The following is a 258,337-nucleotide window of genomic DNA, read 5'->3' as shown; positions in this document are numbered from 1 at the left end:
ATGACATAAGATTAGGGCCACAATGGGGATATTTCTGAAGACAGGAGAAATGGGGTGATACATTTTGGGGTGTACTTCTTCATTTTTTTTAGCTCTTTATTTAATTTAAAGACAAAAAAATCTGTCTTTAAATTGACACTTGTGTAAAAAAAAAAGGAAACATATATTTTTTTTCCGCCTGCTTAGCATTAGTTTCTACAAACAACTAGGGGGTCTAAAAGCTGATGAATACATTAGGGGGTCTAGTTTTCAAAATGGGGTCATTTATGGGAGTTTTCTATTGTTTTGGCAGCTCAACTCAAAAGTGTGCAATGGGGCCTAAAACATTTTCAAGCTAATTTTGTGTTCTGAAATCCACTGGGTGCTCCTTTTTGGTTGGGCCCTGCCGTGTGTCAAGACATAAGATTAGGGCCACAATGGGGGTATTTCTGAAGACAGGAGAAATGGGGTGATACATTTTGGGGTGTACTTCTTCATTTTCATGTGCTTTGCAGAAAAAAACTTTAAATTGACACTTTTGTGTAAAAAATGATTATTATTTTTTTTAACCTTCTTAGCATTACGGTAATTTCTTTAAAAAACTAGGGGGTCAAAAAAGCAGATGAATACGTTAAGGGGTCTAGTTTTCAAAATGGGGTCACTTTTGGGGGGTTCTAATATTCTGACACTTATAAGCCTCTGCAAACTTGGCTTGTTGCAGGAAAAAATATGTACTTCAAAAATTTTCAAATTTATGTTAAAATGGTAAGTCTCCTAAAGTTTTTTGTAAGTACAGCCAAAATAAAGTAAAGATGTGGAAATATATTTCTGATAAAAATGTTGAATAGTATTTGTGTATGTATGTGAAATATTGCAGTTGAAAATAGGAAAATATGCAAATTCTTATAAATTTTCGCACATTTTTACGTTTTTTAATAAAGATATTTTATCGGTAAAAGTCAATGGGTCCGCAGAAAATCACGAAAAACAGAACAACGGACACGGAATGAAGCAACGGTCGTGTGCATGAGACCTTACTTTGATGTGCAAAGTTATTCTCTGCTAGAGTGACACATGTTAGATTTCCAAAATCTGGCTTGGTCACTAAGGGGTTAAATCTTCAGCTGTCCAGCTGTCACCAGCCATATGTTCTGATAGAAGCTGTGACAGTTAGGGTTCGTGCACACGAACGTATTTTCTTTCCGTGTCTATTCCGTTTTTTTTTTGCGGACTATATGCGGAACCATTCGTTTCAGTGGGTCCGCAAAAAAAAAACTAAAGTTGCTCCGAGTGCATTCTGTTTCCGTATGTCCGTTCCAAGAATAAAGTGGTCTTATAAAGCATGAGATGCTCCAAACACCCTATGCTGTAGCGCACTTCTATCCGGGGGAGCATATCCTGCACATGTGATCTGTTGCGAACGACAATCCCCATTTGGAGGATGCCCGCAACGGATCACATGTGCCACAAAAGACATCCTACACAAAAGAGTGGTCTAGAAAGGCAGAAAAATGCTCAAACCCCAAATGCTGTTGCGCATTCTTAACCGGGGCAGCAAATCCTGCACATGTGGTCCATTGCTAACAGCAATCCCCCTTTTTTTGTTCTGCATACAATGGAGGATGCCCACAGCGGACCACGTTTACCACAGGACATCCTGAACAGGATAGCCTAATGTGCGGGTGTGAACAATAAAATAAAACAAAAGAGTGGACAAAGAAATAGTGCACTACAATGGTGAATGCAATTGACAATAAATGGCTAAACCCTCATGCTGATAATAAAATGAGATTTTCACCAATATATTCTTATATAAAGGACATACCGGAGCCAGCGCACCCCGTCAAGGTCTCTCAAAGTGGCATGGGACCTAACGCTAACCTAACTATGCCATCTGGGCAATTATTTTGATAGGGGCATAGAGTCTGGCACACAGCCAACTAACCCCTTGACGAGTTACGCGGGCTCCGGTATATTCTTGATATAAGAATATATTGCCGAAAATATCATTTTAATATCAGTGTGAGGGTTTAGCCATATATTGTTAATTGCATTCACCGTTGTAGTGCACTATTTCTTTGTCCGCTCTTTCGTATGTCTGTTACGCCAAAAAATAGAACGTGTCCTATCATTGTCTGGATCACTAACAAGGATAGGACTGTTCTATTAGGGGCCAGCTGTTCCGTTCTGCAAAATACAGAATACACACGGACGTCATCCTTGTTTTTTGTGGACCGCAAAATACATACTGTCGTGTGCTTGAGCCTTTACAGGGAGAGATGGAAACAACCTCTAAGCTACCCTGTGGTTTTTTTTTTCTGCAGTTTTTTGGGAGCAGATTTATCAAAACTGGTGTAAAGTAGAACTGGCTTAGTTGCCCATAGCAACCAATCGGATTCCACCTTTCATTTTTCAGAGCTCCTTTGGAAAATGAAAGGATCAATCTGATTGGTTGCTATGGCCAGCACAGACTTCTATTATGACGGAATGCCTCATATAGGCTTCCGTGGTGCATGCCATCATAGAATTACGTTATGGTCCGTGGTAGCAGAATCCATAACAGGATTCTTAGATAACCCGAACCTGTACACCGAACTTGAAAACAGAAGTTCGCTCAGCACTAGTTATGAGCCACACAAAAATCTGCAACAGCAAATCTCCAGCAATTCAGTTCTGTACGGTACCAGCAAAGTAGATGAGAGTTTAAGAAATAATATCCACATGCCGAAAAGGAGAGGATGAAATCCACTGCCATTTTAGCAGCAAAAACCATATGCGTTTTTTTTTTGCTGCGGTTTTTACTGCAGAACCACGGAGAAAATGCATCAGAGTCAGTTGAATTTTTAGACACGTGTAGACATACCTTGCCAGTACCTGAACACGTCGCATATTTGTATGGAGAAAATCTGCATAAAATCTCACACCAAAATCGCATAAGAAAATGCACACAAATCCATAATATTTATCACGTTTTGTTGGTGCAGATTTTCTATTTATTTTAACAACCACATGGAAGTCTATGGGGGAAAACCTCTTTACAGAAGGTGAGGAATCGCACAGTTGACGTGGTACACATTTTAAAATCCACATGGCAGGTCAATTTCCACGAGTGCAAAATACGCAATGTGTACATGAGATTTGGCAAATCTCAATCCGTCCCCAATGGGGCTTAAAACCTAAGTTCCCTATCAGTTTGTCTTTGGAGAGTGGGGAGGAAACCGGAGAACACGGAGGGAACCCAGGCAAACACGGGGAGAACATACAAACTCCATGCAGATGTTGTCCTTGGTCACTTTGCCCATACTGTATTACGCTGCACGAAAAACTGCACATAATCTGCAACATGTGCAGTTACTCCTAAAGGGGTTCTCCTGGAATAAAGACTTTGGGGGTCATTTATTAATACCAGCGTTTTAGTCGCTGACAGTAGGTCCCCACTGCCGGTCTTAATGTAAGACAGCTTCCTTGCTGGCTTAAGTTTAGACTATTTTCAATGCCTAAGGCTCCATTCACACGTCCGCAGATGGGTCCGCATTCGTTCTGCAATTTTTCGGAACGGGTGCGGACTCATTCATTCTCTATGGGGACGGAATGGATGCGGACAGCACACAGTGTGCTTTTTGCATCCGCAACTGCGGAACGCGGCCCCGATATTCGGGTCCGCAGCTCCGCAAAAGATAAAACATGTCCTATTCTTGTCCGCAGCTGCGGACAAGAATAGGCATTGCTATAGGGGTGCCGGGCGGGTGTGTTGCGGACGTGTGAATGGAGCCTAAGGGCTCATTCAGACGGCCGTATGCTGTCCGCAAAAATACAGATCCGTTTTTTGCGGACAGTTCAGCATTTCCGCAAAAAAACGGATTGCATTCAGTTTTTTTGCTGATACATAGACTTCAATAGGGCCATGTCCTGATTTTCACTGACAATTGTCAAGGCTGTTGCAGCCTGTGATTGTGGGAGGGGCGTAGGCTTTATAAGCTCCCCTCCCACGGTCATCCGACGCTGGCGTCATTTCGTGCATTTCACTTCGTTTCGCCAGTCTCGCATGAACAAGGCTCCGGCCAGGTAAGTATGTACGGTCTCCTCAACGCCGCTTCCTCGCCATCGCGTCTGATCCTGTAGGCCTTCTGGCCTCAAGTGAATCACGTTCCCCACGTTCTCCACAACAATGCCGGCAGCTTTGCCTACCTCCGGCCACGGCACCCGTCGGCCAGGCACGGCGTCCCACCCCCAATACCTCGTTCCCAGCCCCATCCCGGTTGCCACGGTCGCTCCAATGTTGCCAAGGGGAGGGTGGTCCGGCACCAGCCTCCGTGTGCCGCCTACCACCCGCCCTCCATGACCCAGCGCCTCCCGCCTTCACCGCCCGGTTACTATTGCACCATCCCAAGTCCATCCTAAGTCCGGCGCCCCTCTCTATTCTCACCTCGCCGATGCGCTCCAGGGCCGGCCCGGCAGACGGCGGGCTCGGCCCCTCCACCACCGTTTCGGCGTCCTTCCAATCTTGGTGGCGGGGGGTGGCGGGGCCGGCTCCTCCTCGTGCACGCCCCCTTCTCTCCGGCACCTGCCTCAAACCAGGCGGCGCCGCTCTGCACATGCTCCCCGGCAGGCATGCAGGATGATGTCACAAGAGCACAGTTAATTTCACAGCACACAATCCATTCACGTCAGGGGCCAGCAATAAAAAAAACCAAAAAAAAAAAAACAGGGAAACGAACCATCAAGGCGCGAGGAGTTGGATTTGTACCTGTACAGGGTCACGGATCTGGGGTACAAGTATGGAGGGTACGCATTTTACGACTACCACCGCTCCTTCTCGGCCAAAGTCGTGGCGGCCCTCGCCCAGTTCCAACGGGTCACCAGTTGGGCATCCCTGGACATGGAGCTGTTTTGCTGACATTTCGCCGGTCTCTAACTGGTGTCCAAACCCCAGCCTTCTATTGTCCCTGCCCAGGTCTGTGGCAGGCTCCTCGGGGTCCCAGCCTAGACACAACTCGGGCACCGACAAGCTGGGTCGACCCATACTCTTCCTAGGAAACAGTCAGGTATGCAACAACTACAATTTTGCAACCTGCAACTACAACCAGTGCAGAGCACTCCACGTCTGCTCCACTTGTTTCAGGGCCCACCCCCTGTCGGTTTGCCCAAATAGATCGGCCAGGAACAAGTGACTAGGCGTGGTCAACGTGGACCTACTAGCCGCACTTCTCCGTGACCATCACAATCCCCACCAGGTTCCTACCAACTGCCGCAGAGCAGGACTCCCCGATAGTCCTGGACGCACACGCAATGGAGGATCTAGTCATGTGGAATTCCTTCCTGACCCGCTGGAATGGGATCTCCCTATTCGTCCCTCAATGGTGTCCCTCTTTTCCCACAGTTTTTTCTGATGCCGCTGCTTCCAGGAGTTTCGTGGCCATCTACAACACCCAGTGGTTCGCGGGCAACTGGCCCCTCGAAATCTCTTCACTCAGCGAGTACCTCAGATCCTCCCCCCTCCTAGAGATCTACCCAATCGTAGCGGCCGCAAAACTCCCCGGTGACATTCATTACGGACAATCAGTCGGTAGTGGATATCATTACCAAAGGTAGGTCCAAATCCCGCCACATCATGCCTTTCGTCCGCAAATTAGTTTGGTTCTCCCTACAGCACAACTTTCAAATTTCATGCAGACACATCCAGGGTGTCCAGAACTCTGCGGCTGACGCACTGTCACGCTTTAATTTCAACCGTTTCTTCCAGGTCATGCCAGAGGCGGATCCAGCAGGATTGTCCCCTCCAGAGTTCAACACACTACGCATGGACTAGCGCAAATCATTTCATCCGCCAAATCCCTCCTTCAAAAATCACTATCAGCCAACACAGCTAGAAACTATCAAACCGGTTGGAACAGCTTCCAAAAATGTTCACGTCTCCATCCTAGAAGCGGCACAGATAGGACCACCTATTTGATGGCTTTTTTAGCTTATTGCCACCATCACCTTAAACTTGGCTACAATTCCATCAGATTGTACATGGCAGGGGTGCAATACTATTCCACCCTCAAACATCCCGGTAGTAAGGCGATATTTGCGTCCCCCGCCATCAGGGCTGTCCTTAGGGGAATTCAAAAAACAGTCTGCCATGCACTCCCACCAGGCAACCAGCCTCAGGGGATATGTTCAGGAAGCTTTCTAATTCCCTAGACAGCAACCCTTTCGGGCTCCATCCCAGCACCATCATAAAAGCAGCCATGTATTTAGATTTCTATGGGTTTTTGCGCCATGGGGAATTCACAGGTTTCTCTCCAAAATCCAAGGGTCTGACCAAGAGCCAGTTAACTTGGAGTCACGACCATTTCATCCTGCTATTACCTTCCACCAAAACGTTGCAATCAGGGCCCCCAGTCCCAGTCAAGTACTTCAGGTCCTTCAATAAATGGTGCCCAGTCCAGGTGTTCAACCAATTAATTAGCTCCTTGGGTCATTCCTCCCCAGACAGTCCGCTGCTACCCTTCAAATCCAAGCCCCTCAAGACCGCGCAATTCATTTCCCACATTAACCTTCTAGTCGCCGGCATAGGTGTCGATCCCAAAACCATTTCAGGTCACTCGTTTCGGATCGGGGCAGCTTCCGCAGCCTCCAAGCATAACGTTCCCAGTCATGTCATTCGGAAGATGGGACGTTGGGAGTCATCTTGCTTTACCAGGTACATTTCCAATCCGCAAACTGGCATTGTAATTCATGTACCCTTAAATAAATTCAAAATCTACCTTTTGCCTTGCTTTTTGGCCCCTTATAGGCTACCCACGTTTCACGGCTATGGGCACAATCCAGGCCTACTTAGTTTATGATACGTTCAGGTTTCCTGGGTTCACTACGATAGCTCCAGTATCCGTAGCCACGACCATAATTATCAATGCTGTTGCAGCCTGTGATTGTGGGAGGGGCGTAGGCTTTATAAGCCCCCCTCCCACGGTCATCCGACGCTGGCGTCATTTCGTGCCCCACCCTCCCTCCCCTTTTTCAAGGGCTTCCTCAGGGTATGCCCCCTTATAGGCTACCCACGTTTCAAGGCTATGGGCACAATCCAGGCCTACTTAGTTTATGATACGTTCAGGTTTCCTGGGTTCACTACGATAGCTCCAGTATCCGTAGCCACTACCATAATTATAGGACATGTTTAATTTTTTTGCTGAGCCGTGCAATGGAAGTAAAGGGTCCCGTAGAAGTGAATAGGACAGCATCTAATCCGCAAAAAAACGGATCCGCATTTTTGCGGACAGCATACGACCGTCTGAATGAGCCCTTAAACAGGCATAGAAAATTATAAGAGAGCGCCCCCCGCTGGCCCGCACACACTATGCCCCCTTTTTGCGCTGCAATCTGCGACAGATATACACCATGAAACTGATAGTAAATGACCCCTTTATCTGTACTGCCTGAAGCTGGCTCACATAAATAGTTACCTGCTCCCCGCCGCTCCGTTCCACCACGTTGGCGTCTGCGCGTCCATGGGCATAATTACCTGCTCCGCTGCCGCCATTAGCTAGCTTCAGTAGGGACGTGTCCACAAGCGGCATATCACCACTGAGGCCAGTTATTGGCTGCAGGGGAGCAGGTGACCATGTCCATGCACGGCCAGATCTAAACAGTCCGGGGACAGGACAAGACCCTTTTTATGTATTTTAACCCTTTTTTTTTTTGCGGTAGACAGAGCTGACACAACAGGATCCGCTGCAGAAATATGAGGCTGAGCACAGAATACTGATGGTCATCGGATCCAATGCTGATGTTACTGAAGAATCCACAGTGGAAGCCGTGTCAAAGCCTGATTGTGTGAACAGACACTTAGTTACGGTACTTTTTCTTTTGCCATGATGTTCGCAAAAACTAACAAAGTTTTGCAAAATTGCAACTTTTTTTTCTCCGCTTTGTGAAACTTGCAGCAAAACATTATGACATAACCAGCAGATATTACTGAAGCCTACAAGGGTTTTCAACTTTAATTAAAAGAAAAAAAAAAGGCTAATGAGATCAGTAACCGTTTTCAAGATATTTCTGCTTGCTGTCAGTGAATGGAAACACTTGTCTTTGCTCCCAGAGGCACAATACCTGTATAGAACCTCTGAGCGTTCACAGATTTCATTCCAGGGACCCGGGATACAAGAGGATGCGCCTCTCCCCTGGTGGTTTTCAGTTTCTGCATGTGGACAAGACTGATCCCGTTCACTGTCAGCAAGCAGAGGTCTTAAAAATGCTGAGAAATTGAGCCGAGAAGTACATTGGAGAGTTGCAGTGCGTGTCCTGACATTGTGCTGTTACTGTATGCTAATGATGAGGTGTGTAGATGTTTTATGTTTGGAGATGATAAATCCTGATGGAGGCCAAAGGAATGCTGTAATAATGAGCAGAGGTTTATAGTTTCTGATCTGCAGTTGTGTGGCATTCGTGCCACTGGTTGATGTCTTCTTAACCCCGGGCCGTTGGCGCTGAGACGTGCCCGCTCTTGTAAACCTCGGCCTGCTTGTTTATTGGGATTGTGTAATGCACATTCCACCTGCAACATCCAGAATATGACTCAATGGGTGGAATAATTTCATGTCTACCAGGGGCAGCTCTGCCGCTGCAGGATATCACTTTTCAACTGGGTAAAAATAATTTGGGGGATTTTCTTGAATAAACATAAATAAGCATAAACACTGAAAAAACATATTTCCCACAGACCTTCAGATAGCATCTGGAGCGGATGTTTTTACTGCAAAAAAAATGCAGGTGCGGTGGGGAAAAAAAAGCCACAAAAAATGCAAAAGTGCAGAAAACTGCCAACAAAAACGTATGTGTGACAACAGCTGAATAAGGCCTAGTTCACACGAACATTTTTTTTGCGAGTGTATGGGCCGTTTTTTTGTGTTCCGTATACGGTCTGTATACGGAACCATTCATTTCAATGGTTCCGCAAAAAAAAACGGAATGTACTCCGTTTCCGTATTTCAGTTTTTCCGTTCCATTGAAAGATAGAACATGTCCTATTATTGCCCGCAAATCATGTTCCGTGGCTCCATTCAAGTCAATGGGTCCGCAAAAAAAGCTGAACACATACAGAAATGCATCCGTGTGTCTTCCATATCCGTTCCGTTTTTTCTGAACCATCTATTGAAAATGTTATGCCCAGCCCAATTTTTTCTATGTAATTACTGTATACTGTACATGGCATACAGAAAAAACGGAACGGAGAAACGGAAACACAACGGAACTCAAAAACGGAACAACGGATCCGTGAAAAACTATAAAAGCCATACGTTCGTGTGAACTAGGCCTAACCCATAGTAAGTGCCGGTCGGGAGTGGCTGGAGTTGTGGAAATGGCTGAGCAGACGGTGCCCTCCTATGTCTGTAACTCCCATATCAGTGAATGGGCGCTATGCATACAGCATAGCATGGCAAAGTATCTCCGCCTCCCCAGGCTCACACTTAGGCCCCATGCACATGACCGTATCCATTTTGCAGTCTGCAAATCGCGGATTTGCAAAAGACAGATACCGGCTCAGCACATCCCGCACTTTCCGCGGGCCCAGGTGTAGGACTGCCTATTCCTGTCTGCAAAACGCACAAGACTAAGACATGTTCTATAATTTGCAGAATGACCGCACAGATGCAGATGATATCTGTGTGCTGTCCGCATTTCTTGAGGCCCCATAGAAATGAACGGGTCCGCATCCGCAATAAATGTGGACCGGAAATATGGTCATGTGCACGAGGCCGTACTGTGGGTTATTCCCATTTTGTCCAGGATAAGACCGCCCCTTTAAACCTGGCTTTTAATCTGCCATATGTACACCTTGCTCAGGTACCAGTCAGGTAAACAGAAGGTATATCATGTTCATCGCAAATCCCCCCAAAAAGGATTTCTTCCTTAGGCCTCATGCACATGAATGTTGTTTGGGTCCGCATCTGCGGTTCAGATTCCGACCCATTCACAAAGAGCGGACACCACTCCATGTGCTGTCCTCATCTGTACCTCCATTCTGCAGCCCCACAAAAAATAGAACATGTCCGATTCGTGTCCGTATCATGGACAAGGATAGGACTGGCCCACTGAGGTCCAGACCTTCCGTTCCACAAAATACGTAACGCACGCGGATGCGCGATTTGCGGACCGCAAAACACGGTACAGCCGAGTGCATGAGGCTTTACTGCGCGATACTTACTGCCACCATGTTAAGGGGGTTCTCCAGGCTTTAAAAAAAAGTTTGGAGGACCCCGATAGATGCAGCTGAACAGGAAGATTTGGGAACACATACGATTGGAACGTCAGCGGAAGAGCGTGCAGCAGAGACAGCAGAATCCCGACGGAGAGGTAAGTACTGACCAAACTCTTCCCACAACAGGGCAGGAGGCATCTGGATAACTTTAAAAGCCCGGAGATCCCCTTTATTCCTTCTCTGTTCATTCTGTGGCCGACTATGCATCTAGAACTGGCGGTGTACAGATCACATCCATCCTTAGGGCACATGCAGATTGCGGACCCATTCACTTGAATAAGGTCCGTGATCCGCATCCGACTGTCCGCACCGTAGTGCTTCCGATCCGTGCCTCTGCCTTGCATCTCCCGGATTGCGGACCCATTCAAGTGAATGGGTCCGCATCTGGGATGCCGGGGGCACACTGCCGGTGCCCGTGTTTTGCGGACCCCGCTGTTTGCGGGCCGCAATACAGCCATGGCCAGGCAATGGCCGTGTGCATGAGCCCTTCAAGTGAATCTCCACCTTTTAACACCACTGTCAGTTTTAGGCCCAACAGTCTAAATTCTTTTTTTTTTTTTTATCTCCAAATCTCCGGCATGGCCATAAAGTTACATGATAAAATTCTGGCTGCCCGCAGCCGCCACTAGGGGGAGCTTTGGAGCTTGTTGCATACTGTGTTATAATTGTGCTATTCTAGTCTGCACAGAATGAGATCTAGGTGAAGAAACTATAGAGCGTGTCCTATTCTGATCCAAGTCTCAGGAGTGAAGGAGGCAGGCAGGTTTCGACCTTGTAAACACTTGGTTTGCCTACGGCCATGACTAGAATACATCTCTGGGCCCCAGAGCTGTGGTCCTTGGTGTAGAGATGACTTTTTTCCAGGCACTTTTTGGAATTGGCCGAGAATGGGAAGGACATCCTGCAGGAATTCTCCTATAAGTACACAGATGATATGGTGGTGATGGGATTCCTCCTCAAGGTGCACGATAATGACTCCAGCCTTAAAAGCTAATGGGCTGGAAAAGAATATAAAATGCTAAAGCGTACAAAAGAGTGTCACATTCTGCACCTCCCGGCCAATTTGTGATGTGCGGCTGCTCCCCGGGTGTCTGAGTGTTTGCTGCCACTGCTGCTGTGTTATGCAAATGCACAATCCAAAGGCAAAAAGCAATGAAACTGATGCATGCACACAGTAGTGTAGTGTATGCCGAGTTTCCTGCTTTTCTGCACCAAATCCGCTCCAAAATAGGCTTGTGTTGCTGGCGGATTTTAGTGCAGATTTTGACATGTATTTGCCCCAGATCTCAATGTAAAGTGCGAAATCTGCACTGAAAACAAACAGTTGACATACTGAGGTCAATTTCCGAGCAGACGATTTCCTCTCCGTGTACATGACATTTTGAAAATCTCATCTACTTAGTAGTGCATTACACAGTTGATAGTTGCAAACTGTTTTTGTTCTGCAGTGTTATTTAAAATAGTAATGCCTTGTAATGTACCACTATATCTTTGTATGGATCAGTCGGGGTTAATAATCCTGACTCTGCCCTTGTAGGAAGTTAGGTGTTGGACTTAGGTCCAACACTTTGGCAGTCAAGTGCTAGTGAAGGAAGTGAGAGCAGCTACATATGCTTACTCCTCAGAGAACTAGGCCTTCATCCCACAGAATCACTATTTACAGAGAGAAAGCCATCTCTACTTCACAGTAACAGAGGAAAGAAAGAACTAGAAGGTCCAGAATCTGCATGGCCGAGCATTGGAGTCAGTCAGTAAGATATTTGCTGTTTAAGGCTACATTCACACGACCGTATGTGTTTTGCGGTCCGCAAATTGCAGATCCGCAAAAAAAAACGGATGACATCCGTATGCCATCTGTTTGTTTTTTTTGCGGATCCTTTGTAACAATGCCTAAAACGGACAAGAATAGGACATTTTTTTTGCGGGGCTACAGAACGGACATACTGATGCGGACAGCACACGGTGTGCTGTCCGCATTTTTTGCGGACCTATTGAAATGAATGGGTCCGCATCCTATCCGCAAAAAAAAACTAAACGGAAACAAACAACGTTCGTGTGCATGTAGCCTAAGGCCTCCTGCACACGAACGTGTGCTCCCCGTTGCCGTATTGCGGACCGCATTTGCGGATCCGCAATACACGGGTGCCGTTCCGTGGGCATTCCGCATCACGGATGCGGACCCATTCACTTCAATGGGTCCACAAATCCAAAGATGTGGAATGGTGCGGGACAGAAGCACGGAACAGAACCCTACGGGAGCACTACGGAGTGCTTCCGTGGGGTTTCGTCCCGTACTTCCGTTCCGCAAAAAGATAGAACATATCCTATCTTTTTGCGGAACAGCCGGATCGCGGACCCATTAAAGTGAATGGGTCCGCGATCCGCTGCGGCTGCCCCACGGACGGTGTTCGTGCATTGCAGCCCGCAATTTGTGGGCCGCAGCACTACCACGGGGCGCACACGTTCGTGTGCAGGAGGCCTAATAGATAGACTTTACTGCAGTGAGAGGGACATTGCTAATACACCCTTCACCCTTGAACATGGCCTGACCCACCGTATCTTATTCCAGTACACCTCAGCTGGGAATTACAGCCACCATTGCAAGAATAATATTGTCAGCCTTAGAATCTGCAGAGAAAGGCGAGGTAAAGGAAAAGAGTAATACGACCCCTATCCTGGCCTATAGCCATACGTTTCTATCGGTGAAGATTTCCTCTATCATAGTTACATAGTTAATACAGTTGAAAACTCCAACGTTTATCTTCTATAACTGGCTTGGTTACTGACTCCAGCACCATTCGCCGGCCGCTGCACCTACATGTCCTGCCTTGCACCCGCACTAAACCCTTAACACCAAGCACACCCAACCTACCATCAGGCAGGAGCCCCAACATCAGAGTGTGCCCCAAGGAAAGAAAGGGTGCGTCCTCCTATTACTGCCCTGGACCTAGGAAGCAACAGTGTGAGGATTGCCGCTGTGAATAATTATTGGAGCCAGAGCCACTACCACTCCCAACCTCCACTACGCTGCTCCTCAGCTTGCGGCAATAGCCACCATGTGCATATACCCTAAGAGGCAGATGGACTGCAGCTCGGGGGCCCATTCTATACTATGGCATGGAGGAGACCCATGAATATTGTTGGAACTGTTCCGGTTTTATGGCTATATTTATTCTGTCGTCTGGTCTGAATGCATTTTGGGGTACATTCTGGGGTCTGTATTCATTTTGGGGGGTTTATTCTCAGGTTTGGTCTGAGATCCGTATGTATTTCAGGGTCTGAGTACATTCTGGGACCTGTATTTATTTTGGGGTATTTATTCTGACTCTTGGGCTGATGTCTGTATATATTTTGGGGTTATTATTCTGAGGTTTGGTCTGGGGTCTGTATTCATTTTGCAGTGTGATGAAGGTTATATATTTACTGCTGGAACGCAGTAGGTTAGCGGTGTTTGGGGGCACAACCTAGGTAAATGGCGGACATAAGTTAAAGAAACAATTGGACAATACTTATCACACATCTCAGAGTCTCAGAACCTGACGTCGACACTCGAAACTGACTGTATCTCAGGATCCCTGCACTCCCAGGACCTGCCAACCTAGTTGAGGCACAGGCAGCACTGAGACCTTAAGACTAGGTAAATGACCACTGGACCTATAAATGTGCCCATTAACTATTTCCATTCCATAGACCACCAGTGTTGCCTCTTCTTTACCTATGACCCAATAACATTTTATGGCTTGAGGGAGGGAGGAGCGGTGCAGAATGCCTTGTCTGGCTGATAACAAGCAAATGTGTAATGGGACGTATCGCCAGACTGTGCAAATAGCTACAAGAAAGTCTATCGCTCTGGATGACCCAGCATGTCTATGCATTGCACAGAAAATCCACTTATTCCAGTGGGTACCATGTGTAACACCCTAGATCTCTAATGGACTAATATAATGTCATCTTATGTATGTCTTTCCAGGTCCTCCACAATGTGCATTCCTATTCTGTTTGCAACTATTATGTTCATGTAATGTGTCTGGTACACCAGCAGGGTGCAGCAAACACAGCAAAGCTATACTTAGATAGAATGGAACCTTCCATTCTAACCCTCCCCCTCTGGAGAGAGGTGGGCGAATCCTGCTTCCTGCAGGAAGGGTGGGGCAGAAGTTCTAGTCAGTCTAGTTCACCCCCAGCTAAGGGAAGGGGGTGCAGGGGGAACGTCTCTGCTGGACGTGCCCACGCCAGCCAGAGCATCCTAAGCTCTGCTGGCCATGGAGGCCAAAGCTTGAGGGCGCTTTCACATGAGCGGATGCCATGCATGGAATCCACTGCATGAAAGAGAGCCAAGCCCCGTTCCGGAGAGCAGAGACACAGATCGTGAACATGATTGATAATGCTCTTTGCCTCTCTGTGACCTTTTTACTACAAAATCACAGTGACAACTTTCTCACTGTGATTTTGTAGTAAAAAGATCACAGAGAGGCATGAAGCATTATTAATCATGTTAATGCTCCGTGTCTCTGCTGTCCGGAATGGGGCTTGGCTCTCTTTAACACAGCAGATTACCTGCACGGCATCCGCTCGTGTGAAAGAGCCTTAAAGCCTCAGGAGCCAGGGGGAAAGTTTCCTGGCATAACCTAGAGTCAGACTACAGAGAAGAAGTGCAGCATACAGAGGAAGCGGAGTTATACAGCCAGCCTGTCCGTACAGCAGATTCAGAGAGAAACAGATATAGCAGAGTGGAGTTTGCCTGCCTGTTTAATGCTAAAGCCTGCTGGAACCAAGACAAAGCCTGTAAACAGTTTGAAGAAACGTTTATTCAAAGTAAAGCTGCCATTGAACTTCATCTTAAGGCCTGGACTCAAGTTATTTCTTCAAATCCCTCAATTATTCCCCCTATTTATTGCTTCGGAGCCAAAGCCTGGGGTCTAGCTGCACTATACCACTTGGCATTCCTACACCTGGGACGCGTGACGTAGTGCCCTAGGGGGAGGCGCCTGTTGCACATGTGACGCCTTATGTCCCCTGTGGAGGCGCTGCAGGAGAACTTAACACTTTCCGCCAGGTTCTGATTACAGCTGATCGCTGTGGGCGCCTGCGATCATTTTATTTTTTGGGGTCCCTTCTAAGAAAACAGGGGCAGTGTGAAGATAACAAAGAGAATTGTTGTTCCAGGTCATTTTTTCATTATTTTTAGAGAGTAATTTTAAGGCTGAGTTTACACTCTTGCATTTTAGCTGAATCCTATTTATATTTAGTTGATATTTATAAGTTGATCTGCAATTATTGCAAAAACTCCTTGTATGCAACCTTCTAGGGATACAATCCCGCTCTACTGCACTGCGATGGAGCCCGAATAATCCTAGGAAAAACGTACGTTCTTGGAAAGTCAATTTTTAACTCCTTCATACAGTCCAAATTGCAATTTCCTGCACACAATCCCCCCCCTTCTAAGTGCAGCAGGTTCTTGCTCTACCTCTTCCCTCCAGGAGGGGGGCTGCTCGGTGTATCCCCCTTCCCTTTGATTAATAAGAAAGCAAGTAACATCCCCAGTGGCTGCACATTCCAGGCATTCCAGCGGTGTGATGTAAGAAGGAAGGATCAGCGGCAGTGTCCATCTAATGCACTTCACACCAAGGCACATTGTAAGTCCCAGGCACACCCTCCAGCCTCTCCTCCTCCCCCTCCCTCCTCCTGTGACTCAGCCCAGGTTCTGCAGATCCCTCCTCCTCCTCCTCCTCCCTTTATTCCTCCTTCTTTTTGCAGAGTTTGCAGCCAAACTTTTGAGCTTCTGATGCCTTCTTAAGACCTGATCCTGAATGGAGATGATCTGATGCCGGAGAGTGAGGCGTGATCCACTCAAAGCTGGGGATCTGCTACAGTTGGAGGGTGATTTACTGTCTGGTGGAGAAGACTTGACTGCAGACTGTCCTCTTCTATTATTATTTTTTTGGATGCGGCTTCTGGTGCTTTATTAGGGACAGGAGTGTGCAGCATTGGGCAGGAGACTCATGCAGGTAAGTGCACACTTGGCTCAGGTCTGATGGCCTTTCTCCATACTTCATGGTTGGGCGAGTAGCCACATGCCCAGGGCAGCCCCAAAATGGGGGCAACGTGAAATCGCAGAATTGGATTCCATTTTATGAATGACTGATCTTACTGCGGGCAGGTGTCTCGCTGCAATCCCTCTTCCCAAAATGTTTGGCTTACTTTTTGGGTCAAAGATCACATCACTACAGAGGCTTTCCACTACGGCGAGACTCCTATTGCTCTGATGGGTGAGAGCAGATTTTTTTTGTAGGGGGTCTCAGGAATTGAGGTTGTGGCAGATGGCGGTTTTATACATGTGCTAGTATACATCCATATAGTGCATGTCAACAGACCGACCTCCCCCCGCAGCGAGATCGGTACCCAGGTACAGAATTTTAATGCTGTAATGTATTTATATTGCACCATCTGTGCGAATGGCGAAGGTCGCACGGTTCCGGGTTTGCGGAATAGATTTTCGGATTGTAACCTCTTGTGGGCATGGTCCTCTCTCCTTCTGTACCAGTTTGTAAGTCGTCCTGTCCATGCTTATTGTACTTGTTTTATGCATGACAGCCCCTTTTCATATGTACAGCGCCATGGAATAAATGGTGCTATAATAATAATAATAATGCACAATATTATAGCCGTACATGACTGCCAGTGATTTACATTTAATTTACCCAGGTTATTATTTTTTTTCTGCCGCATCATGCACGTAGATTTATTATCCCTTCATGTTAAAGGGCTGTTTCATTCCCAAAACAGCGCCACACCTCTCCACAGGTCACGTGTGGTATTGCAGCTCAACTCCATTGGCTCCAGTTTCTCTGAGCGGCAGTACCTGACACGACCTATGTGCAAGTGTGGCGCTGTTTCTGGAAGAAAGCAGATGTTTTAATAACCTTGCCCCCCCTTAATGGGAAGGAGCATTGGAGCTGCTTCTTTAGCATTATAAATGTAGCAGGGCTGAGTTTGTCAGTGCAGCGTGGATCTGACAAAACTGACGGGGAGATCACTGTGATCAGTGGTTTCCTAGAGGACTGCCTTGAAGGCTACCAATACCACGAATGCGCAAACAAAATGACAAATTCAGCTCTGCTGTTTGGTGCGTCTACATAAGACGTGAATTTTATGGGAAATCGTTTTCTTTGTAGGAAGCGGATGTAGATCTTCTGGAAACGCTGCCCTCGGCAATGGAGGGGTTAAACCCCAGACAGCATGTTGTCGCCTGGTGCAGATCTGTGCTAGGACATGTCTGTTCCTTGCATCTGATGATGCGCGTTCTGCCTGGATCTGTACATTGTGTGTGTTTACACTGGCGGCCCGCGGCCCGCCCACCGCTTCACGGCTTTACCGTGTCCTTTGTTAACTATCAGTCAAGTCTGCACTGGCTGTAGAGACCCCGCTCCTCTCTGGTTACAACACGCTTCCCATCTTTCCGACATTCCTGCTGCTCCTATGTACAGTCCCCATGGCCATGTTTCTGCACCATTTTTTATTTATTTATTTTGGCGCAAAAATGGCAGCTCCAGGTGTGGCATGGAAGCCTTTTTATTTTTTCATAGTGACGTTCTTTGACCCCTTAGATCCTATTCACACGGTATTTCTTTAGTGCTGATTCCACGTAAAAAAAAAAAAACGTTGACTGCCATTATTTTCAATAGGGGACTGCGCAGCCGTTCGATCAGCTGGCGGTTTAATGCTGTATGCCCTTTCTTAGTACATGGTCCATTTGCGGTTTAGCTAAAGTCAATTGGGCCACACCATTAGCAGGTCCAGGGCTTCAAATTGAAAAACTGCGGCAGAAATTTTCAGGCTTTTTTTTTTTTTTTTTTTTATTCCCAGAAATCGCCACCAGGTGCTCAAAAACATATGGTCTATGTTCTACTTTACACCAGTTTGATAAATGACCCCAAGAGTGTGGCAGCACCCTTAGGCAGGTAAGCTGGGTGACAAACCATGACGGCCATATTGGGTCTCTGAAGTATGGGAGATCGACCTTGTTATCCATAGCAACCAATCACAGTGCAGCATTCATTTCATATTTTGCTCTTGAAACATGAAAGCTGCGCTGTGATTGGTTGCTAGGGGTCTAAACTTCTAAATTCTCTTTGTTGTCTCTAGCAACCAATCACAGCTCAGCTGTATGAAATGGCAGCTGCGCTATGATTGGTTGCAATCGGTAACAAAGTCCTTTAAGACCAAACAGAATTCTTGTATGTCTTTGAACGCTGCCCATTCTTCCACGTACGTTGTCACCCAGCTTTCCCACACTCCCAGCATACAGCGATATATTCCTTAATCCCATATATGCACAATACTAGACTGATTTGGCACCGAGGAAAGCTGGATGATGGTTATACCTGTAATAATCTGCATAGTTGTCACCCGGCATTTCCAGAAAGTCACTGGGCAGAATTTATCACATGATTTGCGCCCGTTTTATGAATAGAATTTATAACTTCACACGCAGTGCAGTTATCCTAACATTTCTTCTCTTGCCTATATGTCCCACCATTTGGTGTATCCAGACGTGCGTCTCCTTGGTTACAGACTACAAAGATGCCCTGTGCGTAGTCGGATCAATCAATTTCTTAATATTATATAAAAAAAATGGCTCAGTCCTGCAACAAGTACACAGTGCTCGTGACTCCTAGAAGGATAAGCACAACACGTGGAAGATCTCCAGATAGCAGATCCTATTCTTCTCAACCCTGAGGCCCGCATTCCTGACCTGACCTGTGACCTTTTGAATCCACCTGCTGTTTCTTTGGATGTGTTGGCTATCCTACTCCTCTTAGGTTCTCGGTGATACACCCTCCCCTAACTCAAATATTACTGTAATAACCCTCCGGAGTTTAGGACACTGGGTGACAAGCCCTGGTGGGGCTGTAATGGTCATGATCTTTGCCTTCATTCATGTTTTCAAAAAATGGAGACATAAAGGCTGATTAGACTACATGTTCTCTGACAAAACTTTTGTCTTGCCTTGGGTCTAAATCGCCATCTTAGGCCTCTTTCACACTTGCGTTGTCCGGATCCGGCGTGTACTCCACTTGCCGGAATTACATGCCGGATCCGGAAAAACGCAAGTGTACTGAGAGCATTTGAAGACGGATCCGTCTTCAAAATGCGTTCAGTGTTACTATGGCATCTAGGACGCTATTAAAGTCCTGGTTGCCATAGTAGGAGCGGGGAGCGGTATACTTACCGTCCGTGCGGCTCCCGGGGCGCTCCAGAGTGACGTCAGAGCGCTCCATGCGCATGGATGACGTGAACCATGCGATCACGTCATCCATGTGCGTGGGGCGCCCTGACGTCACTCTGGAGCGCCCCGGGAGCCGCACGGACGGTAAGTATACTACACTTTGCCATGGCTGCCAGGACTTTAGCGTCCCAGCAGCCATGGTAACCATTCAGAAAAAACTAAACGTTGGATCCGGCAATGCGCCGAAACGACGTTTAGCTTAAGGCCGGATCCGGATCAATGCCTTTCAATGGGCATTCATTCCGGATCCGGCTTTGCGGCAAGTCTTCAGGATTTTTGGCCGGAGCAAAAAGCGCAGCATGCTGCGGTATTTTCTCCGGCCAAAAAACGTTCCGTTCCGGAACTGAAGACATCCTGATGCATCCTGAATGGATTTCACTCCATTCAGAATGCATTAGGATAAAACTAATCAGGATTCTTCTGGCATAGAGCCCCGACGACGGAACTCTATGCCGGAACAAAAGAACGCAAGTGTGAAAGAGCCCTAAATCAATGTTCATAACATTGCCTTGAATTACCGTATGTTCTGATATGTATTGGGGCGGTATGGCAGCTTAGTGGTTAGCACTGTTGCCTTGTACTGGAATCTTAGGTACTTATCTGACCAAGGAGAAGATCTCCATGTTCTCCTGGTGTTTATAGGGTTTTTCCGGGTTCTCTGATGTTGCCCCTCTTCTCCCATAAACGTAATGGCTTCCCTAGTGTTTTCAGATGACTGTATCTATAGGGTGCTATAGGGCAAAGGAATATGAGCTTATTGATTTTTAGTGAATGAGTATTGAAAGACCAATTGAAGCTGAGCTATGACAGGACTTTACGACAAGGCAAGGGCTGAAATCTGTTTTCGCCCAAGTTTGGGCTGTACAAACATGTCATCTGTATGGAGGCAGGAGATGTAACGTGAATTGGTGTAACACCAACTTCTAGATGATATTTTTGAGCCTGGAGGGCTGGTTGGGCCTATCGGTACTCATAGACACCTGTAAGTGGTCATACATATGTGATACCTGTCTGCTTTCTCTTCTGACCCCTCCCCGCACACATTCACACTCAACTTGGCCAGACGTGCATGTGCCCTGAAAGGGAGAGGGCTGTAAGTCGTTGCCAGACAACTCTAGAGCAGGGGCTTAACCCCCAGAAAACAAAAGGATCAGGCTTGTTGAAATCCAACAGCCCAATTCTTATCTCTCCTCAACATGTGCCATTAGGGCAGAGTTAAGAGGCCTGCATACACATTAGACGGTTTGATGGAAATCGACTGGTCTGATTTACATCTAGCGTCTGTGTTTGGCTAGTTTAAGTGCTTTTAGAGATATCAATTAGAGGTTGGTGTGACTGCCCAAGGGGACACATTCCCAAGTATGGGGGCAGCATGGGAGATGTCTTGGAGAAGAGAAAACGTGATAGGTAGAGTGAGAACTGTAGGTCATGGAAAGCACTGTTGGATGTAGATAAGGCATAGAAAAGTAAAGCACGGTGCAATGCTCTTAGGATGGAAACCAGACCATGTAATCAAAAGTGGGGAAGACCGCCAGTGCAATGACTGGCAAAGGGAAACACTGGTGGAAAAGAAAAAAAAATAGAAGAAAACAGGAGTCCTGTAACTTCCATTGAGCTTCCATAGATGTCAACAAACAGTTCAAAAAGTTGTGCCAATTACAAATATTTGTGCACATTGGACAAATGCGAGGAACCAAATTGTCACTTTAGGGGCAAGACTTGTGAAGCCTTTTGATTTTATTTATTTATTTATTTATTTTTTTTGGGGGGGGAAGGGGGGACAGTAGCAAAAGTAGTTCTCCACATATTTGTGTTAGAGAGAGACCTGTAATAAGTAAGTGAACCTTGGTTTTGCAGAGTCCTAGTGATACATGTCACATCTGTAACCAGTTTTAGAGGTAATGTCTTGAGCAGTGAGATCTGAAATAGGTGATTTGCACTCTTTTGGAAGACTCCATGGTTGGTGTCCCATGACCATTAGGTCTACCAGTTGCATCAGTGCAGTTTTAAACTGGGGTTCCACAACCATATGGGTTCCAATGGTTCTTTATTTCCCAGTGTCTTTGTATTTTTCTGAGTCCTCTGAACTTTTTCATAAACCTACTATGGTTTATAATGGTTCTTTGGGTGTCAACATATTAGTTTCCAGCTTCACTCTAGGGTTCCTTGGTCTTTCCATGGGCCATTTATACGGAACATCTCCACGTTGATTATTAATTCCTTCACAATCTTTGTAGTTCTCATTGTACACACAGGACGGATCATCGGTAAGATCTAATTATTATTATTATTTTTTGTATTATTTTTGAATCCTCTCATAAAAAATAGCCAGTAGAGACAAGTGATTGGCTCTAGAGTCACCTCCAAATGAAGTAGTCTTCTGCTGAACCCTTGGGAGTCCATCATTTTCAAGGAACCTGAGGATCCTTTGGGGAATTAGTCCAGACTTGCATGCTTCTGTGATTCCTCCTAGTATCTACTTGAACAGGGTTCAATTTTAGGGGGTTCAGAGGTCTTGCTGGGGACCTGGTGCCCAAAGAGGTCCGTAGGCCTCTCTGCCACATGAGAAGCCACCGGTCTTATAAACGGCACGTGTTTTGTTTTATTTTTGTGTTCATGTCACTGGTATTTTTTGATAACTACTTTATTTTATCCGGGGTGACTGTTTAATTTTGCAGCTGCCAAGGCCTACTGAGAATTGCAGCAGGATCGCAGCAGTGCGCCTAATCCCGGCTTAAAACAAACACACATTAAGTGTGCTTGTGTATTTAAGAGAGAAAAAAAAAAAAAGAAAGTCATCGAACATCTGTTTAAATTAAGGTTTTATTAATGTCTACAATGACTACACCCAGCACTAGACCGAGGCTACAATTTAGGGCACCAACTACTTTGCCCTTTGCAGCTAACAATGGGATGGGATGAATAGGGTCACACAAAGGAAAGAATGAGGTGGATTTTTTATTTTTTTTTGGTGGAGGTATCTTACGTTCCTGCGGCTGTGGCACTAAATGCTCTGACCCTGCTTTTATGGTCATCGGCTAAAGGCCACTGTTTGTCAGAGTGCATCAACCCTAGAGTGCATGGAATGCATTGTTACGGCTAACACTAAACCTACACGAGGGCCTAAGGAATGTCCCTAAAACAAATAAAAACATTTTTTTTTTTTATTCTGCATTTATACGACATTGTTAGAATATTGGTAGTGTGGCCTCCCTGTGTATATGGTGTGGAATCCATCATTAGGAAACTTGCACTTCTAAAGACATGGTCTGTTTTCTTTTTGCAGACCCCGAGGGTTTGAGCGTAGCTTGTGAGATCTGTCAACTGTAGGAGAAACCTGTGAAGTCTGGAAACTTGTGTAGAAAAATGTTTTCTCACTTGTCTGTTACATCCTACTGTAATCGCCAGAAAAACAAGGAACTTCTGGGATGTTGTGTAACTGGGAGTTCAATCCCCAAGGTGAATGTGGGTGAGGCTGGCCAGGGAAGGTTTTGGGTCAACAGGTCACTATTAGCATTTATCAGTTTATCAGACATTTAAAAAAAAAAAAATGCTGATCGGTTCACTATATGATCCTGAGCTCCAGCATAATGACATTATTTATCCTTATTTTAGCTTTATTTTATTTTTTATTTTTTTATGTCCATATTTTTTTGATTTTATACTTTTTTTTTTCAGACTCCTCAATTTTTTGGAAAATTTGTGTAAAGAAGAATTTTTTTTGTATAAAATCCCAATGTTTTCCCAGAGATGGCCCCCAGTTTGGTCTTTGTTTTCTGTTCAGCAGCCAATCGCCGGTCACATCGACTACGTCGGTGAGGTCAACCCATTGTTTGTTGCCATGCATTTAGGGGACACTTTATCGCAGACAATCGGGATATTGAGCTGATGGAAATCAATCAAAAGGTGCCTGTGTTGGTGTGCAGCTTGCTCTGCTGAAGTCTATGGTGGTTGGACAAGATCCAGGTAAGCCACACTTGGCTCCTTCTGTAACTCCCAAAAACTACAATGGAGAGAGTCCTTTGGGCATTTCTCCGTCAATTTTAATCAACTTAATATAATGGTGCCCAAAAAAAGAGTAAGTAGCAAAAACAACATGTTTGAACCGCCTCTCCATTTAAACGCTCCTTTATAGTGTTTGTGGGATTAGCGGGGGATCAGGGTCCCCATTATAGTGATTTGGTGGGAGACCGAGCAGATGTGCAGAGAGCCTAAGAGGGAGCTGGAGCGTGGTAGTGGCCCTAGTTGTCATAGTCAATCATGGTGGCTTTCATCACACTGTTTCTCCCTAGGGCCGTGCAGTGAAAGGAGGATGCACTTTCTTCCCAAGCGATACACCCTGATGTTGGGGCGCCTGCCTCATGGTAGTCGGGTTGCCCATGATGATAAGTGTTTGTATGGGTGTAAGGCAGGGCATGGAGAGTGTAACAGCCAGCATATGGTGTACAGTAGGTAACCAGGCCAGATGTAGCAGAATAAACTTCTCTTTACTAAAGTGCAAAAATAGGAGTTGTAGTACATCTGACGATGGCAAAACACAGTTCTGACTGTACACAGTGTAATTCTTCCTTAATGATGTATGGTTTTAGGCACAGATGGGAGTTATGGCCCTGTCTCAAGCCTCTTCCTGCAGAGTCTATGGCAGGCAAATGTAATCCTGCAATGCTGGCTGTAATGACCACTGAGGGACAGGGTTTTGGAGAATAGACTGGCCAAGTCGTGTCCGGGTGTGAAGGGTGTATTAACAGTGTACCTCACTGCAGTAAAGTCTTGCAGACCCTATGGGGAAATTTATCAAGACCGATGCTTTCAGCACAAGTCCGCCTGTCCCCTGCACTGCCAGAGGATGCACATTATTTCTAATAGGGCGTGCACCTCATCATAAATTAGGTGCATCCTTGGGCAGTCCGTGCGCCTAAACTGAAATCTGCGACTGCTCAGAACTGCTGTAGATTTCTGGCTTTATTGGCACCAGAAAATAGCTGTAAATAACGATAAATTTGTCTCTGCTGTTGGTCATGCCCCTTTCCCACCCTTACCACATCTTCTTTTGGAAAAGTGCCAAGGGCGGCATAAAAAGAGGCGCTTGCTACTAACCCCCCCCCCCCCCCCCCAAAAAAACCCCACTCATTTAAAAATGTCTTAAATGCTCACCTTGCGACTTTTCTGGCACAAGGGAGATACATTTCCCTTAGTTTTACTTTTTCTCTCCTTTTGTAGATCATGCAGAGATCTGTCAGTCTCTGTAGATTTTTGGGTTTAAAGGAAACCTGTCACCGGGTATAAGGCTGAGGACATGGGTTGCTAGATGGCCGCTAGCACATCCACAATACCCAGTGCCCATAGCTCTGTGTGCTTTTATTGTGTAAAAAAACTGATTTGATACATATGCAAATTAACCTGAGATGAGTCCTGTACGTGACTCCATCTCTAGGACAGGACTCGTCTCAGGTTAATTTGCATATGTATCAAAATCCCGGTGACAGGTTCCCTTTAAGAAGAGGGAGCACAAGTCACAGCTTCTTTTCTCTTCCTAGCTCCAGTTTAGATAGACCTAAGGTTAAGGATGGGGCCTGCCCACACATAACGGCCTACACGGGGCAAGCTAGGATTGGTAACCCCGCCTGTGCCATCCATACATAATTATGCTGGCTACAATACATAACATAACAATATATTACAAAAAACTAAATGGCTGCACACCGTTATATATACAAACAATAGCGCTAAGAAATGGGGGTCATTCTAGATAAAAGTGGTACAATACCGACTATAAATGAATAATGGAAGCTCTTAGTGCACATACGTGTCGGGCCCATCTACCAGGCGTCAAGGTGGCTTCCGCAGATGGGTCCCTATCACTAAAGATACTGCCTCACTTTGGACTTACTTAAGCCTACAATATTCAGGGCAGTGTAGGAACCAGCTACAAACGTACTCTGCTCAGAAGTCCCAGGTAGATGGGCATGTCCAGTCTAAAAGGGGTGCCACCCCCAATATATTGCAAGAAAATTTATACTAAAACCTTCAGAATCACAGGTGCATATCCATGAAGTGAACATAATTGCAAAAAACAAAGATGGGCCCGACACGTATGTGCGCTAAGAGCTTCCATTATTCATTTATACTCATTTATAGTCGGTATTGTACCACTTTTATCTAGAATGACCCCCATTTCTTAGCTCTATTGTTTGTATATATAACGGTGTGCAGCCATTTAGTTTTTTGTAATTCTGTTCGCTTCATGGATATGCACCTGTGATTCTGAAAGGTTTTAGTCTAAATTTTCTTGCAATAACAATATATTACATAATAAAATAAATTTGCCGTTAACCCCTGATCTGGGGTACTGCAGTTAGATCACCACCAATCTAACATTTTCAACCAGTCCATTTAATTTCTGCGCCGTTTATGTGGTCACTGATCCATCTTGTTGCAACGTTCCACTCCTGGACATGTGACTGTGGTAGCCAACTGATGACCGCATCGATGACATCACTGTGGGAGTGGCTTCACTTTTCTGATTCCCCCCCCCCCCCCAAGGGACGTAATAAAATTGTGCTGACATGACCAGATGTCTTTCTAATTATCGGAGGTGCAAGAATGGCACGGAGGAATTTAAACTGCAAATGACCCCTAGTAAAAGGGAACGTGTTTCCATGAAACAGCAGACAGCATGTTATAGAGCAGGAGGAGCTGAGCAGATTGCTGTATAGTTTATGGGAATCGATGCATTATAACTTGTAATTTATTGCTATTTCTACGCCTAGGAGTCATGTGGGCAGTTCTACAGTAAGTAGGACCGCCCACTGGACTCCTAAGCATAGAGAGCGCAGAGGTGTAAATGCATAAATTTACAAGTAACACAAAATATATTTTCTTAAACCTATGTATCAATCTGCTTGGCTCCTCCTGCTCTATAGTGTGCTGCCTGGAGATTGCACTTCAATTTTTTGGTGACCGGTTCCCTTTAAAGAGGGCCCCTTTAAAAGAAGAGCTTTCTAAAGAGTAATTTAACAGAAAATGAACTCCACATCTGTGCCTCACGCCTCGTTGATGCCCTTATCTCAGTCATTTGATACTGTTGCAAAGTAAAAAAATATTCCCATGATGGATCACTGGAAAAAATGCGCTGGGTCATAACATGGGGACATTGTTTTGAGATCAGCAGGTGCTTATCTTCCCCAGATTCAGAAATTCACACGTTTCGTGTCTGTGTCGTTTCAATATCATGCTCCCCTTCCTGTGCCTGGGTCCGTGGTGGCTGACCTTCTTATTGTTACAGGTCACTATCCAGCCCGTACGCTGATCTACGAGAGATCCCGAGCGGATTTTCGCTCTGGAAAAAATGAGAAATGTAGCTGCCTTAGCCCGGTTCACAGCATGGGAATGTGATGTTTAATTTGTAGGTGTAAGGAACAGCTTTAGATTAGAAGGCTTACATGTCTTCTTAAAGACCCCTGCTGGGCCTCACAAGAACCATGGCCGATCTCTAGATCCTGTATTCTGAAGGATGTTTCATTTTGTGATGTTTTGTCTTTTTTTATTTTTTTAAAGCAGGTTTACAGAATTTAAAGGGGATGTCTAGGCACTATCGCCTCTTGTGACATGTCTGTTTTAGTAATTACTTGCATTCGCAAGTCCGGAGCATCTATTCTTATTACTCTAGGTTCTGCTATTCCTCTCTTATTCCATCTACAAGTTTATGACTGAATTGTCCAACTGGGTGTTACCAGTTGGGGCTGTGTCCCTGCTCAGTCTGCCACCAGCAGCATTGATTGGATAGTGGCAAACTGTGCAGGGAAACGCCAACAACTGGTAAAACCTGTTCATGCATAAACGTTTAGTGGGAATAAGGCCTCTTTCACACTTGCGTTGTCCGGATCCGGCGTGTACTCCACTTGCCGGAATTACACGCCGGATCCGGAAAAACGCAAGTGTACTGAAAGCATTTGAAGACGGATCCGTCTTCAAAATGCTTTCAGTGTTACTATGGCACCCAGGACGCTATTAAAGTCCTGGGTGCCATAGTAGTAGTGGGGAGCGGGGGAGCGGTATACTTACCATCCGTGCGGCTCCCGGGGCGCTCCAGAATGACGTCAGAGCGCCCCATGCGCATGGATCATGTGATCCATGCGATCACGTCATCCATGCGCCTGGGGCGCCCTGACGTCACTCTGGAGCGCCCCGGGAGCCGCACGGATGATAAGTATGCTGCTCCCCGCTCCCCACTACAGTTTACCATGGCTGCCAGGACTTTAGCGTCCCGGCAGCCATGGTAACCATTGAGAAAAAGCTAAACGTCGCATCCGGCAATGCGCCGAAACGACGTTTAGCTTAAGGCCGGATCCGGATCAATGCCTTTCAATGGGCATTCATTCCGGATCCGGCCTTGCGGCAAGTGTTCCGGATTTTTGGCCGGAGCAAAAAGCGCAGCATGCTGCGCTATTTGCTGCGGCCAAAAAACGTTCCGTTCCGGAACGGAAGACATCCTGATGCATCCTGAAGGACGGACTGTCCATTCAGAATGCATTAGGAAAATCCTGATCAGTATTCTTCCGGCATAGAGCCCCGACGACGGAACTCTATGCCGGAAGACTATAACGCAGGTGTGAAAGGGCCCTAATAGAGTAATAGTACTATCTAGATTAATAAGAATAGATGCAGACATGTCAGGGGAGGTGACAGGTCTTCTTTAAAGGGATTTTCCAGGAATACTCATTGATGGTCTATCCTTAGGGTACTTTCACACTAGCGTTTTTATTTTCCGGCACTGAGTTCCGTCACAGGGGCTCTATACCGGAAAAGAACTGATCAGGCATATCCCCATGCATTCTGAATGGAGAGCAATCCGTTCAGTTTGCATCAGGATGTCTTCAGTTCAGTCTTTTTGACTGATCAGGCAAAAGATAACACCGCAGCATGCTACGGTTTTATCTCCGGCCCAAAAAACTGAAGACTTGCCTGAATGCAGAGTCCATAGGAATGTATTAGTGCCGGATCCGGCATTTAAAATACCAGAATGCGCAGACCGAAAAAAATAAATGCCGGATCCGTTTTTCCAGATGACACCGGAAAGACGGATCCGGCATTTCAATACATTTTTCCGACTGATCAGGCATTCTTCAGACTGATCAGGATCCTGATCCGTCGTACAAATGCCATCAGTTGACATACGTTTTTCCGTATCCGGCAGGCTGTTCCGGCAATGGTGTCTGATAGCTGAAGGCGTCTGTGTTAGTCCCATGTTCAGGTGTGCCGCATTGCTGAGAAAAATGTAGTTTTAATATATGCAAATAAGCCTCTAGGAGCAACGGGGGCGTTACCATTACACTTAAGAGTCTCTGCAACTGCCCTGCCTTCTCCACTATGATTGACAGGGCCAGGGGTGGATTAAGTGCATGATATGCCCAGGGCTGTCTACGCAACTTGGGCCCCTCCTTCCATTTTAGTTTAGTTTTTTTTTTTGTATGAAGAGGCTGCGGTGCTTTGTGAGCGCCACAGTCTCTTCCTAGGCCATATGACCTCTTCAGACTAAAAAAAAGTACCCCAAATTGGGTCCTAAACTTAACATCCAGTGACATCTCCTGTCATGTAGACCTTCATTCCTCTTCTCCTACATTTGACCAAGACCGCCATGGCAAATTCTCAATTTTTCCATCAACCTCCCCATCCTAGTATCCCCACAGTGTCATCCGGCTGCCACCCCAATACTGTGCCCGTTGTGCCCCCCAATGCCCCAGGTACTATACTGCTGAAAAAATAGTGACCCTAATAGACATAATTGGGGTCATTCAACAAACAGGTGTAAAGTAGAACTGGATTTCCAAAAGAGCTGTCAAATATAAATGGTGGACCCCGATTGGCTGCTATGGGCAACTAAGCCAGTTCTACTCTACACCAGTTTGATAAATTACCCCAAATGTCCCTATAGTGTCCACAGCAGCTATAATGTCCCCTAGAGTGCCCCCAGTAATAATAACACCCTATATTGTGCTCCAGGTAATAATCCCTGTATAGTGTCCCCAAAAATAATAGAATTGCCCCTACAGTGCCTCCCCAATAGCAACACCCCCATATAGTAATTTCCACCCACACAGTAATTTCCCCTATATAGTAATTTTCCCCCACACTGACCCAACACAGTAGTTTCCCCCACACTGTCCCACATAGTAATTTGCCCCCACATAGTAGTACCTCCCATAATAATTTGGCCCCACATAGTAATTTCTCTCACACTGTCCCACATAGTAATTTGCCCCCACACTGCCCCCACATAGTAATTTGCCCCCACATAGTAGTCCCTCCCATAATAATTTGGCCCCACATAGTAATTTGCCCCCATACAAAAGCCCCAATATAGTAATTTCCCCCGATGTACTCTGTCTCTTCACTAATATGTCCTCCTTTTTTCCCACCCCACATGTCCCTCAAAGTAGGTACATACATTGAAAAATAAAAAATGTAAAAGAAAAATACTTGCCTATGTCCAGGGCCAGGCGCTTGCTCACACAGGAAGGCAGGATGAGCGAGGCGCGCACACGTTGCAGTGCTGCATTCTGGCACAGGCGCGCAATGACATCATCCCGCCTGCGCCGGGATTTGACTACCGCATGGGCCTCAGGCCTGAAGCCTATGGCAGTGATTGGCGGAGGGGCAGGGAACTATGCGCTCCTGTGCCCCGCCGCTGTATGTGGGCGTTTAGGTCGGCGTTGGGCCCCCCAGTGGTGCTGGGCCCGGGGCTGCCGACCTGAACGCCCCTATTGTAATCCGCCACTGGACAGGGCCAGGTGTGATGACGTTTACACTGCCTAGCCCTGTTAATAAAGTGCAGAGGAAGCAGCTGTTGCAGAAACAGTAGAACCTCTAGGTGTAATGGTAACGCCCCCGTTGCTCCTAGAGGCTTATTTGCATATATTAAAACATAATTTTTCTCAGCAATGCGGGCACATATGAGCATGGGGCCAACACAGATGCCTTCACCTGCCAAGTGCACATGTAACAGGTCAACCAGTTTCCTCGATGCCCTTTAAATAAATGTAGCTTCCTATAAGCAAGCAGAGATCTTGACAACCATGAGAAATGGATACAGACAGTATATTGAAAAATTGTACAACAGAGAATACCAAAACCGGAATGCCCCTTTAATTTGGAGAGCCCACCCAGTAGACGTTATATAAGCCAGCGACGGAAATTAGATTCTGGAGATTTGTTATTGCGTTTGCATGTTGTTAATGGCGGGTGTGTGTGGTATTGTTGTGTGGAGCACGTGCAGCGGGGAGATAAGAGGGCTGCTTTCGCCTCACCTCAGATTTATGACTCGACTCCATTTCCTGCATGGTAATTGGATGACAGTCCTACTTTTCCAAACTACTGAGCTGTTAAACGTGTCACATTTCACATGAATACCTGGCGAAGAGCCTTCTCAGCTTATCCGGGGTTAAGAGCGACTTTACGTGAGAAGAAAATAATGAGATTCCAAAGTAAGGGTAAGATCTCCCCTTTAAGGGGGGTTTTCCACTGATTTTTAACCATCTCTCATATTGTAATGTGTGGAGAGCTCTCACTTTCTATGTGCCCGCCCGCTACGGAATCCAGTCTCGTGACCGCATCCGCTGTGTTCTCTCTGCTTTCTTCTGACGTCCGATCCGTTGCCTTGCAGCGGTGTCGTCTGCTATCCACCTGGAGCATGAACACCATTCTAATTTACATGGGCGGAGAGTGGGAGGGTTCCTCCGATCCGCTACATTCGCTGTAGTGAGGCAAGGAGCTACCTGCTCATGCGCAGACACGATTGGTGATGAGATGTCTACAGCGTACGACTATCTCCAGCAGTCCCATACTGAATGTAGGGATGTGGCACGCGCATGTGCCACCTGCCAATCTGTTCATACAGGTGCAGGGGACTCCCTTGTGGGGGGTCCGATCAGTTGTACCCCCAGGCGATCAGATGCTTATCCTCTATCCTATGTAAAGTGGATAAATAGAATTCACTCAACAACCCTTTAAATTCGCCATCCGATAATCCAAAAATTCAGCAAATTCCAGTACGAAACTGCAGAGAGAAGTTATTGCAGCAGATGTTTTTACCCTGTTCTCTATCTTTTTGACTGTGTTCACACCTGCACTAGCAATTTCCAGTTGTTGTTCTCCGAAAATAACAGAAGTGCCGTATTCAGCACCTAACTGAACCAAATGGAGCTGAGCAGACCCCATTGACTATAACAGGATGCTGCTTTTGTTTTTTGTACTGACCAAAAAGTTTTGCAGGTGGGACTTTTTTTTTTTTTTTTGCATTCTCTTTGTTGGAATCTGCGACAGCCCTGAAACTGATCCTCCGACGCAGGTGTGAACAAGCTCTTACATGAGATTTATACTGGGGTCTGGCAAAACATCAGGCTCTAGACCCCCGTCCTGCTTGAAGAGGTGCATGGTGAATGGAGGGGTGACTGCACATGCGGGACTTTCTGCAAAATCCTCTATAGGCAGAGGCCACACACTGCGCCCACCTGGCGCTGCCACACACTGCGCCCACCTGATAGAACTACTGTGTGCACATTACACACAGAAAACTTTACAACAGACTGGTTACACTGACATAGCCCTGCTTTATGCACATCTTCCATACATAAAGTACCTCTGCATTCTCCACCATCACAGTCCTACAGGGAGCCTGTGTTCCCCTAACTCCTCCCACACACATGGCTGATCACATGACTGCGACATCACCACAGGTCCTGTAACCACAATGTGGTCTGGAGCTGCTTCTGGTGACAGAGATGTCTCTGAGGCGCAGGGCTTTATGTGTGCGGACCTGGCAGCGTCCGGTCTGATAGAGCGCTCCTGACTAGAAAAAGACAGTGCGTAAAAATACACACAAGTCTTTTTTTCCAGGGAGTAAAATGACCTGAACAGGCGTTATTGCGACCTCCGTGTATAGGGTTACAGAGGGTGGTTTTATCATTTCTAGGAGCCCTGGCAGCACAGCTAAATTCTACTCCACAGCACAGCCTATTAGTGACCCCTTATGTGCCCCTTAAATAGCATAATGCCCCTGTGTGCTTCCGTCACAATATGCTGCCCCTTATGTACCCCAACACAATATGGCGCCTCCTGTGTTTCCCCCAACATAATATGGTGCCCCTAACACAATGTGACGGCCCCTTGTGTGCCCCCAACGCAATATGGTGCCTTATTAGTATCTCATAAATGAATACCTAGCTGCGTTCCCACAATGAATAGAGCAGATCTCTCACTGATCTGGTCTGTCTGGTGACTAGGTACAGCAGGTGCGATGACGTCACTTCATCACGCCTGCCAGCACCACACTGCCGTTTACTGGGTGAAGGATGGAGCTGGTGGCTCCCTGATTCACCATTGTATTCAACTGTATTCATGTCCTGAGGATGCAGATGCAGTTAAAGGCAGTGTGAACTGAAGCCTGTATTTGCATAAAGAACACATTTATTTATTTTTCCTCAGGAATGCCTCAAGTGATTTTCACAAGGCAATTATTGTTTTAATTAGCAGGATCAACCCTACCAGGGAGTGTGCCTGGGTTATAACCATTGATCCTGCTGACAGTTGCTCTTTAAGATGGTTGTCTCATTTATTACAAGCCCTTTCATATGGTACAACTCATAACAAGATCATCGGTGGGGTCCCTAGCGGTCAGATCCCCACCAATCGGACACCCCCCCCCCCCCATCCTGTGGATTGGGGATAAGTTGTTGCAATAGGACAACCCCTTTAAATATTTACAACCTATCCGTAATTCAGCAAGTCCTGATTGCTCAGGGCCTGACTCCCAGCACCCCAGCAATCAGCAGTTAATGGGGGCTGCGGCACTCGGGCTGCCACTTCCACATTTGATGTCACGTCCATCGGTCACATGGCCTTTGGGCAGCTCAGTCCTATTCAAGTAAATGGAACTGAGCTGCAATACCAAGCACCGACACTTAAAGGGGATGTGTGACCAACAATTTTATCTGCTAGTTAAACCCCATTAGCAATACAGATCCTTTTTTTGTAACCAGTTTTTATTTTCTGATTTCAGATTTTCTTATTAGCTAAGTTGTGAACATGATTATGGGGGCGGCCATCTTGCCTGAGCTGTTCTTAACAGCATTTAAAGAGATGCTTACAGCCATAACCATAACGGTCTGGAGGGGACCTCACTGATTTCTATAGGAGAGTGTTTTGTTTTTTGTTTTTTGTTTTTTTTAAGCGTGCTATCTGACCTGTGCTCAAGGAAGGAATAGATAAGCTTTGACAATCGCCTATTGTTAATGGTGAATCCAGTATTTTCTGTAAATATAGGTGATGCTTGTTATTGTAATCCTGACTGTAATGATGGGCAGATAACTCCAGTAAAGTGATCTGTACAGACCAAGAAGCCAAGAAGTGGCACCTATTATTAGGGTTAATGGCCAGTGTGATAACTGTAGTGTGTGTGTATGTGTGTGTATGTATGTATATGTATATATATATATATATATATATATATATATATATATATATATATATATATATATATATATATATATATATATATTAGTAAATTCTCACAATTTTTTTAAAAAATATGCCTAAGGCTACTTTCACACCTGCGTTAGGTGCGGATCCGTCTGGTATCTGCACAGACGGATCCGCACCTATAAATGCAAACACTGGTATCCCTGGTAAGTGTAAGTCAAATGGATCCGTCCTGACTTACACTCAAAGTCAATGGGGGACGGATCCGTTTACAATTGCACCAATATTGTGTCAATGTAGACGGATCCGTCCCCATTGACTTACATTGTAAGTGAGGATGGATCCGTACGGCTCCGCAACGCCAGGCGGACACCAGAACGCTGCAAGCAGCGTTTTGGTGTCCGCCTCCAGTGCGGAATGGAGGCGGAACGGAGCCAAACTGATGCATTCTGAACGGATCTGCATCCACTCAGAATGCATTGGGGGCTAAACTGATCCGTTTGGGGCCGCTTGTGAGAGCCTTGAAACGGATCTCACAAGCGGACCCAGAAACGGCAGTGTGAAAGTAGCCCAATATAAAAACATGATTTAAACACTAGGTCATTTTCTGATGACATTCCCTTTTAAAATCGGTGTAATGGGCTAATCTGCCAATAAGGCCATGCAATGTAGCAGTGGCGTAGGGATCGCCATAGCAACCATAGTATTGGCTATGGGGCCCTACGCCACTGGGGGCCCGTCCGGACCGCATCCTTTTTTTTATTAATACACTGAGTCTGACACAGGCAGCCAGCAGCCAGGCCCGACCGCCCGCCCAGTGTAGTGGGCGGGGCGCGGGCGGTCCGCGGCTCGAGCCTGGCTGGGGGGAAGGCGGAAGCTAAGGAAGGAGGAGACAGGAGAGGACAGTGAGTGGCACTGCCGGAACATGAGGTAGGCGAACGCGGTGGAGGGGGCCGGAACGGGGGCGTAGCGGAGGTGGAGCCAGGCTGGCACCAGCGCCGCAGACCGCACTGCACTTGCCTCTGTGGAAATTGAAGAGAAGCGCCGTAATCTCGCACAGGCGCACTGGCAGAGGCATCGAAGTGCGCATGCACCGTCTTCCTGGCCTCTGCCGGTGCACCTGTGTGAGATTACGGCGCTTCTCTTCAATTTCCACAGAGGCAAGTAAGTGCAGTTAATAAATTAGGTAGGAAGCGGCTCTTGGTGGGGGGGTGGGATCTGTGGAGGACACTGAAGGGGGGGGATCTGTGGAGGACACTGAAGGGGTGGGATCTGTGGAGGACACTGAAGGGGGGGGATCTGTGGAGGACACTGAAGGGGGGGGATCTGTGGAGGACACTGAAGGGGGGGATCTGTGGAGGACACTGAAGGGGGGGGGATCTGTGGAGGACACTGAAGGGGGGGGGGGGATCTGTGGAGGACACTGAAGGGGGGGGGGGATCTGTGGAGGACACTGAAGGGGGGGGGGATCTGTGGAGGACACTGAAGGGGGGGGGGATCTGTGGAGGACACTGAAGGGGGGGGGGAGGATCTGTGGAGGACACTGAAGGGGGGGGGGATCTGTGGAGGACACTGAAGGGGGGGGATCTGTGGAGGACACTGAAGGGGGGGGGGGGATCTGTGGAGGACACTGAAGGGGGGGGGATCTGTGGAGGACACTGAAGGGGGGGGGGGGGATCTGTGGAGGACACTGAAGGGGGGGGGGATCTGTGGAGGACACTGAAGGGGGGGGGGATCTGTGGAGGACACTGAAGGGGGGGGGGATCTGTGGAGGACACTGAAGGGGGGGGGATCTGTGGAGGACACTGAAGGGGGGGGGATCTGTGGAGGACACTGAAGGGGGGGGGATCTGTGGAGGACACTGAAGGGGGGGGGGATCTGTGGAGGACACTGAAGGGGGGGGGATCTGTGGAGGACACTGAAGGGGGGGGGATCTGTGGAGGACACTGAAGGGGGGGAGCTGTGGACGACACTTAGGGGGATGTTCAGGTGGGAGGTCCTTGAGGGGTGTTTGGGTGGGAGCTCTGGAAGGGGTAGGAGGTCCGATAGGTATGTGGGGGTGGGAGATCCGGGAGGGGGGGCCCATAATTTTTTTTGCTATGGGGCCCAGTAATTTCTAGCTACGCCCCTGCAATGTAGCATCTTCCTGTGCATATGCTGAACAGACCAAACCGGGTGTGAATAGAGACTAATAGACAATACTGCCTGTCCTTGCTCCTGCGGGTGCCGGCCAGAAACCTTATGGCTGCGATGCAGATGTTTGTGCAGGCCAGTAGAGATCCAGCAGAGTGTTAGGGCTCATGCACACTAACGTATTATTATTTTTTTTGTCCGTGTCCGTTCCGTGAGCCCTTATATGGTGGCTTGGGGAGCTAAGGCTTTTCTTGCCCCCTACAAGAGTAGTTTTAAAAAATAATTTTTGAGCCATAATCTGACACCCAAAGTTCCCAGTATTTTGGTAGAAAAATCGGCAGTGGTCCATAAAAATGGAGACGTTTTCCAGCTACGTGATCCATACAAGGTCGGCTTTCTAGTTTCCACGTCCATAGAATAGCGCGTTATAAGAGAGATGGAGTAAAAGGTTTCTGGTGTTGACTCTTTTTCTCCTGGTTTTGTGGTCTGGATATTTGCGTGCCTGGCATAACTGAGCCGAGGAGTAAGCCTTTCCATGCTAATTATGAGCAAGTGCAAAGGTGGAATCTTGGCTTTCAATAAAGTCATAAAAGACTCTATTCTTTAGGCATAAAATCCATCCTGATCCTGCGTGAAATGCTCCACGACGACTTCAGTTGCTTTTTTAGAGGAACAGATGTTTCACCTGGAAGATCAAGGATGCGAACCGCCTCTGGCCTGTGCGCTAGTTAGGGCGGTTATCATGACGGAGCATGAATTGCAGACTGATGACAGCTGTAAATTCACAGGTTGTTAAAAAATGTGAGAGCATTTAGAAGATTCCTAGGAGGACGGTCAACAATGGGTCGCTTGTTTTTTTTTTTTGTTTTGTTTTTTAGGGTTCTATGAAAGTGACTCCTAGAGTGGTCATCTGACTGCTGGAGCCTACACTATTCCATTAATCTCTGGTATGGGCTATTTTACTGCGTCAGAATTGGTCCAATGGAAACTGGACTTCTTAGCCCCTCCCTCCCCATATGTTCATGCCCCGCCCTAGAGGAACCACCAGACGTGTGGAAGTGCATGATTTCAGCTTGGATTCTCTTAATCCAACAGTTGACATTTTGTAATGTGTCATGAGTGAGATGTGTAACCTGGACAACCTGTATGTGATCAAGTATGGAAACAATGTCACCAGTTGTCGCAGGATCTGCACATGTGCAATCTAATATATCAATGTTTGAGCATGAGGTTACCATAATCCAGGGCTGGCCAACCTGCGGCTCTCCAGCTGTTGTAAAACTACAACTCCCACCATTCCCTGTTGTAGGCTGATGGCTGTAGGCAGACTGGGCATGCTGGGAGTTGTAGTTTTGGAGGGCCGCAGGTTGGCCAGCCCTGCCATAATCGATGGGATGATGTATACAAAAGGAAAAAAATAATAATAAATCCCTCAGACCCAGTGCTGTTCATTGCTGATAGTTTGTTACAATGTATCAGTCTAGGCAATCTTCTGCGGAAACATCTCTCACCTTAAGGGCTCATGCACACAAACCCGCGCGGTCCCCAAAACATGTGCCTGGCGCTGGCGGATGCAGACCCATTCAACTTGAAGGGGTCCATGATCCATCCGCACAGAAAAAAAAAAGAGCACGTTCTATTATTTTGCAGTGCGGAGGCACAGACCGAAAAATGCTATGGAAGCGCTCCGTAGTGCTTCCGTGGCCTTCTGCTGTGTGCCTCTGCATCGTATCTTCCGGATTGTGGACCCATCCAAGTGACCGGATCCGTGATGAGGTGCGCACACAGTCAGTGCCCGTATATTGCGCACCAGCTGATTGCAGGCAGCAAGCACGGGCGGCACATGTTTGGGGAACATGGTTAAAGGGAAGACCGCACTCGACGTAATGACATCCGCTGTGGATTATGGCACGATTCCCCGACCATATATCTGCCATTGATTTGCAGAGGACTCTCCCCCTCCTCCTCGGACTGGACGGGGGTGAAAGCCGCAGTGAAAATCTAAAAGAAATTACCGTGCTGCAAATTTAAAATGTTCATATGGAAAAATTCTACAGCATGTGGCTACAATTTGTAAAATCTCATCCCTTTGCCTGCAGCTGTAGTTCCCTGCGGATTTTGCATACGCAGTTCCACAGGTAAAATCTGCAGCATTTCTGTCCGATGTGAAGCTACCCTTACTGGACTTGAGGCTGAGTTGTGCTGATACATCGTCATAAATCCTGAGCAAAATTGCATTCTGATTAATAATGTTTTTTTATGCAGGCATCAGGACAGCATATTTGAGAAGTGGGGGAGGGGAAATGACACCTTCTGACATAAACGGTTATTTAAAAGTAGTTTTCCAGGATAATTATTATTTTTGTTTTTGTTTGCTCCTGTACTTGCTTACCTCCATGTACATCCTCTTTTTATGTGTTTTTTTTTTCTTCACTTTGGGCCCTTCTGACCCGTTTTCACCATGTAAACCAATCCCTCTGGTTTGTTTCCATCCTGTATGTAGCACTTCCTGTTCCTGTATCCAACCAAACCCATGATGCACTTCTCCTTCCTCTGCCACGTTTCCAGCCCCGCCCCTAAAAGCACCCAGCTATTGTATAGCTCCTCCCACCCAGCTAGTTACATAGGGGAGTGTCTATCATTGCCCCGCCTATAGACATAACATCACAGGAAATGAGAGCCGCATGGACATGGTCATGTGACCACAGCCCAGAACAGGAGATAAGCAATATCTTGGCAATAAAAGGAAAATAAATACATTACAGAATTACAGCGACCTTCAGTTATCATTTTAAAGGATGTTCATGCAACAGGAAAACCCACTTAAAAAATACCTGTCTCCTCTCCTGATTTGAATGTTTTATTAACTACTTGCATTCCCCATGTAATAACAATTCTAGAGCATCTATTCTTATGACTCTATGTTGTGCTGTTTCTCTGTTATTCCCACTAGAAGTTTACAAATAAAGGTACATCTGGCTGGTTCCAGTTGGGGGCGTGTCCCTGAATAGTGTCACATTCTCCAGTCAGTGTTGCCAGTGTCGGACTGTGCAGGTACACAGCCCCAAATGGTATTACCCCATTGTGAATTTATTCATAGACCTCTATTAGAAATAATAGAGGTATGGCACAACATAGTATTATTAGGAAAGATGCTTCAGAATTGTTATTGGATGGGGAAAACCCTCAGCCGTGTGATGCCAGAAGATGGTAGGTCGCTACTTGGCCAGGACCACAGAATTAGGGAGCAGGTCACCTCCTAACGTGTCCCTAATCTGACCCTGACTCCTAGCTACATGAGCCGACCTTGAAGGTAGGAGGGCTCATGCTCAGGAACCTAGGATCCCTACTCACCCTCCGCAGATCCCTGAACTAGGAGCTGGGTAGACAGCCCGTTCCCCCTGGACGTGGAGAAACAGGAGTCTAAAGTGGCCAAGCTGCAAGGGAATAGGAACATGAACAGCCTATGGATATGGCAGGAGGATGAAAAGTACTTCCACACCTACCTGCCACAGACACACAGACTGGATCCCATGCAAAACAAGCTAGTGTCCACACCCAAACATAAATGGACACAGCACACACAAACACACAGGAACCCAGATCCATAGGTGCATAAAATATGAAAAGGAAAACAACATCAACTAAGCATCGTGTATAACAATGACCACAAGGGTGGCCCTCACTGGCAGATGGTATTAGAGACCAGGAGGGTGCCTCCAGCTTACTACAAGGCTGTAGTACCCCCCAGCTTCAGGTCTCCAGAGAGGCTTTATAGCCCAAAGTGGCCACACCCACACAGACACACACAGGAAAGGGAATTAACCCTTCCAACACCAACCAGGCAAGTGAAACCACTTAAAGGGGAATACACACACAAAATAAACACACTGGAGCTGTTACCGCCGGCAACGACATGCATGGCAACCATGTCCTGGGAGTCCGCCAAAGGGCCGAGACACTGCCACCACATGTACAATATACAACACGTTGCCACGGGCAGCCACCAGTGAAGGGAAGTGTCACAGTGCACACCTACATAAACCTCGTGCACACCAGAAATACAAAGTGCAACCGCATGCACATTGCAGCAAGCTGCCTAGCACCAGCTCAGGCTGCTACACTGCCACATACATCATAAGAACATGTTGCCAGCGGCAACCACAAGTGAGGCAACATATAAGCGGCCCTTACCTGTGGTTGAAACAACCAAACGAGACCGCAGGCAACAGCATGCGGTTCAGGAGTCATGACCATGGTTGTGACAGGGGGATGCAAATAGTTCACCTCTAAGGACCCCTCCAACTGTGAGAAAGTGGGAATCATGATCTGCAGCGGCCTATAGCCAGGCGTCTGGGGGATCCCTTGCCCCTTAAGAGGTATTTACAATTATATGTCCCTCTGTTAGAGCAAGTAGTCATTGCGCCAGTTGCGGTTAAGCAACGAGGACTTGGAGTCCTCTTTGTAGATGGTGGTGTTGGTACCCAGGTGTAGGATTGCGGAGTTGTGTAGAGTGGCCTACAATCTCTTTGTAGATGTATACACGTGTCATGTTGCTCCTACCTGGATATCCTTGGATCCCAGATGGGGTGTAGTCTGAAGCAAGGGCAAAAATGGGTTGTTGAACTTGGGTGACGAATGGGTAGAATAAACAGAGTTCAGACTTTGTATTATCGTTGAACACAGCTTTACTTGGCATAAACGGTAATCCAAACCGTTTCCAAACTTTATCTTGGCCATCAGCAGGTATTAGCTTAACTTCTGGCAGTTAAACACTTCTGCAAAAATCTCAGCTCTGCTGTAGCTTTCTCAGCTCTGCTATGTTAGCTGGGTAAAACAGAAACTTTCCTCTTCTGCTGGAACTTAGTTTATCTGTAGTCTGTCTCTTACTTTAATCCTAGGAACTTCTTCCTGGCATCAAGTTCTCTTAACTTGGAGTTTAAGGCAATGCAAGACCAGGAGGGGACAAGCAACCAGAAAGGAAATATAAATGCACACATTGCAGGAAATGGCAAATTAATATAATAGATGACACAGGATTCGCCCATAAAGATAGTGGGGGTACAAAGGAGGTGGTAATGCCCACTCTGGGTCATTACAGATCTTCTATAACAATGGTATAAGACTGCTCACATTGTGCATTTGCCACATACGAGCTAATACTTTTCTATGCAGAGACATGCTGCAAAAATTAAAAATAACAAAATGTTTGCAGCGGGGTATGCTTTCAGAGCATATGTCAGAGCCTCCCTCCAGAGGTGTGTGTTAGACAGTACTCCCAACATCTACATCTGATGGAAGATCCGCATGTAATGTGAACAGAGGCGAATATGTACAGCACTAATGATGGTAACCTAAAAACCGTACGATGTACATCTAGGATAACACCGCAGCACACGTAACACTGGTGAAGAGCCAGTCTTCTATATCCTGTAAATCTGAGTGAATCAGGGCGCTGAGAGTCGCCAATTGTCTGGGGTATTCAGACGTTGCCAAGCGCTACACAAGAGTTTAGTCTGGAATTAGTACAACCACAAAATCCCGCGTCTTTAAGAAGAATGTCTCACAGATTGTGAGAAGGATTTGGAAACCCTGATGACTAGATGACGGTCTAAAAAGACTTGAAGTTAAAGTTATAAAAAATAATAATAAAATTCTAGATTCATTTTTATCACCTGCACTACACAGGAAGGTCTTGTGCTGTTATTCCTTGATGTGGATATTGTGCCAACCCCTCTTAAAGGGTGCCTGTCGGCAGGATCAATTCTATTAAACCAGGCATGCTCCAGGTAGGATTAATCCTGCTGATTAAAAAGATGCCTGTCTTATGAAAATCGGTTGTGGTATTCCTGAGAAAAATTACTTTTATTCATGCAGATGAGGACTTCAGCGCAATGAAGGGCGGGGCCAAGCCCCTCTGTGCTCCTCAGCTTTCCAGCGCTGGCCACACCTCTCAGCGCTCTGAAGCCTTCATTTCATACAGAGTGAAAGCCATTTTTTTACTCAGGAACGCCTCAACTGATTTTCACGACACAGGTATCATTTTACTCAACAGGATCAAGCCTACCAGGCAGTATGCCTATTTTATTGGGATTAATCCTGCTGACGGGTACCCTTTAAGAGGAATGTTTCATTACTAAACAACCCCTTTTACATGTACTGCAGGTCACTTTCCATACAAGTGAATAAGAACTGACCTGCAATACGCTGGCACTAAAAACTACGCAGTGTGTGGAGTCTTCTGCCAACTATACGATGTCCAGCGCCAGCCCAAAACAGCTGATCAGTAGGAGGGCTGGGTGTTGGACCACCACCAATCTAATATTGATGACCTATCCTGGAGAACAGGTCATCAATATTGAAGTCCCGTAAAATCCCTTTAAATGGTGAACTCGTGGTGACGGATAAGGATTTTTTATTTATTTTTTTATAATCTCAATCCTTTCAGAAAACCTGGGGGGGAAAAACTGTGCTTCTGAAGCCCCCTTGTTCCACTGGGCCAATCAAAGATGGCTGCATCACTTCAAAGAAGCCTAAACCTTCTTCTCGACAGTCTCATAAATCTTACTTCTAAGTATCGGGCTCGGATGGCCAAGTTTCCCTCTGTCAGCCCACACTGTGGGTAGCACAAGCCTGTTTTTGTCTGCACTGGGCGAGCTGAGGGGGCCGTGTATTTAAGATATTTCTGTGAGGGAGTGCTCCGGCTTTGAAAAGGATTCCAAAATTTCCCTCGTACTTGGTTAAGATCTTGTGCTCGATACTTTTGGCAGAAAAAAAAAAAAATCTTCTACTTCAAGAGGCCCAACAAGTCTTTTCATGTCTTTCTTCCCCGTTTCTTATTTACAGTGTGAAGCCGTATTGTTCTCCATGGTATTTTGTGGTTAAAGACTTTTGCTCGTCTTTTGTTATTTCAAGGCATTTTTGAAGTCGATCTGATAATAGAGCGTGTGTGAAATCTCAGACTTTGCCTGTCTAGGTTCAAGGTGTTTGCTTTATATCCTAAACATTTTTGTACTAAGTGTTTCATACCCTTAAGGGGTTGTCGCACAAAAATGTTCAACTTTTTTTATTTATTTTTTAAGCAGCACCTGGATCTGAATATTTTTATAAATGCATGTGATTAAAAATTTTGTATAGCCGCTGAGTTATTTATTAAAATGCATCTGTATAGTGCCACCTGCTGTTTGTGGTTTTCCTTTTTTCCCCATCCATCCCAGCAACATCGCTGAAGGGGTCACACCCACTTAGTTTCATCCTTCAACTACCACCAGCCGCATCTACTGTTAGAGTCCATTCACATGTCCGCATAATGGGTCCGCAACTGTTCCGCAATTTTGCGGAATGGGTGCAGACCCATTCATTTTCAATGGGGCCGCAAAAGATGCGGACAGCACCGCAAAATAATAGAACATGTCCTATTCTGGTCCACAGCCACGGACAAGAAAAGGTATTTCTATTATAGTGCCGGCCATGTGTGGTCCTCAAAATGCGGAACGCACATGGCCGGTGTCAGTGTTTTGCGGATCTGCAATTTGCGGACCGCAGAACACTTGCGGACATGTGAATGGACCCTAATAGAAGCAGTGACCGTTACAGCGAAAGAGAGGAGGACACCCCCTCTGGGCTGTGATAGAGAGCTGCAGAAGAAAGTGCAGCTCGAGAGTGGTTGTAGTTCACATGGTGGCTATCCCTGGGATGTGCTTTACAGTGAATGGCGGAGCGCAACACCTCTGGGGACACCCTGGACTTTGGGGTCTCCTGGCTGGTGATGGCTGAGCTTCCATTCTTGTTATGTGAACAGCAGGGTGAAAGGCAGGAGAACAGAGGATAAAGTCGATGGATGACCAAGCCGGCTTGGTTGTAGTAAAATATAGTCACTCTATAGGGGTACCTTTACAGACACCAGCAGTAGACACAGTCCTCAAGTATCTCACAGAGTAGGTTTTTACAAAAGGCTGTGTACAAGAGGTATCTGTAAGCATGGTCCTCCTTGAGTCTCTCTCTATAGGTACTAGTGAACTTCCCAAAACGAGACAAGGCATGCCAACTTCCAATAATTCTCTGCAATGCCCAATTGCGGGGTGCAGTCCTAGACTGAAGCACCGATGTGCGAATGAGGCTTTAGTCTTAAAACATTGCACATATCCCAGAAGGCCTTGGTTGTAGAAAAGTCCTTCTCTTGTCACAGAAAGTTGCAAAGCTCAGGCTATGGTTTTAACCTGATAAGGGGGAAATGTGCAATGATGCACAACTTGGATGGCAGGGAAACATGCGATGGAGTCCACGGGAAAGTCTTTAAAGTGGCCAACAACAGAAACAGTTGTATATTACCCCAGTGCTCTAGGCTTCATATACTTTTTTTCCCCCTCACTTAGGACTGGGTGGTATTCCTGGTTTATTCCAGGTATCTGGCTGGCATGTTGCCCCTGGTGGATCTGTCAGATGTTCTCAATGGTAGTTTTTTCCTGGAAAGAGCTGACTCTGCTGTGTCTAGAGGTGTTTTCACAGGCTCCGGTGGGTTCAGAGGATTATCATCCAGAGTGATAAAGTGGATCAAGGGTCCTAGGAACCATTGCAATGAATCAGGTACAGGTGTTGGTTCAGCTGGGAGTACTGGCATGAAGTCAGTAACAGATGACTTGCACCTCTGGCTACTTTTCTGCCTCAATGGACTCCTGGTACAAGGCTTTTCAGGCACAGCTGGAGGCAGTTACAGTGTATGATCTAGGCTCCTCAGGTGATCTCATAGAAATCAGAGCCAGGATGTGGGATACCGGTCACAGTCTACGGCTTTCTCTCCCACTTGCTGTCCAACTTGCTTGTGTGGTGATTGTTCTTGAGTGAAACATGGTCACCAATATTAAAGGGTTGAGCTCTAGTGATCTTGTCATGGTCTTGTTGCTGGTTTTGGAGAACTCCTTCCATGCAGGTTTCAACAAGCTCTCTGGCATCTGCTAGCTGTCTTTTATGTTCCTTCACCAGTAGAACAGTGGACGATATTGTTGTATAGGTGCAATAGTTTGGGTAGCGGAATCGGCCAATCAACTCTTTTGTAAGGTGGTACAGCTTTCAGTATCTGGATGACAATTTGATTCATCTTCTCACATAGTCCATTACCTTGAGGATGGTGGGCAGCGGTTCACAACTTCTGACCGCTATAGAGCGTACACATCTCCTGAAAGAGTTGGGACTCAAACGCAGACCCATGATCCATTCTGTGGACAACCATAAAGTAGCAGTAGTCTTGGTGTCAGATCTGTTATGGGCACGACTACCACAAATTTTGTGTAGTGATCTATGATTGTCTTAGTGTAGATATGCCCGGACCGACTGGTTTTCAGCTTGACATGGTCAATGGCCACAATTGCTAGGGGTCTAGGTCTCACAATAGGATGCAGAGGGCCCTCTAGTCATGCTTCTCTCCTCTATCCAAGGCACAGGTTGGGCATTCACGGCACCAGGTCTCAATATCTTTTTTGCATTCTAATCCAGTAAAACTGCCGCCGGATGGTAGCGTCCGTCTTCTGTGTACGAAAGTGTCCAATTCTGTCATGGTACATGGCACTTTGGCTGGATTTCTTTTTTTCCAATGCATGTGAATGGGATGGCTGGAGCTCCTCACATCTCCAGACCCACGTAAGGTACAGGGCAGGTTCTAGCTTTGCTAGAAAGAGATTGTCATGTACTATATGATGTCTGATTTTCATATTTTACATTATTCATGATATAACCCTATTAATGTACCTGAAATGCTGGCAAACTTAGCAAATACGTTGCTTTACTGTTTGTGTACTGCGATTTTAACCACTTTACGTCCGCCCATAGGATATAAACGTCCTATGGGTGGACCTCTATTTCTGAAAGCACGTTTTAAAACGTCCTTTCAGAAAAAGAAGCTGCACGCTAATCGTGCAGCTGCTGATCGGGTTGCCCGCTGTCAGTGACAGCAGGGCAACCCAGAGATAAGGCAGGGACAGTTCCCAGGTGTCCCTGCCTTCCGGATCGCTGCAGACACAGCCCTCACCGAGCGCTGTGTCTGCAGAGCAGGAAGCGCTATGCGCTTCCTGTTCCGGCCCGGCGGTCATGTGATCGCCGGGACCGGAGCGTGCAGGAGCTGTGTGAGGTCTCTCACAGACCTCGATCAGCCCTGCACTGAGGCTGTACAGCTCAGTATTATGCCGTACAGCCTCTCTGGGGGGTGCATTTCTTCTGTAACTGGGGCTACTATGTCAGCCCCAGTTACAGGAGAAATCAACAGTGAAAAAGCAAAGAAAAAGTGAAGCAAATGTCCCCCAGAGGTCTTGTATGACCTTATGGGGGACGAAAAGTGTAAAAAAAATAAAAAAAAAATAAAGGGTTGAAAAAATAAAATAAAAAAAGTTTCACATGTAAAAAAAAAAGGTCCCCAAGTAAGGAATAAAAAAAAATAATTAAAAAATAGAAAAAATAAAATAAAATAGACATATTTGGTATTGCCGCGTCCGTAAAAACCAGCTCTATAAAAATATCACATGAGCTAACCCCTCAGATGAACACCATAAAAAAAAAAAAAAAAACTGTGTTAAAACAAGCAATTTTTGTCACCTTGCATCACAAAAGGTGCAACACCAAGTGATCAAAAACGCGTATGTCCCACAAAATGGTACCAATAAAACCGTCACCTCATCCCTCAAAAAATAAGCCCCTACATAAGAAAATCTCTCAAAAAATAAAAAAATTATAGCTCTTAGAACATGGAGACACTAAAACATCATTTTTTGGTTTCAAAAATGCTATTATTGTGTTAAAGTGAAACAAATAAAAAAAGTATACATATTAGGTATTGCCGCGTCCGTAAAAACCAGCTCTATAAAAATTATCACATGAGCTAACCCCTCAGATGAACACCTTAAAAAAAACAAAAAAAAAATGTGTCAAAACAAGCAATTTTTGTCACCTTGCATCACAAAAGGTGCAACACCAAGTGATCAAAAACGCGTATGTCCCACAAAATGGTACCAATAAAACCGTCACCTCATCCCGCAAAAAATGAGCCCCTACATAAGAAAATCTCTAAAAAAAAATAAAAAATATAGCTCTCAGAACATGGACACATTAAAACATAATTTTTTTGTTTCAAAAATGCTATTATTGTGTAAAACTTTAATAAATGAGAAAAAGTATACATATTAGGTATCGCCACGTCCGTAACAATCTGCTCTATAAAAATGTCACTTGACTGAACCCCTCAGGTGAACGCTGTAAAATTAAATAAATAGAAACTGTGCTAAAACAACCAATTGTTTGGTCACCTTGCCCCATAAAGTGTTATAATGAATGATCAAAAAATCATATGTACCCAAAAATAGTACTAATAAAACTGCCACCTTATCCCCTAGTTTCCAAAATGGGGTCACTTCTTGGGAGTTTCTACTGTAAGGGTGCATCAGGGGGCTTCAAATGGAACATGGCATCTAAAAACCATGTGGAGTTCCTTTTCTTCTGCGCCCTGCCGTGTGCCCATACAGCAGTTTATGACCACATGTGGGGTGTTTCTGTAAACCGCAGAATCTGGGTAATAAATATTGAGTTGTGTTTGGCTGTTAACCATCGATGTGTTAAAGAAAAAATTGGATTAAAATGGAAAATCTGCCAAAAAAGTGAAATTTAAAAATTTGATCTCCATTTTCCTTTAATTCTTGTGGAACGCATAAAGGGTTAACAAAGTTTGTAAAATCGGTTTTGAATACCTTCAGGGGTGTAGTTTCTACAATGGGGTCATTTATGGGGGTATCCACTATGTAGGCCCCACAAAGTGACTTCAGACCTGAACTGGTCCTTATAAAGTGGGTTTTGGCAATTTTCTTAAAAATTTGAAGAATTTCTTCTAAACTTCTAAGCCTTCTAACGTCCTAAAAAAATAAAATGACATTTCCAAAATGATGCCAACATAAAGTAGACATATGAGGAATGTTAAGTAATAAATATTTTATGAGGTATCACTTTCTGTTTTAAAAGCAGAGAAATTGAAATTTAGAAAATTGCGAATTTTTCAAATTTTTGGGTAAATTTGGGATTTTTTCATAAATAAAGGTGAAATATTTTGACTCAAATTTATGACTATCATGAAGTACAATGTGTAACGAGAAAACAATCTCTGAATGAGGCCTCATGCACACGAACGTATTTTTTAACGTCCCGCAAAACGTGGTTCCGTTGTACCGTGATCCGTGCCCGTTTTTTCTTCCGTGGGTCTGCCGTGATTTTTGGAGGATCCACGGACATGAAAGATGAAAAAAAAATCTAAGTCAAGTTTGCCATTGAAATGATAGGAAAAAACGGACACGGATCACGGACACGGATCACGGACACGGATGACAATCTTGTGTGCATCCGTGATTTTCACGGACCCATTGACTTGAATGGGCCCGTGAACCGTTGGCCGTGAAAAAAATAGGACAGGTTATATTTTTTTCACGGCCTCAAAACACGGGTCACGGGCGCGGTGTAAAAACGGTGCACAAGCCGAGTTTTCTACGGCCCCATTGAAAGTCAATGGAGCCGCAGAAAAAAACGGAAAACGGCACAACGGCCACGGGTGCACACAACGGTCGTGTGCATGAGGCCTAACTTGGATAAATAAAGGCGTTCCAAAGTTATTACCACATAAAGTGAGACATGTCAGTTTTGCAAAATTAGGCCTGGTCAGGAAGGGGGCAAATGGCCCAGATGGGAAGTGGTTAAGAATTGCTTTCATACAGATGTGTACTGACAATTCTGCTGGTTGTCCTTGGAAACAGACTACGCTTTGTCTCCAGTCTGCTGTCAGTCATGAGACCACGCAGCTCTCCAATAGCAGCTTTAGACCTAAATGGAGTAGAAAGCCTCCTGAAGTTTCAGGCGTAAGTGTCGGTGTCCATGTCGTGCAGAGGGACCTTTTATGGAGCTCGGCTCCTTCATGGCTCTGCTATCTTACATGAAGAGTTAATGGTCCTGTAGGAATGTCAGGATTTTGTTTGTCATAACCACATGTTGGTTTATTCAGCAGAATGTGATGTGGTCCGTCTGGTGATCAGCTTCTAATATTACATTGTGGTGATCGGTTCTAGTCAGGGCCAGGGAGCCTGCTATCAATAAGTCTCTCTCACTGATGTAGCAGAGCTGTTTTTGCTTATATATTATGGAAACAGTCAATCAACTCTAATTTGCTCTGCAGTTAAATGTGTGATGTATCGTTCCCGGTTATCAGCCCTTTCCAGGCCAGGAATGATTCTAACTGTAGTATTTTAAAGCAGCACTCCCACAAAATACTTTATTCTCTGACCTGTTAGAAAGGTCCATGATGTAAGTTGCAGTGTGGGTAATATTTTTACTTTATACTTGAGTTTATAACCTCCCTTCCGATCCTAAGCTGTGTCATGTGACCAGCACTCTCATCTCCTGCTGACACGGGACAGGAAGTCAATTACTTCTCTGTTCATTCCTAATGAGACTGACATTGAGGCTCCCATAGGAATACACAGAGAAGCCGGCTTCCTGTCCACACATGTGATGCTGTGTTATTTGTACAGTGCTGGTCACATGACACAGCTGAGCATCAGAAAGGAGGTTATAATTCATAATTACAGTTGCTGGTAAGACAAATACCTTCACTATAGTTCACATCATCTACCTTTCTAACAGGTTAGAGAATAACAATTTTTGTGGGAGTGCTTCTGTAAGGAAATGTAAATCTCAGCGTTTTTTAATTTCAGTAAAACAGTAGATTACTGCGCACTTATGGTTTCCTTCTGCACTATGGTTGCGGTAAACTGTGTTTTTGTATCTCAAGCAAAAATCGCTTGTAGTCTTAAAGGGGTTTTCCAGGACTTTTCTTAGGATAGACCAATAATATCAGATCAGTGGTGGTCCACCTCCTGCCTATCCCACCAATTAGCCGACTGAATGGGCCTCGGAGCTCTGGTGCAGCTCTGTGCCATTCAAGTTTAATTTTCTGATCTTTGGGGTCTGTCTGCCAGGACCCTTACGAAACCTGAGAATGAAGAAGCAGCAGTGCTGGTTCAGTGGTGAGGCCCCTTTTATAGTTTTGCCCTGCACAGTTTCGCCCCTGGGTCACCATTATGGAACTACAATGCAGATTCATTCAAGTCGTTCACTGCAAAGTCGTTGACATCGAGGTGCGACCCCCCCCCCACCTTCTTTCTTAGGATTATTTGGGGTTCCCGCAGTCGTACCCTCATGGATAAGAAAGTGATATCATAGCCTAGCGATATTCTGTAACATTGAGATGGGAATTTCGTCTGATTTAGTAACTTCTTGTATCCCCTGATAGTAACTGTTTATGACTATGTGGTGTCATTCATCTATTTTTCTGGGTAAAAGTTTTGAATGATTTACTACCAGTTAACAATGAAGGTCCAGTTGGGTGCTACCAGGGGGTGTGCCCATGTGCTAGTAATTCTTTCATAACTTCTAGCAGGAATAATATAGGAATGGCACAATATATAGTCATAGAAATAGATGCTCCAGGATTGTTATTACACGGGGAATGCAAGTAGTTACTACAACAGACATGTCAGGAGAGGGGACGGGTCCTCTTTAAAGTAATATTGCAGGATTTTATTGACGGCATATCCTCAGGATAGGTCATCAAGATCTGATTTGCAGGGGCCTGACACCCCGTATTGACTGCCAATCAGCTTGCACACGTGCTTAGCTGTTCTTGGAAGGGCCCATGCAAACGGCTGTAGCCATTTTTGCGGTCCGCAAATTACGGATCCACAAAACACAGATACCGCCCTTGTGCCTTCTGCATTTACGGAATGTCCGGCCCCTAATAGAACAGTCCTATCCTTGTGTAACAGAACGGACGTACGGACGCGGACAGCACAAGGAGTGCTGTCTGCATTTTTTTTGAGGCCCCATTGAACTTAATGGGTCCGCATCCGATAGGAAAAAATAAAAATAAAAATGTGCATTGGATGCAGACAGAAAAAATACTTTTGTGTGCATGAGCCCTAACTCCTGGAGAAGTGGAAAGGAGGATTCTGGGAGTTGTAGTTAAAGAACAGCCGGAGGTTGCTGATCCTTGGTGTTGTTGACGGAACCGGTTACTGCAGCGCTGCTCCTAATTAAGTGAATGGAAACCGCCTCCGTCCACTACACAATGAATAGAACTGCGTAGCGCCAGGGCCACGCCCTCGCTGAAAAGCTGATCAGCAGGGGTGCAGGGTACTTGCTGAACAGATAGGACTGAGGATAGGCCATGAATAACCAAATCCTGAAATCCCCATATCGCTAGGATATGCCCCCACCGCTGGGACCTCCATCTATATCAAGAGCGGAGCCCCGCAAGGTGGTGGCTCGGCTATTTTCGCCGGCCCCATAGAAAATAAATGGATGGCGGTTGCACATGCGCAGTGCTCCCTACTTCACTTGCGGGGCTCCGTTCTCAATATAGGTGCGGGTCCCAGCCGTGGGACCCGCACCTATAAGATAATGGGGTCATATCCTAGCGATATGCCCCCATTGTCCATGATGAGACAACCCCTTTAAGGCACCGGCTGCATGTACATGGAGCGCTTCATAAAAAGCAATTATTGTTTTAGTTTATTTTTTTTTTCTTTCTTTCTTGGTAATCATATTTTTACATGAATCGTTGTGTGTGGGCGCGAAATCCTGGTTTGCGCTCCGCTATAAATAACCAGTCGCGTATTCTTCAGGTTGCCTATGGCTTCTGATTATTGTACGGTTATCCGCCCTTCTTTTCCTGTATGTCGCCATAGCAACCCAGCGATGTCTCCTGAAGTCGCACATTCACAAACCAGTCATCATCTTTGCTCCTGCGTTGGTGGTGCGTCAGTCCGGGGTCTCTTGCATGGCCTCCTGCCTGGAGTTTTTGTGCAAATGTTTTTTTTTCCCTCTGTAGTTACACCGTATCTTTCATCTGTTGCAGGTGGCGGACACATCCGTTGAATCGCGCTGGGTATGGACAACTATCCCGACGCTCGGAGGACAAAAGTAGTTTGTGGCGAGAGATTCAAAGCAAAAATAAAGTGAAGGGACTGCCCTTGGGGGGAAAGGGGGGTCAACCGGGACAGAGGCCTAAACCATGCCTTTCAAGATCAACAAGATCAAGCTAGGGAGGAGGACCAAGAGGTACAATGTCTTGAGCAAGAACTGCTATGTGAGTCGCATTCGGCTGCTGAACTCCTCTGAGATTGAGTGCACTCTCAATGTGGACAGCACTGGGCTGGAGTGTCTGGAGGCTGTGGCCCAAAGACTGGAACTTTGCGAGGTAAGGGCTTCCATAACTTTTTTGGCTTATTTTGGGAGACTTTATGCTGCTTCAGTAGGCTTTTTTTTTTTTTTTTTTCATTCAAAGTAATTTGCTTTCTCAACAGCAGCACAGAGTATTTAAGCTTAATCTGCAGCTACTTTCTGTTGACCTTCATTCTGGCATAATCGGTCTGTTTGGTAATGTCAGAGCAGAGCAGAGACTTCCCAAACCCAGGAGCATGCAAGGTTAGCCAAGTAAGTTGATCTTTGTGTCTACCTACCTCCTATATTACAGAATCCTTATTTATAGAGAGCCGTTCGCCTCTTGTAATACTAATTCTGGCGCTTATATTCTTATGACCCTATGTGGAGCCATTCCTTTAGTATGCTAGAAGTTATGGATGAATTGCTGGCAGATTCCAATGAAGGTCCAGCTGGGTGTTACCCGATTGGGGGGACGGGGGGTGTCCCTGCACAGTCTGACACTGGTAGCACTGATTGGATAATGTCAGACTGTGCAAGGATACACCCCCAAATGGTTACACCCATCTGGACCTGCATTGCAAACTGCTAGTAATTCCTTCATGACTTCTAGCAGGAGTAATAGAGGGATGACACAACATAGTTATAAGAATAAATGCTCCAGAATTGTTATTATCTGAGAAATACAAGTAGTTGCTAACACAGACATGTCAGGAGAGGTCCTCTTTAATAATGGGTCTGTAATAAGGGGGTAGGTTGGCATAGTGGCAGATTCCATGAGCCAGGTAGCCAGTCTGTCCTCAACTTACTGGGTCATTACTTATTTGTAGAAGTGTGCATTGTTTCCCACATATATGACTTATCCCTTCAACTTTGGACTTGAGAAATCCCAGAACCCATGGCAGCCGGTGCACCTAGAAGAAAGCAGCTTCTGCCGAACCGTAAGCTTAGTGTTATTAAACTTGCCCTAATTTAACAAAATCTGATTGCGCCCCCCCCCCCCCCATCATAATCAATTTTTCTTTATGCATCTAAAATAATAATGAAAAAAAATTGAACAACTTTGCAATCAGTCTTGAAAAAAATCTAATATTTTTGTCCGCGTTTCCTGGGTTGACTTGTGTCTCCATGGTAACAGACTACAAACGAACCTTGTGTAGTCTGATCCTGCAGTTACACTCCCTTGTAGATGAGAGGTGGAAGATAGTATGACTGCAGGATCAGACTACGCAGGGTTTGTAGTCTGTTACCATAGAGACACCCGGGTCTGCATAGGAACTGTAGGCAATAATCTTTTTATTTTATTTTTTTCATTTTTTTTTTTTATCAAGACCTTTTATTTTTCAATTTAGATGCATTACATAAATGTAATACAGTATTTGCAGCATTGGACATAGCCTTTAAAGGGCATCTGTCAGCAGATTTGTACCTCTGAAACGGGTTGATCTGTTACATGTGCGCTTGGTCCCGCATTGCTGAGAAAAATGAGGTTTTACTATATGCAAATGAGCCTTTAGGAGCAACGGGGGCGTTACCATTACACCTAGAGGCTCTGCTTTCCCTGCAACTGCTGCACCCTCTTCAGGGCCAGGTGTGATCTCGTTTCGACTGCCTGGTCCTGTCAATCAAAGTGGAGAGGGCGCGGCAGTTGCAGAGAGAGCAGAGCCTCTAGGTGTAATGGTAACGCCCCCGTTGCTCCTAGAGGCTCATTTGCATATAGTAAAACCTAATTTTTCTCAGCACTGCGGGCACATATGAACATGGGACCAACACAGATGTCTTCAGCTGCCAAGTGCACACGTAACAGGTCAGACAGTTTCATAGGTGCAAATCTGCTGACAGATGCCCTTTTAAAGAGGTATTCCCATATAAGACATGCATGACATACCCACTACATGCACCATTAATAGTCAGATTGAGAACCAGTGCCCTGAAATGCCCCCATTATAATCCTACAGAAATAGCCACAAATGTCTACAATGGGAATGCTCCTTTAAGAGCGTCTTTGCAAACTTTGCTATAGGAATGGAACAACCTCCTGCACGTTATAAGGGAGTAGGTGTTTTTGGCCGGTGAACAATGGCACAGTAATCTATCATTTCACGTTGCCTTTCCACCGCACTCAGCACATTATAGTTTATTTCCTCCCTCCACATTGTAACCTGTAAAAATAGACCGGACAATGGCAGTAAAATTCTGCCGGGCGGCTCCGGGGTCTGTAAATAGCACAAAAACACCAAGCGCCATTTGTTTCCAGTTTATTTTCAGACCTGCGTTGACCTTTCTGGTCAGAACCTTATATGTGGCATGAAGAATTCTAATGTTAATCATGAGATTTTACTCATGGTATTAAAGGGATTTTTCGGGATTTGAGAAACATGGCGGCTTTTTTTTAATTTTTTTGCAAAAACACTACCACACCTGCCTAGTGGTTGTCGGTGGAATTGCAGCTCAGCTCCATTAAAGTGAATGGAGTTGCAATACCAGACACAACTTCTGAATGTGTGTGGCACTGTTTTTTTTGTTTTGTTTGTTTTTAAGACAGCAGCCATATTTATTGAGGGTCGCACAAGTTAATTTCTACATCTCTATATTGTGTACACCTGCCAACGATGAGAGGAGGACCTATAGCAAACAAGGCCTCATTGTGGTCCAGGGTTTCCCTCTCCATGACTGATGGGTCTAGTGTTAGTATTCTCCTGCACCCTCTTTTCCCACCTATGTGTGTAAGCATATCCAATTTTAGTAACCCAGTGGATCACTGCTAAAGGGTTAAAGTGGTTATCTGGGAATTTTATATGGATGACCTATTTCCAGGATAGATCATCAATATCATATCGGTGGAATCCGGCACCCCTGCTGATCAGTTATTTGAAGAGGCAGCCACATTCTGGTGAGCGCTGCAGTCTCTTCACAGTTTACCAAGCACATTTCCATGTATTGTATCGTGGCTGTGCTTGGTATTGTAGTTCAGTCCCATTTACTTGAATGGGACTGAGCTGCACCCAGGCCATATGACTTCTGTAACGTGCCGTCACTGGCCTAAGAAGAGGCCTAAGTGCGCACTGAGAGTTATGGCCTCTTGCAACAGCTGATACCAGGAGACGAATGCCTGCCTATTTGATACGGATGACCCATACTTAAGATAGGTCATCAATATCAAATTTCTGGATAGCCCCTTTAAACTGTGATTCATTTTTGAAGGTTTAATGTTTTGTTCACACGTCAAAAGCTTGAGATCCCATAAGGCTATGTATAGGCAGGAAATAGTTAAACTGGCAGTTCTTTTATGTAGTTGACGGGAGCCCCCTGGTTAGAGTCTGCTAGTGAACAGGTAAGAGAGGAGTCCTATTTTATGTGTGCTGCTGAAAAGTAGCCTAAAGAGAATTTTTCTCCCAAAAAAAACACAATTTCTGAGAGTGGAAACCTGTTGGGAAAAACAGGGATTTTTTTTTACTAAGGATTAACCTCTGAGAGAAAGCAGCATTAAATGACTGCAGAAGTCCTGGCCTGAAAAGGTAATGCATGTCTACGGCTTTAGACTTTAATGCTTGTGGTAAAGGCTAATTACTTCTGGCGCCCACCACACTTCTGAGACTGACTGTTCATCCAATTTAGGATTGCATCCTGCAATTGAGAGTTTGCACACCTGTAATCATTTTGGGAGGAATCCATGAGATTTAATATATATATATATATATATATATATATATATATATATGAGAGAGAGACTTGGAGGGCATCAACACCTTGTCAGCCCCTATACACAGCATTTGGGAAAAACCTTGCTGTGTTATCTACCTCAGAAGTGTGCCTACTGCTTACATTCCCCATCATCTACTCAATGAATAGAAATGTACTTTATAATAACCATAGGGGCCTGGTCATTCCCTCTGGGCCCTATCACCCTGTTCTCCTGCCTTGCACTCTGTTTATCACACAACATCTATGGCACCCCAGCTACCACCAGGCAGAAGACCCTAAAAGCCCAGGGTGGGCCCGGAGAGAGCTGGAAAGGGATTGCCACCATGAGAACAACTGCCATTGCCGCAGCCATCACTCCCATCCTTTCTACCCCCACGCATCCCCTTTGTGGGCCGCTGCATGCTACACATTTAGGTAATATTTTGGCATGGAGGCATGTAGGGAATGGTGCATGATCTGGGACTGAAATGCTTCCTATCAAAACGACACACAACATGAGTAGCCAACCTCATTATAAAGCAGTCTGGACCACTGGGTGCCATCGTTGCCTTTCTTACAACTGGCCCCCTATGGTGTTATGGCTTCTGTTCAGAGGTCACAGCCAGGGGCGAACTGGGAATCTAAATGTGGCCCCATATCATAGGCGAATCCAAATTGACAAGGGGGGGGGGGGGCAATTTAAGCTATAAGTAGGCAGAGACAACAGAAGTAGACCGCTCCAGCAATACCATAGTGCAGCACAAAATACCGCCCCAGCAGAACCAAATTCCACACTGCAGCATAAAATACTGCCCTATACCATCCTGAGGACAGTTGAATTCAGGAGAGCACCTGCGGAGGCTGGCCAGCTGCATAAGTACCTGATGCTTGTGGCATTAATTAGAGGCGAGAGCATTAGATCATTATGTACATGGCCAGAGGCAGGGAGGAGGGCTGGGGCGGCCCCCAGGGTATTGGCCCACTGGGAATTTCCCTGTAGGGTCTATGGTCAGTCCACCCCTGGCCACAACACATATGAGACCTGAGTTTTATAGCTGCAGATGTTCTCTTTCGGTCATTGATGCTGGATTAAAGGAATATTACGATTTTATTTCTCCTGTAAATTAAGACAAAGTGTAAACTTCCCTCCAGGCTCCATTATTTGATGTATCTCCTGTAATGATGTCATAATCCTTTCTAAGCCCCAGGCCTAAACTAATATATCGTCTGAGCAAAGGGAGTGTCGTAGTCTCCATCGCAACAGACTGGTTTACAGTAAAATATCAGAAAATGGCTTAAAAAGGCTTTGAAATAGTAGACACGCGCCTCATAAACCATCACCGTCTGTCAAAAAATTGGCGCTTTTACAGATTTGCCAAGTTACTATTTTTTTATTTTTTTTATTTCCTAATTTCTTTGATAACAAGTCTATGTTAACATCACTGGCAGGCTGTGCCGGCAGAGGACAGCGTGCTGGAGTTTACCGGATCTGGCCTAGCCATATACTGCTGGTCACCGCCAGACCCCATTGACTATAATGGGACCTGGCTGCAGATCCGGTGAACTCCGGTAGGCTGTTCTCTGCCGTATATGTTTACTGGAGTTGTCAACGTAGCGTAATGCAAAGTCATAACCATTACAGTAAATGCTGTAAAATTCCTTTAATCTGGCATCAGTGGCCGTTGAATGATATGGGTTGTGCTGTATCCCTGCAGGTCTGTAATCACACTTGGAGGTTTTTTTCTCTAGTCCGTACTTAAAGGAGTTTTCCGAGATTCTTTTTTGACTGATGACCTATCCTCAGGATAGGTCATCAGTATCTGATCGGTGGGGGTCTGACATCTGGGACCTCCGCCAATCAGCTGTTTGAGAAGGCATCTGCGCTCCTGTGAGCTCCTGATGTCACGTTCATCCGTCACGTGGCCTAGGAGCAGCTCATCCCTATTTAAGTGAATGGGCCTGGGCTGCAATACCAAGCACAGCCACTATACGACGTACGGCGCTGTGCTTGGTGAGCTGTAAGAAGGCAGTTTGGTGTGGAGGGTTGCCATGAGGTGCAAGGCAGGGTCCCTTTGGCTGCTGATGAAGTCAATGCTGTTTAGCGGTGCAGGCCAAGTTAACAGCAGAATGTTTCAAGTACAATAGTTACAGTTTTCGGCATGCATGGACTGGCAGTTCTTAATGTTCCATTTTCGATGTCAGATCTAACATGTTACGTGGCTGCACAGGTAGTTAATAGGCTAAGATGTCCCTTTAACCAAATATTCTTCACACTGCACTTCTCCAGCTGACTTAAACATAAGCATCCACCTCATTTTATTTTATTTTTCTAGGCAACCACAATTCAGACCCTAACATCAGACTAAGCTCTGCACCTTTTCCACAGGTTGCTGTACTCAGTTAACGTTACTACAGGTTTCCATTGTGGGATGTAGTATGGTGGGCATATCCAGATTCTGCCTTTGAGCTTGTCCAGGGCCAGAAGCCTTTCACCTTATGGACAATATCTGCTATGAAGACTGTAAGCTTTTCCTTTAAGTAGTTTATCTCCACAGAGCTTCAACACGCACCTTCCCTGAACACTGGAATGCTTTTCTTTCTCTACTTTCTTCAGGGCTGTGTTCTGTTGCCTCAGCACACTGTACTGTATAGATATCCACTGTCTCCAAGGACTTATGCACATGACCGTAGTTTCGATCCGCATTTTTTGCGGATCGAATGTGGAACCATTCATTTCAATGGGGGCCACAAAACATGCATGAGTGTATGCTGAGTCAGAAATGAGTTTGATTAGAACGAATCAATTCACTTACCTGACGTTGCCCTTTAAGAATAATTACCCCATCCACGCGGATGGGGCAGTTAAAGGGCATCTGTCTGCAGATTTGTACCTATGACACTGGCTGACCTGTTACATTTTCGCTTGGCAGCTGAAGGCTTCTGTGTTGATCTCGTGTTCATATGTGCCCCCATTGCTGAGAAAAATGAAGTTTAAGTATATGCAAATGAGCCTCTAGGAGCAATGTGGGCGTTACCATTACACCTAAAGGTTGTGCTCTCTCTGCAACTGCCATGCCCTCTGCACTTTGATAGGACCAGATGTGATGACGTTTTCACTGCTTGGTCCTGTCAAAGTGCAGAGGAGGCGGCAGTTGCAAAGAGAGCAGAACCTCTAGGAGTAATGGTAACGCCTCCGTTGCTCCTAGAGGTTCATTAGCATATATTAAAACATCATTATTCGCAGCAATGCGGGCACTGATGAACATGGGACTAACTTCATCTGCCAAGCGCACATGTAACAGGTCAGCCAGTGTCATAGGTACAAAACTGCTGACAGATGCCCTTTAATGCTCACCTTGCATCGCGTAAAATGCAGCCAGTCTTCCCGTATCCTCCCCTGTAATATGGTTAGTGTTTTCCAGCTCGTGATTAGCGGATACGGTTTACATTCTGTTGCTGCAATTACTGGAGTCGGGCAGCGGGATGGGAAGCAGTTTGCAGCGAGCAGCACTTACGAGTCCCACACACAATGTAATTTCATTAACAGAAGCGCGCCCACTCAGCCTGGCCGATCAGCTGCTGTACGTCTGGACGGGATTCAAGCAAGCTGCACGAAATGACCGCTCTGCCATCAGAGGCAACGCAGTGACAATCCCTCGCTGATTACGTGCCGATGCCAAGGCCCCAGAAATCACACTGAGCTGGCTGCAGGCTATCAACCTGTCAACTTCAGCAACATTACTGATTAAAATCCACCGAACCCTTCGCAAAAAAAAAAAAAATTGGGTGGCCATTCAGGAGTCGGGATTTGCCCCGTGGCAACTCTAGAGTGACTCTATTACCACGCCTTGCATGTCTCTTCTAATACATACTTGTATTCCCTATGGCAGGGATCAGCAACCTCCGGCACTCCAGGTGTTGTGAAACTATCTCCCATCATGCACACTTGCTTGGCTGTTCTCTGAACTCCCACAGAAGTGAAAGGAGCATGCTGGGAGTTGTAGTGCCGCAACAGCTGGAGTGTCGAAGGTTGCTGACCCCTGCCCTATGAGAGAACCATTCTGGAGCACCTATTCCTAAAAAGAAACAAAAACAGCGCCACACCTTTCTACAGGCTGTGTGTGGTATTGCAGCACATCCCTATTCGCTTCAAAGGAGTTTAAATGCAATAGCTCAGACAGGTGTGATTTCTGGAGAAAGCCATGTTTTTCTTACGGTCCATTCACACGTCCGCAATTCTGTTCCGCATTTTGCGGAACGGAATTGCGGAACCATTCATGTCTATGGGGCTGCACCGCAATTCTGTTCCCGAAAAAAAAAAAAAATCCGCAATTGCAGACAAGATAAGGCATTTTCTATTATAGTGCCGGCGATGTGCGGTACGCAAAATGCCGATGTCCGTGTTTTGTGGATCCGCAAAAGACATACGGATGTGTGAATAGACCCTAATTCTGTGCACTTTAACCAGTGCTTTGCCCTGTCTCTGTTATTCCTCCTGCAAATGGGTGAAATAAACTGTCAGCTGGCTGTTACTATTCCTCTTGTCAATAGGGTATATTAGGCCTCTTTCACACTTGCGTTGTCCGGATCCGGCGTGTACTCCACTTGCCGGAATTACATGCCGGATCCAGAAAAACGCAAGTGTACTGAAACATTTGAAGACGGATCCGTCTTCAAAATGCTTTCAGTGTTACTATGGCAGCCAGGACGCTATTAAAGTCCTGGTTGCCATAGTAGTAGTGGGGAGCGGGGGAGCAGTATACTTACAGTCCGCGCGGCTCCTGGGGCGCTCCAGAATGACGTCGGAGCGCCCCATGCGGATGGATGACGTGCCATGCGATCACGTCATCCATGCGCGTGGGGCGCCCTGACGTCACTCTGGAGCGCCCCGGGAGCCGCACGGACGGTAAGTATACTGCTCCCCACTACACTTTACCATGGCTGCCAGGACTTTAGTGTCCCGGCAGCCATGGTAACCATTGAGAAAAAGCTAAATGTCGGATCCGGCAATGCGCCGAAACGACGTTTAGCTTAAGGCCGGATCCGGATTAATGCCTTTCAATGGGCATTCATTCCGGATCCGGCCTTGCGGCAAGTGTTCAGGATTTTTGGCCGGAGCAAAAAGCGCAGCATGCTGCGGTATTTTCTCCGGCCCAAAAACTTTCGGGTCCGGAACTGAAGACATCCTGATGCATCCTGAACGGATTTCACTCCATTCAGAATGCATTAGGATAAAACTGATCAGGATTCTTCCGGCATAGAGCCGGAAGAAAAAAACGCAAGTGTGAAAGAGCCCTTACCTGCACACTGACAATGTACTAAACAGTGCTCACAATGCTGGACTGCAGGGACACGCCATTTTGACAATTCGAAATGGTAACGCACAGTCTTTAGCTTATTCATACATTTCCGGGAGGAATAACCGAGGAATAACACAACGCTAGAAGTTTTACATGTATTTGTTTAAACAGACACTGTCGGCACTGATCGGCCAGCACAGAGGCACACACCCTGTTGACAAGGGGTAATACTAGGGGTTAATACATTTATACATTTCCAGGAAGAATAACAGAGGAGCAACGCAATGTAAACTAGTACTAAGAAAAGATGCTTTATCATTGTCATTTCATAGGGAATGCAAGTATTTACTAAAACGCAGATGCCGAGAGCTGACAGTCTCTTTATAAGGGTTGTCATCCAGTGTGTGATATAATAGAATTTAAAAAAAAGTCTTGACTTTCTTGATTTATTTTTCTTTTTTCTTTTTATTATTGGAGGGATGTGCTCTATAAATGGTCAGGAATGCAGTTTATTTAATTGTGAAGCAAAAGCTAAGTGCACGAGGGAACATATTAGGCAGAACATTTGACAGGTTGCATTCCCAGGCGCTACAGATAATGATGCCAGAGGAGACGCTGCCAGCACTGCTTCCCGACAACGTAAACTTTTATATTGCCGAGGGGAGAGAAAAAAAAAAAAGCTGCTGCTCCGTGTGCGCGGATTATCTGTATCGGCAGACTTCAGGCGAAAATCTACATTTTTCTCTGGGTCCTTGTTCACATTATTTAGCGTGTAGGCTGGGAAAGCTATGTAGGGCCACAGTAGCCAGTCGGAGGCCAGACTAGTATGTTTTTGATCTCTGTTTGGCCAGTACACATCATATACCACAATATTGGTACGGAATGGCGTAATAGACTGCGCGGATCCATACCACAGTATCTTGTAAAAAGTGTGTCCATTAAAGTTGTTGTCTGGAGATCTTGATATCGACGGCCTGTCCTTTCTGTGTGTAAATGGTGAAAGCTTAGGAGAGGTACTGACTGTGTAAGGAGACTTATTGCCAATGCACCATGGGAAGATAATATGCAAAGTGGTATCCCCTAGAGCAGGCATGCTCAACCAGCGGCCCTCCAGCTGTTGTAAAACTACAACTCCCACAATGCCCTGCTGTAGGCTGATAGCTGTGGGCTGTTCAGGCATGCTGGGAGTTCTAGTTTTGCAACAGCTGGAGGGCCGCAGGTTGAGCATGCCTGTCCTAGAGAAAGAGAAGAGTCTCTCTAGTGCCACTATCTGGAAGTGGCTTCCTGAGTTAATTTCTGACTGTAAATGGTCAAGGTAGACCAGAAGACATTTAGTTTGAAATCTTGGGTAAGCTAGGTGGTCATCAATATGGTGGACAGCTCTCAGCAGAGTCTTCCCCCCAGGTTTCCTAGACCCCTGAATGGCAAATCTAACGAGTTATTCGGCGATATGGGAGCAGCCTAACCAGTGGTCTGGGAAAGTATACAGCAGAGATGTATGCTGAGCTACTTTTTTTTTCTTCTTCTTCTTTCTAGACTCATTATTTTGGACTCTGGTTTGTGGGAAAGTCTCAACAAGTGCGGTGGGTGGAGCTGGAGAAATCGCTGAAGAAGCAGCTGGACAAGTTCTCCATAGAGCCTCTGCTGTACTTTGGTGTCATGTTCTATGTGCCCAGCGTGTCCTATCTGAACCAGAGCATCACCAGGTGTGTGCCCATCTAAGTCACCTTTGCATTTATTTAAAGGGAAACTAAACCCTGAAAAAAAAACATAAAAAAATGTAACTGCATTTAAAGGGGTTATCCGAGCCTGGAAATGCCTTCTCCCCTTGGTGTCACCGCCTGCCATTGGCTAACCCCCCCGACACCACCGGATGTTTTCATCCGCGTACAGGGAGAAGCAGCGGCTGCCGTGCGAGAACCAGGAGTGGCACGGGGAGCCAGGTAAGTAGAATCAGTGTGAGCGGACCGGGCATATGGGGGGCATTTCCAGGCTCAGATAATCCCTTTAACCCATAGTGCATGCACAGCTATGTGTACAAGGTGGTAAGCAGTTTAGTAGAGATCTTGGAGACGAAGAACGTTTTCTTTTCCCCGCTCTGCTCCATCTTCAGCTAGAGAATGGCTAGGTGAACGTGCCTGACATCACACACTGAACAGGAAGTTCAGGAAAGGAGCGGGGCTTGGCCACAATAAAATGCTGTCAGACCAATCTGTCTGCACTGCTATAGGAGTCCCTGCCCTAGGTCTCCACAGCCACTTTCTCTCCCACTGCCCTGAGATCTATCATCTGCCTTCCACTGCCCCGAGATCTATCATCTGCCTCCCAGCTTTTTCAACTTGCTCATTCCACTCCAGCCAATTTCACTTCACCCCATTTATTTTTTGAGACAAAGCTCAGCAGTGCAGAGAAGTGGTGAAGGACCTGTGTGATGTCACGATGTGGGCAGAGCTCCTGTGCTGTGTGCAAAAGAGTGGTGTTTTCCTCTATAAGCTGTCAAATATTAGGATTTGTAGTTCTTTCCTTATATTTGCCCCCTGTACTGGTTTCTGATAGCTCATAAAAATAACCTGGAAATGCTGGGAGTTGTAGTTCTCTCCTCTTATACCTCTCTCCCTATAATGTCCACTGATGTCCATAGTAAGAGTCTGGTCCTGCTGGAAGCTATAGTTCTTTCCTCTTCTACCACTCTCATTATAATGTCCCTAATGCCCTATAATAACAGCCTAAGGGCTCATGCACATGACCGTTGCCTGTTTTGCTATCCACAAATTGCGGATCCGCAAAACAGGGACAAAAGCCATGTGCGTTCTGCACTTTGAGGAAAAGAATGTCCGGCCCATAATAGAACAGTTCTATTCTTGTCCATAATGTGGACAATAATAGGACATGTTCTATATTTTTCCGGATGCCATGGAACAAACATACGGCTGTGGACAGCACACGATGTGCTGTCCACATCTTTTGTGGCCCCATTGAAGTGAATGGGTCTGTATCCGACCCAAAAATATGCGGATTGGATGCAGACAATAAATACGTTTATGTGCATGAGCCCTTACACTCTTGAGTAATAATGAGTATCACTAGAGAGGAAGATCTAATAGATTTCTGATAGATTGGGAGGGTTTCCGACAGAACAGGCATTCACTTTCACTGACTCTTGCTACAATCCATTGTCTGCGTTATATTTGAGTGAGGAGGGGAATTTTTCTTGGTAGATCTAATATTCTGCAGACTGCATTACAAATCCATATGGTAGTAACCCAGCTTTCCCAGGAACCTGAAAAGCAAATCTACCTTACCGTGGCGCTATTGAGGAGTGGAGAGGGGGATTTATCTTGATAGATTTAGTATTCTGCAGTCTATTACAGTTCCATATGCTGATAACGAGAGATAAGCAAAGTATTAGAAAATTGCTAAATAAAAAAATTTGCTTCGTAAAGAATTACTTTGTCACGAAGCGCATTTCTTTGTAAGTAGAGGGTGCATTGACAGGGAGTGGCGATTGCGGCGCTCCCCATCATTGTACCCCTGAGATGCCACAGTCATAGCTGATCGCGGCATCTGACAATATTAACACAGTGTAAAATGAAAAAAAATAAGTAAATAATACTTACCTCATCCATTTGCTCGCGACAAGCCGGCCACCGCCATCTTGGCTGAAAATCTCGCGCCAGATCTTCAATCAAGATGGCGGCGGCCGACCCATCGTAAGCAAATGGATGCGGTAAGTATGATTATTTATTTTTAATTTATTTATTTATTTTAACACCTTTGAGGGAAAATTGATTCGCTACCACAAAGCACAAGGAAATTTAGCTTTGACGCAAATCAAACTTTCCCTCAAATTCACTCGCTCAACATTACTGATAACACAGCTTTCTCAGGAACCTAAAAGGCAAATCTGCCTAGCTGTGGCACTATTTAGGAGTTAGGAGGAGGATTTATCTTAATAGATTTAGTATTCTGCTGTCTGCATTCAACATTTCCTCACCTGTAACCAAATCTATTTTGTACTATTACTAATTACTAGGAGATTCCTTGCAATAAAATGGCCACTCTTGCTGTGTAGACAAAAAGTACCCAGACTAAACCTAGCTCTCTACTCCTAAACTTCTTCGCTCATGTGTACTAGCGGGAGAGGAAGTGGGTTGAAGACATGGCTACAGAAAATAATTCACAGCTTTTCTATTGTATTTTTCACAGTCTGCCATTGTGATATCTAATGAAACAAGAGCAGATAACAGAGACTCATAAGGATATTCTGTTACATTTTGTTGGTTGTTCTTTTTTTTTTAGTTCCCCTTTAAAGGGCCAGCCGCCTATTTAAATACATTTGCAATATGTAATTGAACTTGTCTTCTAGACTGAGGTTTTTACGCTTCTGTAATATACCGTTGAAATCCGTATGACCATGAATCGTCATGGTCTGGTAATAGGTTCATGCTCGTGACTTGCCTCTCCTCTCCTGTCATCTGACATTTTGTTATGTTCCACATAGTGACCTCAGGCATGTGAGGCCACCATAGATCAATTAGGGCTTTGAGATAGACTACTTTTTAAATAGAGTTTCAGTTTCTTGCCATTTTTAAGATTTCTGCTTGCTGCCAGTGAATGAGGATCTTGTGGTTTACATTCAGAGGCTGAAAACCTGTACAGATCACAGCTGAGAGTTTGCTACAACTGGATCCAGTCAGCAGAAGAGCTTTCCACCGGACAGGTCATACATTTGTGTCGCTTGTGTATTGGCTTGCAGGGGATTTCCTAGACTTGCATGCTATGATGAGAAATTTCAGTCTATGCATATAATAAAAAGGTTTTCATTCACTGACAGCTAGAAATCGTAAAAAGTATACTTGCATAAATCCAGTTTCCAAGATCCCAGAAAATTGCATGAATATCGTATCCTTCATGCCGTACACTGGTCGTCCTATGGAGCAACTGGCAGCAGCATGCAGAACCACATGGACTCCATCTGCATTCATTAAGATTGTTGGGGGTCCGACCCTGAAACCCTCACCATACCTGACACATTCAAGTAAATAGGACCAAGAGAAAAGCACTGTTTGGTGCTGCAGCAGGTGCCAGTGCTTGGCTTTTTTCGGCAGTCCCATGGAAATAATTGTCGGAAGGAACGCATGCGCGGTGCGTCCTCTGGCACTTTGTGGGCTCCGTTGGGATCCGCACCTATCAGACATTGGGGGCATATCCTAGAGATGTTCCCCCAATGTCCAAGATGGGAAAAGTCCTTTAGAGGCATTGTCCCATATGGACATTTTATGGCATATTGAGAGAGGTCCAACTTCTGGAACCCACTACTATCTCAAGAACGGGCCCCACCTTGAAAAGTGTGTACTGTCACAAGTCCGGTGTCCACTCCATTCACTGCTATGGTACTTCTGAAAATAGCTAAGCCGCTCGCTTGCGTATTTGCAAAAGTCCCATAGGGGTGAATGGAGTGGACACCGCACATGTCTGTCCACCCTTCCAACACTTTCAAATGTCTCTTAGCAGTCAATAGAAAAAGCTGCACATGCATAGCCATATACTGCCGTGCACTGCCGGATCCCATTGACTATAATAGTATCCGAACGGGAATCTGGACACTTTCTGGGCTTTCAGCCTGTCCAAAAAATATTACATATAGTATTTTTTTGATGAGCCGAAAGATGGAATTTAAGCCGGAAAGAAGACTGATCCCTATTTGGATCCTAGTCATTGGGATCCGGTTGGGCATGGCAGTATCCGGCTATGCTGGGGCAGGGGTACTCAACTGGCAAACTGCGGTCGAAATCTGGACCGCGGTTGCAAGCTGTCCGGACCCCTGCATGCACCCGTGTGCCGTCTCTCTGGGTGCCAGAGTCCAGAAGCAATGAGCACTTCTATCAATACAGATGGATACGCTCATTGCTGGAACTCATGGAGCTGGGTGCTGTCACTCACTGCTCAACTCCCCGCGCTCCTTCCCTCCTTCAGGCCGGCGGCGCGCAGAATGGTGAAGCAGGAAGACTTCTCCTTGCCCCACCATTGAGCACGGATCACGCTGGCAGCCGGTGTGGGCAGAGCTTGCAGCCCAGAAATCTGTATAAGCTCCGCCCACCCCGTGCTGCAGAGCGATCTGTGTCTGCAGGGGAGAAAGGACTGTGAGCTTCAGGAACGGGACAAGGTGAGTAGTTACTATGTTGTGTTTTTATTTTATTTTTTTTGTCTTGTTTTTTTCTACTCTGGAGGGGGGCACAGTGGAAATTTTTACTCTGGAGGGGGGCACAATAGGAATTGCTAATGTGAGGGGGACACAATGGGCATTTCTACTCTGGAGGGGCACAATGGGCATTTCTACTATGGAGGGGGCACAGTGCATAGAGGACATTACTACTATGAAGGGGGCACAGAGGGCATTATTGCTGTGAAGAGACACAATGGGCATTAACACTGAAGGGGGCGCAATGGGCATTATTACTATTAAGGGGGCATCATGGGCATTATTACTTTGAGGGAGGGTAAGTTGGGCATTATTACTGTGAAGGGGCACAATGGGGATTATTACTATGAAGGGGGCACAATGGGGATTATTCCTATGAAGGGGGCACAATGGGGATTATTACTATGAAGGGGGCACAATGGGGATTATTACTATGAAGGGGGCACAATGGGGATTATTACTATGAAGGGGGCACAATGGGGATTATTACTATAAAGGGGGCAAAATGGGGATTATTACTGTGAAGGGGGCACTTAGGGTATTCATACTCTGTGGGAGGAACTCAGGAGGCATCGCAATGTGTCAGGGGCACTAAATGATCACCCTGCTGTGAGGGTGCACTTAGGGGTATCATACTGTCTGAAGGGCATCATTATTGTAAGGGGGCACTGAAAGAACATTCTTAGTGTTTGGTCGGCAGAAAGGAGATTAGGTGGGCTTAGAGGTGTGGATAATTGTAAAAAAATAAATAAAATAATTCCGCCCTACACGCCAGTGGTGTTGCCCCTCCTTATATATTTTTTGTTGTACAGCTCGGACCTTCATCCTACAGCAGACTCAGGTATGTACTTGAGTACCCCTGCTGTATACCATGAACTCTGGTAGTCTGTTCCTGTACCAGTTCGCACATATATGTGAACCCAGCCTGAACTAAACACATCTCTGCTAGTTTGCTACAATGTGTCAGGCTGGAGTCCAGGCTGCGTAGCTCACAGAGCATTGTCTAGACTGGATACAATTGTATCCACTTCTCAGTTGCGAGCAGGATGGCAATGTACGGGATTACTGCCTCTTACTGCATTCATTCACTGACAGCAAACATATATCCTGAGAACAGTAAGGAATTGAACGATAAAGTATAAGAAAAAGTTGTAGAACTTTTCACGTATAACCCTTTAATTCTGGATTATACACGTGATCTGTCTGTATAATGTGGAGCATATCGACCCCATTGAATGAGAATACTTATGTTTGTTGTGCTTTCTAACGACTGCAAACGGAGCAATCCCCATCGTAGCCATGTGACAGGGACGGGGAGGAGGGGAGTATTCCTCCTCTCCTTTTATAGGTTGTGTTGGTGTTTTGCATGCACTAATTCTCCTGGTATTTCGGATTAGCCCTGATTAAATTATAGGTTGCGGTCGGGGAATGTATTGTGCTGCTATAACTGGAGTCCTCTCCCTGTAATTTGGAATAAAGAACGCAGAAGTTCAAGGCCGGCGAGTGAGATTCAGGTTGCAGCCTGCGGCCTCCTGCGCTGCCGGCGTGCAGCTACTGGCCTCACGTTGCACTGGTCATGTGTAAAGTTTGTTTTTAACAAATTGTGGCCTTTTAGGGTGAAAATCCAAAGTGTTCCTTCCCTGCAAAGGCAAACAGTAAGTATCCAGAGCGACGGCCGGAGATATCCAGTGTTTATTCTGTAATGCTCGCTGATGGGTTTTAAAAGGGCAGTATCAGTGCGAGGAGTGGAGACGAGCTGGCGGGACTGTCTGACCCAGGACAAGGAGACTTGTGGCTTGACGTTTTAGGTTCTGCTCACATCTGCTTTAGCTTCTTCCCATTAGAGGACCAGTATATTTAATGCAGTTTGCAACACTGTTCTTGGTGTCAAAAAATGACGAAGCCCAACGTCGATGATCTCTGCCAGGATCGAGATCCATTGGGAAACAGATCTGGCATACCTGCCGCTAACAATGGACCGAAATTGTATACAGTTCTAAATGTATTCTTATTCTAGGGTCAGTAGGAAAATAGAAATGGTGATCCGGACTCCTTATGTCCATTAGTGCAGATAATAGTCCAGAATCAGGGTGACAGATTCCCTTAAAAAACAGTTATACTGCACACAGCCTATGTATTTTAAGCACGGGAGACATATATGTCTGCACATCAGAGATTTACATTGGGGCATACTCCTAACAACATACAGTGCACATACATCCTGTGACACTCCAGAGCTGCACTCACGATTCTGCTGGTGGAGTCACTGTGTACATACATTACTTATTCTATACTGATCCTGAGTTCCTTCCTGTATTATATTCCAGAGCTGCACTCACTATTCTGCTAGTGGAGTCACTGTGTACATACATTACTTATCCTGTACTGATCCTGAGTTACATCCTGTATTATACTCCAGAGCTGTACTCACTATTCTGCTAGTGGAGTCACTGTGTACATACATTACTTATCCTGTACTGATCCTGAGTTACATCCTGTATTATACTCCAGAGCTGTACTCACTATTCTGCTAGTGGAAGTCACTGTGTACATACATTACATTACTTATCCTGTACTGATCATGAGTTACAGCCTGTATTATACTCCAGAGCTGCACTCACTATTCTGCTGGTGGAGTCACTGTGTACATTTCATTACTTATCCTAATGTCACGGAAGGTGTACAGGAAACAAGACAATGCAAAATGAATATATGACTCACTGGATCCAAAACTAAGGAACAAAAAGGGAGACCCCTGCATCAGACCTGGCTCTCTCCCTTACTGCTCAGCCTATGCGATAATCCCAATGGTGGATGATCGCATATCCTCGTACCTGAACACCCTACAATAGTGAAGGGACACGACCACCGGCTCCCTACACTAGACACGGAGGGAGTCAGGGTCATCTGGGATCCAGCAAACAGAAAATCACAAATGAATGTACAACACTTAACTTGTAGAAGACTGGGAAATAAGATCAGCATGCACACACACTCCAGGAAGCTGTATAAACTGCACACTAATGCATTATGGGGAGGAATTTAAAGGGATGCAATCAGTCCAACTACATGACAGCTGAGAGAGGCTAACGAGATGAGGAACTGAAACCCAAAACAAAGAAAACTCAAGGAGGAGGTTCTGAAAGGCTTCTGTCAGAGCTTCTCAGCTGTCTGGTTGTGACACCTGTACTGATCCTGAGTTCCTTCCTGTATTTTACTCCAGAGCTGCACTCGCTATTCTGCTGGTGGAGTCAATAGAGTTGGCACGATGCCAGAACTTGAACTTCAATCCTGATATTAAGTACATTATCACATTTCTCGATACTTTGCTGAGGTATGAAGGAGGCATCTTTGTTGTGGTTTTCTAATCGATTGTAAATGTCCAGCTGCTTGATTTTGCTGGAAAACTGCAGTTTCACCCTAAAACAGTGTGCTCTTTAAAAATGCTCGCTAAGGTTTTGTGGGTGAAACAGCTCTTTTCTGGGACAACACTGTAAAATCAGTCAGAAAACCATTAGGAACATAACCTGGAGCAGTTCTTGGCTGCCTCAATGCCGCTCCATGTGGCCTCGCCCTACGTGGTACCATTTTATGATGTGAGGTACACAATGGGGTCAATTGCCATTAATGTGAGACGCATGGAGGTCCAAATCGATAAAACGAGCCTCACATTAGTTAGTGACCCCATCAAGTGCCTCCTCATGTAATGGGCAACACGGGGTTAATGTGTGAGGTACATGATTAATGCCATTAATGTGAGGCACATGTGGGGTCATTTATCAAACCGGTGTAAAGTAGAACTGGCTTAGTTGCCCACAGCGACCAATCAGATTCCACCTTTCATTTTCCAAAGGAGCTGTCAAAAGTAAAAGGTGAAATCTGATTGGTTGCTGTGAGCAACTAAACCAGTTCTACTTTTACACCAGTTTGACAAATGATCCCAATGGTGGTAATAATTTCAGACCTCCATGTGCCTCTCGTTAATAGTAAGCAACCCCTTGGATGTAAAGTTCGGTCATTTACTGGCCTCACTCCTCTTGCACTAAGCTTTCAATTCATTAAACTCTTGTCAAATGTTGGGGCCTTTTAGCAGTGATCGGCCTGTGACCGCGATGTTTACCGTGATCTTGTATTTTCTTACCTCACATATGGCCTCCGTCCCCTGCTGGTTCAGTGTCTGTATACAGCATTCTCCACATAATAGTATCGTTATTACTCTCTGTGCCTCTACGCAGGGACGCACTGCCAATGAGGCGAGGTGAGGCGATCGCCTCAGGCAGCACCAGGTAGGGACAAGAGTGGGGCAGCCGAAGGGCCATGAGTAATGAGCGCGTTCATTGTGGCAAAGGGGTTAGGTTAAGAAATTTTACATACATCTCCCTTCCCGTGGATAATGGGACCTCAACTGTGAGGCCACTGTCGGCATAGCAAATGGCAGAATTGTAAATGCAGCTCCAGATGTGACTGAATAGTGAATGCGGCTCTGGAGTTGAATACGGGCTGTGGCTTAGGATCAGTACAGGATAAATAATGCATTGAACAGTTTACATTTTTTCCACTGTAACCTGTTGGCAACTCGTGTAACACCCGGTATCTGAGAAAAGGTAAATCCTGGTTGTTTAACCCCTTAAATGCTCTTTGGTTCTGTCCCAGCATTGAATGCTATTTGGGGATGCATTCTGCTTTCAGCCCTGAACCTTAGATAAGCCTCCAGGGCTTTCCAGTTACAATGCCTGTTAGAGCATACCTGTGTCATTGTGATGGATCTGAAGACCAGCCTAGCCCCGAATGCCTGGTGGCCAGTGTCCTGTAACGTTATCGGTCTCCTCACTGAATCTGGACCCGTCCGAGCTCCTGAACTGTGAAATAGATCATTTAGCCGGTCACGTCCTGCCTACCTCCCTCCTGGTGCCAGCATTCCTGGTAGCTCCCACAGAAATTGTGCAAAGCGTGCCAGCCTGTATCAGATTCCATGGATGTTTGTAGCAGTTGTGGCGGTACGGTGATTAAATACAGCAATTATCGCATTATCTGGGCCTTCTGCTGACCATCCATGTTACAGTGAAGACCAGGTCCACCTATAGACACCATTTTACTGTTTCATATAGAAGTGACCTACACTTGACCTGTACTGATCCTGAGTTACATCCTGTATTATACTCCAGAGCTGCACTCACTATTCTGCTGATGAAGTCACTATGTATATACATTACATTACTTCTCCTGTACTGATCCTGACTATTCTGCTGGTGGAGTCAACAGAACAAGAATGTAACTCAGGATCAATACAGGATAAGTAATGTATGTACACAGTGACTCCACCAGCAGAATAGTGAGTGCAGCTCTGGGGTATAATACAGGATGTAACTCAGGAGCAGTACAGGATAAGTAATGTAATGTATGAACACAGTGACTCCACCAGCAGAATAGTAAGTGCAGCTCTGGGGTATAATACAGGATGTAACTCAGGAGCAGTACAGGATAAGTAATGTATGTACACAGTGACTCCACCAGCAGAATAGTAAGTGCAGCTCTGGGGTATAATACAGGATGTAACTCAGGAGCAGTACAGGATAAGTAATGTAATGTATGTACACAGTGACTCCACCAGCAGAATAGCGAGTGCAGCTCTGGGGTATAATACAGGATGTAACTCAGGAGCAGTACAGGATAAGTAATGTATGTACACAGTGACTCCACCAGCAGAATAGTAAGTGCAGCTCTGGGGTATAATACAGGATGTAACTCGGGATCAGTACAGGATAAGTAATGTATGTACACAGTGATTCCAGCAGCAGAATAGTGAGTGCAGCTCTGGAGTATAATACAGAATGTAACTCAGGATCAGTACAGGATAAGTAATGTAATGTATGTACATAGTGACGGCACCAGCAGAATAGGGAGTGCAGCTCTGGAGTATAATACAGGATGTAACTCAGGATCAGTACAGGATAAGTAATGTAATAAATGTACACAGTGACTGCACCAGCAGAATAGTGAGTGCAGCTCTGGAGTATAATACAGGATGTCACTCGGGATCAGTACAGGATAAGTAATGTATGTACACAGTGACTCCACCAGCAGAATAGTGAGTGCAGCTCTGGGGTATAATACAGGATGTAACTCAGGAGCAGTACAGGATAAGTAATGTAATGTATGTACACAGTGACTCCACCAGCAGAATAGTAAGTGCAGCTCTGGGGTATAATACAGGATGTAACTCAGGAGCAGTACAGGATAAGTAATGTATGTACACAGTGACTCCACCAGCAGAATAGTAAGTGCAGCTCTGGGGTATAATACAGGATGTAACTCAGGAGCAGTACAGGATAAGTAATGTAATGTATGTACACAGTGACTCCACCAGCAGAATAGCGAGTGCAGCTCTGGGGTATAATACAGGATGTAACTCAGGAGCAGTACAGGATAAGTAATGTATGTACACAGTGACTCCACCAGCAGAATAGTAAGTGCAGCTCTGGGGTATAATACAGGATGTAACTCAGGAGCAGTACAGGATAAGTAATGTAATGTATGTACACAGTGACTCCACCAGCAGAATAGCGAGTGCAGCTCTGGGGTATAATACAGGATGTAACTCAGGAGCAGTACAGGATAAGTAATGTATGTACACAGTGACTCCACCAGCAGAATAGTAAGTGCAGCTCTGGGGTATAATACAGGATGTAACTCGGGATCAGTACAGGATAAGTAATGTATGTACACAGTGACTCCACCAGCAGAATAGTGAGTGCAGCTCTGGAGTATAATACAGAATGTAACTCAGGATCAGTACAGGATAAGTAATGTAATGTATGTACATAGTGACGGCACCAGCAGAATAGGGAGTGCAGCTCTGGAGTATAATACAGGATGTAACTCAGGATCAGTACAGGATAAGTAATGTAATAAATGTACACAGTGACTGCACCAGCAGAATAGTGAGTGCAGCTCTGGAGTATAATACAGGATGTCACTCGGGATCAGTACAGGATAAGTAATGTATGTACACAGTGACTCCACCAGCAGAATAGTGAGTGCAGCTCTGGAGTATAATACAGGATGTAACTCAGGATCAGTACAGGATAAGTAATGTATGTACAAAGTGACTCCACCAGCAGAATAGTGAGTGCAGCTCTACAGTATACGACAGGATGTAACTCAGGATCAGTACAGGATAAGTAATGTAATGTATGTACACAGTGACTCCACAAGCAGAATAGTGAGTGCAGCTCTACAGTATACCACAGGATGTAACTCAGGATCAGTACAGGATAAGTAATGTATGTACACAGTGACTGCACAAGCAGAATAGTGAGTGCAGCTCAGGAGTATAATACAGGATGTAACTCAGGATCAGTACAGGATAAGTAATGTATGTACACAGTGACTGCACCAGCAGAATAGTGAGTGCAGCTCTGGGGTATAATACAGGCTGTAACTCAGGATCAGTACAGGATAAGTAATGTATGTACAAAGTGACTCCACCAGCAGAATAGTGAGTGCAGCTCTACAGTATACCACAGGATCGGTACAAGATAAGTGATGTAATGAATTTACCAGTCAGCTTCTAACTGGAAATATTCTGTATACGGGCATTTAGAGGGTAAACTCTGATCCCATGGCGGTTGCACTGCATGCCTTATTCTTCTTTATTCCAGGTTTTTTTTTATATTAATGAAGCGACAGATTTTCCCTTAAATATGTTCTATTCCCAAAATAGAAATCACATGAAAGTTTCTGAAGATTTTGTCCTTGTTCTTATAAAAAGCTCCCCGTCTCGTCTAAAGAGAGTAACGCACAAGATGTTCTTCTGTTCAGAGCTGTCCTCGCTGCAGTCCCTGAGTACACGAAGCGGGCTTGGCCACCGCGGAGAACTGCTGTTACGTAGATAACCAGGATGTTTAATGGCGCACTACATTGGGTTCAGCTCCTTGATCTGCACCTGGTTCTCATACCTTCTTGGCTAACAAATTGGAATAGTTCTATAGTATAAATGCCAAAGGACATAAAGGGTATATCCAGGTGTGAATGCATAGGGACACTTCAGTCAGAAAGGGTTACTTTTTTTTTTTTTTTACTCAATATTCATAGAAAACAATTTTTGGGCTTTACAGTACTATGACATTGAATATTACATACAAAATCTCGTCTTCCTATAGCAGTCGGCAGAAAGGATAAGACCTCCTCTATAGATAGCTAATCCATGGTCAGTTCATTGCTGTTGTGAGGGGAAGAGGTTATCCTAGGACTAATCCTCATTATAATAGTAGGTGTAGAATTGGGATAACAGTATAAAGGCTTTACTGTTCCCTTGATAGGCCTAGGTTAGGTAAGATGCCTGCAGAACAGCATTGCATTGATCAGTGTTATGTTTGATGCTCTAATTGAGACACTACAGGGGTGGCCCAGGTATAGAAAAACATGGCTGCTTTGTTCCAGAAACCGCGCCCCACCTGTCTACAGCTTGTGCGTGATATTGCAGCTCCACCCCATTCACTTCAATGGAGTTTGGCTACAGTATCAAACCCAACCCATCGACAGGTGCAAGGCTGTTTTAGAAGATAGCAGGCCATGTGTTTGGTTTTTTTTCTTAAAGGGGTTATCTAGGTATTTATATTGATGACCTATGCTATTCAGGAATTTATATTGATGACGCTCCATTGAGCGCAGCAGCAGCCAGACACAGCTGATCGGCAGGGGTGGCGGTTGTTGGACGCCCACCGATGTGATTAGTGATGACCTATCCTGAGCTAAGTCATCATTATCAGTTCCTGGATAACTCCTTTAAACTCGTACTCCTTTAAAATGCTGTGTGGCGCTACCTATCGATAATGCGTAGACTTCATTTCCATCTACATTGGAGCGGCCCGCCCAGTGCCATTGATATCGGTCTGTCCTGCCTTCTATTTTTCTATTCCTATGATGGAATTGAAACGCGTTATTCCCAGCACAGATGTGAATGAAGCTGTGCATGTTATAATTTCTTCATTGTTGGCAGCTTGCCATAAGCACTTAAAGCGGTATTCCGGTTTTTATATAAAATTTTCTAATATACAATTGCATATACCGGTATTTTAAATTCTGCATGCATACCTTTCTTATAGCAGGCAGTTGACCCTTTATGCAGTAGAATGGTATAGCCCATGTATCAGTCCTGTGTAATGCATCCATGGCATGTGACACACCCCAGCATTCAGTAAGCAGCAGTGTTGCATGACATACATGTGCTGGGTCGGCACACGGGACACACTCATGTGATAAGTCAATAGTACTAGGGATGGAATCATGATTTTTATTTATTTTTGTGGGAATTATAGTAACTACATCATTGTGTGCCTGTCTTTAGTGATTTGTAAAATGGCTGCCTGTCTCGAAGTGATGTTGTCATGTTGTTAGTATAAGGCCTCATGCACACGGCCGTTGTTTTGGTTCGCATCCGAGCCGCCGTTTTGGTGGCTCTGATGCGGACCCATTCACTTGAATGGGGCCGCAAAAGATGCAGACAGCACACAGTGTGCTGTCCGCATCCGTTGCTCCGTTCCGTGGACCCGCTAAAAAAATATAATCTGTCCTATTGTTGTCCACGCTTTGCGGACAAGAATAGGCAGTTATATTAAAGGCTGTCCGTGCCGTTCCGCAAATTGTGGAATGCACGCGGACGCCATCCGTGTTTTGCCGATCCTGTGTGGCTGCACCCCTACAGCAAGTGTAGGCCAATTATAAATTACAAGTAATTTTAAAAGAACACTATACAAAACTGATACCTTGTATCCTGTATTCCTAATGCAAATGCTATGGGGCAGAGCATGACAGGAGGATGAAAGGATGCCTTCCCGAGGCACAACGTAGTCACAGAGATTTCTGAAACAGTCTTGGTTGCCCATAGAAGCCAATCACAGCACAGGTCTCATTTCCTACAGCGCTCTTGATAAATGCTGTGTGATTGGTTGCTGTAAGCACCAAAGAACTTCTTCTCCTTTGTCGTGATTGGTTTATATCCTGGTTTCTTCAGCAATGCTTTTAGAGCAAGAGGGATCTTAAGAAATATGTGAGGGGTCAGTCTGTTGTAAGATAGTGATTCCAGTCACCGCCGCTGTAAGCAGCGTGTACGCAAATGGTGGTCACCTGGACGGAACGTTAAGCCGTTGCCAGGCAACATAATTCCCTAAAGAAAGAAAAACTGCTAGAATTTTATGTTTAAGCACGCTAGCTCCAGAATTGTTGACCTCTTTTTAATTATAACCTTTTGATCGCGTGACTTTTTTTGGTTTTTAGGTACCAGTATTACCTCCAGTTGAGGAAAGATGTGATTGATGCGCGTTTGCGCTGTACTGTCGATCAGTACATACGACTAGCTGCGCTAGCGGTGCAAGGTAAGTCTCTTCCCAGTCGGTAATAGTCTTTGGGATCTTTTTGGTTAATTCTGTATAAGGCTCTGTTCACACCTTGATTGGTGAATACATTTGATGTATGGGCCAGAAACCCTCCCAAGACATGTACTGAACTCCGCCAAAGGCCCCCAGTCACTGGGAGGCCTAAGGAGTGTTCGGTCAGGGTGTACACGTCGGTATATGTTTTTGTTATTGTATTGGAAAGATGAGCAGACTGCAGTAATGGCAGACCTATAGCACTGTATGGCTCTGTTTTTTTTGCGTAGGGGAATACTCCTGGCATATACCCTCAATGTATAACATACTTCCCAACAGTCCTGATTTGTGAAATGGGTGGGGGTTATGTAAGCCCCACCACCATTGAGAGCGCTCTGGCCAAAACTGATCTTGTACCTCCTAGTGCAGGGCCTCGGGGGGGACATAGGAAACCATTCGCTCCCTCAGGCAATGCACTAGTCGTAAAGAGTATTGGTTTTAGGCCTCTTTCACACTACCGTTTATTTTTTTCCGTTTTGCAGTCCGTTTTTTGCGTTCCGTATACGGTCCGTATACGGAACCATTCATTTCAATGGTTCCGCAAAAAAAACGGAATGTGTTCCGTATGCATTCCGTTTCCGTATTTCCGTTTTTACGTTCCGTTGAAAGATAGAACATGTCCTATATTTGGCCGCAAATCACTGTCCGTGGCTCCATTCAAGTCAATGGGTCCGCAAAAAAAACGGAACACATACGGAAATGCATCCGTATGTCTTCCATATCCGTTCCGTTTTTTCTGAACCATCTATTGAAAATGTTATGCCCAGCCAAAATTTTTCTATGTAATTACTGTATACTGTATATGCCATACGGAAAAACGGAACGGAAACGGAACCACAACGGAAGCAAAAAAACGGAACAACGGATCCGTGAAAAACGGACCGCAAAACACTGAAATGGACATACTGTAGTGTGAAAGAGGCCTTACCCAGAGTGTTCCTTTAAAGGAGCACTCCAGGATTTTTTTATTTTATTTGCCTATATAGTCCAGGATAGGCCATATAGAATAAGATTGAGGCTCTTGTCTATGCCTTGTGTATAGCAGTTTTATTTCGGGTGTAATATGTGGGCTGTCAGCCATCTTGACTCCTTCTCACCTTTGATATGTTTTTTTTTTCTAATGAATCCTACATTTCCCATCATGCTTTGCTTTGCAGAGATAGAGGGGACAAGTCTCACTGCAAATAACTGCTGTCCCCTCACACTGTAGGGTCTCCATGTTCTTCTATGTGACACCGCTTGAGCCTCTCTCCCCTGTCACCTTTCTCTCTTCGTTGTCAGCTCTTACACGCAGGAGGCATGGATACCAGTGTCGAGTGTCAATGCCATAACCACTTTCTGACATTACAGGGTCACGTGACTTGCTAGTCACGTGGCTTTGAAGCAGACGCTGGGTGTACCAGCAGGGTAATATCTACATCCCATGTGCTTGCTATTAAGGATTAGTAATATAATATAAAAATAATGACTAACTCTAATGATGGTGCTTGCGGTGAGCTGCATGGTTACTGTTGGACTTGGTTTCCAATATCACGTGACCCTGTGAAGTCACAAGTTCCTTACGACGCGTGGCATTTACGCTGGGTTCACACCTCAGCGTTCGCGATGGAGCGCTCTGTATGTACGATTGTACGGGCGTTTGCAATCGCGCATACAGAGACAAGCGAACACCTATTGTCGCACGTTCCCACTGAAGTCTATGTACGGGAACGCGCGACAAGACGCCCCAAAGAAGCTCATGTACTTCTTGGGGCGTCGGGCGTTTTACAGCGCGATCGTACGCGCTGTAAAACGCTCAGGTGAGAACCATTCCTATAAGGAATCATTGGTTCTTGCCTGTTGAGCGTTTTACAGCGCGTAGGAACGCGCTGTAAAACGCTCAGGTGTGAACCCAGCCTTAGACACTGTCCAGTGTGAAGCTCCTTTTCATAGAACTACACTGGAGAGTCATCACACACAGATAGTACAGGCAGGCAGTGCGAGTCAGGAGGTTTATATAACGGCAGCTAATCACTGTATAGATTCACCTACTATATATCTGCACTCCTGCTTCTTTAGATGGGGGAGACATCATACCTTCAGCAGACTACAGAGGAACATGGAGAGTGGGGAGGGGCCTGAGAGCTGCTAGGAGGGATTTGATTGGTAATGATGTCATCCTGTAGTTCACATAGACTGCGGTCTGACCACTGCTGTCTACATATTACGCTGGGTTCACACCTGAGCGTTCGCGATGGAGCAATCTGTATGCGCGATTGTACGGGCGTTTGAAATCGTGCATACAGAGACAAGCGAACGCCCATTGTCGCGCGTTCCCGAAAGTCTATGTGCGGGAACGCGCGACAAGACGCCCCAAAGAAGCTCATGTACTTCTTGGGGCGTCGGGCGTTTTACAGCGCGATCGTACGCGCTGTAAAACGCTCAGGTGAGAACCACTCCCATAGGGAATCATTGGTTCTTGCCTGTTGCGTGTTTTACAGCGCGTAGGAACACGCTGTAAAACGCTCAGGTGTGAACCCAGCCTTAGAGCAAGCTCTGGGCTGGTGGTCAGACTTGTGGTCACATGACCAGGTTTCCATAATGAAAAGGATCAGAATGTATGGATGCAACTGGGTTAGGGTGTAATAAATAAATAAAAAATTACACTGCTACAATATTGATGGTGAGTTAGTAAGATATATAAAAAAATATACTATATTCTGGATGGAGCCGGATGATATTTCATCCTAATCGCTGAAAAATAATCTTTTTTAATAAAATAAAAATAAAAAGCAAAAAAATCTAAATATATTTTTAAGAGTAAGCTGGGTCAAATACCTGCCTGTTACCCAGCTTTCTAAGAGTCCTTAATAGGGGGAGCTGCAGAGTAATTGAATGGGGGTTGCTAGACAGGAAGTCTGCTGTGCGTCGCACAAATATGTGTCCCCAGGATAACGTGTTGATCACAAACAGATATGAGCCTTGGTTTTGCCCCCTGTTATTTGGATCATATTGTATGTACTCGCTGTGGCTTTACATTTGCAAATAGTTTGCAGTTTGTCATCATGAACTTGTTTTGTCTTGCAGTGGAATTTAAGGATTATACTACATTTGAGACACATGACTTCCTCGGCGAGTACTTGCTGTTTCCTGCGGTACGTTTCCATGCTGTGTATACGGTATTTTCCCTCAATGATTCTATGTATGGGGTGATAATTATTTCTTATTTTTTCTTATGAATTGCTGCGTATCATATTACAGTAAAACTCATGGACCACACATGAAGCATCCGATATTCTGAACTACTGGAAGCTCAGATACATTGAGGAACATAGAAAATCTACATACGTACTCCAGCACCACCGATGAGGCTGTAGACCCTATGTTCTGGAGCCGTATAGATCTCAAGATGCAGTGTGGGGAGTGACAGAACAGTTTCCGATAGGCCTACATGCCTACTGCTATGGTTGCTAAAGACCTACCACCCCTGCTGACCATAGTGACGGGCTGAAAATTTCTCGCTAATCCAGCAGGGGACAATTTTTGCTGCATGCCAGTCTAGTGGACCAAAGTCAACGTGGACCTTTAAAGGGGTTACCCACAAAATGATAATTACCTATCCTCCACATAGGTCATTATTATCACATAGGCGGGGGTCTGAGTCCCGAAACCCCTGCCGATCAGCTGTTTCAGGGAGCCGCTGTGCTCACCGGAGCTCTGGTGAGCGCAGTGGGCTAACGGCAGCTCGCCAAGTACAGCACTGTGCATTGCAGCTCAGCACCATTCACTTCAACTAGGCCATGTGGCCGATGTACGGTCATCACATGGCCTAGGAAGAGACCCCTGCGCTCACAGAGAGTCAGACCCCTGCCAATCTGATATTTATGAACTACCCTGAGGATAGGTCATCGATATTATTTCCAGGAGGGCCCCATTTAAGTTTAAAGAAATTACGGCATGGTGTCACCATATGATCATTGATGGTCTGGTGCCAGGTCCTCCACCAGTCCTTAGAAGAGGAGCTACAGGACTAGTTAAGGCCAAATTCAAATTGTGGATCTGGGAAAATACGGATGTGGTCTGTGTGGATCTCGCACTTTTTGCTGGTCCCGTTGTAAAAATGCCTATTTATGTCCGCAAAACGGACTAGAATAGGTCATGTTCTATCATTTGTGGCACCGCTGCACGGATGCAGAAAACACATGGATGACATCTGTGTTGTCCTAATTTTTTTGTGGTCCCATAGGAATGAATGGGTCGGTGAGCCATCTGCTAAAAATGCGTATCTGACACGAACCAGAAATATGGTCGCGTGAATGTAGTCTAATGGGTTAGTTTCATAACGGACAAAAGTCCAGCTGTCCATGGATGGTCATTCACCTGAACGTTGTCGTATAATACTACATGTCCCTTGCAGCGTTCCATGACTGGAAATATCTGTCTTGGGGTCCGCATCCGTTCGCAATTTTGCGGAACAGGTGCGCACCCATTCATTTTCAATGGGGATGGAATGCGCACTTCTGGATCCGCACTTCCGTTCCGCAAAAAAATAGAACATGTCCTATTCTTGTCCGCAATTGCGGACAAGAAAAGGCATTTTCTATGAGAGTGCCGGCAATGTGAGGTCCGCAAAATGCGGAACGCACATTGCCGGTGTCTGTGTTTTGCAGGTCCGCAAAACACACATGGACGTGTGAATGGACCCTTAGGTTCCATTCACACGTCCGCAAGTGTTTTGTGGTCCGCAAAGTGCGGATCCGCAAAACACGGACACCGGCCATGTATGATCCGCATTTTGCGGACCACGCATGGCCGGCACTATGATAGAAATGCCTATTCTTGTCCTTTGCTGCGGACAAGAATAGGACATGCTCTATCTTATTTTTTGCAGGGCCACGGAACGGAAGTGCGGATGCGAGCAGCACATGGTGTGCTTTCCGCATCTTTTGCTGCCCCTTCGAAATGTATGGGTCCGCACCCGTTTAGCAAAATTGCGGAACGGATGTGGACCCATTTATGCAGACGTGTGAATGGACCCTAAACAAGACTATCCTTTGGAAAGTCCGGCTCTGCTGGGTGTGTTGGGAGTCCGCGACCATGAGCAGAAACGGTTCATCTCTGGTGTCATAAGGCTGTGTAGCAGTTGCCTGCACAACCAGTGGATGATGGCGCAACCCCCAACATGCATGTTACAAAAAAATAGAAAGAATAATTATATGACTATTTATAAGACATTTTTCATATTGTGAAAGACTGAGACTGTACTTAACATGAAACCTTTGAAGGTGAAGGGGGGGGGGGGGGGTGCAGAAGAATGTGAAACGTGTTGTAACAATTGGTGCATAATCTGCCGGTGCTTACCAGATCCTGACACCTCCACAGGCAGATAAGGTCAGGTTTATGCTGCTGCCGTATGTGCAATCCAAACAAGATGTTTATCTCGGGTAAGTTATAATCCTCATAGATGATGTCAACGCTCCCGAGATCCTTCTATGGAGAATCACCTACAGAGCAGGAACAAACCAGCTGTAGTCTTTAAGGGATTAACCACTAGTCTTCTAGACTCCATTTAAGGCTGTCTATAACTTCTGAACCAACATTTTATGGCATCTAAAATAGAAAATGAAGCAACTGACTTGGTTACAAATGTCTTATAGCTTTCTGCATACAGCTCCTATGCCCATGTGTCTCCATGGTTACAGACTACAAACACCTTTGTGTGTAGTCTGCTCCTGCAGTCATGTGTTACAGAAGAAGGAAGTAAATTGGAGGAGAGCAAGGCCAACCATACTCTTACCCTAAGTTCAGACCTGAGCGTTTTACAGCGCGTTCCTACGCGCTGTAAAACGCTCAACACGGAGAAACCAATGATTCCCTATGGGAATGGTTCTCACCTGGGCGTTTTACAGCGCGTACGATCGCGCTGTAAAACGCCCGACGCTCAAACAAGTTCTTGAGCTTTTCCTGGGGGCGTTTGTCGCGCGTTCCCGCACATAGATAATTGGGAACGCGCGACAATGTGTGCACGCCTGTCTCTGTATGCGCGATTGTAAACGCCCGTACAATCGCGCATACAGAGCGCCCGTTTCAGAACGCTCAGGTCTGAACCCCCTGTTAAGATCTCTCTTCAGGAGGATCCAGGCAGATTTTTTTAAGGCTACTTTCACACTTGTGGCAGAGGATTCCGGCAGGCAGTTCCGTCGCCGGAACTGCCTGCCGGATCCATCAAAACGCATGCAAACTGATGGCATTTGTCATACGGATCCGTCTCTCCGGTGTCATCCAAAAAAACTGATCCGGCCTTTATTTTTTTCACATTTTCTGAGCATGCTCCGACCTCAATGCCTGATCTTTTTTGCCGAAACACTCGGGGCCGGATCCGGTATTAATGCATGTCAATAGGAAAAAAATGCCTCATCCGGCATTCCGGCAAATGTTCTGGAATTTTGGACAGAGATAAAACCGTAGCATGCTGCGGTATTATCTCCGTCCTGAAAAGTCAAAAAGACTGAACTGAAGACATCCTGATGCATCCTGAACGGATTGCTCTCCATTCAGAATGCATTAGGATAAAACTGATCAGTTATTTTCCGGTATTGAGCGTCTAGGATGGAACTCTATGCCGGCAAAGAATAACGCTAGTGTGAAAGTACCCTAAATGAAGTGATTTACAATTTTTCTAGTTATACCATTCTCTATTAAATAAAGAGTCACTATGCTTTCACACAATGTCATTTTAAGTTCTCCATCGCTACACAGCACTTACCAAAGAGAAATCTCTCAGTAGTGCGCAGCCTCAAGTTTTGGGCCTGCAACTGATTAGTTATATCTTCGCTTTTTACTAACTGCAGTGATGGCCTGTAGCTAGGAGACTTCATCAGAATCCACTGTGGAGGTCTTCCTTCACTACAGTAAAGTTTAAGTGGCATCAGAAAAGCCCTCTTGTCCCCTCGGCTTGGCTTTGGAGATGGCATGGTTGTCCAGGCTGAACGTGTGAGCTTCAGAAAAAAAGCAGAGCCAATAAGAGCCTAATCTGATCACACATTCACTCGGACCCTCTGACTTTGATCCCATCTCCAATCGATAGGTTCCATTAGTGAAATTTTGTTATAGAGGAAAGTGAATTCACTAAACTGCGATTCAGTCAGAATCCTGAATTTTTCAAAAGCACAATAAAGTTGTCCAGTGCAAGGAATACATTTGCCTGTTACATTAGTATTCTACTTACTGTTTGTTTCTTAGTTTCTTGGGGCAATGGCAAATGGTAATTTTAGCAGCCTCTCTATAAGAAGAAAACATTTTGGTGCATTGGTGGGAAAATATTTTGGGCACATTTTTACTTTGTTCTACCGATGAACATTTTCACTTAATTTGTTCAGTATGAGCCTTTTAATCCAGCATGCGATGGTCTGGAAATCCTATTTACCCAGCATTGGATAAAATCAGTCCCAATGCCGGATTACCAGTTCTACTGCTATGATTATCACTCTTGTAATAGGAGATTATGGGATTATGGCTTTGAGCAAGAAAACATTTTTTTGTCTGGGTGCAGCATAAAAATGACAACCAGTATAAAATCATGAATTCCACCCCAGACATTGACCATCAGTGATCACTTACTGTAAATACTCCCACATTGCACCACAATGTGTCACCCATAGGTTTTGTCTTGCTCAATGTAATCTGACTGTAGTGCCTTACCAAACATCCCTCACATTTTTAATACATGAGTGTACTGATCTTATAGGTCTCCAGAGCTGTCTTCACAGTTCTGCTGGTTGTCAGTGGATATGGTTAACACGCTTGTTTTCAGACACATCCAGTTTAGAAGAACTCCTATAATGCAGTGTTAGAGCTGGTTCTGCTGCATAAAATGGATAAAGTTTGGACACACCTTCTCATTTAAAGAGTTTTCTTTATTTTCATGACTATGAAAATTGTAGATTCACACTGAAGGCATCAAAACTATGAATTAACACATGTGGAATTATATACCTAACAAAAAAGTGTGAAACAACTGAAAATATGTCATATTCTAGGTTCTTCAAAGTAGCCACCTTTTGCTTTGATTACTGCTTTGCACACTCTTGGCATTCTCTTGATGAGCTTCAAGAGGTAGTCACCTGAAATGGTCTTCCAACAGTCTTGAAGAAGTTCCCAGAGATGCTTAGTACTTGTTGGCCCATTTGCCTTCACTCTGCGGTCCAGCTCACCCCAAACCATCTCGATTGGGTTCAGGTCCGGTGACTGTGGAGGCCAGGTCATCTGGTGCAGCACCCCATCACTCTCCTTCATGGTCAAATAGCCCTTACACAGCCTGGAGGTATGTTTGGGGTCATTGTCCTGTTGAAAAATAAATGATGGTCCAACTAAACGCAAACCGGATGGAATAGCATGCCGCTGCAAGATGCTGTGGTAGCCATGCTGGTTCAGTATGCCTTCAATTTTGAATAAATCCCCAACAGTGTCACCAGCAAAGCACCCCCACACCATCACACCTCCTCCTCCATGCTTCACGGTGGGAACCAGGCATGTAGAGTCCATCCGTTCACCTTTTCTGCGTCGCACAAAGACACGGTGGTTGGAACCAAAGATCTCAAATTTGGGCTCATCAGACCAAAGCACAGATTTCCACTGGTCTAATGTCCATTCCTTGTGTTCTTTAGCCCAAACAAGTCTCTTCTGCTTGTTGCCTGTCCTTAGCAGTGGTTTCCTAGCAGATATTCTACCATGAAGGCCTGATTCACACAGTCTCCTCTTAACAGTTGTTCTAGAGATGTGTCTGCTGCTAGAACTCTGTGTGGCATTGACCTGGTCTCTAATCTGAGCTGCTGTTAACCTGCGATTTCTGAGGCTGGTGACTCGGATGAACTTATCCTCCGCAGCAGAGGTGACTCTTGGTCTTCCTTTCCTGGGGCGGTCCGCATGTGAGCCAGTTTCTTTGTAGCGCTTGATGGTTTTTGTGACTGCACTTGGGAACACTTTCAAAGTTTTCCCAATTTTTCGGACTGATTGACCTTCATTTCTTAAAGTAATGATGGCCACTCGTTTTTCTTTACTTAGCTGCTTTTTTCTTGCCATAATACAAATTCTAACAGTCTATTCAGTAGGACTATCAGCTGTGTATTCACCTGACTTCTCCACAACGCAATTGATGGTCCCAACCCCATTTATAAGGCAAGAAATCCCACTTATTAAACCTGACAGGGCACACCTGTGAAGTGGAAACCATTTCAGGTGACTACCTCTTGAAGCTCATCAAGAGAATGCCAAGAGTGTGCAAAGCAGTAATCAAAGCAAAAGATGGCTACTTTGAAGAACCTAGAATATGACATATTTTCAGTTGTTTCACACTTTTTTGTTATGTATATAATTCCACATGTGTTAATTCTTTTTGATGCCTTCAGTGTGAATCTACAATTTTCATAGTCATGAAAATAAAGAAAACCCTTTGAATGAGAAGGTGTGTCCAAACTTTTGGTCTGTACTGTATATATACACTCGCCTAAAGAATTATTAGGAACACCTGTTCTATTTCTCATTAATGCGATTATCTAGTCAACCAATCACATGGCAGTTGCTTCAATGCATGTAGGGTTGTGGTCCTGGTCAAGACAATCTCCTGAACTCCAAACTGAATGTCAGAATGGGAAAGAAAGGTGATTTAAGCAATTTTGAGCGTGGCATGGTTGTTGGTGCCAGACGGGCCGGTCTGAGTATTTGACAATCTGCTCAGTTACTGGGATTTTCACGCACAACCATTTCTAGGGTTTACAAAGAATGGTGTGAAAAGGGAAAAACATCCAGTATGCGGCAGTCCTGTGGGCGAAAATTCCCTGTTGATGCTAGAGGTCAGAGGAGAATGGGCCGACTGATTCAAGCTGATAGAAGAGCAACGTTGACTGAAATAACCACTCGTTACAACCGAGGTATGCAGCAAAGCATTTGTGAAGCCACAACACGCACAACCTTGAGGCGGATGGGCTACAACAGCAGAAGACCCCACTGGGTACCACTCATCTCCACTACAAATAGGAAAAAGAGGCTACAATTTGCACGAGCTCACCAAAATTGGACTGTTGAAGACTGGAAAAATGTTCCCTGGTCTGATGAGTCTCGATTTCTGTTGAGACATTCAAATGGTAGAGTCAGAATTTGGCGTAAACAGAATGAGAACATGTATCCATCATGCCTTGTTACCACTGTGCAGGCTGGTGGTGGTGGTGTAATGGTGTGGGGAATGTTTTCTGGGCACACTTTAGGCCCCTTAGTGCCAATTGGCCATCGTTTAAATGCCACGGGCTACCTGAGCATTGTTTCTGACAATGTACATCCCTTCATGATCACCATGTACCCATCCTCTGATGGCTACTTCCAGCAGGATAATGCACCATGTCACAAAGCTCGAATCATTTCAAATTGGTTTCTTGAACATGACAATGAGTTCACTGTACTAAAATGGCCCCCACAGTCACCAGATCTCAACCCAATAGAGCATCTTTGGGATGTGGTGGAACGGGAGCTTCGTGCCCTGGATGTGCATCCCTCAAATCTCCATCAACTGCAAGATGCTATCCTATCAATATGGGCCAACATTTCTAAAGAATGCGATCAGCACCTTGTATATATATATCACAATCTCTTTGTAGACATTGAGCCAGCAGTGAATGCTAGGAGATTTCTGCTGTGAAGCCTGCAGAATTGTAAATGCAACATGAGACTGGTGAATAAACATGAGACTGATGAATTATACTCCAGAGTGCAGCTCTGGAGTATAATACAGCATGCAACTCCGGATCAGTACAGGATAAGTAATGTAATGTATGTACACAGTGACTCCACTAGCAGAATAGTGAGTGGAGCTCTGGAGTATAATACAGGATGTAACTCAGGATCAGTACAGGATAAGTAATGTAATGTATGTACACAGTGACTGCATCAGTAGAATAGTGAATGCAGCTCTGGAGTATAATACAGTATGTAACTCAGGATCAGTACAGGATAAGTAATGTATGTACACACTGACTGTACCAGCAGAATAGTGAATGCAGCTCTGGAGTATAATACAGTATGTAACTCAGGATCAGTACAGGATAAGTAATGTTTGTACACAGTGACTCCACCAGCAGAATAGTGAGTGCAGCTCTGGAGTATAATACAGGATGTAACTCAGGATCAGTACAGGATAAGTAATGTATGTACACACTGACTGTACCAGCAGAATAGTGAATGCAGCTCTGGAGTATAATACAGTATGTAACTCAGGATCAGTACAGGATAAGTAATGTTTGTACACAGTGACTCCACCAGCAGAATAGTGAGTGCAGCTCTGGAGTATAATACAGGATGTAACTCGAGATCATACTCATTTACTCGTGACATTAGTCTGGTAGGTATCACATGGTTTGGTTTGGATACATTACTTTGCTGACTTTTTTTTTTCCTTTGACAAGTTGCATTCTGTATGTCGCAGCTGTACAGACTTGTATCCGTCTGCTTATCTCTGGATACCTCTCCCTCGTGCATACTTCTGTGACAGAAGAAACAAATGGTGTGTGCAGGGCCTCAGGGGAAGGACCGGCAAGTTCTGCTGAGCACAATACCCATTGCCCGGGGCCTTGTTTTTCTCTATAGCCTTCTGTCACACTGTGGTCTTGTCGTGTTGCATTCCTTGTGTGTTTTATTGCTTAATCTGTCAGCCATACTTGGCAAAACTTCAGAGACCTATTCAGGGCTATTGAAGCGGAGGTGTGCTCCTTGGTTGGAACAAAGAGCAAGGCTAAAGTGATGCAGACGGCCTTCAAGCCAAGGTTGACCTGTGTGGGTTGATCAGAATGGACGTCATAGAGCTCTGCATTATCATCCGTTACCCATTTATTTAACACCTTCATATTCACAGACCTCTTACAGTATGTTGATATATATTGCCTTCTTTTACAGCAGAGGAACCTATTGGACCACCTCCGTAGTACAACCAAAACCTATGCACCCCTATAGTCCTCTGACACAATTGCATCTATTTAGGTTGAATTTCATATTTATCAAGACCCTATGAAGTATCACTGTGCTAATTATTTACCAAAAATACCTGCATCCGATGTGATCAGTTGATATGATGATGATGGTGGTAAGAAGTCCTCAATATTTTTTTCAAGGACTTTCAAGGCGCCAGGAGCCAGTGGAGATCATCCCATGGGCCGCTTGGCTCTCTAAAGACCCAGTCATGACATAAATCGAGAGCAACCAAAATATTTAGGCATCGGTAGCTTCCAGGTGCTTTGTCTCCGTGGCTCCTGGAATTTGTCAGGCGTGGCACAATTTTTAGTTATGGTGCTAAATCTCCTGGCAAGAAGCCCAGTTCTTCTTGGAAAGATGGCATTTCTTAGTCACAGCATCTTAAGACCTAGCTGTTTTAAGATGATGCTAGGTTCCAGCACTATCCTATGTTAACTTGTTGACAGACACTAACTTGGGGATATTTTGCCAAAAATCACTTCGTCATAGACATGTATGTATAATGGTGGTATTGTCCTGTGTAATAGTGCGATTATCTGTTTGGATCATGGTCTGTTTTTTTTTTTTTTTTTTAGGCCTGGACCCAAGACAAAGCTCTGCTGGAAGATTTACTTCACCAAGTGGCCTTGAAACATAAAGCTCTTAGGTGAGACCTCGTGCTTGTCAATTTATCATTTTTATTCCCATCACTTGGGTTTCGGAATTTGTGAAATGTCTTATTTAGATCCTAATCTACGTCATCTAAATTTAAAGACCATGGGGCACATTTATTAAGACCGGCGTTTTAGATGCCAGTCTTAATAACCCCTATACCTGGCAGGGGATCCGCCGGAGTTATAACGAGGTGCAGGTCACTACATAACTTCGGGGGTTCCTCCGCCAATTCTAAATGTAAGTCGGCTTCCTTGCTGTCTTACATTTAGACCTTTTTCTACTCCTAAAACAGGCGTAGAAAATGGTAACAGAGACGGACCTGCCAGCCTGTCCCCTTCCTCGCCCACGCCACGCCCGCCTTTTTTTAGACCTGGCGTCAGCGGGAAGAAGTTGCAGATTGCAGCGCAAAGGTTCTGCGCCAGAAATACGCCTAATTTAGGTGTATTTCTGTTTGATAATTGACCCCCTTAAGAAAGATAAAAGTACCTTAGATAAATGTCAGCCAAAATCTGCATCAGCTGACCAATGCGGGAGGTTCAGGTAAAGAAGGATCAGACATGTCGGGTTACAGCATGGCTGATCTGACAGCATTTTATTCCCATTGTAAAATGGCTATATTTGGCAAAGATGTAAGGAATACCACTGGCCGTGGCCATCTATAGCCTCTTCTAAGCTCTCCTCTCACGTCCTATTCCCCCCCTAAAGGTTCAGTGTTTGTACAGAACATCACGAATTATAGTGCGCTCAATGTAAGGAAAGTTACACCTCCCAGAATGCAGTGCAGCGGGGACCATTGCATTAAATTTCAGTTTAGTGCGGTCTTTTTCCCAAATCTGAGTATAGGGTATGTGGGTATATATGGACTAAAATCTACAGCCATATTCTATAGGGGAAGGGTTCCTCGCCTCCAGATATTATGTAGCCTCCTAGCAGGAGAATATAATGATAATGTGACTGTGATTGAATGGCTGACGCGTTTTGTACTGTACGTTGCAGTGGGATGCCTCCGGAAGAAGCTGAAATTCTCTACATAAAAGAAGTGGAACATTTGGATGGCTACGGACAGGAGTGTTTCCATGTAAAGGTATTTATACTGGAAAAAAGATATGAAGCATGTGTGACTCTATGCTGCCACCTATCAGTCATTGGTTGTATTGCATGCCATACAAATTTTTGGAAAGTTTGTCCGTCACAATGGATCTAAACAGATGATTTCACTACCATCGACAAATAGTATTGTAGTTGTTTACTGTTTGATCGTGGTCACTGAGATATTGGCATGTGTTCGAACAACTTCATTGCAGGAAGAAATTTCAGAAACAAATTCTGGAAATGTTCTATTCCTGAAAGATCAGCTAACCTTTTTTGGATTATCAGTAGGCACAATTGCTACCTGCTCACCAATTGATGAGCAGCCCTCGACACAGAAAGCTTAAAGCGTGCCTGAGTTTTCAAAAAAAGTTTGTATAATGGCTGTGCAGTTATAACTGTGAAGGAGCACTTATGTTTGACCTTCCCTATTGGTTTTTCAGCCAAATTATTCGTTGCTTCAGCTGCACATCTAGATGCATTTCATTCAGAAGCAGGGGCCTCTCTCTTCTGTGGTGTGTCAGCTCTGTACTGCTGTGACGTCCTTTCCCTTATTTTCCACAATGTTGTTTTTTTTTTTTTTTAGCTCTGGAGATCACAGAACAGATAAGGAGGGGGAAATCGCAGAAAGGCAGGAGGCTCCTGTGATCTTAAGAAGCAGTGTAGAAGCAGTTCAGCTAGATCTGACATGCCCCCATTTCCTGTAAGCTGTGTTCGAGGTCTCTGTTACTAGGGACTGATCTTGCCCAACAACAGACGGTGGACTACAACTTAGGTGGAAGTGAGACCCCTAGTGGCCATGACTTTGCAGCTTTTTTTTAGGTGCATGCAGGCAGATTTTTTAAGTGAAGTGATTTAGAAATGTGCTAATTACACCATTCTCTTTTAAATTAGATGAAATTGTGTGAAAGCACAGTGACTCTTTAAACTCTTCCTCCTGTCCTGTCCGGTCTGACGTCGGGCAGGGAGAGCTGCAGGGTTCATGCTGGCTGGTATAGTTACTAAGGCAATCAAACGATGCCCGGAGAGTTTTCTAAATTTATGATCAAATTAGCTTGGAGGATTGTTCAGGAAAAGAGAGCGAGTGATCTGGAGACTGAGCTGTCACTCTGCCAGTCTAATGAACTCATCACAGACTGGCATTCTGCAGCTGCTATGTATTGTGAAACGTAGAAGCTGCAGTAGCTAACCGAAGCAAAATTGTTAAAAAAAAAACTATTAAAAATACTTTTGTTTAGCCCCAAATAAATCCAAATCAATAAAAAAACATGGCCCCAAAGGTGTCCAGAGCCTTTAAACATTGCAATAGTTGCATCATGCTGCGGCAAACCCTGTCAAACCATCCTCCATTATCCTGTTTCAGCCATGATCCACCAATTTCTGTATACTCACAGGGCTATCGAGTGGCACGTGGGAGGCATCCAGCGTTTCACTGTTTGAGAAGCACTGCGCTACGAATGGGGCACACACGATAAGGATGCGTTTTAACTGATCCACTGTGATTTTACATGTATCCTATTTTGGGCTTGTAGGACAGTCATGGCAATGACATCAACCTCTGGATTTTCTTTGTGGGGATTTTTGCCGGAGACAGTTTTGGAAAAGCAACCACATCTTACAGGTAAGCATACTGTGCGAAATCAAGGCGGTGTTCGCATCACGTTATGTGAACGCATTTGGATCATTCGCTGGGAAAAGTGAACCTAACCATAGAGTATGCCTTTTTTACTGTATAGGAAATTGCAGCGGAGGAAGCTTTTATATACAGTATAAATACAGTATATAATAAGCATCTACCTCATGGTACATGCTTTGTGGAGTATTGGTGATATGCAATACAGTGGTATATGTCAGTGTTAAAGGGGTTTTCCAATCCGTTTTATCTTACCAGCAGGTCCGACACCCCATATCCCTGTTGATCAGCTGTTTTGCAGTAGCTCCGATGTTGGAACTACACACATTGTGCAGTGGACGGAGCGGTTATTGCACGGCTGCTTTTATTGAAATGAATGGTAACCAGCTCTGACCACTACCCAATGGATTGAGCTGGTGCCTACTTTCTGCATCGGAGCGACTGCAGAAGAGCTGATCAGCGGGGTGTCACTCCCCCGACCATCCGATACTGATGGCTTATCCCGAGAAAAAGCACTGGACGATCCCTAAAAGGACTTTGACAACCCCTTCGCATCTGAGAAAACTCCCAATGTGGTGTGATCAGAGTGGAATACATAGTGATTTAAAGGAGTCTTACAAAGTGTCAACAAATAAAGTTTTTCGATTTCTGAATGGCCGCTGCAGCAGAAATATAAGGGTATAAAGCCAGCACAGATCAAGATGCCAATCCGCTGCAAAATCTGCATGTTACCTGTGCCTTTTTGCTGCAAATTCGTGTACATTTCACCACTATACATTGAAATCTGCAGTGAAGATTTGTGCCATTTCCGCAACATAATGAGCATTCTACAAACCTGAGATTCCAGAGCGTGCTCATTTTACCGCTACGTATGCATGGAGTTTTCAAAGCCACATCCACATGGATTGTACTATTGCTTGCTGTGGATTTGCGGTGCAGCACCCATCGATGTTGGCAACCGGTTGGCCAGCACCACAGTTAAAGGATAACTGTCATATTTTCATCAAAAAATCAATTTTAGCATATGTTACTGCAGCACTAGGCATAAAGCAATCTTTATTTTATTCACTTACCACTGTTTTCCTTGAGTTTTCCCCTTGGTTACGGCTGTTTTGAATCTTACATTATGAGGATCTTCTCAAGATGGCTCCTCTGCCAGTTCTCTGAGGCCAAAACTGCATTGCCTCAGGTCACATACAAACTTGCTGTAGCCGGCAGCTTCCTGCCAGCCAATCAGATTAGATTACCGAGAGACACGCCTCCTCACTCTGAAGCCTAATGCAGGCATGCAGTGTGAAGGACCGCCCCTCTGTCTTCCTAGCCGGAGACAGACAAGCAAAAGCAATGGTCTTTTAAGGGAGCAGTGGAAAGGGACAGAGGACATCAATGAAAGCTGTTATTATAAGGTAATTACAGATCTTTCGACAATCATTGACAGACTAACTCAGGTATACATGCCTAGATCTAATAAACTAGCAAATAAAATAAAAATATGACAGTTATCCTTTAATCACTGGCCACGGCGGTGTCCACTTCCCTTACGTCATAACCAATGGTCACATGGCGCATGGGGATCCAATCTACACAGCAGCCAGTGATTGTCTAATCGGATGTTTACACCGATGGAGCCCAGCAGAGCATCGCAGGGCCAGAGGGGAAGGAGCAGGGAAGCTGGCACTGGGAAGCAGATAAGTACGCTTCCCTTTCCAGGTCCGGCCAAGTGGGTGGCTTCCCAAACCCTCTCCTTCTCATTGTTGTACACCCCCTTTAAATCAGGGATGCTCAACCTGCGGCCCTCCAGCTGTTGCAAAACTACATCTCCCAGCACCTGTGGGCTGTGCAGGCATGCTGTGAGTTGTAGTTTTGCAACAGCTGGAGGGCCGAAGGTTGAGCTTTCCTGCTTTAAATGATAACTATTCAAACGGCGCCGCTGATCTCTGGCTTAGAGGAGGACAGTCCTAATATAAGGTGCCGAAGATAATCCATAACTATAATATTAATAATAAGTCATTAACAAGGAAATCCTTAGCCACTCCCAGCGCTCGCATAAACCCTACAAGCTGTTCATGTTTCTGTATTCCTGATGGGTAGAGTGTACATCGGGGGGCCCTTGTATATCGTACCCTGTCCCTTTTTATATGGCCCCATTGTTCCTTGTAGACTCCTAAGACCTGTATTATTTCCAGTATTCCGCCTCATTGCCTCCACATTCACTGAATCCATTTCCCAGCGGGGTCTAATGGATCCATCCTATGTACCGGCGACCGTGTAAAGTAATATCAGCAATTATTATGCAGATGGACTATGTAATAAGTTCCCAGGGAGCGATCTCCCGGCATTTTGAGTGTGTAGGAGAAAAGTGGACCCTGACCAGTCCTTTATCTGCCTGCAGCCGAGAACATGGCTATTTTTTTTTATTTTTTTCACTTAATCTTCCCACTAGCAAGTGGATGAATAGAGCACTTCTATGTCCTGACATGGTCGGCTAGAGATATGTTTCAGCCACGGAGAGATGAATAGCTCTTGAAAGCATCCTAATGGTAATCTGTCCCGCGAGCCCTGCCAAGCTGGAGGCTGGACGGGCAGAGATATCGCTGGCGTGCCTGTGGAATGTCGGAATGTGAATCTTGGCAGAGCTAACCTGAGATCTTGTCTCCAGGTGGAATGACATTGGGAATATCACACACAACAAGTCTGCAATTGTACTGGAGCTGAACAGAAAGGAAGAGAGCATCTTTTTTCACACGGTAAGTGAGTAACCTCCCCCCAACACCCTCACATTCCTGCAAACCCTGTAATGTGTGAGATTGTCACACGGTTCTGCAGTTTAAAAAAAATATATTGAATATACAGTACATACATACAGTAGCCTGCATTATACTCCAGAGCTGCACTCACTATTCTGCTGGTGCAGTCACTGTGTACATACATTACTTATCCTGTACTGATCCCCAGCTACATCCTGTATTATACTCCAGAGCTGCACTCACTATTCTGCTGGTGGAGTCACTGTGTACATACATTACTTATCCTGTACTGATCCTGAGTTACATCCTGTATTATACTCCAGAGCTGCACTCACTATTCTGCTGGTGCAGTCACTGTGTACATACAGTACATTACTTATCCTGTACTGATCCTGAGTTACATCCTGTATTATACTCCAGAGCTGCACTCACTATTCTGCTGGTGGAGTCCCTGTATACATTACATTAATTATCCTGTACTGATCCTGAGTTACATCCTGTATTATACTCCAGAGCTGCACTCACTATTCTGCTGGTGCAGTCACTGTGTACATACATTACTTATCCTGTACTGATCCTGAGTTACATCCTGTATTACACTCCAGAGCTGCACTCACTATTCTGCTGGTGGAGTCACTGTGTACATACAGTACATTAATTATCCTGTACTGATCCTGAGTTACATCCTGTATTATACTCCAGAGCTGCACTCACTATTCTGCTGGTGCAGTCACTGTGTACATACATTACTTATCCTGTACTGATCCTGAGTTACATCCTGTATTATACTCCAGAGCTGCACTCACTATTCTGCTGGTGCAGTCACTGTGTACATACATTACATTACTTATCCTGTACTGATCCTGAGTTACATCCTGTATTATACTCCAGAGCTGCACTCACTATTCTGCTGGTGCAGTCACTGTGTACATACTTTACATTACTTATCCTGTACTGATCCTGAGTTACATCCTGTATTATACTCCAGAGCTGCACTCACTATTCTGCTGGTGGAGTCCCTGTATACATTACATTAATTATCCTGTACAGATCCTGAGTTACATCCTGTATTATACTCCAGAGCTGCACTCACTATTCTGCTGGTGGAGTCCCTGTATACATTACATTAATTATCCTGTACAGATCCTGAGTTACATCCTGTGTTATACTGCAGAGCTGCACTCACTATTCTGCTGTTAAATTCACTTAAATCTCACGCTAATACTTAAAGGGCTATTCTTATCTTATAAAGTGAGAATATGCCATCATGTTGGGATCAGTCGGGGTCCATGCTGTGGAACCCCCACGAATATAAACATGTTTTCCCAGAGCAGAGGAGTGCAGCACCTCTCCATTCATATGGGGGTCACATAGTTTGTGATTTCGTAGGTGCACACCGGTCTTTGTGGACTACCCCTAATCTGATAACCTGTCAGATATCCATGAAATGGGACCCTCTATCATCAAAGAGGTCACCTCTCCTGACAATAGTTATATTCCACATGACATAACAATTCTGAATCATCTTTGCTTAGAACTCTGCAATCAACCATTCCTCTGTTATACCTCTTGGAAATGTATGAATAAACTGTCCACTGGGTGTTCTCTTTCCACTCGCCAGTGGGGTGTGTCCCTACGTAGACGGCATTGATTGGGACGTACCAGACTGTGGAAGGACACGCCTATTGAGTAGGGGGAAGGATCACACTGATGTCCTTTTATTTATAGATTTTCTGGAGGACTAACAGAGGAATCCATAATGCAGAGATCTAAACAAAAGGAAGTTCCAGAGTAGTTATTTCCCAGGAATACAAGTACATGTCAGGGGAGGTGACTGGGCCTCATTTAAGAGGACTGTTCTGTGCCCATGCTTCGGCAGAGTGTAATGTAATAGGGTGTCACCGCGTCCCCTCCGCTTCTATATAAACACTGCAGACGTGATGACACCGCTCTGTTTATTGCTTTTCAACAGGATGACATCGAGAACAGCAAATATATTTCCCGGCTCTTCGCCGCTCGGATGAAATTCTACAAAGACCATAAAATCTGCACAGAGTGAGTGATCCGTAGATGCCAGCGGGCGATATCCTGAGGTTTATAATGGATGTTGTGTATTGTGTGAGAGCCCGTGCATCGCCAGACCAGACTTCCCATCACTGTAGATATACGCCCCAAACCCAACCTGGGAAACCCAAATTTTCCGAGACTATCTCTGTGCCAGACTGGTTTTCCATGGGTCCATCAGAGGAGATGGTTCTGAGATCTGCCCTCCATCTATACGGAATACGTCCACTGTTAATTGCATTGTAATCTCTGTACACGTATCGCCGATGAGCTCTAATAGGTAATTCGTGATCATCCCGTCAGAAACAGATCCTAGTGCAGAGCGACCGGCTCCAAGATCAACTCCATATGTGGTTGTCTTCTGCTGGACCCTTGACTGGGCCCTCGGGTGGGCTAGTCTGACCCAGTGATCTGCAACCTGTGGGCTATAGCATCCAGGATTATGTATGAAACGATTAAAGGGATTACCTAAACCTTTAGGTTAACTATTAAAACCTAATCTACACATGAAGCAAATAATATTTGTAGTTTCCTTTTTTTTATTTTTTATTTTTAACTTTTCCTAGCACCGGAAGGTCAGGAGCCTAATGTGCTTTAGAATCCGTACTGTCGTACAGCGCTGTGAATGGGGGTATGGATTCCTCTGCATTGAGCGCTGTACAAGCCGAGGCATCGTTACTCCTGCCTGTACCAGCGCTGCTCTCCTAAAGCCTGGCATGGATGGCACAGGCAGAGGAGCGATGTGCTCCTGTGCCCGCTCTGCTAAAGCCGGACATAGCCCATCTATACCAGGCGATGCTTCGGCCTGTACGGCGTTCAGTGTGGCTGCAGAGGAATCCGTATTCCCATACATAGCACTGTACGAGAGAACGGATTCTAAAGCGCAATAGACACCTCAACTTCAGGCTACTATATTGATAGTAAAAGTAAAAAAAAAATAAATTTAAGTATATTACAAATATTGTTTCCTTCATATGTAGAATAGGTTTTAATATAATTTATCCAAAGGTTTAGGTACCCTTTTAAGATGTTCTTTAGTTATGGACCCCATTGTATGTGTGTAAGGCAGCCTGAGCAGGATCACCCCGGCCAGTATACAGTATGCCATGCCCATCAAACAGCTCCTCGTATCTCAGCTTCCTGATGGTAATAATTTATTTGTTAACTGTAACCTATCATTTACTTCTGATTAACAGAATACACAATACGCCACCCACCGTCCGGCGACATTCAACTTGGGGAAGATCCTCCATGGTAGGTGTCTTTTTAAAGGAGCACTCCAACCTAGATATTAAATAAGATCAAAGAAGACGGGTCAGCTCTTCTGACATGTCTGATAGAAACATAGAATGTGTCGGCAGATAAGAACCATTTGGCCCATCTAGTCTGCCCAATATACTGAATCCTATGAATAGCCCCGGCCCTATCTTATATGAAGGATGGCCTTATGCCTATCCCATGCATGCTTAAACTCCTTCACTGTATTTGCAGCTACCACTTCTGCAGGAAGGCTATTCCATGCATCCACTACTCTCTCAGTAAAGTAATACTTCCTGATATTACTTTTAAATCTTTGCCCCTCTCATTTAAAACTATGTCCTCTTGTAGCAGTTTTTCTTCTTATATTCTCTCCTCTTTTACCTTGTTGATTCCCTTTTTGTATTTAAAAGTTTCTACCATATCCCCTCTGTCTCGTCTTTCTTCCAAGCTATACATGTTAAGGTCTTTTAATCTTTCCTGGTAAGTTTTATCCTGCAATCCATGTACCAGTTTAGAAGCTCTTCTCTGAACTCTCTCCAAAGTATCAATATCCTTCTGGAGATATGGTCTCCAGTACTGCGCACAATACTCCAAATGAGGTCTCACTAGTGCTCTGTAGAGCGGCATGAGCACCTCCCTCTTTCTACTGGTAATGCCTCTCCCTATACACCCAAGCATTCTGCTAGCATTTCCTGCTGCTCTATGACATTGTCTGCCTACCTTTAAGTCTTCTGAAATAATGACCCCAAAATCCCTTTCCTCAGATACTGAGGTTAGGACTGTATCACTGATTTTATATTCTGCTCTTGGGTTTTTACGCCCCAGGTGCTTTATCTTGCACTTATCAACATAAAATTTTAGTTGCCAGATTTTTGACCATTCCTCTAGTTTTCCTAAATCCTTTTCCATTTAGTGTATCCCTCCAGGAACATCAACCCTGTTACAAATCTTTGTGTCATCAGCAATAAGACACACCTTACCATCGAGGCCTTCTGCAATTTCGCTGATAAAGATATTAAACAATATGGGTCCCAGAACAGATCCCTGAGGTACCCCACTGGTACCAAGACCTTGGTCTGAATATACTCCATTGACTACAACCCTCTGTTGTCTGTCCTTCAGCCACTGCCTAATCCATTCAACAATATGGGAGTCCATGCACAAAGACTGCAATTTATTGATAAGCCTTCTATGTGGGACAGTATCAAAAGCCTTACTAAAGTCTAGATAAGTTGATGTCTACTGCACCTCCCATCTATTATTTTAGTCACCCAATCAAAAAAATCAATAAGATTAGTTTGACATGATCTCCCTGAAGTAAACCCATGCTGTTTTTGATCTTTCAATCCATGGGATTTTAGATGTTCCACAATCCTCTCCTTAAGTATGGTTTCCATTCATTTCCCCACTATTGATGTCAGGCTTACTGGCCTATAGTTGCCCGATTCCTCCCTACTACCTTTCATGTGAATGGGCACATTTGCTCATTTCCAATCTTCTGGGACGGCTCCTGTTGCCAGTGATTGGTTAAATAAATCTGTTAATGGTTTTGCTAGTTCACCGCTAAGCTCTTTTAATAGCTTTGGGTGTATCCCATCAGGCCCCTGTGACTTATTTGTATTAATTTTAGACAACTGACTTAGAACCTCTTCCTCTGTAAAGACACATGCATCAAAAGATGCATTAGTCTTCCTTCCTAACTGAGGTCCTTTTCCTTCATTTTCCTTTTGTAAAAACTGAACAGAAGTATTCATTGAGGCAGTCAGCTAGTTATTTATCTTCTTCCATATACCTTCCTTTTGTTTTTAATTTGTTAATTTCTTGTTTTAGTTTCCCTTTTTCATTTATGTATCTGAAGAATGTCTTATCGCCTCTTTTCACTGACTGAGCTAATTTCTCTTCTGCCTGTGCTTTAGAAGCTCTTAGAACTTTTTTGGCCTCTCTCTGCCTAATCTTATAAATTTGCCTGTCATCCTCTTTTTTTTGTTTTTAATGATTTTGGCCACTTCTGCTGAGTACCACAGTGGTCTCTTCCTTTTTTTGCTTTTACTGACAAGCCTAATGCAATTATCTGTTGCCTTTAATAGTGCTACTTTTAAGTAGTCCCATTTCTCCTTGACTCCATTAAAACTGTTCCAATCTGATAGGGACTTGTATACCACTAATCTAATTTTAGAAATGTCTGTTTTTCTAAAATCTAAAACTTTTGTTTTTGTGTGGTGTGACTCAGTCACTGTACTTATAGTAAACCACACTGACTGGTAATCACTAGATCCCAAGCTTTCCCCTACAGTAATATCAGATACCAAATTCCCATTTGTGAATACTAAATCTAAAATGGCCTCCTTACGAGTTGGCTCCTCAACTACTTGCTGTAGAGATAATCCCAGTAGGGAATTTAGAATATCTGTACTCCTGGCAGAACTAGCTATTTTTCAGTTTACATAAGGAAGATTAAAGTCTCCCATAATGATAACTTCCCCTTTCAATGTAATTTTAGCTATTTCCTCAACTAGTAGATCATCTAATTCTTTGACTTGGCTAGGTGGTCTATATATCACACCTACACGAGTTACCTTATGATTATCAAGCTGCAAGGTAACTTAAACTGACTCTAAATTGGTCTTGCTAACTTGTATTAAATTAGATTTTATGCTATCTTTCACATATAGGGCCACCTCTCCCCCTGGCTTGCCTTCTCTGTCTTTCCTATATAGAGAGAACCCTGATATTGTTATATCCCAGTCATTACTCCCATTGAACCATGTTTCAGTAACATCCACTAAATCTATATTCTCAGATGCCATTTTAGACTCAAGTTCATTGATCTTATTCCTTAAACTGCGAGTATTTGTAGACAAGACACTGAGCTTGTCATTTCTTAACCTATGTGCTACTGGCATCTTCTGGCATTGTTCCGGGGGGCAGTCGGAATGCTGGATTATCAGTCCGACTGCCCCCCGGAACAATGCCAGAAGATGCTAGTAGCACATAGGTTCCTCAGTTATAGAGCATCTTTTCTTATAATGTTGCTGGTCTTGTTATTCTTTCTAGAAATGTATGAATACATTGACAATTGGGGGTTACCATTTCCCTTGTCAAAAGGGTGTGTTCTTACACACTTTGAATCTATCGGCACTGATTGGACAGTGTGAACATAAGGAGGGACGCACTCCCAACTGGTAACAGCCAGGTCTCAAATTTTTTCAACAAAAAATTTCTAGGTGGAATAACAGGAAAGGTACAACACAAAGATCTGTGCAAAGCAGCCTGTTGAAAGTTCCTGAGATAAAAGTTGTTGTACAGACTATGAACGATCAAAATATGGGAATTTTAAACTGATTAAATGTTTTTCCTACCTTTTTCCCACATGACCAGTCAAGGCCACCGTCATCTGTATTAGCCCCGAGGCATATGCAGGGTAACGATGCATTCATATCCGAAGGTAGGTCCAGTCTGACCCGTGTCAAAATTTACAACACCGTCCATATCTACATTTTTACATTTTAAGGGTCCATTCACACGTCCGTAGAATGGGTCCGGATCCGTTCCGCAACCTTGCGGAACGAATCCGGACCCATTCATTCACTATGGGGCCGGAAGAGATGCGGACAGCTCACAGTGTGCTGTCCGCATCAGCATTTCCGGAGCACGGCCCCGATCTTCCGGTCCGTGGCTCCCGCTGACCACAATACACTACGGATGTGTGAATGGACCCTAAAGGGCATCTGTCAGCAGATTTGTACCTATGACACTAGCTGACCTGTTACATGTGCGCTTGGCAGCTGAAGGCATCTCTGTTGGTTTTAATATATGAAAAAGAGTCTCTAGGAGCAACGTGGGCGTTGCCTTTACACCTAGAGGTTCTGCTCTCTCTGCAACTGCTGCGTCCTCTCCACTTTGACAGGACCAGGTATGATGATGTTTTCGCTGGCTGGTCCCGTCAGTCAAAGTGCAGAGGACGGGGCAGTTGCAGACAGAGCAGAGTCTCTAGGTGTAAAGGCAACGCCCCCGTTGCTCCTAGAGGCTCATTTGCATATATTAAAACATCATTTTTCTCAGCAATGCGGGCACTTATGAACATGGGACCAACACCGATGCCTTCAGCTGCCAAGTGCACATGTAACAGGTCAGCCAGTGTCATAGGTACAAATCTGCTGACAGATGCCCTTTAAAGGTGAGTGCTCATCTAGAAAGCCTTGTGCCTAATGATAGAGCTTCAACAATGATGCTCCGATATCAAATGGCCTTGCAATGGCTTTACATGGGTTGTCACATCCGGACAACCCCATTCCATATGTCCTTTTAAGGCATATGGTTGTCATAAAGGGTGGTGCTCAGGACCCCTATGTATGAGACAGGGCTAAGACTCTATGCATAGAGAAGCTTCTGGTATTACATGAAGAACTCATTTTCCCTAGAGTGTCCCACTTACCAATAACGGCTTACTTTTCAGGGTTAGACATCCAGAGCTGCCCACCTCTAGAGCACCTTCCAGAAGAGCAACCTCTTTCATTTAAGAAATGTTCCCCTTCATAATGAAAATCATAGTTTTTGAACTAATAGGATGTTCCAGTGTTTACACTGCCAAGCAGCTGAATGTGGGTGGGGCTCCAGCGTTACCGACAGCTCAGCCGTCTGGTCATTTATGCCTCACTACTGCATTGTGAGACTGCTGCATATGACTTCAGTCCTCTAAATTATCCTGTCTAGTACTGACTATTAATAGTAATGCTATTGTCCCCTCCAGACAGCATCTTTCACATGAGCGAGGATACATTTAACTTCAGATCCCAGAACAGCTTGGACAGATATCTTGACTATAACCTACTGAACGGTACTGTGCCGAATGGTAGCGTCTCAAGCGCTCAAAGCATGAACTCTCTGAACCATTCTCAGAATTTCATCCAAGCTTCTCCCATGTCCTCTAACCTCAGCATCACTGGCAATGACATCATGAGGTCGGACTACATCCCTAAATGCCGACACAGCGCCATCATCTTGCCTTCCTACCGGCAGACGCCAGACTACGAGACTGTGATGAGACAAATGAACAGGACTATTCACCCGGCCGACTGCCAGAGTCAGTCTTTACGAAACCTCAACATCGGGAATACACATGCCTACAGGCATCGGGAGAACCTGGTGTACAGTCAACCTGAAATTCAGGACCGGCCTCCGTACATGGTGTCTCAGTCTCCTTATGCTACTCAGTCCCATTTTGGTAACAAACCCCCACCTGAGCAAATGCTGCCTGGCCAGGGAGCTACAAACCCTGCTCATAGCAAGTCAATTTCCCATACTGTCAGCACTCCAGAATTGGCCAACATGCCACCACAGACTTTTAGCGCTGCCCACATGTTTAGGAACTTCTTGTCTAGGCCTCCACCACCTTACCCACCACCTCGACCTGCCAGTAGCACTCCTGACCTGGCCAGTCACAGACATAAACGTGTTAGCAGTAGTAGCCCTGACCTAGTTGCCCGAAAGGTTCAACAGTCGGTGAAAACTTTCCAAGAAGATAGCTCTCCTGTCGTTCGCCAATCTCTTCAGGAGGTCAGCGAACCATTAAAACCCCAAAAGCACCATCCAGTTATCAACAAGCGCCACAGTTTTGAAGTTATGAGCCACATGGTCCGCGGGATGGAAGCTATGACCTTAAAGTCACTAGCTGCACCGTTGCCTCGCAGGAATACCTTAAGAGAACAGATGCCCAATGAGGAAACCATGCAGAAAGCTCATGAGGTCCAGCAGCTCCCAATGTACCACCATAAGAAGACTATTTCGGATGCCACCATGCTTATACACAGTAGTGAGAGTGAAGAGGAGGAAGAGTCCCAAAAACCTGTGCCTCACACTTCATTTATCCAGGGAGTTCCTTATAGTGCCCAGCTGCAGGCCGCATTGGCACGCATACCAAATAAGCCACCACCGGAATATCCAGGCCCAAGGAAAAGTGTCAGCAATGGAGCCTTAAGGCACGATCCATCCTGCATATCTGCGGTCATAGCGAGAGCCAAGGCCATGAGTTCACGGCCATCCCAGACTCTCTGCATGTCCAGAAATGATCCGATACCTATAAATGGAACCTCCTTAGGGCCTTCAATTTCAGAACCAGATCTCACCAGCGTAAAAGAAAGGGTAAAAAAAGAACCGGTGAAAGAAAGGCCAGTGTCGGAGATGTTTTCTACGGAAGATGCCATTGTTGAGAGGGAAATCTTAATGAGGGTGAGTGAAAATGTATATGCATAAGGCCTCATGCACACGACCGTATGCATCTTCTGGTCCACAAATTGCAGATTCCGTCCATGTTGCATCTGCACTTTTTGCAGACCCATTGACTATAATGGGTCTGTTGTCCACATTTTGCAGCTGAGTATAGTACTTGTTCTAACCTTTTTGCAGAAGGGACATACGGATGCAGAAAGCACACGGATGATCTGTGTTTTTTCCGCATCCGTGTGTCCGTACGGCAAAAGATAGAACATGTACTATACTTGTCCCAATCCGTGTGTCCGTTCCGCAATAGATAGGACATGTCCTATACTTGTCCGCAACAAAATGTGGTGTTCATGCGGACCACATCCGTATTTTGCAGATCCGCAGTTTGTGGACTGGAAACGGACATGGTCGTGTGACCATGGGGGGGGGGGGGGTTGGGCTTTATGTAAATGGGGGCATATTGCTAAGATATGCCCCCATTGTGTGATAGGTGCAGGTCCCACCTCTGGGACCTGCACCTATCTTGTGAAGCCAGTAAAGTTCTGGCCAGGCAGTGCACCACCAAACGTTCCTATTGGCACGCCGAAAATAGCAGAGCCGCATGCTCAGCTTTTTGGGGAATTTCGATAGAATTGAATGGCAGAGGCCACTGCTTCCATCCACTTCTATGGGGGGGACGGAAATAATTGAGCCAGCGTTCGGCTATTTCAGGTGGCCCAATAGAAATGAATGGTGGGCAGCCGCGCATGCATGGTGTGCCCTCCTTTACTTTGCCGGCTGCGTTTAAGAGATAGGTGCGGGACCCGCACCTATCAGACAATGGGGGCATATCCTCGCGATATGCCCCCATTGTCTGAAAAGGGCATAACTCCTTGTTTCCACAAGAAAGTAACTTTTTCATCTTTTATTTTTTTTTGCCTTCTTTCTGTGCAAAATCTGTGGCATCAAGGCCGGCCTGCTCAGCAATGTCGCATGACCCATTTTTCTTTTCTGCAGACTCCCAAAACAGTTTGCATTTGTCTTTCATCTGCTTTACATCACCACTAGTCAGTCTCCTTCACCCTCTGACAGCTATAAATATAGTTTCCAGTAATTTCCCGCTCAGACTCCTTTACCCTCTGACAACTATAAGTATAGTCCCCAGTAATTTTGCAGTCCGACTCCTTCTCCCTCTGGCTGCTATAAATATACTCCTCAGTCATTTCCCAGACCAGACTTCTTCCCCCTCTGGGTGCTGTAAATATATATATATATATATATATATATGTGTATATATATATATACAGGTCCTTCTAAAAAAAATTGCATATTGTGATAAAGTTCATTATTTTCTGTAATGTACTGATAAACATTAGACTTTCATATATTTTAGATTCATTACACACAACTGAAGTAGTTCAAGCCTTTTATTGTTTTAATATTGATGATTTTGGCATACAGCTCATGAAAACCCAAAATTCCTATCTAAAAAAATTAGCATATCATGAAAAGGTTCTCTAAACGAGCTATTAACCTAATCATCTGAATCAACTAATTAACTCTAAACACCTGCAAAAGATTCCTGAGGCTTTTAAAAACTCCCAGCCTGGTTCATTACTCCAAACGGCAATCATGGGTAAGACTGCCGACCTGACTGCTGTCCAGAAGGCCATCATTGACACCCTCAAGCAAGAGGGTAAGACACAGAAAGAAATTTCTGAAGTAATAGGCTGTTCCCAGAGTGCTGTATCAAGGCACCTCAGTGGGAAGTCTGTGGGAAGGAAAAAGTGTGGCAGAAAACGCTGCACAACGAGAAGAGGTGACCGGACCCTGAGGAAGATTGTGGAGAAGGACCGATTCCAGACCTTGGGGGACCTGCGGAAGCAGTGGACTGAGTCTGGAGTAGAAACATCCAGAGCCACCGTGTACAGGCGTGTGCAGGAAATGGGCTACAGGTGCCGCATTCCCCAGGTCAAGCCACTTTTGAACCAGAAACAGCGGCAGAAGCGCCTGACCTGGGCTACAGAGAAGCAGCACTGGACTGTTGCATGTCATTCGGAAATCAAGGTGCCAGAGTCTGGAGGAAGACTGGGGAGAGGGAAATGCCAAAATGTCAAGTACCCACAGTCAGTAATGGTCTGGGGTGCCATGTCAGCTGCTGGTGTTGGTCCACTGTGTTTTATCAAGGGCAGGGTCAATGCAGCTAGCTATCAGGAGGTTTTGGAGCACTTCATGCTTCCATCTGCTGTAAAGCTTTATGGAGATGAAGATTTCATTTTTCAGCACGACCTGGCACCTGCTCACAGTGCCAACACCACTGGTAAATGGTTTACTGACCATAGTATTACTGTGCTCAATTGGCCTGCCAACTCTCCTGACCTGAACCCCATAGAGAATCTGTGGGATATTGGGAAGAGAAAGTTGAGAGACGCAAGACCCAACACTCTGGATGAGCTTAAGGCCGCTATCGAAGCATCCTGGGCCTCCATAACACCTCAGCAGGCCACAGGCTGATTGCCTCCATGCCACGCCGCATTGAAGCAGTCATTTCTGCAAAAGGATTCCCGACCAAGTATTGAGTGCAGAACTGAACATAATTATTTGAAGGTTGACTTTTTTTGTATTAAAAACACTTTTCTTTTATTGGTCGGATGAAATATGCTAATTTTTTTAGATAGGAATTTTGGGTTTTCATGAGCTGTATGCCAAAATCATCAATATTAAAACAATAAAAGGCTTGAACTACTTCAGTTGTGTGTAATGAATCTAAAATATATGACAGTCTAATGTTTATCAGTACATTACAGAAAATAATGAACTTTATCACAATATGCAATTTTTTTTAGAAGGACCTGTGTATATATATAATATATATATATATATATATATAGTGCCCAGTAATTTGCAGTCAGATTCCATCCCCCTCTGGTGGCTCTAACAATAGTCCCCTGTAATTTCCCAGTCAGATTCCAAACCTAGCTGGCTGCTATAAATATAGTTATGAGTAATTTCCCAGTCAGACTCCTTCTGCCTCTGGCTGCTATAAATATATCGTTCACAGTAATTTCCCAGTCAGACTCCTTACCCCTCTAGCTGCTTGTATAGTTCCAAGTAATTTCCTAGTCAGACTCCTTTACCTACTGACATATATAAATATAGCCCCCAGTAACTTCCCAGTCAGCCTCCTTCCCAGTTTCATAGGTGCACATGCGCACGGATATAAACTATCAACAATTTTTCAAGAAACAGCACCACTCTTCTACACTGGCTGTGCCTGGTATTGCAGCTCATCCCCATTTACTTGAATGTTTAGGAGCTGCAGTACCAGACATTGCCTACCAGATGGCATGGAGCTGTTTTTAGAAGAAAAAAAAGAGACTCTTGTTCTAACTCTGGAGGCCTTTACCATTAGGTATCAAATTTATCTGATATTTTGGGTGATTCCTGACTTCTGACTCGCACGTTTTTGCCTCAGATTGACCTTAAAGGGAACCTGTCACCGGGATTTTGTGTATAGAGCTGAGGACATGGGTTGCTAGATGGTCGCTAGCACATCCACAATACCCAGTCCCCATAGCTCTGTGTGCTTTTATTGTGTAAAAAAACACTATTTGATACAAATGCAAATTAACCTGAGATGAGTCCTGTACGTCAGATGAGTCAGGGACAGGACTCATCTCAGGTTAATTTGCATATGTATCAAATCGTTTTTTTTACACAATAAAAGCACACAGAGCTATGGGGACTGGGTATAGCGGATGTGCTAGCGGCCATCTAGCAACCCATGTCCTCAGCTCTATACAAAAAATCCCGGTGACAGGTTCCCTTTAAGGGGTTCTCCGGGAATTAGGAAAATGAAAATACTTGGATATTACTTTAGTATAAATAGATTCCCAAATAAATTTCATTAGCTATAATGGTTCATTTTGTCTAGAGAGCAATCATTAGGAGAAATAAAATGGCCGCCGTCTTATTAGCGCACACAAAACCTGTCCTAAATCGCACAGGAGGAGGGGTTACTTCACAACACTGAGGTCAAGAGCTGCCTTAGGCCTCATGCACACGACAGTATTTTTTTGCGGTCCGCAAAAAGGGGTTCCGTTGTTCCGTGATCAGTTTCCGTTTTTGTTTCCGTGTGTCTTCCTTTATTTTTGGAGGATCACCAGACATGAAGGAAAGTAAAAAAAAAAGTCTAAGTCAAGTTTGCCATGAAAATGATAGGAAAAAAACGGACGCGGATGACAATCTTGTGTGCCTCCGCGTTTTTTCACTGACCCATTGACTTGAATGGGTCCGCGAACCGTTTTCCGTGAAAAAAATAGGACAGGTTATATTTTTTTGACAGACTGGAACCACGGATCACGGACGCGGATGACAAACGGTGCATTAGCCTAGTTTTCAATGGACCCATTGAAAGTCAATGGGTCCACAGAAAATCACAAAAAAACGGAACAACGGACACAGAATGAAACAACGGTTGTGTGCATGAGGCCTCATCCTCCTCTCTGCTCTGCTTGTCAGGGATTATGATCCTGAATACAGATAAGATCTTCAGCTGAATCTCTGTAGGAATGAAGGTCGTGAGGAGACCTGAAGTACAGAGAGGATGGACAGGACAGACTGCGGTAATGGAGACTGCTGCCATTATCTACACCCCCACTATCCTCTCTGTACTTCATGTATCCTAATGAGCTCCATTTCTACAGAGATTCATCTGAAGATCATATTAAGCTGTATTCAGGATCATAATCCCTGACAAGTAAGAGAGGAAGATGGTGCAGCTCTTTAACCTGTCCTCCTGTGTAATTAGGACAGGTTTTGTGTGTACTAATAGGACGGCGGCCATTTTATTTTTCCTAATGATTGCTCCCCGGACAAAACAAGCCATTATAACTAACTAAAGGTATTTGGTAATATATTTATAATGAATTAATCACTAATAGGTCAGATAATGTAACAATTGCTGTCACCGGGATACTCTATTACTTTAACATATGCCACACAGAAAAAGTAAATACACGTCCCATAAGTTAAAAAATATATAATCTTTATTTAAAAAAATCACAACTCAAACATGATGCTAATATAATGACAAAAAATGACTGATGAGCATATAGTGAATATGTCCAAATTATAACACCACCTGATCCTAATATATATGAAGCTCTAAAGGTAATGAATCTATGGAACAATGCTATGGAATCTATGGAACCTTCTACTCTGTGTATTCTTTTGTTCACCGCTCCCTGGACTAGCATCGTTCCATAGATTCATTACCTTTACCCTAAGTTCACACCTGAGCGTTTTACAGCGCGTTCAAACGCGCTGTAAAACGCTCAACACGTGAAAACCAATGCTTCCCTATGGCCCTGGTTCACACTTGAGCGTTTTACAGCGCGTACGATCGCGCTGTAAAACGCCCGACGCATAAACAAGTTCTTGAGCTTTTTTTTGGGCGTTTGTCGCGCGTTTTGGCCATAGACTCATTGGACAACACTGCAGTCAATCACACAAACGCGCGTTAAACGCGCGTTTACTATTGCAAAAAACGCGCGACAAATACGCGCGTAAAACGCGCGTCTCAGAAACGCTCAGGTGTGAACCCAGGGTTAGAGCTTCATATATATTAGGATCAGGTGGTGGTATAATTTTGGACATATTCACTATATGCTCATCAGTCATTATATTAGCATCATGTTTGAGTTTTTTGAATAAAGATTATATATTTTTTAACTTATGGGACGTGTATTTACTCTTTTCTGTGTGGCATATATTTATAATGAAGTAATATTTAAGTATTCTCATTTTCTTAATTCCCGGAGAACCCTTTTAAGTGCAGATAATCTGAGCACTTAACGATCCTGAAGCCAGTCCAATGCACTTCATGAAAAACGTGTTTGTACCAATCAGGGGAATGCAGCCTACGTGTCCGTTTTAGCTCACGTTCTACGTGTGCTTTTATCGGCGGCTGCATTTTTTTCCTTTCAGCGCAGTGTTGTTGGTTTTTAGATTAAAAACATTCCAGTATTTGCTGGCACGACTGACAACGATGAAAACTTGCCTTTTCTTGCCAAAAGAATTTACAGAAGCAGGAGATGGCGGCCCTGGAGGCTCAGAAGAGGCCCTTGATGTTGGCAGCGTTGAATGGACTCTCTGTTTCCAGAATTCCTGTGCCCGAGGACAGGCAGGATGACACTGTGATGGTGCCAATGGACGAGAGGGTAAGAGAATGTTCTGCTGACTTGTTTTTTTTTCACGGCACATGTAAAGTTTGTTTCCTTTTGAATCTGTCAGGCGGCTGGGACTTGTCCACCTCTGACATGGTGTCCTCCTATGTCACCACTTTTGGCTTCTCCTCCTTGTAAGAAATATAGAATGGCCTGGTCTATGCCCGACCAAGCCTCTTTGGCCCTTTTTCTGCGAACGTTGGGCCCTATTTATGGAACCAGTCTTTGTTGCCTGTAGTAACCAATCAGAGCTCTGCTTTCATTTTTCCAGAGTAATTTAGGAAATAAAAGCTGCGCTGTGATTAGTTGCTATGGGCAACAAAGGCAATTGAGCCTATGCCTTGAGTATTCTGAATCCAACGGGTTGCACGAGATGTGCTGTCTGACAACCCTATATAACAAGCTGTAGTTGCTATCCAGCGTTTCTATAGCAACCAGACTGTCCAACTGGGAGCTGCCCTAGGAATACGCTGGCAGCAGGGAAGGGGCAAAGCAGGTTGGCAGCAGCCAATGTCGATCCACAGTAGTAATTAGATTTTTTTTCCTCTTTAGAGATGTTCTCCAGGACTGTAAGGTTGATGGCCTCTCCCAGGATAAGTAATCAAATCTGATCTGAGACCCCCACCTGTCAGGACAATGGACATGTGTAAACAATGAAGGGGCGCTGCAGTCCCTTCACTGTGCAGATCTTTGGTGGTCCAAGTGCCCAAACCCCCGCCCAATATACATTGATTTCATATCCTACAGGTGTTATATTTCTGGAGAACTCCCACCTAAATTAAAGGGGTTGTCAAGAATTAGAAAAAGATGGCTGCTTTCTTCCAAAAACTGTAAAGAGTGGTTAGGTGCCATTTCTGGAAGAAAGCTGACATGTTTTTCCAATCCTGGACCACTCCTTTAAGACTAGAATCCCTATTGTTTAATTTAATTAAAAAAAGTGCTAAAAAGTGTTAGCTCCTCCTCCACCGGCTATACCCCCTCCAGCCAGGAGAGAGCATATCAGTTTTTAGCTTAGTGTCGTAGGAGGAAGACCTCCTACGACACTAAGCTAAAAACTGATATGTTCCTACGACACTAAGCTAAAAACTGATATGTTCCTTTTGTTATTTTTTTTCTTTTTTCCCTTTCCCTTTTAGGTAGGGGAAACAGAGGCGCCTAGCCTGTCTACCCCGGGAGCAAGGCCAGTGTCAGAATCCCTCGCCGCCCGACCTCCCCAAGAAGAAAAGGTGGACCAGGGCAGCCCAGCTCCCCTGCTTCCCGCCAGCCTAAGGGTCACCTGGATCCGACAAGACCCCCGCCATTCCAGTCTCCTGGGTGCCAGCTTCTGAAGAGGTGACCCTGCTGGAACTTGGAGGAGGGGTGAAGAGAAGAGGATGAAGATGGGGTGACTACTCTGGATTAGGTGAGTATTATCTGCACCCTCCATTCCTCCATCCCCTCCCCCCTCCCTTCCCTTCGTCCCCTCACCCTTCGGTCGAGATTAGGATACTTCCAGACCCTTTTTTTGGTATTCTATGGGGGACATGGGTAATACTGATCCCCTGGTAGGGCACCCTCCTGGCTTCTTGGGGCCCGCCTTACCATTCCGGCCGGCGCCCCCAACTTTAGCCCCTGGTCCCGTTTCGTGCCTACACTGTCCCGGGCTCCAGCCCGTGCTTCCCAGCCCACGGGCGGACCAGCGGCGCCTCTGGCGCCCCATTCGGAGCCCCCTCCGTTCTCCGGCCGACCGGAAGTGGCTGCCGGCCGGCCGCATGTCCCAAATTTAGGTCCTAGCTTCCAGGGTGGGTAAGGCGCAACTTGCGCCTCCCCCTCTGACGTGAAGGGTTGGAGCATACTGCAGGACCGCAGCTTCACAGCAGAATCCAGCTTCAGCCGGCAGCACCTCCCATCAGGGAACACAGGACCTGGGTCCCCTGCATGTCTGGTAGGACGGTTCCCCCCCCTCCCCAGCAGTGAGCTCAGCCGTAGTAGCCATGTCCGAACCCACTAGGGACCCCCGTCTGCCATCGGCCGCCACTTACTATGCATGTGTCAAATGCAATATTAAGTTCCCGCGCGGCCAACCGGGACTCTGTTTGCTCCGTATGGGGGGGTCGCCTACTCCTTTTTCAGGAAGTGTGGCGGGCCCACATCTTTGACGTATAGGCGCTCGAGATCGTAACCTCGGGTTACAAAATTGAGTTTGCATCCTCTTTTTCACATCATTTCTTCCCCTCCCAGGGATCCAGGTCAGACGGCAGCCTTTTTCGAGGCCATCCAGTCTCTCTTCGCGCGAGGTGTGATTGTCCCGGTTCCTTTGGCGGAACAATTCACGGGTTTCTATTCCAACCTGCTTGTCGTCCCCCAAAAAAGAGGGGTCAGTTCGCCCCGGTTCTGGACCTCAAGTTGCTGAAACGGTTTCTCCGGGTGCAACAGAATGGAGTCCCTTCATTCCGTGATTGCTTCTCTGGAACGGGGCGAATTCCTCTCTTCCATAGACATTTGGGATGTGTACTTACACGTCCCAATTGCTCCGGCACATCAGCGGTTCCTCTGCTTTGCAGTGGGCCGCCACCAATATCAGTTCGTCGCCCTTCCCTTTTGCCTGGCGACGGCGCCGCAACAAAGTTTCTCGCTCCTCTATTGGAACATCGCCCTGATCCCGTATCTGGACAACATCCTGGTCAAAGCGGCGTCCTTTGGGCAAAACAAAGACAGCCTGCTTATCACCCTGGATACCATGGCGCGGTTTGGGTGGTTGGTGAACTTCCAAAAGTCTTCACTGTGTCCTGCCAGACACGGCAGTGGCAGTGGTGCGCCTGCCTCGGGACAAGAGGCTGGCCCTTTGTCGGTCTATCAGTCTTCTACTGCAGTGCAGGACCCCGTCAATTCGGTTCTGCATGAAGGTCCTGGAGGCATTGGTCGTTTCTTTCGAAGCTGTTCCATTTGCCCAATTTCACACTCGGTCACTTCAGCGGGCAATCTTGCAGGAGTCTCTGGACCGTCACATAGTCTTACCTCCAAAGGTGCGGTCGGCAATCAGGTGGTGGCTTTCAACCCCAACCCTGGAGTCGGGAAAATCCTTTCTTCCGATCTCGTGGACGGTCATCACAACCGATGCCAGCCTCCAAGGGGTGTGGTCTCAGTCGGAGTCCAAACTTCCCATCAACATATTGGAGCTCCGGGCCATTCATCTGCCCTTTCTTCATTGGACCCCTCTCCTCCTAGGCCGGCCGATCAGGGTACAGTCCGACAATGCCACGGCAGTGGCCTATATCAATCATCAAGGAGGAACTCGCAGTCAAGCAGTGATGGCGGAGTCGGACAAGATCCTGAGGTGGGCGGAGGCCCACATACCAGCTCTGTCGGCAGTCTACATTCCAGGAGTGGAAAACTGGACAGCGGATTTCCTCAGTCGTACGACTGTGGACCCGGAGGAATGGTCTCTACACCTGGAGGTGTTTCAAGAGATCTGCCTCAGGTGGGTGGAGTCAACCAGAGGTGGACTTGATGGCTTCTGGACTCAACCACAAGCTCCCCGTCTTCTTCTCTCGAACAAGAGATCCAAAGGCACACGCAGTAGAAGCACTGGTGGCACCATGGAATGGGTTCTCTCTGGTGTACGTGTTTCTGCCTCTCCCCCTCCTGCCCCGAGTCTTACGCAGAATCAAGACGGAGGGCATCCAGATGGTCCTCATTGCTCCAGACTTGCCCCGTCGCGTGTGGTACACAGACGTCGTTCGTCTCCTGGGAGACACTCCGTGGCGTCTTCCGCTCAAACCTGATCTTCTCTCTCTGGGTCCTGTCTTCCACCAGCATTTAGAGACACTTTGTTTAATGGCGTGGCTGTTGAAACCGCCATTCTGAAGCCACGTGGTTTCTCTGACAGAGTCATCCGCACTATGGTTAAGGAAGCTGGTGTCGTCCAGAATCTACTACCGGACCTGGAAGTCCTTTTTGCGTTTCTGTGAAGAACGTAGCCTCCCACCGCTACGCTTCTCTTTTCCTGTCTTCCTCTCCTTTCTGCAATCGGGTTTGGATTTGGGCCTTGCCCTCAGTTCCTTGAAGGATCAGGTTTCAGCGCTTTCAATTTTCTTCCAGTGACCGCTGGTACTAAAGGCTCCGGTTAAGACATTCCTACAGGGGGTGGCCCACACCGTCCCTCCTTATCGTCCCCCATTGACTTGAACTTGGTGCTGGGCTCCCTCCAGCCGGCTCCGTTTGAGCCTTTGGACACAGTGCCCCTCCGTATTCTCTCCTGGAGAGTTGGCAGCGTTTGAGAGTTGGCAGCACTGCCCTGTACAGAACCCTTCTTTATTCTGCATGAAGACAAGGCAGAACTCCGTCCCATGCCCTCCTTTCAACCGAAAGTAGTCTCTGTCTTTCACGTCAACAAAGACATCGTTCTTCCGACATTCTGTCCATCTCCTTCGCATCCGGGAGAGCAGGCTCTCCACCAGCTGGACGTGGTTAGAGCCCTAAGGACTTACTTATCTATCTTGAGGACTTTTCGCCGGACAGAGTCTCTGTTAGTTATTCCGGAAGGGCCACGTCAAGGTCTGGCGGCCTCCAAAGTGACGATTGCCAGGTGGATCCGGTTGGCAATTGCTGAGGCTTACCGCGCCCGGGGCAAGGCTCCGCCCTTCTGCATCACGGCCCACTCGACCAGGGCGGTGGGTGCGTCTTGGACTCACTTCCACCAAGCTTCTGCCTCACAGCTATGCAAGGCAGCGACGTGGTCATCCCTGCACACGTTCACCAGGTTTTACCAGGTGCATACGTTGGCATTGGCGGCCACTGCGCTGGGTTGCAAAGTCTTGCAGGCAACGGTGTCCTGAGCTTCCGTGAGGCAGTTTTCATGGGGGGGGTGTTTTGGTCCCGCCAGTGGACTGCTTTGGAACGTCCCACGGTCCTGTGTCCCCCAATGATACGAGCGAGAAAACCGAGATTTTTGTGAACTCACCTGTAAAATCTCTTTCTCGCTGAGTTCATTGGGGGACACAGCACCCACCCATTATTCTGTTTATAGCCGCAAGTGATAGCGGTTAGTTTGCCGGGGGGGGGGGCTCCTCAGTTTGGTTTGGCCCGTCTGGCATGAATTGTTTCTAGTGGTTTTTCTGTATGTTTAGTTCTCCTCTCCTACTGCTTGGGCACAAACTGACATGCTCTCTCCTGGCTGGAGGGGGTATAGCCGGTGGAGGAGGAGCTAACACTTTTTAGCCTAGTGTCGCGTCCTAGTGGCAGCAGCAAGCTATACCCACGGTCCTGTGTCCCCCAATGAACTCAGCGAGAAAGAGATTTTACAAGTGAGTTCACAAAAATCTCACTCTTTGTGACAGAACAGCTCAATATTTTTTATAGTTTGTCTAGCTGTGTGAATGGTACTCTCACTATCACTTTGTGCCGGTCATGTAATAAACCTGATCTGTAAATTATTAAAAGGTTATAAACAATTTTAAGCCACATTCTTATCGGTAAGATAAGACTTGAGCTATAACGAGTGTTTCGGATGTCAGAGAGCAGAGATAAGGGGCCGTCAGCTGAGCTGCCTGATGGAACAAGAGTGAAAATTCTGAGCCTGCTTCTAGAGAAACTGAAGGCTGCACAGAGACAGAGGTTCAACATTTTTAATAAAGACCAGTTAAAAAAAATGATTTTTTTTAGGTCAAAATAAGTACAATACAATAATTGAAAAAAAATTGCCCCCAAAAGCCTTTATTCTCTCTTTTGATCAATTTTTATATCTCTTACTGGTTGACAACCAATATGGCTACCACAGGCACTCCTCAAACTGACCAATTACTAATTGTCTTTTATTTTCCTGCAGTGTAAGACATTACGGAGGAAGCTAGACGAGGGGATGGTGTTTACAGAGTACGAGCAGATTCCAAAGAGAAAGGCAGATGGCGTTTTTACCACTGCAACCTCACCAGAAAACATGGAGCGCAATCGCGTACGGGAGGATATTCCCTATGAAGAGAACCGGGTCGAGCTTGTACCCACCAAAGAAAACCCAACTGGTTACATAAATGCGTCTCACATTAAGGTAAGGATGCCTTGTTCTGGGCCTAAAGGGGCAGACTGCGTTGGACAACCCCATATCCTGCTACCAGATCTGATCACCAATGGCCATATTGTTGAGAGCCCTGTAATCCGGTTTTCGCAATAAGGGACCCAGATTTTGCCTTAGGAACAAAAACATGATAGAACGTATTTTTTAGAAGGCTCCCCTAAAATAGGTTGACTACAGGATGTCCACACAGTGCTTAGCTGTAATCTTTGGAGGGACCTAACAGCAAAAGTGTTCAGTTTCCCTGCAGCGCCTCCACAGGGGAATGGAAGCATTACACAGGACCTCTTTCAAATCAATGGACTGTCAGTTTAATACACATACGTGCTGGGTCCTCCAGAGCAGGAGGTGTTCTTGAAGCCACTCAATAGCTAATATATCGGGGTCTTGAGAGGTGCCTCCCTTTTAACCAAATTCCCGACTAGATTATTCGAAGATACATTTTCTAGGATCTTTCCTTAACCCCTTCCCAACCTCCCCACGTAAATTTACGTCTGTGGTCGGGCACTTAAAAATAGTGCCCGCTCGTGAACGGAGCAGACACCATAGCCGCTGGGTGCCTGCTGTTTTAAACGTCTGTTCGCATACATTTCACGGCATCTGGGAAGTTAAAGACTGGGAGTGCTCCAGGGGATTGGAGGAACTATTAAATAAAGATATTTTTTATTTTTTTTATATATAAAAAAAAAAAATATATATTCATTCATTCTCAAATCACACACCCCCTTTCCCCAAAATAAAAATACATGAATAATTTTTTTAAATTAATATAATGGGCATCACTGTGTGTTAAAACGCCCGTACTATTAAAATATAAAAATATTTATCCCATATGGCAAACGGCGAAACTGCCAATTTGCAGGGTTTTTTTTGGTCACTTCGCCTCCCACAAAAAAATTGAATAAAAATTATCAAAAAGTCATACACACCCCAGAAGGGTATCAATAAAAAGTACAGATCGCCCCCGCAAAAAAATTAGCACTCACACAAAATTCATTTTTTTTACAAAATTCTTCATTTTTTTTTCAGTATTAAAACTTACACATGTGGTATTGTTGTAACTGTAGAGACTCTGAGAATAAAATTAACAGGCCAGTTTTACTTCATAGGAAACCCCATAAAAAAAAAAAAAAACTCCATTAAACTGTGGCAGAATTTTATTTTCCCGCTTTCACCACATGGTGCCATTTAGAAAGTTCATTTTGTCCCACAAAAAAACAAGCCCTCATATGGCTACGTGAATGAAAGGATAAAAAAAAGTTATGGCTTTGGAAGGGCTGGGAGTAAAAAATGAAAAAAAATTGAATATTACCCGCCCTTGAAAGGGTTAAAGAGCACATGTCAGCAGGATCAACCCTGTTGAACCACATGAGAGTTGATCCTTCTCCTAAAAATGATAACTGTATTGTGAAAATCGGTTGTAGCATTCCCGAGATAAAAGACTTTTATTCTTTATGCAGAGGAGGGCTTCAGTGCACCAAGGGGTGTGGCCAGCACTAGAATGCTGAGGTGCTCTAAGGGGCTAGGCCCACCCCTCGGTGCTCTGAATCCCTCATTTATATAAAGAATTTAAAAAAAAATTATCTCCAGAAGGCGACAACCAATTTTTACAAGACAGGTATCATTTTAATCAGCAGGATCAACTCCATTCTGCGGTACACTTGGTATAATAGGGTTGATCCTGCTAACATGTGCCCTGTAAGCCCTAATATTTTGCTGGTTTATTAATGTTACGATCTCATTGATGAACTGTATCATCTCCTTGTGTTGCAGATGATCGTGGGTGACAAAGAGTGGCATTATATAGCAACCCAGGGCCCCTTGCCACATACGTTTCCTGACTTCTGGCAGATGGTATGGGAACAGGGCATAAATGTGATTGCCATGGTAATGGCAGATGAGGTAGGTATATAAACAAACAGTCCTTCAACTTGTGGCATGTGGAGAGCTCATAACCCACGTTACCCAATGATGTCGTTACTTTAGCTTCCTGGAGGTGTATCTGAGGATCTGTAGTCCGCTCCTATGTATCCAGCGCTGTTGCTTAGAAACACGTATCTAGAAAATATTTGCAGGTTATGTTATATAACTGCAGGAAAAAGGAATCTTACACATATATGACAATGGATGGCCATTGGATAATTCGGCTATTCTTATGATTCTTACTAGAAATTATGAATGAATTGCTAGCAGTTTGCAATGAAGGTCCCTCTGGGCGTTACCAGTTGGCGTTGTGGTCAGTGATGGTGAAGGAGAAGAACAACAAGAAAACTATTGTTTATCACCAATTATGATGTTGTAAAAATGAATGTTGTTGGTGCCACCATTTTTAAATGTTAGTACTGCTCATAGTGATAGTTACACCAGTCATTGCAGCCTGTACAAAGGTTAGCCATATCCCAAATAATACTAAATATTACTACTATATGGTGACTGGGTAACACCGCCGTTCAGTGGCTGGGTAACGCCGCCGTTCAGTGGCTGGGTAACGCCGCCGTTCAGTGGCTGGGTAACGCCGCCGTTCAGTGGCTGGGTAACGCCGCCGTTCAGTGGCTGGGTAACGCCGCCATTATGTCACACTCTATGCATCTACAGCATTAATGATAAAGGTGTAAAAACATACAAAAGACGTTACATTTTTATATGACAATTATATACCAGTACTAATTGCAGAAAAGGGGCTGTAATTTACTGAGCTTAATAGTCAGGACTCTAGGAAAGCTGGGTGGCAGCCTCTGCGGGTGCAGAAATAGTGTCTACAGTATTTTCCAGGCTACCCAGCTACCCCAGACACCTATATGAAGCCGCCTTCTAAGACACAGATATGACTAAAATAAGCTGAAAATAAAAAGGAGACCTGTAGAGTAATGCGGGACCTGCAGCATAAATGACCATAAAGTTACCCGAAGGCAGCAGCATCTACACCCAGGTGACTCTGCTCATCTGCCCATGTCCAGACATCTTGACGAGTGTGGAAGGAAGAAGCAGCTGAGCAGAAGAGGTGAGGTGCTCCTAGGCTCAGGGTAATAAATGCCAGTTAAGCCTCATGCAGACGTCTGTGAAATACCGGACTGGCATTACAGGAGTGCACAGCATCATTGGTTGATATGACGCCATGCACTCCTGCAAGGCCAGTCCGGTATCTCGCGGACCGTGTTCCACGGACGTCTGCATGAGGCTTTACTGTCTAATGCTGCACATGGTGGGAGGTGGAGGGAGTGCACTGCAGACATTTCTGCCTGTGTTGTAGGGCATTTTTGGAGTGATAGATTAGCCCAGGGGTACAGATTGCACCTGGATGGGATTAGCCCAGGGGTACAGATTGCACCCTTCTGGCTCCTGCTCCTCACCTTTGTTGGTGTCTAGAGCTGTTGCATTCTTCTGCTGCACTAAAATCCACCCTTTGCGTCAGGACCAGACAGCATCAGGACGCTTTCTCTGTGAGCTGCCTCCACCCTTCTGTCAGTCACCCTAGGCACATGCCCTCATGTGCCTCATTGTAAATATGACCCTCGACACACCCCAAATGGTAACACCCAGCTGGACCTACATTGCAATTCTTTCCTAACATCTAGCAGGAATAATAAAGGAATGGCACCACATAGAGTCCTAAGGCTACTTTCACAGTAACGTTTCTCTTTTCCAATATTCAGATCCGTCATAGGATCTCGATACCGGAGAAAAACGCTTCCGTTTTGTCCCTATTCATTGTCAATGGGGACAAAATGCAACTGAACTGAACAGAACTGAATGCTCCAAAATGCATTCCGTTCCGTTTTGGTTGCGTTCCCATACCGGAGAGCAAACAGCAGTAAGCTGCAGTTTTCTTTCCGTCATGGGATGCGGAGCAAAACGGCATGACCCAAAATGCAAATCAATAGGGACGGAGCCGTTTCCTCAGACACAATAGAAAACGGATCCGCGCCCCCAACCCCCATTGACTTTCAATGGTGTTCACGACTGATCCGTCATTGCTATGTTAAAGATAATACAACCGGATCCCTTCAGACGCAGACGGTTGTATTATCAGTAACGGAAGCGTTTTTGCTGAACCCTGCCGGATCAGGCAAAAACGCAAGTGTGAAAGTAGCCTAAGAATACATGCTCTGGAATTGTTATTACAAGGGGGATGCAAGTAGTTGCTAAAACAGACCTCTCATGAGAGGTGACCCGTCCAATTTAAGTAGAAGACACTAATGGTAGTCCATAAGTTAGGTGCCTCATCTCTCCCGCTGATTCCCCAAAAGGGTTGCTCCACCTAAACCAATTCAGCATTGCTCAAAAATTTGCATCAGTGGAAGCCTCGAACAAAAAAACACAGAAAGCTAAAAAGGTCTACCAATGCTACCAATTTCTGGAGACACCTGTCCATCTCAAGTCCTCCACCTGTCCCACACCTATTTCCTGTGCATAGGACTTACTTCATGCACAGTTCCATCACCCCCACCCTCCGCACTCCTTAGAAATGAATATGCAAGGTGTTCTCTCCATGTCGCCCTCCTGTTTGTATAGCTGTGATATGAGGCGCGTGTTTGCTATCCCCTGTAGATGTTTTTGTGAAGCATCCAAATGCAACAGTTGTACCTGCACCTATGCCTGGGTTACGCTGGCCCTGGATCTGTCTGCTTCACATCACAGAAATCTTATCATCTCTAACAAAGGCAGAGATCGCTGCTATTGTTTATGCTAACGCGTTTTGTGGGATGCCAAGAAAAATACGTCTGGTTCCAGTGCAAGCTGAGATCTGAGCCTCGCATGCCAAGCACCCGTGGACTCTTCTAGTAAACATTGGGATTTTTTTTTTTTTTTGGTCTTAAAGGGATGATCACCAGAGCAGGCATCTTAATGATGTTCTCCAGGGCTTTGAGTAAACTCTACCTTTTACACAACCTGTGGAAGGAAGGTGGTTTCACCACTACTTTCCATTCCATCACTCCGCCGATTCTGCAATCTAGGCTGTGATCGCTTGACTCTGGCTGCGGGCTTTTCCACAGTTGTGGTGATGAAATCTGGGTCTTCCTGTTCAGCAGCATGTACGTTATGACACAGGAGCAGATCTGGTCAACATGTCGGTGAAGGATCCTGCAACCAGAGTCTGGCAGGCAAGTGAGCATATCCAAAATTGTGGAATCGGCAGTGCGACGGAATGGTAAGTAGTGGTGAAACAATCTTGCTTCCACAGGTTGCCTGGAGAACCCCTTTAAGGTAACCATACACCAGAATACAACAGTTGTTCTTCATACAAATGCATGCTCGGCCGAAGAGTAGAAATAAGCTACATTTTAATTGTGGAAGTTATTCGACCTCGAAGGGTTATATTATTGTAACAGTTTAGGATCACCAAGAGGTAATGAATAGGCCACGGTCAGAAGATTTAAAGGCTATGTACACCTTTGGGGGCAATTTTTTTTATTATTATTGTATAGTACTTATTTTGAACTAAAAATCATTTATTCAGTTGGTCTTTATTAAAAACATGGAATATGTTCTACATAGCTGAGATGTTGTACTAGCTCTGCCTGTGGATCTTTTGTCTTTTCCGTCATCTGGGGAGCAGACGGGCTCCTTATCTCTGATCTTATAAACACTCATCAAAGCTCAATCCTTAACTTACTGATAAGAATGTGACTTAAGTGTTTATGACCTCTTAGTAGTTTAGAGATGAGGGTTATTAGCTGACTGGCACAAAGTGAAAGTGCCAGTCACACAGAAAAACAGTTAATCCTTTGTGACAGAATGGCTCAATATTTTTAAAGGGGTTTTTCCATCTCAAACAATGGGGGCATATCACTACAATGAGAACAGAGCGGGGAAATGAACAGAGGGCGCACTGTGCATGTACAGCCGCCCTCCATTCATTTCTATGGGGCCGCCGAAAAAAGCTGAGCTATTTCCGTCTGTCCCATAGAAATGAATGGAAGCAGGGGCCGTGCGTGCGTGGTGCGCTCCCATTCACTTCTATGGAAGCAGCGGGGAGCGGCTTTCCCCACTCCGTTCTCGTGGGACCCGCACCTATCAGACAATGGGGGCATATTCTAGCGATATGCCCCTATTGTATGTGATGGGAATACCCCTTTAATTTAGGCCAATTAAAAATATGAATTTTAACCAGAAATGAGTAAAATACAATCATAAAGAAAAAACGCCTTCAAAGGTGTACATAGCCTTTAAATGCTCAGCCAAGCATGCATGTGCAAGTGTGCAGAGGGGAGTATAATGCTGCCAGGTGCCTCTGGAAGCAGCTGATCTCGCCTGAGAACAAAAGGATTGGGCATATTGAATTTGGCGAGTTCAGCCTAATTTGCTCTAATCTTTTATAAGAGCCTTTACAAAAGCGCTAATAACTTAGGGGGGCAATAAATAATAACTATATGTAATAGCAAAATAAATATCCATGCACCCAACACAGTTTGTTGCATGTTTGTGCTAACCTGCGCTTGTATGTTTCACAGGAAGAAGCAAGAGCCAAGGGCCACCGGTACTGGCCTAAGTTGGGATCCAAACACAACTCCACTACCTACGGAAAATTTAAAGTTACTACAAATTTCCGTACGGATTCTGGTTGCTATGCAACCACCGGATTGAAGATCAAACATCTTCTGTCTGGTCAGGAGAGGACCGTTTGGCACCTGCAGTTCACTGACTGGCCTGATCATGGATGCCCAGAGGAAGTCCAAGGGTTCTTGTGTAAGTTTAAGGGCTCAGCTAAGCTCAGCTTCCATTTTTTTATTGAGTTTATTTTCAGCATATTTTTTTGTTTGCTTTACAGCGTACCTGGAGGAAATTCAGTCTGTGCGACGGCACGCCAACAGCATGCTGGATAGTAGCAGCCACTGCAACCCTCCCGTTTTGGTTCACTGTGGGGCGGGAGTGGGGAGAACCGGCGTGGTCATTTTAACGGAGCTGATGATGCGCTGTTTGGAACACAATGAGGTGTGGCACTTTTGGATACCTGATTATTTATTTATTTTTATATATTTTTCTGTATTGTTAATTTTTATAATTAATATGCGATATTTTTCACCTGATAAGACACACCACAGTTTTAGAGGATCAGACTCCTATCAGATCTCAGGTCAGATTCCCCTCAGACTTCCATGCCAGCCCTCAGATCAGACCCCCCCCCATCAGACTTCCATGCCAGACCTCAGATCAGATCTCAATGCCAGACCCCCATATTAGACCTCAGATCAGAGATAAAATAAAAAAAATTCACTTACCTCTCCAGCTCCATTGCGCCTCTCCAGGTCTGGCGCTGTTGTGTCCAGACCGCGCTGTACGGTCACCTGACTGCGTGCAGTGTCAGGGATACATGCACTATGTCCTGACACTGTATGCAGTCGGGACAGTGCAGCGCGGCCCCAGGGAGGAAGACCAGGGAGGGTGAGTACCAGCAGTGCTCTTAGCGCTTCACTTCCTGCTCCCCGCACCTACTGCATACTAGTATGGAATCGCTCACTAGTATTCAATTTATAAGACCCCTCTTTTGAGGGGAAAAAGTTCATCTTTTTGAAGTGTTAAGAGAAAAATCTGGTATTTTTTATTTTTTACATTCTAGTTAACATGAAATGAATTAATATTTAAATTTAATTTTATCACTATTTGTTAATAATATATATTTATGTATTTTACTATTTATTTTCAAATTAAAATATTCAAAATAAACTTAAAAAATCTGTATTAATAATTATTGGCTGCCCCTGTCCTCTTTAGATGGCGCAGAATTATTCAAATTTTTTCATTTACTTTAGATTTAATACATTGCATATAGTTTGACATTTTTTTTATGTAGAATTTTTATTATTAAACATCATGATCAATATTTCATAGTACATGAAAATTGGCTGCTACTTTACTCTAGATCTATAAGATGTGACCTCTTTCTAAAATAATTATTTTTCTACATTTTTTTTTTGGGGTGTAGAAAACTGAAATCCCAACCATGTTGAAATATCTCCGGGAACAAAGGATGTTCATGATTCAGACGATTGCGCAGTACAAATTCATCTACCAAGTTCTCATCCAGTTCCTTGAAAGTTCCAGACTAATTTAATATTGTAACTACGACTCTTTTGTATGTATTTAAAATCTGGTTTGCAACAGACAGAACCATTTTTTCCTTTTATTTTAATTTTTTATTTTTTGAAATAAGTTAATTTATTTCTCTTAATTTATGTAAAAAGTTGAACAGTTTATTGAACCACCGATGTTTTAGTGGTTGAGTATTTTTTTACTCTGACTCCTGATCGGTGGTTTGCAAACTGTACGAAAGCAATAAAAACACTGCTTGTATGTAATAGAAATATTACGCACTATTGTATGTACAGTTCATCAACACATGTTGCTTAAAATTATTTTGCTTTTTAATTTTTTTTAACATTTTTTTTAGTAATATATACTCTTGTCTAGATCCTGCTGTATAGTTAGTGTGAATGAAAAATGCACCTTAAGCAATGCATAAAATCAATGGAATTAAAGGGGTTGTCGGGGTGTTAAATATTGATGGCCTCATGATAGGCCAACAGTATCTGATCGTGGGGGGTTGACTCCTGGCACCCCTGTCGATCAGCTGTTTGAAGAGGCCACAGCCTCTCTTCCTAGGCCAGTGATGTCATGTTTATCAGTCACATGGCTTAGGACCAGCTCTGTCCCATTTAAGTGATCTGCAGTACCAAGCACCGCCACTATACAATGGACAGCACTGTACTTGGTTAGCTGCAAGGAGGCCATTGAGCGTTGAGCCCTCTTCAAACAGCTGATTGACAGGAATGCTTGGTGTCGGACCCCCATGATCAGGTTTCGATTACCTATTCTGAGGATAGGTCATCAATATTAAACACTTGAAAACCCCCTTTAATGGCCATGTGCCCCACAGTCACCAATCGGAGCCCAACTTCAGTTTTCTAAAATGCACAGGAAAAAGAAAAACTGAGCTCTGAGTAGGCCGACGTGTCCACTTTTACTTTTAATACTTTTAATACCCGAGAATTTAATGGGGTTTTCTGGGCTACAGGTATTGATGATATATCCTCAGGAGAGGTCATCAGCATCAGGTCGGTGGGTGTCCAACCCCCAGAATAAGCACTGGGAGCTATAGAGTTTACAGAGCACAGCTCCGTATATGATGTAGTGGTCATGCCTGGGTACTGCAGCTTGCTCTTATTCAAGTGGAACACCTGTGCTGGAAACTACACAGTATACAAAGCCGCCTGTTTTCGCTCTGTATGTTGTATAGTTTCCAGAGCCACAGCAGCCTTAAAGAACTGATTGGTGGGGTGTCGGACCCCCAACCATCTGATAGGTCATCAATACCTGTAGCTTGGAGAACCCCATTAAAATATATTTTTTGTTTTATTTTTGTTCTTTTTTATATATGTTTTTTTACCTTGTATATGTTAAGAAGAAATAATAAGATACAAAATATTATGGAAAGTTTTGCAAATAACAAGACATCTGAAAGTGGTGTTCTTTTGTTAATGAAAAATTACCAAAACACATGGAAAAAAAAAATCACGGAAATAAACTTTTTAACAGGCAGCAAACAGTCCTGCTGGGTTGACGGATACAGTTGTGTCCAGGCTAGAAAATGCTCTGTGAGCTTAGGCTACGGTCACATCTCCGTAGTAAATTCCAGCAAAGGAACAGCCCGCCAAAGTGCACCGTAACCGGCATGGCCGGATAATGCCGAGCACCTCCAGATCCCCTTTGACTACAATGGGATCCAATGGGGATCCATCCGCTGCCTAGACTCCAGACTGATGCATTGTAGCAAACTACCAGAGAGATTTGCGCAGTTGCTGATGATGTGTTTAGCTCACAGAGCACTGTCTAGACTGAATACAATGGTGTCCACTTCTCTCATACTAGTTTGCTGCCTCTGAATGTAATCCAGAATATCCCGATCACTGACAGCAAGCAAGTGTTTTGAAAATGGTGAGGATTTGAAACACAAAGTATATTCGATCTGTAATTTATAGCGCTCAAGCTTTAAAGGGCATCTGTCAGCAGTTTTGTACCTATGACACTGGCTGACCTGTTACATGTGCGCTTGGCAGCTGAAGGCATCTGTGTTGGTCCCATGTTCATATGTGCACGCAGTGCTGGGAAAAATTATGTTTTAATGTATGCAAATAAGTCTCTAGGAGCAACGGGGGCGTTACCATTACACCTAGAGGCTCTCTCTGCAACTGCCGCACCCTCGGCACTTTAATGGTCAGGGACAGGCGTGATCTCGTTTACAATGCCTGGCCCTGTCGGAGTGCGCGGCAGTTGCAGAGAATACAGAGCCTCTAGGTGTAATGGTAACGCCCCCGTTGCTCCTAGAGGCTCATTTGCATACATTAAAACATCATTCTTCTCAGCAATGCAGTCACATATGAACATGGGACCAACACAGATGCCTTCAGCTGCCAAGCGCACATGTAACAGGTCAGCCAGTGTCATAGGTACAAATCTGCTGACAGATGCCCTGTAATAAAAACCAGTAACAAACCTTTAACAAATAATCCAGTCTGGCCATAGAATGATGATATATGGCCAGTAATACCAGTTATACATTATTTCTAAAAATATGATCAAATCGGCACTAAAGCTTGACGAATCGTCCCTCAAAACCGAAAATATTAATTTTATATATTTGTACATTTGCATATTTGTGACTATATAGTATTGTTTTATGTACTAATATTATAGGGGGTATAATAACTTTTTAGTTTTTTTTTTTGCTACTTTGTTTTGTGTCTTTTTTTTCCCCCCACATATTTTTTATAAACTGTACAGAATATTTTGTCGAGTGATTTCTATGAACACCAAATAAGTCAATTAATTTATAATCTGTAAAATGCAAAATCTAGCTAGAATTAATTTGTCAATATCCAAGGGGGGCAGGGTTCTCCTTTTTTATATTATCTAGTACCTCTTGAAAAGGGATAGAGGATTTATATGTCAGCTTGTAGACGGGTCTGTTTGCCATATTTATCTTTAGTACAGAATGTATCTGTGGGTGGAAAAACTTTTTACAAATTTGTGTCAAAGAAAAATTTACATGGAGAATAATAAACTTTGGACTCTTGGGAAGATTTAAGGAGGAAGCCCATGGACGCCACGGGGTTGCTTTTCCTCCTTTTCTGGCGCCAGCATCGTGCTAATTGAGCTGTCATTTGAGACAGACTGGTTGCTAGGGATACAACATACCGCTATGACAACGGGTCCTTAGCAACCAGTCCGTCTCAGATTACTCAGGTCTTCAGGCACATAGCCATTGAGCTGAACACAGAGAAGGGAGTGAGGAGGCCTGGCAGGAGTTGTACCAGCGTTATCTGCCATATTGGTCAGAGCTTTAAAAATAAAAATACAGGCTTAAAAACCCTTTCAAATTTGTGCCCAAATATTTTTTTTCTCAGGGATATGGCTCCAGGGAGTAGGATTTATATATTTTTCAAAAATGTTAATCATAGGAGGAGCAAATGTGAAGGGATTTCCAAAGAACATGGAAGGAGCAAGTTCTTCAAAAATGTTTAAATCTTCTCGTTTATTGCTTTAGATTGTCCAGGGCTGGCCGAGGTTAGGAAGGCATGGCGGCTTTGTTCCAGATACAGCAACACACTTGCCTATAGGCTGCGTCTGGTAGCACAGGAGCGGAGCTGCAATCCCACACACAACCTGTCAGGCCTCTTTCACACGAACGTGCGCTCCGTGGCCGTATTGCGGAACGCATTTGCGGATCCGCAATACACGGGCGTCGTTCCGTGGGCATTCAGCATCACGGATGCGGACCCATCTACTTGAATGGGTCCACAAATCTGGAGATGCGGAATGGCGCGGAACGGAACCCTGCGGAAGCACTACGGAATGCTTCCGTGGGGTTTCGTCCCGTAATTCCGTTCCGCAAAAAGATAGAACATGTCCTATCTTTTTGTGGAACGGGTGGATCGCGGACCCATAAAAGTGAATGGGTCTGCGATTCGCTGCGGCTGCCCCAGTGGGGGGTTGCACACGTTCGTGTGCAAGAGGCCTTAACGAGTATACCGCTGTTTTTTTTTTTTTTTTTTTTTTTTTGTACAACCTGGTTATTGCAACTCAACACCACTCAATTGACCCTGGGACTAAGGGCTCATGCTCACGAACGTATTTTATTTCCGCTTCCGTTCCATTTTTGTTTGCAGACCATATGCGGAACAATTCACTTCAATGGGTCTGCAAAAAACAACGGAAGGTACTCCGTGTGCTTTCTGTTTCTGTATTTACGGTCTGCAAAAAAGTAGTGTATGTCCTATTATTGTCCGCAAATCACGGTCCGAGGCCCCATGCAAGTCAATTGGTCCTCCAAAAAATATGGAACGCACACAGAAAACATCCGTATGTCATTCGCATTTCATCCGTATTTTGAGGATCCATACTGTAGAAATTCTAGGCCCAGCCCATATTGCTTATGTGTTTGGTGATTAATAAGTTACTGTTACCTCAGAGACGGAACAACGGATCCGTGAAAAACGGACCACAAAACAACAGTCATGTGCATGAGCCCTAATACTGCAATACTGGACATAGCCTATGTCCAAGGGTGGCGCTGTTTTTGGAATAAAGCTGCCAATCCTTCCTAATCTCCTATAACTGTTAAATAAGTCAAAAAGTTATTTTGAGCCTACTATTCCTTTCTTTATATAGTTTTGTAAAGTATATAGTGTATTTTTTTTGTTCTTACTGTACTGCTCCATTAAATTGTAACACCTCATTCCCCTGTGCCTTTGGGCGCACACGTTTTGTATACTATGCATTTTATTTTATGGACTTTAGAAAGAACCTAACTACTTCGAAACCTGTTTTGCACTGTGCGCCTATACCTAGCTGTGTATGTGTATGAGCTTTGTTACTATACTGTATTATATTTCAGCTTCTGTATATTGGCCTTCCTAACTCTGGTGAACAACCCTGTTTGTGTTTTTCTATGGCTGTTTTGTACTGAAAAAAAAAAAAAGTTTGTATTCTGTGTATATTTCATTTTCAAAAACTTTTTTTATATTTTTTTTTTTAGGTCTGTAATTTGTCATTCCATAAGCAAAAACAAAAAACCCTAAAAACAGATCGACCTAATTTGTTGAGCAGAGATTATATATATATATATATATATATATATATATATATATATATATATATATAAATAAATAAATAAACACTGAGTTCTTGCCAAGTCGAATTTCTTGAGCATATATATTTTTTCTTTATAAAAAACTGAGGACTACACACAATCTACTTGCTGAGGAAATAGCCAGACAAATATGCCCATAACTTCTTACCTTATGATAAAGGTCTGGCTAAGGATTTAAGTCCACTTCAGCAAAATACAAACACCATCAATAGACAGGACTATTCTTGTCTGCAATACGGACCAGAATAGGACATGTTCTATAATTTGTGGAACGGCCACAGATCAGTTTGCTATCCGCAAAAAACTGGGGTCATGTGCGTGAGACCTAAGGGGTCATGCACGCAACCGTTGTTCAACCGGGCAGCAACGTGCTTTCCCCATCCGTCGCTTCGTTCTGTGGCCCTGCAAAATAAATAGAACGTGTCCTATCCTTTTCTAGCATGAGTCGCAAATTGCGGAATGCACAAGGGTCGGCATCCATGTTTTGCGAATCTGCAATTTGCAAAACACTGCATGGTCGTGTGCACGAGCCCTAAGGCCCCTTTCACACGAGCGAGAATAATGTGTGATACGAACGCATTGCGTCCGCACAGAATCCGGAGCCATTCATTCAAATGGGTCTGTGTACATGAGCGGTGGTTTTCATGCATCACTTTTGCGTTGCGTGAAAATCGCAGCACGTTCTATATTCTGCCATTTTCACGCAACGCTGGCCAATGGGGATTTGATTTTCACGGATGGTTGCTAAGATATGTTGTTTGTAAACATTCAGTTTTTTATCAGGCGCGTGCAAAACGCAATAAATCGCATTGCACCCGCGTGATAAAAACTGAACAAAACAGAATGGCTTTGTTTGCAAAATCACGCAGTTTTCACTGAACACATCCGGACACGCTCGTTTGCAAGGGGCCTAAGGCCTCATGAACACGACAGTATTTTTTCACGGTCTGCAAAACGGGGTTCCATTGGTCTGTGATCCGTGACCGTTTTTTTGTCCGTGGGTCTTCCTTGATTTTTGGAGTATCCACGGGCACGTTTTGGTGTCCGCCTGGCCGCGCGGAGCCAAACGGATCCGTCCTGAATTACAATGCAAGTCAATGGGGACGGATCCGTTTGACGTTGACACAATATGGTGCCATTTCAAACGGATCCGTCCCCGTTGACTTTCAATGTAAAGTCAGGAGTCCCTTTTATACCATCGGATCGGAGTTTTCTCCAATCCGATGGTATATTTTAACTTGAAGCGTCCCCATCACCAGGCAGCAGGGGGCAGTCATGTACACAGTTCGTAGTATATTCTAACTAGAAGCGTCCCCATCACTATGGGAACGCCTCTGTGTTAGAATATACTGTCGGATATGAGTTTTCACTTCGTGAAAACTCAGCTCTGAAAAAGCTTTTATGCAGACGGATCTTTGGATCCGTCTGTATGAAAGTAACCTACGGCCACGGATCACGGACACAGATGCCAATCTTGTGTGCATCCGTGTTTTTTCACGGACCCATTGACTTGGATGGGTCCGTGTACCGTTGTCCGTCAAAAAAATAGGACAGGTCATATTTTTTTGACGGACAGGATACACGGATCACGGATGCGGCTGCAAAACGGTGCATTTTCCGATTTTTCCACGGACCCATTGAAAGTCAATGGGTCCACGAAAAAAAAACGGAAAACGGCACAACGGCCACGGATGCACACAACGGTCGTGTGCATGAGGCCTAAGGCTGAGGTCACACAGCTTTTTGTTTTTGGTAGTTTTTGATGTGGTTTTTGGAGCCAAAACCAGAAGTGGGTTGGAAAGGAACCAGTAATATAAAAGGAAGGATTTCTATTCCTCCTGTCCTGTTGGATCCACTTCTGGCTTTGGTTAAAAAAAAATAAAAAAAAAATTTGATCACGAGAACGGACCCCTTACCCCTCCGGCCCCCTCCAAAATAAACAGAGCAGCAGATGGGGCATGCGCACTGCCACTCCATTCCTCTGAGCGCTGTACTTTGCGGTGTCCGGACTCTCGTGGAGATGAATGGAGCGTCTGTGCGGATGCCTGCAGCTCCGTTCATTTCAGCAGGGCCCACGAGGGGTATGGAGTCTCATGAAAAGTGGGGGTCCCAGAAATAGGACCTCCACTGATCTAATTTGCTGTAGATAAGTGATAACTTCTCACACCAGGAATACAGCTGTGCAATGAGCAGCATATGCCCATCTGTGCTGTTTGGTTAGCTTCATTTGCCTGACGGATGTACGCTGAGTGGCAGGAGAATTACTGCAGACCTTTACTTCCTTCGTGCTGATTGGGGTATGGTCACCTGGCACTGATTTGCCTATGGCCTATTGACAAGAGGATCCACAGCAGAAATCTGAGGCTGACACTCATGTGCTGCGATGTGCCATTTAATTGGGCTAATCTGCAGCTTTTGGCCTCATGCACATGGCCGTTGTTTTGGTCCGCATCCGAGCCGCAGTATTTGCGTCTTGGATGCAGACCCATTCACTTCAATGTGTGCTTTCTGCATCCGTTGCTCCGTTCCGTGGTCCGCAAAAAAAATATAACCATCCTATTATTTGTTTTCTTTTTTTTTGGGACAAGAATAGGCAGTTATTTTAATGGCTGTCCGCGCCGTTCCGCAAATAGCGGAACGCACACGGACCACAAAACACACAACGGTAGTGTGCATGAGGCCTTTCCATGTGGAATCTGTGAGGAGAATGAACATACTCGGGTTACAAAAACCCCATTTACATGCACTGTAGGCAGGATGTCAGCAGATTTTAAGAAGATTTTGGCATGGAATCCACATGGAAATACTCAATGAATCCTGGTAGTGTGAATGGGGCCTTAAGAAAAAAAGATCTTAAATATCTCGCCCAAACAGGAAACTATAAGCTGTTTTATAGAGAGAACCTACTAGTTATTAAAGGGTTAAAGTTAAAGTTTTCTGCGATTTTGATACTGATAGATCTTCAGTATCTGATTGGTGGGGGTCCGACGCCCGGGTCCACCGCTGATCAGCTGTTTGAGAAGGCATCGGCGCTCCTGTGAGCACCACGGCCTTCTTGCAGCTTACCAAGCACAGCGCCGTACATTATATAGTGGCCGTGCGGGTTTCGCGCTCCGCTCCCATTCATTTCAATGAATGTGAGTGCCAGTTCCTTCTTAAACATCTGATCGGGCCGGGGGTCTAGGTTTCAGACCCTCACTGATTAGCTGAGGATAGGTCATCAGTATCCAAATTGCAGAAAACCTCTTTAAAGTCCTGTGATCACAGCAGCATTGGCACAAATTCAAGGAGACTGCAGTTTGCAGGCTTGCAGACACGGTGACCATGACTGTCCTATCGCTTCATCTGGAACATGGCAAACCATTTTATAATTTACTGTTGGTAATTAGGGAGAAAGAATAGACTGCAGCACAAATGGCTTTGTTTTGAAGGAGAAGGCTTCACAAAGGCCCTGAACATGAGGATTGTAGAGCACTGGGAAGTTTATGTCCCTCTGAATTTACATTTTAGCTCTTTTGCATATCACTTCTTTTTCAGTTGTTTATGGCCAATTTCACATGATCATATCCAGTGCGAGAAGTAAGCTCCATGTGTCAGAGGTATTTCCTGTCTCGAACGCTATGACACGGACCCATGGCATTATAATGAGTTCTAATGCGGTGCGCTCCTGTCCAGCCTCTGCTCTACTGAATTGTGCCATGATGCCATCAGTACTATTCTTTACAGTTGAGGTCACACAGCATTATAAATCATTATAATGCCATGGGTCCATGTCATAGCTTTCTAGTGTACAACTGACCGCTTCTATCAGACAACCAAAGATTCCCACCTGTGCAGAAGACGGCTGATTTTGTCAAACACCTTAGTAAAAATAAAATAAACATATAAACTTTTCTTATAAACTGTAGAGACACATTATGGAGAGTTCATATCTCCGTTTCATTTTTCATTCATCTGATCCATCAGGGGGACAGAAAAAATAAATAAAATAAAAAACGGATCCCGTTGCATCAGTTAAGCCCATTTGGTATCCATTTGAGCCATCTCAGACGGACATGGCTCAAATGGATGCCAAATGTGCATAACTGAAGCAACCAAATCCTTTTTTTTTTTCTTTTCTGTTCTGCTGATGGATCAGACAGGAGTGGACTGGGAACCTAAAGTGGCCCTGGGGAAAAAAAACTAAAAGTGGCCCCAGATTCCACACTGCAGCACAAAATACTGCCTAAATAAATTAATGCTGAGAGTATCAGATCATTATGTACCTGGCTGTTGGCCAAGAGGAGGTAAATTTCCCTGTAGTGTCTATGGCCAATCCGCCCCTGGGATCAGAAGAATGGAAAATGAAACTGAGACGTGAACTCTCCCTTAGGCCTCTTGCTGCGCACGGGCACCGACCGTGGGCCAGCCGCATGCGGATCGTGACCCCATTCACTTGAACAAGTTCTATCTTTTTGCGGAATGGAACCCCACGAAAGCACTCCGTAGTGTTTCTGTTCCGTTCCTCTGGATTTGCGGACTCATTCGAGTGAATGGGTCTGCATCCGTGCTGTGGAATGCACACGGTCGGTATCCCGTGTATTGTGGACCCGCCGTATGCGAGCTGCGATACGGTCGTGTGCAAGAGGCCGTATGTGTTTTGCGGTCTGTTTTTCACGGATCCGTTGGTCCGGTTTTTGTTTCCGTTCCTTTTTTCCATAAAAAATTTCCATATGGTTTCCGTATGCGATCCGTTTTTTGCGGATCGCAAACGGAAACCTAAAATTTGTAATCATTACTGTAATGTTTGTAAACCGTAAACACATGGGCAAAATGGGCATGGATCTGCAAAAACCGGATGACATACAGATGTGTTCCGTATGCATTCCGTATTTATTGCCAACCCATTGACTTGAATGGAGCCACGGAACGTTATTTTCGGACAATAATAGGACAAGTTCTATCCTTTAGTGGAACAGATATACGGAAATACAAAAACGGAAAGCACATTCCGTTTTTTTCCCTGAACTATTGAAATTAATGGTTCCGCAAACGGAACCCGCAAAAACGGAACGAAAACAGAAAAAACTAAAACATTTGTGTGCAAGAGGCCTTAGGGCAATCACGGAGATGCGGAACAGAAGCACTACGGAGTGTTTCTGTGGTGTTTCTGTCCGTGCCTCCACACCGCCAAAAAATTGAGCTGGTTCTATATATATATTTTTTTTTGCAGTGCGGACGGATCATGGACCCATTCAAGTTGAATAGGTCTCGATCCGTCCCGGCCGCCGCACGGACGTTGCCCATGCCCAAAGCACGGAACGGATGCACAACGTTCATGTGCAAGAGGCCTTATAATGACCAGCTAATATCCAGAGTATATGCAGCATGGACAGCAGCTAGACGGGCTGGGGGTGACTCCGTAAGGTCCTGGTTGTCACAGGTATGTGGAGCCATGCTGACTGCAGAGCATCCCACAGCTGCTGGAGGGGGGGATCCATAGAGCGAACACGACCATCGAGGTGGTCCCACAGATGCTGAATTGGGTTCCAGTCTGGGGAATTAGGAGGCCAGGGTAGTACTTGGAAGTCGTCTTGTTGCATTTTCTTGCCAGAAGATCCGATCCATCCCAGAGAAGACAATCGGCATGTATGGGTTACATGATCTGCAAGGATGGATTGCAGAGGAGGCCCAGATAATGCCATGAAAACATCCCCCAGACCATAACTCTGCCACCACCAGCTTGTGCTCTTCCAGCAATGGTTTCAGGGTGTTTGTTCTCTGATGTTTCTGGCCTGACACGCCAACATCCATCCGTTCCATAAAGCAGAAAAGGTGACACACCGGAGAAGATAACCTTTTGCCAATCAGCAGAGGTCCAATTCTGATACCGTTGTGAAAATTGAAGCCTTTTCTGCCAATGCAGAGGTGCAGTGACCGTCCATCTGCTTCAGAGCCTTATACGCAGTAATAGTCACTGAGCTGTTCTGTTAGGCCTCATGCACACGACCGTTGTGTGCATCCGTGGCCGTTGTGCCGTTTTTTTTCGCGGACCCATCGACTTTCAATGGGTTTGTGGAAAAATCGGAAAATGCACCGTTTTGCAGCCGAGACCGTGATCCGTGTATCCTGCCTGTCAAAAAAATAGGACCTGTCCTATTTTTTTGACGGACAACGGTTCACGGACCCATTCAAGTCAATGGGTCCGTGAAAGAACACGGATGCACACAAGATTGGCATCAGTGTCTGTAGGTTACTTTCATACAGACGGATCCGAAGATCCGTCTGCATAAAAGCTTTTTCAGAGCTGAGTTTTCACTTCGTGAAAACTCAGATCCGACAGTATATTCTAACACAGAGGCGTTCCCATAGTGAGGGGGACGCTTCAGGTTAGAATATACTAAAAGAACTGTGTACATGACTGGCAGGTGCTGCCAGGCAGCAGGGGGGCAGACCCCCCCCCCTCCAGTTAACACATTGGTGGCCAGTGCGGTCGGCCCCCCCCTCCCCTGTAGTTAACTCATTGGTAGCCAGTGGGCCCCCCTCCCTCCCTCCCCTGTAGTTAACTCGTTGGTGGCCAGTGGGCCCCCTCCTAATTAAAATCTCCCCCCCCTATCATTAATGGCAGTGGAGAGTACCGATCGGAGTCCCAGTTTAATCGCTGGGGCTCCGATCAGTAACCATGGCAACCTGGATGCTACTGCAGTCCCGGTTGCCATGGTTACTTAGCAATTTGTAGAAGCATTATACTTACCTGCGAGCTGCAATGTCTGTGTCCGGCCGGGAGCTCCTCCTACTGGTAAGTGACAGGTCTGTGCAGCGCATTGCTTAATGATCTGTCACTTACCAGTAGGAGGAGCTCCCGGCCGGTCACAGACAGCGCAGCTTGCAGGTAAGTATAATGCTTCTACAAATTGCTAAGTAACCATGGCAACCGGGACGGCAGTAGCGTCCTGGTTGCCATGGTTACCGATCGGAGCCCCAGCGATTAAACTGGGACTCCGATCGGTACTCTCCACTGCCACCAATGATAGGGGGGTTGATTTTAAATAGGAGGGGGAGGGAGGGGAGAGGGCCCACTGGCCACCAACGAGTTAACTACAGGGGAGGGAGGGGGGGCCCACTGGCCACCAACGAGTTTACAGGGAGGGGGGGCAGCCGCACTGGCCACCAATGAGTTAAAAACAGGGGGGGGGGGGGGGGTCTGCCCCCTGCTGCCTGGCAGCACCTGCCAGGCAGCAGTCATGTACACAGTTTTTTTTGTATATTCTAACCTGAAGCGTCCCCATCACCATGGGAACGCCTGTGTTAGAATATACTGTCGGATCTGAGTTTCACGATCTAACTCATATCCGACAGTATATTATAACATAGAGGCGTTCCCATGGTGATGGGGACGCTTCAAGTTAAAATATACCATCGGATTGGAGAAAACTCTGATCCGATGGTATAAAAGGGACTCCTGACTTTACATTAAAAGTCAATGGGGGACGGATCCGTTTGCAATTGCACCATATTGTGTCAACGTCAAATGGATCCGTCCCCATTGACTTGCATTGTAATTCAGGACGGATCCGTTTGGCTCCGCACGGCCAGGTGAACACCAAAACGACTTTTTTTTCATGTCCGTGGATCCTCCAAAAATCAAGGAAGACCCACGGACGAAAAAACGGTCACGGATCACAGACCTGCGGACCGTGAAAAAATACTGTCGTGTGCATGAGGCCTTAGACACACGTCTGGTAGCCTCCTGGTTCATTTTGGCAGTGAGCGTGTCGGTCTACCCTTGCGCACCTTCGCAGGCGATGTTCAACCTCTCATATCAATGGCACGTGGTCTCCGCAGTTTCCATGTTCCTTATTTGCAATGGTGCCATTTGTGCACTCACGATACACTTTTACCACAGCAGCACGAGAACAGTTCACACTGCGCAGTTACAGAAATACCGCCACCCTCTGCAAAAGCCAATAATCATCCCTTCTTGCAAGTCACCCCTTTTACTCATGACAGTAATAAGGGATATTTGTGCAGACAGCTGATCACACCCCTTATATACCCACCAAGCCAGCTCACCAAAACGTGACTTCCTTCATGAGCAACGCGCTACCGACATAGGACTCAACTGTGTAGAAGGATGTTTTTCAAAGAAAAATGCCAATAGTCTATCCATAGGATGGGCCATCAGTGCATCAGAGTTGGGGGTTTAATCCTTCGGAAAAACAGGTCATACAAGTTTTATTTTTTTGCCGTCCACACTCCAACAGCCCTAACTTTGGCGCAGCTAGCTACCATTTTAGGATACATATAATGACTTTTTCACATCACATTATGGCATATACTCAGGGAAAATCACCTGGCATACACACCGGCCACATCCATAGAGCTCCATTCACCCAACAAACAAAAACAAGTCCATGGGCCAGAATACCTCTCTTGGAATGGCAGTCATGCATGGGCGCTGACGCTCTATAGGGCCGCCAGAAATAGCCAAGTGCTTGTCCTCTGCAGGCCCATAGTTGAACAGAGTGGTGGATACTCATGTGTGTTTGCCGCTCCATTCAAACAGGGAACACAGACCTCTATTCTCATGATCAGTGGGGGCCAGACACTTGTATATCCACAGGATAGGGGATACTTTGTTGTAATGGGACAGACCCTTCAGGGTGGGCACCAACTTTTCGAGCAACTTCTTCTAAAAGGTCACTTTGATAATAAAAAAAAAACATTATCCATCCTAAAAATCTCTGCTACTAGGAGGTCTCCCATCTACCAATTTTGCTGTCCCCTATCCGTTCCTAGGCGAATCCTGTCCTTAGCAGCATAGACGGACTGAAGGAAGTGGATGTGTCCTCCTTCACTGGCTGGCGCCAGCGCTCAGCAAGATTCTGAGCTCAGTGCAGAGGCCCTTTCCCTATCCAGGGCTCAGAACTTGAACACTGCAGAATGCTCAGCATTTCAGACTTCTGTGTATGACAGCTACATCTTCCCTCTTCCATCTAGTAAGTGTATTTCTTACCCCAGTCATAATATGATTCATTCAAGTGCTTAAAAGGGGTATTCCCACCACAGACAATGGAGGCATATCACTAGGATATGCCCCCATTGTCTCATATGGGCAGGTCACACCTCTGGGACCCGCACCTACACAGAGAACGGAGCGGGGCAGGTGATTGAGGGCGTACTGCGCATGCGTCGGCCCCATAGAAATTAATGGGAGCAGTGCTCTCCCATTCACTTGTATGGGGAGAGCGCTTAGCAGTGGCTGGACCCTGGAATACCTGGGGGTCCTCCACAGCCACCACTTTCCCCACCCCAGAGAAAATGGGGAGGATATCCTAGCAATATGCCCCCATTTTCTGTGATGGGAATACCCCTTTAAGTGCTTCTGCGTGTGTTCTGCGACCTGCAATTATTTTCCCCTCTCTATGCTGTGATGATGATCTGTATTGTGAGTCTTAGATCTGTGTTCTGTGAGCAGAAACGGTCTCTTACACACCATGTGTGCTGATGATAGGGAGAAGGATTAGGATAGGACTTACTGGCGATTGGCCTAGAATTATGGTAAAGGAAGTCTAGACCAGTATAGTACTGGCAGACTGCCTGTATTAAGACATGTCCCCAGGCTTGAGGAGAACGGCTGGATGCAAGGGCACCTAAAAGTCAATATCATCACTGTCCCTAGAAAAAGCAGAAGTTAATATGTGAGAATCTCAAACTCAGTTACCCCTTAAAAAAAATATATATAATAATAATAATAATAATAAAGTTTTCCCATAAATTTTGTATTTTTTTTTTATTACTCTGCAGTGTGAAACAGAAATTTTGTAATAAAACTCACAGGCAAACTTTGGTTTCAGACTACTGCTTGCAGAAAACAATCCAGCGATTCACATTTCTAAAAAGAATTTAAACCAAATTATAAATTTTTCATTCAAAACAATAAAACTGATGCCAAAATAATCAGATGCAGACTGTATACGTTGCAGATGTGAAATTGAGGTGCGTCATAGGGCGGCCATTGTGACGTCAGCCGAGTGGCTGTAAAGCGGTCAGAAATCAATCCTTTACTCAGAGAGAGAGAGAGAGAAAAAAAAAAAAAGTTGAATTAAGTGAAATTCAAAAATTCCACTCAAAATAAAAATAAAAAACAAAAAGCTTTTTTTTTTTTCCTGCAAATTCCATGTTTTTGCTACAGGAGCGCTGGACATGTAGCCCTTTAACATGCTACGACCCCTGCAGAGGCTACAGTTCCCCATGGGATAAGCGTTCCAAGACTGCCCCCTAGTGGGACTTGGAGGCATGAACAAGAAGCGTCCATTTTTAGTTGACAAGCCCCTGAGTGCTGTGGGTGATTGATCGCCAAACATCTTACATGCCAAGACGGGACAAACCATAAATAGATTTCAGGAGGTCAGCTCCGACAGACGGGGTTAAAGCAGCACTTTGCTTAGCGGGTCCATCCAGACATATACATTTACATTCCGACATACAATTAAGGAGAAGTGCATTGCATAGATCTCAGACTTCATTGTTCCAGCTCCTTCTTGACTTCCGCTATGTAATAATGATCAACTCCATGGGCGATCTCCATTATAGCAATAGCCTGAAAGGAGAGAAGAATTTATTTTGTTGAAAGGACGATTCTTGCTGAATTAAGACCTTTTAAGGAGCAAATGTCCAGATTTGAACACCAGATTGCTTTATAGGTTCAACATTCTACACAGCCACCATTAGGGGGAGCTCAAGAGCTTACTGCATACTGTTTTAGTACTGATTTAATGTGTAGTAAGCGCCCTGTAATGGTGGCAGCAGGTGGAGAGAATTTGATCATTAACCAGGCAATCCCCCCTTCCCCCACAGACACACTCCAAGAGGGATAACATTTTTAGCTTTCCAATGGCATAGCCAAATGGGGACTTTCACCCCTTGGGACAAATCTGATAATTTTACAGTGTCATATTGTGGTGGCAGCGACAGAGGGAGCCCTCTCCCTCTGAAACCACTTAAATATTCCATTTGCTACTGACTGCATCTAAGGAGTTAAAACGGGAATATGGGCAGTTAAGGGAGTTAAACCATATCTAGATACAGTATTTACTTTTTCAAGGACCTACTGTATATGTAGGCAACAAAAATATTCATATCCCTTAACCTATTCCACATTATTTTCAGGTTACAACGAATTTATTTTTTAGGGGATTTTAGGTGATCGACCAACAAAAAAGTAGCAAGTATGTGTGACGTGAAAAGAAAATCATACATGGCTTTCAAAAGTTTTAATAAAATATTAGTCTGGGAAGTGTGGTGTGCATTTGTATTCGTCCCCCGCGACAATACTTTGTAGGACCACCTTTCAATGCAACTTTGCACATCTGTTTTGCCCATTTTTCTTTGCAAAATAGCTGGCGCTCAGTCAAATTACATGGAGAACGTCTGTGATCAGTAATGTTCAAGTCTTGCCACAGATTCTCAATGGGATTTAGGTCTGGACTGTGACTGGGCCAGTCTAGGGGGTCATGTACATGAACGTATGTTCTTTCAGTGTCCGTCCCGTGTTTTTTTTTTTTGCGAACCGTATACGGAATCATTCATTTCAATGGGTCTGCAAAAAAACATTGTAGCTCTGGCTGGATGTTCAGGGTCATTGTCCTGCTGGAAGGTGAACCTCCGCCCCAGTCTCCTACAGGATTGAATATGCACAAAGAAAGTCCAGCTCACCCAACAATCCAAGACACCTGCGTGCACGGAAAAGGCTGGTGAGCCTGTATATCGTTGATATGAAAAACAAATTCCATCACTTACGATTTTTGGTAGCTAAAATCTTCGTCTTTTATTCAGGCAGTAGACAAAATAGACAGGACATCCACCCAAAAGTGTAGCAAACTTGACGCGTTTCGAACAAAAGTTCTTAATCTTAACAATGAACAGTGTCTCCTCTGGTGGTTTTATACCGATTTGAAAAAAGCATTTGATCTCCCTCCACCTGGAGGGCGGGGAATGTAGGAGGTGGACAGATTCTCCCACCTGAGCTGTGGATCTCTGCAGCTCCTCCAGAGTGACCATAAGCCTTGTGGCTGCTACTCTAATTAGTGCTCTCCTTGTCTGGGCTGTCATTTTAGGTGGACGGCCAGGTCTTGGTAGGTTTGCAGTTGTGCCATACTCCTTCCATTTTCAGATGATGGATTGAAAAGTGCTCCGCGAAATATTCAGAGCTTGGGATATTCTTTTATGACCTAACCCCGATTTACACTTCTCCACAACTTTATCCCTGACCTGTCTGGTGTGTTCCTTGGTTTTCATGATGCTCTTTGATCACTAATGTTCTCCAACAAACCTCTGAGGCCTTCACAGAACAGCTGTAGTTATACGGAGGATAAATTACACACAGATGGACTCCATTTACTAATTAGGTGACTTCTGAAGGCAATTGGCCACACTGGATTTTATTTAGCGGTATCAAAGTACAGGGGGCTGAATAAAAAATGTAAGCCACAATTTCCACATTCTTTATTAAAAATTATGAAAACCCATGTATCATTTTCTTTTCACGTCACACATACTTGCTACTTTGTGTTGGTCTATCACAGAAAATCCCAATAAAATACATTTAAGTTTGTGGGTGTAACGAAAAATAAAAATGTGGAAAAGTTCAAAGGGTACGAATACAGAAATGTGCAGAGATCGTTATTATTCTTATCAGGCACACATGCTAGATCCAATTACATAAGACGATCCATCAGTATGTTTTTGCAGTGTGGGACTAATGCCTCATTCGCACGTCAGCGTTTTGGTCAGTGATTTTCATTAGCGATTGTGACCCAAAACCAGGTGCGGCTCCAAACACAGAACAGGTGCAAATCTTTCCATTATACTTCATGTCGGTGGAGGTTCCAATCCTGGTTTTGGCGTGTGAATGAGGCTTAAAGCACAGAACCCGCAGGAAATCCATGCAAACTCCACACAGATGTTGCCCATGGTCAGATTTGAGCTCAGGACCATGGTTAAGAGTAGTAACCACTGTGCTGCCAATGAGCAGAAACATTCTGATGATATCTAATACATCGTAATGAACTGTACTTTTACTAATGGGACACAATTAGGAGGGAGTTTAAAGGGCATCTGTCAGCAGATTTGTACCTATGACCTGTTACATGTGCGCTTGGCAGCTGAAGGCATCTGTGTTGGTGCCATGTTCACACGTGCCCGCATTGCTGAGAAAAATTATGTTTTAATGTATGCAAATGAGAGCTTAGGAGCAACGTGGGCGTTACCGTTACACCTAGAGGCTCGGCCCTCTCTGCAACTGCTGCACCCTCTGCATTTTAATTGACGGGGCCAGGAAGTGAAAACGTCATCACAACTGGCATTGTCAATAAAAAGTGCAGAGAGCGTGGCAGCTGCAGAGAGAGCACAGCCTCTAGGTGCAACAGCAACACCCCCGTTGCTCCTACAGGCTCATTTGCATATATTAAAACATCATTTCTCTGCTGACAGACTTCCTTTAAGCTTCTAGATGGATGTTACTATTCACTGACAGGAATCAGAGTAAATATAGATTACTTACAGAATAGATTTACATAGAAAGAACAAACCCACTTTCAGTTTTACTCTTCACTGGAAAGAGACTCCCGAGAAATATTCTACAGTTTTCAAACCAGCACCTGGATCGGGATACTTTTGTAATTGCATCTAATTAAAAATTCAGCATAGCCACTGAGTTATTCAATAAAATGTATCTGTGTAGCACCACCTGCTGTTTATTCTTTTTCTTATTTCTCTGTCCACTGTCACTGAGGTGGATGAATATGCTCATTTCCATAATTCATCTCCCTTATGAGCTGTAACAGAGAAAGAGCTGCAGCAGAAAGGACACACCCCATGAGCTGCCAGCTTCATATAAATCTAGCAGAGTAAGGCCGAATGCACACGGCCATGTTCCGCGGCCGTGAGCAGCCCGTGGTATGCCGACCTGGATTCCTGCTGACAGCAGGAGCGCACGGTGTCATTGGTTGTGATGACGCCGTGTGCTTCATGCCGCCGCTGCACTACAGTAATCATACGAGTGTATTACTGTAGTGCAGCGGCGGAACATGGCCGTGTGCATTCGGCCTACTTGGAACAATGAATGAGGAGATCTCTGGATCCATGTGAGGTACAGGACTGGTCCTGGCTTTGTTAGACAGAGATTTGTACTATAGGATGTCTGATTGTCATTTTTTTTTATATTAATCATTGGAGAACCCCTTTAAATACACAATAGAGGAAGCAAATACCTTTTTCAGAGCTTTTGTCCCGGCCAATTTCTTCTCCAGTCCCATGTAAAGTCGTCCGAGCTTCAGCCACATGGAGGCAACATTCAGGGAGTAAGGAGGATAGTGCTTACTGGAAGACAAAGCCACCACTACATTGTCACTGGAAAGGACCACATCCATTGCTTCTGCTCAAAAACACCAGACATTGCTCCCATCAGGGGGAATTATCTTGGATGTCACCTGTCCTATCGTACCGGTGCTATCCAGAGATTCCAAGATCAGTGGCGCCAGTGGTAGCCGACAGCCGCTTATTCCTCCCTGCAATAGCATTGCATGTGTATGTATAGCCTTGGTGACCATGTGAAAGCAGTCAAAACGACATAGGGGGAGATTTATTAATGTTAACGCCACTTTTTCAAATTTTGGCACATACCGTATTTGTGACTTTGAGCTTCTTGCCACTTTTCTAAAGGGGTGCGGTTTAGCGAGAGGGCGGGGCCTCTCGTGACCCACCAGATACCATTGGCTGCCGTAATGGAACCTCTAGATTTACTATAATTTACGCCAGAAACTGGTGTAAATTATATCTTAAAGGATATATTATTGCATTATATTCATTTTGAGCTAATATATATTTTTTAATACGACTTTATTTAAAAAATATGGCTCTTTTCTGTACAGAGCTGACATGCTGTAGTAGCAGCCTGTGGATTTTATGTATTTTCCGTCAGACCAGGAGCTGACGGGCTCCTCATCTCTGACATTATAAACACTCATTATAGCTCAGTTCTTCTTATCTTACTGATAAGAACGAGGCTTAAATAAGTGTTTTCTGACCTCCCAGTAGTTTAGAGATAAGGTTTATAAGATGACCAGTACAAAGTGAAAGTACCAGTCACAGAGTGACAAAAACTTTTAACCCTTTGTGACAGAACAGCTCAATATTTTTTATAAAGGCCAATTGAAAAAAATAAAAAAAATAAAAAATAAAGATTTAGCCAAAAATGAGGTCTCCAAAAAGGTGTACATAGCCTTCAAGTCTACGCCATCTCCAAACTTGTGTACATTTGAGTTTCTGGCACACTAATGCCTAATGTATTAGTAGGTGTCTACCTCTTAATAAATTAGGCATATCTCACTCCGGAACCGAGGGGGATCAAGACTGGCGTAGGACACATCAGACTTGGTAACTCTCCCCATTTATGCCTTCTTATATGAAAGCCATACATCCCAGGCATGCTTGGACTGGTGCACAGAAAAGTAACCTGAAGAAGTTGTATAGTTGGTAGAATTCCCCTTGAGGACCCAAACAGTCTTCACCTTCCTGACCCTGCCCAATTTTGCAAATCTGACACGTCACTTTATGTGGTAATAACTTTGGGACGCTTTTACTTATCCAGGCCATTCTGAGACTTTTTTTTTCCAAGATACATTGTACTTCGTGGTAAATACAGGTCAACATTTAAAAAAAAAATAAAAAAAATTTGAAGAAAAGTTGGAGAAACTAACAATTTTCTAAATTTGAGTGCCTTTGCTTTGAAGAGCAGTGATACCTTGTAAAATAGTTAACCTAATCTTTCGCTTTATAAGACTTTTTTTCCCCCTAAATTTTCTTTTTTTGCTACATTTTTTTTTGCTAGGGAACTTGTGAGAGTCTGATGGCTGGTTCATAGCAGTACAGTACATGTTGTATTATACTGAATTGGAACTAACACAGACCTCCCAAGTGTCCCTCTTTTGGACGGACAGTCCCTCTTTTTGACCCAAGTCCCCGTGTCCCTCTTTGCTCTATAAAATGTTCCGCTTTTTGATCTGAAAGTGTTTGGCTGGTTCCCATGTGGATATTAGAGCCCGCCTGGTATATTATTTCATTATTTGATGCAATTAGAATTTTCAAAATTTCTATATTCAGATAATTTTTGCTCCATTTCATAAAATATGAAACTTCACACAATGAACCATAACTGTCCCTCTTTGAATGTCCAAAAAGTTGGGAGGTATGCTAACAGCCTTGGGGCTGGGCCTCTTAGGCTTCTGTAGCTTGCAGACTATCGGCACCCTGCGATCACATTGGTTAAAACAGAAGGAGCCCCCTCCCTCTGTAAACCCCTTAGATGCTGCAGTCGGCATTGACTGTGGCATCTAAAGGGGTTAACCCGTCGGAATCCCGCTCCTGTGCCCACCTGATCAGTGTGCCGTACATGCACGGCATTGGTCCGGAGCTCCCTGCTAGCTGTGCCGTACATGTACAGGTGCAGAAGGGGTTAAACGAGTAGCCCTAAAACAGCGCCACACTTGTCCAGAGGCCGAACGTGGTATGACAGCTCGGCCATAGTCATTTTAATGGCTGTAATACTGCAGACAACCCATGGACAGGTGTGAAGGAAGCAGTCAGGTTTCTCTTAGCCGTGAAGATTGTGATGTTGCATTGTTGGTCACGAGTCACATGCAACTTTCCCATCATAGTTCACAATGCCAGTCACGTGCGACCACAACTTGCCTACAACCTTACTGCTGTGAAACAGTCACGTGACAGCAAGTTGCGCGACACATGTCCCTGTGTCGCCCCGGCCTAATCCTGTACAGCCCCTTGGGAGCGTGATCACAATTACCTGTAGGGGGTGATGATTTTCTGCCCATATTTCAGGGCTCCCTCCCAGTCCTGCTGATACAGGCAGACTCCCATGGACTGGTACATCATATGTAACATGTACACGTTGCACTCGCCAAACACCGCTCCCATCTTCTCTATGCTGAGCTCGCACATTTCCAGCAGCTCGCTCGGACGTGGCAGAGTTAAGGAGAAAGAGGCAACGACAAACATGGAATCCCTCCTACGCCATGTTGAGACACAGAAAGGCCTGATCGGAGACGATCGCTCAGAGAAGTATAAAAGGCGTAGAATATGGTCGGGACTATAAAAATAAAAATAGGATTCTGGTCTTGAGGCAGATTATCAGACTTTCTAGACTATAGGATGCAAAATTAACGGCGATTTACGGATGACCTATCAATATGAGATCAGAATGGGAGTGAGATGCAATACCAAGAACATCCACTATACGATGTATGGCGCTGTGCCTGGTGTTCTATGAAGAGGCTGCAGCGCTCGCTCAAGCGCCCCAGCTCCTTCATACAGCTGATCGGCGGGGGGTGGTAGAAGTCTGAACCCCACCGATCTGATATTTAGGACTTATCCTGAGGATCAGTCATCAATTATTAAGCCCTGGAAACACTGGAGCTTCAGGGTGAGACAGCCATGGCTACAAAATGGTTGTGAGGCTCTGTTCACACCACGTTAAGAGTCAGGTATTCAGCAAATGGGGCTCTATTTACCCAATGGAGACCAATAGGGCAGCACGGTGGCTCAGTGGTTAGCACTGTTACTTTGCAGCGCTGGGGTCCTGGGTTTGAATCAGACTTAGGCCTCATGCACACGACCATTTCTGTGGTCCGCATCCGAGCCGCAGTCATTCACTTTAATAGGGCCGCAAAAGATGCGGACAGCACTCCGTGTGCTGTCCGCATCAGTTGCTCCGTTCCGTGGCCCCGCAAAAAAAATAAAAATAATAATATTATAACATGTCCCATTCTTGTCCATTTTGCAGACAAGAATAGGCATTTCTACAATGGGCCGCCCGTTCCGCAAATTGCGGAAGGCACACGGGCGGCTTCCGTGTTTTGCGGATCTGCAATTTGAGGACCGCAAAAAACGGAACGGTCGTGTGCATGAGGCCTAAGGATAATATCTGCATGGAGTTTGTATGTTCTCCCCGTGTATGCGAGGGTTTCCTCCCACACGCCAAAGACATACTGACTTAGACTGTGAGCCCCATTGGGGACAGTTGGATGCTAATGTCTGTAAAGCGCTGCGGAATATAGTAGCGCTATATAAGTGCGTAAACTAAATAAATCCTTTTGGTCTATGGGTGATGTATCCCACCATATACTTATACAGTAGAATACGTTGCAGCCTTCTGTCGGAGATATATAGCTTTGACGTAGGCGATCAATGTGGTACGGAAAGAACCATTGTTTGTCCGCCCTGAAGTCCCAGAGATAAGCGGATGCCAAGCACCTCTGTTCATCTAGGGACCAAGCAATACGATCGGACATGCTGCAATGCCAGCTGTCCAACCCCATTTTTTTTACCCCAGTTGGAGAGTTCTGAGCGTAGTAGAATCGTCCTCATTGACCTATTGATCAGGTTGAAGACTACAACTCCTAGTATGCTCTGACGGCTCCCAGGTGTCGTACTTTTGCATTAGCTGGAGAGCTGCACCGATATAAAGGGACGCGGTAAAAGAAAAGAATGGATAAAAGGATATTTTTATAATGTTTTGCTCTCCGGAACTCCTCCACCACGTTACGGGCGTATCGGACCATGTCTCGTATGGTCTGAGGGCTCGGGGGGTCATCAGGATTCCTGAGCTCCAGTTTTGCTGTATCCTGTAGAGAGATACATAAACAGATGAGTGCACTCCCGTATACCCCACTGACCTACAACCAAGGCTATGGTGGCCCCAGCCATGGTCCAATCAGTTCCAGCAGTCGGCAGATCTAATCGATATAAGAAATGTAAGCACTGAATGACTGCTAGGCTCAGTTGTGGTCTCTGATGGGACTCCCGACGGCAGTGTGAACATAGCCCTACGCAATTCTGATAAATGGGGCTCATAGTGTATAGGTCTCCTCTTGCAGTATCAGATGGAATTGTACTTTCTGGGGATACCCCTTAAAGGGGTTATCCAACCCCTAAAATGCCTCTCCATACGCCCAGGCTGCTCAAAGAGGTTGTACTTGTCTGCTCCCTGGCACCCACATTGCTTCTCATGTCGGAACGGTGGCCGCTGCATCTCCCCATGCCGGATGTTTTAATCCACGTGACGGGGAGATGCAGGGGCGGCCATCAGAAGCGACGCGGATGCCAGGAAGCGAGGTAAGTACAATCTCTGTGAGGGGCCCGGGCGTATGGGGAGGCATTTTAGGGGTTGGATAACCCCTTTAACCTCCGATAATACGGGATACTTTAGTCTTAAAGCGTTTTTTACACTTTTCATTCAGAGAGCTGTTAAGTACCGGTACGAGGGCACGTTTTCTAGCAGGAGGTGTTGTCATTTTTTCAGAGGTACCAATTCAGAGTACAAAAAAAGTCCAGCATGTGGGAATATCCTGGCAGCTAAAATGCCAGACCCCATTACAGTCAATTCACGGGAACCCATCAGCAGGTTCATGCCACCATAACTACAGGGACGGGTAAGTGCAGAACTTGAAGCTCCCCTCTGGCTTCTCCCAGCCCGGCTCGGCCCAATTGACGGGTCTCTCTCCACTCAAATAGTAGTTAGTGCAGCATGAACTTGCTGGTGGTCTCCCTTTAATTTTTTTTTTTTATTTGTGGGGGTGATGTATGGAGAAGATTCTTTAATTAATTATACAAGTGTCATACCAAGTATGTGCAATTTTTTTTTTACTTACAACAAGAAGTGACTTTTTTGTGCAATAAAATTTTATTTTTTCCCCTTATTCCCCCGCCCCCCCCCCCTCGACTTGTTCACTCCACTGCTGCCGCTCTCCCTGTGTCAAGTTTGACAGGAGCCATGTGTCACGTCTCTCAGTGACATGATGCATAGTGGACAATTCACCACTGCGGCGGCGATGTGACCCGTGTCAAACCAGCAAGCAGCAGCGGTGGAGCAAAGGAGCAGGTCAAGTATGCTTCTCTCCTCTGGCCACCTTGGGAGTGGGGAGGTTTTGCCCAAAAGGCCCCCAGGGGTGAACAAACCCTTTAAAGGGAACCGGTCGTGTTGAACATAGTGTCTGAGCTGCAGGCAGCATGTTATAGAGAAGGAGGAGCTGAGCAGATTGATGTACAGTTTTATGGGAGAAGATTCAGTAAAACTTGTCATTTATATATTTATATTCCTGCTCATTCTGGGCTTTGAAGTCCAGGAGGCGGTCCCATCAGTGACTGACAGCCTTCCCTCTATGAGGAGGCGGTCCCATCAGTGATTGTCAGCCTTCCCTCTATGAGGAGGCGGTCCCATCAGTGACTGACAGCCTTCCCTCTATGAGGAGGCGGTCCCATCAGTGACTGGCAGCCTTCCCTCTATGAGGAGGCGGTCCCATCAGTGACTGGCAGCCTTCCCTCTATGAGGAGGCGGTCCCATCAGTGACTGGCAGCCTTCCCTCTATGAGGAGGCGGTCCCATCAGTGACTGACAGCCTTCCCTCTATGAGGAGGCGGTCCCATCAGTGACTGACAGCCTTCCCTCTATGAGGAGGCGGTCCCATCAGTGACTGACAGCCTTCCCTCTATGAGGAGGCGGTCCCATCAGTGACCGACAGCCTTCCCTCTATGAGGAGGCGGTCCCATCAGTGACTGGCAGCCTTCCCTCTATGAGGAGGCGGTCCCATCAGTGACTGACAGCCTTCCCTCTATGAGGAGGCGGTCCCATCAGTGACTGACAGCCTTCCCTCTATGAGGAGGCGGTCCCATCAGTGACTGACAGCCTTCTCCCTACAACTGTGTATACAGAGATAGCTGTCAATCACTGATAGGACCGCCTCCTGGACTTCAAAGCCCAAAATGAGCCTACAGGCAATTTTACCAGTGTGTTCCTGCACTGGAGAAGGGCAAGATTTTACACATCCAGCAATCGGGCACTGAACTATCGGCTCAAACGGCGGGAAGGAACATGCACGGCTTCTGTCCATACAGATATTCATCAGGGTCTGAGTGACCACCCAATGCTGAGCGATACAGAGCAGGCGCTGCAATACCCACCTTGTAAAAGACACGCACAGTAAGGACACCTGGTGGGTCTACAGCCCACATGACCCAGACTAAAGACACTGAGCCTTCCATGTTAGAACACCTTGAGAAATGACCCCCTCTACCTTTTGCTTGGTGGTGCACTCCTTGCAGTCGCAGGTGAAAAAATATGCATCTTTAAGTCGGTCGTTTCGATCTTCTGTAGGGTACAACAAATCGATGTAGCTGGTGAAGACCTGAAATTAGATAAGAAAAGTTCTACAACCTTCTCAGAGAGGGTGGGTTTGTTTCATTTCCAAATCATTTGTAATATCTCTGCTTGCTGTCTGGGAATAGCAAACTTCAAGAAGTCGACACTCAGAAGGCTGAAAACCTGTCCTGATCAGGCAATCTTGATCTAAAAGCACATTTATATGGTTACATGTATCAGGGTCGGGCTGCCGAAACCCCCAGAGAACAGTCTGCAGTGGAAACGGGATAGTAGGTGGGGGGGGGGGGGGGGGGGAATTTATCATTCAATGTATGGCAGCATTTTCATAAAATTGAAACTTTTGCTGTTTGAGGTCAGTGTCACTTTAGCCAAGAGTAGGTGGAGCTTAGAGAAGGGGCGTGGTCGCCTGAGGCCTACAAATTTACTATAAATTATACCAGAAACTGGAGTGAATTATAGCTCAAAGATTTGATTTTTTTCTGGTGCAGAGACCTTTTTTTAAAATAAATTTGACACCTCTTCCTCCAGCGCACTTTTTAGTATAAGACTGCAGTATGAAATGCTACTTTTAATAAAATTTCCCACAGACGACAGGACAACACAAGTAGGCGGAGCCAGCAATACCATAGTGCAGCATAAAATACCGCCCCTGCAGAACCAAATAGCAACCTCGCTGCAGTATTCCAGTGTATCACTACCCTGAGGACGGCAAAGCAGATGAATTCAGGAGAGCAGCAGCCCCCTGGGCATTGGTCCACTGTGGAAATTTCACTGTGGGGGTCTATGGTCACCCACAATCATATAAAACCTCTTCATTTATTGAATTTTTAGAACTAGTGTTTTAAAACCTGGGCCTATAAATTAAAAGTGCCAGGAAACTGTAGCACGCAAGACTTGGGATACAGCCAGGTGCAGTTATTCCTGGTGTCCACAAGAGGGACCCACAAGACAAGGTAACGTTACACCACAACAGCTGCTGGGGGCCATATATGAAGATGCGGCGCGCAAACGCTGAAGACCATTTCATCACGCATTTACAGTGGTCTTGTAGATCTTATCGACATTCCACGGACTAAGCTGGCGTCCGGGAGAAAGGGAGAGCCGCTGCCAAAGTATGATCATCTCATGAAGTCATGTTTATCTGGATAATCCTGTGGTTAGTTATAGCCTGGTGTGTTACTACATTGCACATAGCGGGACCCTCCGCTCCCGTCTTCCACATCATGGCTTCCATACAGCAGGCTATACCGCACAGTATAACTCTACCTCCTATAGGTCATGTCTTTTTATAGCAAAGGTTTCTCGAGTGTCCTGAAACTTGGAGAATTTCCCGGTTTCTCCCGGTGGTGCCCACAAATGCCTCCAGCGCAACGTCAGGGTGTATTTCTATCTTGGAAAGAGGAGGATGGAGCAGGATTTTTACACTGCATCTCTGGGAAGACCTGACTACATGGATAATGATTGCCACGATTATCACCAAGGGTGCAGTCACGGGTTACGTTCAGCAAAAAATGGCGGTAACCGGGCCCGTGACATTAATTATAATGGTGTGACAGAGGGGCCATCAACTGCTCTCTAAATTATTCTTACATTGCAGCTCCCTGAAATATCATAGAAGACTTTTCAATCATCGGACGCTAGATTACTGGAATTTCACAGCATTTATTGCACCATTGCCCCTATAGGGGTTCAGGTCGGGGGGTCCTGTATGCTTATAATCCAGGAAGGGGGAGGGCGGCAATAAGAAAACATCTAGAGATGGGACATGCACGCCAACGAAGGATATCATACCTCATCTCCAGCATGGATCTCTTGCACAGCCCGGATCTCGGCCACGGTGCCTTTGTAGGTCACAATCACGTTGGGGCAGCAGCTGTGATTCATTAGTGCAACGCTGCAAATACATAAAGAAATAAATGTCAATATAAAAAAAAAAATAATAATCATCTTCTCAGAAATAATGCAATAGAAAAGTAAATATGTGGATATCTGCTCGACCAACGCTCCACTCAGCAGTTGCTGGCTGGGGTGAGGCAGAAGGACCAACCACAACAACTAGTCCTCCTCTGCCCAAGGGCCCCATAGGAGCCGCATTGTCTCTAGGCTATGTACGCCCTTGGATGTAACGTGGTCAGTGAGAATCCATCAGACGGCGTGCGCCATGACAGATGTGAAAAGTAACCTACTCAGGGAATATCGCTGATCCCAAGTGCGACAGCTCCTCGTCTTCAATGGTAAAGCCATTACAGTTAACCTAGAAGAATAAGAGGGATTAGAGGGGATCCTTCTTTTATACGGTGCATTCATTTCCCTATGTACAGTCATTACACAGGGGCGGTAAAAGGTTCTCTTATTCCCCCTCCTTGGGATAGCTCATCAATATCAGATCAGCAGGGATCCAACTCCTGGCACCGCCAATGATCAGCTGTTTAAAGGGGAGCACTGTCGCCTCTTCCTAGGCCAGGTGACATCACGCTCAACTGATCCGAAACCTGGGACTGCTGCCGATTTGATATTAATGACCTATAGGATAGGCTCAGAAGACTCCATTAAAGTGGTCATACAGAATTGGAAAAACATGGCTGTTTTTTTTTTTTTTGTTTTTTTTTTTTAAATACAGCACCCCACCTGTCCACAGGTTGTATGGGGTATTGCAGGTTATGTAGCTGGGGAAATTTTAACAACTACCATTGATTTTAGCAGCACTTTGTCAGGGGCGCCAGGAGTCAGACCCCCACCGATCAGATGTTTATTTAGGTCCTATCCTGAGAATAGATAATCAATATTTAAATCTTGTAAAACCCCTTTAAAACGGGGGTTTCCAGGATATTATATTGATAGTCTATCCTTATGTGACATCAGCATGAAGCCCACCCTCAGGGGAAAGCTCCATCACTGCAATACCCGAAATACCAATGTCGGCTCATTCCGTCAATTGATGTGGGATCTGGTGATGGGTCCCCCCAAACCGATCAGACATCGATGGCCCAGGTAAGGGAACTGCATAAATAGCAACTTCCTAACATGTTGTAATAATGTCACAGAAAGTGGTTCACTTTGATCTCATTAGCAAGATAGGTTCCCTTGCCACCGATTTCAGCAATGACCTCCGTGAGGAAGCACAAAGCATTACAACTGCCCGGCTGATCACAGAGCCCGGTCTAGAAAACACCGAAACAAAATCAAATTTAACATGGCTCTTAAAAGGGATTTTCAGATTTGGATAATCCCTTGGCAAAAAGCTGATCACAAAATGTCTCCCTGCTGGGATCTACAGCGATCAGCTACAATCTGTGGGTAAATCTGGCAATACGTATCCAGTTTCCCTGCAGCGCCACCACAAGTGAAACCGAGAATTACACCATTCCCATTCACACAGTTCCTGGAGGACAGGGCAGGTCCTCCAGGATGTTCTTTGTAACCGCTCTCCACTCTGGCCATGAGAGGAGAATCCTGAACAGAGGACACCCCCTTCTAAAATGGACAACCCCTTTAAGGACTCAAAGACAAGTAAGGAACCATCAGGACATAGTTCTTTATCCCCAATGGTGCATCTGTAAAGACTGAAGGTATACAGCTTAGCTCAGGAAGCCGCAGCTGTCACAGTGATCACAGACGTCTCGGGATGTCCACACTCTGACGACAGCTGAACTTTCACTACTCATCAGCAGGGAATGATTGTCCACAGAGCCAGAACGGCTATCCATCATTATGTGACACCTCCATGCTCCTGGGTAACAGGGACACTGTCCGTCCATATGTACAACTAATCCGAAAGTACGGTATGCCTTCAACTGCTGTTCACCTTCTACAGCCGGACATGCTGTGTACAAACATGGAGCCAGCAGAGAGAAGCAAACTTACGCAGCAAGAGCAGGAAGCAAGCAGAACTCTGAATGCAGCTCTGGATGTGAGGAGTATCAGTGTAAAATAAATGAAGCAAACTATTTGCAAGCAGCATGAACAAACGGAAGCGCAATTACCTGTGCAAAGAGGACTTCAAGTGCGGCATTGTCACCATAGTGCAAATTCTTAGAGTAAAAGTGATGCAAGGCAGCAATATCGATCTGAATGAGCTCTTTCTTTTCATTGTCCAGTTTGTCAAGGTCTAAAAATTAAATAAAAACAATAATAAAAAAAAATATATAAATAATAAAATATCTAATATTTTATTATATTTAACCCTAAAATTGTAATAAAATATAAATAAAATAAAAATATGAATTCATTATAATTACTGTTTTGGCGTATCATATTGAGATCTTAAAAATTCTTTTGACATAAATGAAAAAAATAAAATAACTTTAAAAAAAAATTCTTACGGGATTCAAACTCCTTCACCGACAGATATCTCTCGGATGGCGTTCTTTCTGGGTGCAATTTCTAGGATTTAAAGAAAATCTTGATTCATTTCCATTATAAAACAATTTAGAAAATGTGAGTATAATAAAATATATATATATATATATATATATACACATATATATATATATATATATACTATATATATATATATATATATATATATATATATATATATATATATACACACACACACACTCTTATACTCACATTTTCTAAATTATACTATTATATATATTTTTATTTATTTTTTTCATTAGTATAATAGTATTAGATAAGAGTATAAAAGTTCTCTATATATTTTTATTTTATTTATTTGTATATTTTATTTCTTCCCTTTTTAAACTGCATGGCCACGAGGCAGTATTCAGAACTTCCTCCATCTGCATGTATGACGATCAGAAAAATAGCAGGGTTCATTTAAATATGTAATTTCCCTTTGTTTCCCATGCATCCAAATAAGGCCGACTCGCATGTTGGACTTTGAGGTAAGTGAATCGCCTCGCTGTAGATGGAGTTGAAACGCGCCGTTCAGCTGTTGGCCTCAGGCCAGCACTTTGTAATCTTGCCCATTAAATATGGGATTGCAGGTGGCTCAGCAGCTGAGGTTAAGAGGACTGGAGTTTGCATATTAAACCTTCAGAAAGTCGCCGGCGTTTATCTATTCCTACAAACCCGCCATCGCTGCCTCTTGCCAGTCAGTTTGAGCGCAGAAAAGATCATTTATTTGCGCGCTGTAAGACTTCATGACAGACCGCGCTCCGGGCAGAGCAACTCAACGCCTGCCATATTGGCTCTCTTTTGTACATAGACTTGAAATGATATGAAAATTATAAAAATCTTTACGGCCCCGACGCTCTCCAGCAGCGCCTCAGAGACTAGTTCTCAATGTTTCCATATGCGGCAGGGGTGGAACGCTAACTTTGTCTTTTTCTATGACCTTGAGAATAATAAGTCTCGACTTTAATGTTGAGATGAAGTTTTTTTTAGGACATGCCCCCTATTCCAGACTTGCACTCGTCATGTAATTAGAATTCTAGAGAGTCTATTCTTCTGACTATGTTGTGCCATTCTTCTATTATTCCTACTAGACATTATAAGCGAATTACTAGAAGTTTGTTGTGACGGTCCAGATGGGTGTTACCAGTTGATACTTGATTGGATAGTGTCAGACTGTGCAGGGACCCCCCCCCCCAACTGGTAACACCCATCTGGACCTTTACTGCAAATGTCTAGTAATGCATTCATAACTTCTAGTAGGAATAATAGATGAATGACACAAGAGAGTCATAAGAATAGATGCTCCAAATTGTTATTAAAAGGGGGGATGAAAGATATTACTAAAATAAACATGTCAGGATCTGTCAAGTGATTGCCCTCTAACGAGGTCTATCAGGTTTTCATCGTCGTGTCCATCTTTTTACTGCATTCTAGGCTATTTTATCAACGGCAGTTGAGGAAGGCTGGACGGGCTGAAACGCGTCCTGTACTGTAATTTTGCTATGGAATAAAAGAATATCATGGATTGAAAATGAAGACGTCTGCTGGGATTATTGTTTGAACCATTATACTTATGACTCGATACATAATATGATGATCGATATATGCCGTGGCCAACCCCCCCTCGCCTCACAACATATAAATCATCCTCACGTGGACTTCCCGGCGGCCTCACCTGTTTGGCCAGTATCCTTGCGGTCAGTCTTACGGTTTCCGAGGGGTTCCAGTTCTGTCCATACGAGCACATTGAGGAGCATTCCAGCTTGTGCATGGGCCAGTCTCCTTTCTAACATCAGCAGAAAACAGCGGAGAGCAATTAAAACAAGGATATGGCGGTCTTCTCCGCAGACAAAGGTTAGTCGAAATATGTTTCCTTTACAAAATAAGGGATGACACAAAGGATGAGATCCGAGGGAAAGCACAGCGAGGCGAGAGACAATCCTCCGGGACAATCACAAGATGACAAACTGCTTTATTTAGAATCCTGAGTGAGAAGTGAACCTTCCCAACAAAATTGGCGTCCACACATACTCAAAACACAGAAATCATAGGGCCCCACTGCAAAGTGCACATAGCGTCCTGCTCTCAAAATGGATTGGGGGAGAAAAAGCTAAGACTTTAGGTTTATGTTGATACCATGGAAAAAGCTAAGACCTTGGGTAAAAAAATAAAAATAAACACACACATGGCTCTCACATCCACATAGATCTACTCATTTGCATTTCTCAGCATAATTTATAATCTGTATATGAGGCCATTTGTAGACTTTTTGATAAAAATTTATAAGCCCACTCACCACGTCAAGGTTTCCTCTTTTGGTGGTCGGCACCAGATTAGAGTAGATACCCACTCGACAGAGGCAACCTTGACAAATGGCCTCACATACAGATTATAAATGACGCCGAGAAGCAACAGATGCAGAGCATGTGGATCCGCAAGCCATGTTTTTTTTGGGGGGGAATTTTTTACAAATAAAATATTTACAACTGTGCCTTTTCATGGTATGCCACAGTCCAACAGATGCCATGTTATAAATGCTTTGGATTCCCCCCTAGCGCTATATATGCAAATTAGACAGCGGCACCTCAGGACAACCCCCTTACTTGAGGCACCCCCCCCCGAAAAAAAATGAGACATTCAACAGGATCCAGCTGCTGGAGCAACACGGAAGGGAACGTTTTTTTTTCTGCACAGCCCCCAAACAAAGACCAGTCATGGGGAACTTAATTTACAAGAGACAGGTTCCTCTTTGAATTCATGGACATAAGGATGAACGCACGTACCTGACAGTCCACATTGCAGTAAAAGGCCTGCTTGCATTTGCCACATTTTGAAAGGCCTTCTTTCCTTAGGACGAGAAAAAAAATAAAGTTAATACATACAAATTTTTGTTATAGTTAGCGAATAAATAGCACACGCAGAAAGCAAGCATTATGAGGGCTGGGGCTACCTGCCGATCTTGGCCGTGACATCTACCGCCTGACTAAAGATCGCTGTGTAGCAGTGCAGCCGTGAACTGAATGGGGTCACAGTGCGACTTGCTAGTGTCCCAAAATCAGAAAAAAATAAAATAAATCCAGCAACGTTTTATTTTTGTTATTCTTTTGAGGTCACGATAACCTCCGAGACACCCCGTTCAGTGGCGGTGCTGCTATACCGCAATCTTTGGTTGCAGCCAAGATCTCCATGTAGTCCGAGCCTAAAACTCAGCTCTATTAGAAGTACTACGGTGGAAGTGCAAAATCCATTTCATGACTCCTCATAACTTTATACTGCAGCTTGGTCTGCTAAGATTGGCTGCCATGTACGAGCACAAGCCCACCACAAAGTCTGTTCATCTGGAGTCACTTATAGCAGATAATAAACCACTGGCGAGGAAAAGCTCATCGGGTAACTAACAGATATACTGGGGAAGATGAGCCTCCATGAGGTGATGAGACTTCTACTGTTATAAAAAGGTTTGTTATTTTGGGCTGCTTTTTCTAGAAATTTTCTGCCTAAACTAGTCACTTTTATACACAGTTGGATCCAATAATCCGTAATATTCTACAGAACAGGCCCCATCAATGCCAGAATTTTCCAGCACAGATAATATATGAACTACGACACTCAACACCAAGGGCTTCTCAGGTTTCCTATCTACATACAGTTATCAGCGATTGTACGTCATCCAAAGAAGGAATCCGAGACACCGCGAGGAGGATCTGGTTTATGTTGGAAGCCTCTCCGCAGCAAATAGTAACGGCGGTTATCTTAAGTTGGTTTGAAGATTACAAACATTTTGCCAGAAAAGGAAAAATGTGCTCAGTGTGATCCAAGACAAAACAGGATGCCTTCTAAGGGAGGAGCAGAGCTGCAGATCTGCATCAGTCGAGATGGGTCTCAAAAGGGAGGACACTTGCAGTCGGTCAATGTCTTCCTTATATCAAAAGTTAACGTTTAAAAAGGGTTTGTCCAGTTAAAGCTCGAAGTCAGACAACTCCTTTAAGCTATGGTACACAACCCACCAACCTAGAGTTGGCCAGACCATTGCTCAACGGGCCACAGCTAGAAGAATCTGCTTCTGAACAACATCATGGTCCAGAAACGGTGGAATGGGGTCCGATACATATGGATGACACTGCCAAACCCTCCTCTGCATGTAGCGTGCTGTACTTTGGGGCTGGTCTACAGTGCAAAATCCACACCCGAAAAATTACAGCAAATTCGCCACATTTGAACTCACTTCTAGGGGCAGTTTGAACTGAATTTGGTATGCATTCTGTGCCAAAACGCAATCTGCCTCCCTCTGGCAGGCCTTGAAACATGATCGGTGGGGCACGGACTCCTGTCACCCCCACCAATCAGATGTTTGAAAAGGCTGCAGCAGTTGGATGAACAATTTGGCCTCCATATAGTATAACCAGCAAGCACAGCACCGTATACGGTCTAGTGGACATGCTTGGTATTGCAGCTCAGTCCCATTCACTTGAATGGGACCGTGCTACGCCTAGGCCATGTGACCGATGAATGTGGAGTCACTGGCCTACGAAGAGACCACAGTGCTTGCCCAAGCACCGTGGTCCCTTTCCAACAGCTGATTGGTGGCGGTGCCAGGAGTAAGCCCTCCTCATTGATTCTCAGAGTAGGTTATCAATATTTAATTCATGGAAACCCCCTTTAAAATCCTACAAGAATGATGCGACTAAGACCCCTTCAGATGAGTCGCTGTGCAGAGAAAACCTGTGTTTGGCCGATATAGATATATAGAATACTCACTTCACCAATTTCCACTGCTCCAGTTGCGGCACTTCCCTGCTTTCCGGTCCCCCTTAAAACACTAAGGGCTCATGAACACGAACGTATTTTCTTTCCGTGTCCATTCGTTTTTTTTTTGGCAGACCGTATGCAGAACAATTCACTTCAATGGGTCCGCAAAGAAAAAATAAAATAAAAACGGAAGTTTCTCCGTGTGCATTCTGTTTCCGTATGTCCGTATTTCCATACCACAAAAAAAAAAAATAGAACATGTCCTATTATTGTCCGCATTACGGACAAGGATAGTACTGTTATATGAAGGGCCAGCTGTTCCGTTCCGCAAAATACGAAATGTACATGGATGTCATCCGTATTTTTTGCGGATCGCAAAATACATATGGTCGTGTGCATGAGCACTAAAAAGGACTAATCACTGGCTAAAAGGTAGGTCGCTGCTGTGGTCAGTGACTGGCTGAGTGGTTACTTGCTGCATGTCAAGAAGGACCGGGAAGTAGAGGGGGGAGGAGATGGGGGATGGGGAGGATCCAGGAATCATACAGATTAAAATAATTCCCACCATATTTTGAGCATGAGGCACCCCTTAAACCTGCCCTCCGTTCTGAGTATCAGCAGGGGTCCTACTGCTGGGAGCAACTCTGCCCTCAAATAAAATGGACCCTGTGAACGCCATGATTAGTGTTGAACAAATCGAAGTATCTGAAGTGGACTTTGATCTGAATTTCAGGAAGAATTCGATTAGTAACGAAGCTGGATTTCCTCACGCTTCAAGTGATAACGTCACCGCACCCGGCCAGTGTGATGATGTGGCGACATCATCACGTGCGAGATTTGCCTAGTTTTCTTCAATCAAGATGGCCGGGAAGGCCGCAAGCAAATGGATGAGGCGAGTATGTATGTACGCGGCATCTGAGGGGGTTCGATGACTGCAGGGGTGGCGCAAATGCCGTTCACCATCATTGCGCCCGCTACGAATCGGATTTTATTGTTTGTGACAAAGAAATTCCATACGAATCGAATTTCTTTGTAAACTTCGGGACAAATAACACTAAAAGCAGTCAGTGGTCACTTGGCCTCCCACACAGAAGTGACAGGGTAAGATTTCTTAGCCCAGGTGGAAGATTTTCCAGAATTCCAAAAAGCATTTGAAGGACACCCACCAGAAAGTCCCTTTACTGTACATTAAACACGTGAAAAATCGTACTTCTACTCCAATATGATCGCTTGAAGCCCGAGGCTGCACTACTGAGAAATACCTCAGCAGTGCAATGACAGACATCATCAGCCCTTGTGATTTCTGTCACATGCAACATGATTATGGAAACTTACGTGGATCTAAATCACTGAATATTATTTTATTTGTCAGTTTTGGATCCTCCAAAAATCTCCGGCTGCACCGGAGAAATAAGAGTGGACATTTTGTCATCAGAACCTGTCAGTAGTGCAGCCTCAGACCTTACAGGGCAGTGATGAGTGTAAATGTGACCAACACACTGATGTATTTGGTTTCCATGACAACACATTTCAAACTTCGGCCTACAACTTCATGCGGTCATATTTCAGCACAGAAATAAAACATGTTTCACATTTTTAATGTTCACTAAGGTTTTTAGATAGCGGGTGGGAGATGGCGGTGTACTGTGAACATGGTTTCTCTGTCAAAAAAAAAAACCTGCGCTTTTTACTCATAATGGCCAGCTTTTGAGAATGGCAATCTGGGAGGACAGAGGTTGGTATCCCAGAACCTTCCCCAGCAGTAGGTAGAGATACTTCCCTCAGTAGACAATTCAGCAGCCATTACACCCCCAGGGTTAGCACCAAGTTTCAGGATTCCTGAAGTTCAAGTTTTCTTTATGAGACCAAAATCGGGAAAGCAGACAACCCTGGTAATGGCGGCTCTACTAGAGGTCATCCAACTTAGGCCTCATACAGTGACACGACCGTCCGCAAATTGCAGATTCGCAAAGTAAGAATACAGATACTGTTCATGCTGCATCCGCTTTTTTTCCCTGCATACCTATTGACTTCAAAAGGTCCTTGGTCCGCTTTTTACGGACAAGCATAGGCCATGTTCTATCTTTTTTGCAACGTACAAAGGGATGCAGAAAGCGCACGGATCATCTGCATGTTTGTTCCGCAGGAAGATAGGATATGTCCGCAAGATGAGCACTGACCCATTGAAGTCAATTAATCCGAAAAAAAAAAAAATTCATTAAAATAAAATACGGACTGCAAAACGGATACTGTCCTGTGAATGAGGCCTTGGCCCCCATTCACATGACCGTGGACTGCAAAGCGTGGGTCCGCAAAACTAGGGTACCAGACGTGTGAACATTGCAGTGTAGACCCAATGGGCCAGATTTATCATTAGCTCAAGTCAGAATAATGGAGTTAAAGTCGCAAATTTTTGCGCAATCACTAAAACTACGCAAAAATTTAAGACTTTTCTGCTCTGCACTATGCTTGCCAGTTTTCTGAAAGTGGGCGTGTTTTCTTATGTAAATGAATCTCTAGACAGATTTACTATTGGGACTATTTAAAAAGTCGCAATTTCACTCCAATGAGGACCATGCTTATCTTATGAGACTTTTTAATAGAACATGCGACTTTTTCATAAAAACGTGCGACTTTTTCGTAAAGATGTGCGACTTTTGAAAAGCTGCTTACTGACGGATAAACTGCTACTGTCAAACCACATTTATTACAGTCTTAAAGGGCCAATCATAAATATGACTTGGCCAAAACGGACTTTAGCCATATGTGAAAGTGGAGTGAGCTGTCAGAGTCATGATAAATCTGGCCCATAGCGTTCAATGGGTCAGAGATACTCAAAATGCGGTGAAATATAGGACAAGTTCTATCTTTTGCAAAGCGGAGGCACGGACCCAGAAGCCTGCGGAAGGGTTTCCGCGTGTTTCCGGGTCTGTGCCTCCGCTCTGCAAAAGATAGAACTTGTCCTATATTTTGCTGCATCTTGCGGACCTATTTAAAGGGAACCTGTCACCGGGACTTCGTGTAAAGAGCTGAGGACATGGGTTGCTAGATCACCGCTAGCACATCCGCAATATCCAGTCCCCATAGCTCTGTGTGCTTTTATTGTGTAAAAAAAACAATTTGATAGATATGCAAATTAACCTGAGATGAGTCCTGTACGTGAGATTAGCCAGGGACAGGACTCATCTCAGGTTAATTTGCATATATATCAAATCGGTTTTTTTACACAATAAAAGCACACAGAGCTATGGGGACTGGGTATTGCGGATGTGCTAGCGGCCATCTATCAACCAATGTCCTCAGCGCTATACACAAAATCCAGATGACAGGTTCCCTTTAAGAGGCTGGTGCCCGTGTTTTTCGTTCCGCAATACGGGAACGATAAGGTGGAGGAAATCACCCAGGGCGCACAGAGACCGGACTATGATCGGAATCTGTTGGTCAGTATGTAATGGGAGCGAGAATCGGCATAGTTTTCTTTGGTGATAACGCGTTGTGCGACGACTGACAAGGCCAATTAATTGTGTGAGTCGGGGAAGTCTTCGATGGCATGCAGTTAATAGCCGGAGCTTAACACTCCGGAGGCCGGTTTATAAAAAGGAGCCGTGACAAGGGCGATGTGATTTTACTACTAAGTGACAACAGGTGCCGAGCCCGAAAAAAAGGCAACAGCTGAAAAAAAACCTGAGAATGGGGTAAATGTGTTCATCTGTCACCAGGTGTCGACGCTGAAGTGTGCACCGCTACCACCGAGCAGCACGGGCACCTCTTATTGGCCGCCCTCCAGTCCTACTGCCCCCCATGAAGGATGTCTCTCGCACTATGTCAGAGGACTTCATGTTAACATCTGTCACTACCTCCAGCCGAGAACCTAGAAGGGTCTGCCATGGCATGTGCGCAATGTTTATTAATTGCAGGCATGTCATGACCGGCGGCCTAATGAGTAATGGGATACTTGAATTTGGCTGGAGCTAAAGAGAAAACCACTGCCGCAAACTGTACGATAATCTACGACCATTCAAGAGCGCCACGGGCAATATTTTTGTGCAGCAGAACGGTACACGCAGCAGAATCCGCACACAACCCGACCCGTGGTCCGGATTTTAAATCTGCCGCAGATCAATTTATGTTTCGGATGCCCGCCACGGATTTCCCCCTTTGAAGTGTGCAGGGCGAAACCTAAATCTGCACGATTTTGCTAGTGCAGATTTCGACCAGATACACTGTACATTTTCTGCTGCAGAAAATCCAACGCAGACCCCCCCTCCCATGTGTGGCCGTACCACAGGTCAGAGATAAGAGCTTTACATGAACCTTCAGATGACAGGATTCAAAGAAAACAGACTGACAGTTTGCCAACAGACTGATTTTTAACCCCTGCATCTTTCATTTTTAATAAAAAGACAAATAAAAAATAAAAAAGTTTTGTAAAAAATTAGTCAAATGCAAACATAAAAAAAAAATTGCCTTTAAGGTATCCATAACCTTCAGGCCTCATTCACATTTCTGTTTTTTACTGACGTGTGCTGTCCGCATTTTCAGGGGTCCGTGAAAAAATAAAAAATTAAATAATACAGAGACCTGCACTACCTTGGTCTTTGATGCTGATGAACCACGCCCATTATAGTCTATGGGTCCGTAAAAAAACATGGACACGACGCAGAGGTCAGTCGGTTTTTCACTGACCACTGATGGGAGATGTTCTGGAAATTAACCTTCAGCCTAGTAGTGTCTGTAGAATACGGACGACACGCGGAGAGCAAAAGACACACAAACATCTTCGCGGAACACGTACCGATTTCTTTTACGGACGTCAAACTGACACAGAAATGTGAACGAGGCCTTAAACTCTTCAACGCAGGTGAAGTTTCGCTGTGGGATATCTGCAGTGTTCACGGTACGTGCGGCCGTCCCCCAACCCGAGGCTGCAGAGCCCCATGGAAATATCCGGCCACACCACGCGGGATAAATATAGCCATCAAACAACCGAAGACGTTCCACGAAATCCTCAGGGGAGGCTGCCATAGATACCGAATGCCGGGGAGGACTATGGGGCACAGGGACGTTATTTATTTATTTTTTCTCCTTAAAGGGGTGGTCCAGGGTTAGAAGATCATGGCTGCTTTCTTTTAGCGCCACACCTGACCTCAGGTTGTGTCTGGTATTACAGTACAGCTCAACTGAATTGAATAGGGGTTGATCGACCACACACGTATACAGTCACCATGTATTTGTAAACCTATACAGCCCCTTTATGGAAGTCAACGGAAAAGTAGTCTTTGACCTATAGGGGAGGGCTTGATGGACGCGAATACCACCGGCCATCGCAGTGCGTTATCGTACGCAATAGATTTCTATGGAGGAGGGGTGGGCACAACCGCCATATGATTTGTCACCTGCCCTATGGCACTCCATACTGTATGCCTAAAATATTCTCTGAAATACAGGGATTTACGACGCTGACACGGCAGTCACTGACAGGCTCACAGTTTGCACTGCGCCGGTCGTTGTCGACTGCAACATCTGAGCATTTTGAGCAGAACCGTGGATTTTCGATGGGCCAAGCACAAGTGACTGCAGCATTTAAAAGGAAATGTGTCTGTGCACTAGAGGTCTGCTATGTCTTCTGCCTTCCTACAGACTCTGTCGCAGCCGCACAGCCTCTGCTCTGGACACTGCTCACATCTGGCATTATTTTAGCAATATGTCTCAGGATGAATAGAGCTATCCGGAGGCGCTAGGACCCCGCTGCCAGAATGTCAGCTTCCTCCCACGTGCAGCAGGAAAGGCGCCGCCGTATGTCTTGTAATAGACGCGCAGCGGTAAGGCGCCCACCCTGGGGAGGAATAAGAGGGAGGCAGCGGGGTACCCTGCGGCCCGTGCCCGGGTGGAGGGGGTGGTACCTGGTGAAGCAGTAGTCGCACTGGTTGCCCCGCTCATTGACAGTCAGGACCCAGGTGTGGGCCGGGCAGGTGAACAGCAGCTCGCCCACTCTGAAGTCACGTAAGGCTCGCATCCCTCTGCCTTTGCCGGGGCTTATGAAGCGCTCGATTCCATCGGAGGGTCCCATGGTGTCCGCGAGAAAGGGATGCTGGATGGGTGAGGGCCAGAGACAGATGGCGAGGCCGCTGTGCCTGGGAGCAGCTATTAATGTCTCCCCGGGCCAGGCAGACAGGGGAGGACAGCTGTGCAGCGGCGGGAGCCGCGGGGTCCTAGCGCCGGTACATTCACCTGCTGCGTCTTGTATATAGCGCCTGCTGCAGAGCACAGGAGGAGGTGTACTGTGTATAGCAGAGCACACAGGAGGAGGTGTACTGTGTATAGCAGAGCACACAGGAGGAGGTGTACTGTGTATAGCAGAGCACAGGAGGAGGTGTACTGTGTATAGCAGAGCACACAGGAGGAGGTGTACTGTGTATAGCAGTGTACAGGAGGAGGTGTACTGTGTATAGCAGTGTACAGGAGGAGGTGTACTGTGTATAGCAGAGCACAGGAGGAGGTGTACTGTGTATAGCAGAGCACAGGAGGAGGTGTACTGTGTATAGCAGAGCACACAGGAGGAGGTGTACTGTGTATAGCAGAGCACAGGAGGAGGTGTACTGTGTATAGCAGAGCACAGGAGGAGGTGTACTGTGTATAGCAGAGCACACAGGAGGAGGTGTACTGTGTATAGCAGAGCACAGGAGGAGGTGTACTGTGTATAGCAGAGCACAGGAGGAGGTGTACTGTGTATAGCAGAGCACAGGAGGAGGTGTACTGTGTATAGCAGAGCACACAGGAGGAGGTGTACTGTGTATAGCAGTGTACAGGAGGAGGTGTACTGTGTATAGCAGAGCACAGGAGGAGGTGTACTGTGTATAGCAGAGCACACAGGAGGAGGTGTACTGTGTATAGCAGAGCACACAGGAGGAGGTGTACTGTGTATAGCAGAGCACACAGGAGGAGGTGTACTGTGTATAGCAGAGCACACAGGAGGAGGTGTACTGTGTATAGCAGAGCACACAGGAGGAGGTGTACTGTGTATAGCAGAGCACACAGGAGGAGGTGTACTGTGTATAGCAGAGCACACAGGAGGAGGTGTACTGTGTATAGCAGAGCACACAGGAGGAGGTGTACTGTGTATAGCAGAGCACACAGGAGGAGGTGTACTGTGTATAGCAGAGCACACAGGAGGAGGTGTACTGTGTATAGCAGAGCACACAGGAGGAGGTGTACTGTGTATAGCAGTGTACAGGAGGAGGTGTACTGTGTATAGCAGAGCACACAGGAGGAGGTGTACTGTGTATAGCAGAGCGCACAGGAGGAGGTGTACTGTGTATAGCAGAGCACACAGGAGGAGGTGTACTGTGTATAGCAGAGCACACAGGAGGAGGTGTACTGTGTATAGCAGAGCACACAGGAGGAGGTGTACTGTGTATAGCAGAGCACACAGGAGGAGGTGTACTGTGTATAGCAGAGCACACAGGAGGAGGTGTACTGTGTATAGCAGAGCACACAGGAGGAGGTGTACTGTGTATAGCAGAGCACACAGGAGGAGGTGTACTGTGTATAGCAGAGCACACAGGAGGAGGTGTACTGTGTATAGCAGAGCACACAGGAGGAGGTGTACTGTGTATAGCAGAGCACACAGGAGGAGGTGTACTGTGTATAGCAGAGCACACAGGAGGAGGTGTACTGTGTATAGCAGAGCACACAGGAGGAGGTGTACTGTGTATAGCAGAGCACACAGGAGGAGGTGTACTGTGTATAGCAGAGCACACAGGAGGAGGTGTACTGTGTATAGCAGAGCACACAGGAGGAGGTGTACTGTGTATAGCGCAATGTACAGCATTTATACTACCTGAAAACTTAAAGGGGTTGTCTAAACTTCAGCAAATGGCATTTATAATGTAGAGAAAGTGAGTGTTGTGTCCATATTGCCTCCTTTCATTTTTCCATCACATTATACACTGCTCGTTTCCACGGTTACGACCACCCTGCAATCCAGCAGCAGTAGTCGTGCTTGCACACTATAGGAAAAAGCGCCGTCCGGGATCACAGGAATGCACAGAGGCACGCATGCGCAGCAGCTTCCGTCCTGACCACCTCGTTTCTGCTCTGCATCGGTGGTCGCAACCCCTGGAAACGAGCAGTGTATAATGGGATGGAAAAATAAATCCAGCCAGCAAAGGAGGCAGTGGATGCGGGATGCTCCCAATGTCAAATAGGTGCGGGTCCCACTTCTGGGACCCATTCCTATCTCCACAACGGGCCCTGACCGTGAAAGAAAGCGCACAGCGCATGCTCAGGCGGCTCTCCATTCATTTCTATGCAAGTTCCCCAAAAAATAGCTGATCAAACGTACTCGGCTATTTTCAGCAGACCCGTAGAAATGAATGGCTCCTCTCTGTACTACTTCAGGGGTCCCGTTCTGGAGATAGTTGTGGGACCTGCACCTATCTGACATTGGGGGCATGTCCTAGCGATATGCCACCAATGTCTCAGCTGAGACAGCCCCTTTAAAGAGACCATCGCTGTATGGAGACTTATTGGCAGTGCTCCTTGGGAAAATAAAATGTTAAAGTGGTTCTGCACTTTCATTTAACTGATGATCTATCCTCTGGATAGATCATCAGCTTCTGATCGGCGGGGGTCCGACACCCGGGACCCCCGCCGATCAGCTGTTTGAGAAGGCAGCGGCTCTCCAGCAGCCTACTCACTGTTTACCGCCGGCCCACTGACGTCACGACTTGTATCAACTAGAGTGGGCTCGGCTAAGCTCTGTTCACTTGAATGGAGTTTAGCCGCGCCCACTCTAGTTGATACAAGTCGTGACGTCAGTGGGCGGGCGGCCCGGCGGTAAACAGTGAGAAGGCCGCGGCGCTGCTGGAGCGCCGCTGACTTCTCAAACAGCTGATCGGCGGGGGTCCCGGGTGTCGGACCCCGGCCGATCAGAAGCTGATGATCTATCCAGAGGATAGATCATCAGTTAAATGAAAGTGCAGAACCCCTTTAAGAGGTATCTTCCAGGGGAAAAGAACCATCTCGCTAGTTCTACCTTCTGGAAGTTGCTCCCTATGAGTCTAAGGCCTCCTGCACATGAACATGTGCTTCCCGTTGCTGTATTGCCGACCCGCAATGCACGGGCGCCGTTCTGTGGCCATTCCGCTTCACGGATGCGGAGCCATTCACTTCAATGGGTCCACATATCCGGGGATACAGAATGGTGTGGAACGGAAGCACGGAAAGGAACCCTACGGGAGCACTACGGAGTGCTTCGGTGGTGATTCGTCCCGTACTTCCGTTCTGCAAAAAGATGTTGTTCCTTTTTTTGCTTTGTGTTTCCGTTCCGTTGTTCCATTCCGTTTTTCCGTATGGCATATACAGTATACAGTAATTACATAGAAAAAATTGGGCTGGGCATAACCTTTTCAATAGATGGTTCAGAAAAAACGGAACGGAAACGGAAGACATACGGATGCATTTCCGTATGTGTTCTGTTTTTTTTACTTGAATGGAGCCACGGAATGTGATTTGCGGGCAATAATAGGACATGTTCTATCTTTGAACGGAAATACGGAAACGGAATGCATACGGAGTACATTCGTGTTTTTTTTGCGGAACAATTGAAATGAATGGTTCCGTATACGGACCGTATACGGAACGCAAAAAACGGCCCGCAAAACGGAAACAAAAAACGGTAGTGTGAAAGAGGCCTTAGGGCTCATGCACACGACAGTATTTTGCGTTCAGTATACTGGCCGTTTTTTTTTAGTTCAGTATGCGGATCATATACTGAACCATTCATTTCAATGGTTCAGCAAAAAAACTGAAGTGTCTCCGTGTGCATTCCGTTTCAGTATTTCCGTGCCGTGAAAAGATAGAACATGTCCTATTCTTGTCCGCAAATCACGGTGCTTGGCTCCATTAAAGTCAATGGGTCCGCAAAAGAAAAACGGAACACATACGGAAATGCATCCATATGTCTTCCGTATCCGTTCCGTTTTTGCTGAACCATCTATTGAAAATGTTATGCCCAGCCCAATTTTTTTCTATGTAATTACTGTATACTGTACATGGCATACGGAAAAACAGAAAGGAAACGGAACAACAGATCCGCAAAACACTGAAAAAGCCATACGGTCGTGTGCATGAGCCCTTATACTGTAGATATATGTATATGTTTGTGTATGTGTATATATACAGGTGCAATTTCCATCACAACCTTCTTTATCATGTCGTTTTCTTCTAGATGAATTAAATAATACTGCCCTTCACACTCTGGGGCCATCCGTAGTATCCTTTTTCATAATGGTATGTTATATGTTATATGTTTTATGTCCGTATGTCTCATTCTTTTCTTTTCTCTCATCTTTATCCTTTTTCTACCACCGCTCCTGCATCTTGTCTACATCTAAACATCCGTTTTGCTACTATTCTCTACCCCTTATTTCCCTTCCTTCCCTTCCTGCTCTGTCTATAGCGCTAGGACCGGGGAGCGCTCTGGATATCGCTCTCAACCAAAGCGAGGCTTGACACGTACCAACGCACTCTGCGCATGCGCAACACCCCCTGACACCGGACGCGCTCCCTTGAATAAGGGCGCGCGTTCCTCCTCACACCGGCGCTTCGCAGTCAGTGCTAATGCACTCTTATCCTGACGCCCACATCCTGAACATCCATTAAAACAAGCGGTATAAGGTAGGAATTGCTTCCACCACGTATAGATAATTATGGATACCTGCTGTATACCCTCTTATAAATAGATCTAGGTGGCTGGTGGTCTCCACAAGGTCTTCCCTATACACTATGCTATGGCTGCATACTAAATCTTCTCATCCCTCATCCCTTTTGCCAGGATCCTGTCCTGCCTATTCCATATATCTATGTTCCATTAATATGGATATGTTGACCTTTAGCTCAGCCGGTGACTAAATGACAGTGACGTTCGGATATGACAATACTCCTGTAATGTTGTTGGTATTCATGGATTATTTATGGGTGTTATGGACCTCCCTTCATCTGGACAGTGTGCCCCTCTCCACTATGGGACCCGACCGATACGCCTGGATCCATGACTTATGTCTGATTATTGATTGACATGTGGATATTACAGAACCCTCTGGATCCCAGTTATCATGTATCATGCTTTTCTGGTTTTTGTTTTTCAATTTTTCTTTTTCTTTTTTTTTTCTACTTTTTCTTTTTCTTTTTTTCATTTGCCATGGTATATTGAAATGTATATTTATACTTAATATTTGATGACATTATTTATTTTGGACATTGTACACAGCCGCAATACCAATTAAAAAAATCTTTTTCTTGCAACTCAATTGCTGGAGTTTCTATATTTATTTTGCGGTTCGCAATACTGCCACGGAGCGAACGCGTTCGTGTGCAATAAGCCTTATCATGATATTTTGTCTTCTGCTGTGCCTTTGTTATTGCTTTGCTGTAGTATGTGTGTACATTTCATTGGTTTGTCTATTTGTGGTGAGGTGGTGTCAGCTGTCCTGCGGGGCCCCACCATCCTTTCATTCATGGACATGTTCAGCTGGCTAGTACCATAAATCACTACTACTCTTCTGTTTTGTATGTTTTTCCAGTTGGCTACTTCCGCTTGGCTATTACTGGAAGATCCAATGTAGGAACTTCCTCCATAGCAACTGCTACAGGGCCCGAAGCATTAAGGGGATCCGCAAATCGGGGCCCCACACACTACTGACTTGTGCCTCCTGGCTGCACTCCTTTGTCGTGGCCAGCACGTCAGGGCCCAGGTATAGTGGCTCTGTCCTCCTATGTGATCAGGGCCCGGCGGCCGGACATCGCTAGGCCGGATGATGATGCTGAATGCTTTGGGCCCCCAATGGATTCAAGAGGTTTCTTGGGCCCCTACACTCTGGCAGGGAAAAAGAACCATTAGTTCCCTCCCCGCCATGAATCGGCGCTCTTCTGTGATGCAAGCAGCACAATGATGGCATCTTGCACCTGCAAAGTTCTGCCAAGAAGAGGCCAGGGACAAGTGGTGGCGGTGGTGAGCATGCTTTGTGTGTGTGTACGTCACAGCAGGCCTGAGGTATTACATACAGGGGTGAAAGCGGGCCAGATACCCTGTATACATAGAGGCACTATATACAGGAGGCAATATATACAGAGGGCACAACAGGCAGGAGGCACTGTAGAGGGGGTACAAGAGGCAGGAGGTGATGTATACAGAGGCCACAACAGGCACTACAATACAGGGGGTCACAGCAGGCAAGAGGCACCATATATAGGGGGCACAAGCAACAGACACTATATAGACAGTGGACACAGGAGGCACTGTAGAGGGGACACAGCCGGCAGGAGGCACTATACAGAAGCACAGGTAACAGGCTCTATGTATAGATAGCACAGGTTATAATATAGGGGCAGCGGCAAGAGGCACTGTATACAGGGGGAACAGCAGTAGTAGGCACAGGTAAGTGGTACTGTATAAAGGGAGCATAGACTATAATACAGGGGGCTCTGTGCAAGAGGCACTATCTAAAGGGGGCACAGACTCTGGCACCATATACAAGCGGCACAAAGCGTATAGCACTATTTACAGGCGGCACTGAACGTGTGACACTATAAGGGGCCTCAGCATTAAGGGCACTGTGTGTGGCACTTTATATTCAGGGGCATAGTATGTGACATGACTGTATTCAGGGGCACAGTGTATGCTGCTGTTAAATTCAGGGCACAGCGTGTGGCACATAGACAGGGCATTGCGTAAAGAAAGATCTCCGAGTGATCCGGCTGCCTCCCGCAGTGACCCGCTGTTTTGTGCCGGCTCTTTCTGTTCCATGTGGGACTCGCAGACTCCTCCCTCCTCCCATTGCTGGCATGGTTACATGCTGGAGGTAACTGGTGAGGTGTCTGTGTAGTTGTCAGTCGGACCTCACGCTCCTGTAATTCACCCACTGGCCCCTGGTATTGCCCATACGGCTCAGGTAGGTGAGTGTTAGGACCCGAGCTCCTTGAGAAACCTTGGCGCGGTGCTCGGGCTCAGACATGTCCTCCACAGTAGGACATGTTGGCTAATCTCTCAATTTTACATCAGTTTGAGGGTTTAGTTAGGCTCCTTTCACACCTGCGTTCAGGTGTCCGCTCGTGAGCTCCGTTTGAAGGGGCTCACAAGCGGCCCTGAACGCAGCCGTCTGGCCCTAATGCATTCTCAGTGGAGGCGGATCCACTGAGAATGCATCCGCCTGCCAGCGCTCAGCCTCCGCTCCGCTCAGTGAGCGGACACCTGAACGCTGCAAGCAGCGTTCGGGTGTCCGCCTGGCCGTGCGGAGGCGAGCGGATCCATTCCGACTTACAATGTAAGTCAATGGGGACGGATCCGCTTGAAGATGACACCATATGGCTCAATCTTCAAGCGGATCCGTCCCCCATTGACTTTCAATGTAAAGTCGGAACGGATCCGCTCAGGCTACTTTCAGACTTAGAAATTTTTTCTAAGTTCTAATGCAGACGGATCCGTTCTGAACGGAGCCACTGTCTGCATTAATATGAGCGGATCCGATCGAACGCAGGTGTGAAAGTAGCCTAGGACCGCAGAGTGTACCTTTCTTTGCAAATGTTGTTATATTGGTTATCACATCCACATAATTGCTATCTTGTGTAGGATGTCTATTGTGGTACTTGTGGTCCGCTGCGGGCATCCTCCACTGTATGCATTTTTGCGGGGGATTGCCATTAGCAACGGGCCACGAGTGCAGGATTTGCTCCCCTGTGTGTGTGTATGTATGTATGTGTGTGTGTGTGTGTGTGTGTGTGTGTGTGTGTGTGTGTGTGTGTATATATATATATATATATATATATATATATATATATATATATATATATATATATATATATGCACTTCCTGCCTGTGTAACACCACACCATTGTTTCTGTTGGTTTCCATGGAGGATCCAGTCAAAATATTTCATTGCTTTCGAGAGAGAAAAACGCACAGATTCTCCGGAGGCGATTGTCAGGGGTCCAGCACATTCATCCAGAAGTAATGGACGACCTCCGAGAATCCCTCCTGTGCACACCCGGCAGTAGGTTCTTCACGTCCTGGCCTGCGTCTTGCCCGTCGACTAGAAGACTGAGAGAAGGAACATATTTGAAATTCTTAGGTTTTATTTTTAGGTTTATGTCACACGGCGGGGCTCTGTGGGTGCCCTATATACGACATGATCAGCCCGTACGTAAGGTTATTGTTGGCTTGTGGTGGATTTTATGAGGTAAGCCTTGTGCATGGGGTCCCAAGGGTTTTCACGGGCCATATGCGGAAACATTCATTTCAGTGGGTTCCGCAAACCGCAAAAAAAACTGAAGTTACTCCGTGCACATTATGTTTCCATATGTCCGTTCTGCACAAAAATAGAACATGTCCTATTATGGTCTGCATCACGTACAAGGATAGGACTGTTCTATTAGGGGCCAGTCTGTGTGCATTACGGAATGCACACAGACGTCATCCGTACGTCTTGTGGATCCGTGTTTTGTGCACCACAAAATACGTACGGTCATCTGCATGAACACTCCTGCTCCAGAGACTCCCCCTGCTGGCAGCTGCAGCTCTCCTGTGCTTCACTCCTGGCCGTGTTGGGTTGCTATGGAAACTGCTGCTCCAGGTTGACATCAGCTTGGCGGCCTATTTAAACTCCAGCCAATTGACAGGGCCAGGTTCCTGCATAGTCCTCTCACCTGGGCCTGTCAATCAAGAAGGAGAGGGAGGGGCTATAAGAGGAAGTGGGAGGAGCAAGGGTGCACAGAGTGACTTGAAGATTAATCAAAACTGATGCAAAGGAAAACTCGTAGCAACCAATTAGATTCTTCCTTTCATTTTTTTAGAGCTTCTTTGGAAAATGAAAGATGGAATCTGATTGGTTGCTATGGGCAACTAAGCCAGTTCTACTTTACACCATTTTTGATAAATCTCCCTCATTGTGTCTGGTATATGAATGAATTTCCTGGTGACAGACTCTGTGTAAGGGCTCAATGCACACAAACGCATTTTCTTTCCGCTACCGTTAAGTTTTTTTTTGCTGACCGTATGCGGAACCAATTACTTCAATGGGTCCGCAAAAACAACTGAAGGTACTCCATGTGCATTCCACTTCCGTATTTCCATTCCGCAAAAAAGCAGTGCATGTCCTATTATTGTCCGTATGTCATCCGTATTTTGCGGATCCATACTGTAGAAATGCTGTGCCCAGCCCATATTGCTCATGTGTTTGGTGATTAATAAGTTACTGTTTCCGTTTTCGATCCACAAAAAACGGATCGCATACGGATATGTTTTGTGGAATAACGGAACGGAGGAGGACTTAAATCAGAGGGAAAAAACCCTCAGATACGGAACAATAGATCCGCAAAACACGGACCCGCAAAAAATAGGGTGACATCCGTGTTACATCCGTTTTTTTGTTTTGCGGATCCACTGTAACAATGCCTGTCCTTGTCTGCAAAACGGACAAGAATAGGACATGTTCTATTTTTTTGCGGAAGAGACATGCAGACATACGGATACGGAATGCACACAGTCATATGGACCGCAAAAAAACCTGAACGGACACGGGAAAAAAAATATGTTCGTATGCATGAGCCCTAACATGTTGCTCATATTCCTAATTGCTATTGTGACCTTGGCTTCATTTCTGAAATTTAATTTCTCTCTCGCCCCTTGGTTTGGTTTCCTGGTGTCAGTTCTGGTTTTTGACCCCCGTCTGTCCTCCGACTACAATCCTGTTTCATCTTCCAGCTTTTCGCACACTGGTGACGACCCCCGTCTATGATTATCCTACAGTTCCATCAGCATCCGCCATAAACCAGGGACTTGTCTGGGGACCACAACCTAAGTTAAAGGGGTTATGCTGTAATTTCCTGACCTCTCAGACTGGCGGGACACGTGTTGCGATCATATATACCTGATCGCCAGTGCTGAGACCCGGCTCGTTCGCTCCCTGTCCTCCGCTGCTTGTTTCAGGTCCCTCCATGTAAACTTCCTGTTTGACGCTGCAGCCAGTCATTGGCCACTGCTCCCCATGAGTGATGTTAAATGGTCATGTGACGCAAGGGGAGTAGATCACTGCTGAAGCCACTGGTTGGCTGCAGCAGCATCAAACCAGAAGTTTACATGGGTGGACCTGACACAAGCAGGGGAGTGTACAAGGAGGTAAGAATGAACACCAAAGTGGGTCCTGCCAGTCTGAGAGGCCTGGAAATCGGTGCACAACCTGTTTAAGTGTGAAGATAAGAAGATTCCTTATGCTCCACACCCTGCAACATAGAGGATCCACTTCTCTGGTGAAAGACGGTACACATTGGGTCCGGACTTCTTATACCAGCACCCTAGTAGTTTGTAAGTATTACCGTACCTGTTGACCGTATTGTATAATAGTAGGGCATATCTTCAGACTCCTTCTAGTGTCCTCACCTTTCTCTTATGTTTTCTAAAGGAGAAGACTTTCATCCAGGAGTCCTCTTATGCACTTACGACAGCCTGATCTCTACAGCACCCTGGGACAAAATTAAGCGGACAGCATAACCCTATAGCACCCCACCGTGGACAGGTTTTAGGTACTTGGCTGGCCTTAGGACTTAGGTGCCCTACGCTGGAATGACAATTGATTCCTGGATAAAATTTAGCAGGAGTGAACAACGGGGTGGAGTTCTAAACAACAACAGGAAATTCACATACTGGGAAGGGGAGACCCGAGAGTCGGGGATCACAGAGGATAAGTCTGCCAGTCCAGAGGTCTGGTACAACACAGACCAAAACAGTGCATCATCTATGACAGGCATTGACGCTAATTGAAATGAGCCGCCCCTTACTGCACATGCAGCATCTCTGCCAGTCCCGCCATGAGGCCCACTGCAGCGGTGGCTGAGTGGGATATGCATGTTTGGCACTGCCTATCTTGGTTGGCAGCAGTAGTATGCAATAGTGAAAATTAAATGTGATGTTTGATTATTCTTGTCCAGTATTCGCATATCTAATGTTTATGGATAGCTTTAAAGGGGTTGTGTTGTGAAACATATTTTACATTTTTCAAACCAGCATCTGGATCTGAACGCTTTTGTAATTGCATGTAATTAAAAATTGAGTACAGCTACTGAGCTAGTCAATAAAATGTATCTGTATAGCACCACCTGTTTGTTCTTTTGCTTATTTTTTTGACCGTCTCACTGAACTGGTCGAAGGTGTTTAAATCTTCAACTGCCACCAGCTATATGTTCTGTTAGTAGCTGTGACAGTTACATGGAGAGAGCTGCAGCAGAAAGGACACGTCCCCTGAGCTTCCAGGCCGAATATAATCTAGCAGAGCAATTGGAGCAGTGAATGTGAAGATCTCTGGATCCATGTGAGGTACAGGGCTGGTTCCAGCTCTGTTAGAAAGAGATTTTCATGTACTATATGATGTCTGATTTTTTTTTTTAGGTCAATCATGGCATAACCCCTTTAAAACTGGCATATATGGTACAATTTTGTTTCAGCCCACAAGGGAATCAAGGCACTCAACAGAGTAGATGTTCCCCATTCCAATATTTTGTTTGCTTTGGAGATAAGTGGCAACAGAAGATCCTGCTACCTGCTTCTCACCCCTGCTCTTGTGCCATATGTAGAGTAGGAGTCTATGATGCCAGCAAGTTCTGCTCTACTGCGACTCTAATGATCTGAATTAACTATCATAGTGATATGTAATGCAATTAGATTGGGTCATAAGAACTACCGTTGGGTCGGGAATTGTGCCCATAATATTGATACTAAGATGCAACCACATTGTGTCTGAATGAGGCCTTAGACCAGTGGTGGTGAACCTATGGCACTCAGAGCCCTCTCTGTGGGCACCCGCGCCCTGGAAAAAGTCTATGGTGTACCAATATGCCTCAGGCCTCGTTCACACGACTTTTTTTTTTTTTCGTTTCTGGGCTGTCTTTTGCGTTCAGTATACGGTCCGTATACAGAACCATTCATTTCAATGTTCTGCAAAAAAAACTGAATGTACTCCGTATGCATTCCGTTTTTCCGTTCCGTTGAAAGATAGAACATGTCCTATCATTGCTCGTAAATCACGTTCCTTGGCTCCTTTCAAGTCAATGGTCCGCAAAAAAAAACTGAACACATATGGAAATGCATCCGTATGTCTTCCGTTTCGTTTTTGTGGAACCATCTATTGAAAATTTTATGTCCAGCCCAATTTTTTCTATGTAATTACTGTATATGCCATATGGAAAAGCGGAACGGAAAAACTGAACAGAAATGGAAACAAAAAACGGAACAACGGATCTGTGAAAAACGGACCGCAAAACACAAAAAAAGAGACAGGTCGTTTGAAAGAGGCCTTACACTTTTCCTGACATTCATCAGCGCAGGGCGCACAATGAACGGCACAGAATGTAGGCAGGCTATTATAGCTAAATGATCAAGTACATGGAAGATATACTGTATTGGTATTCAGGTTAAATTGCTGTGTTGGCAATTTGCGATAAATGAGTGGGGTTTGGGTTGCAGTTTGGGCACTCTGCCTCTAAATGGTTCACCATCACTGCCTTAGACCATACAATAATGTTCAGCCAATTATTCTAAATGAAAGTGCAGTACACCAGAGCAGGGAGTATCTGCAAATGGTTTGTTATAAAATGTAATGTTTTGTGTTGTATTGCACCTAATATAGTTGTGTACAGATGGCAAACCCAGGGTTAATTCCTCTGACACAGCCCTTTACAGGAAGTCGCTAGGTGGTGGCTGGCTCCGTCCTTAGCTCAAGAGTGTTCTAGGTCAGTCTAGACTGGGGTTTCAGAGAGCAAGGAAGTGATGCCGTGCGTGGCATCTGCTCCGTGAAAGAGTGCCAAGACCCGATGCAGACTGCAGAGGCACGGAGCATAACCATGACTGTTAATGCGCCGTGCCTCTGCAGTCTGCATCGGGTCTTGGCACTCTTTCACTGAGCGGATGCCACGCACGGCATCCGCTCGTGTGAAACAGCCCTTATCCTTCTTAGGCCAGAAGTTCCAGATGATAACACATCTCTGCAAGATCTACAGACAGAGAGAGAAGGAGAGAAAGATAAAAGAGAAAAAGGAGAACTTGGCCAAGCGTAGGAGTCAGAAGGTAATCTGCAACTACAGATATTCAGACCTTACTGTAGTGGAGGGAAACTGTTAAGACACCCTTCACAATTCACACTTGAACACGTCCTGGCAGACATGCCTTCACAATTCTGTATGCCGCAGTGGATACTACAGCCACCGTTGCCAGAGTACTACTGCCTTTCATACATTCCACTGAGAGAGACTTTATTTAGCAAGATAGAGAGGAAAGAGGGTCATAACTCCCATCTTTGCCTAAATCCCTACATCAGTGGCATCGTCTGGGAGAGAATTGCACTGTGTACAGCTGGAACTGGTATTTGCAATAGTTGGATGTACTACAACTTCTATCTCTGGCCAGGTTACTAACTCTTGTACTATATGCTGACCATTGCACTCTACACGCCCTGCCTTGCACTGATCAGATCACCCAACATCAAGGGCACCCCAGCTACCACCAGGCAGGAGCCCCAGAACCAGGGTTTTCTCCAAAGGAAGAAGGGGTGCTCCTTCCTTTCATTGCAGGGGCCTAGGGAGCAATGTTGTGAGGACGGTCACTGTAATTGACTGCAAGCCAAAGCCACTACCACTCCTGTCCTCTGCTCTAGCTCTTCATGGGTCACTGCAAATGTATTTCTTTTATGTGCATATAAGACATCTTTCTTAGGCCTCATGCACACGACCGTTGTTGTGTTCCGTTCTGCAAAATGGGGTTCCGTTGTTCCGTGATCCGTTTTTGTTTCTGTGTGTCTTCCTTTATTTTTGGAGGATCACCAGACATGAAGGAAAGTAAAAAAAAGTCTAAGTCAAGTTTGCCATGCAAATGATAGGAAAAAAACGGATGCGCGGACGCGGATGACAATCTTGTGTGCCTCCGCGTTTTTTCACGGACCCATTGACTTGAATGGGTCCGCAAACCGTTTTCTGTGAAAAAAATAGGACAGGTTATATTTTTTGGACGGACTGAAACCACGGATCATGGACGCGGATGACAAACTGTGCATTAGCCGAGTTTTCAACGGACCCATTGAAAGTCAATGGGTCCGCAGAAAATCACAAAAAACGGAACAACTGACACGGAATGAAACAACGGTCGTGTGCATGAGGCCTTAAGGTTACTAGGATTTTATTCCCAAAAATTATTTTTTTAAATTTGTGTAGCTTCATCTGGTAAACCCTAAAAACCTAGTGGAGTGACCAAAAAAAAAAAAATCTTCAGCTTCTGTGCTGGAAACTAGAGGGCGTAGATTTATCAAAACTGGTGTAAGGGAAAAGTTGGCCATAGCAGTCAGATTCCACCTTTCATTTTCCAAAGAAGCTCTAAAAAAATAAAAGGTGAAATTGGTTGCTAAGTAAAACTAAGCCAGTTTTCCCTTACACCACTTTTGATAAATCTCCCCCCAGGTCTACCTACTCTACACCATCTCACCAGTACTGGAGATACAGCAAGAGACGGGGCTCAGAAGATGAACATCACTGATGCTGGAGAACTCCTTAATGGAGAAGAAGAACAGAGGAACACACAAGATCTTTTTATTTGTGACATTATAGTTCAAGTAGTTTCTTCTATTGGACAAAATATTTCCAGGACGTCCCTCCATGACAGCACCCATGGAGGTTGTCCTATTGGTCTCTGTAGGGACAGGAAGCGAGAGAGATTAAAAGGCCCCCTCCCCTCCCACTCTCCAGTGTTCTTCCTGTCCCTACAGGGATCGGAGCAGAGAGAATCTTTCCCTACCCTGGGAATCTATTTCAGGGCCGAGCCTGGTCGGGGGGGTCTCCCTCTCCTCTTCAGGCTCTGGAGGGCCCTGGGGCTAGCACCTCTCTGGGTAGGGGTCCCCTAGCTTCCCCCGATACCTGTTTTTTTCCCGCATCAAGCTCTGTGGGTGGCCGCGGTATCAGGGAGCCGAAGCCGCTTCTTCCGGGTTCGGGAGCTCTGGGATCGGCTGCGGCTCCTGCGCTCGGCGCTCCTCCCGTTTGACGTGCAGCCCATGTGACCGGAAGTGCGGGTCACATGGGCGGAAGAAAGATGGCGGCGCCCAGGGAACGCTGAGCCCGGCGGAATGCACGCAAGGGGGGGGGGTCGACCCATGGAGTCCCCCCCCACCTGGATTTAAGGAGGCGGAGCCGCGCGGCAACGGGTGGACCAGGTAGGACATAAATTGTGTGTCAGTTTGTTGTCCAAACGTGGTATGAAGGTCCAGATGTCAGCTATGCAGGACACTAGCGCAGACATCCCTACCCCGAGTCATGTAAGTAAGTGAGGCTTGTATTCCGGTCCCTCTCTCTCTTTGCACTGGACTAATGGTCTCTCTCTCTTCCATACCAGGGAGAGAAAGACACCACGGTTAAAACGCTGGGAGAACCCAGAAAGAAACCCAGAAGATGTGCTCTATGCTCAAAGAGACTGGGGGACGCACATGTAAAAGCCCTGTGTAGTGACTGCCTGGCAAAGATTCTCAGAGACGAACAATCCTCCCTTTTGGCTGATCTGAGAGTGATTGTGAAAGAGGAGATCCAAGCGGCCAGCTCTAGTATAGCACAGAAACCCTGTGCCGTCTCCCCTCCCCCCAAGAGACCCCGTGTTCTTAGGGAGTCAGATTCTGAGGAAGAAGGTTTATATCTGTCAGAAGGGGAAACCTCAAAGGGGGATGACGACCAGAGAAGATATCTCTTCTCGCAAGAAGATCTAGATCCCCTCCTGTCGGCCGTAAGGCAGACAATGGATATAGAGGAGGAAGAACAGACTCGCTCGATACAGGACGAGATGTTCGGCGGCTTAAAAGCTAAGAAGAAAAAGTTGTTCCCGGTAAACGAGACCTTAAAGGACCTAGTCATAGACGAGTGGGCAGATGCCGATAGAAAATTGTACATTCCACGGGAGTTTAAGAACAGACTATTGTTCAACTCAGAGGACACAAAACTGTGGGATATAGTTCCTAAAGTTGACATTCAAGTGGCAAAGGTGGTAAAGAGAACCACTCTCCCCTTTGAAGACTCAGCCCAGCTAAAGGAACCAATGGATCGGAAGATCGACGGTTTGCTCAAAAGAGCATGGGAAGTTTCGGCCAACAGCATAAATACCAATATTGCTGCTACCTCCGTGGCCAGATCTCTGTGTTTATGGGTGAACCAGCTGGAGGAACATCTTAAGCGGGACACCCCTAAGGAAGAAATTCTGGCATCACTGCCTCTCTTTAAGATGGCCGCATCCTTTGTAGCAGACGCCTCGGCAGAGTCCATAAGGTTTTCAGCAAAAACAGACTCCCTAACCAATACGGCGAGGAGAGCCCTGTGGCTAAAATCCTGGTCAGGGGATATAGCCTCCAAGAATAAATTATGCGCCTTACCTCTTAAAGGTTCTCACCTCTTTGGTCCGGTACTGGACGAGATCCTGGAGAAAACAGAAAGAAGGGTTTTCCGGAGGAAAAAGGCAAGAAACCCTTGCCCTTTCGTAAGACGACCAGCAGCTTCCAGGGCACTCCCAGAGGTAAAGGGAAGACGGGAAGGTGGAGCTACCCCAAAGGAGGAAAAGGTCGGGGTTTCCTCTTTAATCCCAACTCCAAGCCTGAGAAACAATGACGCCAGACCAGTAGGGGGCAGACTCCAGTTCTTTTGGGAAGAATGGACCCGGATAACCAAGAACCAATACATCCTGGAATCCATCCAGAAAGGGTTCAAGATAGAGTTTCGCCTTCCCCCTCCTCATCTTTTTCAGGCCACAATATTTCAGTCGACCTCCCTGCAGAATCAACTTCTGGCGGACATCCAAAAACTTCTGAGTTTGGGCGCAATAGTACAAGTCCCTCCTTCAGAAGAATTCAAGGGTCACTATTCAAAACTCTTCCTCATAACCAAACCGGATGGCTCCAAGAGAACCATCATCAACCTGAAATTCCTAAACAAATGGATAACACATCACCACTTCAAGATGGAATCAATAAAATCCGCAATTCCGTTGATAAGCCCAGGGGCGTTCCTATGCACCCTGGATCTAAAGGACGCTTATTACCACGTCCCCATTCACCCTCAATACCAACAATACTTGAGGTTCGCAATCAAGAAAGACGGCAGGATTATGCATTTCCAGTTCCAATGTCTCCCGTTTGGGATCTCATCAGCCCCACGCATCTTTACAAAGGTAGTGGCGGAGATAGTTGCCTATCTAAGACAGAGACAGGTAACTATAATTCCCTACCTAGACGATTTTCTGCTTGTGGCAGACTCAGAGGAGGAGTTAGAGCTTCACAAAGAAAGGACTCTATCTTTACTCACACGTCTAGGATGGAAAATAAACCTGGAGAAATCAGACCTACATCCAGCAACACAAAAGAAGTTCCTAGGAACCCTCCTAAACTCTGTGACCCAATATTCTCTTCTTCCCCAGGACAAGCAGGTCAGTATAAGGGAAAGAATAAGAGCCTTCAAACTAAAGAAAAAACGGACTCTACGGGAAGCCATGCAGGTCCTAGGTCTGATGACCTCATGCATCACAACAGTTCCTTGGGCCCAGTTCCATTCAAGAACTCTCCAGGCGGAGGTCCTCTCTTCTTGGGACAAGGACCACAGATCTCTGAACGCCAGGATATCTCTTTCAGACAGGGCAGTAAGCTCCCTCTCCTGGTGGTTGTTAGCAGAAAACCTGTCCCGGGGGATTTCCTGGAACACGTTACCACTCAGAACGTTAACCACGGACGCAAGCAGCCAGGGTTGGGGGGCTCACGTAGAGGATCAGTTCTTTCAGGGCAGTTGGTCCAATACAGATACCCTACGATCCTCAAACTACCGGGAGTTAAAAGCGGTCTGGGAGTCCCTGAGGGCGGCAGAACATCTCCTCATAGGTCATCATGTCCGAGTACTATCAGACAACGTAACAACTGTTTGCTACATAAAGAGACAAGGTGGGACGAAGAATCCTCATCTCCAGCAGCTAGCGGATCTCATCTTCAGCTGGTCAGAGGAAAAGATCTTATCCATTTCGGCCACACACCTGAAGGGATCTCTCAATCACACAGCGGACTTTCTCAGCCGACAGTTAGTCAGGCCAGGGGAATGGAAATTGAACCAGGAGGTTTTCCAGTTGATTTGCCAGCAGTGGGGGAGACCTCAAGTGGATTTATTCGCGTCCAGCAGGAATACTCAGCTGGACTATTTCTTCTCTCTAGACCCAAGAGGAGGGGAACTGGCGGTGGATGCTTTTTCCTAACCTTGGGACATGAGCCTAGCCTACGCCTTTCCCCCACTTCTCCTCATACCGCAGATCCTGAAGAAACTGAGAGGGTGCCCATCCACGCTGATTTTGATAGCCCCAGCCTGGCCCAAGAGAGCCTGGTTTTCTGTTCTAAAGACCATGTCCATCAGGGATCCAATATCCCTTCCAAAAAGACAGGATCTTCTATCGCAAGGTCCTCTATTTCACCCCAACCTGGACAAACTGAACCTTACAGCTTGGATCCTGAGAGGCAGACCTTAAGAAGTAAGGGGCTCTCGGACAAGGTAATTTCAACTTTACAGAGCTGCCGCAAACCTGTCACAAGAGCAATATACAACAAAATTTGGAAGAAGTTCTCATCCTGGTTGTCACAGAACCATACAGATCCCAGATCCCCCACGGTGGGTTGTATTTTAGAGTTCCTTCAGGAGGGGTTCGATGCAGGTCTGAAACCCAGCACACTCAGAGTACAGATTTCGGCTCTCAGCTGTTGTCTCGATACTCCCCTGGCAGATCATAGGTGGATTAAAAGCTTTCTAAGAGCAGCTTCTAGGTTGAGACCCACCTTGAGACAGTCGGTCCCCCCCTGGAGTCTAAACATAGTTTTAGAAGGGTTATGCGATCCTCCTTTTGAACCGATTGGGCAGATATCTGAAAAACTTCGGTCTCTAAAAGCAGTGTTTCTTCTGGCTATAACCACGGCCCGCAGGATAGGGGAAATCCAGGCCTTATCAATTAAACAACCTTATCTAAGGATCCTGGATGATCGCATAATCTTGAGGCCCGATCCAGCTTTTCTTCCCAAGGTGGTCTCTACTTTCCATAGAGAACAGGAGCTAACACTTCCTTCATTTTGTTCCTTTCCCAAAAATATACAGGAGGAAAGATTCCAGAGGCTGGACGTTAGAAGAACAATCCTAGCCTATCTGGACAGAACCAGTTCCTGGAGGAGATCAAGTAATCTGTTCATCCAGTTCGGTGGGAAGAATAGAGGCTTGAAAGCATCAAAACAGACGCTGGCACGGTGGATTAAGGACACCATCAGAGAAGCATACAGACTGCAGGAAATGACCTGCCCCTTAAATCTGAAGGCACATTCCACGAGAGCGATGGCAACTTCCTGGGCCGAAAGGGCCGACGCTACAGTTGACCAGATTTGCAAGGCTGCAACCTGGTCTAACTTCCTGACTTTTGCTAAGCATTATAGGCTTGATGTATTGGCCGGACAGGACTTGGCCTTTGGGCGAAAAGTCCTTCAGGCAGTAGTCCCCCCCTAGGAGATTCAGTTGTTAGTTCTCCATGGGTGCTGTCATGGAGGGACGTCCTGGAAATACTGGTTTAGTTTACCGGTAAATCCTTTTCCAGGAGTCCGACATGACAGCACCCTGTACTACCCTCCCTGTTATGCTGGTTCCAGCCTTGTAAGCAGTGTGAATATAACATTGTATTAATAAAGGTGTTGGATCCTATCCGGTGTAGTAATTTGAAAAAACACTGGAGAGTGGGAGGGGAGGGGGCCTTTTAATCTCTCTCGCTTCCTGTCCCTACAGAGACCAATAGGACAACCTCCATGGGTGCTGTCATGTCGGACTCCTGGAAAAGGATTTACCGGTAAACTAAACCAGTATTTTGAAGAAAGGACCCATATTAGGTGTAGAATAGAAGGGACGAATGGCAGATGGAATCACCTGGTATCTGAAGAACAAAAAGTTCACTGGAAAAGATTTTCTAAATCCTCCTTCCTGTGAGGGAGGAACACATTAATTGAGAAATTGACAAAAATAAAACTGCAATTAACACCCAAAATAAATAGATATCAGGTGAGGGAGGAAGTCACCCCCTGGCCTCTTCAGCAGCTTTACTGCTGCCTCCTAACATTCTCTCTTTCCTGAAACAAAAGGATCAGTGTTCTGGGAATAAGAGTGCCAGGTATTTTTGGAAAGTGAGACGTCGAAGCGGATAAAGGAGACAAAGGCAATGGAATTTTTTTGCATTTTTATATATCTTTTTATGTGTGAGAGAAAAAGTGAAGTAAACGGAGTCCAGCAAGATGATGGAACTATGGAAGGAAGGAGATGGGGGTGATTCACCCTGACACATGATAAATGCTGATTGGAATGTTATATTAAAAAAAACCACATAAGCAAATCCGTTTGGTGGTCTTGTTGATTGACTTTGCTCAGTTCCTCTAAGAGACAAACAGGAAGATATCTTGAAAGAAGCCTTGTTATGTGTTGGCCGTGTTATCTGCAGTCAGTACATAGCTCGGAGTGGCCTTGTCAGCTTTCCCGAAATGTCCAGAAGGCTTCCAGTTGTCCTGTCTCCCAGGAGCTATGTTCTCACCTCTCCTCAATCCTGCAGTCCTCTTCACTCCCAGGTGTGACTGTCATTGCAGTGTGGTCTAGGGGCTGGAGTGCGTGTTAGTTTAGGGGATGTGTAGGACTGAATTTCATAAGGGGTGTGTATTTTTTTTAGGGGGTCTAGTTTAGTGACCATACTTTTTGGCATGGTCTTGGGTCTGTTTATTTAAGGGGTAAAGCCAGGGGACTGTTAAAGGGGTACTCAGATCTCGGACAACTAGGATATGCCATCAATGTTGGATAGGTGTGGATGGTCTAGCTCCAGAATAGGACCCCCGAAGTGAATGAGAACATGAGCGGCATGCTCTTCGTTCACTACCATGTTTTTTCCAAAAAGCCAAGCTCAGCCATTTTCAGAAGTCCCAAAGCGGTGAATGAGAACGTACTGCGCATGACGTTAAGGAGGCTAGTCCCGCCTGCCATTGGCTGCTCCCCCCCGACACCGGATGTTTTGTTCCGTGTACAGGGAGAAGCAGTGGCGGCGGTGCGGGGACCAGGAGCGGCTCAGGGAGGGGGGTAAGTTTATTCCCTCTGCGGGGCCCGGCACATTGGGGGGCTGTTTATGATATTAGATTACCCCTTTAAGGGATTTGGTCTGGGTTGCTGTTTGTTAAGGGAGTCTGCCCTGTAGTCTGTACTTGTTAAGATGACCTTTGTTGTTGGGAGTCTGGTTTGGGATCTGTATTTATTTAGGGGGTCTGATCTAGGATCTGTATTTATTTAGGGGGTCTGATCTGGGATCTGTATTTATTTAGGGGGTCTGATCTGGGGTCTGTATTTGTTAAGAGGCATGCAGTTATTTAGGGGTCTGGTGTAGCGTCTGTATTTTTGGGTCTGTATTTTTTTACGTGGGGATGGTATTTTTAAGGGTCTTTTTTATTTTAGGAGGTCTGGGACCTATATTTGTTTAGAGGGTCTGGAGTCCATTTTTATTGAGAGGTTTTGGTCTGGCGTCATTTATTGTTTAGGGTTCTGGTCTAGGGTCCTTATTTGTTTAGAGGGTCTCGTCTGGTGTCTGTATTTGTTTAGAGGGTCTAGTCTGGGGTCCGTATTTGTTTAGAGGGTCTGGTCTGGGGTCTATGTTTGTTTAGAGGGCCTGGTCTAGGGTCCTTATTTGTTTAGATGGTCTCGTCTGGTGTCCGTATTTGTTTAGAAGGTCTGTTGTGGGATCTGTATTTATTTAGAGGGTCTGGTGTGGGATCTGTATTTATTTATTTTGAGGTTCTGGTCTGGGGTCTGTGTTTGTTTAGAGGGTCTAGTCTGAATTCCATATTTGTTTAGAGGTTTTGGTTTGGGGTCTATATTTGTGATATTGATATGGGGGCTCCATTAATTTTCTGGTGTGATGAAAGGGATCATATGAGCTACTAGTGATTTAAATGCCACAGGTTGGGGATGTGCTCTGCATATTTGGGCATGTCACTTAATACATGAGGGAGATTTATTAAAACTGGTGCAAAAGAAAACTGGCATAGCAACCAATCAGATTCCACCTTATATTTTTCAGAGCTCCTTTGGAAAATGAAGGGTAGAATTTGATTGGTTGCTATGGTCAACTAAGCCAGTGTTCCTTTGCACCAGTTTTGATAAAAGTCCCCCATAGCTTATTAGAATATTCTTCCTTTTTTTCTTTCAAGGAATTAACTATATTATCACTTCTAAAGCCTCCCGCTCAGACATTGGTTGAGTTGGTCAAACAGTGAAATTTTAAGTTGGCAAATTAATCTCTTATAATAGTCATGGAGAGGATACATTAAAGCCATGGGTTTGATTGTGGCCAAGGAACCACCTGCATGGGAGTTCACTTGTCCTCTGTTGTGCATATGCTTCCTCAGAGAGCTCCAGATGGACAAGTGGTCTTCCTCTGAAATGACATTCAGTGCTTCTGTCCACAGCTAAGGTACGGAAATTCGAACGTAAGCTCCACTGGGACAAGGAAGACAAATAACAACTAAGGCTACTTTCACACTGGCGTTTTGGCTTTCAGTTTGTGAGATCCGTTCAGGGCTCTCACAAGCGGTCCAAAACGGATCAGTTTTTGCCCTAATGCATTCTGAATGGAAAAGGATCCGCTCAGTATGCATCAGTTCAGTCTCCATTCCGCTTTGAAGACCAACACCAAAACGCTGGTTGCAGCGTTCTGGTGTCCTTCTGATGAAACTGAGCCAAACGGATCCGTCCTGGCACACAATGTAAGTCAATGGGATGGGAACGGATCCGTTTTCACTGACACAATCTGGCACAATAGAAAATGGATCCGTCCTCCATTGACTTTCAATAGTGTTCAAGACGGATTCGTCTTGGCTATCTATGTTAAAGATAATACAAACGGATCCATTCTGAACGGATGCAGACGGTTGTATTATCTGAACGGATCCATCCATGATCCATGAGTGTGAAAGTAGCCTAACTTAACCAAAGATATATCGTTTCACTAAGGAAAAAATATATAAAGGGGTTGTCCAGCTTGAGAAGTTGTAGGAGAAACAAACAAAGAACATCCTCCCATGAACTCACCAGGCATTTACACTGTGTATCTTTAAGGGGTGGATGGACCCCCCCTCAGTATGTTGTGCAACCTGCATAATGTTTGGTTTATGTGATGTTCTATATCTTTTAATTGCTGCATACTGTACTTGTTGATTTTGAGACTACATGGTAGTCCTATAGAAGTAGTGGAGGCAGCCTTTCCAACATGGCGCTCAGCATTGCAGTACCAGGGACCATGATTGGCAGGGATGGACTGGGAACTTAGTGGCCTTGTGTTGTAGACGGGTCCAAATTGACAGAAGGTGGCTCAACACAAGTAGATAAGGCATAAGTATCAGGGACAACAGAAATAGGCAGGACAGTAATACCATAGTGCAGCACAAAATACCATCGCAGCAGAACCAAATATCGCAGTGCACCACAAAATACTGTCTCCCTTGCCTCAAAATTCAACTGTATGACCATCCTGAGGCTGTTGGTCAGGTCCATAAGTACACTAATTAGTGCTGAAAGCATCAGGCCATTATTTACCCAGTATGCGGCCGTAAGGAGGGCTCGGGCAGGCCACTGGGCATCTGCCCATCAGGAAATTTCCCTGTGGGGTTTATGGCCAGTCCATCTCTTATGATTGATGGGGAGCAAGGCTGCATTCTGCCCAGTCGATGCACTTCTGTGAACATGTACTATCTCCCACATGGAACCTGCAGCAGAGACATATGGAGACCTTTTCCCACCAAGGATTATTGTCGCGGTTGGTTGCCATGAGCTAGGTCGGTGCCCATGTAATTCGCAAGCTAGAGGAGGTTAGATGACCAGGGCGGCTTCTAAGAAAACCTCTGCCAGTGAAAAATCTTAGGGAAACACTGCCAAGAGCTGGTTATTGTACTTTTCAGATCAAAAGGGGAGAAGCCGAGAAGAGTCCAGATAACCTAATATCCACCAGAGACCACCACCATTGCTAATAGCCACCATGGCATTTGTGCCTCACTGTGAGAAGACTATGGAACTCTCAGTGAGATTATGGAACTCTCTGCCTGAGGAGGTGGTGATGGTGATTTCACTAAAAGAGTTCAAGAGGGGCCTGGATGTATTTCTGGGGTGTAATAATATTACAGGCTATAGCTACTAGAGAGGGGTCGTTGATCCGGGGAGTTATTCTGATTGCCTGATTGGAGTCGGGAAGGAATTTTTTTTCCCCTTAAGTGGGAAAAATTGGCTTCTACCTCACAGGTTTTTTTTTGCCTTCCTCTGGATCAACTTGCAGGATAACAGGCCGAACTGGATGGACAGATGTCTTTTTTCGGCCTTATGAACTATGTACTATGTTCCTATTTAGTAAATCTGTGTTAATGCAAGAAACCTGAGTCTTCTGCTGTTCTTCAGAGTTAGTAAAGAAATCCCAGCGAGCGTAGATTCTTCAATTGATGTATCCTTTATTTCAGAGTTCTTCAGAGTTAGGACACACTCACGTCAAATCAGGGCTACTTGACAATGACTGGACGTCATCAGAGGGAGGTTTTAAAAGCCTGGGTCCCACCCCCTCACTAACAGACTGTCCGATACCCCTGAGGACGCCAAGTGTTTTTGGCGAAACATGTCGGGGGCAGAGTGTGAATAGTGTGTTTTTTAGGCAGCGTGTGCCTGTGAGAAGTGACACTACGGAGATAGCATAGAACAGGGAGGCCTGCTGAGAGGGAACGCATTACAGTCCCCCAACTCGAGTGCACTGTGAGATAACAGTGCTAGTATATAACGACAGCAACCGTATATAGCAGGGGAGCCCGCGAGACGGGAAATATTGTGAGCCTCTTAGCTAGCTTACACTTTGACACAATAGTGCAATACTAGTGACAACGACCAGGAATAATAAACAGACAGGGCTGAGAATTTTAAACATTAGTTACAAGTAGGATATTTTAATAAAGGAAATAAATGTTATGTTTTACACCAGTAAAGAATTAACACATGTATTAAGCAAATATTTGTGGGAGGGGAGGCTAATTACTAGGCTAATTATACGCACCTGTGGGCCCAGGCTGGCTGATTACTAGGCTATTTATAGGCACCTGTGGGCCCAGGCTGACGTTGATTCAGCTGATTTCACTACCTCTGGGTCAGCTCTAGGATACAGCAGCACGGTGTGGAGGCTCCTTACGGCTGGGCGACAGCAGAATGTCTCAGGATAATACTGGTATTCATGGTAGGATCGGAGTTGTTTGCATGGGACCCACCCTGCGGTCCGCGACATGTAGCGCTCTGGGATGAAGCAGAGTTTGGGCACTAATGGTCGAACCATGGTTGTTTGTATTGTTTGTCCGGCTATTCAGAGGCCTGGTGGGGCCATTGCATACAGTTATTGGGGTAGCATGTGCTTAGAGTGGGCATGGTTGTATGTTTTCTGATACCTGGTTTACATGCGGGGTGCTTGTCTGCAGTTGGCTCAAGCTACGCATGCTGGGTTTAAGTGATGGTAAATGTGGATCAATGGTCAAAAAAACGAACAAAAAAAAACTCCTGCAGCATCATGTGGAGGTTCGTTTGCGCCTGGGCAATGGCAGAAGGTGCCAGGCGAGTGCTGGCATTCACAGTAGGATCAGACTTGGTTACACGGTCCGTGACTTGTAGCGCTCGGGGGCGAAGGGGGTTAGGCGCTAATGGTCAAATGATCGTGGTTAGGATTGTTACCTTTAAAGCTACGTCCGTGTGTCTGCATTTACATTTTGTCCTATACGCCATTCACTACTAGAGCTGCGTTCATGCGTCCGCTGTTGCATTGCATTTATACTCTGCTCACTTTCAGATTGCATTCATACGGCTGCTTTATACCATGCTCCTCATACTCAGAGCTGTGCCCATACCATGTTTTTAGGCACCACTCAAAGCTGCATTTCTTTTTATTTCTACATAATGGTTACTCAGTATTCTTACTAGGGCTATCAGCACACCGCTCTGATACTGCTCTTCCAATAAACATAGCTGCTTTCTTGTCAGGCTTACGTTTCTTTCCTCGGTGGTTTGTTACATTCCTTAGGCCTACCTTTTTCTGTTCACTTGGGGAGGGGAAGAATTTTTTTTATAAATAAATAAATTTGGGGTGTTCTTTAGTCCTGGTTTGCATTCACTCAGACTGGTCTCCTTTACTTCTGGTTCGCATTCACTCAGATTGGTCCCCTGCCCCAGTTAACCAAATGTCTCCCTAGCGGTCAGTGGGCCAATAGGAGTAAGTTCCTACTATGTTTTCACAGTTGTTCATTCGTTTGTCACGACAAGGGTCTTTTCTTAGCGAACTGCAATGCCTCTGGTTCTTGTTTTTCTCCCATCTGTTTCAATTTCACGGTTCGCGGTGGTTTAATGTTTCGTTTATGCACGTGGTTCGGATCACTAATGTCTATGCATTTTCCATTAGGTCTGGCTCACGTTTTAATTACTTATCGTCACTGTAAGGTCATCCAGGTCAGTCTCTTGGCTTCGGGGGGCCTCATGGCTTTGGGGGCCCGATGACCGTTCTTCATGTTGTTAGTTAGGGGTACAATATGGTTGTAGGCTGGTTAGCATCCTAGGTTTATTGTCAGAGAGGGTCACGGTTATGCGAGTTCCCAAGTCATACTGGTGCTGCATAAGTGGTTTATATTAAAAAAATAAAAAATAAAATCTGCCATTAGAGTCTTGCACGCATGGCTCTGCCATTAGAGTCTCTCATGCATGGCTTTTCCGGTTTAGTGATACACATATGACTCCGCCATTAGAGTCACTCACGCATGGCTTCTCTGTTTAAGTTTTACACATGACTCCGCCATTAGAGTCTCTCTCGCATGGCTTCTCCCTTTTAGTGTTACACATATGACTCTGCCATTAGTCACTCACGCATAGCTTCTCCGTTTTTAGGTTTACACATATGACTCCGCCATTAGAGTCTCTCACGCATGGCTCCGCCATTAGAGTCTCTCACGCATGGCTCCGCCATTAGAGTCTCTCACGCATGGCTCCGCCATTAGAGTCTCTCACGCATGGCTCCGCCATTAGAGTCTCTCACGCATGGCTCTGCCATTAGAGCCTCTCACGCATGGCTCCGCCATTTAAATTTTACACACATAACTCCGCCATTCGAGGCTGGCGGCGTGGTCCCACAACAAGTAGGTTCCATGTCTTTTTCTGCCTTCAGACCCCGTGGCTCGCAATACAATTTTCTTGTGGTGGCTCGCACGCGTGGCTTGTGCCATTAGAGTCTCACTCATGTTATTGTTTTCCCTGACTTATTTTCTAGGTTGTTGGGTCTTCATTGTTTTCTTTATAAGCAGTCATCCCAAGCCTGCCTTTGCGGACATCATCTTCTCCCAGGCATGCTTACTTCATCTACAAACTTGGGCCCGAGGGTGTTGGTGTCCGGCCTAAGTCCTGGGTATCGGTCCGTCTTCCAGTAGGAGGTACAGTAATAAGGCACAGCTTACGAAGTCTGTCATGTCTTCAGACACGACGAGTCCTATCACGACTACAGGCGCAGCATAAATAGTTTATCACGACCTTAAGCTTATTTTCTGTCACAACTGCAGGTATTATGTGTACGTTCTGTCGTTATTACAGGCAACATTAGCTTGTTAATCGAAATAGCCATGTATTCCTGTGGATGGTTCCCCAGGCCTGGTGAGTTCACACATTTCACTTAATTTACTACTACAGTAAGACGGCATACGCCATGTTCTGACTTTTGGGCCCTTAATAGAAAGTGTGGCCTGGGGAATAAGTAGAGGTGAAGTATTTTGCCACCAGGAACAGTCGGTGCCCGATCTGGGACCTTGGCGGATGGTTGGAGTTCTTCTAGGCCCTTCCAACAGATTCACCATTGTTTGTTTCAGTCTGCAGCTCTCAGAATTCAGACCTTCTCGTAATATGGTCATATGTTAGTCAACATAGGAGTAAATCGTTCCTGGTTACCAGCCACTCTTTCAATCGCATCAGCATTAACCATCTCCAAGAACGATGTGGCGGGGCACATGACAAAGAGGTAAGGTAGATGGAAGTCACTGTGATATATACGGTATATTCCGCACCTTCATCGTGAAAGGTCTTTTCCGTTCAAAATCGGGTGTCGTAATGGTATGTATATATTTATGCTAAACTAAGGTCTGCTCTTTTTGGCCCCTTTAGGCTGCCCTATCGAGGCAGTTATAGCATAACTCCACTGCTTGTTGTAGATAGGTTAGGTTCACCTTTCTGATAGCCGATCCGACCACAAGTATTAAGCAAATATATTGCTGCATTTGTGGGAGGGGAGGCTGATTACAAGGCTAATTATACGCACCTGTGGGCCCAGGCTAGCTAATTGCTAGGCTATTTATAGGCACCTGTGGGCCCAGGCTGACGCTGATTCAGCAGATTTCACCCACCCACCCACCCACACCATCTTACAGTCACTTCACATTAGGGTGGCCCCCTTTAGACTGCCCTATCACGGCAGTTATGGCATAACTCCACTGCTTGTTGTAGATAGGATTAGATAGGTTAGGTTCACCTTTCTGATAGCCGATCCGACCACAAGTAAATCAAGAGACAATTATTAGTCCATGTGACCATTTGTAAATAATCACTTGACAATGACTTCACATGTTGAGTGCAGTAATGAACTGTGCACCTTCTAGTGCCAAGAGGAGCTTTAGCCCCAGCTATGGGTTTAGCCAATAGAAGATGCCCAAAATGGATGAGGGTTCTTAAAGGGGTTTTCCAAGACTATAAAATGCCCCCCATATGCCGGGCCCCTCACAATGAATATACTTACCTGGCCCACCGCTTCCTGCGCTGCTCCTGGTCCCCTCCCCTCACCGCTGCAGCTGCTTCTCCCCCTGCGCGGATAAAAATCATCCGGTGTCGGGGGGAGCAGCCAATGGAAGGCGGGGACAAGCCTCTCTAGCATTGTGGGTGACGCTAGGGAGGCTCGTCCCCATCCCTGCCTGCCATTGGCTGCCCCCCACCCAACATCCGCGCATGGGGAGAAGCAGCAGCGGAAGTGCAAGGACCAGGAGCGACGCAGGGAGCAAGGTAAGTTTATTCATTGTAAGGGGCCCGGCATATGGGGGGGAATTTTATAGTCTTGGATAACCCCTTTAAAATAAACTAGTCATTGTGCAGTCAGTATAGAGGTCCTTATTGTCCTTACGTTCTTATGTGCACCCTCAAGCTGTTTTGTGCTGATTCAAATTGCTTTTTATAGTTGCAATTTAATGGGGCCCATATACATTGCAGGGGTCAGCAACCCCCAGCATTCCAGCTGTTGCGAAACAACAACTCCCAGCATGTACACTAGCTTGGCTGTTCTCTGACCTCACGTAGAGTAGAAGGGAATGGAGCATGCTGGAAGTTGTAATTTTATAATGCCTGGAGTGATGGAGATGAGTGAATCATTTCTAGAAAATTGAATATGTCTTATGAGCAGGAGATCTTCACCTGTGAGGTGCTGTCCACGCAGGTGAATAAATGCCCACCTGCCTGTTGATTGACAGGGCCAGACATCTAGCCCAGTCCTGACAATCTTGGCTGTGTGTCCTTGTGCTGCGTAGGGACGGGGGTGGTGAAGCTCTAATACAGCTTCGGGAGCAGTGACCACGCTTGCGCCGCTACCTGGAAGTGTAGTGGCGCATGCACAGTTGGCTCCCGGGGGTTGATTGGTCGAACCTGCCATTTTTTTTAACAAGCGCGGATGAAAATGTAATGTGTATAGGGAGCTTCCAACTGTTGCTACTTCTTGGAGGAGAAAAGGATCGGGCTCTGAGTTTCAACTGTGTTTTTTTTTTTTTATTGCAAAGCCATCAACTCACTACTTTAGTGCACTTGAAAGGGTTAACTTGCACTATGATTTATGGCGTTATTTACATATAATTTATATTATTGAACTGCATTTTATATTTATTGTAATATATCCTGTTAATTTGCTCTGTTATTGCACTATATCTTAACTGCACTGTGGAAAGGGTTAATGCAGAGCTAGCTAATACTGAGAGACTTTGGGGCTTTCTCTCTATGCACTGAAAGGTTAGGAATTTTCTACAGTCACTATAAGGGACTATGCAAAGCTTTGGAGGAAACAAACCAGACACATTGACCTTTTGACTGTCTGGTTTAACTGTCTTGTTTACATCTGAAGACTTATGTCTGTCTTCCCATGAACCTGTATTAAAACCCTAGTCTGTGACAGACTGAAATTGCAACAATGTTTCTGTTTAGGCTGTGATTCTCCATTCCACTCATCCCCTATAAGGTTCTAGTTCAGAAACTATTTATGAGTGCAGTTAGAGCCCCAAGATGTCTGCAGATAGGGACCAGTATTTATTAGAAGAGACAATGCCAAACTGCATGAATGATCAGAAAAAGATGCTGAGGGGGGAATTACTCTGGCAGGCCCCAGATAGTTACCAGTGTTTAGTAGTAGACATTTTGCAAGATTGCACGTATGACCAGAAGAAGATGCTGAGATGGGGATACTCCTCCACAGATCCTGGGGGACCAGCCTTTTGACCAAGGAGCCAGTCAGATGACTGCACCACAGATCCTGGGCCACCATCCCTTTGGCCAGGGTACCATCCTTCTAAGACAGCTAAATCTAGCTTTCCTAGATGTGGAGGGAGTAGAGAACAGGGGTGTGGAGACCTTTTCCAGCAGGGTGGCCCAATCTCTGGGCTGTTGTGACCCCCATCTCCAGCTAGCAGGGCCTGCTCCTCAAGCTTTCTTAGATGCAGAGGACAGAAGTGTGGAGACACCCTTTTGACAGTATTTCCTAGATCCTAAAGGATGAGGGGTGTGGAGACCTTCTCTTCTAGCGGGTTTTCCTAGATACAGAGGGAGCAGCAAACAGTAGTGTGGACACCCTTTCCAGGAGGGAGGCCCAGTTCTGGACTGTTGTGACTCCCATCCCCAGTCAGCAGGGCCTGCTCCCCAATCTTTCTGAGATGCAGAAGATGGGAGTGTGGAGACCCCCTCTTGGCAGACTTTCCTAGACCTAGAGGAAACAGAAGATGTAGATGTCAAGACCTTTATCTTCAGAAGGATTAAAATAATTAATCCTAGAAGACCCCCAGCAGTAAAGCCAGCCAGTGCTACTGTAGAGTGCTGGAGACTGCTGTCCCAGTAGACCACATTTATTTGCACAGAGAGGCAACTCTGTGACTACACGGTATATTTCTGCAATATGTATAGTGTTGCCCATTATTGATGGTCCTTGGCAATTTCGAGCATTGTTTTTCATTGGTAAGAAATTGGAGCCTGAATCAAAGAGGAACGCGAGCTTTGCCAGGCATATAAGGATTGTCGAGTATGCCAATGGACATGCCAGCCGCCTCGGCATAAAGGGGGTTAAGAGCCATGTCACAGTAAGTAGCATGTGCGGGCCCTTAATAGAGACAGCTCCACACCAGATTGTGGCTGTTGTCTTCAGCTGGTGAGAATTATTTCTACAAGAGGAGAAGATTTAATTGTCCGTGACTACCAGTGCAACAACTGTTACTTCTCAGCGGAGATGAACACAACTCCGAGACGTCGTCCAGAAATCCTGCAGGGCTGGCACTAGAAGAAAGTTATCAATCTTCCTCAAACAGCAGCTTATTTTTAATTAGATGATTCGTTTATTTCTGACTTCCTTTACTGATATTTTTATGAAAGCCTTAAAGTGCACCTGCCGCCCTAAAGGGCCTGTCCAGTTTAGAAAAGCCATTTTCAAAACCCTATTAGGAAATTCTGAGTTAACAGAGGGAGAGGGTCCTCTGATCAGGATCCTCATCTCTTGGGCATACTGGAGAGTGGTTACAAAGAGTGTCTCTGTCTCCGGAGGACCTGACGTGTCCTGTATTACACAGACAACCTATAGATTTAAATGTTAACTTTCAAAAGCATCCTGGCAGGATAGATCTATAGTATAACAATTCGGACAGCACCTATTCCTTAAAAGGATTTTCCAGTTTGCATCACCATCCTTTAAAAGAAGAAAAATTGTAGCTAAAACATCCTTTAGCTGCAATTTTGTAATGTATTTATTTTACCTTTATTGCACCTATCTCCCGTTTTGAGCTGTGACCATGTCCATGCAGCTCTTTCTTATTTCCTGTGATTTTGTGCCCATAGGCGGGGCAGTGATAGGGGAGTGTCTATGTTACTAGCTGAGTAGGAGGGGCATAAACTAGCTGGGTGTTTTAAGGGGTGGGGCTGGAGGTGTGGCAGAGAAAGGAGAAGTGCATCATGGGTTTGGTTAGATACAGCAACAGGAAGTGCTACATACAGGATAGAAACAAAGCAGAGGGATTGGTTTACATGGTGAACATGGGTCAGAAGGGTCCAAACCGAAAAAAAATATGAAGAGGATGTACATGAGGTAAGCACCTACTTGAGCATATCTGATAAAAACCATAGTAATCCTGGAAAACCCCTTTATGAAAGTGATGTTAATGGGTGAGGCTATGATAAGTCCCATCTTTCCTGCATTTCTTGGCATGAATTATGTTAAAGGAGTTTTACAAGATTTTTTTTTTTAACTGGATAGGTCATCAGTATCTGATCGGTGGGGGCCCGACACCCAGGACCCCCGCCGATTAGATATGGGACAGGCGCTTGCAGTAGCGCTGCAGCCTTCTTGCAGCTTTGTCTAGGCCAGTGACGTCACGTTCATCGGTCAGATGGCCTTGGTGCAGGTCAGCCTCATTGAAGTTAATGGGGCTAAGCTGCGATACCAAGCACAGCCACTATACAATGTACGGCGCTGTGATTGGTAAGCATGGAGAAGGCCTTCTCAAACAGATGATCGGCGGCGGTCCCGGATGTCAGACCCCCATTGATCATATACTGATGATCTATCCAGAGGATAGGTCATCAGTATCAAAATCCCGGAAAACTCCTTTAATAACAGGTTCCACACTCCAACACAAAACAGTAGATGTTACAAAGACAGCAAACATAAATACACCATCATATATATATACGCACATAAATAGCCATTAAAAGTAAGAGAAGTCCATGGCGCTCCCAATTAACAGCAGCAGAAATCCTTCATTTTAGTGCCTCACTGCAGGTAATGCATATAAATACACCTAAAAACAGAGGGATATTATCAGCATCTGACTCCACCCAATGCCTATCAATCCACCCAGTCCTCTTTGTGCCCGCACATGGTAAAATGCCCCCATGGTGCACCAACATAGTAGTTACGGCCATTAAAGACATGTTTTGATGGACATTATATACAGCACTGCCAAACATACAGGACAATACAGCACTACATACCTATTACACCCAGTGATGTCTCCTTGCATTATACACGTTCTCTTTCCTCATGTTCTCAATTCAGCCAGACCGCCATGATGACTTCTCTTAGCCCCCCCCCCCCCCCCCCATCCATAAGCAATCCCTTTGAATGAAGGAGTATTGACTTTATCTGCTAGTCTGATTGGCTGGAGGGCTTAGGCATCAACCTTTTAAAGGGTGTATATGTTTCTTAATAATATACCATATAGACCACAGATGTTGTTTTGTAGAAACTATCTATCTAATATCTAATATCTGCCTATCTATCTATCTCATATCTGTCTGTCTATCTATCTATCTATCTATCTATCTAGCAGAGGGAGTCTAGCAGAGTTTTTCAGCTGTTCACAACACATGCATGCCTGGCAAAGCATGCATGTGTATGGGGGGATTGGGAGAGATAGCTATCAACCAAATTTGAGATACGATAAGTGCCTGATTATTGGGATGCCTGACAATCCTCCTGGAGCACACCTGGCTGCTCACATCAACATCCACATAGGGGCACCCTGATTCTCAGCATTTATGGGATACGGGAAAATGAATGCAAATAGGCAAGTTGTTTCCAAAAGAGAAAGAGGACTAGCGAGCAGATATTGCAGTCCTCATAGCGATAAACCTCTGAATTTATGTCTTCTACAGTCAGTATGTAGAGTATGTGCAAAGATTGGCCTGTCTCCCAGTCCTCTGAGCTATGACTGCGTTCTATGATCCCTTACTGCCATCTACTGGCTGCTTCATGAACTGAACAGCAACTGCTGAGACAACAGTAAAAACAGACCTTGCAATACTAACATGACGGCCCGTTTGAGGTCCCTAGGATGTCATGTTTAGCATCAATTATCACAGGATCCATGATGTATATTAAACATTTCATGGTGCTCACGGAAATCACTGGGCATCATGGTGTTTAAAGGGGTTTTCTGACTTTTTTTATACTGACCTGATAGGTCATTAGCAGTGCCATCTTTTTTCACAAGTCCGGCGAGGCACAGGCAAGCCAAGCCCTTGCCTGTGCCGCGGGTCGGTCTGAAAACAAATGCGGTCACCAGGTGCAGGCAGTTCCGAGAACAGCCTGATGAAGGCCCCCGGTGGCTGTTCTCCGAACTGCCTGCTCCCGCTGACCGCTCTTGTTTTCAGACTGGCTCGCGCACAGGCACAGGGAAGGGCTTACCTGTGTCTCGCCGGACTTGTGAAAAAAGATTGCGAACTGGCCATCAATGCGAACTGGCCATCACTGGTCATTAGTATCTGATTTGCGGGTATCCGACACCCGGCACCCATGCCGATCAGCTGTATGAAAAGGCCTGTGAGCACCGCGGCTTTCTTGCAGCTTACCCTAGGCCTATGACATCACGTTCATCAATCACATGGCTCAGTCCTATTCAAGTTATGGACAGCGCTGTGAAGAGACGGCGGCGCTATTCAGTGGGGATCCCAAGTGAGAAACCCTGATACTGATGACCTAAATCAGTATAATAAAGTCGGAAAACCCCTTTAATGCCCACTTCTAGCTAATAGTGAAATACTAGAAAGCCCCGTCAAACCTGATATTAGAAAGCTCCCTCTAGTGGCGGCTTCACACAGACAAAATGTTCTGCTTCAAAGCCACCCTCCAGGCTCAGTTATGTGTGAATCTGGTCTAAGAGCGTAGCAACGAATCTGTGTGGAATCCACATCCCATTGTTTTAAATGGGCATTTGCCTTTGGGCCTTAAAAACGGCATGTATGTTTTTGGCCTTTTCTGGCCAGGCTCCTGCGAAGCAATTCAGGCAACGCAATAACGCCTTTGCATCATGCAGAAGGTGCTGAGTGGCCTGCACGAGAGCCGAGCAGAGTTCCCTCGCAACCTTCAGATTACTCAGTTCTATCCATGCCCATGGACGTTTATACAATTGAATACAGAATTGAACTGGATCCTGCTTTTTCTTGGATCCTGCTTTTTTCCCTGATTCACCAAATGGTTGTTTTAGGTTGTTTCTATTTGGGAGAACAGTCTGAATCCCACACCTGAGCTTGCAGAAACCCGAAACAACCCTATTCAGATGAACAGAACTGATTTTCAGTCACAGAAATTTCTGCAGGGAATCCGTATGTGACACAATGCCGCATGTGACTATCCCCTAAGAGACACTTATATACAGGGTAGTCACTCATAGTCGGTGCTGTAGAGAAACGTCTAACTTGGTGTGCTCGCTGAGGAACTTCGAAAGCTATTACACACCGCGCAACAATGATTTTGCTATTGAGAGAAAAACATATGATTTATACTAAAATGAGCGCGCCGATTCCAAATATGAACTCAGAATTTGCCTGACAGGTCTGGATTTTCAGTTATACATGCAAAGCCTATTCAGTTATAATATTAATGCATTATATTGGAGATATTCCAATGGACATGTCCAGACCTGTCCGGACGCACTCAGGCTGATGTCAGCAGTAAGTATATAAGGCAGGCTGGACAGATTTTGATAAAGTGATCTGTTATAGTGCTATCAGTTTTGAAACTTAAGATGGATAAACGCAGATGTGTTAACGATCCAGACAATTTCTGCTACATATGTGGCAAATACACTAGTTATGATCAGCGCAAGAATCTGACAAAGCGAGTGCGTCTTGCTTACAAGTATTACTTTGACTGTAAAATTGGAGATCAAGATAAAAGCTGGGCACCTCATGTGTGTTGCACTGTGTGTTACTCTGGGCTAACGCAGTGGTTGAATGGTAAAAGGAAAGGAATGGCTTTTGCGGTGCCTATGGTTTGGCGTGAGCAGAAAAATCTGGATATTCAAAGAGAAACAAGTACAAATTGTGTCCCCTGACTGGGAGTCTGCTCTTAAACCAGTACCACACGATGTAGAGAATCCAGTGCCTGCCCCTCCCACAGCCGGAAACGGCAATTAAAACAGACGGTTCTGATCCTGATGAAGAAGAAGATGTTGATTGTCACAATGTATTTCCTGATCCAGAACAACTGAGCCAATCAGATTTAGATGATCTGGTAAGAGATCTGTCATTATCTAAAGAAAAGTCAGAACTGCTAGCTTCTAGACTTCAGGAATGGAATTTGCTACAACGAGGCTCCACAACTTCACACTTTCGTCATTGACACACCAAGTTAGCTGCATACTATGCAATGGAAAGCGATGTCTGTTTCTGCACTGATGTAAATGGTCTTATGATGGAGTTAGATGGTACACATGTTCCCGATAAATGGAGACTATTCAGACTGTAGCAAAACAAGTTTGAAAGCTGTCTTGTTGCACAATGGTAACGAAAAACCATCTGTTCCATTGGCTCATGCGGTTGGAATAAAAGAGACCCATGCTTCTATGGAGTTAATTTTGAAAATGATCAAATACTCAGAACATAAATGGAAAATGTGTGCTGACCTGAAAGTGGTATCACTGCTGCTTGGCCTACACTTAGGGTACACAAAGCATATGCGTTTCTTGTGCCTATGCAACAGTGGTGATGACAACAATCATTACAAAATGAGACAGTGGCCTCTCAGAGTCGAGCACACAGTTGGTCAGTACAATGTACAACACAAATCACTGGTCGATCTACTTCAAGTTTATCTTCCACCACTTCACATTAAACTTAGTTTAATGAAACATTTTGTAATTGCACTTGATCATAATGGAAATGGTTTCCAGTATTTGAAAAAGAAGTATAGCACATTGAAAACCGATACTAAAATAAAGGCCGGAATTTTTATTGGCCCCGAAATCAACAAACTAATGCATGATGACACATTCATAACAAAACTTAACCCTCTGGAACTTGCAGCTTGGGATGCATTTGTGCTAGTAGTGCAGAACTTCCTTGGGAACAGACGAGCGGCAAACTATGCTGAATTAGTAGACAACATGCTTACAGCATATGAACAACTTGGCTGCCGAATGTCATTGAAAGTGCATTTCTTACATTCCCATCTTGACTTTTTCCCACCCAATTTGAGACATGTAACATGGAGAGCGGCTCCATAAATATATTTCTACAATGGAGAACAGGTATTAACTTAAGGTCGCTGGAATCCCAACATGATGGGGGACTACTGCTGGTTTTTGCAACGGGAAAATATGGCCGCTCACAAACGCAAAAGCAGATGCCTGAAGCACTTTTAGCAGTACTGGGGCTTGCTCAAGTAAGACTTTTAAACGGAAAAACAAGACTTTTTGAAATTTCATTATTCGATTACATTTACATACACTGTTTACTACGCAAACTTTGATAACTCCAAATCAAAAATACCACACGTATAAAGATATAATACAAATCATTATTATTTATTCCAAAACAAGGACATATACAACACAAATGTGATATAATGACTATAATAAAATCAATGTGAGAAGTGCGGGGATGCAGAACAAAACCCCCCCAGGATGGAAGATTAGATCACTAATAGTGATGAGCGGCAGGGGCAATATTCGAATTCGTAATATTTTGCGAATATTTGGGCGAATATTCGCCATATATTTGAGAATTTGTTATCTCAGTCAATATTTTCTTGATTGCGTAAATCGCAATTGAAAAATTTGCGATAAACGAGACCCTGACAACAATTCCGAGATATTTTAAGGAAGTACAAAATTGTGACAGCTCTCTTCTCCGTTTTAGGGGGATTGATCATGTTCAAATATCTCCGACGGGTGGTAACTGGAAGAAGTTCTTGAGCCAGAAGGAAACACGCTGGATTTACAGTATGTGCTTAATACCATCACATCATTTGGATTAAACAATGGGAATAGTTTTGCCTCTTCTTTTTTGTAGACTCCTTCGTGCTCCCCTGTCTTGGATTATTTGACCACTAGGTAAGTTTCTATTTTAACGGTGTGTACTGTATTTTATCTGTAATATAGTCTTATGGTCTTTTACCAGTAGTTTGGTGATCTTTGCGTGTACTTACCATCATATCGAATTTTTATCTCCTCCACAGTTTAATCCTCGTCCTTATGTCGTTAGATACGTGGGATGACCGGAGGTCATCATTCTTGATGATCACAATATCTACAAGTATAATAGGAAGATGATGCCGCTTTGGATGTATACCATATTCTTTAGGAAACCTGGGGCAAATAATCGGACAATTCATGTGGATGGGTGCTGGCTTTTACATAACTCAAGTGTACTGGGGCTGGTATGATGGGAATCTTTTACTATAGGGTACCTAAGTATCAATATATTGTGAAGTCTTGTGGTGATATTATACTATGACATCATGACAGACACAGTTATATTATTCTGTGGTTTTAGCACTATTTTGTTACGGTATACTGTATATATATACCTTATTGTCAGGAATATAGATTATTATTTACTCTCAGCCATTTCCTCACACCCACCATTTGCTGAAAGATAGCAGAGGTAGTGAACGCCACAGGAGAGCCCTGTGTCACGACGGACAGGATCTCAGACACACAGATAAATAAACAACAAGTTTCTAGGCAAGAAGCTAACAAATCCCTAACAGCTCTCCCTATACTGCTATGCCCACATTCAGACCCTAAAGGTGGGAATAATGTGTCCTCGTGCCTGGGCTGAACATACCCTAGAATCACTGAGATGATGAAAGCAGAAAAGGGGCAGCCTGCTCCCTCAGAACCTGGAGGGGACAGATGTCACTCAAACAGCCTAGACAGCAAACCACAAAAATCAGAAACCAAAATTATCTTATCTGAGCCGGAATAGCCAATCCTTCCTTTCTTGCTTCCAAAGCCAGACTGATGCTATAACCCACACGGTACACTGGGAGTGGAAGTAATTTAAACCAACGACCCCACCCAGAGTCTAGCGCCGCCATAGCTGGAAGGAGAAAACGAGTATTACAGGGAGCTTGCATACCTGCTTGCTTCACCATTCCATTCACGCTACCAAGAGTCAGGAAAGTTTTTTTTTTTTCTTTTTCTCATCTACATGCGGTTTAACAAAAGGACAAGCAAAAATAAAATGACCACTTTCCCCACAGTAGTAACATAGTTTATGCAATTTCCTAAAGTCTCTACTACCAGAACGAAAAGATACCTGACCCAGCTGCATGGGTTCCTCCCCTACCCCAGAGTTACCTGTAACATCACCCTGGGAAGCAGTAGAGACGAAACCACTCACAGAAGGGATCCCTTGTGCGGAGGGATCCTTACACCTCTCTCTAATACGTCTATATAACCATACTGCCAAAAAATAAGAAGAGTAGGAGCGGCACTGCTGTATACAAGTATCAACGGAGTGCCAGCGGCTGTGAAGGCGATCCCCCTTCAAATAGTTAACAGGAAAAATTCCACAGCACATCCAAGGCGTAAAATCAGGAATAACTTTTATTCACCAGACAGCGACGTTTCGATCCTCCTCTTGGGATCTTTCTCAAGCAGTGTTTGAGAAAGATCCCAGGAGGAGGATCGAAACGTTGCTGTCTGGTGGAATTTTTCCTGTTAACAATACTGCCAAAGACGTAGCATTCTCCAAAGAATCTGGGTACTCATGAAAAGCAAGGGCATCTTTCAATCTCTCAGATAACCCCTGACAAAACTGACTACGTAAGGCGGGGTCATTCCACTCTGACTCGGTAGCCCATCTCCTAAACTCAACGCAGTAAGCCTCTGCAGTATGTTCACCCTGTAATAAAATACGCAATTTAGATTCCGCCATCGAGACCCGATCTGGGTCATCGTAAATTAATCCCAGGGCCTTAAAAAATTCTTCCACTGACCGGAGGGCCCGAGAACCGGGCGGCAGAGAAAAGGCCCAGGATTGCATGTCCCCTTTAAGCAGAGAAATTATTATACCAATCCTCTGACTTTTATCACCTGACGACGATGGACGCAGCCGAAAATACAACTTGCATGACTCTCTAAAGTGGATAAAGTCATCCGTACCCCCTGAAAATCGATCAGGAAGAGCCACTTTAGGCTCCCCACCAATTTGAATACAAACTGAAAAGAATGGCGTGGTATTAAACAAGCAGGAAGTGCTCAAACCCACATGCAGTTGTGCATATATATAGGGGAGCAAATCCTGCACTTGTGGCCCGTTGCTAATGACGATCCCCAGCAAAAATTCATACAGTGGAGGATGCCCGCAACGAACCACAAGTACCACAATAGACATCCTACACAAGATAGCAATTGTGTGGATGTGATAATCAATATAGCAATATAACTAAATGACCTCCTGACGAAGCCGCTGAGGTGAAACGCGCGTCGAGGTCTCGCGCTTAGGGTCCAGCATCCTTTGCATTCACCATGTCTTCAGGTACGTCCTGTGTTTAGTATAGCATGGTACCTCCATATGGTACTTATATACATCCATATTGGGCTTTCGATATTTCAGTCTTACCATTGCTATACCCTGAGATCTGGACATCGACTTCACTTGAGATATTCTGTTGTATTATACCTGTCAGTCCTGTTGCCCATGACTTTTGGACGTTGTGGGATAGCTCACGGACACCCAGTCATTATTTCTCTGCATTAACATTATACAGCCCATTTGTGGTGATTATTTAGTGTCATGCAGATTTGGTTGTCCCTGAGCTATAGCCCCCTTTCTTACCTGCTAAACTATCCAGTGCTTATTTGATGCATGGGTAGATATGTGTATGCAACGGTGTTGAATGACCCTTTGCTTCTCTGTATACTGTATACCATCCTGTCTTTTCCCCATATTTTATAATAAATTGATATTTTGATACATTACTTCCACTTACTTGTTTATAACTAAATAATAGCAAAGACAGGTGCACTCTGTGGTCTTACTAAACCCTCAAACTGATTTTAAAATTGAGAGATTAGCCAACATGTCCTACGGTGTAGGACATGTCTGAGCCCGAGCACCGCGCCAAGGTTTCTCAAGCAGCTCGGGACCTAACACTCGCCTACCTGAGCCGTATGGGCATTACCAGGAGCCAGTGGGCAAATTACAGGAGCATGAGGCCGACTCACAAACAACTCACCAGTTACCTCCAGCATGTAACCATGCTTGCAATGGGAGGAGGGAGGAGTCTGCGAGTCCCACTCAAGACTGGCTGATAAGGCCCAGGCCTCACAGGTGCACCTAAATGTAGCCTGTAGATGGAAAACAGGCACATTTAAATTGGAGTTTATACACCTCCAGGCATCTCTATGAATACAAACTGAAAACAATGGTGTGGTATTAAACAAGCAGGAAGTGCTCAAACCCACATGCAGTTGTGCATATATAGGGGAGCAAATCCTGCACTTGTGGCCCCACAAATTTGACCTGCACCTTATGCCAGAGCATTCTGACACCGTGTGACCGAACTACGCAGATCCGCAACCTCTAGGGATAATCCCTGCATGCGGTCAACTAGCGCATCAATTGACGCCATCACAAAACCGCTGAGCAATGGCAGTCAAAGTATTGGCGGGTTATAATGTCACGACGGACAGGATCTCAGATACACAGATAAATAAACAACAAGTTTCTAGGCAAGAAGCTGGGGATAAGGTCACCTCCTAGCAAATCCCTAACAGCTCTCCCCATACTGCTATGCCCACATTCAGACCCTAAAGGTGGGAATAATGTGTCCTCGTGCCTGGGCTGAACATACTCTAGAATCACTGAGATGGTGAAAGCGTGCTCCCTCAGAACCTGGAGGGGACAGACGTCACTCAAACAGCCTAGACAGCAAACCACAAAAATCAGAAACCAAACTTATCTTATCTGAGCCGGAATAGCCAATCCTTCCTTCCTTGCTTCCAAAGCCAGACTGATGCTATAACCTGCACGGTACACTGGGAGTGGAAGTAATTTAAGCCAACGACCCCACCCAGTGCACCTGAAGGGAGACGGATCTAGCATGACTCCAAAACAAAACACTAGTCATGTGCTGCTAATCTGGCAGACCTCGGCACATAGTCTGAGCAGGGCATGACACCCTGTTTTAAAGGCCCAGCCAGATAGCAGCAAACTTCTAGCAGGCCACATTTGGTTACATTTCACACAGGGGCGTAGCTATAGGCTCATGGGCCCTGGTGCAAGAGTTCAATTTGGGCCCCCCCTACCCTCAATACGGTTTCCTAACACCACCAGACCCCTGCACGCCCACCATGCCCAATAGCAGAACTAAAATCTCACAGAGAAAATACATTTTGATCCAATAAGTGCATAATAATAATAATGATGATAAGGATGCCATCTAAAAGTAGTCAATTTTTTATTTTTTTGAAAAGTAGGCACTGTCTGTGGCAGCATAGTGACTTCTGTGTTACAGGGGGGCTGTCCTCGCTGCCAAAGAATCTCCCCCTGCCACTTGATTGACAGGGATGGATATCTCGCCGTACCAGGACAATTGCACGCCTGCGCTGCTGCTCTGAGTAGTGGCGCCATGTGCTCAGAGTCAGAGGCTTTGCTGGAACAGAGACTGTGCATTCACTGCAAACCAGAAGTAGCAGCACATGTACTCTGCTCTTCTAGCATGGTAGCAGCAGTGCAGGAGGGAGACTTTCAGGGCCCCACAACATGTCCAGAGACTCCAGCCTCCAGCCCTATCATTCAAGAGGCAGGGACAGATGAGATTCCTCATCTGCAGCAGCCAGCAGGGACAGTCACAGACTGGGGGTGGGGGGGTTAGTTTATCACGCCGCCAGTTAATACATCCCTGATGTATTAACTGACCAATAACATGGAGATCCCAGTGCCAGCTGCCTTGCTAGTGGATGATTGGCATATACTTCTGTGGTGGCCCACTGTCAGTTAATACATCAGGGACCCCCTGGCATGTGGCCTGGACATAGCTAAGTGCAAACTGGGTGATCCATAGGCAGGACCGGGTGGCTGCCCTCGTCCACCAGCCCGTCCCTAATGCCAGTCAATACCCCCTTAGGAAATCTCTCATCAGATGTAAGAGCAGCAGCGATCGATCAGCCAGGATTAATGTGCACAGTGGGAGGCCCCCCCTTAGGCAGGCGACAAACTGCCCCCCTCAGTCTTAGGCAAGTGACAAACTGCCCCCCCCCCCTCAGTCTTAGGCAAGTGACAAACTGCCCCCCTCAGTCTTAGGCAAGTGACAAACTGCCCCCCCCCCTCATTCTTAGGCAAGTGACAAACTCAGCTCTGCTACATCTACAATGAGCAACTACAACAAATGTAATGCCAAACTGCAGTTCCTCTATGTGATGCCTTGGATAGCTTCCACTGTACCCACAGGCTGTGGGTCCAGTGGAAGCTATCCAAGGCATCACAAGGAACTGCAGTTTGGCATTACATTTGTTGTAGTTGCTCATTGTAGATGTAGCAGAGCTGAGTTTGTCACTTGCCTAAGAATGAGGGGGGGGGGGGGGCAGTTTGTCACTTGCCTAAGAATGAGGGGGGGCAGTTTGTCACTAGCCTAAGGGGGGGCCTCCCACTGTGCACATTAATTCTGGCTTATCAATCACTGCTGGCCTGCTGCAGTCACATCTGATGAGACTGAGATTTCCTAAGGGGGTATTGACTGGTCTGGGCTTATCACAATCTCACCGGCGCTCTCGATCAGCCACCAGGTGGGTCAGGGGACTCACTCAGGCCAGGGACAGTCACTTACTGGACCGGACCAGGACCCCAGTCGGACGGTCCAGTAGCGCCAGCGCAACGCTCACGTCAGTGTGTCGCAGGATAGGAGAGAGGAGTCACTCACAAGTTCGCAGCACCTCTGCACACAGCTTCCTCTTCCTGAACTGAAGCCACTCCCCCTCCTCACTTCGCCTGCACAGTCAGGGCTCGCCTCTCAGCCTCCGCTCCGCCCCCTGTGAATCTGATTTCAGTAATCAGCTGCGGGCTGCGTTCTCCTGGCTTGAGGGGGCCCCGTGGGCCCCCCTGACTTAGGGGCCCGGTCGCAATTGCGACCGCTGCGACCCCTATAGCTACGCCAGTGATTTCACACCTCTATTCAGACAGCATGGATCCTGCAGGAAAACGTCCCTGCAGGGGGTCTAAGCCATTCCACAGTTCAATCAAATCTAGCAGACAGCATGGAACTGGCGATTTATAAGGAATTATGAATCGCCCAGCCATCACAGTCGCAAACCGGATACATATTTGTGTCCCGGTGGCCACTATGAACATGCCCATGATCTTAGTTTGGTGGTGGGATGCCAGGGAAGGGAGATATACATATCTCCCCACAGAAACCAACTAACTGTACCATGTTTGGACTCTACTTGTAGCCGGAACCCATGCGGATCTGTTTTTCCCAGAACCATCCCCCTGTGACATTCTGGTCTGGAGCTATGAACCCTAAAGGGTTTTGTGGGTCATTGAGCTACCAGGATCAGCAGGGAGGGGGGACCACTCCCAAAGGCTGGGAGGGGAGGGGCCAGCTACAGGTTTAAAGGCTTGTGCCAGCAAGCGGGCGTGTCTTTTTCTGAAAGGAGGTCACATCTTGCAAATGTGTTTGGAGAGACCTGGAAACCCGCTGACATCACTGCCCTCCATGTGAATACAGCAAAGGAACATTTATCTACCCGGTAACTGACTTGTGCTCTGTGTCATTTTGTTTGTACCATATTACCTGTATTTGTAACCTCAGACCACTGTATATATTCTGTGTGTATAGTGTTATATCTAGTGAGCCCTTAAGGCGATAAAATATATAATTTAATCTTGTGCTGACTTGTATCTCGATCACGAATCCCTACGTCCGTGTTTCGGCCTAGTTATAAGCTACCGCGGGTTGGTTTCTCACCCTATATAATCCCGTTAGCGGACCGTGCTTACAGGGCCGGTGCAAGGATTTTTGCCGCCCTAGGCAAAGATCCATTTTGCCGCCCCCTCATGTCACTCACTCACTGACAGACACACACACACTGACAGACAGACACGCACTCAGACACTCACTGAATGACGTACACAGAAACTCACTGACAGACATACTCACTGACAGACACACATACACTCACTGACAGACAGACACACACTCACTCACTGACAGACATACACCTACCCACTGAAACACACACACACAGAAACTCACTGGCAGACAAACACACACATATAATCACTGACAAACATACACATACTCACTGACAAACACACAGACACTTACTGACCGACAGACATCCACACTCACTGACATACACTCACTCACTGACATACACACACAGACACTCAATGACAGACACACATACATTTACTGACAGAAAGACAGACATATATACACTCACTTATTGACATAAATACACAGGCAGACACTCAGTCAAACACTTAAACACTCACCTCCCTGGGGCCCAGTGTGGTGCAGCTCCTAAGTCCTCCAGCGCGCCGTTTAGTTTACCGGGGCCAGAATGACGTCATATTCCAGCATCACAGAGGGTGCACGAAGGAGGAGCGGGGAGCTGCTAGAACAGCCTTCCTTGCCGCCCGCCTCCTCTCCTCCGGTAATTTACTGGCAGAGCAGGCACCTGCCATCAGGGTAAGCAGTTGCCTGCTCTGCCATATTTAGGGAGGACCTCCACCTCCTGGCCCCCCCTGTAACGGCGCTGGGGGCAGCTCAGGAGCCACTCGCCCTGTCGCCCAGGGCTGCAGCCCCAGTCAGAGGTAGCCCACCAGGCCCGGCGCCCTAGGCAAATGCCTAGTTCGCCTATATGGCTGCGCCGGACCTGCGTGCTTATATCAAACGAGAAGCTGGTGGCAGATTACCTGGGCTGTGAAAGCGCTGTTTTCACTACGGCAGTGAAAAGGCTCTTTCAGCTTGTTGCCTCTCTGTGCCCGCGTGGGCAGGAGGTGTCTGTGTAAACTGTACCAAGCTGACCTTACCTGCTCCTCTGGAGGGCGTAATGTCACGCTTTGGTAACCCGTGACCATACCGCGTCTCGTGAGCTCGACGTAGGTGATGTCAAGCGGGCACGAGGGGTGGTATTCGTCACACTTATCTACATGGTCTTTCAGCACTTCTCACACTTTACACGTATATCTCTTCTCCCCCCCTTTTTTTTTTAGTGTGTTCACTTTTGGCACCATTCACACGCACTTTTTGCACTATGGCACTTGCAGTTTATTTTTATAACAACTTGATGTAATCATAGTGGATCTATATACCTTCAATTTCACTAGGGTATCGAATGGTTTTATATATTTTTAGTGTGATCAAGTCAGCTCCTATTAAATAGGTATTTTAGGTTCTGACTAATGAATACCGGGTCACCTATTATTGTGGGTAAAGTTGCCCATTCCCAACATGGAGCAGACTGTCCCTCTTGAGGCGGTAACATCATCCTCTGTTGTGTCATTCTACTGACGCTGCGCGTAGAGGCGTGGCGCTTGCGATATGTTCCGATCATGTGACCATGTCATGTGATTAACGTCATGTGACCTCTGTAGTGATGTAGTTCGGATCATTATCGCGAGACTAACCAGTGATTCTAATTAGCCCAGGTGCTTTATGAGTGGACTTAATGGGAGGGGTATATATAGGAAGGATAGTGGATGGTTTGATTTTTTTTTCTTTTTGGAATTTGTTATATCTCCTTCTTGTTATTTACAGTCTATTTTTTCCCCGCCATATTAATCTTCTGTATATCAGGATTGATATCTTATTGTTAGGGCTCTTTCACACTTGCGTTCTTTTCTTCCGGCATAGAGTTCCGTCGTCGGGACTCTATGGCGGAAGAATCCTGATCAGGATTATCCTAATGCATTCTGAATAGAGTGAAATCCGTTCAGGATGCATCAGGATGTCTTCAGTTCAGGACCGGAGCGTTTTTTTGGCCGGAGAAAATACCGGAGCATGCTGCGCTTTTTGCTCCGGTCAAAAATCCTGAACACTTGCCGCAAGGCCGGATCCGGAATTAATGCCCATTGAAAGGCATTATTCCAGATCCGGCCTTAAGCTAAACGTCGTTTCGGCGCATTACCGGATCCGACGTTTAGCTTTTTCTGAATGGTTACCATGGCTGCCAGGACGCTAAAGTCCTGTTTGCCATGGTAAAGTGTAGTGGGGAGCGGGGGAGCAGTATACTTACCGTCCGTGCGGCTCCCGGGGCGCTCCAGAGTGACTTCAGGGCGCCCCACGCGCATGGATGACGTGATCGCATGGATCACGTCATTCTGGAGCGCTCCGGGAGCCGCACGGACTGTAAGTATACTGCTCCCCCGCTCCCCACTACTACTATGGCAACCAGGACTTTAATAGCGTCCTGGCTGCCATAGTAACACTGAACGCATTTTGAAGACTGATCTGTTTCAAATGCTTTCAGTACACTTGCGTTTTTCCGGATCCGGCGTGTAATTCCTGCAAATGGAGTACACAACGGATCCGGACAACGCAAGTGTGAAAGAGGCCTAAGTGATCTGATCTTCCATCCTGGGGGGGTTTTGTTCTGCATCCCAGCACTTCTCACATTGATTTTATTATAGTCATTATATCACTTTTGTGTTGTGTACAGGTAAAACTCGAAATCGAGTTTGAATATCGTGCAAAAGTTCATTTATTTCAGTAATGCAACTTAAAATTTGAATATTGTGAAAAGGTTCCATATTCTAGGCTCAAAGTGTCACACTCTAGTCAGCTAATTAATCCATACCCCCTGAGCAAAGGGTCCCTGAGATTGTGACTTTGGGGTTCTCATAATTAGTGATGGCCAGTTCGCCAGCGAACACATGCGATCTGCCATCCTAACTGACAAGTCCGGCGAGGCACAGGTAAGTCCTTACCCGTGCCTGTGCGCGAGCCGGTCTGAAATGAAATGCGGTCTCCGGGAGCAGGCAGTTCCGAACACTGCGAACTGGCCATCACTGCTCATAATCATCCACATTATAACAAATAAAGGCTTGAAATATCTCGCTTTGCATGTAATGAGTCTCATATATTAGTTTCACCTTTTAAGTTGCATTACTGAAATAAATGAACTTTGCACAATATTCAGATTTTTCGAGTTTCACCTGTATGTCCTTGTTTTGGATTTAATAATAAAGATTTGTATTATATCTTGATATGTGGGGTATGTTTGATGTGAGGTTGTCTATCAGGCTTCCACACATATGTTATATTCTAGCATTAGATTTCTGTATACGCAAACTTTGATGCAGATCAGGTAAATGTTGGAGTAAAACTCGTTCTGTTCAAAACTATTCAATGCTTTCCAAGTGCTTAATTCTTTTAGGCATACTTATGCATAGCAAAATTTTGTGACGTGTTACAACAATTCTGACTTCAGATTTGTAATCCGCACACTCGATTTAGTATAGGACAAATGGTTTTTGCCCAGTAACAGACGATTTTTTTTTTTTTTTGTTGCGTGATGTTATGACAGTATTTCAAAGTAATACTAATCCTAATTAGATGCTTGCCACGAACAGGTCAAGAGATGCCGAGAATATAATTTTTAAGATATAGAAAAACACTTCCATTAGTACAGATTTTTTATACTCAGTATGCTGCCCTCTAGTGGAGAATAGCGTTGAGCGCGAATATTCGAATAGCGAATTTTAATTGTGAATATCGGCACTTTGAAAATTCGCTAATATTTAGAATATAGCGCTATATATTCCTTGTTGTTTTTCCCACAGTACACATGATCCCTCCCTGCTTCTAGCTTGTGGGCCAATGAGAAGGCTGCAAGAGCTTAGCAACTTCCCTAGCAACCAATAGGAAAGTTGCCTCCCCCTTACTATATAAGAGAAGCTCCCCATAGCCATTTTGTGCTGTTTCATGCAGTTATGAGAGAGAGAGAGGAGTGTGATCTTTGTGCTGTGCTGAATTCCTGTGACTTCTGATACCTCATATATATAATCCGGATAGTGTAGGTTAGTGAGTGAATAGTGTAGCTGATAGGGTCCAGTGTAGGTTAGATCAATATATAGTATAGTGCAGGCTTTTGCTGTCTGTTTCGTGTTTAAAAAAACAAAAGTTGGTTTCTATGTTTTAGGGTTTCAGGTGGGTAGTGATTAGTGTCAGTGTCTTTTGTCTTTGGAGGAAAAAAAAAAGTATTTTTCAGTGTTTTAGAGTTTGGCCCCTTTCACATGGGCGAGATTTCCTCGCGGGTGCAATGCTTGAAGTGAACGCATTGCACCCGCACTGAATCTGGACCCATTCATTTCTATAGGGCTGTGCACATGAGCAGTGATTTTCACGCATCACTTGTATAAATCGCAGCATGCTCTATATTGTGCGTTTTTCACGCAACGCAGACCCCATAGAAATGAATGGGGCTGCGTGAAAATCGCAAGCATCCGCAAGCAAGTGCGGATGCGGTGCGATTTTCACACATAGTTTCTAGGTGACGATCGGGTTGGGGACCCGATCATTATTATTTTCCCTTATAACATGGTTATAAGGGAAAATAATAGCATTCTTAAAGGGAGTCTGTCACCAGCATTTCACTTTTTTAACCCTTCCAACAGCTCCCTAGCATGCTTACAGTTAATAAAAACGTTACCTCTGGCATCAATCCTGGACTTATAGAACCATCAAAAACGATCTTTATAAGATATGCAAATGAGGGCTCGCAAGTGCCCAGGGGCGGCGTTACCCTCGTAGGTGCCCTGCTTGCTCAGCCTTTTCATTGCGTCCCCCCGCCCCTTCCTTCCCTCCGCCCACCTATCCTTTCCCTCTGACCGCCTTTCTACTAACTTGTTATTCTGCCGATATCCCGCGCCTGCGCACTCATTCCTTCGGCCGTCACATGCGCACTGCGATGCCCATTAAAAAAGTGAAATGCTGGTGACAGACTCCCTTTAGTACAGAATGCTAAGTAAATTAGGGATGGATGGGTTAAAAAAAAAAATACAAAATTAAACTCACCTCATCCACTTGTTCGCGAAGCCCGGCTCATCTTCATTCTTCTTCTTTGAGGACCTGGGAGGAAAAGGACCTTTTGGTGACGTCATTGCACGCATTACATGGTCAATCACCATGGTGATGGACCATGTGATGAGCGCAGTGACGTCACCAAAGGTCCTTTTCCTACCAGGTCATCAAAAAAGATGGAAGAAGACGAGCTGGGCAGCGCGATCAAGTGGATGAGGTGAGTTTAATTTAATTTAATTTTTTTAACCCCTCCATCCCTAATTTACTTAGCATTCTGTATTAAGAATGCTATTATTTTCCCTTATAACCATGTTATAAGGGAAAATATTAAAATCTACAGAAAACCTAACCCAAACCTGAACTTCAGTGAAGAAGTCCGGGTTTGGGTCTGAGTACCACATTCAGTTTTTTCATTGCATTTGCGCGGAAAAAAATTAAGAATGCAACGCAATCGCATACAAAACTCACCCCACTCGCAGGCAAAATCGCATGATTTTCCCGCGACACACCTGCATCCTATCCGGCCCTCACACGCGACGCCCGTGTGAAAGAAGCCTTAGTGTTTTTTGTGGGTCGTGATTAGTGTCAACATCTTTTGTCTGTGAAAAATTTTTAAATTTTTTTTTCTGTGTTTTAGGGTTAGTGTTTTAGGGTTTTCGTGTGGGTAGTGATTAGTGTCAGCGTCTTTTGTCTGTGAAAAACAAACAAAAAAATAGAATTTTTCTGTGTTTTAGGGTTAGTGTTTTAGGGTTTCGTGTTGGTAGTGATTGGTGTCAGCATCTTTTTTCAGTGAAAAAAAAAAAAAATGTGTTTTAGGGTTTCGTGTATATTTTATTTTACCTTTTTTGCCCCATTGTCCCCAACCCAATAAAGTTTGCCCAAATTCCCTTATTATTTTCCTATATATATTTTTTGTATATAAAAGCACATCATGAGTGCACGTGGGCTTGCCGGCAGCCGTGGTCGTGGTTGGTTCCAGTGCTGGACCGCTGCCAGTACGTGGCCACTCCTCTACCCACTGAGGGGTGGGCACAGATGGCAGGGGCGTCCGCCTTATTCGTGATTTTTTTTGGGCGTGGCAGCCACCCCATTTCATCTCAAGACACCGAAGCAGTGGTGTCGTTCGTGACACAAGCTAGTGGCACCGAGTCTTCTGCCCTGGCTCTGAGCAGCATCAGCTCTCCGCCTCCTGCAGGACCAGCCCCCAAGAATCGACCCTGATGCTTCTTGACAGCGACAGTGAGAGGGACATCTTGGGGGTGGTAATGCAGGAGAGTGAGCTAGAGCTTGGTCCGGATGCTCAGGACCTTTTGGAAGGGATGGAGGAGGAGAAGGAGGGGGTACCACCCGTCAGTAGGCCAGTGACATCCCTTCCAACTGGTGCGGGTGGTTTCAGCCACAGAACCCCCGAACCTAGTCAGACCCAGGCATCAGCGAGGGGACAGCGGAGCCAGGTCAGGGGCTCCACGTCTGCTGTTCCCCTCAGTCAACCACTTGTCGACCTTGGGTTTGACATTACAGGGGATGAAGAGGAGGGTGACGTAGAAGGGGTGCCACCTCCCTTGTCAGGTGACAGCAGCACTGATGAGAAAAGTAGGCACCTAAGACAAACGGTGTGCCAGGTCACCAGGGAGCCCAGTTTCATGGGCTCCACTGGCAATGGCAGCAGGAGGCAGCAGCAGCAGGTCCCGCCTCTACCTGTGCGCACCGAGCCCGAACAGGTGCAAGCCAGCACCACCCCATCTGATAGGAGGTCGGTGCGTAAGTCGCCTGTTTGGGCTTACTTCACCCTGGCAGCAGACGATGTGACAATTGCCATCTGTCAGCTATGCCATGCCAGGGTGAGGAGGGGGAGGTCTGTTGTTCGGCTGGGTACCACTGCCCTTACCCAGCACTTTAGAGTCAACCACTGGCGGAAGTGGGAACAGATGCAGGGCGGTCGCAGCAGTGCGCAGGGGACAGCAGCTCCTGCCACTGTCCTGCAGCCACCCCACCCCTTTCCAACAATGCATTCCCACTCCCCCACGAGTCAGTCACTTGAGAGGTTATTAATAAGGAGGTAAAACTGTAGATGTCCTTGCGTACGCCAGAATGGTGGTAATGTGGGATCTATATCTGCAGTGTGTGTTGTCCCTTCATTTTTGGCCCTTTATTTCTATTCATGTTATGGATACAGAATTATATTGCTGTGCACATAGTTACCCTCCTGGCGGGGGCTGGTGACAACCTCCTCCTCCTCCATTTCTTCCTCGTCAGGAGCTTGAGGGGAAGGGGGGTGAGACTGCTGAGAGGGACCAGCCTCTTCGGCCTCTACCTCCACCATTTTGCCAACATCAGGTGGTGGTGGAGCATCTGCATTCTGGGAGGGTCCAGTATGCTCTTCCTCCTCCTCCTCCTCCAATGCCGAGACCACAACCACCACCATATCCTCTGTAGAAGGACTGCGCTGTACAGAGGGAACTGGAACCCCTGTAATCACGCAATGTTCAGAATTTAGACAAGCAACTTAGAACTCATAACAAATGAAAATTCACCCCTTAATGATCGGGCCGTTTTTCACCTTTCTGCCCAGGCCATTTTGAGCAAATCTGACATGTGTCACTTTATGTGGTAGTAACTTCAAAACGCTTTTACTTTTCCAGGACATTATGAGATTGATTTCTCGTCACATATTGTATTTCATGACAGTGAAAAAATTCAGTCACAATTTCTATTTTTTTTAAAATACAAAATTTACAAAAGATTTGATCACTTGGTATTGCGCTTTTTATGACGTAAGGTGTCAAAAAATGGCTTTTTTAACACAGTTTTTATTTTCTTATTTTTTACGGTGTTCACTTGAGGGGTTAGGGCATGTGATATTTTTATACTGCTGGTTATTACGGACGTGGCGATACCTAATATGTATACTTTTTTTAGTATTTTATTATTACACAATAATAGCATTCGTGAACCAAAATAAAGCATGTTTTAATGACTCCATATTCTAAGAGCGATTTTTGCAATCACGAATATTTTATAGCACTCCATTCTGCATATAAAGCGATTGATCTGACATGCATGTGAAATATAATCAAATACACTGGTGTAATGTGAAATTACTTACAGTGATCAGGAGTTCTTCCTCACTGTCTCGAAAATTGCTTCCGACCATCTTTTCCAATCGTCTCAAACTTCGGGTAGTTCAAAAACAGTTGCTATTTTATTAATGAAAAAAATGTAAATGAAGATAGCGAATTCACGAATATATGACGAATATTCGCCCATATATTCGCAAAATATCTCAAAATCTAATATTGCCCCTGCCACTAAACATTGCTGTAGGTACTGTATGAAGAGTTGACTCACAGGGTCCTCAAAGGATTAGGAACATAGGAGAGAATGCTGTATAGATTTTTTTACTTTTGACAAGTAGTATATTAAAATGGACAAAATTCAATTTCTTTTATACGTCGGTGGACAGACATTTTCAGGTCTCTCCAGAGATGTCAACTGGGTTCAAATCAGGGCTCTGGCTCGGCCACTCAAGGACATTTACAGAGTTGTCCCTAAAATACTTATGTGTTGTCTTGGCAGTGTGCTTAGGGTCTTTGTCTTTTAGGATGGTGAACCTTCAGCCCAGTCTGAGGTCCAGAGCACTCACATTCAGCTTTCCTTCAACACTGACCAGTCTCCCTATCCCAGCCACTGAAAAACACCCCTACAGCATGATGCTGCCTCCACTGTAGGATGGTATTGGGCAGGTAATGAGAAGTGCCTGGTTTCCTCTAGACTCTTGAAACTGAGGCCAAAAATTAAATTATGGTTTTATCAGGCCAGAGAATCTTGTTTCTAACAGTCTGAGAGTCTTTTAGGTGCTTCTTTTGCAAATGGCAGGAGGCTTTCATGTGTTTTGTACTGTGAAGATGATTCTGTCTGGCCACTCTGCCATAAAGCCCGGATTGGTGGAGTGCTGCAGTGATGGTTGACTTTCTATAAGTTTCTCCCATCTACAAACAGAATTGTGTGGGCCCAGCCAGAGTGACCATTGGGTTTTTGATCACCTCTCTTACCAAGGCCCTTCTGCCTCGATTACTTAGTTTGGTAGGGCAGTGAGCTCTAAGACGAGTCTTGGTTGTTCCAAACTTCTTTCACTTAGGAATTATTGAGGTCACTGTACTCTTGGGAACTTTCAGTGCAGTAGAAATAGTTTTGTACCCTTCTCCACGTCTGCGCCTCCACACAATGCTGTCTCTAAGCTCTATAGGCAGTTGTTTCCTCCTCATGGCTTGGTTTTTGCTCTGATATGAGTTGTCAGCTGTAAGACCTTACATAGACAGGGCTGTGCCTTTTCAAATCATGTCCAATTAATTAAATTCACCACAGGTAACTCCAATCAAGGTGTAGGAACATCTCAAAGATGATCAAGAGAAATGAGAGGCCCCAGAGCTAAATTTCAAGTGTCACAGCAAAGTGTCTGAATACTTATGGCCATGCAAAATTTTAGTTGCTCCTTTTTAAGAAATTTGCTAACATTTCTAAAATTCTGTTTTCACTTTCTCATTATGGAGTACTGAGTGCAGATTGGTGGTGGAAAAACTAGATTTTTTTTTTTTTAAAGTGACATGGTCTAGAGACTAATGCATTGTATGTGTATGGTGGTGTGCTGACTCCAACCTGCCACCTCCCCAACCAAGAGATCAAGTTGGGGGAAAGAATGATTAGACATGTAGATTTTTAACATGTCCGATCTAAGGATGAGTTAATTTCATCTAATTTATTTGGATTTGTCAGAGAGAGAGAGATATCTGAGGGGTACTATTTTTCCTTATCGAGAGCGCCGAGTGGGCTCAAGGAGTCTTATGTGCCAGGCAACGTTACTCTGGGTTTCTGGAAAAAAAAGATATACAACTATCTTTTCCTTCCAAAAGGAAAAGAAAGCTCGGGGTGCCTTCACATATGGCGGAAAAATTGGCCAGAAAATACCCAGGTGCGGATTTCTGTTTGGACTACATCCCCCATTGAAATATAAACCTTCAGCTTCAGAAAATCTGCAGCAAACCATTATTTATGCTGTAGAATGTTAATTCTGCATTGGAACACAGCACAGGGATAGACAGGTTTCATCCGAATAGAACAACATGGGAAAAGACTTCATGTTGTAGATTTTCTGGCGGAAGGTTCCACCACATGCTAAGCCTTTTTATGGAGAATGCTTAGTTGGTGTGAGGAGTCTTATATTCCAGGCCTTGCTCTTCTGGGTTTCTGGGAAAAAGATATGTAGATTAGCGTACACAATATACAGGACAAGAGAAGTGGTACTGTACACTGTCCATATCCCCAGATTAAGAGCAGATACTTAGAATCGCAATAAGTACACTGTCCATATACACATGATAAGAGCAGATACTGAAAATTACACCCAGCATACAGGAAAGAGGAGCAATAACCCAAAAACAGCTGTCTGTAGATGAGATCAAAGTTATGCTTCAAGGCCTGTTTAAAACGTTGTGTTGCATTTTGCTTTTGGAATTAAAACCAGTTTGCATAACTTTTTCCCAGAAACCTAGAGGGGCACTGCCTGGCCTATAGGACTCCTCAAGCCTACAAGGCACTCTCCATAAGAAGAAATATAAATCCTCCCCCCCACCCCCCAGATATTTCTCTCTTGTTCTATCCAAACAAATCTTAAGAAATATGGGGTTCAATTTCAATTCTATCAAATCGAATTCCTTGTATCAAGTGTGATCCTTTGTTCTCATGGGAGACTGGTGCCTGGTAGCAGCTTTATCCCCATTTGAGGACACAAGTACATTCAACTGAATCCAAGCGTGTGTCTGTATTTGGGGATTGGAAGGAATAGATGTTTGGCTGACAGCTATAAAAGGTGTGTGATCTGATTAAAGAGGCTATCTACGAAATGTATTTCTGAACATTTAAACAGGGCTTTTTAAATGAAGTATTATTAAAGGGTCCGACACCCGGTACCTCTGCCGATCAGCTATATAAAACGAAGGCACTGTCTCCTGTCTCTCTTCCTGCTCGCCACTGCTATGTCGACAGCGAGCAGGAAGAGAGACAGGAGACTGCACATGCATTGGTGAATGCACGTGCACTGTTTTTGCATGCATCTAAACAGAAAAAATAACAAAGTAGCTTTGCTGACCTATGTGTCTCTAGGGCTGCAGACTGATCCTAGTACTCCAATCCTTCTGTATTCTGTAATCTGTATTATAGTCTGTAATATAGCAAGAAGAACTGCCATTGTGCCTCACTTTTCCAGTGAAATACACACTGGGGTATCATACAGGGACTCTTGAGTTGACTATTAGCTGCTGTGGGCTGATACACTCCTTGAATTCTGATATATATATATATATATTTATACCCTAGCACAGACCAGTTGGTCTAATGGTGTTATCTAAGCGGCCTCCGATCTTCACCCTGTACAGGGATCTGGACACTGTAGTCAGGGACAGGTCAAGGTCAGGGCAAACAGAGTATATTCTATCTGATTAACAGTCCAACGGTTAGGAAGGCATCAGTCAGGTCAGGCAGCAGAGAGTCAAATCCGGTAAACAGGAAGAAGTCAGGTACGGGAAATCAGAAAGAAAGCACAACACACCTTTGCAGGGACTAAAAAGCTACAGCACCTCTTGCTCAGGCATATTTCCACAAGGGAAGGTGCCTTAAATATCCTGGCAAGGCGTGTCATAAGCTAGGGCAGATTAAGATGCACGCTGTCTCTCTAGGAGAGAGGGGAGTGTGTGCCCTTTGTGCAGAGAGGTCTGCAAGCGAGAATAAAGCTGCAGCCCCAGTGTGGAGAGGACTGGTGAGCTGTGGTTGCTGAGAGAAGGGAGATGCCGGCAGGCTTGGAACACTGTTGTTATAAGTCACAAGATTTGGCCACTTTATTTTAGTGATGATTGAAAGATCTTTTACAATGTTGATATATTTTTTTTATTTTTAATTGTAAAGTTTTGAAAAATTACATCCATGAGATTGCGAAAAGTGAAGAATAAAGATTTTCAATAATTTTTTGGAGATTTTCATGTTGATGACCTATACTTAGCCTATCCTATCTTTATAAGGTTGGTGTTCGTCCAATTCTCGGCACCCCTGCTGATCAGCTGATTGAAGGGGCTGCAGCCTCTTCATTGTTTACCAGGCAGTGCTCAATTTTGTAGCAGCTGTACCTGGTACACGACTACTTGGAGTAGTCTTCTTCCCTTTCTTCTCCATCTGGCCCAAACCACCTTGGCAAACTGTTCCAAGGCATGCAGAGTTTGCTTCTAGGCATTTTTGGCAACTTGCTTCCCAATACTACTGCCCATTAATAATGCTATCTTGCTACCAATCAAAATACTGTGCGAATTTGTAGTGTCTAATTTACCCAAATTTTGTAATCCATAAATTTTAGTGCCTTACAGATAATCCCACTTGTACCTCACAGTCATACACAGTGGCCTCGTAATTAATAATGCTCATCCCCACCGACCAACTGGTTCTGCAGTAGCTCCAGCGCCTGAAGTTGGCACTACAAGTCCATTGTGTAGTGGATGGAGCTCGTTACTGCAGCACTGCTTCCATTTAAGTAAATGTAACCAGCTCCATCCACTACACCATGGACGATGCTGTGTTATGGACCCTAGATACTTGGTACACCTAAGCTCCTTGACTATACTTTACCAGCACCTACCCTCTATTGACAGGGCCAGGCAAGATGATGATTAGGATGCATGGCCCTGTCAATCAAGCACATAGGGGAGTGGTTGGGAAAGCAGATTGGAGGAGTAAGGTGCACTGAAGGGCTAGGGTCTGCCCTTGGTGCACTTACTTTGCATATTATGGATCGGGGTGAAACAGGTATTGATTTTTTTCTGCTGAGGCAGCTCTACCAGACATTACATCTGGTTTGATACACTCGATTCCCATGAAAGATTCCTTTTAATACCTCCTTTAAGGTGATACTACCCCCTAGTATTGATTTCCCCCATATAATCTCTTACAAGTCAGAACTATGTGAATGTGTTTGAAATATTTGTTCTCTGTGCAGTCAGTACAAGGTCACCGAGTCTTGCTAAATAATCTTTATTTGTACTGCAGGTAAACTCGGGTAATGTCCTGGATCTTCCTTGGGTCACTGCACTAAGCCATGGCCAAAGAATGTCTGTCTTCATTACGTTTGCTAATAGCTGACTAATAGGCACTAGCTGGAAATACCTAAAAGAAACATAAAACGCATTATTTCTAGTATATTACACTGTGGACTAGTCATATAATGTTTTACATTTTTTATTATACTGTATACTGCCCCCACATTTTAAAAATGTGCATTTAAACCAGTTTGCTATCATTGGGTCTTAGCATGAGTTTATACTACTGGAGAACTAAGCATTTAGGCACTACAGCAGTGCCAAAGGGCTTGCAGCCCTTTAGCCAGTTACACCACTCATCCCCAGAACTATTTAAAAACCTCTTAGGATATGTAAATGTCCAGGATGTTCTCTTTAATGGGAGCTTCACTGCAGTAACAGCTCTGTCCACCACACAATGGGTGGAGCTGTGAAGTTCTGGCAACGGAGCTGCTGTAGAACAGCTGATACAGGGAGTCGGACCCCACCGATATTGATAGCCTATAAAGGTTAGCAAGGGGTCCAGGAAATTTAATGGCAGGGGCAGAGATCACTTTCAGTTGCACCTGGTTTCAGGGGTGCACCTAGCATTTCTGCTGCCTGACCAAAAACTGGACCGCCCCCCCCCCCTCTCATTGCCAATTTCTTAACCTTACTCCTTTACCACAATGAAAGCGCTCATTGCCCATGGCCCTTCCGCTGTCCCCCTCTTGCCCCTACCTGGTGCTGCCTGAGGCGATTGCCTCACCTGGCCTCATTGGTGGTGCACCCCTGCCTGGTTTGCAAATGTATGTATTTTTGTGATGTGTCCTTTTATGTAGCCTTTAAAGGGCGAGACTCTTTTAAGGAGTTCTCCAGGAAATTGATTTCGATGGCATATCCTCCGGATAGGTCATCAATATCAGATGGGTAGTGGGACGATTTCCGGGACACCTGTCGATCAGCTGTTCGAAGAAGCTGCAGTGTAAGCGCTTACCCCTCTTCCTAGGCCATGTCACGTGGCCAAGGTGGTCCCTTCAAACAGCTGATCGGTGGGGGTCCTGGGAGTCGGACCTCCGCTGATCTGATATTGATGACCTATCTTGAGGATAGACCATCGATATAAAATTCCTGGATAACACCTTTGCATTATTTCCAGAAGGCAGGAGATTCTGTTCAGATTTTATGAGTCCCCCTCTGGTCTATACCTTTGATTAGGAGGATCTAACATGATCAAGAAAGCCAATAACCAAAAGCTAACTGATGAAACTCTTATAACCAAAATGTTATTGATTTTGACAGATAGCACAAAATATGTCAACACCCGAAATAATAACAATTCTTGTAACCCACCCCCCTCCTTAACAAATCCCAACCAAGAATCTCAGATGATAGAAACCATGGTAGAAGTGGGAGCATTATGGTGATATTTGTAGTCTACCTGTCACGAGGGTGTCAAGAGCCACGTCTGACTCCGTTATACCCGGGGTCAGGAAGTCGCAGCGGGTGGCTGCGCGCTCTATGTCTAAAGATCACGTTGTTTCTTAGTGATTGTTTTCTGTGTTTGCCTTGCAATCCTTTTTGTCTCACTCAGGGATCCGTAGCTTCTCCTCCTCAGCTGTTTCTTGTCTGCCACTCCCAACCTCCTTATATTCTCCTCTCACACTTCTCTAGTTGCCAGTTATAGAGCTTCCTGCCTGGACATCTATACTGACCCACTGGAGCTGTGAATCCTAGTTGTTGTTCCAGAGTGCTACCCTCCGGATCCCTGTTGGGCTTTTTGTTGTCTCCTGTTGTCGCCCACCTGGGATTATATGTTTAGTCTGTATTGTCTGTCCTCCCCTTGGTGTTTTCCTTTAGAGCTAGTGGTGCGGACTAGTGTTCCCACCGCCCTGTTCACTATCTAGGGCTCATCTTAGGGAAAGCCAGGGTTTTAGGCACGTGATCGGCGTACGGGTGAGGAACCCGTCTAGGGACGTCAGGGCAGCCAGGTGCCAGCCGCAAGGTGAGTCAGGGGTCACCACCTTCCCTCTCACTTGGGCAGGGCCTTCCTCTTTCCCTCCCTCTGTGTCACGTATGTGATAGTCACGCCGATCGTGATATTATAACTGGCCCTTATTTTTTGAGAAAAAAAATAAATAAATTTCTCTCTACATAGAATCCAATATGGATCCTATTGCTGCTTTGGCAAAACAGCTTCAAGGCCTGTCTTTGGAGGTGGCAGGATTGAAGGCGTCTGTCCTCCAACAACAGCAGCAAATGCAGCAGACCGCAAGCCCAGCGGTTGCTATGGGTAACCAGGTTGTTACAGAACCCAAGGTTGTTCTTCCTGACAGATTTTCTGGGGGAAGGGACAAATTTGTGACGTTCCGTGAGGCCTGCAAATTATATTTTAAGCTGCGCCCTTACTCCTCAGGTAATGAAGAACAGCGGGTGGGGATTGTTATTTCCCTGCTTCAGGGGGACCCGCAATCCTGGGCGTTCTCGTTACCCCCTGGTTCCCAGGCTCTCCGGTCAGTGGAGGGATTTTTTGGGGCTTTGGGTCTCATATATGATGACCCTGACCGAGTCGCCCTGGCTGAGTCGAAGTTACGGAGACTCCTACAGGGAGATCGGCCAGCAGAGGAATATTGCTCAGGGTTCCGTAGGTGGGCTACGGATACTCAGTGGAACGACCCGGCTCTCAGGAGTCAGTTCTGCTCTGGGTTATCTGAAAGGGTTAAGGATGCGCTGGCGCTGTATAAGACCCCCCTTTCCCTTGATGCTGTTATGTCCCTCTCTATCAGAATAGATAGACGTCTTAGGGAGAGATCGAAAATTCCTGAGCAATCGGTAACCTCTCCCAAGCAGCAGTTAGTCTGTACTGACTTAGATGAGCCTATGCAGCTAGGAGGAGCTTCTCGTCAGGTCCGTCCTCCTGAGGTTCGCCGTAGGTGGGGGGCTTGTTTTTTCTGTGGGGGAGGGGTCTTTTAATTAATGTCTGTCCCTCCTTTCTCAAAAACAAAAGACCGTCGGAAAACTACTAACCCCAGGCTGTGCGGAGGATGTCAGCCGGGGGGTATACGTTTCCTCCATACGAACATCTCAATTTGTGTTGCCAGCGGTTATTGTTTTTGGTGTTAAGACGGAGTCTATTTCTTTTTTTCTAGACAGTGGAGCAGGGGTAAATTTGATAGATGCCCATTTTGCCCGCACTATGGGTTTGTCTCTCTGTACGCTGCAGAGACCTATTCCCATATTCGCTATTGACTCTGCTCCTCTGTCTCAGAGAAACCTCACTCACATTGTCCATAACTTACACCTTCGGGTAGGGGACCACCATAATGAGTGTCTTTCATGTTACGTTCTGGAGGGCCTTACCTCTCCTGTGGTATTGGGTCTTCCCTGGTTGGTAGCGCACAATCCAGTGGTGGATTGGCAGGCCAGGGAGATATTGGAGTGGAGTGAGCATTGCAGAGAAAATTGCTTAAATAACAATTGCTTAATCGCCTCCATAGCTTCCCTACCTACATTTATTTCGGACTTTGAGGACGTTTTTTCTGAAAAGGGTTGTCAGAAACTACCACCTCATTGCCCGGTTAACCTAATTCCTGGTGCAAAATTACCCAAGTCCAGGTTGTATAATCTTTCGGGTCCCGAGAGACAAGCCATGAAAGATTATATCTCCGAGAGTCTGGCTAAGAGACACATCAGACCCTCTTCTTCACCCGTGGCTGCAGGGTTTTTCTTTGTTAAAAAGAAAGATGGGGGCCTGCGTCCTTGCCTAGATTTCCGTGAGCTAAACCGGATTACCATCCGAGACCCATACCCTCTTCCTCTCATTCCTGACCTTTTTAATCAGATTGCGGGTGCTAGGTGGTTCTCCAAACTTGATCTTAGGGGGGCCTACAATCTGATTCGTATCAAGGAAGGGGATGAGTGGAAGACAGCTTTTAACACCCCTGAGGGGCATTATGAAAATTTAGTCATGCCTTTCGGTCTGACCAATGCCCCTGCTGTCTTCCAACATTTCGTTAATGATATTTTTAGTCATCTCATCGGCAGGTTTGTAGTCATATACCTAGATGATATCTTAATTTATTCGGCTGATCTGAAAACACATAAAGTACATGTCAGGCAAGTACTGCAGGTCCTACGGACGAATAAATTATATGCGAAAATTGAAAAATGTATCTACGCCATTCAGGAAATACAGTTCCTGGGATATCTATTATCTGCTTCAGGTTTCCGTATGGATCCTAGGAAGGTCCAGACAATTTTAGATTGGGATCTTCCTGAGAACCTTAAAGCTCTACAACGGTTTTTGGGTTTCGCAAATTTCTATAGAAAGTTCATTAAAAATTATTCAGTGATCGTTAAACCCCTTACTGACATGACTAGGAAGGGGACTGATTTTTCTAAATGGTCTGACGCCGCTAAAATTGCATTTTCCTCTCTAAAAGAGAGATTTACCTCGGCACCTGTTCTAATTCAACCTGATGTCTCCCAGCCTTTTATTGTTGAAGTAGATGCGTCAGAGGTGGGAGTGGGGGCTGTATTGTCTCAGGGTCCGTCTCCTGGCAAATGGCGTCCTTGCGCTTTCTTTTCCAAAAAGTTACCTACAGCAGAAAAGAACTATGATATTGGAAATAGGGAACTGTTGGCGATTAAACTGGCGTTTGAAGAGTGGCGTCACTTCTTAGAGGGAGCAATCCACCCCGTCACGGTGATTACGGATCACAAAAACCTTCTGTACCTAGAATCGGCTAAGCGTCTCACCCCTAGACAAGCTAGGTGGTCGCTATTCTTTACCAGATTTAACTTTGTAATCACCTATCGTCCTGGGGCAAAAAATACCAAGGCAGACGCATTATCTCGTAGTTTCCCTGGAGGGGGTAATGTTAGTGATCCGGTACCTATTTACAAAGAGGAGTGGTTGTCTCTGCTGTACACTCTGTTCTAGAGGGAAAGGTGTTAGAGGCCCAGGGGGACGCCCCGGCCTCTTGCCCCTCAGAGAAATTGTTTGTACCGTTAAACCTGCGTTTTGAATTATTAAAGGAACATCATAATTCGGCACTTGCTGGGCACCCGGGTAGTAAAGCAACCTTGGAGCTATTGTCTCATCGTTTTTGGTGGCCAAGGTTGCGTCAGGATGTAATGGATTTCGTGTCTACTTGTTCTACTTGTGCACGCGCAAAAGTCTCTCATACACGTCCAGCAGGGTCTTTATTGCCACTTTTCATCCCCAATAGGCCATGGACACATCTATCAATGGATTTCATCACTGACTTACCTTTGTCTGCGGGTAAAACAGTTATCTTGGTAGTAGTAGACAGGTTTAGCAAAATGGTACACTTTATTGCGCTACCCGCACTTCCTAATGCTAAGACTCTTGCTCAGGTGTTTATCAGTGAAATCGTGAAGCTTCACGGGGTCCCTTCCGATGTGGTTTCGGATCGGGGAACCCAGTTTATTTCTAAGTTTTGGAAAGCTTTTTGTTCCCGTTTGGGGGTACACTTGTCCTTTTCCTCAGCTTTTCATCCTCAGTCGAATGGACAGACTGAGCGTACCAACCAAAACCTAGAAACATATTTAAGGTGTTTTGTGTCTGAAAACCAAGAGGTGTGGTCATCATATTTACCGTTAGCTGAGTTTGCCATAAATAATCGCTGTCAGGAATCCACTGGCAAGTCACCATTTCTTGGTGCATACGGTTTTCATCCCCAATTTTGTACTTTCAAAGAGGGGGGGTCTTCTGGGGTTCCCGAAGAGGAACGGTTTTCTTCATCTCTTTCATCGGTATGGCAGAAGGTGCAAGCTAACTTGAAAAATATGAGTGGTAAATATAAATGCATGGCCGATAAGAAACGGTCGCCAGGTCCGGAACCTAGGAGTGAATGACTATGTGTGGTTGTCTACTAGGAATATTAAGTTGAAGGTTCCCTCTTGGAAACTGGGTCCTAGGTTCATTGGTCCTTATAAAATAGTAGCCGTCATTAACCCTGTGGCTTTTCGCCTGGAGCTACCTCAGACTTTTAAGATCCATAACGTCTTCCATAAGTCGTTACTCAAGAAGTATGTTCCACCTCTAGAACCATCACCGCTGCCACCTCCTCCTGTTATTGTGGATGGTAATCTGGAGTTTCAAATATCCAGAATTGTTGATTCTCGTCGGGTCCGCCGCTCTCTTCAGTATCTGGTGCATTGGAGGGGTTACGGTCCCAAGGAAAGAATGTGGGTTCCAGCGTCAGAGGTAAACGCCAACAGGTTAATTCAGGCTTTCCATGCCTCTCATCCTGAGAGACCTGGTCCTGAGTGTCCGGAGGCCCCTCGTGAAAGGGGGGGTACTGTCACGAGGGTGTCAAGAGCCACGTCTGACTCCGTTATACCCGGGGTCAGGAAGTCGCAGCAGGTGGCTGCACGCTCTATGTCTAAAGATCACGTTGTTTCTTAGTGATTGTTTTCTGTGTTTGCCTTGCAATCCTTTTTGTCTCACTCAGGGATCCGTAGCTTCTCCTCCTCAGCTGTTTCTTGTCTGCCACTCCCAACCTCCTTATATTCTCCTCTCACACTTCTCTAGTTGCCAGTTATAGAGCTTCCTGCCTGGACATCTATACTGACCCACTGGAGCTGTGAATCCTGGTTGTTGTTCCAGAGTGCTTCCCTCCGGATCCCTGTTGGGCTTTTTGTTGTCTCCTGTTGTCGCCCACTTGGGATTATATGTTTAGTCTGTATTGTCTGTCCTCCCCTTGGTGTTTTCCTTTAGAGCTAGTGGTGCAGACTAGTGTTCCCACCGCCCTGTTCACTATCTAGGGCTCATCTTAGGGAAAGCCAGGGTTTTAGGCACGTGATCGGCGTACGGGTGAGGAACCCGTCTAGGGACGTCAGGGCAGCCAGGTGCCAGCCGCAAGGTGAGTCAGGGGTCACCACCTTCCCTCTCACTTGGGCAGGGCCTTCCTCTTTCCCTCCCTCTGTGTCACGTATGTGATAGTCACGCCGATCGTGATACTACCCAATGTACCTGCTAATTTATAGCCTGATGTTAAAAACACTTTTTCCCATTTTCCTGGATTCTGACATAAAGCTACTGGGGTTTATCACTTTTGTGTGGCGATTTCACGAATACAGTAACCTCTCGGTTCTTTCTGATGATATGTGTGTGCAGTGACAACAGCAGAGTTTATAATACGATTACATGTGGTCACACTGCCGTGAGGAATTTGATTACTTTGTTTTCCTCTTCTTTTTTTCTGCATTATCTATCTATCTGTTATCCATCTATCTTTCTATTATCTTTTGTGACAACCCGGGTGTCACTTAGCTCTCCAGGATCGCTGTCTTACTTAGACGGTTGGCACACCTCAAGAAGCCACTCCAACACTGCGTATTTGGGTGCAAACTGGCCACGGCTAGCTTTATTATCACTTTTACAGCAGACCAAAACATAAAACATAAACATAAAACCTTAGCCGTCTGGCCACTGACTATACAAAAGTTCTCCCTCTCTATCGGGATCTGGGTCTACCACCCAGCTCTCCAAAACACAGCAGTGCTTACCCCACACAGGGTTAGAGGGTCCTGGCTCCCACAGGCCTTGGCGCAGCTCAGCCCACGTTTACCTGAGCTCCTCAGCTGGCTGCTAATTCTCTTAATTACCAGCCTGGCTGCTGCAGACAGTGGGAAAAACCTATTTCAATGGCCTTCATATGGCCCTCTGGCAGCTCCACTGACACACTATCTATCTATGTATCTACAGTATCTATCTATCTACAGAATATATCTATCTACCTATCTATCATATAATTATCTTCTATTATCTATCTATCCCGGGGGGGGGTGCACCTAGTCTTTCTGCTGCCTGAGGCAGTGCCAATTTCTTAATCTAACCCTCCCCAATGCCAATTTCTTAATCTAACCCCTTCCCTTCAGCTCATGGCCTTTTGGCTGCCCCCCATCCCCCTTGCCCCTACATGGTGCTGCATGAGGCGGTCGCCTCACCTGGCCTCATTGGTGTTGCCCCCCCTGTATCTATCTATCTTTTATATACCTATGTGTCTACAGTATCTATATATTTTTGTATCTATCTATCTTTACTAAAATACAATTTTCAAGGTAAAACATTATGTTCCTTGTTTTCCAATTAATAAGGACACCTGATTATATGTCAAGTACATTTTCATTAGCAGTTGTATCAGGAGTAGGTTCAGTTCTGGTGAAGGACGTTGTTTCACAATATGTGTAGTTATAAGTGATCTGGTCTTTATTCAGTGCGACGCTGCCGCCTAGTGGCCAAGTTATTGCGTTAAATTATAGAACTGGTATCTATTGTGAAATCTTGAAAGAATGTCTCTTAGACCAAGTAACACCGGGTTAATGCCGTTGACAACCCAATGCGAAGCCTGTAGGGTGCAGAATATTGCATTATGTCCCTCTAAGAACTGTCCAGGGATATAAGACGTACCCCGTAGAATCTGCGGTGGGTGCTGCTGCAATGCAGTATTTTCCTCCACTGATCTGTAATCACTGAGTGTTTGATCTGGCTCATCTACTTCTTGGCTCTAGAAGCCAAGTAAGCTCCTTGGCGTGGCTGCGATTTGGCAGTACCTCGAAGTTGTGTAACTTGCCCATCTCTAGCCCACATGTGCTGCCAGGAGATGCTTTCAAATTGCATTTAAAAAAAAAAAAGGCACAGCATCCAGCAGCCTTGGGAGGGAAGGGACGGGATACCAAGCCACAAAACTGATTATAAAACATATTTTACACCTTGATAAAAGATGAAGCTGATCCCTGACAGTGGAAGCCTCCATGCTGGAAATCTCTTCTACTCACATCTATGGAAATATATGAAATAAATGATATGCTTATCAGTTGGACTATCACTAGCAAAGCCATGTTCACACTATACATTTTGGGAAGTATAGTGTAAAATATTCTACATATCCCGGTTTTAGTTGACTGTGCCCCATAATGAAACCAGCCTCCGTGTCAACTAGAGCCCCATAACACAATACGTCACAGTACAGTACAGTACCTCATAGATATGCCAACCAGAGCCTCATACCACAGACAACACCCCAAGACAGCTAATCATAGTGCCATAGAAACAGTGCTGCTCACAGTGCCATGAAGATGTGCCAGATGGTGCTCTATAGCACAGTAATCTACACTAACACAACCATCTACTGTACACTTTCCCATAACACCACCATCTACACTGTTCCATAACACAACCATCTACACTATCTCATAACACAACCATCTACACTGTCCCATAACACAACCATCTACACTGTCCCATAACACAACCATCTACACTATCTCATAACACAACCATCTACACTGTTTCATAACACCACCATCTATACTGTCCCATAACACAACCATCAACACTATCTCATAACACAACCATCTACACTGTCTCATAACACAACCATCTACACTGTCCCATAACACAACCATCTACACTATCTCATAACACAACCATCTACACTGTCTCATAACACCACCATCTACACTGTCCCATAACACAACCATCTACACTGTCTCATAACACAACCATCTACACTTTCCATTAAAACAATCATCTACATTGTCCCATAACACAACCATCTACACTGTCCTACATTGTCCCATTTCATGTCCCATAACACAACCATCTACACTGTCCCATAACACAACCATCTACACTGTCTCATAACACAACTATCTACACTGTCTCATAACACAACCATCTACACTTTCCATTAACACAATCATCTACATTGTCCCATAACACAACCATCTGCACTGTCCCATAACACAACCATCTACACTATCTCATAACACAACCATCTACACTGTCCCATAACACAAGCATCTACACTGTCTCATAACACAACCATCTACACTGTCCCAAAACACAACCATCTACACTGTCCCATAACACAACCATCTACACTGTCCCATAACACAAGCATCTACACTGTCTCATAACACAACCATCTACACTGTCCCAAAACACAACCATCTACACTGTCCCATAACACGACCATCTACACTGTCCCATAACACAACCATCTACACTGTCCGATAACACAACCATCTACACTGTCCCATAACACAACCATCTACACTGTCCCATAACACCACCATCTACACTGTCCTACGATGTCCCATTTCATGTCCCATAATACAGCCATCTACACTGTCCCATAACACAGCCATCTACACTGTCCCATAACACAACCATCTACACTGTCCGATAACACAACCATCTACACTGTCCCATAACACAACCATCTACACTATCTCATAACACAACCATCTACACTGCCTCATAACACAACTGATTTTCACAAGATAGGTATTCTTTTAATAAGCAGGGCCAACCCTACCAGGCAGTACATGTCATTTAACATGGTTGATCCTGCTGTCAGCTGCTCTTTAAGAGCTTGAATGACCACAACTGGAGTTTTCTCCAATCCTGCTTGCGAGTGTTAGACGGCATGTGTCAATCACAGCCATCTTTCAGTGGGTTGCTGCTTGGACCTCTGCCCCGCATGGTCACATACATGTAGAGTGAGATATAGGAAAGCGACCCTGCCCCTGACATACATGTGCAAGATAGTACAGTAAGGAGTTAAGACTGACATGGCCTAGTGCAAATTAAGCTAACATTTTGAATCACTTACTCATCTGTTTACTAGTGATTTGAATTGTTTTTGTTGTTGTTTTGTCAGTGACTGTGGTTGTGGCGCACCATCTACATGCTGTCCATATGAACGTGCGCTTTTCTCACCCAGCCTGCGATCTGTATGTCATTCACTTTCCTGGAAACTAAAATTAAAAATAATGAAGTGGTTACATGATGTACATGTTCTTCATGAACTCACAGGGGTCAAAGAAATCACACGTTTCCTTCTTGTTTAATCATTTCCTTAAATCTTGTGTTTACAGGTTTTTCTCCCTTGAGATGGGAAACTATAAAAAAAGGACGAGGAAAAGAGGAACTGCGCTATTTATTATATCATTGCCAACTGAAGCTATGTGTGTGTTCTGCAAACAAGGCTACAGAACCCTATGACTGTGTTCACAAGGTGACTTTTTTTGTGCAGATTCAGGCTCGTATTCCCATCCTACATTCGCATGAGATCGGCCTACCATTGATTTCCCTTGGAATCTTGAGGAAAGTCCTGAGATAGTTGACCCTCCCTTTCTCTATTTCAGAAGGCTAGTTCCCTGGCCAGAAGTTCTGGTGGCCCAGGGTCTGTGGATTATTTGTCCAGCTTGCCGTCTGGTCAAAGGGCTGGCGACCCAGGGACTGTAAGCAGAGTATCCCCGTTTCAGCTTCTTCTTCTTATTCTGGTCACTTATGCAGTTTGGCAGAGTCTCTCCTTCTAGGCACTGGTATACAACAAGGGGCTCTGACTGCTCTGACTCACTATATACAGTTTCTAGCTGAACTATAACCTTCTAGTATGAGGGGTGGAGTGGAGAAGCACAACCTAAACAGACAGAAATTCCAAAAATGTTTCTATCATAGACTTGTATAGAGCTTCAATGCAAGTCTATGGAAATGAATAAACCATTTTTCCAGACAGTTAAAAGGTCAGTGTGTTTGTTTTTTCCCTCCAGAACTTAGCATAGTCCCTTATAGTAACTGTGGAAGATTTCTAACTTCTTAGTGCATAGATTGAAAGTCGCAGTCTCTCAGTATTAGGCTAGTTTCTCCGGTAGACGATTCTGGGCATATTTGCTGGGTTGCAGCTGGATCTCCTCTGGTTATAATTAATGGGGCCGGACGTCAATGTGGTAGCTTCTGGCAATGCCGGAATGCAAAGATCAGGCAGGCTGTTCCCTGTCGGAACAGCTTTCCAGATATAAAAGCAATAGTGCCAAAATAAAGCACCATTTGGACTTGAACCCCGTTGTCTGAGGAGGAATCTGTTATCGCCGTCCTTCTTGAGAGAGCGATCCCTTAGGCTGGGTTCACACCTGAGCGTTTTACAGCGCGTTCCTACGCGCTGTAAAACGCACAACAGGCAAGAACCAATGATTCCCTATGGGAATGGTTCTCACCTGGGCGTTTTACAGCGCGTACGATCGCGCTGTAAAACGCCCGACGCTCAAACAAGTGCTTGAGCTTTTTTTTGGGCGTTTGTCGCGCGTTCCCGCACATAGATATTCGGGAACGCGCGACAATGTGTGCACCCCTGTCTCTGTATGCGCGATTGTAAACGCCCGTACAATCGCGCATACAGAGCGCTCGTTTCAGAACGCTCAGGTCTGAACCCAGCCTAACGCTAGCCTTAGCTGGCTGTGCATTAACCCTTTCCGCAGTGCAGTGCAGATAAAGTGCAATAACACTAAAATAAACAGGATGTACTACAATAAAAATAAAAAATGCAGTTCACTAAATTAGTTGATTTTTCTTCTGGAAACATTTGTCCTCTGAACACATCCTAAAAACCTTCAAAATGTACAAAAGTGGGATGTCCAAAGGTTTATCTATCCCTAGTAGTCTAGGGTGGCGGAGGGGTTTTCTATTACCATACATCCATGGTGGTCTTGAGTGTTAAGGGGTATTTTTCAGATCCACAGTTTGTGGACTGCAATACGGATATGGTTGTCTGCATTAGGCCTACAAAATATATATATATTTATTTAAAGAAATCTGTAAAAACCCAAATATTTTTTTTTACAATGAATAAACTTTATTAAATATAGGTCCCAAGGTATAAGATAGTATACACCTATTATGCATCATCAGGCCTGTAACAACCTGTACAATAAATTTATGATAAATGTTATAAGTCATAAAAAAAACTGCTCCATTATTGTCTCTTTGCATTTTGGCAGTCATAACTTTTTTTATTTTCATTTGATGTAACTGTTACGTAAAACAAAAAGTAGGTAGAGTTCTACTTTATCTGGGTGCTATTTTTCGATACATTGTATTTTGGTAAAAAAATGAATAGAAATGAAATGCTTTATGTATATGTATCAAAAAGGGCACCTAGATAAAGTAGTACTCACCCTGCCTTTTTCTTTATATAACAATTTTGTTAAACGAAAAATAGAAAAATTATGACTGCCGAAATGCAAAGAGAATAAAATAAAAAAATTATTCTGGTTCTCAAGGGTTAAAAAAGTGATAATTTTAATTTTATTTAGCAGTAGTTGTCACCCAAGTTGCCCAGACTCCTTTATTAGGACTTGTTCACATGACCGTGTGAAGCCCGTGCTGTGGACCGCAAATTGCGGTCCGCAATGCACAGACACCGACCATGGCCCAGCTGCATGGGGACCGCGGACCCATTCACTTGAATGGGTCACGATCAGTCCGTTACGCAAAAAAATAGAGCATGTTCTATCTTTTTGCGTTGCGGAGGCACGGAACGGAAACCCAGGAAGCACTCCATAGTGCTTCCGTAGTGTTCCTTTCCGTGCTTCCGTTCCGCATCTCCGGATTTGCGGAATGCACATAGAACGGTATATTGCCCGTGTATTGCGGATATGTCTATTGCGTAGTGAATGGAGCTGTGCATAGGAGATATGTGTCTGATCAGTGGGGTACGACCACTTGGACGCCCATAAGAACAGGGGTTTTATCAGCAGTGGACATATGTGACTGCTATCCATTTCAAACGGAAGAACCCTTGTTCTTGGGATCTGTGGAGGTCCTATTGGTTGGACTCCCACTGAACTGATTTTTATCCCCAGTCCTGTGGGTGGGTAAGTATTGTTAGTGGGAAAATACTTTTAACTCACTGAGATTTGGCACATGGTCAGTTGCTTCTCAGCATCTGCTAACAAACCGGCTGGAATTTTAGGGTTAGTGGCCCTTTAACAAAGACAATGGGAGCACCAAGTGTTTTTCTCTAGTCTTGCAGTGTCTGTAAATGCATGACCTATTACCAAAACCTCCTTTCCAGCAGACTTACAGCTCGGAAGATCCTCACAATTGGTATTGACAGATTGGTGAGTACTTTGGCACTCACATACGTTTCACAACCGTCACTTGGGGAGTAAAATAACAAACATCAGGTAGAAAAAGTGCCTTTAGGCTTTTATGAGAAAGGTGAAATTTATGACCCATTGAATCCAAGGCGGAGGTGATAACAGAGATGATTCCTCCAAAGTGTAAAGAACAAAAGACAGGAATGACCAAGCGAGGATTCACCCTTTGGAGGAAGCATCGCTCATTCTCCTCATCAAGTCAGTACTTACAATAAGATGATTGGCAAGAGGCAACCTGGACAGGAAGCAGCCGCGTACAAGGGTCACTTCCTTTTTCCTGGTGTTCAGTCCGGATCAAGAAAGGAAATGGTCTTATGGTCAAGCAGATGTATCCACAGAGCGGAGCCTAGTACACGAGAAGCAAAAACATCATGTAATGTACATACTAAAGCACTGGGTGCTATGAGAACACGGTCCGAATTCTAAGAATAGATTGTGAAGAATGATGGAATTCAGTGATCCATTACTTACTTAAAAAAATAGCTGGTTTTGAATCCCGAAAGGAGAGAGGACTACCAAAAACGGTGGCAGAAAAAAGTCATGTGATGTAAGCTTTATAGAGAAATGCAAAATGATCTCAAATAAATCAAATTCTGCCCAAATTCTGTAAAAATCTGAATTTTTGATCATTTGATTTGGATGAATTTTTTCACTAGAGAGAGAATTGATATAAAAAAAAATAATAATTGAGACTAGAAAATAGTCCTAGAGTTTTAGGAGATCTCAGAATGTCATGAACACATTTTAGGGCCAATTAGAGCACTTTCAATTCTTGTACAATCGATTCTCCCACAAATTGAATAAACCAAATGAGTCAACTGGTTTGGCCAAAGTGAACCCAAAACTAATTTTGAGTGATTCGCTCATCTCTAAAACTTTATGGTCATTTATTAAATGTTAAGCAGCCAAAATTTAGCTGTGGTGTCAACACCCAAATGGCCCAAAATACCAATTTACTTTTTTAATTGTGATTTTTTTTTTAAACATTTATATATATTTTTTTTAAATACCGAACTCTGACCACTGAGCTTAATAATAGCCTGATACTACCTTATCTGTTCTTTTCATTACAGGAAGGATTAGGATAACTGGTAACAGTGACACGTATGTATAGATGACTGGAATCCACCTTTTAACAAAAGTGATGTTAGGGTTTACCTCCACCCCCTATCTGCACAATGACTCATACAGCATGCCCACAACACTCTCACAACACTCAAAGAGAATGGCTGTCCTCATATCATGTACAACAAAATCTGTATCTGGTTTTAATTAGTAAAGCTCTATGTCCTATTCATGAACCTTTTCACAACCTATAAAAGGTCCAATGCAGAGGAATCAGTAGCATTTCCTCAAAGACCAGGTGACTAAAGAGGCCAAAGACATCCCTCCTTCAAGAATAGCAGATTTCAACCCTTTTGACAACTTTTCTTCCCACAGTTAAAAAGATTATTACATATTACAATCTGAATACAAGTATATAATAAGTTTTGTCAGTGGAGGGCAGTATTGGAACAGCACTTGAGTGGGGGAGACCTTAGATCAGGTTATACCTGGTTTAACACAGTGAGAGGTTTGGTCTGGGAAAACAGGTATTTTCCTCCCAGCACGTGTTGCTGGGCTGATTTACAGCCAGTTGAGATCAAATACCGGACCGTATTTTAAGTGCCGGTCCGGGTTTTGGCAGCATCTGGCTGTCCTTAAATAGGAAGCTGGGCTCAGAAGCCATGTCTGTGTGTGCTGGGATCTGAGGCTTGTACCGTGCTGGAGGGCTGAGACCGTGTGTAGGGGAAACAGGCCCCCTAAAAGCCTGCTCATTGCTTATGTGTTTTTGTTAATACAGTTAGAAATCCCTGGGCATTGAGCTCCCTCTAGTGGCTTCTCCAGGTAGCCAGAATTGTATAATTTAAGGGTTTTCTGGGACATTGATAATGGTGACCTATCCTTACATTAGGCTATTAATATCAAATCATTGATGCTAGTCATCAGCTGACTGGAGGAACTGCAGGACAGTACAGCAGTATGTGCCAGCCACAGTGCCATACAGTAAAATCTGCAAATATGAAGGGGAGCAGGTGTGATTCATCCTTCATAAGTATTGTGGATAAGACTCTTTGGGTTGAAGAGGGACATCCAACACAGTAGCTTGGTGAGAGAAAAACACATAAAAACTGCATAAAAGACGCATGAACTCTAATTCACTCCAAGTTCCAGCAATTATAATTTACTGGAATTGTCTTAGAGTGTTTATCAACTCTGTGTCTGAATATATTGTTAATTTCAACACTGTGTGGATTGTACTTGATGAGTGTCCAGTTAACAATGTCCCTTTGAGTCTTTTGCTGTAGGTGCAGATACTGGCCAGAGTGCCAGTGAAAAAGTAGAAGAGCCCCCATCCCTACAGCTACCATCTTATCACAGTACCTGCAATCCTGTTCTGCTACAGCGGTGACCAACGATGAGCATTCCACTGATCATTTTCCAGCTTGCTATGTCGGGGACACAACAGTTAAAGTAGGGGAGAGTGTAGTGCCTTGGAGCAAAGGTACTTTGGAGTATGGATGTTTGTGGACATTTTCCCCTATTGCTACTATGCAACTCCATACTTTATTGCACTTTGAAGGGTTAAAGTTAAACTGTGATTTATGCTGTTGTGTGTACTTATGCTGTTTTAAGTTGTTGAACTGCCTTTTAAATGTTTATTGTGATATACCCTGTTCCTTTGCACTGTTATTGTACTGTATTTGCACTGCACTGTGGGAAGGATTAATGCCCAGCCAGCTAAAAGTGAGAGACTTTGGGACTTTCTATCTATGCACTGAGAAGTTAAAAACCTTCTAAAGTTTCTATAAGGGACTATACATAGATTTGGAGGGAAAAACAGACACACTGACCTTTTGACTGTCTGGTTTTGCTCTGTTGTTTATGTCTGAAGAGTTGTTTATGTCTGGAAAACTGCTTAGTCATGCGCATAGACTTAGGATCAAACACAATACAAGTCTATGGCAAACTGAAATTGAAACAATATTTCTGTTAGGGCTCGTTCACACGAACATTTTTTGCGTTCCGTATACGAGCCGTTTTTTGTGTTCCGTATGCAGTCCGTATACGGAACCATTCATTTCAATGCTTCCGCAAAAAAACGGAATGTACTTCGTATGCATTCCGTTCCGTTCAAAGATAGAACATGTCCTATTATTGCCCACAAATCATGTTCTGTGGCTCCATTCAAGTCAATGGGTCCGCAAAAAAACGGAACACATACGTATCCGTTCCGTTTTTGTGGAACCATCTATTGAAAATGTTATGTCCAGCCCAATTTTTTCTATGTAATTACTGTATACTGTATGTGCCATACAGAAAAACGGAACGGAACTGGAAACACTACGGAAAACAAAAACGGAAAAGCGGATCCGTTAAAAACGGCCTGCAAAACACTAAAAAAGCCATACGGTCGTGTAAACGAGCCCTTATGCTGTGATCCTCCACTTCATCCCTTCCACTAAAAAGTTCTAGCTCAGTTAGAATCTGTAAAAAAGTAGAGCAGTCAAAGTTGTCTGCAGATAGGGACAGTGTTCAGTAGAAGAAACTCTGCACGAGTGTCCAGAAGAAGATGCTAAGATGGGGACACTGAGCCACAAATCCTGGGTCACCAGCCAGAGGGCCAGCCTTCTGAGAGAGAGAGGGGCAACTAGTGCAGTACTCAAGAGCAGGGAGTATCTGCAAATGGTTTGTTATGTAATGTATTGAATTGCTATACACTCACCTAAAGAATTATTAGGAACACCTGCTCTATTTCTCATTAATGCGATTATCTAGTCAACCAATCACATGGCAGTTGCTTCAATGCATGTAGGGTTGTGGTCCTGGTCAAGACAATCTCCTGAACTCCAAACTGAATGTCAGAATGGAAAATAAAGGTGATTTAAGCAATTTTGAGCGTGGCATGGTTGTTGGTGCCAGACCGGCCGGTCTGAGTATTTCACAATCTGCTCAGTTACTGGGATTTCCACGCACAACCATTTCTAGGGTTTACAAAGAATGGTGTGAAAAGGGAAAATGTAGAAATATAAAAAATAGAGGATTAGGGTACAATTGAAGTTATCTGGTCTTGAAAGTGGACCAGGTAACACAGAGAAGAGTACCTGAGGTAGAGGTTAACAGAGGCGCCAAGGGGTGGAGGTGAAACTTCCAACGAGTGGTATATATACGTTATGCTTGTTTCCAACTATAAAATAGGGTAGGCCGCACAGGTGTTTCGGTGGGTCAAGGATATCCTTGCCCACTGAGGAGAGGTAAAGGTGGTGTAGAAAGGAAAAAAAGGGGGAGGAGAAACCCTTCACACCCGTTAAAAAGAAAAAGAAGACACGTAATAGGCGCCAAATACCCTCAGTCACTAAACGTGATGATAATTCGAATCAGTTGTTAGTTATGTATATAACAAGGTAGGTTTAAATAAAAGGACCTTCACCCAGGTCTAATAAAAGAGCCAGAGGTTTAGGACTATCAATATCCTTATGGTGGTGATATCGACAGATAGTAAATATAAAATAAGAATGATAAAATCAAATGCACTCACTTCACGGGGGGGGGGCAGTCACCCGGATTAATTCAGAGACCCCTGGGACTACTTTTCCCCCCGGCCAGGATCACATGCAGAAATGTAAATAATTGAACAACGCCTATACAAGTGGCTTCTAGTCAATCATTTTAATTGGTACGTGACTCAACGCGTTTCGAGGGTCTAAAGCCCTCTTCTTCAGGAGAAAAATAAAAATTTTAATTTAATTATAAAAAATATAAATAAATGTAATGAATATAAAAATATATATAAAATACATAGTGTATCATAAACATAAATATACAGAACCAGAATTTACAATGCAACCGGCTTCATAGTGCTGACTACAGGGAGTGCAGAATTATTAGGCAAGTTGTATTTTTGAGGATTAATTTTATTATTGAACAACAACCATGTTCTCAATGAACCCAAAAAACTCATTAATATCAAAGCTGAATATTTTTGGAAGTAGTTTTTAGTTTGTTTTTAGTTTTAGCTATTTTAGGGGGATATCTGTGTGTGCAGGTGACTATTACTGTGCATAATTATTAGGCAACTTAACAAAAAACTAATATATACCCATTTCAATTATTTATTTTTACCAGTGAAACCAATATAGCATCTCAACATTCACAAATATACATTTCTGACATTCAAAAACAATCAGTGACCAATATAGCCACCTTTCTTTGCAAGGACACTCAAAAGCCTGCCATCCATGGATTCTGTCAGTGTTTTGATCTGTTCACCATCAACATTGCGTGCAGCAGCAACCACAGCCTCCCAGACACTGTTCAGAGAGGTGTACTGTTTTCCCTCCTTGTAAATCTCACATTTGATGATGGACCACAGGTTCTCAATGGGGTTCAGATCAGGTGACAAGGAGGCCATGTCATTAGATTTTCTTCTTTTATACCCTTTCTTGCCAGCCACGCTGTGGAGTACTTGGACGCGTGTGATGGAGCATTGTCCTGCATGAAAATCATGTTTTTCTTGAAGGATGCAGACTTTTTCCTGTACCACTGCTTGAAGAAGGTGTCTTCCAGAAACTGGCAGTAGGACTGGGAGTTGAGCTTGACTCCATCCTCAACCCAAAAAGGCCCCACAAGCTCATCTTTGATGATACCAGCCCAAACCAGTACTCCACCTCCACCTTGCTGGCGTCTGAGTCGGACTGGAGCTCTCTGCCCTTTACCAATCCAGCCACGGGCCCATCCATCTGGCCCATCAAGACTCACTCTCATTTCATCAGTCCATAAAACCTTAGAAAAATCAGTCTTGAGATATTTCTTGCCCCAGTCTTGACGTTTCAGCTTGTGTGTCTTGTTCAGTGGTGGTCGTCTTTCAGCCTTTCTTACCTTGGCCATGTCTCTGAGTATTGCACACCTTGTGCTTTTGGGCACTCCAGTGATGTTGCAGCTCTGAAATATGGCCAAACTGGTGGCAAGTGGCATCTTGGCAGCTGCACGCTTGACTTTTCTCAGTTCATGGGCAGTTATTTTGCGCCTTGGTTTTTCCACACGCTTCTTGCGACCCTGTTGACTATTTTGAATGAAATGCTTGATTGTTCGATGATCACGCTTCAGAAGCTTTGCAATTTTAAGAGTGCTGCATCCCTCTGCAAGATATCTCACTATTTTTGACTTTTCTGAGCCTGTCAAGTCCTTCTTTTGACCCATTTTGCCAAAGGAAAGGAAGTTGCCTAATAATTATGCACACCTGATATAGGGTGTTGATGTCATTAGACCACACCCCTTCTCATTACAGAGATGCACATCACCTAAGTTGCCTAATTGGTAGTAGGCTTTCGAGCCTATACAGCTTGGAGTAAGACAACATGCATAAAGAGGATGATGTGGTCAAAATACTCATTTGCCTAATAATTCTGCACTCCCTGTATGTAAAAGAAAATTAGAAAATTAGAACTCCAGTGGACCATTAGTAGAAGATGAATATACGTGCATACAAGAATAAAAACATATATTGTGTAACCAAAAAACCTCTCTTGGCCTGAGTACATATAAAAGAAAAGACACACATATACATACACATACACACATATATATATATATATATATATATATATATATACACACATACACACATACATACATACACATACAAAAAGGAAAAAACTCCAAATAAGTATTGAAAAAGTGATTGAAATAATCTATACCTTCAGGAGTGCTTGGAACAAGTTTCTAAGACCAGTATGGAATGTTTGTGAAAAGGGAAAAACATCCAGTATGTGGCAGTCCTGTGGGCGAAAATGCCTTGTTGATGCTAGAGGTCAGAGGAGAATGGGCCGACTGATTCAAGCTGATAGAAGAGCAACGCTGACTGAAATAACCACTCATTACAACCGAGGTATGCAGCAAAGCATTTGTGAAGCCACAACATGCACAACCTTGAGGCGGATGGGCTACAACAACAAAAGACCCCACTGGGTACCACTTATCTCCACTACAAATAGGAAAAAGAGGCTACAATTTGCACGAGCTCACCAAAATTGGACTGTTGAAGACTGGAAAAATGTTGCCTGGTCTGATGAGTCTCGATTTCTGTTGAGACATTCAAATGGTAGAGTCCGAATTTGGCGTAAACAGAATGAGAACGAACATGTATCCATCATGCCTTGTTACCACTGTGCAGGCTGGTGGTGTAATGGTGTGGGGGATGTTTTCTGGGGCACACTTTAGGCCCCTTAGTGCCAATTGGCCATCGTTTAAATGCCACGGGCTACCTGAGCATTGTTTCTGACCATGTCCATCCCTTCACGACCACCATGTATCCATCCTCTGATGGCTACTTCCAGCAGGATAATGCACCATGTCACAAAGCTCGAATCATTTCAAATTGGTTTCTTGAACATGACAATGAGTTCACTGTACTAAAATGTCCCCCACAGTCACCAGATCTCAACCCAATAGAGCATCTTTGGGATATGGTGGAATGGGAGCTTCGTGCCCTGGATGTGCATCCCTCAAATCTCCATCAACTGCAAGATGCTATCCTATCAATATGGGCCAACATTTCTAAAGAATGCTATCAGCACCTTGTTGAATCAATGCCACGTAGAATTAAGGCAGTTCTGAAGGCAAAAGTGGGTCCAACACCGTATTAGTATGGTGTTCCTAATAATTCTTTACGTGAGTGTATACTGTTATGTTGTGTATTGCAGCGGGTATAACTATGTATGAATGGCACAGCCAGGGTTGACAGTCCTGGCTCAGCCATTGGGGTGCGGCACTCCTTACCAGCAGCAACACTTGGTGACTTGAGGGACTTAGTATAGTTTTGGGGCCACCCCAAACCCAGACATTGCAACCATGATAAGTAATTTGTGATGTGGTAAGTACCTGCTCCCAACAATGTAGTAGTATGACCAAGTGCGGGAAAGAGTTAAGAATCCTATACAACAATGTCTTTGGTAAAGTACTGGAGGGGGTTTATATCTCACCCAGATTGCTCAGATAGGAGAAATAAAAGTATAGTTTGCTGAAACTGGTTTATTCAGACTTTATTTATGGACTGGATTTTTATAGGAATGGTATGTAGGGTTGGTAGAGGGACCTACCATTCTACCTACTTCAGTAAACTATTCCCCCCAGCCTGATGCATTCTCCGGTGTACTAACTGAGATTATTAATGGGGAATAAATAGAGACCAATAAATAGACAGACTGTCAGTCTGGGTCAGAACCGTGAAGCTGGTAGACCTGTCTCCTGTGAAAAGTCTGATCTGCATGGGATTTACATCTAGATGAAGTAGAAACCACTGTTTAGTCAGCGCCCATATTATGAAATCTAAGCATTCATTAGTTCATTATGTTTAATCAGTGAAACCATCATTAAGATTTGGTGCTTTGAATAGTCCTCACTGCCCTAATTATTACAGAAGAACCAAGTTTACCTTCGTTATCCATCATGAATTATATTTTCACATCTTCTCGGTGAGTTGGGTCCAAAAAAATGATGTGAAGTTAGATGTTCTGAACTGTTTGGAATGAGGAAATCCTTTGATATTTGGAAACATTAAACCTCAGTAATCACATCAGTATGAGGTTATAAACTTTTAATATCTCCAACCAATCGCCTTGACGCGTTTCAGGTCCCTTAACGATGATTAATTAATAACCAAATATTGGGGGAGCCGGAAAAATTTAGAAGTCTACAAAGTTAATTCGATAAATAGTCTTCTGAGGATTGTTATTGGAAGGATTTGAAACCAATTTAGACTTCATGGGTTTCAAATTGCAGATGGCTTTGCTGCCAAGGCTGAGTAATTCTGTGCTCATCGGAGAAGCTTGAAGACGTGCCTACAGAAGAGTGGCTTGTCCAAAAGTCTTCTGCCAGCTTGGAACTCAAGAAGGTTTAAAGAAGAAAGAAGTCCTACACAGCAAATGTTGTTATGAAGATAGTGTGTAGCGCCGAGCCCCAGGAAAGGGAGGGCGACGTGATTCATGTTGTGACAAATACCATGCGTAAAAGAAATCTGTGTGCACAGCTAAGATGCTAATGCAGAAGTCTGGCAAAGTTTCTGGACCTGGTTAAAGTAAGGAGCCGAGCCTTCCCAGGCAGTAGAGGTGGAACAGATTTGATGAGCGATATTGGCACATTTTGATTCCTGCAAATGCATTTTCCTTTTGTCCCCAAGTCAAATGAAAATGAGCAGGTGCAGCTTACGGAGAAAGGCATGGCAATGATTTACTCTCCTTCACTCCGTCCTGTTCCTGCCTGTGTCTGAGATGAATGCATATCAAGTGGTGCGCACAGATGAGCCGGATAATTTACATTAAACAAATGGAGGGTTTATAGTTTGGCTAATATAGGGGTAGAGCAATGGGGGGGCTGAGGCTGCAGCTGCAGGACCTACGTGTGGGTATCCACAGATTCTTCTGCTATATAGGTGCTTCTTGGAGATCTTATTTTGGAACCATGGGCTTTAAAGGGAACCTGTCACCTCTACTATGCTACCCTCACTGAGCGTTTCTAAATGTTCATTGTGTTACCCTAAACATATTAATTACACTTTTATTTCATTTGCAGACGAATTCAATAAGTATTATGTATTTTTGTACTTCCCGCCTTTTATGCAAATTACCATAAAAGAGTCATATCTTACTTGTGTGACCAGAGAAGAGTCATATTTTAAAGCTGTGACTCATCTCAGGGTAATTTGCATATGTATCAAATCGCTTTTTTAATCAATAAAAGCACACAGAGCTATGGGGACTGGATATTGCGGATGTGCTAGCGGCCATCTAGCAACCCATGTCCTCAGCTCTATACACAAAATCCAGGTGACAGGTTCCCTTTAAAGTAAAGGGACATTACCAAGATACATTGGCCCCTGCCAATGGATGTGATATATTAGGTAAAAAGTGAAGTCAGTTGGTGAAGTTTATGTGTTCGAAGCAAGAAAAATGAGAAAGCTCAGGATCTGAGCGACTAGAACGAGTGAAACATTTTCAAGAAATCTACAGTACGTCCAGTTGCCTTGATTTATTCTTTACAGATATGACTTTGAATGGGCCAATTTGCGATATGTAGACGACTGGGTCACAGCATCTCCAGAACAGCATATCTTGTGTGGTGTACTCGGTATACAGTGGTTAATACCTACCAAATGGGGTCCAAGGAAGGACAATGGGTGAACTAGCAACAGGGTGATGGACACCCAAGACTCCTTGTGGGGAGGGAAGGCTAGCCTGTCTGGTTCAATCCCACAGACATCACAGTTTGCTGTATATGGGTCTGTGTAGCTGACTCCTGCCCATCAACCTTGTTGGCCCTTGCGTCTGCCCAGGTTTGCCTGCTGCTGACTCTTGCGCTATGTGTGTCCTAGACCTTCACATATATCTCAATTGTGCATCCGCAACATTAAGTGTACACAGGTGGTGACATAATTTCCATTGCAAATCCAATGGCAGATTTCGCTACAAAGGCAAAAATTCAACCCACTGTATTGAAAGGAGTGAAATTAAAGTGCGGATTATAATCTTATTCAGAAGATGAGGTGTGTATTATGATATTCTGCAGCAGCTGAGATGTGTATTATGAGGTTCTGCAGCAGGTGAGATGTGTATTATGATGTTCTGCAGAAGCTGAGGTGTGTATTATGATATTCTTCTGCAGCTGAGGTGTGTATTATGAGGTTCTGCAGCAGCTGAGGGGTGTATTATGAGGTACTGCAGCAGCTGACGTTTGTATTTTGAGGTTCTGCGGCAGCTGAGGGGTGTATTATGAGGTTCTGCAGCAGCTGACGTTTGTATTATGAGGTTCTGCGGCAGCTGACATGTGTTTTATGATGTTCTGCAGCAGCTGAGGTGTGTATTATGATGTTCTGCTGCAGCTGAGGTGTGTATTATGAGGTTCTGCAGCAGCTGAGGTGTGTATTATGATGTTCTGCTGCAGCTGAGGTGTGTATTATGAGGTTCTGCGGCAGCTGAGGTGTGTATTATGAGGTTCTGCAGCAGCTGAGGTGTGTATTATGATATTCTGCTGCAGCTGAGGTGTGTATTATGATATTCTTCTGCAGCTGAGGTGTGTATTATGAGGTTCTGCAGCAGCTGAGATGTGTATTATGAGGTTCTGCAGCAGCTGAGATGTGTATTATGAGGTTCTGCAGCAGCTGAGGTGTGTATTATGATGTTCTGCTGCAGCTGAGGTGTGTATTATGAGGTTCTGCAGCAGCTGAGGTGTGTATTATGATGTTCTGCAGCAGCTGAGGTGTGTATTATGAGGTTCTGCAGCAGCTGAGGTGTGTATTATGATATTCTGCTGCAGCTGAGGTGTGTATTATGATATTCTTCTGCAGCTGAGGTGTGTATTATGAGGTTCTGCAGCAGCTGAGATGTGTATTATGAGGTTCTGCAGCAGCTGAGATGTGTATTATGAGGTTCTGCGGCAGCTGAGGTGTGTATTATGATATTCTGCTGCAGCTGAGGTGTGTATTAGTAGGTTCTGCAGCAGCTGAGGTGTGTATTATGATGTTCTGCAGCAGCTGAGGTGTGTATTATGATGTTCTGCAGCAGCTGAGATGTGTATTATGAGGTTCTGCAGCAGCTGAGATGTGTATTATGAGGTTCTGCAGCAGCTGAGGTGTGTATTATGATATTCTGCTGCAGCTGAGGTGTGTATTATGAGGTTCTGCAGCAGCTGAGGTGTGTATTATGATGTTCTGCTGCAGCTGAGGTGTGTATTATGATATTCTGCTGCAGCTGAGGTGTGTATTATGAGGTTCTGCAGCAGCTGAGGTGTGTATTATGATGTTCTGCAGCAGCTGAGGTGTGTTTTATGATATTATTCTGCAGCTGAGGTGTGTATTATGATTTTCTGCAGAAGCTGAGGTGTGTATTATGATATTCTGCTGCAGATGAGATGTGTATTAGGAGGTTCTGCAGCAGCTGACGTTTGTATTATGAGGTTCTGCAGCAGCTGAGGTTTGTATTATGAGGTTCTGCGGCAGCTGAGGTGTGTTTTATGATGCTATGCAGCAGCTGAGATGTGTATTATGATGTTCTGCAGCAGCTGAGGTGTGTATTATGATGTTCTGCTGCAGCGGAGGTGTGTATTATGATATTATTCTGCAGCTGAGGTGTGTATTATGATATTATTCTGCAGCTGAGGTGTGTATTATGAGGTTCTGCAGAAGCTGAGGTGTGTATTATGATATTCTTCTGCAGCTGAGGTGTGTATTATGAGGTTCTGCAGCAGATGAGGTGTGTATTAGGAGGTTCTGCAGCAGCTGAGGTGTGTATTATGAGGTTCTGCAGCAGCTGACGTTTTTATTATGAGGTTCTGCTGCAGCTGAGGTGTGTTTTATGATGTTATGCAGCAGCTGAGGTGTGTATTATGATATTCTTCTGCAGCTGAGGTGTGTATTATGAGGTTCTGCAGCAGATGAGATGTGTATTAGGAGGTTCTGCAGCAGCTGAGGTGTGTATTATGAGGTTCTGCAGCAGCTGAGGTGTGTATTATGAGGTTCTGCAGCAGCTGAGGTGTGTATTATGATGTTATGCAGCAGCTGAGGTGTGTATTATGATATTCTTCTGCAGCTGAGGTGTGTATTATGAGGTTCTGCAGCAGATGAGGTGTGTATTATGAGGTTCTGCTGCAGCTGAGGTGTGTATTATGAGGTTCTGCAGCAGCTGACGTTTTTATTATGAGGTTCTGCGACAGCTGAGGTGTGTTTTATGATGTTCTGCAGCAGCTATGGTGTGTATTATGATATTTTGCTGCAGTTGAGGTGTGTATTATGAGGTTCTGCAGCAGATGAGGTGTGTCTTAGGAGGTTCTGCAGCAGTTGAGGGTTGTATTATGAGGCTCTGCGGCAGCTGAGGTGTGTATTATGAGGTTCTGCAGCAGATGAGGTGTGTATTATGAGGTTCTGCAGCAGCTGACGTTTTTATTATGAGGTTCTGCGACAGCTGAGGTGTGTTTTATGATGTTCTGCAGCAGCTATGGTGTGTATTATGATATTGTGCTGCAGTTGAGGTGTGTATTATGAGGTTCTGCAGCAGATGAGGTGTGTCTTAGGAGGTTCTGCAGCAGCTGAGGGGTGTATTATGATGTTCTGCAGCAGCTGGGGTTTGGATAATGAGGTTCTGCAGCAGCTGAGGTGTATTATGTATTCTTTTTCCCTGTGAAGGACTTTTTCTGTAGGCAGAGATAAGCAGTGACTATATAGCGCCGCTGATCTCTGTAAATCATTATGTTCTGACAATAGAATGTGATATTTCCATGGCCAGTTTCATAGAAAGGCATTAAATGGTCATTTCCCTTTTACTATACCACTACATGCCATAGATGTCAGACAGTTCTAGGTTTCACCTCTAGGACCCTCACCTTTTGGGAAAAGCATGGTCCTGTGACCCTCATCTGGCATTTTGATGCTGTCATCATCTCTCAAACACAGCCATGGAGAGAGCTGCGTGTGAGCGTGGTCACTTCTCCATTAATTCCTATGTTGTGTCTGGTAACCCAACTCCACCCTATTCAGGTCGATGAGGTTGAGCTGCAATACCAGTTGCAGCCTTTGGACGAGTGTGGCGCTGTTTCTATTAAATGAGCCTACATTCACGTTAGCATTTTGAAATCCAGCAGAGAAATGGAGTTCACAGCATTGCCGGATAACGCCTGGGCGAAACAAGCAATGGTAACTTGGAAATTAAGAACATTTTTTGCCAGTGGGAGAGAGGTAACGCAGGTTCTTACCGGGGGAACAGATGTACAATATATGACAACAGCGGAGAGGTCAGTAAAAAGTGTGTAAAACACCGAGCGTGGTAGAAAGCTGCATTTAAGAGGTTTCTAACTCCATACGGGAAGCAGGTAAAGTTATTTTAGGCTCTATCTCAGAAGGACATATGTTACGCTTCTCCAGACTGGCAGCCAATAAAACCGCCATCTGTGCAGCAGGTGCAATGACTGAGGAGCTGCGGATAGTGACAAGACTGGAGCGGGTGTACAGCCATAACCAGGTATTCAGCTGCTGCAACCAGAATGGCTGTTAAATATTGTAAAGCGGAGGCGCAGCAGCCCCCTCGCCTCACCCTCCGCAGCAGGTTATGTTGTCTGTACCTCGCAGCATGGGACAAGGTGGGGGAAGCACTGGCTAACTCAATTACATTATGCAAGCACAGAGGGCGATTTATTAAAGCAGGTGACATTTGGCAGCGGAGAGAACCCGCTTCATCTGCTAAAACATAAGCATTGACTCTATTTATTTTATACGAATATATTTTAATCCACTTCCTTTGTGTCGATCTCATTCTTCTGGTCCTTAATGAGGCCAAGTGTGCCGATACCTAAATTATCACGGCGTCATTAGCTTTAGGGTATGTTCACACAGGGCTTTTATGCTGCAGATTGTCCACTGCGTTGCAGCATTGTACAATAGCAGCAAAGTAAATGAGATTTAAAGAAATATTATCCATGCACTGCGCAAAAAATCACAGAAGACTTTAACCAGTTCAAGACTACAGCCTCATTCACACGTCAGTGTTCCACGTAAGCATGCCATACGTGTTCTTCACGGACAGCACGCGTCCCCATTCATTTTAATATGTGTATTCACACATCAGTGTTTGAGCCAGGTCCGTCGGTCCGTTTTTAGTTTTTTTTTTAACCCAGATGCATGCTCTATTTTGTCCGTCACGCCCATTATAGTCTATGGTTCTGTGAAAACCACGGATGCTGCACGTATTTCACGGATCATTAGGAAGAGAAGCTTTGAAAATTATCAGCAAAAAACGGACACACGGACCCAACACGGACATCTTCACGGAGGCATCACTGACCACCTTTTCACAGATTTAAGCACGGACACGGATGTGTGAATGAGGCTTAAGCCATTTACTCCACTTCCTGACCAGAGACATATTTTTTGTTCTGTCACTTGGTTATAGTAGGAGGAGTCTGCCCTTGTCCTGTGGGCGTCTCCTTCTCCTAGGCTGTAGCGCTGGCCAATCGCAGCGCAGAGCTCACAGCCTGGGAGTTTTTTTTCTCCTTGGCCAGCGCTACAGCCTAGGAGAAGGAGACGCCCAGGAGAACAAGGGCAGTCTCCTCCTACTATAACCAAGTGACAGAACATACCAGAGGGCATAGCGGGAGAACGGAGAGGCGCCCAGGGATAATAGTAAGTGCAGTGAGATCCCTGGGCGCCGCTGTACAGATCATGATACTTAATTCACAATGTTTGGACCGATGAAAGGTCCATTTTTGCGTTTTCATTTTTCACTCCCCGCCTTCCCATAGTCCTAACTTTTGTATTTTTTCATTCACATAGCGGGCTTCATTCATTATGAGGGCTTATTTTTTGCGGGACAAGTTGTAATTTCTAATGGCATCATTTACGGTTGCATACCATGTAGTAGAAAGCAGAAAACAAAATCCAAATGGGGTTAAATGGGAAAAAACACAATTCCGATAAATTTTTTATTTTTTTTTACACTGTACACTATGCGGTAAAATTGACATGTTATCTCTATTCTCCAGGTCAGTACGGTTACAACGATACCACACTTGTATAATTTTTTTAGTGTTTTAATACTGAAAATATATTTTTTTAAACCTTTGAGGAAATTTTTTTTACATTTTATAACCATATTTTGACCCCTATAACTTTCTTTTAGTTATGTGTACGTGGCTGTGTGAGGGCTCATTTTTTGCAGGACGATCTGTTATTTTCAGTGATACCAACTTGAAGTGTGTGCGACTTTTCGATTACTTTTTATTAAACAATTATTAAGTGACAAAAAATGTCAATTATTTTTTTTCGTTACGCCATTTGCCGTATGCCATTAATATTGCTATATTTTAATTGTATGGGCATTTTCGTACTCGGCGATGCCCATGATGTTTATTTTTTTATTGGTTAAATATTTTTATTTTAAGGAAAGGGGGTGATTTTAACTTTTTATTTTATTTTATATTTTTAAGTCACCTTGGGTGACAATAACTGGCAATCATTAGATTGCCTATTGTGTTCATTGCTATATAGCCATCATTGAACACTTCATTTGCACTATACCAATACAATGCTGCCACCTAGTGGCCTGTATTGGTATATTCCTGAAATAGGCACCAAAGCCTGCTTGAGGCTCCAGGCTATTTTAGTAATGTAACAGGTTCCCTGATCTCAGTTGGGGAACGCTGTTACCGGAGCGGAACCGTGCGACTTTCGCTTCTGGACTGCGAAAATGCCGTGGTCACGTTTGACCACGGCATCTGAAGGGTAAAATGTATGCAATCAGCCTTATGGGTCTCTACTATTTAAAATAGCAGAATTCCGGAGGTCCCCGCTGCTTCTCCCCGCATGCGTATGTAAATATCCGGTGTCGGGGGGAGAAGGCAGGGTGTTGGAATTGCAGCCAATGGCAGGCGGCAACAGGGACGAGCCTCCCTAGCATCGTGGATAACAGTAGGAAGGCTCGTCCTCGTTGCTGCCTGCCATTGGCTGTCCCCACCGACACCGGATGTTTTCATCCACGTACGGGGAGAAGCAGCGGTGCCCATGCAGCGACGAGGAGCAATGCAGGGAGTGGGGTAAGTAAAATCAGTCTGAGGGGCCGGGGCATATTGAGGGGGGGGGGGGGGGGGGGTTCCAGGCTTGGATAACCTTTTTAAGGTCAAACAAGACTTTTGAGGGGCATTTAACTTGTCATTTTTTATTGCTAATATAAGACTGCACCAGAGCAGGAAGCAATGTCGTGTCCTATTCTGTAGATCCTGATCTGTATACAGCGTTTATTGTGTTCTGTGTATATAGCAATAGAGAAGGCAGGGACGGTATAAAACAACCACTGCCTCCTCTATAAGGAGTGCAATTAGAGAGCTGCTACCACCTCTGCAAGTATGTTCAGGAACCTCCTTGCAGAGATAAACTGGAACGCTCAAAACGTATATAGCACCTGGAATATTTTTCTAATTGCATGAAATTAAACATTTGTTATAGCTCCTGATTTATTCAATGGAATCCATCTGTACAGCGCCACCTGCTGTTTGCTTTTCCTAATTTTTCTGTCCTGCTCACTGAAATGAAAGCACATGCTCAGTTCCATCCTTCAACTTCCACCAGCTGCAGCAGACAGGACGCACCCCTGAGAGTGGACACGCCCCCTAGGCTAACAGCCTGAAATAAATCTAGCAGAACAATTGGAACAATCAATAGTAAGATCTCCAGATCTACGTGAGGTACAGGGCTGGTTCTACCTTTGTTAGAAAGAGGTTGTCATGTACTAGATTATGTAATATTTTTTATATTATTCATGGGAAGGGGAGTCCAGAACTGGAGAAATCCACACCATGTCCGTTTATGCTGCATGTTTCCACTGTGGATTTCATACTTGCAATGAATCCACAACACTCTGAAGCAAAATCCATGCCAAAATCTGCATGTCCCGCTACGCTCCTACCACATTTCCAAAGTTACAGAAGCAGCATTGCTCGCTATGTTAGGCAGTTTACACAACTCCCATTCTCTTATATGGGTGCTACAGAAACAGCTGGCACAGCCTGCTCCTCCATCTCCATAAATCCGACCACCTTTGACTGGTGTTTTTTGGCTGGAGGAGGTCACGGTGCCCATTCCGAGATGAGAATAACCCTTGAATAACTCTGATCTGATATTGATGACCAGTCCGGAGGATAGGCCATCAGTAACTGTAACCCGGAGAACCTCTTTAAAGTAAATCTCCACCTTTTATCGTCATTGAAGAAGATGGGTCGGCACTGCGGTTTGCATGTGGTGCATGTGTCCAGGGAAGACGTCCCACTAGTATATAGCGAAGAAGGACCAGCACTCACTTGCTTGACGATATGAAGAGACTTTTATTCAAATCATAATATGATGCTATTATGCTTTGAATAAAAGTCTCTTCATATCGTCAAGAAAGTGAGTGCGGGTCCCTTTTATCATCATGTCATATTTAGGTTCTAAATGCTGTGCTGAACCCTTTCTTAGCATACCCTTATAGCAGTCAGGGCTCTGTTTTACTGATACAGAGGCCCAAATCCACTGCATAGACTTAGATTTAAAATACCTTTTCCTGCAGACACCCATAGAGGGAGCTCAATAGCTTACTGCACACCCTGTTTCAGTATTGAGTTCAATGTGTCAACAGAATACAGCAAGCTCTTCAGAGCTCCCTCTAGTGGTGAGCGCAGGTAGTCAATTAATATGCAGGGGATTTGGGGCTTTGCATCACTCAAACAGAACTCCAACCGCTATAAAGATGTATACTGGTGTTTCCCTCCCTTCACTATCATCAGGTCAAAAACAAACTCTAAATGCTGAAATTACGCATTCAGAAATCTCAGAAGCAATCCATTCCCTCAAAAATAACAAATCCCCTGGTCCAGACGGTCTCACTAATGAGTATTATAAAACTCGCATATTTTAAATCCCTTCCTAAACAGAACCTTCAACTCAATAGCAGCTCAAAAGTCAATCCCAAAAGATATGTTAAGTGCACTGATCATAACTTTGCCAAAGCCTGGTAAACCTGCAGACACGCCAGCTAATTTCAGACCCATTTCACTTTTAAATTCCGATATTAAGATTTTTGCAAAAATACTGGCAAAAAGGCTGTCCAATATCCTTCCCACATTAATCTCCAATGACCAGATAGGGTTTGTTTCTAATAGGCAATCGTCAGATG

At 45.1% G+C, this 258,337-nt stretch overlaps 2 protein-coding genes across 3 annotated transcripts; one reads left to right on the top strand and one right to left on the bottom strand.

Moving 5' to 3' along the window:
• The first annotated feature begins 15,989 nt into the window (after window positions 1-15,989).
• Window positions 15,990-127,960, top strand: PTPN14 (protein tyrosine phosphatase non-receptor type 14). 2 transcript variants are annotated; one of them, XM_044290782.1, is made up of 19 exons: window positions 15,990-16,230; window positions 52,054-52,395; window positions 62,879-63,048; window positions 77,823-77,920; window positions 81,041-81,108; window positions 90,544-90,614; window positions 91,619-91,706; window positions 93,244-93,332; window positions 96,004-96,091; window positions 98,064-98,146; window positions 99,352-99,409; window positions 102,794-102,860; window positions 104,166-105,643; window positions 111,694-111,837; window positions 117,650-117,868; window positions 119,666-119,794; window positions 124,345-124,579; window positions 124,662-124,825; window positions 125,817-127,960. In XM_044290782.1, the coding sequence occupies exons 2-19, from the start codon at window positions 52,210-52,212 to the stop codon at window positions 125,943-125,945; spliced, it is 3,564 nt and encodes a 1,187-aa protein (XP_044146717.1). In that variant the 5' UTR covers window positions 15,990-16,230; window positions 52,054-52,209; the 3' UTR covers window positions 125,946-127,960. The 2 variants fall into 2 exon arrangements, with proteins under 2 accessions (XP_044146717.1, XP_044146718.1); XM_044290783.1 differs by lacking the exons at window positions 117,650-117,868; window positions 119,666-119,794; window positions 124,345-124,579; window positions 124,662-124,825; window positions 125,817-127,960 and adding an exon at window positions 112,980-113,189.
• Window positions 127,961-140,794: 12,834 nt separating this feature from the next.
• Window positions 140,795-167,555, bottom strand: SMYD2 (SET and MYND domain containing 2). The gene is made up of 12 exons (XM_044290204.1): window positions 167,267-167,555; window positions 159,398-159,461; window positions 158,290-158,400; window positions 156,575-156,635; window positions 156,236-156,360; window positions 154,439-154,506; window positions 154,044-154,146; window positions 152,167-152,277; window positions 149,599-149,719; window positions 147,883-148,057; window positions 145,292-145,400; window positions 140,795-141,621 (listed from the first exon to the last, which is right to left on the bottom strand). The coding sequence occupies exons 1-12, from the start codon at window positions 167,431-167,433 to the stop codon at window positions 141,544-141,546; spliced, it is 1,293 nt and encodes a 430-aa protein (XP_044146139.1). The 5' UTR covers window positions 167,434-167,555; the 3' UTR covers window positions 140,795-141,543.
• Between the last annotated feature and the right edge of the window lie 90,782 nt (window positions 167,556-258,337).

The sequence above is a fragment of the Bufo gargarizans genome, chromosome 4 (genome assembly GCF_014858855.1).
Source record: "Bufo gargarizans isolate SCDJY-AF-19 chromosome 4, ASM1485885v1, whole genome shotgun sequence".
NCBI classification, from domain to species: domain Eukaryota; kingdom Metazoa; phylum Chordata; class Amphibia; order Anura; family Bufonidae; genus Bufo; species Bufo gargarizans.
Note: the sequence above shows the minus strand (reverse complement) of the source record. Positions and strands in the feature narration are given on the sequence as shown.

Excerpts from the sequence above, each read along its gene's own strand:
- PTPN14 (XM_044290782.1), top strand. The coding sequence starts at position 52,210 with ATGCCTTTCAAGATCAACAAGATCAAGCTAGGGAGGAGGACCAAGAGG. Across the intron at positions 91,707-93,243 it reads AGGAGTGTTTCCATGTAAAG|GACAGTCATGGCAATGACAT; the intron begins GTATTTATACTG and ends TTGGGCTTGTAG. Across the intron at positions 117,869-119,665 it reads TAAATGCGTCTCACATTAAG|ATGATCGTGGGTGACAAAGA; the intron begins GTAAGGATGCCT and ends CTTGTGTTGCAG.
- SMYD2 (XM_044290204.1), bottom strand. The coding sequence starts at position 167,433 with ATGGGACCCTCCGATGGAATCGAGCGCTTCATAAGCCCCGGCAAAGGC. Across the intron at positions 156,636-158,289 it reads CAAGGATACTGGCCAAACAG|AAATTGCACCCAGAAAGAAC; the intron begins GTGAGGCCGCCG and ends TTTAAATCCTAG. Across the intron at positions 154,507-156,235 it reads TTGAAGTCCTCTTTGCACAG|GTTAACTGTAATGGCTTTAC; the intron begins GTAATTGCGCTT and ends TTATTCTTCTAG.